The sequence below is a fragment of the Globicephala melas genome, chromosome 14, assembly GCF_963455315.2.
Source record: "Globicephala melas chromosome 14, mGloMel1.2, whole genome shotgun sequence".
Taxonomy (NCBI): Eukaryota; Metazoa; Chordata; class Mammalia; order Artiodactyla; family Delphinidae; genus Globicephala; species Globicephala melas.
In genome coordinates, this window is record NC_083327.1 from 69,323,362 (window position 1) to 69,526,328 (window position 202,967).

The 202,967-nt window shown below is 38.4% G+C and overlaps 2 protein-coding genes across 6 annotated transcripts; both read right to left on the minus strand.

Moving 5' to 3' along the window:
* Window positions 1–22,123: 22,123 nt before the first annotated feature.
* EPM2A (EPM2A glucan phosphatase, laforin) lies at window positions 22,124–182,960 on the minus strand. 5 transcript variants are annotated; one of them, XM_060283382.1, is made up of 5 exons: window positions 182,827–182,955; window positions 121,904–122,055; window positions 70,475–70,649; window positions 32,568–32,809; window positions 22,124–24,553 (listed from the first exon to the last, which is right to left on the minus strand). In XM_060283382.1, exons 3-5 carry the CDS (start codon window positions 70,534–70,536, stop codon window positions 24,276–24,278), a joined length of 582 nt encoding a protein of 193 aa, XP_060139365.1. In that variant the 5' UTR covers window positions 70,537–70,649; window positions 121,904–122,055; window positions 182,827–182,955; the 3' UTR covers window positions 22,124–24,275. The 5 variants fall into 5 exon arrangements, with proteins under 5 accessions (XP_060139365.1, XP_060139366.1, XP_060139364.1 ...); XM_060283383.1 differs by lacking the exon at window positions 182,827–182,955 and adding an exon at window positions 127,891–128,096; XM_060283381.1 differs by lacking the exon at window positions 121,904–122,055 and having other exon boundaries at window positions 182,827–182,960.
* FBXO30 (F-box protein 30) lies at window positions 166,458–182,959 on the minus strand. The gene is made up of 3 exons (XM_030853247.2): window positions 182,827–182,959; window positions 172,755–174,811; window positions 166,458–168,970 (listed from the first exon to the last, which is right to left on the minus strand). The coding sequence occupies exons 2-3, from the start codon at window positions 174,786–174,788 to the stop codon at window positions 168,767–168,769; spliced, it is 2,238 nt and encodes a 745-aa protein (XP_030709107.1). The 5' UTR covers window positions 174,789–174,811; window positions 182,827–182,959; the 3' UTR covers window positions 166,458–168,766.
* Window positions 182,961–202,967: the final 20,007 nt, after the last annotated feature.

Genomic DNA, 202,967 nt, shown 5'->3' on the forward strand with positions numbered 1-202,967 from the left:
GGTTATCCCAAGGACTAGATGAGAGGGAAGCCTTTCCTGAACCCCCAAGCTAGTCAGATTATTTTGTTATGTGTCCTTCTAGAGCTGCATTCAAGGCACTAATTTTAGTTTTCATTATACATTTTATGCAATTAGTTTATTGACATCTGTCCCCCAAAAGACTAAGAATCCTGAGATCAGAGACTATGTCTATTTTACTTCACCAGTACTTATCACCTGTAGGTGCCCAATAAATGTTCATTTGAAGAGAAATAAAATCACTTATCAAATGAATTCATTCTTCTGCTTTTATGCTTTCATCCTGCACTTGCCTTTTTTTTTTTTTTTACCATATTTAACACATTCTGTTGATATTATCTATTTACTGGTCTGCACACCCTATTAGAGTATAAACCCCTAGAAGTTCAACATTATTTCTCAGTTATTTAAAAATCCCCAATAACTACTCAATAAATGTTTGTTGAACTGATCTGTGCCCTGAACTGGGAATTAGTATTTCTGCCATGTATATCAGATGGCTTACATAGCCTCTTTGAGATTCAATTTTTTTTTTTATCTGTAGAGTGAAGAAGTTAGAATAGAAATAATCTCTTAGGATCCCTTCCAATTAAAAAAGCTTAAAGTTATGTGATTCTAAATATAAAATACATTCTCATATCTCAAATCCCTAGCAATATCTTAAGCAATTTAAATGAGAAAAAAAGGCCTTCAGGGTAAATTTGAAGATGTGGGGAGAAATTCCATAAAAATATATAGGATAGAATTTTGTCAATTATTTGATTTTTACTCAACAGAAGTATAAACAATAAAATGTTTATTCACAGAAGCCAAGTTGGATAACCACAAAGAGTTTATGCTCTTCTGGCACCATGCAGAAAAATCCCTAAAATGTGTGTGCATTTTTTAAAGCTTATCATTTCAGGAAATAAAGTAGTTTGTACTTCTTGGGAATTTGAGAAATGTGATTATGCCTGCTGGGTAGTATTACTGTACACAAAGATTTAAAAGTTTCCTTTAGGAATTTACTATTATACTCAAGGAGAATATAGTAGATATTCGGGCACATTGGACCATTTAACATAACTCTCTTTTAACAAGTGTGATTTCTGGTAAAGAATAAAACATGTATATTTGAATGATTCTGTTTTAACTTTTACCCTGCTCTTACAAATGTAAATTCTATATTGAATCTACACAATGCAACTACTGGAAAATCTGTTTATTTTCAAAATAAATAATTTATTTAGTGGCATTTGCTCCAGAGCCTGAGAATAATTTTCATAAATCAAATAGTTCATCAAGATGTTTCAAAGAAACAGAAAAGGAAGGCAATTTGAGAACACTGGGTAAATGAAAGTAGCTGCTTTCTCATATCCTCATAAAAAATACATCCCTTAATCAACAAGATTACTTCCTTTTGTAAGAATGAATAAAGTATATTACCTCCAACTCCTTCCAACCTCTACTTTCAAATGACTGTGGATCTAAAATATGAGTATGTAGAAAAAGATCTAAGTCTGAGAAACAGTAATGAGGACCACTGGCCTCGAACGATGAACTCAGCTAGACTGTCAGAGTATCAGACATTCCACTACTAGGGATTCATTCCTTGGGGATTTTTGCCATGTGGAAGCGGGTCCCTTTTTGGTGTCTAATTTGGGGGGGGGATCACTAAATATATCAAACTTTTACTATTCAATCGTGTTGCACCTATAACTTAGAATCCTGTCAGCCCAACCATGAAAGTAAGTCACAAGCTGGAAGGAATATCAGTTAGATTGGAGAGATGAGGAGAGAGGACCTATAAGCAAGTAGGGCAGGCCTAGGGGACCAGAATGAGGCATCTCTGCATTCATATTGTGGCTTATTGCTATCACTGGGGTTGGGGAGAGGGAAGGAAGGAACAGAGAACAGTAATGGATACTTAAAGGAACAGCAAGATGATGGCAGAAATTAAATTTACAACTTTGCCAGGGACAGATTATATGTTTCGTGGTCTACTTACTACAGAAAAGTTGCTTCTGAAAGTCAGAAAGTGGCTTTGACTGCCAACCTGGAGTTCACCTTCCTTTGAGAGACCATTCAGTATTTCTAACAACAGCAGCAGTTATTCACAAGTTATAACAATTATACCAAAATGCCATACATAGTAAATAAAATACTCTTTGGTTTAGCATGTTCTCACTTGAGTATTTAAAATTTTTTTTTTTATCTTTTATAGAAACATAGAAAAACATACTCTGAACAGTTTGGGCACTACTCTAACTTTTGATATCACCAACCCCCAGTAACTGGCCCTGTACTAGGACATGTATGCTTCATAAGCTCAGGCTCTTCCATTAACCTCTTCTCTGAAGCTGGGATGCTAAATAGGAATTCTTCATTTTGAAGTTCAGCCACAGTGAAAGGTAAGAGTATGATTATGCAGACTGCAAGTGTCAAAAAGGAATATACATGGCTCCTATATATGGCTCAGAGGTAAACCAACATCACTGTAATTCAGGAAAACTGACACTCAAAAGAGAGTGTTCTCAGGCAGAGAAAGACACATTGCTTACTAATAATGCTGGCTTTCCAGATACAAGAAGGGAGTGGTAACCTTGGCATCAAATTTGTATATTGTAATTTACCATTTATGTACATTAAAATTAAAAAGATTTAAAATTAAAAACTCCATGGTCAAAAACAAACAAAAAATATGCTTTCAGATTCAGAAGAAATAACTCAAAAAGTGATACATCAAATGACAGCATATTTAATATGGTTAAGAAGAAATTGTGAAAAAAAAAACTACAGGAAACTTTCATCACACCTTAGATTCATTGATAACCCTACAGCTTTTTTACATCATACAGCTTTTTATCCCATGGGATACTTCTCAAACCAGGTGACTAGCTATGGAAATTTACTTCTGCCAATTGATTATTCCTTTAGCAATCATCTAAATTCTTATTCAATTTCATAACCACCAAAGAGAAAAAGAAGAAAATGAAAATCAAATCCAGGAACAAAAGTAGAAAAGTGTGACTCTACATGAATAGAAACCCAATTGTTTATGGCTCTTGTGTCCCCTTCTCAGCTATTTCTGTGCCCTGCATGAACTTCTGGAGGCAGCACACATGTATACTTTAATTTTTCATTTCTTAGCTGTGTAATTTATTTTATTTTTTAGACATCGTCATTCTTTTTCCCCACTGGTGCACTTCTTATATGTAGAAAAAATAATACTCAATACCCTGGTATAAATTAAAAATATATATGCTTTTTAAAGCATGTGTTTACATTTGATGTTAATTTCTCATGTTTAAATATTTTTATATTATATTAAACTTTTATGCAGAAAGCATTTCTAAATTACGAACCAGAATCCATTTGAGCTATGCCAAGACATAAATATTTGCTTCATAGTTTTTTATTAACGATTTTAAATGTTATTTTTCTATTTAAAAAACCATGTGTACAGTTTGAGTTGTCTTCAATACAAATTTAAAAATTAATCAGCTATAATGGCAATGTGGCATAGTGATTAAGAGAGGGGTTTGTGGTATCAAAAAGCCTGATTTTAATTCTGCCTCTAACAATTTCAAGCTGTTTTACCTTACAGAAGGTATTAACCTCTCTGTACCTCAGCTTCCTCATCAGCAAATGAGAACAATCGTAGCAACTACCTCAAAGAATTGTTATGAGCCCTGTTCATTTAAAGCCATTACTGTTACTATTGTGTCTAGTGTCAGCCGAGGAGATATCTTGGTATTGTTTTCACTATCACCCCCAAGAATCAATTTGCACTTATAGACACATGATGCTTTGCTAGGTACATGAGTTCATCAATTGAGTCCTCTCAAAACCTGCAGACCCACACATGTGCACATGTACACACATCCTGCAATAGAACGGCCTGTACCAAACTCTGAAATAACCAATTAAGAACATCATCTACAGATGTGCTGTGCTGACATTAGAAACAGGTTAAAGGTAAATGGGAAGGGATGTGGAGATGCCCGTGGAAGTCCCTGGGAATTCTGCATTTCACAAAGAAAAGTACAGATCCCCTCTGGTTAATGGCTTCATGGAAGAGCAGTGACAGTTTAAGAGAGGAGAGACACAATTGGGTGGAGTTGAAAGAAAAGAACATTATCTAGGCTTACAAGGCTGTTATCTTAAAGACTTGGCATTTGGACTGGAATGACTGTATCATGGGAGTTTGAGACAATTTTGTCTAACATGATTAAAGACTCATGAACCAAAGAATAGAAACTAAGGAAATGAAGTTCAAGGCTTGTCCCTGACGGGCTGTGAAGCTCGGTATGTGGATCCTAGAGTTCTCAAGAACATAATCAGTGACAAGACACTATCAGGCTTTGGGGGGAGATAAGCAAGAGCATTTTAGGAAGAACTTCCAGGGGCTAAGAGATGGATGAAGAAAACCATGCTGACCACAGGATGACAGTGAGAAGTGCAGGACAGCTGTAGGCAGAGTCCAGAGGGAGACTAAAATTGATCAAGACACAAAATGAAAAGTACTCGGGACAGGTGGTAAAAATGTGGGACAGATACGAGGGAAAAGCATGAAGCAGAATAAAGTTTAGTTTAGCAATAAAATGCATGAACAGAATGCAGAGGAGGTGAAATGACACTCATTTGTGGCTTGAAATGGGAAAGAGATGATGACACAGCTGCTTTGATTGACAGCAGGGTGGGACAGAGGATTTGAAGGAAAACATAACATTTTTCTTGAATCTTCAGCTGACATGGAATCTCCATCGCAACTCATCCTATGTTCAGGGAAATGTAAATCAAGAGTGTGAGCAGGCAAAAGGAAAATTACATTTGTACTTCAAAGTTCTTGATACCACGTGAGGTCAGCACTTACCATCTAAACTCGCTGCTGCTTCTCTCCTTTTCTTAACCCTTTGTCTCTATCCGTTACCAAGTAGTTAGGCATCTGGCCTGTGTAGGGGGAAGACAGAACCTAGGATTCAAAGATAGTTTTTTTTTTCTTTTTTTCTTTTTGCGTTACGCGGGCCTCTCACTGTTGTGGCCTCTCCCGTTGCGGAGCACAGGCTCTGGACGCGCAGGCTCAGCGGCCGTGGCTCACGGGCCCAGCCGCTCCGCGGCATGTGGGATCTTCCCGGACCGGGGCACGAACCCGTGTCCCCTGCATCGGCAGGCGGACTCTCAACCACTGCGCCACCAGGGAAGCCCTCAAAGATAGTTTTATGTACACACAGACTGAAGCACGCGTGCACATACATACACCTTCCAAAGCTAGAAAACAGTATCAGAATTAAATTTAAGAAGCTATTTCATTAATGCCCTTTCCACGTCGTTTTCTTTGGTAAAATGACTCCTGCTTTCTGCACTTACTCATATAAAAATATCTTTGTTATTCCTTACATTTGTTTCAAACGTATCACTTCATAAACAGTTGAATTGTGGAAAATAAGAGGAAATGTTCACAATACCTCCTTAGTTGGTCATCTCTCTTCTCCCGTGGTACTAAAGAAAGTAGTATAAGCAACACGTTTTTAAACAACAGACAGTACAGGAGAAGTGCTGCTTTGAGGGCCCATTTAAGTTTGATGTATTTTCAGAGAGCCATAACGCAGTGCTGAAGAAATACATGCAAGCGTGCCACGAAGAAAAGAGCAAAACAAAACGTTACTCTCAGAATGAGCATCTGAGAGCCAGCTCCCATCCTGAGCTAAGTACCTCCACTTCAGCATAGGCAACAAATATCTAATTAACACAAATATCTAATTGCTTTAACAGAATAGGCAGTAAATTATATTAAAGGGAAAAAACTAAACAGCAGGGAAAATAGGGAGAAAACTACTCAGGAGATTATTTGAGAAATGTGATTATACTCACAAGTATTCTTCTCTTTACTTTACTTGGCTAAGACACCGTCTCAGCAAACAGCTCTCATCCTATGAAACAGTAAAAGGAAGCAAGTTCTCCCAGGGAGAGGGAGGGGATGGTGGTTAGCCACAAGACTAGGTAATTAGTAAAATCCTGGCATGTCTAATACACTTGTCTTGAGTAGTGTTCTGAGTCAATTAATTGATCTGATATATTGCTTAGCTCAAAGTTAAAATACCAAATGAATAGGTGAGCAGGACTTGACCAGTGAATATACCTAATATAACATAGAACTGTCAGCCAATAAACTAGAATTGTGTCCAGGAATGATCAAATTTAAATTTGCTTTACTGACACCAGACTGGATTTTTGTCAGAGATGTTTTAAAGTGAAATTTTCATGAATTCCGAATAAAAATTTTACATGGAAAATGCGTGGAGAAGATAATGATGTATACTCAATAAAGACAATTACATGAACTCTAAATGATTTCAGGGGTTCATTCTTGTGGCAAAGATGGCCTCTCCTCTCTTGCAGGCTATGACCCTCTTTTTCCTTTAAAGTTCTTCTCATTGGAGAATCTATCCACAGTTCATTCCATTTGGCCCCAGATATGTTATTCCAGGGTTCCCTACACACATAATGTGGACCCCTGCATAGCTTCAGAAGATTTACACTTACTTATTTTTTATCTGTACATTCATTCATTCATTCATTATTCATTCATTCCTTTACCCTATCTTCTACAACGTCACTAGGAAGGGGCAAGAGCCAGTTGAGCGTTCAGTTTTCTCTCTGAGCACTGTAGAACATTTTTACTGTCCTCTCAGGTCCTTTGGTTGCCTTGGTAAATGCCAATTTGTAGCTTTTTAATGTTCAAGGGAAAAGAGGAAATTGAAAGTTGACATAAATCGCTAATTAGAAGCATAGATGGTTAACTTTGGAAAGGACCTCAGTAGTCATAGGATCAAGTCTTCCATCCAGGAACCGACCCTCTTTAAAAAATTTGTAGAGGAGGTTTTTCAACTTCTGGTTTAAAATCATTTAGTGGCAGGAAGCTCATTATCTCACAAAGCAATCCGTTTTACCATTTTCCAATTCTGTTTAGAAAGTTCTTCCTTAAAGGAAACCAAAACCTACTACCTTATAACTCACAGCCATGAATCTTTCTTCTGCCCTCTGGAGCAGCAAGTGCAAGGTGCTTGCCTTATTTATATGTCAATTCTTCAAATATTTCGAGTGTTATTTCTTTCCACAGTCTTCTTTTCTCCAAGTGAATTGTCCTAAGCTCTTTTCTATATATTTTGATAATTACATCCGTTTAACAAAGCCATTGTGAGTATTAAGTGAAAGTCCAAAATGGTGCCTGGAAAATAGTAAGCATTTACACGATTGTTCAAAAAGATGAATTTACGGGGCTTCCCTGGTGGCGCCGTGGTTGAGAGTCCACCTGCCGATGCAGGGGACACGGGTTCGTGCCCCAGTCCGGGAAGATCCCACATGCCGCGGAGCGGATAGGCCCGTGAGCCATGGCCGCTGAGCCTGCGCGTCCGGAGCCTGTGCTCCTCAACGGGAGAGGCCACATCAGTGAGAGGCCCGCGTACCGCAAAAAAAAAAAAAAGATGAATTTACTAGTTCAAAAAGATCTCTGGGTTTGAGGATACGGGGAGGGGGAAGGTAAGCTGGGACAAAGTGAGAGAGTGGCATTAGGTTAGCCTAATCTTTTAGTTGTGAGTTTTATTTATGACTTTCAGGGGGCTGCAGCTGTTTTTTTCTTTTCTTCAACATCTTTACTGGAGTATAATTGCTCTACAATGGTGTGTTAGTTTCTGCTGTATAACAAAGTGAGTCAGCTATACATATATATATATCCCCATATCCCCTCCCTCTTGCATTTCCTTCCCACCCTCCCTATCCCACTCCTCTAGGTGGTCACAAAGCACCAAGCTGATCTCCCTGTGCTATGCAGCTGCCTCCCACCAGCCACCCATTCTATATTTGGTAGGGTATATATGTCCATGCCACTCTCTCACCTGGTCCCAGCTCACCCTTCCCCCTCCCTGTGTCCTCAAGTCCACTCTCCATGTCTGCATCTTTACTCCTGTCCTGCCCTTAGGTTCTTCAGAACCTTTTTTTTTTTTTTAGATTCCATATATACATGTTAGCATACGGTATTTGTTTTTCTCTTTCTGACATACTTCACTCTGTATGACAGACTCTAGTGAGTTGGACTCTATCCACCTCGGTACAAATAACTCAATTTCATTTCTTTTTATGGCTGAGTAATATTCCATTGTATATATGTGCCACATCTTCTTTATCCATTCATCTGTCGAAGGACACTTAGGTTGCTTCCATGTCCTGGCTATTGTAAATAGTGCTGCAATTAACATCTTGGTACATGACTCTTTTTGAATTATGGTTTTCTATGGGTATATGCCCAGTAGTGGGATTGCTGGGTCATGTGGTAGCTCTATTTTTAGTTTTTTAAGGAACCTCCATACTGTTTTCCATAGTGGCTGTATCAGTTTACATTCCCACTAACAGTGCAAGAGGGTTCCCTTTTCTCCACACCCTCTCCAGCATTTATTGTTTGTAGATTTTCTGATGATGCCCATTCTAACTGGTGTGAGGTGATACCTCATTGTAGTTTTGATTTGCATTTCTCTAACAATTGGTGATGTTGAGCAACTTTTCATGTGCCTCTTGGCCATCTGTATGTCTTCTTTGGAGAAATGTGTACTTAGGTCTTCTGCCCATTTTTGGACTGGGTTGTTTGTCTTTTTGATATTGAGCTGCATGAGCTGCTTGTATATTTTGGAGATTAATCCTTTTAGTTGCTTCGTTTGCAAATATTTTCTCCCATTCTGAGGGTTGTCTTTTCGTCTTGTTTATGGTCTCCTTTGCTTAAAAGCTCCAAAAGCTTTTAAGTTTCATTAGGTCCCATTTGTTTATTTTTATTTCCATTCCTCTAGGAGGTGGGTCAAAAAGGATCTTGCTGTGATTTATGTCATAGAGTGTTCTGCCTATGTTTTCCTCTAAGAGTTTTATAGTGTCTGGCCTTACATTTAGGTCTTTAATCCATTTTGAGTTTATTTTTGTGTATGGTGTTAGGGAATATTCTAATTTCATTCTTTTACATGTAGCTGTCCAGTTTTCTCAGCACCACTTATGGAAGAGGCTATCTTTTCTCTATTGTATATTCTTGTCTCCTTTATCAAATATAAGGTGACCATATGTGCGTGGGTTTATCTCTGGGCTTTCTATCCTGTTCCATTGATCTATATTTCTGTTTTTGTGCCAGTACCATACTGTCTTGATTACTGTAGCTTTGTAGTACAGTCTGAAGTCATGGAGCCTGATTCCTCCAGCTCTGCTTTTCTTTCTCAAGATTGCTTTGGCTATTTGGGGGCTTTTGTGTTTGCATACAAATTACTAGTTCAAAAAGATCTAGTTTTTTCTAGTTCTGTGAAAAATGTCATTGGTAGTTTGATAGGTATTGCACTGAATCTGTATATTGCTTTGGGTAGTAGAGTCATTTTCATAATGTTGATTCTTCCAATTCAAGAACATGGTATATCTCTCCATCTGTTTGTATCATCTTTAATTTCTTTCATCAGTGTCTTATACTTTTCTGCATACAGGTCTTTTGCCTCCTTAGGTAGGTTTATTCCTAGGTATTTTATTCTTTGTTGTTGCAATGGTAAATAGGAGTGTTTCCTTAATTTCTCTTTCAGATTTTTCATCATTAGTGTATAGGAATGCAAGAGATTTCTCTGCATTAATTTTGTATCCTGCAACTTTACCAAATTCATTGATTAGCTCTAGAGGTTTTCTGGTAGCTTTTTTAGGATTCTCTAAGTATAGTACCATGTCATCTGCAAACAGTGACAGTTTTACTTCTTCTTTTCCAATTTGGATTCCTTTTATTTCTTTTTCTTGTCTGATTGCTGTGGCTAAAACTTCCAAAACTATGTTGAATAATAGTGGTGAGAGTGGGCAATTTTGTCTTGTTCCTGATCTTAGTGGAAAAGGTTTCAGTTTTTCACCACTGAGAACGATGTTGGCTGTGGGTTTGTCATATATGGCCTTTATTATGTTGAGGTAAGTTCCCTCTATGCCTACTTTCTGGAGGGTTTCTATCATAAATCGGTGTTGAATTTTGTTGAAAGCTTTTTCTGCATCTATTGAAATGACCATATGGTTTTTCTCCTTCAATTTGTTAATATGGTTTATTTCATTGATTGATTTGCATGTACTGAAGAATCCTTGCATTCCTGGGATAAACCCCAGTTGATCAGGGAGTATGATCCTTTTAATGTGCTGTTGGATTCTGTTTGCTAGTATTTTGTTAAGGATTTTTGCATCTATGTTCATCAGTGATATTGGCCTATAGTTTTCTTTTTTTTTGTGACATCTTTGTCTGGTTTTGGTATCAGGGTGATGGTGGCCTCGTAGAATGAGTTTGGGAGTGTTCCTCCCTCTGCTTTATTTTGGAAGAGTTTGAGAAGGATAGGTGTTAGCTCTTCTCTAAATGTTTCTAAGAATTCGCCTGTGAAGCCATCTGGTCCTGGGCTTTTGTTAGTTGGAAGATTTTTAATCACAGTTTCAATTTCAGTGCTTGTGACTGGTCTGTTTATATTTTCTATTTCTCCTGGTTCAGCCTCGGAAAGTTGTGTTTTTCTAAGAATTCGTCCATTTCTTCAAGGTTGTCCATTTTACTGGCATAGAGTTCTTGTAATAATCTCTCATGATCCTTTGTATTTCTTCAGTGTCAGTTGTTACTTCTCCTTTTTCATTTCTAAATCTATCGATTTGAGTCTTCTCCCTTTTTTTCTTGATGAGTCTGGCTAATGGTTTATCAATTTTAGTTATCTTCTCAAGGAACCAGCTTTTAGTTTTACTGATCTTTGCTATTGTTTCCTTCATTTCTTTTTCATTTATTTCTGATCTGATCTTTATGATTTCTTTCCTTCTGCTAACTTTGGGGTTTTTCTGTTCTTCTTTCTGTAATTGCTTTAGGTATAAGGTTAGGTTGTTTATTTGAGATTTCTCTTGTTTCTTGAGGTAGGACTGTATTGCTACAACCATCCCTCTTAGAACTGCTTTTGCTGCATCCCATAGGTTTTGGGTCATTGTGTTTTCATTGTCATATGTTTCTAGGTATTTTTTGATTTCTTCCTGATTTCCTTAGTGATCTCTTGGTTATTTAGTAGTGTATTGTTTAGCCTCCATGTGTTTGTATTTTTTACAGTTTTTTTTCGTATAACTGACATCTAGACTTATAGTGTTGTGGTTGGAAAAGATACCTGATACAATTTCAATTTTCTTAAATTTACCAAGGCTTGATTTGTGACCCAAGATATGATCTATCCTGGAGAAAGTTCCATGAGCACTTGAAAAGAAAGCATATTCTGTTCTTTATGGATGGAATGTTCTGTAAATATCAATTAAGTCCATCTTGTTTAATGTGTCATTTAAAGCTTGTGTTTCCTTATTTATTTTCCTTTTGGATGATCTGTCCTTTGGTGAAAGTGGGGTGTTAAAGTCCCCTACAATGATTGTGTTACTGTCGATTTCCCCTTTTATGGCTTTTAGCATTGAGATACTCCTATGTTGGGTGCATAAATATTAATAATTGTTAGATCTTCTTCTTGGATTGAGCCCTTGATCATTATGTAGTGCCCTTCTTTGTCTCTTGTAAGAGTGTTTATTTTAAAATCTGTTTTGTCTGATATGAGAATTGCTACCCTAGCTTTCTTTTGATTTCAATTTGCATGGGATATCTTTTTCCAGCCCCTCACTTTCCATCTGTATGTGTCCCTTGGTCTGAAGTGGGTCTCTTGTATACTGCATATACATGGGTCTTGTTTTTGTATCCATTCAGCAAGCCTATGTCTTTTGGTTGGAGAATTTAATCCATTTACATTTAAGGTAATTATTGATATGTATGTTCCTATTAACATTTTCTTAATTGTAGGCCTTAATTGTTATTGTAGGTCTTTTCCTTCTCTTGTGTTTCCTGCCTAGAGAAGTTCCTTTAGCATTTGTTGTAAAGCTCGTTTGGTGGTGCTGAATTCTCTAAGCTTTTGCTTGTCTGTAAAGGTTTTAATTTCTCTGTCAAATTTGAATGAGATCCTTGCTGGGTAGAGTAATCTTGGTTGTAGGTTTTTCCCTTTCCTCACTTTAAATATGTCCTGCCACTCCCTTCTGGCTTGCAGAGTTTCTGCTGAAAGATCAGCTGTTAACCTTATGGGGATTCCCTTGTATGTTATTTGTTTTTTTTTCTCTTGCTGCTTTTAATATTTTTTCTTTGTATTTAATTTTTGATAGTGTGATTAATATGTGTCTTGGCGTGTTTCTCCTTGGATTTATCCTGTATGGAACTCTCTGTGCTTCCTGGACTTGATTGACTATTTCCTTTCCCATATTAGGGAAGTTTTCAACTCTAATCTCTTCAAATATTTTCTCACTCTCTTTTTCTCTTCTTCTTCTGGGACCCCTATAATTAGAATGTTGGTGCATTTAATGTTGTCCCTGAGGTCTGTGAGACTGTCCTCATTTCTTTTCATTCTTTTTTCTTTATTCTGCTCTGCGGCAGTTATTTCCACTATTTTATCTTCCAGGTCACTTATCCCTCTTCTGCCTCAGTTATTCTCCTGCTGATTCCTTCCAGAGAATTTTTAATTTCATTTATTATGTTGTTCATCATTGTCTGTTTGCTCTTTAGTTCTTCTAGGTCCTTGTTAAATGTTTCTTGTATTTTCTCCATTCTATTTTCAAGATTTTGGATCATCTTTACTATCATTACTCTGAATTCTTTTTCAGGGAGACTACCTACTTCCTCTTCATTTGTTTTGGTCTGGTGGGTTTTTACCTTGCTCCTTCATCTACTGTGTATTTCTCTGTCTTCTCATTTTGCTTAACTTAATGTGTTTGGGGTTTCGTTTTGCAGGCTGCAGGTTCATAGTTCCTGTTGTTTTTGGTGTGTGCCCCCAGTGGCTAAGTTTGGTTCAGTGGGTTGTACAGGCTTCCTGGTGGAGGGGACTGGTGCCTGTGCTCTGGTGGATGAGGCTGGATCTTGTCTTTCTGGTGTGCAGGACCATGTCCGGTGGTGTGTTTTGGGGTGTCTATGAACTTAGTATGATTTTATGCAGCCTCTCTGCTAATGGGTGGTGTTGTGTTCCTGTCTCACTAGTTGTTTGGCATAGGGTGTCCAGCACTATAGCTTGTTGGTTGTTGAGTGGAGCTGGGTCTTCGCGTTGAGATGGAGATCTCTGGGAGAGCTCTCGCCAATTGATATTACATAGGGCCGGGAGTTCTCTGGTGGTCCAATGTCCTGAATTCGGCTCTCCCACCTCAGAGGCTCAGGCCTGGCTGGCCGGAGCAACATGACCCTGTCAGCCACACGGCTGGAGAAGATGGGCTCTGAGTTGTGTGTTAGCCACTGCCCTGTTGTAGCTCTGTCTCAGCTATCTCCAAAGGTCACCCAGATACATTGGATTACTCCACCATTCCTCAGAACTTGCACATGCCAGTCTGGGATTTGTAGATGTCCTCCTGATACTCTTCCCTGAAATACTAATTATAGGCCCATCAGTCAAAATTATGACCTCCAAAATAGCAGGCTTTCAAAAGTCAGCTGAAGGTACATGTGTCACAGGACAAAGCTTGCATTTATGGTGGTGAGAGATATGCTAATAGTGTTGGTTCTCTTCAGTTCAGAGACTGGGACAGTCTGAGGCTTCATGTAGCCAAGTCAGGAGCAGCTGGCCAATGGTCCCAAAGTGATAACATGTTAGATTCCAAGAAGGCTTTCTGCAGCACCTGAGCAGTATTCCCAAGAAGCCACTCCACTCAGCTGCAGCGCTCTAACCAGGGAACTCGGTGGGACCCTCAAACGAGGATTTCTGCTGACCCTAGAGCCTGACTTGCCCACCCAGGCAAAGAGCTGAGGCAGGCGTCTCCCGGCTCCATCTCACCAAAGGAGCGGACATCTGGAAGCTGTGCAGCCAACAGCGCTGGAGCTGAGAGGTGGGTAGGCGGGGCTGACAGCGTCCCGAGAAAAGCCCGAACCACATGGAGGGTTCTGGTGCTACCGCCCAGGTAGCGGAATTAATTCAGAGCCGAGGCTGCGAGTAGTTCCCAGCCCACCCTGCCTGGAAAGCCTGGCGTTACCCCACCCGGTCCTGATAAGGCAAGTTGCTGCAGCTGTTTCTATGCTCAACAGAATGTATAGAGGAAAAACAGGTGTTCACATCTGATTATTTACTCCATTGATTATAAATGAAATTATGGAGATGAGGCAATTTGTTGGATTAATCAGAAAAAGAAAAGAAAAACACAAAAACACATCCCTCCCTCTGTAAAGTTTTAGACATACAGGAAACTTATGATGATGACCTGAATTCTAGTTCATCCTTGCTTAATCATAAGAATGCATCTATCAATCAAATCAACACATAGGCAGGAAGACAATCTGTGGGTTTGAGACAATCATCTGATATTTGTGTCCATGAGGCAAAGTATAAAGGATGATGCTAATTTTAGAGTATCATTTCCAAAATATGGAATTTTATCCTGAAACATATATGACATTTCATGACATTTCACCACTTTTTGACATTTACACAAATAGTAGTCATATTCATTCTTTATTGAGCAAGTGTTTTAACATGGCAACTATTTTATTTGTGTATTTATTTATACCTCTTTCTCCAAAAGGAATTAAATATGACACTTATAATGAATCAAACAATATAGCAAAATGAAAATAAAATTTTAAGTAAGTAAGAAAGATGAGGCAATGGAGTAAAAATGGGTAGAAAAACAAGGTACACCATGGAGTAAATTTAATTCAAGAAATTTGTACTACATAATCCTAATTGTTACTGAGAAGAGGAAAACAGTTATTTGTAAGCTTCACACTTGCATGAAGTATTTTTTATTGCTCAAGAAAACAAAAACTGTGCCTAATTCCTTGGCCAGAGGAAATTTCTTCCATGAGATCACTCACTGTGAGAATACTGTGCAGTGCAATACAATCAATAATATTCTTAGTATACTTAGTGATGTATTTCACAAGGCTGTTCTTTTTTGAATGCCATCAGTATTAGCCTATGATGGCAAACCAAAGGGGGATTGAATAAATGCAATTTTCAGCAAGAGATTGGGTTGAAAATGCAATATAAAATTTTATAGAATCATGGCTTTCTGCTGCTGATATATATTTGTTATGATTTAATACCATTAAACACTAGTGGTATATATAGAAATGGATATTAAGCAAAATGCAACAAAAGGAAGCCTCTGACAGTACTTTTCAATAAATTACCCAATCATTAACTTACATGAAAAAGAGTTATTCTGAAATGTTTTCTTCATATTTCTCTTAGGTTAAAATATACATCAGATCTGAGCACAGAAGCCAAAGAAGTATTTGGCTTAAATGATATCTGAGAATGTGCAAAAGCCTGTGTTGATAAACACTATTTACAATTCCTACCTAAAGATGTTAGAGTGCAGTGTGTTAAGTGCTTGAAGAGCAGCAAACGTGGGTCCTATGAAGATGCCTGGGAGGAGCAACCTTGAGGACCCACGAAGACATCTCAGAGAGGGTGACCTTGGAGAACAAAGGACAGGCCAGACATAGATGGGAGGCAAGAGGGTTCCAGGCAGAGGAAAGAGTATGTGCAAAAACCAGAGGGTAAAAAAGTTCATAGAACATTGAAGTAATTCACTGTGACTGGAGTGTACTCTTGGAGGATAGTTACACGAGTGACAAGAGAGACTGGAGAGAAAGACATGGTCTGGATCATAAGAGGCCTTATATGTCCCAATAAGAACTTTTTAACTTTTTCCCTAGAACGATGAGGAGACATTGAGAAACGCTGAGCAAGGAAGAGACAGTATCATATTTGAATTTTAGAAGGGTTTCTCCGGTAGCCACATAAAGAATGGTCTGGAAAGGGGTAAGAATAACAGTAGGAAGATAACTCAGAATGTTTTAATAATCTATAGCAGAGCTGATCATTGGGAGTGGACACACTTACGAGATATTTAGGAGGTATAAGTGAAAGAACTTGCTGAGTGATTACAGGGATGGTGAATGGGAGGAAAATGGCAAAAATGACATTCAATCTTCAGACTTGAGCAATTTGGGGGAAGATGTCACTGTTTGCCCAAAGGAGAAAATGTGGGAAGTTCAGCAAAAGAAAGAAAACTTCGTTTTGTGGCATGTTGAATTTGAAAGCTATCCTGGGAGATGTCCAAATAAAAATGTTCAGAAAAAAAAAGTGATATATGGGCCTGGCACTCAAGAAAGAGCTTTAGAATTGCGATTTGGGTGTCACTGGTATAGATGATGATTGAGAAAATTCTGATTTAAAATGGCAAACATGCTATCCCTCCAGATATCTGAATGGAAATTACAACATAAAATTTGAGGATAGAAATCCACCTGCAACAATGAATAGAAAAGTTAAGAAGGATGACCAGCAGATAAGACATTTCATCACCGAATGAGGAGGTGTCGTACTGCAGGAAGATGAGCAATAATGTGCTCATTGGAACCTTGAGACTCACTGAGCTTAAAGTTCTCAAATATAATGGAAGTTGGGAGATATAGAAAGGCAAAAATGAGATGGGGTGGTAATATAAGTCTGGCGATAAAAGAGTACGTCCTCACCAACATTTGCTTTGCCCTCCCTAACAATTAAAAAAGAGGAATATAAAAAGGAAAAAAGAAAGTATATCTAAAACAATTATAATTGTAATAATGTCAACAGGAAGGAGGGATAAACACAAGTGGCTGTAGGTCAACATTAATGTTCTTTCCTTTAAGGAAGAGGAAATAATTAAAGTCAAAACTAAAAGCAAGAAAGGTGAAAATAAGGCATAGAAAAAGCAGAAAGATTTTAAAATAAAAACTAAACAATAGAAACAAGTTCAAATATATCAGTAATCATAATAAACAGAAATGGCTTAAGTCCCCGAAGCACGTGAGGTGCTGGGCAGACGTAAACTTTGAATACCATTCTATAAGAAATGGAGGATACTTATCTTGTTTGTCCACAGTTGGTACAAAATCTTCACTGCAATTATCTGGACCATAAATCCATCTTTGGATTTGTCATTTAACTTTAAGAAAGCAACAATAAGGATCTCTATTAAATGAAAAATATATTCCAATTTCTTAAATAATTATATACAGCAAACTAAATTTTATTCAGTGAGTTCTGAGTTTTCTCTCACTAGAAATTGATGAAAGCCTTGATAGGTGTGACAATGACAATTATCTGTTCTGTTCTGTGCTAGGTCCAGCTCTTTACTCTTTCACTGTCCAGTTTCTTCTGAATTTTTTTGTAATCCATACCACTTTGATTTTAGGCCAGATCATTTAATACTAATTATTTATAGTTCATTCTTATCCACTGAATGCTAAGTAGTACTCCTTTAGTAATATTGGTATAATGCCTGATACAACTATAGTACAGGAATTCATCCTGCCTGTTACTTGAATGGCCCAACATTTTCTGTCTGCCTCCGGCTATTCTTTCAGCTGTCTCTGGATTTTCTTCTTGGGTTTCTGTCCTTTGGGCCAAATGATAACTTCCAGATCATATTTGAGCTTAAAGCTTTTCCCCCATTGGACATATTCTTAGATATTCTATATCCTCTAGCTACAGGAGCCCAGAGCTAGTCCATGCCTACTATCATGTAAACTAACCACATATTTTATGTTGACACTAAATTAATGCTAAGGAATCAAAGAAAAACAAACTAGACTAATGGGACATCTTTAGAAGGTAATAAAAGAGCTGCTCAGTAGAAGACTAATAATATGAAACACACAAATACATTTTTACCAAACTCTAAATGATCTCACATAATAATAATAGCTAATAATTCAACCAAGGAAAGTTTTGAATGTGTTTTGTGTTAGGGTTTTGAATATAAGTTTTATTAGATTAAAAACTTGGTCCAAGTTTACAGTGTAAGTATACAACTAGAAACACTGAACATTGTCATATGAATCATATTTTAAAGTTTCCCTCATCTAAATTACCTACTTGAAAATTCTGCTTTTAAAATGTGAAAACCCAATTCATATATTAAGGGGCTAATGATTCCATTTGTGAAAGTCCATTATTTTTACTGCTTCTTCCTTTACATGCTACTTTTTCCTTTTGTTTCTTTTCTTCTTTAAAAAAAAAAACTTTATACTCAGTATAATTTATGTCTAAAGGTAGGTAAAAGAAGTGATAAACTTCAAGTCAGCCCAAGTCCGTTTAATTTTTCATCATCTACTTGGCTAGATATTAAGATTACCTGGCTCACATAAGGCGTGGAGACTATCTGAAGGTGTAATTCTGTGGAGTATATTTATTTATTGTCAAGAAAAATGGTGAGTTTTCAATATCTTTCATTTTGGGTTGGCTTTCAGTTAGCTAGGTAAGAACCACTACTCAAAGGACAATAACTGGAAATCACAAATAGAAAAATGTTCTAAGTCTAAGAAATTCATCACAAACGACTTTTCTCTGTAACATTTTCATTTGCAGATCATCATTTAAGAGCTTCCATCTTCCTTTTAAGAACTACCATCTGAAACCCGGTAGTGAAAACACTGCTATCGGGCAATATCCCAGTAGCAGCAAATCTAAAACATAAGCCGTTTAAGTGACATCAGAAATCAGAATACATTTTAATGCCACAAGTTATGACAAAAATATTTTTTTTCATAAAACTAGAACTTATATATCGGTAATGAACCAAATACAATGCCTTCAGCTGTAAGCAATAGAAAACCCAACTCTCTGGTTTATACACAAATAAGTCGTCACACACAACTGAAGTCAAGAAGTTGGGAAGACTTCAGGTTAACCTATCTAGTAGCTCCAGCTTCACCATTTCTCTTTTCTCTCCTTTTGTGTTATTCTCAGGCTGGTAGGAAGATGGTTCCACTAGTCTGGATCACATATCTATACAAAACAACCGCCAAAGGAAGAAAGAGCATCTCTTCCTGTAGTTCTTTCTCAAGAGGGAGAAAACTTTACCCAGAAGCCCCGAGAAATGCTTTGCCCCCCAGGGGCCCGTGTTAAGTCACATATTTTTCCTGAACTCATCTCTATTATCAGGGAAATACTTAATTTTACTCAACTCTGGGTTCCTGAACCAAGGAGGAGAGTGTTTCCTGTCAAGTGTTTTACTGTGACTGTGGCCTGACATCAGGCTAAACCGGTAAAAACAGGAAACTCAGTCCATTCTGATCCCTTCTTCCTCATTTCCACTCTTCTCCAACCTGCCTGGTTTTTCGTTCACCATAGTCTACTGGAAGCTGTTTTCTGTAGTGTTATGGTTTGAACTGCATCCTCACCAAAATTCATATGTTGAAGTCCTAACCTCCAGCACCTCAGAATACGACCTTATTCAGAAATAAGGTCTCTGCAGTGTAACTAGTTAAGACAAGGTCATACTGGAGTAGGGTGGGCCCCTAATCCAATGTGACTATACCAGTCCTCATAAGAAGGGGGAATTTGGACACAGACACACAGAGGGAGAATACCATGTGGAGGTGAAGGCAGAGGTTGGGGTGATGCTTCCACAAACCAAGGACTGCCAAAGATTGCTAGCAAATCACAGAAACCAGGTGAGAGACCTGGAGCAGATTCTCCCTCAGAAGGAACCAACCCTCTGATACATTATCTTGGACTTCTAGCCTCCAGAACTGAAAAGAGTACATTTCTGTTGTTTAAGCTACTCAGTTTGTAGTACATTTTTATGAAGGCCCTAACAAACTAATACATGTGGTGTGCCCAGAATTCATATAGGCGCTTCTCCACCAAACCAGGAGTGAAACTGTCCTATTTGCCTTAGAATAAGGTCACATTTTCTTTGTGCTTTCTTATCTGTCAAATAGGGATAATAATAATATTTACCTCGTAGGATTTGCTGGGAAGATTAAATAAGCTTCCAAGTATAGGTAAAGCACTTGGAGAAAAGTACATGGACCATACATGCTCTCAATAGTTACTAGTTATTCTTGGCCTTGACTCATTGAGCTACATGCCAAGCTCCATTACAGGCGCTGTAAGTACATCACCAAATAAAACAAATACAAATTTTGGCCTTTATGATTTTTACATTTGTAGTGAGAGGATGTAGAGAATAAAACAAATAAGCAGATTATGTGATGTACTGGCCAGTAGTAAGTTCCATGAAGAGAAATGAAGCAGAGAATGAGGAGAGGGAGGTCTGGGATTGGGTGCGGCAGTTTTCAGTAAGGTGGTCCAGAGAGGCATCCCTGGAGGAGGGATGGGAGTGAGGCATGTGCTCGCCTGGAAAAAGACCATTCCAGGCAGAGAGAAGAGCAAGTGCGAGTGCCCTGAAATAGGAGCCTTTCTGGAATAGGCAAAGAGCAAGAAGGCCAGTGTGGGGAGAGCAGAGGGAGGTGGAAAGCAGTAGGAGGTAAGGTCAGAGACATAACAGGGTACCAGGTTGTGTAAGTTCTTAGAGGTCTTTGGCTTTTATTTTGAGCGACATGGCAAGACTCTGGAGGTTTTGAACATGGGAATGATATGATCTGACATACATTTTTAGAGGATCACCCTGGCCACTGTATGAGAATAGTAGAGGCAGAGGGAGAGGGAAGGCAAGACACAGGCAGACCAGGTAGGAGGCTGTTTCTGAGGTCCAGTCTAGAGATCATGGTGGCTCTACCTAGGGTGGTTCGGGGGAACAGGTAAAACATAGTCAGGCTGTAGATATTTTAACAGGAGAGGTGATAGGTTTTCCTGATGGATTAAATGTGATGTTTGAAAGAAAGAATGGAGTTAAGAATGTCTCTGAGGTTTGAACCTGAGACTCTGGAAGCATATTTCCATTAAACGAGTTGGGAAAGAGTGCTGGAGTAATTGGGGAAGGAAAGAACAAAGTTGTTATTGTTGTTCTTCTTTTTCCCTTTATTATTATTGCCATTATTATTGTTGTAATGAGAGGTAGATTCATCAGTCCTTCCCATTTTATTCTTAGTCCCATCTCCTATCAGATTTTCTCTTTTTCCCAGCAGGTAATAAACCTCTGTGCATCCCTCCCCTCTATTTGGTCAGCACATTACATCAAACTGGTCCCTTTTCCTACTGTGATCTAGTCCCAAAGAGAAGTATTATAGATGGATACTTAGCATGACCCTCTATCCTGGGAACACAAACTTGACCCTAAATGCCTGTTTCTACATGCACATCTTCCTTTTCAATCCCCCCAATAGTATCGTTATGAAAGGAACCACCTGCTTTGTCTTCTTTTGGAAATTTCGCTGCCCTTTGCTTTTTCTCATTTTAGCCACTTTTCTTCCACTTACTCTAGTTTCCATTAATCTTCCCACCAACTCTTCCCCACTAACAATACTGTCTGCTCTCACTCCCATGAACTTTCCTATGACCCCTCAATACCGCAATAAATCTCCTGACCTATCTACCTAGCTCATCCCTTTCCACCTCCCTCAACTAAAGCTTTTTGCGGCAGGAAGACCCATCTGAGGTCTCTGAGACTTAGTTTGCTCCTCTATAAAATAAAGGAATTAAACAGATTATCTCTAAAGATACTTTCAGTTTTAACTTTTGATCAAACTGACTCTACGTTTAGCTATTCAGTATTCTTTCATGTGTGGAAGTTCTCATTTCCTAGCTAGCTCGTCCTCAATGTTTCCTTTCATTACTTCTTTATAGGTTCCAAAGTCCTAACCACATTTTTTCATCATTATTTCTTAGGCCAAGCCAAGTGGTTTTCACCCACACCTTAATGTTGGTCAAAAGAGTGTTTCTTTTCTTAAATTTTTCCTAACATTAGCACACAAAATAATTGAAGGATAATGTTTCAAGTCTCAAAGAAAGTAAACTTATTGGGATATCTCTTTACCCTGAGTGAGATCTTATGTTGTTCTTTGAAAAATCTGTGACTGGAAAGTTTTGTTAATGCCAGTGACAAGCAGCTAATGGCACAACATCTGCTTTGATTTTCTCTGACACACCCTTGAGCTTTCCATCCTCACTTCTCTGTGGTGGCCTCACCTTTGACTTTCTTTTGTCCTGTAACTGCCAGTTTTGATCAGCTAATGAGAGCGATAAGGAAAAAACAATTTAGCTCAGCCAAATGCCTCTTTTGACAAATAAGGAAACACAGTTTGTTCTTCTGGATTTCAGACTAAACTAACAACATTTAAAAAAAATCCTGTACACAGATGTCATTTTTAATGCTTTTATTTAGCAAAAGTTCCAGGTGATTTTGAAATACATTGGACATTCCATTCACTGGGGATGAGAAGTTTTTCCAAAACATTTTCAATAGCCCTAAACTGATTTTGTCTATCAAAGCAAAAAAGGGGAAAATCCACCCCAAAAAAGTCTTTCTATGGTGGAGGTTACGTAGCTGGACTTCGTAGACATTCAAGAAACTCTCACACACACACATTTATGTAATTAGTTAGAAATATTCCATTTTTAAGATTAAATTTTACATAACACATTATGACTATGGGTTACTCGAATACCATAGTTATTTCTACTTATTTTTAGCAAGAGAACTAGACTTCACATTACTTAATCCTGGCTTATAAATCTGACTTTGTAAAACTGTAGGATACACGTGTACTGTCTAGCCTTCTCTGCCCAAATTAAATGCCATCGCCTTTGAGTCCCAGTTATAAGATGCCTCTCCCTCCTCTGAACTCCACTGGGACTTACCTTCCGTCCTGCTTTTCCCCATACTTCCTAAATCAGAGTCTCTCATATCTATCAATAAATGTTTATGGAAGAAAAGGAGGAGGAGAAAAATAAATAAGCATTTTAGTTTAACAGAAAAAGTATCGGCTTTGAGTCAGACAAACCTAGTTTTGTATCTTATTTCATCTGTTTATTCACCATGTGATAGAGGACAGTTGATTTAATCTCTCTGAGTCTTAGTTTCCTCATCTATATGATGGAGAAAATAAAATCTCCCTCATAAGGTACTGTGAAGATTACATTAAATAAGATTTAAAGCATCTAGCACATGAGAAGTACCCAATAAAAGTTACTTCCCCTTCCGCATTCCAGCAAGTCATTACTAGTTCAACCCTGCAGTGCACCTGGTTGAACACAGGGCTTTTTCTAGGCTATGAGCTTTTTGAAGACAACATCTTATTAATCTTTATATTTCCTATAGAACCCAGGATAGTGAGTTGCATAGTCTGGAGGCACAGTAACTGTGTTTTGTATTAAACTGAGGGATAACGCCTATGTTATCACTCCTAAACTGTGGATCCCTCCTAAACTGTGGAACAATTGTCTGTGGACTTTGGCACTTGGGGCTCTTTTGGGAATACAGCTCCTCTTGTGAGCTATGTATGGCTCAGGCCACTCTGGCCTTGAGACAGCCCCCATGGTTTAAATTAGGATAACTACTTTCCTGAATTCTATGGCAACTGATCAGAACGCTGTTCCATTTCTTACTGTAAAAACTGCTGCAAAAAAATCGACCTTCCTCTGACAGAGACTGACCTTTGTGCTGGCAAAACCACAGGTTGTGTTGAAAAAGCACTGAGTCAAATAAACCCGGTGATAAACTCCAGCTTGTCCCTCACCAGCCATGAGACCTTGGGCACGCTCCCTCTGCTTCCGGAGCCTCAGCTAAAACAAATAGAGGTAATAATGCTACTGAGGCTGTCACACAGGGCTGTGGGTAGAGAAGGAAGGCGAGGCCTTGGAACACATGTTAACAACCATGAAGCAGAATGCAAAAAAAAAAAAAGTCTAGAAAGTCATCACTTTGGGTCATACGAGGCTCTTACTTTATCATAGCCTAGGCTCCCGCCCACACTTATTCCCTTCTTTGGTCAAATGACCAACTCTTTTACTTTATAATTCCATCTCAGTTCAGCAGAAAAGCTGAGCGTGTATGTACGTGTGTGTGTGTGTGCATGTGTGTGTTTGTGTGTGCATGGACACACACAGTGATGCCATCTACGTAACTCCCAACCTTTTCTTCCGCAAGCCAAGTCACAACGCAACAAGCAAGGGCAGTCGTGCATTCACAGTACCGCAAGGCAGCCACCATGCTGCAGGGGCCGCGCCGCCTGCAGGCACGGAACTGCACCCATTCACTTTCTGTCTGATGCCAGAACCACACTGCACAGTCCAGCTGCTTGTGGACTTTTCTTGTGTGTCAATTACAGCTTCTTTTGTAAAATATTCCAAAAAAGATACAGCTCAACCAGAGCGTAACCAAAAGTCAATGCCAGACTAAAGAAGGCAGGTCAGGGGAGAAGCCGAGACTCGTCTTTGCAGTTGAGGAAGATTCTTGGTTTCTAGGTCATTTACAAGCATCACTCCAGGCTTCGTCAGGAAACCGGGAGGGAGGGGAGGCAGATCCATCACCTATACATCGCATATAGAAGACCGGACCTTCCCAAATTTCTGATAAAAGTCCTCCTCTGCCCGGGCCAAGGCGTCTTCATCAATGTACACAGCCGGCCTTTTGGCCACGAGGAAGTACTGCACCTTCCTGCGATTCCAGCCCAGCACGTACTGGAGCCAGCCGCAGATGGCGGCGGTGGAGCGGCCCACCCCGGCGTTGCAGTGCACGTACACGGTGTGTCCGTTCTCAAGCAGCGCGTGGAGGAGACACACCGCCTGTGGCAGCATCTGGACGCGGCCTGGGATTGAGAGAGCACAGCACAGACCAGTGAGAAGTGAACCCCGTGTTGCCGCTAACAGTCACTCCTCCAGCGCACGGAGAAATCACAGTGTTCTGCCGGGAGAGGCGGGGATGTCGGAGCTTGCTTCACTCCTTTGTTTTGAAAGAAAAGGTGAGACAATACCAAAACCTGCTAGTTATAAAGTGGAAAGAGCAGCCAGAGGCAATAGGTCAGCTCTGAGTCTTCACTTGATTTTCCTTTGAAGGACGTCTGCATCCGTGCAAATCTCCCTTCAAAGATAATTTCACTACCGCCTATCCTCAGAAGAATGGATTTTTACATTCATCAGAATGGTCTGTACAGATTGGGCAGAGGTTTAAAGGATTTCAAAGAGAAGCTCATAGGTCCTGTCACCTGAATTTCCTTTAATCCAAAAGGATCTTCCAGGTAAATCCAAAACAGAGTCAGTCCATATTGGTTAAAGGAGTCAATCTGACTCTTTCAACATAGGCTAATTTTAATTTGTCCAATGAAATGGCTAACTTATTAACTGATACATGTGGGATAGCCAGTCATTCATGCATTCCCTCACGATGCAGTGTGTATTAAAACGGATTCAGGGCTTCCCTGGTGGCGCAGTGGTTGAGAGTCCGCCTGCCGATGCAGGGGACACGGGTTCGTGCCCCGGTGCGGGAAGATCCCACATGCCGCGGAGCGGCTGGGCCCGTGAGCCATGGCCGCTGAGCCTGCGCGTCCAGAGCCTGTGCTCCACAACGGGAGAGGCCACAACAGTGAGAGGCCCGCGTACCATAAATAAAACCAAACCAAACAAACAAAAAAACTGATTCAATTTCTCCTTTACTGTGCAATTATGATTATAGGTGTTGCTGCTCTATGGCTACTATTTTGATGATTAGAGGATCCAATGTCTTCCCCTCGTCACACTGAGACAGGATATACAATGCTCTGCTGAGGCTCGTTGGACTCAGGCCCTTTTCATCATCCTAGGGACAGAGAGCCCCCTAAAACCAGCAAACTCCTGGATGCCTGGAGTTTCTTCTGCTCACAGATTCTCAGAGCAAAATGAATTTAGTGGATTATTTTGGAGAGTGGAGGATGGTCATTATAAATTGCTTCAAGAAGCGATTAAAGAGGGAAACTATACAGAGTCCTGGATGAAAACTCTGTGTTATGACCTCACATTCTCCAGCTGCTCTAGTCCTCAACCACATGGAGACACCACAGTCCTGGGGTGATCTTCCGAGGGCCACAGAGAATGCCCTGTCCAGCCCTCACATTGCCATCCCGTTGGATGACGGCAGAGGTGGGAAAAACCCCTCCCTCAAATGGTTTCATGAGGCCTGGAATTCTCCCATGAGAGCTGCTCAAGTAAGTTTAGACTTTCCTTACATGTCCTTTTTTAAAATGCCTTGCAGGGACCAACACAACACATTGCAATCAGGCATCACCACCTTAGAAGGAGAAAGTTACCAAAATCCCACTGTGGCCTGAAGTCACCTCCCTGCTGGGGCAGCGGGTGGGAGGGGGCTAGCACTTAGCTTCAGGCTCAGCCTGCTCTGGGATCAGAGCGGGAGCTCTATATGGAAGCCAGATAATATTCTAGTTTCTCCTGGTGCTCTGCTGCTGCCTCTGACTAAGGGATCTGAAGGCCCCACGCGGCAGTTTAGAGATGCTTTTAACAGGAATGCTTGAGGCAGAGCACACTTTGAAGTTCCTGAAGCTCCATCTCTTGCCAGTACCTGTTGCCACACTTTCATGTTCCCTGCCTTGTCCTTGAAGGCATCTGAATTGGAGACACACCAGCTCCAAGCCTTGATTGATTTCTCAGAGTCCAAACTGAGCCATAAACTTTAATTGATCTATGCTTCTGCGCTTGGCTGCGGGGTGATCTGAGGTTAGAGCTAGGTGGGCCTGCCGTTCAGTCAGTTACCCATGGCCCTCTCCTAGAGGCAGTAAGTATCTCCGGAGATGTAACAAGGCAGAAGACACCATAGGTACCAGAGAGGTGTCTCGCTGTATGTCTCAGGGAAAGGACTGTTTATTTGGTCCACCATTTGAGTTGGGGGATCAGAGGCGGCAAAACCTCCAAGGTCTGTTTGAGTGGCCCTGCTGATGAGGGTGAGGCCTGTTCAAGGCACAGTTTTTGTTCCGCTGAGGGCATGTTAGAGGTTTACTTTAAGTGATGTTGTCCAGGAAGGGAACTACCAGTGACGGATCTGGGAAGCTTGGGTCACTCCTGCTTCTGCCACAGCTGGCATCCCTTTTCAAGTTCCCTGTTACGGCTGCCTCTCCAGTTACCATGTTCATTGCCAGGAAATAAACATAAACATTTTTAATATGGGTTTTCATCAAATGCCAAATACACAAGTAAACCACAGTGGACATTTGCAGGAGGAGCTGCTGCAGAGTCCCAGAGTCAATGCTCAGCTCTTGCAGCATCCGTGGAGCCAGCCTGCCCCGGCCACGTCTATATGGACCCATCAGGATCCCTTCCGCTGACCTTCACTCTGGCCAGAGGTTCCCCAAGGAAGGGTCTGCACCAAATGGCCGAAATGACCTAGTATCTCCCCCTCTCCTTTTTATCTGTAAAAGATTCTTCAACAGGTATGTACACAGCTTAGAAGTTGAAAAGGGATTTGTGTTAGTTTAAGGTTCAGTGAGCTCAGACACATAATCCTGGAATGTAATTGTCAGCTGCCACGTGGAAACTCCAGCAGGCTCCCAGTTTAAACACAGGTCTCACCCACCAGTGGTCTTCTCCTAGAATCACTCGGCCGTCCCACTTAAGAACTGTCAAACAATTATTTAAATAACATAAAGAATGCATAAAGAGTAAAAAGGAGCACCGGAGAAGCAGTCAGTCTAGGGGGCCCACCCCTCTCAGCCTGGCTTCAGCTGGAGCCCTCCTTTACTTTGACCCTGTTTTGATTGATGACAGCTAACATGTACTAAGCCTTTTCTACCTGCCAAGTGCTGATCTAAGCACTCTGTGTGCAATAGCTCCTTTATGGCTACCTCTCAACAGCTATGAGGTTGGTACTATTATTATCCTCAGTTATATCTGAGATTTGCCCAAGGTTATTCCCTAATGGCCACCTCCAACCCAGCCATCCAGATTCTAAAGCCTCTGGTTTTATCCTCTGTACTACTGTCCTTCCCTAACCTACCTGGTCAGTGGCACTTGCTAGCCACTATGCTGTCAATCTGAATTTTCAGTCAGTCCCTGCCTCCCCACTTACTTGGTCATGCTGCGGCTCTCACTCCTGTGGGACAGTAACACCCTCCGTGGGATTCAGCACCTCTGCCCCTACCCTAGAGGGGCCATCTGTGCCCTACAGGCGCACGTCCTTCTGCTTGAAAACCCATCCTAGGGAGGCTGAGCTAATACGTAACCCACCAAGGAATCACAAGACGGTCCCCAGGGTCAGGGCTCACACAGTAAAGCCAGCGTCAACCAGATCCCCTAATTTTTATGTTTCATATATTTAGGCTCCATATAGAATTTAATTTGATAAAATGTTTCCATTTTTAAAAACAATAACACCCCAAGGCAAAAGAGAACCACTGATTTTTTAATGTGAAATATTCCAAATTTTAAGCGTTGGCAACTAAGTTGAAAATTTTAAAGCCTGTGCAGGTCCAACAAAACACTCTACCATCTGTGATTCTTACTTTGGAATTTAAAACAGGCCTTGACTCTCCACAGATGCTCAATAAACACTCATTAAATACATGAATTAAAACAATGTAAAAAATCCCATTAATACCGATTTGATCTGAGACAGTCCGAGACCCCTCTTATCTAAATTTCTGGTCCACATCTCCTCCAGGCTAATCCAACTCTGGAATGATTAATAGCTACCTGAAAACATGCAATGAGCAAGCAAGCACAGGTGAGAAAGGGGACAAGGGCATGGTGGGGCAGCCTGAGGCATGGGGGGGCCTGAAATAAGTGGGAGTGGGGGGTCCCTTAAGATATCTGAGGTTGACCTAAGTCTGACCCTGAAAGAAATCATTCCTGGCACAACTTTCAGCCTTCCAACACACACACACACACACACACACACAGACACACACACACACACGTCTTTCCTTTCTTAATCCAGAGGCAGATTTATGGCTGAATATATTACTATTTTATTTGAGCATATCTTCTTTTCCTTAATATTGATAAGGTCTATGTTATCTGTAACGCCCTTTGGTAGAAACTGAAGAACTTGGCACTAATATTATAGTCCCAACTTTGGAATTTTGAAAGCACGTTCATATCAATTATTTTATTCTATTGTTATAACCGTGTAAGTCTGCAATTATTCTTCCCCATTTTCCAAGTGCAGGAACAAGCCTGCCCGTATCACACGATGGTGGTAAGGCTCAAGCCCGGGCGGTGAGGCTCCAAGGCCAGTGTCTCCGCCTCGTGGCAGCACTGAATTTAGCGTGCTGAGTCAGAGGAAGAACTAAGACTGTGACCACAGATGGGTGGCTCTGGGGAGCATGTTAACCCATTTGGGAGACAAGGGTAAACCATTTGTTATAAACCGCACTGCGCTTACAGAGGTCAAAACCCAATCTGAGTACTTCCCGTGTGAAGGAAAACTGACTTTTAATGAACAGATTTTATGTTTTCAGGTGAGTGCTAGATTTGGGAGCTTTTTGTTCCTCAGGTGAAAGACACAAATCAAAATAAAATAAAAGAAAAAGAAAAGAAAAAACCTCAACAGCCCCAGTCCCACTGCATAGGACAAAAAGTACAAGAGAAAGAATCGATGGCACAGTTGACTGTACCAGGTCTGTGACGACCAGTGGTGACAGTCAGGCCTAACAGACTGTCTTCTTTCTCAGACTTTATCTGACAGCATTATGCTGCGGCTCAAAACACTTCCAGATGGATTTTTCTCTAGAGTTCTAAAAATATTCAGCTGAATTAATCTGTGTGTTCATGGTGCTAATGCTGTGAGCCACAGAGATTGATCTATTGGTCAGAAGTTCCTCGGTACTCAGGAGTGTCGTTAACTCTTTGATTACTCCCCCGGGTTATGCTGAACCAAAGAAACCCTTTATTTAGTCTTGGGGTTTGGCCTTTTTCAAGTGGGAGCTTTCATTTTGCTGCCATTTCATGTTTCCAAAGCGCCTCAGGGTGGAAGACGCTCCGTTGTATGACTGGGTCCTGGTGACTCTGTAACCCCCCCACCCCCCCCACCCCACCCCCGACAAAGGTTTTAATACCATTACAGTGGGTCTTTGGAGGTAGAATTTTCCATCAGGCTTCTGTATATTCCCAAACTATCAAGCAAATTGCCTATCAGTCAGCAGGGTTTTGGAGAATCAGTGCATGGGGTGGAGCAGGCTATATTCATCTCAGCTTCTCTGAGCCTCGTCTCACATCCTACTCCAACAGGATAACAATGCTCTAAGATGACAACCAAAGAAGCCAAAATCAAAACACTCCCAAGAAGCTACAGGCACACTGTCCTAACGACCTTCTCCATTTTGAAACCAGAGAAACAAACTGGACAGGGCAAATATGACCTAGATTCGACCAGGGCTCTTCTGTGCAAATAAGGTGGGTTTTTTTTTTTTTTTTTTAATTCCTTGAAAAAAGACAGAGCTCTTGCAGCTGAATCAAGCTCCTTTGGATCGGCATTAATTACCAAGAAGAGTAACCAAACTATCTCCTCCTTCAGGAAGAAAAATTATACATCCCCGGTGACAGTTCAGTTCAGACAGACCCACAAAGGGGTCTAGCCCGGACAGGAGGACCATAAAGATTCATTAAGAGCCAAGATGGCCAAGGTCCTGGGACACTCTGGGGTGACAAGCTACCTCCCTGGAAACTCGTGACTTTGTCTAACTCCAGCTGACGATGTACGTGACAGACTGAAAGTGCGGGTGGTGGTCTGCAGAAAGTGCATGAAGAGTCCACGTGAGCATGTAGAGAAGCTTCATCATATGGTGTCAGGAGCAATGTTCTGAGCCTGACTGCCTGGGTTGAAATCCAGGCTGTGTCTCTGCTATGTGACATAGGCCAGGTTACTTAACTTTTTTGTACCTCATTCTCTTCCTCTGCAAAATGCAGATAACTGCAACATCTGCCTGGACTCTTGTCTTGAGAATTAAATGAGTTAATGTATGAAATTACTGAGAAGAGTGTTTGATACATAATGTACTTTGCGGGGAAGAGGGCTGATGATAGAGACGCTTCCTCCCTGGCCATCACTGTCTTCCTTCTTTCCCCCAGAATAGCAGTTCACCAAACTCCCTCAGCCTGCACCAGTCCATAGCTCTCTGCTGCCCCCTGCTGACATCTGGTTGATATGATTCGTGTAACTTGTTCTTTTGGCTCCACTCCTTTCTACAACAAGAACTCTCCTCCACAGCCAGGCTGAAATACAGATCGTTCCTCTAAAATACCATGCCTCTGGGCCTTGGTTGTTTCTTCCACCTGGCATGCTCTTTCTCCCTCTAACTGGACCTGCCACGCCCACCTCAAATCCCAGGATACTCATGTAGCCTCCCTGCGCTCTACCGTAAAAGAGCTCCTCCCACGCTATAACCCTCCTAGTGCGCAGGGCTCATCTCTCTCATCACATTCTTCTTTCTACTATAATTAGTTTTGAACTTGCCTTACTGCCTCTTACCATGAGATCAAAAGTGTGCCTTGGGCTTCCTTGGTGGCGCAGTGGTTAAGAATACGCCTGCCACTGCAGGAGACAAGGGTTTGAGCCCTGGTCCGGGAAGATCCCACATGCCGCGGAGCAGCTAAGCCCATGAGCCACAACTACTGAGACCACGTGCCACAACTATTGAAGCCCGGGCGCCTAGAGCCTGTGCTCTGCAACAAGAGAAGCCACCGCGATGAGAAGCCCACGTGCCGCAACGAAGAGTAGCCCCCGCTCGCCGCAACTAGAGAAAGCCCGTGTGCAGCAACGAAGACCCAACACAGCCAAAAAAAAAAAAAAAAAAAGTGTGCCTATTTATCTCTGTTTCCCTGGCAGCAGCCATGTCACACCCTACTTCCCTCTTCACAAAGACATGCTCAGCCAGTGTTTGTGCAGTAAATGAAGCGTCACTATTGCCACCCTGCCCCGAGCTGCGTTCTCCCTCGTTATCTCTCGCCTTACCTACTGCAGTCGTCTCCTAACTGGCGTCCCCAGATCAGCTGGGGCCCACTCCGACATTCTCTACACTGCAAATGAAGGGCACTTTTAGAGGGGAAAAAAAAAGTTAACTTGACATCTCCCAGCCTCCCACCCTTTGAACTGCTTCTCACTGCTTTAGGATAGCATCTAAAGTTTTTATTGTGCCCCAAATCCTGCAAGAAGACTCTGTTCCCTCCTTCCCAGCCCTGCAGCCAAACTGGCCTTCTTTCAGTTCCTCCAACACTCTGTGCTCTCCTGCAACGGGGATTCTTCCCAAGCTGCTCCCTCTGCCTGGAAGCCTCTTTCCCACCTCACCCGTGCCAACTCCCGCTTCAGATCTCAGCTCAAACACACCCGAAAAATCCTTCTCTGGCCCTTCTTCCTAGGTCTGATTTGCCTGCCTAGGCTCTCACAGCAATATCTATGTATCTTTCTAACCAAAAACTCGTCATAGCTTTACAACTCTATTTGGAGTCATTTGATTAACGCTTGTCTGCCCTATAAAACTAGAAGTTCCATGAGGACAGGAGTTGTGCCTGCTTTTCCTCACTGTTATATTCCCAACCACCAGCCTAGAGCCCCACACATAGTTGATACACAGTAAATACATGTTTAATGAATAAATAAATCGAAGGACCCATGTTAAACAGAATCTAAGCCAAGGTGTCAAAAGATATACATATTAAATATATTAAACCAAAAACCTTATATTTATTCCATATCTGTCACTCACGTTTAAGTCATTCAATTATAGACAGCAAGGTAGGTAGGTAGATAGGCAGACAGATAGACAGACAGACAGGCGAAAAACCAGCAAGGGCTTCTTTGAAACACATTCAACGAGGAGCCAGAAAGCTCCTTCTCATGCTTACCTTCAGTGCTCATATCCGGTGTCGGCATCCAGATGTAGGCCAGGCCTTCTTCCTTATACAGCTTAATCATAGTGTCAGGAGTCATGGGTTCTGGGTAGCGGTTACAGCCTGAGGAATTCTGTACAATATCCCATTCTGTCTGGAAGTTCATTACAGCCGTAATCCCCAGTTCATGCTTCAGTTTGATGGTTACATGTTCCACTTGGCGAGGGCAGCTACCCAGCCAGATATTTGGTAGAATTCTAATAAGAACACATGGAGTCAACTATTACTATTGTTGGTGTTATAGGAGCTGCATAAAACATGTAGTGTTAAAAGGCAATTAACCTTTAAAGCTGGAACAGGAAAAGCTGTATTAAGAATATGAGAACCAATATTATTAACAAAAGACTGAAATACTGGTGGCGGTGTTTTGGGGGAAACAAATGATTCAATTAACTAGAACGCCAGGAAATAAGCATTAGCAAACCAAATCTAGCAATATATTAAAGTACGTCCACCAAGTTATACCTATTCCAGGAATGTATATGTGGTTCAATATTAGGAAACCCATCAACATATTTCAAATACTAACAAATTAAATGTAAAACACCTATGATTAATTCTGGAAAATATGTGCTAAAATTCAGCATTCATTCCTGTTTAAAACTCTATACAAAAATTTTGAATAGCATGAGATTAACAGAAACTAATAATCAACAATCTTCTTTTAAATAAAATTAAAGTAAAGATGATTTCCATTAGTAACAACATTGTATGATTCACCTAATGCTACAATGTAAGAAGAGGAAATGTAACTCTGAAAAAGAGATTAAACTACAAAAGCTATGAAAAATATTAAAAGTATTAAGATATCTGGATGAAGAAAAATATAAAAAATCAAGCAACCATTCTCTGTACTACCATAGCCAGGTAGAAATAGAATAGGAGGACCAGGGAAAATTTCATTCAAAAATAACAACAAGGGCTTCCCTGGTAGTGCAGTGGTTGAGAGTCCGCCTGCCAATGCAGGCGACATGGGTTCGTGCCCCGGTCCGGAGGATCCCACATGCTGCGGAGCGGCTGGGCCCGTAAGCCATGGCCGCTGAGCCTGCGCGTCCGGAGCCTGTGCTCCGCAACGGGAGAGGCCACAACAGTGAGAGGCCTGCGTACCGCAAAAACAAAACAAAAAACAAAACAAACAAACAAAAAACAAAATTATAAAACATCTAGGAATACCTTTAACGAGAAAGCACTATAAAATTTTATTAGAGGACATTACGAAAACAACAACGAATAAATAGAGAGACATACTGTGATATTGTAATTTATAATAAGAAATATATATTTGCTCTTCATAACCATTTCCGGCACAGAGCTCCTAAAACCATTGAAATTTCCTAAGTGATGAGAGCTGTAACGTTGTCTTTTGTTAATGAGGTAACTTTTGGAATACACCCAAGCATGGAGGCTGGTTGCCAGGGGGTACCAACCTTGTGATTAGAGAGTTGGAATTTTCATCCCACCCCCGACCTCCTGGGAGGGAAGAGGGGCTGGAGGTTGAATCAGTCACCTTTGGCCAATGATTTTATTACCCATGCCTATGAAACGAAGCCTCCATAAAAACCCAAAAGAACAGGGTTTGCGGAGCCTCCAGGTTGGTGAACACATGGAACTGAGAGAGGGCCCTGCCCTTTTCCCCATGCTTCACCTAGGTGTCTCTTATATCTGACTGTCCCTGAGTTACATCCTTTTATAATAAACTGGTGATCTAGGAAGTAAAATGTTTATCTGAGTTCTGTGAGCTGCTCTAGAAAATTAATGAAACTCGAGTCTAAGGAGAGGTATGGGGAATCTCCAATCCGTAGCCAGTCAGAAACACGGGTAACAACCTGGGTTTGCGACTGGCTTCTGAAGGCAGGTTGGGCGCTGGGTCTTGTGTGACTGAACCCTTAACCTGTGGAATCTGATGCTGTCTGTAGGTAGGTAGTGTCAGAATTGCATTGAACTGCAGGACACCAAGCTGGTCTCTGGAGAATTGCTTGGATATGTGAGAACACTCCCTACCCCGTACATTGGAATTAGGTCCCAGAACCCAAAAGATATACCATGCTCTTTAGTTGCAAGACTTAAAATCCTAAAATGTAAGTATCTTAAAAATGTAAATATTTTCCAAATTAATATATAAATTGAACACATGTTATTATAATCTGTTGCATATGGTATATGTTGTCTTGTTCTGATTATTTCACATGAGTACATTCTCTCCAGAACTAATAGGTGAATAATCTGTTTCAAACCTTACTTGATTCATGTAACCTAGAACCTTACTAAGTTCATTACAGGGCGTTCAGACAATAGTCCTTAGATGACGGTGGCGGGCATCACGGATGCTCACCAGTGTTCCCAGGTATCCCCTTTCAAGCATGGAGGACTGAACTTCCTCTCCACCTCAAAGTTAGATATGGCCACATGACTTGCTTTTGTCGATAAAACGTAAGCTGAAGTGACCAGTGTGACTTCAGAGGGACATACTTAAGACCTTATGCGTGACCTTCCACTCCCTCTTTCCCTGCTGCGATGAGTATGAAGGAACATGTGGAGCTGAGCTTCTAGGAACTGAAGTCACCTGGATGGTAACCTAACTCAGGGAGGACAGCAGCCCGGAGAGCTAACAGCTCATTGTGTTAAGCCAATTCTGGCATTGTTTGTTACCACAGCCTAACTTGACTTGTTCTGACTAATATAAAGCCTAAATAAGCTAATTGCTTAAAGTCTCTAATAGGCAGGGAAGAAACAGAGCAGAGGGACTACGCTTTTATTTAGTTACTTTCATTTTAAGTTTAGAGCAGTCATTCTCAATTGGGAACAGTTTTGCTTCCCGAAGGATATCTGACAGTGATTATGGAGACATTTTTGATTGTCACACTGGGTGGTGCTACTGACGTCTAGTAGATTGAGACCAGAGATGTTGCTAAGCATCCTGCAATGCACTGGACAGCCCCACAACAAAGAATTATCTTCTCCAAAATGTCAATAAAGTGGAGATTAGGAAACCTTCATTTAGGGGAATAAAAGTGGACTAGAACTCTTTACTTTTTGTAGGAAGAAAAGGAATGTGGAGCTGGAGTAAGACCAACATACCTGACACAGAGTTTGTGGCTCATCAGCTACAATATTCTGATGATAATATGATTCCATGTCATATTTGGAAATATGTAAGTATGCATGTATGTGTGTATATGAAGAGAGATACAGAGAATGAAGCAAAAGCCTAATATTAGATAGCTGAACAGCAGGATAACATGTTAAGTGTGGCATAATGGAAAGGGCACTAAACACAAGCTAGAAAAACTAGGTTCAAATACCAATTTTAGCAGTATTTTTAAAAGCACTTGGTAATAACTGTCTGACCTTAGGCCAACCTACTTATCATCTCTGAGCCTTTGGTGTGCTCATCTTTAAAATGGATCTCAAAATAACTAATTCACAGGAATTTTGTAAGGAGTAAATACAATTAAGTAATGTATTTGAACAAGTCTGACACTAGTGGATACACAATAAATACCAGTGGAGTTTATGTCTAGTTATTATAATTTACCTATTTTAGTAATTTATTTGATATTGAAATGACTATTTATATAATTTTTCATTGTCCTATATATCCTTCATTTGAATGCGGCACAGCATAGACTATTCACCCTATTTTATAATATGAAATCCAGCTAGTTATTCTCCTTTGGTTGTTGTTGTTGTCACTGTGGATGTTAACATTAAGAAGCCAACTGACTAATCCTCAAATGTGGGTATTATTCATCCTCAATGAAAATATCTTACAAGAGCAAGCATCATCTTTCTAAAGCTTGAACCCTACTTACTCTCCAAGAGAGGATAAACCAATTTTTATTGCCACTTGGGTTCTAAGTATAATAGGTTACTAGGAATTTCCTTGTGGATATTAAGGATTATTATGGAAGCAATAAAAGGATACAATTTCAAACAAAGAGAAACCCAGGTGCTGTGAAGAAGGGCACAGGATCCAAAGTTTTTTTTTAAACTTTATTTCTGACTCCAAAGAATTCTCAGACACCCCATTGGGCCCAGTGAACTGAGAGAAAGACCACCAGCAGGGACACATTTAGAGTATCCCAGAGCTACGCTTGGCCAGGACACTGTTAGCTGAGTATTTGGTCTTTGCAGGAATGGAAACTTCACATCCCCTGGGTCGTTGCCCCTACACTCTGGCTGTTCAGTGAGAGTAGGAACCTTCCCCTGTGTAGATGTTCCATCCTTCCTTCCATTATTCCATAAAGATTCCTCCTGCAGCAACCTGCTGGATGCCTAGTAGGTAATAGTGTTGGGCTGCTTTACCTATACTTTGGGGTTTAACTGAGCGTAGTTGAGAACACTCAGCTGGAAGAAGAAGGAAGTGGACACCTCAGTTATACAACCTTCTGAACAACAGTGTACTTTTACTGTCCAAATCTTGAAGTGGACTGGTTACATATTAGAATGAATATTCATGACAGGTAAGCTAAATTCCAAATGTTATCCAGAGTTCTCTTGAGTACTGTACTCTTTGAGTGGGAGCACTTAGTATTCAACTAGTAAATAAATGCCAAAACAAAGTGGCTGGCATGCAAGATTTGCATATATACCAAAGAGTAGCTCATAGAGAGATATAAAGGGTAAATCAGGACATTTGACCCTATAAAATAAGAAATCAGAATCCAAAACCAGACTCAATATATAGATCACATTGTGTTGCTAAATAAAAAGGTGTTATTTTATCATCTCATTCAGCCCTGGCCTTCAAATGCATTTAAACTAGCCAGTAACCTTAAGAAACTCAGAACAAATCAAAGATAAATAGGCCCAGAGTTGGTACCCTAACATATATATTTCCCACATCAAGTTTCTAATGGAAATAAGCCCTTGAAATACACACCCACACATACTCACACACAAATAACACCAGTTTCTATACCAGATACTTCCAACTTTCACTTAACATAATTAATTCTTCCTCTAACAATGCTAGAAGTCAGAGTACATGTTCAAGAAATTAATATAAAATAATTCCTGATTTTTTTAGAGTAAGATGTTCTGAAACTAGGAGGCGGATAACTAAAGATAAATTCTGAAAACAAGCAGTGTAGTGAAGGATAGAGAATTGAAGTTGTAAAGTAAATTATACTGAACCATTACATGGGATATAGAGACAAAATACTGGACTTGTTGGAAACACACAGATCAATAGATTCTACTTAGACAGCTAAAGTGCCCTTTATATGCATCCTATTTCAGTTTGTTGTCTCTAATAGTAGGTGATACATTTCTAGTTACACGATACACTACAGTAATAAGATGCATGATGTCCTTTCTAAACAGTAATTAAACTTTTACTTCATTCAAAAGAGAATGATTTGACACCATTAAAAATCAATTTTTACTGATCTCATCTTAGTTTTAATCTTCTTTTAGTGTCAATGATACTTTAAATGATTTTTTAAATCAGGATTTTTTTGTAAAGGTGAGAAGAAATTTGTTGAAATATAAGATTTAGGGAATAAAAAATCTTCTGTAAAGGTAGTTTTAATGCAAGACATACCAAACTTCAAAGATACAATAACAGAATAAAAAGCAGAGCTTAGGGCTTCCCTGGTGGCGCAGTGGTTGAAAGTCCGCCTCCCGATGCAGGGGACATGGGTTCGTGCCCCGGTCCGGGAAGATTCCACATGCCGCAGAGCGGCTGGGCCCATGAGCCATGGCCACTGAGCCTGCACATCCGGAGCCTGTGCTCCGCAACGGGAGAGGCCACAACAGTGAGAGGCCTGTGTACCGCAAGCAAAAAAAAGAAGCAGAGCTTAAAATTATATTGTAAATGACATCATAAAACTTCCAGAGAACTATTTTATGAATAACTCACTATCAATCATGAATTACAGCAGAGATTTCTCGCAGCTCCACTATAGATTATTTGGAAAGGTCAAAGAGAAACCACTGTACCAAATGGGCATTGCCACTCAGTCAATGCAGAACAGAAGTTCCCAGATCTGGCTTTGCATTCAAGTCACATGCAGTGCTTTTATAAAAACTTCTATTACCAGGATCTACCCCAGAGATACTCATAAAGTGGCTCTAAAGGGAGGCCTCAGATTCTGTGAATTGATTCTTACTTTATTTTTTTTAGAAATTAACCATATTACATATATTACATATGTAGCTAGATTCCAGAACCACTAGCCTAGCAGATCCCAATAAACATCCAGAAGGAGCTGAGTATATAGATCTCAATACCTTTTAGTAGCGGTGAAAAATATGGAGATGAGAGGAGGTGGACTTGCTCAGCTCTACACATGGACATACAAAGTGAAGCCCTTACTTTCTCCAAAAATAGTTTCAAGACTGCAACTGATTCCTAGACAGAGAGTGAGGAATGGGAAACTCTGTTATAAGAGAGTAGTTGTGAGAACATGTGTCCTTATGTTTAATGCATATTATCTTCCAAAACATCAAAACTAAATCTCTTTCTGAGTCATGCCAAATACTTAACACAGTTATATCCACTAAGAATGTATTATTGTAGAAAAAAATTATTCACTTGGGTTTTGACTATTGCCACTATGATTCAACAAGATTGAATTTAAATAAAATCCATCCTAGTCATATCACAACTTGGCCAAAGACCAGGGGAAAGAAATAGATGGCTGACATTCTGGAAACTTACTTTCTTGGATTGCAAATCAAAATCAGTTTCATTCATTTGAGTGAATCTGGATTTGTGGTTCCAGGTAATCACATCGCAATACTACACCAATTGCTTCATTTGTCAGGCTAGGACCTACAGTACAACAGCTACTGAAGCATATGAATCAGAACTCACTTGCTCCATCTCAGCTGTCAGTCAAAGGAGGCCTCACTGGCAGTAATGAGTACATCAAGCAGAATGAGCACCCAAGCACTTTTCAAAAACATCACAGGGTACGGACAGGAGGAGGGAGCGTGGAAAAGACAAGAGATATCAGGAAAGGAGAAAGCTGAATAGACTCCACATCGCAGGTTCCATCCTTAATGGCCACAAGAAATGGCAGAATAACCTTTTCCTGAAGGTGAAAATTAGCATTATTTTTTGTCCACAGGAAAAAAATTAGGAAAACCACAGGAATGGTGGGATCAATGTATGAACATAGGCTTTTGTTTATTTCTTATCACACCAAGAGACCACAACTCTTGAATCGTAGCACCCTCTTCTTAGCCATACAAACACAGCACCATTTCAAAGACAGAGAAAATGGATTTTGCTGAGGTCCTTCACAAAATCCAGCTAAGAATTCAGGAACAAAAAGAGATTAGCACATTTCTTAAGATGGATAATTGTGCTGCATTTTACCTTATTTATTATTTTATGGGCAATTCGATGTGCAATTAAAATGTGATCTGGCTTTTAAATAATAGGTGAAGAAAATAAGTCTATTAGTGCCGTAATTTAGATCTCATTAGGGAGAAAGCAAGAGAAACATTAAAATCAACCTCTAGTAAGCTCCAAGCTTCATTAGCACATATAGCTCCTTCCACTGAAAATGTGTTCTCCGGTGTCAGGTGTTAAGTTATTAATGCCAAATTTCTACCCCAAAAGGGTGCTTATAACAGACTCCAGTTAAGGCTGAATAACTGCTCAAAGACAAATTCCAATTTAAAGAATGATGCTAATTAACTTCCTCAATAAAAAAGTTTTTGTATATTTTTTTAAAGATTTATTTATTTTTTTGGCTGCATCAGGTCTTAGTTGCAGCATGCGGGATCTTTCATTGTGGCATGCAGGCTCTTCATTGTGGCGTGTGGGCTTCTCTCTAGCTGTGGCGTCTGGGTTTTCTCTCTCTAATTGTGATGCATGGGTTCCAGAGCGCGTGGGCTCCGTAGTTTGCAGCACGCGGGCTCGCTAGTCGAGGTGTGCGAGCTCAGTAGTTGTGGCATGCGGGCTTAGTTGACCTGCGGCATGTGGGATATTAGTCCCCAGACCAGGGATCAAACCTGCGTCCCCTGCATTATAAGGTGGATTCTTTACCACTGGACCACCAAGGAAGTCCCAATTAAAAAGTTTTATTATAGTTTGCTTATAGGTCATAGACTATAGTCTATATAGAGCATATGTGAATTTTTATAAGTGCAGTTAGTTTCTTAGATTTTTTGGATGTGCTGTGTAGTTTTTGGCCACATAAAGCAAATATTTTTGACATGTTCTTTTATTTTCTATATCATAAAATGCCATTTAAGTAAATTAATTATGAAGGTCTGTTATGGGTTGAATTGCATTTCCCCAAAATTCCTGTGTTGAAGTCCTAATCCCTTAAAATGTAACTTTATTCAGAGAAGGTTCTCTACAGAGATAATCAAGTTAAAATGAAGCCACTAGTGTAGGCTAATTCAATAGGAATGGTGTCCTTATAAGAAGGGAAAATTTGGACACAGACACATATGGAGAGAAGATGATGTGAAGATAAAAGGAATAAGATGTCAATCTCCAATGCAAGGAAAGAGGCAGATCCTTTCCTCACAGCCCTCAGAACAAATCAACCCTACAGACACATCGATCCCATACTTTTAGCATCCGGAACTGTGAGACAATGAATTTCTGCTGTTTAAGCCATCTGGTTGGTGGCACTTTTTTATGGCAGCCCCAGGAAATGAATATAAGGTGTAAAATTCAGACTTAAAATATATACAATTATCCAGACTCTTCAAATATCCATATATCAGGTGCACTTAAAGTTAAGCATTTGAATAGATATTTTTCACCTTTCATCCTGATGTTTGGAATTCTAAAAATGCAACTAACGTTTGATTGTGGTGCCAAATTGTTCTTTATACACAATACTACCCACACTCCTTCCTTTACTCAGGTCCTTCAATCCATCACCTGAGTACCTCCAATGTAGAGGAAGAGACCATCAGGCCCCTGGCTGGGCTATTTGTCTTTTTTCTTGCTCTAATAACTCAGTTCTAAAGTCCTGAGGTATCTATCAATAGTTTTGATAAATACAGTAGAGTCTTGGGCCCCTTTGCTTGGCTTTCAGGGAATGCGCCTCATTGGAGAATTACCTGAAATGTATAAGAGCACAGTCTCTCAGACTCATGATTTCTTCAGACTCTTAGTCCCATAGAGTTTGGTCTTCTTAGTTTTGCATATGTGTTGGCCTGAAATTTGGTTTATATGCCATATTGACAGATTGTACTGGTAAATACGGCAACTAGCACACTTCACTTTCTTAAAGTCAATCACAAGGTACCACAGACTAAGACAAATAACTAGGCTAGCAGCCTCAATTGGTTCCCTTGATACAAATTTCAACAAAATGTTCCATTAAAATACCCTCTTGGCATGTTAATTTTGTTTCCAATGCTGAGCATTCCTTGAAAGAGTAAAATGTCATGTTTAATATTTCTTCACATAATGAACTTGAAAGGATTTCTTCAAAATTAATCACTTGCATAATGAATTAGGAACCACAGAAGACCAAGGAAGTAATAAAAAATTAAGCATGTGAAATTTTTTATATTTATTCTACAGTCATCCTTTCTATTCAAGAAAAGTGTAATGATGCCTGCTTTTTGCCAGGTACTCAACAATCGGTGGTGAGCAAGACAGTCAAGGTATGCCCTTATTGGAGCCTACTTTCTTTGAGGAAGACAGACAATAAATGAATAAATATCCAAAATGTATAAAATTTATAAATTAATTTGTCATGTGCTATTGAGGACTTAAACAGGGAGTTAAAATAGAGAAACACAGAGGAATCAGAATTCAAGTAAGACAATCAGGTAGTTCCTTCCTGAAAAGGTGACATTATTTTTCTTTTAATTGAAGTATAGTTGATTTACAATGTTGTGTTAATTTATGCCATACAGCAAAGTGATTCAGTTATGCATATACGTACATTCTTTTTTATATTCTTTTCCATTATGGTTTATCATTGAATATAGCTCCCTGTGCTGTACAGTAGGACCTTATTATTTATCCATTCTATATATACTAGCTTGCATCTGCTAACCCCAAACTCCTCCCTCATCCCTCATCCACTCCCCCTCCCCCTTGGCAACCACAAGTCTGTTCTCTATATCTGTGTCATTTCTGTTTTGTAGATAAGTTCATTTGTCTCATATTTTAGATTCCAAATATAAGTGATATCGTATGGTATTTGTCTTTCTGTTTCTGACTAACTTCACTTAACATGATAACTCTAGGTCCATCCATATTGCCGCAAATGTCATTATTTCATTCCTTTTTATGGTTGAGTAGTATTCCATTGCATATATGTACCACATCTTCTTTATCCATTCATTTGTCAATGGACATTTAGGTTGTTTCCATGTCTTGGCTATTGTGAATAGTGCTGCTGTGAACATAGGGATGCATGTATCTTTTTGACTTACAGTTCTGTCTGGATATATGCCCAGGAGTGGGGTTGCTGGATCATATGGTAATTCTATTTTTAGTTTTTTGAGGAACCTCCATACCGTTTTCCATAGTGGCTGCACCAACTTACATTCCTACAGACAGTTTAATGTCCCTTGAAAAGGTGACATTAAAACTGAGACATGATATAGAGGGACTTCCCTGGTGGTCCAGTGGTTAAGACTCCAAGCTTCCACTGCAGAGGGCACAGGTTCTGTCCCTGGTCGGGGAACTAAGATCCCACATGCTGCTTGATATGGCCAAAAAACCCCCAAACAAACAAACAAAACCCTGAGACATGATGTAGAAAAAGGAGCAAGACATACAATGTTTTATGGTGAGGAAGAGAGGTATATACTTTAGGAACCAAGAGAAACGTAGAGACAGGAGTGAGGGGAATAAGGAAGAAGTGTGGCATGAGACAGATTGAAAAGACCATGCCAGGCCTCATTGATGTACTAAGGAATTTGTATAAGAATATAAAAGCAATGAAATGTCAATGAATGATATTTAAGTATAGGAGTCACATGGACTTATTTCATAATTTTTATAAGGTGACTCTGGCTGCTATGAGGAAGAGGGAAGACCTTTTGGATAGTGACAGCTTGGAATATAGTTAGTGGTACAGATAGAGAAGTGGATTAATTCAAGATGTACATTAGCAGTGGAACCAACAGAACTTGCACATTAATTGGATGAAAGGATTGAGAAAAGGGAAGATTATAAAATGACTCTAAGTTTTCTAATGTAATATTATAATTTACAATTGCTTAACCAGGTCTGCCCTCAATGAAGCCTATCTCTCTAAGTTTCCTTACTGCATATTTTTACAAGTTTCAGATTAACCAACATTTCATTGACTAGACATCATGCTAATGGCATCCATATGCCCAAAGTCTTGAGAATATCGAACTATTCAAACTTCCTTTCAGTTTTCCACTCAACTCTTTCAATTCTATTATGGAAATGTTAATAAGGTAGGGTTTTGTTTTGTTTTTTTGATGTAAGAACTTTGTACAGAGGATATGTTGCCCATCAATTAGATTTAACTCACATCAAGGAAATATCCATTGTAGGCAAACTGATACACAATGAAACTGATTGATTTATTTAATCAGTTCTCTAAAGAGTTATTTTTTAAAATTTATTCTTTGCACCTGTGGGTCTTTATTTCAGCTCTGGAACAAAAATGAATTTAGAAAACAAGACGGTTGGAAAAGTGAAAAAAATGATTTTTTTTCTTTTTTATGTTAATTCTTCATCATTGCCAACTAATCATTTGATTTACTGAACTACAAGGAAGTTCTATTGTGAAAGGAATTCTATTATGTACTTTGAGCCACAGTAGGCGCTTTCCTTATAATTTTCTTGACCAAAAATAATCATCTGGGGTATTTGTATGGTTATTATTCATCTAGACTAGTGTTTCTTAAATATTAATGTACAGGGCTTCCCTGGTGGCACAGTGGTTAAGAATCCACCTGCCAAAGCAGGGGACACAGGTTTGAGCCGTGGTCGGGGAAGATCCCACATGCTGTGGAGCAACTAAGCCCGTTCACCACAACTACTGAGCCCGCATGCCAAAATTACCGAAGCCTGCGCGCCTAGAGCCCGTGCTCCGCAACAAGAGAAGCCACTGCAATGAGAAGCCCGCGCGCCGCAACGAAGAGTAGCCCCCACTTGCCGCAACTAGAGAAAGCCCACGCACAGCAACAAAGATCCAAGTCAGCCAAAAAATTAATTAATTAATTAATTTATAAATTAAAAAAAAGTATATTAATGTACAGAGGAATCATCTGGGGATTATGATAGATGCAGATAGTGATTCAGTAAATCTAGGTTAGAGCCTGAGATTCTGCATTTTCATAAGCTCCCCTGTAATATCAATGCTGCTGGCCCTTGGAACACACTTTGAGTAGCAAGGAGTACTCTAATAGTGATATTTAATCTATATGCTATTATGATATCATTCTACAATAGATCAATGCAATTCATAATGCTCAGGTGCACTGAGAAGTAAACAAAATAAGGTCCCTCTTGCAAGTAGAAACAAAAAGAGAAGCATTTTATCTCTACTGTTGATACTAATACTAGAGGTCTAATAACTGCAGAGAGGCTTGCTATTTTTAAAAATTCTACTAATTACAGAAAAAATTTTAAATCTCTTTAGCCCTCTTTCTTGATTTCTCAGTGAAGAATCTGTAGGAAGCCAAATGGTTGTATTTACATAATGACCTTCCTTGGTTCTAAAACATTCCTCTTTTCTCCTTATTTACAGCGCTCATTGGCCTCTTGATAGGGGGGAAAATTCCCTTTTGTGTTATCTTTTTAAAGTGAAGCTTGAGATTTTTTACATGTGGATGCTGAAAACTGGGGATGATACACACAAGACTTGAAATTTAGGGAACACCAAGGAATTTAAATGGTTGAGAACTCTGATGCAATTAGCAGTGTTGCAGTCAGGAGTGTCAGAAACTAGATAAGCTTCCAGAAAGATAAACAGAAACACCTCCTCTCCCCTATGAGATATAAGTAGTTTAGACGACAGGTACAGAAGAGAGATTCATAGCTACAAATACTATAATATTGGGACTTAGAAAATCCCTGGGAAGTTTTGCTTCTTTCATTCAGCCTGGAATCAGGGCACATATATTTCATGAAGACCAAAACAAAGTCATGACAGTCAATAAACCCACTTAAGGAGGTACAAATCAAAAAGGCCTCTGTTCACTTTATGTTACCCACAGATTCTGAGAATCCATAGATAGGGAAGAAAATCCACAGATATGCCAGATATCAGTGATACTTGGTCTACTTACATTATTTCTAACTAGGAAAGGTCTTAAATAAACAGTCGGGCATGTAGTGTAATACAATTCACAAAGACAATTAAACACCAATAATACCCAAACTAAAACTGTCATATTTAAATTGGTGAATTTCAAATAACCCTAATCATCACAAGAGTGCATTCAGTTATGTGGTGCCCTTATATGCAGTTAATTCATTCTGGCAATAGCTTCACAATACAGATTTATTTCAGATCATCCATTCCACTGAGCATATATTAGCTTCCATCCATTGAAGTGCTTAATTGGGAAAAACTGGTCTTACATTTTTTAAGGTAAAATTGTCTCTTCCATGTTTCATGGTCAAGGACATCATCACCTCCAACTGCTGTGCTTAGATGTTTTCAAGATTTTTCAGGAACATTATTCTGCATTCACACCTGGGCTTAAGTGTGTGGAGAAATGTTTGGATTTCAAACTTTTGAAACATATCTGATATCTAAAACATCTGTCCGTTAAATAATATAAATCATCCATAGGCTTCTACTAAGAGAATTCAGTCCAGCAGCCAGAGACCCAACACCTATCAAGTCCCATCTGACACAGTTGATATTTCACAGTTTAATGTACACTTTCTATCTCTGTCTCAAATTACCTCCCTATTACATCTATCAAATTACCTCCCTGTGGGCTTCCCTGGTGGCGCAGTGGTTGAGAGTCCGCCTGCCAATGAAGGGTACGTGGGTTTGTGCCCCGGTCTGGGAAGATCCCACATGCCACGAAGCGGCTGGGCCCGTGAGCCATGGCCGCTGAGCCTGCGCGTCCGGAGCCTGTGCTCCGCAACGGGAGAGGCCACAACAGTGAGAGGTCCGCGTACCGCAAAAAAAAAAAAAAAAAAAAAATTACCTCCCTATTACATCTATCAAATTACCAAATTACATCCCTATTATATTATCCCAAATTACATCTCTGTCCCAAATTACATGTATCCTATTGATCACTTCCATTATCCCACATACTCCTAGTTTATTCATACTTATGCTCTGTTTCCCTCATAAGCTCTGTGTCCTCTACAAGCCTTAAGTGTGAGTGTTTCTCAGGGTTCCAAACTCTGGTCTCTCTTCGATTTATATACTCTTAAGTTATCTCACTAATATACGCTGCCATCTATAACTGCCACCTACATGCTGGTAAATTCCAAATCTACTGCCTCCAGCTCAGATCTCAACGCTCTATTGGAATTCTCCACTTATAGTCCCGTAAGTATCACCTGAACTCGTTTTCACCATCTTCCAATCTTTGCTCCCGACCCACAAACCTGATTCTCCCCAGTTGCTCTAGATTTCCATGTATTGTGCCACAAGCTGCCCAGTCACCTAAGCCAGGAAACTTTTCTTCCTTCTTTCTGCTTCCCCTCTCTACAGTCATTAACCCATTCATACAAGTCAAACTCCTGAAAAGCTGCAGAATCGGTCCCCTGTTCTCCATTCCCATTGCTTTCCTTCAGAGCCTCAACACTCAAGAAGTGCATTACACTAACAGCCTCCTAAGTGATCTCCCAGTCGGTCTCCCTTCTACATTGTAGCTAAAGTGATCTTTCTAAAACACAAATCTGATCACATGACCCTACTGCCGAAAATACTAAGGTGACTACCCATCACTTTCATATGAAGTCTCAAGTCTTTGGCCTGACCCTTTGGAATCTGACCCCGACGTAGGTCTCTCATTCTGAAGCCCCATATGAACCCCACCGTCCAATTTAGGGGAGATACTTGTAATTCTTCTGAAGCACCACGCACTCTCCCTTCCCTGACATTTATCCTGCTGTTCTTCCTCTTGGAATGCATTTTCACTGCTCATCTATCTGATTAAACCTATTCAATCTTCCTTGGTCCTCCACTTAGGTCCTCCTTCTTTGTGTTCCCATAACATATACACACCTTTATTTCAGTCTCTGACCTCTCTCACTAGAAATTTGGGGTTTTCTGAGCATTTCTCCTACTGTACTGTGTACCCCTTGAGAACAAGCATGACATCTTATTGATCACCTTATTTCCAGAACTTAACATTGTATCCAGCATAACGTTAGCAATGAAAAGCAAACAGGTGATTGAATAAATGAATGAGTGAATGAACAACTGTAGAAATGTCTTTACTTACTCAAAATATTTGGTTCATTCAACTACATGATGGTTCTTACAACTATCACCAATTGAACAGCATTTCTATAACTTTTGCAAAACTGTGGTGAAGATATTTTTAATTGTGTTAACCCAAGGATATATGTTAAATTGCTGGTTGAAATTAGTTTAAAAATAACAATTTTCTCTGCAAAGTGAAAGCTGTTTTTAGCCAAAATATAAAACTATATTTATATCCTTTTTTTGCCTTAACTACCAAAAAAGTTAAAGACAAATTTAGTGTTCAATAGTAGTAATTAGACCATCTCAAGTCCCTGATAATTTCTATCCCATTTCGTCTCATAAATGTTCTATTTCTATCCTAAATTACTTTACTACACATGATTTATTCTCTAAATTCTTTTGTTATAAATGATTTTAACATTTGTAAGTAGGCAGAGAATGGTGGCAAAACCTAATCCTTCAAAGTATGTGTTTCTTCCACCTTAAGTCCCAGGCATTAAAGAGCCACATCAAAGTGAAGACTGAGGGTGGGAGGGTGACGAATTAGGAGTATGGGGTTAACAAACTACTATACATAAAGTAGATAGGCAACAAGAATTTACTGTATATCACAGGGCATTATATTCAATATCTTGTAATAACCTATAATGGAAGATAATCAGAAAAAAAATAACAATCACTTTGCTGTACACCTGAAACTAATACAATATCGTAAATCAACTATATTTCAATTTTTTAAAAAGTCAAGACCAGCCTCTATCTGAGCCATACAGACTTCTGGCAACCTATCAGAATCTGAGTTTTCTGGTTAGTCTGGTTCTGCAGCTATGCACGTCGATCCAAACGTCCCACTCACATAAAACTGACTGCATATTATAACCACCAGTACAATTTATCTGCAATGCTAAAGTTCCACTCATGCTTGGAATGTGGTCACATTTTTATTAATTATAACCCATGGACCATAGCCGTAAGTTTCATTTCATGCCATGTAGCATTTTAAATGTTAGCTGTTAATGCAGGTGGACAAATTTAGCAGACGGTAACAAACGTGATTCACAATCCAGCTCCATACAAGAACCTCCTGGGGGCAGCTTTTGAAACACTTACACCAGATCCTCAATTAAAATGTAATTTCTGAAGCAGTAGGGTGGGGCCTACCATCATTTTTTCCAAGTACCCCAAGTGATTCTACTGTACACTGAGACTTGAGAATCAATGGCTCAGAGCCGGGGAAAGAGGTCCAAGTTAGAGATAAATATTGGTCATATTTCTCTTAACAGAAGATTGCCTATCAGATTTTTTAAAGTGAAAATAATTCTACTTTTTAAAAATCAAACTGTGTTTACCCCACTGAAATGAAGCTGGTTATAAAAGCCTGAATTAAAAAGGGGAAATTAGAGACGATTACTCATTTTTAAAAGGATTTCTGTCTTTACAAAGGATTAATTCGAGCATTTCTTCAAGTACCAGGTGGTGATTTAACTGATTTGTAGACTGGTCTCAGTTATTAATTATACTTGTGACCTTTGTAAAGTCACCTGAATCTCTCTAGACCTTGCTTTTCCAATGTGTTAACTGAGAGAACTGGATGAAAGAAGCACTTTCTTAGCTCACACTGTTTCCCAGAAGTGTCTAGATATTACACAGAGGTGGAAGGGTAGCTGAGGGCACAGACCCTGGAGCCAGACTGCGTAAATCTGTATCGAGGCACCACTAAATATGCTACCTTGGGCAGATTAATTAACCTTTCAGTGCCTCACTTTCATCAACTATAAAATGTATCAACAATACTACATACTTCATAGGGCTTTGAGATTAAATGAACAAATATATGTAAAAGCATTTAGAATAGTTCTGGGCACACAGTAAGCACTATTAAAGCATAAGTTATCATTCTTATTACTTATATTCCACCCCTGAAGAAAGTCAGGGCCTTGAGTATTGCTAATGTATTGGTGAGCCTCTAAGAAGGGGGAACATCATGTAGCACTTCAAAGATATATTTGACCAGTTAACCTTTGATTGCAGGGGGACAGCTGTCTATGGATCACACATTAGGGAAAGCTGGACTGCATGATTGCCATATCCCTTTAAACACTAGTATTGTATGACTCATCCCCATGTCTTAGAGACCCAGAAAATTATGGCCCATGGGCTAAATCCAGACGACCATCTGTTTTTGTAAATAAAGTTTTCAGGGAACACTGCCATTCTCATTTGTTTACATATTTCTATATCTACTTTCACACTACAACAAAAGAGTTGAATAGCTACAACAGAAACCATATGGCCCACTCAGCCTAAAATATACACTGTCTGACCCTTTGCCAATCCCTGCTTTAGACGTGTAATGTACTGCAAAGCCTACAGCTCTTCTCCATGGTAACTTAATCGAGACAAATTTTATTTTATGAATAGGCATTTCTATTCCATCGACCCAGTTGGCTGGAGAGATGAAACAGTCATCAATGTGGGATGCAAAAAGAGACTGGGTATGGGGGTGGGAGGTTCTTGATTATATGGTCTGGAAAGGATAAACAGCAAGGATCATAGAGGAAGAACTGCTGATGGCAAAAAAACAGAAAGCAATTGGGAAAACAGAAGGTGACCCAAAGACCCTGATACTAGTTAAAGGTGCTGACATAGGATGGGCATCTTCTCCCATAACCTTCCAAAAGTCTACTCATCCTCCCTAAAATATTAGATTTCTTTTATAATTACTACTATTAAACAAGTACAATCCTAGAAAATGCTTTTGTTATGCTATTTGTTTCTTTTTCTATTAATTTTTATTGGAGTATAGTTGCTTTACAATGCTGTGTTAGTTTCTGCTGTACAGCAACATGAATCAGCCATACATATACATATATCCCCACTTTTTTTGGATTTCCTTCCCATTTAGATCACCACAGAGCACTGAGTATAGAGTCCCCTGTGCTATACAGTAGGTTCTCATTAGTTATCTATTTTATACATAGTAGTGTATATATGTCAAATGTTATGCTATTTGTTTCGTTATATAATTATTATCCTAATTTTAGAGGAATAAACAGCAAAGTTCAAGCAACTTTCCCATAGCTGATCAATGGCTGAGCTCTTAGTCAAAACTAGTTTCACTGATCTCAGATTTTCCATTATGCCTCAGCTGAAGTTATTTGGTTTTAGACATTCTCTTAAATGCAGATAAATGCTAGATAAAATTCTGATGACCAGAATTTTTTATGCACTATTCTAAATAATTGTTTATCACTGGGCAAAGCTTTACTGTTTCTACCCATACAAACAATCTATCGATCTCCACAAGTTTAGCTCTTGGGTGGGGGTGAGGGAGGAGGGCAATGGATAGGCAAGGTGATATAAGGAGTCTGACTGCATTCTGCATAGATAGGCAACTGTGTTGAAATTTATCAAGAAAGATAAAGAAAGGTATTCATTCAGGATGAATAGAAACACAGGAAGCTACTGAAGAATAGACAAAAATGCACTGTTTGAAATGGCAGCTGCAAATCTTATCACTTATATTCCACTGCTACAAAGACTAGTCAGCTTTTCTTAGCCAAATGTGAATTAGAAGAAATATAATTTAGTGTTTAGAAAATATGCCTAATTTACCACCAAACCTATATAGTTTTGTCTTGAAGTAAGGAATTCTACATCAGCTTTTTAAAACGATGGTGATTAAGTAGACTACAATATACTTCCAGTGTTCTGTTCTTTTCATTATTTGTGGCACTATGATGAAAAGTAATTATGCTTTAACAAATTTTCCTCTTAGATGTAATTTGGACCACTTATCTGAGATTCTCAGAAGGGAGCTGACTTGACAACTAAAAGAGAACACCTGTTTCTATCAATGTAAAGGAAGCCTTCCTGAGAGCCTTTTCCTCTGCTTAGCAAGGCACAACATTTCTACAAGGAGAAATACTGAGTGATGCATTAATGAATTGCCTTCTCTATTTAGCAAACAGAGTCAGGAATTAAACGGTATATCTTTATATTTACATAAGGAAAGAAAGAATGGTCATGAATATAAAATAACAAAAAGAGAAAAGGGAGTGTGGCAGTGATTGAGAGGACTGAGCTACACTGATGTCTGCCCTAGTGACCCGCCCACGTGCAATGAGATCTCTCAGCTACTCAGGTGCTTTAAAAACAATTCACAATTTGGGATTCTGTTATTTTATTAAATAGGTCAAAGGGGATCTGTAGAAAAGGTTCGTGTATGTTTTATTGTTTCCAACACAAACTGTGCGTGTGAAAATTCCATCCATCCTCTTTTCACTGACGTTAAAAGCAGGCAGCTGGCACGATACTAACGGTTCATAAAAAGAGGATGGTCCCACTGCTTTATTGAAATACTAAATAATTCCATTTTCTGACTAGGACCAGTGAAGCTTCAAACATACTTTTAAGAGGCTTTATTTATTCCTTTTATGATCTATAAAAAGGCTACACGGCTATTACTTTGGCTTTTCCATCCTGTTTTAATGAACATCAAAAAGCACTTTTACAAATACAATCTTTTGGTCTCTCTGCATTCTTGAGATGAACATCAACAAGTAAAATAAGTACAGTACCAAAGATCTAAGACACAATTTATGTGGATCTACTGAGAATCAGTTAATGGACTTCAAGGAAATTTGTTTTTCTTTGCCTATACGTTACCATCCCTTTTTGTTTGCCTCTAATGGGAATCTAATTTTCTTATGGAATAGTTTATGGAAACTATTGAAGGGAAATTCTGCAACAAGTTAATTTGGTTATTTATATTTGTAACACATTAAGAGCTTGCACCCTATCAATTTTTCTAAGTATCTGCAAGACTGGGTACATGAACTTTTAAAAACTTTTTATTGAAATGTAATATACATTAAAAATACACATAAGTGTACTACTCAATAATTTTTTTTACAAATAATACATTCATATAGCCAGCACCCAGATTCAGAAACAGAACTTCTCCCAAGCCCTAGAAGACTCTCCTCACACTCCTTCTTACTCATCCTAAAGATAACTACCATCTGAACTTCTCCTAACCCTAAAGATGTCAGTTCCATAGGGTCAAGGGTGGGCACATTAAATCTTACAAATCAGGAATTCCCTAGTGGTCCAGTGGTTAGGACTCCATACTCTCACTGCCAAGGACCCAGGTTCAACCTCTGGTCGGGAAACTAAGATCCCACAAGCTGCACGGCACGGCCAAAAATAAACAAACAAATAAATAAAATAAAATAAAATAAATCTTACAAATCCTCATTGACCCCCCAAACATAAGCCTGGCCTCAAAATTCTCCATAGCAATAATCAAGTCAGGAGATTAAAAACAACATCTAAATCTATTTGAAAGTAATTCAAAATTCTATATCTAATCAAGTTGCCATCTATGTATAAAGACAATATGAAGACATATTAAATATGTAAAAGATTTAAGAAATAAACTCTCATGAATCCTTCTTGAAAAACTACCTTGTGACTTAATCTAACCAACCCAGTGATGACTTTAAAAAGACTCAGGAAAGATAATGCCCTTATATAAAAGATATGATGGTCAAGCAATTTATTTAAATATGTAATTAAATCTAAAGAATTGATTATAGTGACAAAACAATGTGTTGTCACTTATAAAAGTAAAGCTGTACAATATTAAAAATAAAAATAATTATAAGGGACAGGGAAAAATCCCACTAATACTAAAAACTGAGGTTGTAGCCAAGGGATAGTGGGTTCTTTATCTATCTATGTAATAATATCTATGGTCTTTCAAAAGGAGGCCTCTCTGGGTGCTTTCAATTGATTAAATTGAATTTGAAGTAACAGTATGTTCACATTCAAAAGATAACCTATAGTAGAACAAGAAACATTCTATATATCTTCTAATTATCAGAAAGATGATCATATATAAAAGACAGAATGACAGGAAATGTTTAAAAAGCATTAAAAACAGGAGACTTAAGATGGTATAATTAAGACTGAGCATTTTATAACACTATATATCAATGGGCTATATTTACCTATTAAAGAAAAATGACTCTCCCACTGATTCAAAAAACAAATCTAACTACATATTAAATATAAAAGGCAAAGTAAAAACAATGTAATTTGGAAATGGGTAAAGTAAATAGATAGACAAAAGTTTATCTTTTTACTATTAGTTTATCATTAAATTATTATTTGCAAAAATAAATCAAGGAACAAGATTTTAATAGAAGGCAAGATTGAATTCAAGGCAAGAATATTAAAGGATTTCATTTTATATTAAACTGAAAGATTTGATTATTTCAAAGGAGCCAAGCTTCTGAGTAGAAAATTAAGATTGTATTTTATGACTTAAATGAATATAGAGCTTTTATTATCTATAAGTGGCCAAAGAAATTATTGACCTCCCTATATTTTTATCCAGGGAGAATTTCCCTACTGAATTCTGGAAGACAAAATAAACTTGTTGCTTGTTTATAATGCCAGTTATGAAAATAATTAAACATGTTTGGCACTTACTGTGTTAACGTTTTATCTCATTTAATCCTAGCAACAGCCTATTAAGGTTTAAGTTTACTATTAACATTCTCTTACAGATGATGCACAGCACTTAAGTAACATACCCAAAGTCCTACTGCTTAGGGAGTGGTAAAGCTGGAATTCAATCCCTGGCAGCCCAACTCAGAGCACATGCTTTTAATGACTACATTAAAATATGGTGGGAAAAAAAACCAAAAACCCCATTCACACAGAATGGGATGCATGTACTTGGGATTCGCACCAAGATGACCAGATACCAGTCTAAGGCTAAAAGTCTACCTGCACCTCTACCAATTGGTGGTGAAAGGCCTTCTGAGAGCCTGCAGCCCTAGCCAGGACTGGCTCAACACATTAGCTAGGCTGAATCCCATAAAATGAATATGTCAGGGCTCCTCAAGATCACTCCAGGTTTGGTGATTTGCTAGGTGATCTCACAGGACTCAGCATATAGTCGTACTTGTACTGAGATTTATGACAGTTAAAGGATACAAAGGAAAATCAGCAAAAGGAAAAGGTGCATGGGGGAAGTCTAGATGAAACTAGGTGCACGCTTCCAAGAGTCCCCCAAACACACAGTGTAATTCATAGGACATGCTTAATGCCTCCAGCATCAAGTTGTTAAAATAAATGGGAAGTATTGTCTACCAGGGCAGCTCATTAGAGACACCACCAATGGTTTTTTTGGAGGCTGGTATGTAGGTATCCTCTGCCCAGTATGTACCAAAATTCTAGATTCCCAAAAGGAAGGCAGGTGTTAAGTATAAACATATTCTTTGCACAGTTTAGGCACAGTGAACCACAAATAGTATTTAGGGAGAGTTTTATATCAGTGTGTGGGACTGTTTACTAGCCAAATTCCCAAAGACCAGCAAGAGGGCCAACCTTGCAAGCAGGCTTTTCTAAGAATAGGCAATTTCAGACCTGCACTATTCTTTTTCTGCACAGTGAACATGAAGCATTCAACTACCTCGGTCTGAGTTTCCCTCTATGATTTGTGAATTGACACTATAATATTCTACCGTTCTATATTTTTAATTTTCTTATAATTTAGATTTCTTCACCTTTATCTACTCCCACCTGCTTACTCACTCTATCCACTGAAATGTGTACTCATCATCATTAGTTACTTCTGAAAAACACCCCCTCTGAATTGCTGACATTACAGAGTCAGACTCTCTGGCACTCTAGAGATTCAAAGAGGGGAGAAGGCATTGTGCCTGCTGGTGGCCAAGCTATGACTCTGTAGCAATTCAGTTTCATTTCCTCCACCCCTCACCCCCCACCCCAGCACTGCACACGACCTACCTATGAGTTGCAAAACTTTTGGATAAGTTCCTAGATGGCAAGTAATAGTGAGCCACTGAATGAAGTTCATCATTCAATCTATACATACAACCATCAGTTATGTGCAAGGCATTGTGTTAAAAGCAGTGAATAGATGTGACACTGAATTCAGACATATATCCTACATCGAAGGAGTATATAGCCTTATAGGATGCATGATTAAATAACTTTTATATGAAATAAGACGTGATGGATTACAAAGTGTAGGCACCGTAACTGGGAATACAACAGTGACTGAAATAGACAAAGTCTTTACTCTTATTACCAGAGAAAGGGCAGGTGGCATCAGAGAATGGGCCTGATCAATATCTGGATATGTCAACATGATGACACAATGTCATCATCATGGAAAACAGTTGACACAGGTACAGTGCTGTTGCCAAAGGAGCCATATGAAGCTGGATGGGATAATTTCCTGATCCAGTGTGACTGACTATGTTCTATCTGCAGAATGCCATGCATAGTATTCTAAGTCTCAAAAACATCCCTGCTTTTCAAGGCTCTTTAACACTCCTTTGATAGTGTGGCAGCATGAAATTTGCCCAATCTTGTAGATAAAAATGGGTACAATTCAATATCGTACTTCTACAGGTAAAATAATCTCCTGAATCTTATGTTTATTAGTTTATTTTCAGGAAATGTTAGAAATTTTTTTCAGTGTCCTCTCACAAAACAAGGCAGGATTCACTTTAGAGAATGTTTATAATAGGTTTAGAATCAACAATAAAATTTGAAGAATGATAAATTACAATAAACAAAAGAATATGCTCCATCATTATTTTTTATTTGAAAAATTTCATCTTTCTAATTTTTTTTTCCAGACATGTATTGTAATTTCTTTTAATGGAAGCTATGCTTCCTATCTAATGGACGGGATCTATTCTCATCATTAAATTGTATTTAGGTTTTTCTTTCTGGCCCTTGCTTTTTCTCATTTACATTCTTTATTCCTTTTCTTCCATTTGCTCATGCTCCTTCTGTGCTGGCTTCTCCTAACCACTTGATCCATAATCAGAGATCTGACTTTCAATTTAAGTGGCATTTTTGTAATAATCCTTTTGGTCAGTTGGGGCCTAAAGCTACTACAGGGCAGGTTTTAATTAGAATTTTAGGAACACGAAGCAGCCTTTTGCTAAGATTTTCAAGTTCATTTTAAGGGCCAATTTCACGCTCTAATCAAAAGACTATCATTTCGCTCTTAAAATAGCAGAAGATTTACAATCCCTCTTCCCAGAGTCTGCTGAACTCAGACATACAGTCACTCAGGTGATGTATCTCATGGGACTGACCTTCAACTTTGTCCTAAACTGATAATACCAAATTCCCATCAGCTTAGTATATCATAAGACTATGTTTGTTCCTTTGACTGTCTGGAATAAAACTTCATTTTCTTAATTTTTCTTAGTACACTAGCGACCTTTATGTGCACTCTATATTTGCTATCTTGATTTTCCCCAAAAAGCTATTTGAATTAGCAAGAGAGCAGCCTAAGACAAACATCTTTAAATAAGCTGAAGAAATTAGTCACTACGTTAAGCCAAAATTGCATAGTAAATACTGTCGGCAGCTGTCCAAGCATGCAGTCATACTTTACTGTCTCTTTATTTTGCATTTTATTTACAGATATGCTCCGTTAAATGACTGACCTGTTCCGTACTAGCCCACAGCATTTTTTAAATTTATGGGCTTCTTATTTTTACTGAAGATCTGTTAGTTTGGATTCACCATTTACAATACAATAGATGGATTTTGCTCCTAAACTCATTATTTCTCCTTCTCATTACAATTACTAGAACTCTGAGATAGTTTCAGTCAGAGAGTTAGTTCTTCCTTACTTTTACTTCTAAGCCTAGAAGAGGACTTTCCTATTCTTTTTCATTTAAAATACAACTTTTTCTGTAATGGCATAGTTCCCTGAATTCCAGATGAAAGTTATGTTGTTTTCACTAAAATTCATTTCATAATTAAGCAATAAAAAAATCTACTCTGGGATGACACATGCCTTATAAGGCTATTTCAAAAACCCATATATGTAGAAAAATCTACTTTGCCTTTTATAAGTTAATGTAGTGAAAAGCCATAATGGTTTTCTAAATTCAAAATCTAAAAGTGGCTTTGATTTTTAATTAAATTAATGTCAACTCTTAATCTTCCCAGTACATTAGGGGCCTTCATATAATTTTTTAATCTCCATTTTCAAGTAGTGTTTAGAAATATTTGTTTCTAGGCTTAGATACTTTTCCCTACGCAAATTCTAGGAAGATTTTTCAGACTGTTGCAGGGGAGGAATAAATTCTTTTTCTAATACCCTTCTAGGTTCTCTGACTGGAGCTCTATAAGTCAAACTCACAAAAGACAGATTAACATGAGAAAAGCATACAAATTTATTTATATTAATATATACTTATTTAATATAAAATTTACAAGACACAGGAGCCTTCACAGGGACACGAAGACCTGAAGAAGTGGTTAAACCTGAGCATTTTTATACTAGGTTTGATGAAGAGTGGAGAGTAGTGGGAAAATGTAATAGAACAAAAGGATGTGAGCTAAGGGTGGGGAACTGGAGGAAACTAGCAAGGTATGTGCATTTGGATTCCTCTCAGTCTTCAGAGACAAGGACGCTCCTTTCCTCCAGGTGTAGGGGTATAGGGAGGGCACAATTCACACAGAGGTCTTGATACCTGCTTTAGGAGAAGCTCAGATACATGCTGTTTCTCAAATTCCTTCAGCTTAAAATATTTGATATCCTAAGGTGCCATATTTGGAGAAGAGTATACTAAACCCCATCACTGTGAAACTGGACATACGCGAAGATTATATAACATGAAGTGTAACCAACCAGGACGTTATGGGCCTTCCCGGGACAGGCCACCCGCACTCCCACCCTCTGCTTTAGCTCCTCTCTGAAGTACGGAGATAACAGTATCAGATGCACATTTCCCGGGTAGTTTTACAGATGCTAAAGCCCCCCAAGTGGAAGAAATTAACACATCCCCTCTGCAGTATGGCGGGAACCAGGAAATATTTGCAACGACTTATCTGGCCTTTTACTTTACCTCACCATCAACCAATCAGAGGATTGTGCGGGAGCTGATCATACCCTGGGACTTCCTTCCCTTGCCTGGCCTTTAAAAACGCTTTGCTAAAACCCATCTGGTAGTTCGGGCTTTTTGAGTACTAGCTATCCCGGACTCCTTATAGGACACCCTGCAGTAAATGCTGTACTTTCTTTCACCACAACCCGCTATCAGTAGGTTGGCTTTACTGCGTGTGGGCAAGTGGACCCAAGTTTGATTTGGCAACAATAGGCCTTAACTCACTCAGAGTCCCTTAGGAAATGTGATGGAATATCAGTCAATTGACTTGCAAACTAAATAGTTTAACATAGGTAATTTCTTAGAAGTTATTACATCTGGGTCCAAAACATACTATAAAGTTTTTAAGTATATGTCAATCCAAAAAATTATAATGCCCACCACATAGATTTGTGTGTACTGTCTAAAATTATTACCCAACCAGGACCACCACACGTAGCAAGGCAGGCTTTGCACTGCAGAGAGTGAGTGGTAGCAGGGTGGGTGGAGAGGGGATTCATGTAAACTACTATATGAATCATATATTCTGGAGTTGTGCACAGAAAAGGTCCTGGACCCAAGCCTCTATGAAAATTTATTTTGAATAGTGATAAAAATCTAAAGCCCAATTTTAAGACAGTGCTGTACTTTACCTGGAAGGCTTTTTCTGTACTTCAACAGAATAATTATTTAAAAGATTTTATTAGGGTGAGAGAATAAGAATGTGAGGTAAATAACACTTTTATTAATTTCCTTACTTCATAAAATGTTAAGCATCATGGTCTCTCCCTTTATTAAAAAAGCCTGTTCCTGAGAATTAAATATTAACTAAGTTTTGTAAGCAAAGTCACATTTTACACGTGGAGAGATTTCAGCAGAAATTCAAGACCTTGATTCACTCAAAGCCAGTTAAAGAAAATAGGGTGAAAAATCTCAGAAAAGAAATAAATTAATTGGATTAAGGTTTTCACAGTAATACATATTTGTTTTGTCTCTACTGTGGGACTATTAGCTTCTGAAGGAGAGACACTAGGTCGTGTTTAACTTTGTACCCCCAGTATCTGGCATCTGGCAAAAAGTAGGCACTCGATAAATAGTTGAATAAATGAATGGAGACAGACCAAAGTCAGCTGATTACCACATTAAGAACAGAAAATACTAAATGTTTTAAATATTTGTTTAGACATGGACTTCAATTCCATATTTTGGTCAGTTAATAAAGTATCAAGACAAAAATGAAGGAATGGAACAAGGACATTAAGATAAGAAAAAAGGGGACAGGAAAAGACAGAGGGTAAAGGACCAACAGGGAAACAGGTACAGTGTAAGAGACAGTGGGGAATAAAAGGGAAGTGGGGGTAGGAGAGGAGTAGACTGGAAATACAGAAAACGGTAGAGAAATAGGAAAGGTGGCAAAGAATAAGGGCAAAACCTAATAGACAAAGGTGCATTTGTACCAAAAAATTTATAACTGCCCTCCTGCAATCTGCAGCTCACCAGGGCCATGAATTTCAGAGTCTAAACTTCTCATCACTCAACTTTGAAATGTGAGTTAGCTGGTTAATTACTATTCACAGTTTTGGGGTTGTTTCCCTGTAATTAATTTTTCTTAGTCATAGTGGCAGAGGCCAAAACAAAAACATTCCTATTATTAGTTCAGGCCAAGGAGTGATCCTTTCCCATTAGCTCTATCCTGATACTGTCTACTATCTAAAGCAAGAGAATCCTTTCACAAAGGGAAGAACACTTTTGTGATATAAACAAATACCACATCATTTCATTATTATTTAAGTTGAAAAATTTTAACAGTACCTAACACAGTACTGGGCACATGGTATACAATCAAAATGGTACTTCTAAATTCAGCTTTTGAGGTTGCTGGGTTTTTTTAAAGTAGAGAATGTTAGTCTCATGAAAGGGGCATTCTGAAAGTTGGTGTTCTGATGTTCAAATCTATTTCTATAATCGATTACTTACATGTATTTTCCACTTCTGTGATACCATTTTTATCATCCTTTTTACTCCATCTTGACTTAATTAACAATATATTATTTGAATATCCTGAATTAAAGGACAGCTCTCAAAACCCCAGCAACTGTAAATAGCTATGGTGATGACTGCAGATCCTTGATCAATGCATTGCTGACCCCTCTCAGAATGGTTCTTTCACTTTCACTGCATCCCTGAGCTTTGTTTTTTTTGTTTTTAAAGATCTGAAGTAATAAAAACTCACTGTCGTGGCTAAAAGCAATGAGACACAGAAGAGGCCCTATTTTCAAACCTCTGGTAACGTCAGAAACAACAGATTAATCAAGGTGAACTTTAAAGGGACAGGGTGAAGGAAGGAAATGGGACTAAGAAAATAATCCATGGTTCCCCCTGTTATCATAGAATAGCTAAGTGACAAGTGGCCAAGTCTATGTTCCTTCATTCTTCCCACTTTCTTCTCCATCTCCCTCCTTTTTTCTTTCTAATTTTTCTAGGATATGATGAAGAAGCAACTACAAACATACAAGTAGCTGTATAGATATAGATCTATTTCACTTTGCACAACAAAATGGGTCCTTAAAAAGTTGTATAAACCTATTATTTTGTAACAAATTGATCATGCTTCTCTCTATCATTTTTGAGATGCTTAATTTTCATTCCTGATTAGTCATTAATGTTGGCTTTAGGTTTGTTTCTCTTCCCTCCTAAAACTAGACTGAAAAATAAAAGTCTGGAAACAAACTCTTAGATCCTTGGGGAGGTCACGATTTATGTAAATTCTCTGGTGACTTCCTGTTTAATGCAAAAATGTCTCTTTGAGCTTTGGGATTTTATATATCGTTTCCATAGAACTTAGCATGAGGAGTCACACCAACTGTAACTAAGCTGGAGTAGCAGCAGAAAAACAATGTGATGTAGTTTATACTGGAAGATCCTCTCATAAAATGTCTTCCTCTACCATTAATGAGACTATTCATAATGGGGCAGGGGGGTAAACATGTCTGAGGAGAGGGCGTAGCAATGGAAATGCCAGTGATTAAATTAAGAAGATTAATAATAATTGCTGGAGTAAAACAAAACAACCCAAACAAATGAATCTTTTGGAAGAAAGGGGTGTTGGGACAGGATCTGCAATCTAGGAAAAGGGAAAATGAGACAAGCAATTAATACTACAACTTAAGATTATACGGTGAGGAAGGATAATGAGGTAAGTTGATGCCTGAATAAATAGCAATTTCCAAAAAGTGGCATAAAGGTGCTGGGGGAGAGAAAATGTTTTGGGGAGAGAAAACGTTTTTAGGTACTTCTTATAATTAATTCAATTTATTTTGACTTATACAGACTATCTAAACTTTAAACGTTGATTCGTGAAAATAAGCAGGAATTTTTTGTCATTTATTTGTGTTCAGATGTGTATTTGGATCAGAAGTTGATGGCAGAACACGATGGTAGAAGAAAACAGAGCCCCCATTTCAGGAGGAGGAAACAGAGGCACGTGGAGGAGAGTCTGAGAATGGGGTCAGCTGTCGTGACCTCAGAGCAGGACCTTGTAGAGTTGATTCCCATTTTGCTTCTCTACAACAGGAGGGGATACTGTGTAGGATGCCTTTTCTCTCATAGTCAGAAGTAGCTCAGGGTTATAAAGCATTATTAAGGTTTTACTTGCCCAACAGAATCCTCAGACAACACCTAAAATCTACCCCCTGCTTTCATTAGCCTGAATCTGAGAGTTGTGCCCCACCCAGCACTCTGTCAAACACATCATGTAGCTGCGGGTAGAAAACAATCCTTTCCTTATAAAATGGAGAGCCTGCAAAGTAGGTGTTACCAGTGTGTGTGTGTGTGTGTGTGTGTGTGTGTGTGTGTGTGTGTGTGTGTGTGTGTGTGTGTTGCTACACCCAGTACTTTTTTTCAGAGTATTTATCAACTATGTGGTGAAACACTTAGCATTTACATATGCTAATCAATTAAATTATTGATTCATTTATCAAGAACGATAAGTCTACAAGACATTCAAAGAAAAAAATTAACTTTGAGAAAGAAGGTTGAGAAAGGCAATTCACAATGTATCAAAGCATGAAAATAAAGATCTTACTTTTCAAAAAACGTCCGTAAACGTACAAGTCATTATAGGACCTTTACGATATAGAAATAGTCAACAGGAAAACTGATCATCCTATTTAGTATGTAACATATGCATTTTCACTACTCTTTCTTCACTGACCCCTCCTCCACTGGTTTCATAATCTTTGCATTCTGTTCAACCAAAGATGAGACTATGTTCTAAGAAACTAATCATTTTCAGTCAATTTAAATGATCATAGGGATTGGCAAAGTGATAGAAATATACCAACCCCTTGAAAATAAGAAAGGAGCATTCCCCAATGTGTTCACTGACTCCAATATAAATAGATCCATTGTTCTTCCAGAAGTGGACCTTCCATAATGGCCAGCATAATAAAGTTAATTCTAGCTCTGAAAAATATGTCATATAATTCCCAATCTACAAAGCCTCCATTTTAGCATATTACTTAGACTTCTTTCTGATCTGGCTAGAGTCACACAGAAAACTGTCAAAAATATTCTGTCCGTCTTCTGTACTCATTTAAAATGAGAGAATAACTTCTTTGTTTGTCATAGTCACTGTAATATTGGAATTGGGAGAGTCTTGTAAAAATAAAAATTCATGAGTCAGTACATTCACATTCCATTAGCTACCCAGTCTATATATCTCATTCAAACCTAAAATTCTTCTCTCTTCTCACTCTCATCTGATGACCTTGCTTCCTATTTCATGGAGAAAAGAGAAGAAATCAGAAAGACGCAGACGTAGAGAATGGACTTGAGGACGCGGGGAGGGGGAAGGGTAAGCTGGGACGAAGTGAGAGAGTGGTATGGACATATATACACTACCAAATGTAAAATCGATAGCTAGTGGGAAGCAGCCAAGTAGCACAGGGAGATCAGTTTGGTGTTTTGTGACCACCTAGAGGGGTGGGATAGGGAGGGTGGGAGGGAGATGCAAGAGGGAGGAGATATGGGGATATATGTATATGTATGGCTGATTCACTTTGTTATAAAGCAGAAACTAACACACTGTTGTAGAGCAATTATACTCCAATAAAGATGGTAAAAAAAAAAAAATGAGAGAAGAAATCAGAAACTGAACTTCCACATGCCCTCACTACTTCACTGACATACCTGCACCCATGCCAATTCTCTGCTTCCTCAAGGACCATGGATGAACTCTTTGTTCTCCTGCATTCAGATCACTCTTGTTTACAAAAAGATTTTGCCCCTATGACTCTCCCCTTTCTCCTCTTAATCATTAATTTTCTCCACTCTATGACATCATTGTCATTAACATCCAAACATTCTTTAACAGCACCCACCTTATAAATTACCTTCCCCTATCCTAAATTTCCTTGTTTCTCTGCTCTCTTTTGTAGTAAAAATTCATATTTTTATAATAAAATTGCCAAGTTTTCCCCACATAATGACTTAGGAATCCAAATTGCTTAACTTATATGATAGAATATTCCCTTTTTCTTACTACCATTCCTATAGACACAATCTGAGATCTGACAACCAAGTTCTCTCCTTTAATCAAGCTTCTCTCTCACTGGCCTGACAGAGACATTTCAATCATAATGTAAATAACAATGCTGTTGATAATATAAAGGCAGCAAAGAATCCAGCTGCTTCTTTTATAATCATACTGAACCCACAACAGCACTATCAGCAAAAACTGACTTCTCCATAAACTTTAGCAAATATGTTTTAAATAACTTCTAAGAAACAAGAATTAAGGGGTATGTTTACAATTAGTTCATATTACCATTAGGATGCTAATATCTATCACTAATTTTTTACATGATACTGAAAATAAATCATCCCAATGTAACTATACATAATATAGAATATATAATCTATTTTAATATATTTAAATGTTTTATATAAAAATATGTATTTTAGGGCTTCCCTGGTGGCGCAGTGGTTGAGAGTACGCCTGCCGATGCAGGGGACACGGGTTCGTGCCCCGGTCCGGGAAGATCCCACATGCCGCGGAGCGGCTGGGCCCGTGAGCCATGGCCGCTGAGCCTGCGCGTCCGGAGCCTGTGCTCCGCAATGGGAGAGGCCGCAACAGTAAGAGGCCCGTGTACCGCAAAAAAAAAAATGTATTTTAATCATATGAAAAAGGGGACATCCATCAATTAAGTTGACCTCATAAAATATGAACAGCATTATTTATTTAGGGAAAAGGAACTCTTCAAGGAAATCTCACACACTCAGTTAATACTCAATAAAAATCATTGCCCGATCAGAAGAACTCAGTAAGAAGGAAGATTATGCTGTTTTCCTTTCCTAGTAGGATGAACAATTATAATCTTGGTTTTACTGTTTAGAAAAATCTCAAATCATTCAATCAGATGCAAATAACAACTGAAATTAGATTCGTCCTTTGGCCAGTAATTTCTTGATTGTGAATTACAGAAGCAGGACAATGTAATTAGGTCCTGCTGCACACAGAATTTTGTGATTTTTCTGTATTTAGTCCAAAAGAGATCTCCTGTCAAAATTTGATTATGAATATAAGCAATGTAAAATATCATTTTATAATAAGTATTTACATACTTATTAGGGATTAATTGTAAAATGACTATAACGTATGTATATTTCCAAATATTTCTGTAGTGTTGGACTGAATGTATGTCCTGGGCTGCAAAAATGAAGGAAAGTGCCACCTAGAGGCAGCACTGGATTGCCGGCATTTGACGGCTGAACCTGAAACCAAAGAAGCTGATACGGAGTATAGTCACTGTTAAGTCAATATAATATATTGGCAAAATGTTGAATAAGGCTTAGCTTTTTAAATTAACTTTAATCCTTGATTATTTCCGGAACTGACTTCAGTATTCATCTAGTTTAACCAACTCACTTTGCAAATCAGGAAACTGAAATTCAGAACTGTTACAGGATTGTCCCAAGGTTGCCCTGTAGTAAATGAGAGAGCTGGGCTGGCACCAAATTCCTCACTCTTTCTCGAAAGTAATTAATCCCATTCATTTGGAAAATGTGCTAGACAAAACAGTATCAAAAATGTGTGAAAGTATTTCCTACAGTGTATAAAATAATTTTGAGGTTTGAAAATTACTGTATATCTTTTCTTTATAAGCCAAAGAGGCTGCAAACAATAAACGAGCTTTTATAATACATTTTCTAAACTGTAATATTTTTATAAGAATATAAGTGTGCCTTTCATAAAGTCTAATTTATGGCTCTTGAAATGTGTTTAAGTGGCAATAAGCCTTTTCAAGATACAGAAGATACAGTCCCTTTCCACTAAAGTCCAATTAAATTAGTTATCTGTGTCTTTAATGCAAACATTCATTCTTTTGCATAAAAAAATCGATTGAAGAGGAAGATGTAGTTTGATACCAAGTATAGGCTGAATATGGAAGTACACGTTGATTTTTAAAATCTCATTCTAACATGGTAGAATCTTATCTGGGTCAGAGTAACAGAATACAAACTAAATGTTAGAAATAAAGAATGTATTTACTATTTATTGAGCTACGCTTTACGAAGTTTTATGTTAGACACTTTTAATACTTTATTTCACTTTAATTTTATTGCAGAAAATTTGATTTCACACATCTAACTTTCACCAAATCCCTTTAAAACAAGCATAAAGAGATTTTGTAGAAAATTAAATACATAAAAACCCAAGAAAGAGAGAACAGGAGCAAAGATAACAAAAAAAAATTGTGGAAACTGTAAAGCAATTGGTTGATTACTGAAAAATTTAGCAGACTGAGAAAAACTAAGTCCTAAGGCCAACAGTGGAGAAAGCTGAGAACTGTCTGGAATTACACTACAGAATCCCCAACAGGCTCAGAAACTGGGATTTCCAGGTACTTCTGGATGTGGGTGAAAAGAATAAGGAAAACTGGCAAGTCTGTTTAGAACGCAGCCAGACCCTTAGATTCATCTTCCCACTCTCCTCAGCTGGGACACTTTCCCTCCCCAGTCCTGACAAAAGACTGGAGGTTTATTCTCTGGGGAAGGTTAAACAAGTCTCTGGACTGGAAGACACTAAGATAATTAAATGAAGAGTTCCCAGAAAACAAAAATGATAGCAACAATAAAAAACTAAATAGTAGGGCTTCCCTGGTGGTGCAGTAGTTAAGAATCTGCCTGCCAATGCAGGGGACACGGGTTCGTGCCCTGGTCTGGGAAGATCCCACATGCCGCGGAGCAACTAAGCCCGTGTGCCACAACTACTGAGCCTGCGCGTCTGGAGCCTGTGCTCCGCAACGGAAGAGGCCACGACAGTGAGAGGCCCGCGCACCGCGATGAAGAGTGGCCCCCGCTCACCGCAACTGGAGAAAGCCCTCGCACAGCAACGAAGACCCAACACAGCCAAATATAAATAAATTAATTAATTGGGGGAAAAAAAACTAAATAGTGTGATGGATGATTAAGTAAGTTGAGAAAATCTGTTAGAAAGGAGAGGAAAAAAAAAACCCCAAAGATATGCAACATATAAAATACTCAGACCAAGTTTCCAATATCTAAATAATAGGAGGTCCAGAAAGGGAAATAAATCATCAAAGAAATAATTCGAGTAATTTACCTTTAAACATTTGAAATTGCAGAATTTGCAGAATTTACAGAATTAAAAAATCTACTCACTGAGAGGTTAGCAAAATGCAAAAAAAGTAACCACATCAAGACATTCCATTATGAAATTTCATAATATTGAAAATGAAGATTCTGACAGCTTCTCCAGAGTGGGGGGAGGGAAACTCAGCTCAAACATAAAGGGTTAGGAGCCATAAAGGCTTCAACTACTCAGCAGCAAACCAGAAAGCTATACATTCTTCAAAGAAGACTTAGACATGTGTGAACAGTTAGGGGGTGTTAAACGGAATTTACACAGGCATACAAATAAACATGGGGCATACCAATCTCATCAGAATGATGGCATAACTATGTTGGGAGGATTGAACAACAGAAGGATGTCACTGAAGTTTGTGGGGGAAGGGGAAGAAAAAAGAGCTACATTTTCAATTTTCAGGTGTGAAATCAATAAATAATACCAAAAACTAAAATCAAGAAGCAGTAATATAATCATATTATTTATCATTTAACTGAAAGTAATTAGCAAATAATCAGCTTAAAGATGTGAAAGCGGTTGCCTGTGGACAGACCAAATGAGAGGAGGTGCGGAGGCAGGGCGAGTGGCAGACTTCTCTTCCTAATAAAGCTTGTAGATCTACTAGATTCATCAAACATGCACACGTACACCTTGAGTATGAAAGACTCATTTATATTTGCTAAATTAAATCTAAGTTCTATAACCCTTGGAAATGTAAAAGTAATGAAAAACAGGAGTTAATGGGTGGAAGTAGATGTGGAGGAAGATATAGGGGCAGTAAATCTCTTATCTTACACAGTAGGAAATCAAGGGGCACTGTCAAAAACGTACAAGAAATAGTCAAGAAATAGAATTTTTATGAAGCTAAATAACAAAAGAATTTTTTTCATGAGCTTGGTAGGGATTGGAAGTGGGGAGAGAAGATAAGTGAGCTAAATTTCTCTCATGTCATAGAGGGGAATCAAAAGCTATTTTTAAATTGACATATTAACAAATAAAGTATATGCACATTATTTAAGACTTGGATTTAAGCTCCAGAAAAACTAACCATAAAATGGTTAAAAATAATCACTTCTGGTGAGTGGGAATGAAGGAAAGTATATTGAACCTTACTTTTCATTTAGCATCCTCTTTGGTGTTTGAACTTGTATTTTGGCACATATTGTTGGTATAATAATTAAATAGACAAATAAAAATAAATCTATTAATAAATACTGGGTGGGTCAAAAGGTTCCTTCGTTTTTTTCCGTAAGATGGCCCTAGTAGTGCTTAGTTGTCTTTAACTTCATTCGAAACAATTTTGTTAGATTCTACGTAACAGCTGTCATATTAGCATGGATTTTTAAAAAAGACATCAAAATTGGTGAATTTTTGTGTAGCCATTTTAATATTGAAGATGGAAGAAAAAAGCAATATTTTCAGCATATTATGCTTTATTATTTCAAGAAAGGGAAAAACGCAACTGAAATGCACAAAAAGATTTGTGCAGTGTATGGAGAAAGTGCTGTGACTGACTGAATGTGTCAAAAGTGGTTTGTGAAGTTTCGTGCTGGAGATTTCTCACTGGACAATGTTCCACGGTCGGGTAGACCAGCTGAAGTTGATAGCGATCAAATTGAAACAATAATTGAGAACAATCAACGCTATACCACGCGGCAGATAGCCAACATACTCAAAATACCCAAATCAAGCATTGAAAATCATTTGCACCAGCTTGGTTATGGGAATCGCTTTGATGTTTGGGTTCCACATATTAAAGTTAAGCAAAAATACCTTCTTGACCATATTTCCTCATGCAATTCTGTACTGAAATATAATGAAAACATTCCGTTTTTAAAACAAATTGTGACGGGCAATGAAAAGTGGATACTGTACAAGAATGTGGAATGGAAGAGATTGTGGGGCAAGCGAAATGAACCACCACCAACTACACTAAAGGCCGGTCTTCATCCAAAGTAGCTGATGTTGTATATATGGTGGGATTGGAAGGGAGTCCTCTATTATGAGCTCCTTCCAGAAAACCAAACGATTAATTCCAACAAGTACTGCTCCCAATTAGACCAACTGAAAGCGGCACTTGACGAAAAGTGTCCAGAATTAGTCAACAGAAAATGCGTAATCTTCCATCAGGATAATGCAAGACCGCGTGTTTCTTTGATGACCTGGCAAAAACTGTTACAGCCTGGCTGGGAAGTTCTGATTCATCCGCTGTATTCACCAGACATTGCACCTTTGGATTTCCATTTAGTTTGGTCTTTACAAAATTCTCTTAATGGAAAAAATTTCAATTCTCTGGAAGACTGTAAAAGGCACCTGGAACAGTTCTTTGCTCAAAAAGATAAAAAGTTTTGGGAAGATGGAATTATGAAGTTGCCTGAAAAATGGCAGAAGGTAGTGGAACAAAAGGGTGAATACGTTGTTCAATAAAGTTCTTGGTGAAAATGAAAAATGTTTCTTTTATTTTTACTTAAAAAAGCGAAGGCACTTTTTAGCCCTCCCAGTAATAGAGCAGATGATCACATCCTATCTAGTTTTATGTCTAGATTTTCACATATGTTTATTTGGATAATATTTTATAAAGAGACAGCAATTTCTGTTTCACAGCTGGTCTGTAGCATAAAAGATACAAATGCTGATTTATGATATTTTAGTCTGGTTTTTATTTTTAATCCACTATGTAAGTACAAAGATTGGTAAAGTACTGTCTGGTCAAAATATGTTGATGCCAGGGTGTATACTTAATAAAAGAATTCTATAAAAAGGATCCTTCACATCTAGAACCAGAAAATCTCACACAGTAATTCACTGTAATTTACCTCCTCAAAGCACTGCAGGCCTATATAACCCTCCAAAGGGAGATACTGCAGTTTTACACACAGTGAATACTTCCATTGTCCTAATGCTACCCTTGTCCTACTTCTATGCTTATAAACATGGCACTATTTTTACCTTGAATAATGCATGGCTTGGTGGCCTGCAATATTAAAATAGAAGTCTGTTGTGTGCTTCATCTCATTGGTGTGCCCAGTGGCCTCAATCCAGTGTCCTATTGGGAGACAGTAAACACCATCCACCAAGTTGTTTTCATTATAAATACAGCAACGGTCGTGGTGAGGCCCATTGCCTAGAACAAGAAGAAATGACAAACAAAGCAATTACATCAATGTTTTGCTTAAACAGCCACAGAGTTGCTGATGCAAAATTAATAGTAAGATGAAAATAAATACAAAGCTGCATAATCTACAGATTTCAGTATAAACAAAAATAGACTAGAGTAATAGGGAACACAGTAACAATTTGTAGAGTTACTTGTGAATTTCACAGAGTCCTATGCTCCCTTTGAATACATGAATATTTCCAAAAGCATATCAACTCAGAATTTCTTGGGACCTTTCAGTGCCTTAAGAGCCTGTTGTGAGTCATTTTGTAGCCTGATAAGCTGCTGAAAAGGGTTTTTAAAGCCATTAATGTCCCTGCGCTGCATACTTTTATCTTCCTGGTATGCAAATTTATGACTAAAATCAGTAATAAAGTGTTTCAGTATCAGCTTAAGCAATCAGTTTTAAAAAACATTAATAAATAATAAAACAAATATCACATCCAATCCAGTTTGCATGTAAATCAGTGGTTAGTATTATCTTCAAATGGGAAAACTAAGTATCACAGAGATTAACTAGCTTGTCCAGGGTCACAGAACTAATAAGTGCAGAGCTATCAGTAAACTGATACCCCTAGACCCCAACTTTCAGGGACCTGACACCTTCATGCTGTTTTCCGCCTACTTCACAAGCACCAAGACACACATCCTCTTTCCAGTGAGTGGAGCAAAAGAGGCAGAGACAGAAGAACATGTCTCTGAAAACACTACTCGCCGATATCACAATTCTCCCCAGTATCAACTACACTAGTAGACAGACCTTTTATTTCTATGAAAATTGTAATTTGTACATTAGTTTTATTAGTCCTTATGTGACCACCCCATTTCAAATAATTCGTTTCCTTAAATTACCTAATTTCCATATATTGTCATTTATAAGAAAAACATGTAAGCAAAATAAAACGGGAAAAGTCACATTTATTATGAATATGAAAATTCGACTCATTCGTTCCTTGCTCTATCTTACAAAACATTTTACCTAAGGTTATTTGGCATAAAATCTCTTTTAAAAAATCCTTAAGTCATTGGGCATTTCTTTAGAATGTAACTCCCCTCCATCAGATAGAAGGTACAGGATGGCTCCTTTAGTACATCATCACTGATCTTCCCAGCTCAGACTCCTCTTTTTCTCTTGATGGCTACAAGGCTCTACACCTTGTAACTGCCCTGTTAACCTTGATATTTAATAGATGAAAAACTATACTAGCAATTTCAGTTCTAGAAGTATATCCAACAGAAATATAAGATTAAAGAAAGATACATAGATGCATACGTGTGTGTGGCAATACTATTTTAATAGCAATACTGTAAACTACGTAAGTTCATCTATACATTTTTCCACAAATATTTATTGAATGTTCACTATATGACAGGCATTATACTAAGTCATGTTAAAGATTTAGGTATTTCCCATAAGAGCAATGAAACTTTAAAATATTTTAAGCAGACAGGTGACATGACCACATTTTTATTTTGAAAATATCTCTCTGGTTATAGAGTAAAATATTAATTCAAGCACAATGAGATTAGAAATAGAAAGTCCATTTAGGAAAATACTGCATTAACCCAGGAAAGAGATGGTAAAAGCTTGGATGTAGAAATGGAAAGGAGTGGGAAGATTCAGCAGGGAAAAGCCACAGGACTTGGTGATTAATTTGATATGGGAGGTGAAGAAAAAAGGGAACCAATAATGACGCCTAGGCTTCTGGCAAATACAACTCAATATATAGTGGTACCAGTCACTGAGATGTGAAATCTGGAAGAGTTGCAAGGAAAGATCATCAATCTGGTTTTGGCATTTGGGGCTTGAAGTGCTATTTAGATACAAAAGGAGATGTCAAGTAGAGAGTTAGAGTTATTGATTTGACACTCAGACCAGACATCTAAACTAGAAAAATAAGTTTATGAGTCATCTAAGTATAGATGGCAATTGAAACAAGGATATAGGTGAGTCACAAAGAAAAACAATACTTTATACATTCTTTTATTTTTAATTTTTATTTATTCATTTATTTTTGGCTGTGTTGGGTCTTCATTGCTGCGCAAGGGCTTTTCTCTAGTTGCGGCAAGCAAGGACTACTCTTCGTTGCAGTGCATGGGCTTCTCACTGAGGTGGCTTCTCTTGTTACGGATCACGGGCTCTAGGTGTGCGGGCTTCAGTAGTTTTGGCTCACGGGCTCTACAGCGCAGGCTCAGTAGTTGTGGTGCTCGGGCTTAGTTGCTCCGTGTCATGTGGGATCTTCCCGGACCAGGGCTTAAACTCGTGTCCCCTGCATTGGCAGGCGGATTCTTAACCTCTCCGCTACCAGGGAAGCCCCGAAAAACAATATTGATTGAGAAGAAAAGCCTTCTAGAACCAAGTTTAAAAGCATCTCAACATTTAAAAGCTGGACAGAGGGATGAGCTTACAAAGGAGGCACAGAAAGAGAAGCTGGAGAGGAAAACTAGAAGTGAGTAAATGAGGTGGGGGAGCATGATTGAAACTGTAAACATAGACTAAAAACTTGATGGATGCATGTCTGATTGTTAACAGTAGTTACATCTGAAGAATGTAATTGGGATGGAAGGACTACTTTCAACTATTTTGAATCCATTGGATTTGCTACAAAGCGAAGTTATTACTTTTTAGTAATAAAAGAATAATATCTATGGCTCCTACTGTTCAGTATAAGAGGCTTACAACAATTTAAATGTTGTAACTTAAATAAATTTAATTATCAAGGAGCTCAAATATACATAAATTACACTGTTCAAGCAAAAGTATGTATGTAACATTGACTTCCTAAGAATTCTTCATTCCTAGAATTAGTTTTCTGAATTATTCATTTTTACACATACATGTTTTAGGAGAAGTAACAAGACACATCTATCTCTCTCAGCCAGGGAGGTATCAGTGCAGGTGTAGGGGAGAGCAGGAACTCCCAACCCATTCAGTAGTAATAAGGAGTCCAATCCCTCCAGTTCTCAATGCAGATTGGGTGAGGAACCTGGGTAATGAGGTGGTACCCCCACGCTCCTGCTGGAGCAGCATCAGAGGAACCCAGTTAAACCAAAAGGGGTTTGATAAGATGTACAGTCTCATTATATAATATTCAGAATGTCGAGGTTTCAATACAAAGTCACTCATTATATCAAGAATCACAATGATCTCAAACTGAATGAAAAAAGAAAAGCTCAAAAGATGCTAACATCAAGATGACAGAGATGTTAGAACTATCTGACAAAGATTTTAAGCTTCAACAATCCACTGAACACATTTGAAACAAATGAAAAATCACAAAGTCTCAGCAAAGAAATAGAAGATGGAAATAAGAACTAAATGGAATTTTAGAACCGAAAAATATCAGTATTAACAATTGAAATAATAACTTCAGGGGAGAGCAGAATGGAGGGGACAAAGGAAAGAATTAGCAAGCTGCAAGATAGAACAACAGAAATTACCCAATCTAAGCAACAGAGAGAAAACAGATTAAAAAAAAAAAAAAAGAACAGAGACTTAGGGACCTGTGAGACTATAACAAAAGATGTAACATTCCAGTAATTGGAGTCCTAAAAAGAGATGAGAAAGAGGGTATGGTGGAAAAATATTTGAGAAAAATAATGTCTCAAAACTTTCCAAATTTGCCAATAAGCATAAATCTACAGGTTCAGGAAGCTGCACGAACTCCAAACAGGGTAAACAAAAAGAAATCCATGCCACAACACATCATAATTAAATTTCTGAAAACTAAATGCAAAGAAAAATCTTGAAAGTAGCCAGAGAAAAATAACAATTTAGGAAAACAACCATTCTAATGTCAGTAGGCTTCTCAAAAAAAATGGCTAAACAGAAGATCTCTATAAACAGAAAGGAAATTGTTGAACATCAGGAAAGAAGAACACGGTAAGAAAATATGGGTAAATACAATAGACTTTCTTTCTCCTCGTGAGTTTCTAATAAAAACTACAATGCTCTCTGATGTGGCCCTACATGGATGTAGCGGAAATATTTAAGGCAGTTATATGGAGAAGGGCAAAGAAATAAAGAGGGAAATAAGATTCCTCCAATTCATTTAAACTGTCAAAATGATGAAACCAGTTAACTATGACAAGTTATGTTTGTACAATGTAGGTAAATCAAAACGGAATTCTAAAAAATGTTTAAGTATGAACCATATTGCCATAAGAAGGCAGAGAAAGGAAACAGAGAGAGAGAAAAAAAACCTCAGAAACAAAAAATAAAATAGCAAACTTAAGTCCTAACATACCAATAATGTCGTTAAATGTAAACTGTCTAAATAAATACACATTAAAATACAGAGATTGTCAGAACAGATTATTTTTAGTGAAGCAGCTATTTGCTGCCCAGAAGAAACTCACTTCAAATTATACAGGTAAGTGGAAAGTAAAAGTATAGAAAAAAATGTACCATGCAAACATTAATTAAAAGAAAGCAGAAATGGTTATATTATTATCATGTAAAGTAGAACCTCAGAGCAAAGAAAATCAGAGATGGGGAGGGAAACTATATGGTGCCAAAAGTATCAGTCCAACATGGATGGACCTTGAAGGCATTATGCTAAATGAAATAAATAAGACAGAGAAAGACAAGTACTGTATGATCTCACTTAAATGTGGAATCTACAAAACAAAACACAGAAAAAGTGTTAAGATGTCTTTAGTGATTGAATGATTTAACAAATTGTGGTACATCGGATACCATAATTTAGCCAAAAAAAGGAATGGCCTATTGATAATGCAATAACCTAGGTGAATCTCCAAAAACTTATGCTGAGTGAAAAAAATGCCAATTCCACATACTGTATAATGTCATTTATATAACATTCTTGAAAAAAAAAATTATAGAGATGGAGAACAGTTTAGTGGTCGCCCGGGGTTAGAGGTTGGGGAAGGAAGAAAGTAGGTGAGGCTAGAAAACAGGAACATGGGAGATCCCTGTGGTGATGAAAATGTTACCATTGAGGGAACTGGTAAAAGATACACAGGATCTTTCTGTATTATTTCTTACAATTGCATGTGAATATACAATTACTTCAAAATAAAAAGTTTAATTAAAAAATAAATAAATCTTGGTTTGTCTGTTTTTTCCAAATAGACTGGAGAATTTTTAAGTTTCCAACTCACTTTCTTTTCCATAGGGCTGGCCTAAGAGTACAATGTATAACACATTGTTTACTACCACAGTAATCATTTACGCCTAGAAGTTCAGTTGACTTTTCCAGGTCTCTTCTACCTCATAAAGGAGTCAGTTGGCTGTGTTGTAACAAGGTTAAAGGAGTAACTTTGTGACTTCTTTGGAGGGGGGATGGGGGTGGGGAGGGAGCCTGTAGGAGGTGAATTATCTGTTCCATTGGAGCCGCCCATTGCCCGTCATTCATTAGTATTAATTTAAAATAAATAAACATACAAACAACTCACTAAGGCAGGATAAACTAACATGTGTTATTGGCAGAAAAGTAGAAAACGGTTGGTTTAATTAACAATAAACACCTATTTCCTTAGAGCAGATTTGGCCATAGTATTATTTGTTCACTGAAGCAAGTTAGGTAAGTTAAAATAAAGCAAATAAATGTGAAGGAGTAAGAGGTCTGCTTTCTGCCACTCCAATTAAAGACAGAGAAAATTTAAAAATCTGAACTAACACATTATTTTAAATAGTTCTACAAGTTTGAAAGTTCAAGTTAAAAATGACTTTTTTTATAAACTCAGAAGGCTTGAAATTATATTGGACAAGGAAAATCTATTGGATAGTGTAGTCTACTTAAAATTAAAATTCTAATTATTTTGCATATATTATTTTATTTGAATCTATCCTCTTTGGAGTTTAATTACCTTGCAGTTTTTATTTCCAGCACATGAACATCAATTTTGAACCTAACACATTAATCTCTAATTTTAGCTAGTAATTCACCCAAATCAGATCTCTCTCATGCCCCATCTGTTACTTACTACTTCAGAAACTATTGGTGCATAAAGCTGTACAAATATGGTATAATCATTACCAACTCTGGTATTTTGATTTTCTGTTCCAACGGCAAAAGCAAAACAAACTAAAATGCAAAAAAGCTTTTTGTTCAACCAACTGCCTCTTTAAGAGAGTGGATCCTGTTCCGCTTGAGCACTTTGGTAAATTGCAGTATGCAACGGTAGAAAATAGCTGAGTTTGGGAGTAGCAATGGGAGACAGGTAAACTGCATGATAGAATAGAGGACACAGGTGCGATCAACAAAGGAGAAGATGGGGAAAAATGGTGTGAAGATTGAGAAGGAGAAGGAAAGGTGAGATGGAGAAAGAGAAGAGAGAAGGCAAGATGCAGCTGGCAAACTACATAAAGTGAGTAATCAAACACATTGGTCATGAGACCACCAGAGAGCAGGTAAAGGCAAGCATTTTAATACTTAATTTAAAATTGTTTTTGCCTTTCTGTAATATTCCTCTCTACTCCTCCCACCCAACCTTCAATTCAACCTACTGCATTCACACACAAATTTCTTGCGTGGAGAGACAGAGAGGATAGTCCATTAATGAAAATTTATTTAAAAACTCAATTTCTTGCCTGTGTTGATGATGTATAACAGGGCAACAAGAAGCTTTATCTGCTAAGCAGAGCAGAAGCAGGAAAGCAAATGTAAATCCTTACAGGAGGATTTAAACCTTCCCTCCTACACAGGCATCTTAGAGAGGGTTCCATCCTCCCCAATCTATAGGAACAGGGACTTAGATAGATATACATAGATATATAGATGTATAGATATTTAGATATATAGATGTCATAAGGAGGAAGACCACAGTTAAAATCTAACATGTAATTATACAGTCTTTACAAGCTTTCAGAATCTGTACACACACAACAAAATTTTAAGGGGCTTCCCTGGTGGCGCAGTGGTTGAGAGTCCACCTGCCGATGCAGGGGACACAGATTCGTGCCCCGGTCCAGGAAGATCCTACATGCTGCAGAGCGGCTGGGCCCGTGAGCCATGGCCACTGAGCCTGCGCTTCCGGAGCCTGTGCTCCACAACGGGAGAGGCCACAACAGTGAGAGGCCTGTGTACCGCAAAAAAATAAATAAATAAATAAAATTTTAAGAACGAAAACAAGGAAAGCTAATAAGAAAATAATAAATAATACAAGATTTAGGAAGAATATTTTGATTTACAAGATTTTTATCTCATTTGATTATAGGAACGCAAAACCCTTAAATGCAAAGAGTTAAGTAGACAACACTTCACGCTAATGGTAAAAAAATGAAATTTGGCTAATGAAAATTAGGAAATCAATGACTACCTGCGGGTATGAAAAAAATTCTATACTAATTCAGGTAGGTATGTAGACAAAAGTCCAGTTTCTATATAATAATATTGCATTAAAATAATAGGAGGTGTATATAGTCGAGTGCCATGCCAAGAGTTAAAGCTAAAATAACTCCTAGGAAAAATCCAATACAAAACAATCCAACAAATTCAGGAAAGAGCTCCAAGAGTTTTGGTTTAAAATAATTATAATGACTACAAAGACACTTAGCAATGATGAAAATAGGAACTAGATTTAGAGATAATAAGGTTTTTCTACAATAGATAAGAAAATATTATTGTTAAGGAGGCTAGAGTTTGGAGGACCAGAAAGGAAAACATCAAATGTGACAGGATGATTACGGTAACGAATCAAACATCTGACTCAGGGTGCGTGTGTGTGTGTGTGTGCGCGCGCGCGCGTGTGTGTGCGTGCATGCATGCAAATATGTATATGTGTGTGTGACTGTCTTTCAAGGTAAAAAACTGATTATTATTGGTGATCATTATTTTTATGGCGAATAGTAAGTTGAAATGTGATACATAAGCATCATCCTTTCTGTAAATCTGTACACTGTCTAACCCTTTCAGTCAAAATTTAGACAATTACTTGATAGAACCACAAGTCAGGGGTCTCCAAGCTTTGTACATAATAGGTCTGGCCTCACTTGCTCTCATTAATAATCAGACTTAAAACGATTCACATATTCTTCAAATGCTATGAGACGACAAAAGTCCTTGAGATGGTTGTTTAGTAGGCAGGTGTGATGTGTTGGTTCTCTCAAAGGTGAGCTTGAGGTGTGCGGAAAACAGGAACAGCAGGAGTGATTAATAAAGCTTAGCCTTGGGTTCACTCTCTACCAAGTCTCCAGAGGGGATCTTTTAGGTAAAACTCCCCAAAGAGGCTTGATCAGTTCCAGCTAAGAATTAAAAAAAAAAACTTAACACCTGCCAAACCATACAGAGCAGAAAACATTAGAAGGGAAAATTTCCATGATTATAAGAAGATATAGGTGAAGTGGAGGCTTAGATCAAGCTAGGTTGAAGAAATATAATTTTAAAATGGTTATGGGAAAAGCAAAATTCAATAGTTCTTTTCTTAAAGATTTACTAATAATTTAATATCTCATTGTTATGAACTAAATTATGTACCCCCAAAATTTATGTGTTGAAGCTCTAATCCCCAATGTGCCTGTAGCTGGATATAGGGCTGTTAGGGAGGGAATTCAAGTTAAATGAGATCATAAGGGTGGGACCCTAAACCAATAGGACTGGTGTCCTTATAAGAAGGGGAAGAGAAACCAGAGATCTTTCTCTCCATGCAGGCAAAGAGGAAAGGACACAGTGAGAAGGCAGCCATCTGCAAGCCAGGAAAAGAGTCCTCACCGGAAACCAAATCTGCTGGCCCCCTGACCTGGAACTTCTAACTTTCAGAACTGTGAGAAAATTAATTTCTGTAATTTAAGGCACCCAGTCTATGGTATTTTGTTATAGCAGTCTGAACAGACTAATGCACTCATATATGTGAAATATTCTAGAATTTAATCCGGTTAATATCCAAGTATTATTGAGAGCTTGTTGTATATCCAGTCCTGTGGTAAACTGAGGTAGACAAATGAAATTTAAAACATGATTGTCACAATGAATTGACTATTGTTGATTAGACAAAGGTTACACAAAGCAATTAGTGAATGAAACAAAACTAAACTAAATGGTGAAAATAATTTTGAAACTACTCAGGACACTGATACATGAGCAGACTGTTCAAGGACTGCAAATAAGCTGCATCTCCAATGACATTTTTCAGTGTATGATGACTGGAATGCTATGTTGAGATTTATTTTAAGGAGTAATTGGCTCACTAGGAAACTATGATAGATTTGCGGTGTGTACATGGATATAGAAGACTAAAATAGAGTATCAGTATGAGCTACATCTACTGAGAAAAGTTTTGTGATAAAGGGGATGGGTCTCAAACTGTGATGACAACGGAGTATGCTTTAGATACATAACAAAGAGCACAACAATGTATGAATGAGTATGATTCGAAGAAGAAAACAGATAACAAGAACAAATGTTTACTTCAGTGGGTAAAGTGACAACATAATATGGACTCATAGGGAGTTCATATCACTGACCAAATTCTAAAGCAAGCACTGTAAAACAACTGGATTTCATGACTTGGAAAAGCAAACAAGAGAATTACCACTTTTCTAACCATTATTTAGGAAGTCCAACTTTTTTTATTGCAGACAATTTATATTAATTAGTGATTCATGAGGATACACACATCTTAAAATGGGAAGCATCTCAGAGATTGAAGATTCTCTTTAAAAACATCCCCAAAATGTCATGACCAGGTAATTATGCTTCCATTTAAAATTAAATACAATAACAGAGCTCTCCTTTTTATATAATTTTTAGAGAAAATCTGAAACTTAGATTGTTCTTAACAGGCTTACTCAAAGCATCAAGACTGAATTATTAATAATTCATTCAATGTGATGATAATCTAGAGAGAAGCCAAAAGATCTGACCACCTGATCTGAAGTGATCAAATCTTTTGGTAGCTAATAATGCCATGACTCAAGGGATTAAACAAGATGGGAATATTAAAATGCTCCATCTCTGCAGAATTGGATATATTTCTACATACTGCGTTTACTTTCTATAGTCACATGCAGAGATGTTTACTCATGTGTTTAATGTATTTTTATTTGATTTCTCTAATAATTTTTAATGTTGATTTTCCTACTGTCATTTAAATAATTTTTATAATAGTGTCTAGACTTCTGTTGTTAAATTGTCAGGTCAATTTTTCTCTCCATAGCACTCTCAGAATTGACTAGAAATTTCATTGTGTTTCATTGTCTGAACACAAATCCAAGTCACACTATAAAAATAAAGCATCTAGGGCTTCCCTGGTGGCGCAGTGGTTGAGAGTCCGCCTGCCGATGCAGGGGATGCGGGTTTGAGCCCCAGTCCGGGAAGATCTCACATGCCGCGGAGCTGCTGGGCCCGTGAGCCATGGCCGCTGAGCCTGCGCGTCCGGAGCCTATGCTCCGCAACGGGAGAGGCCACAACAGTGAGAGGCCCACGTACCGCAAAAAAATAAAAATAAAAAAATTAAGCATCTATATTAATATTAGACTCACTATATGAAGCAAATTCCTCTAACCAAATTTCACTACTTCATTTGACATACTGTGAAGCCCACGACAAAAGCTCTCATGTCACCTATCTTTGTGTACTTTAAGTCAAATAATGCTGAGGCAGAAGGCAATACCTTCCCTAGTAGCCATATCTCAAGTGTCCAACATTTGGATGCAAAGAACATAAAATAGTCATATTCATCCCAGGAACTCTGAAGAACATTGAGGATTATTTTACATTTAACCCCATCCTAACCCAGCTCACCCAGCAGACAGGCATTTTAGTAGTTTCATAGTAAGTAAATGCTTTGGCATGAAATCTCTCTTCAATTATGATTTTCTAGAATGTGGACTAAATGGTTTAATGAGACATTCCCTTGAGCTGATCTAGATCTGATGTGAAAACCATCTCTGCTTCATGCTTTGGTTTCTTCCATGGCAAAAATATTTTTTTGATAGTATAGAGATACAGCTGATGTAAACATCACAGAGGCACTGCTCTAGTTACTGAAAAGAAACTAGAAATGAACAGCTAATTGAATAAAGTGGTCAAACAGTTTTAAAGACTAAATTGTTTCTGAAATTGATAAGCCAGATTAAAACCTTTTTAATGAGACATATAGGCTGTAAAAAGAAAAGTGTCAATTAGGTAGATTATCTTAAAATTTACCAAAACCATAAACTACACGTGTATAAGAAAGCGTTGATAAAGAATTTTGCTTCTCTGAGTCCTTCATCTGACTACAAGCAACAGAAAAACTGACTAACAGTGACTTCAACAAATACACATATATCTCTCATGTACCAAGAGGTGCAAAGCCAGGCAGTCCAGAACTGGTGAAATACCAAGTGCCTTCTAAATGTCTGCTTTGCCATCCTTCACACATTCACTTTGTTGTCATGCTTGTCAACCCATGTTCAAAGGGTGACCTCTAAACATAATGTCTGACACTCCACTAGCCATGAAGAAGAGTGAAGCGCCCTTGTTCCTTTTCATGAGAAATTGAAAGCTTTCCTGGGAGCCTCACCCAAAAGACTTCTCACATCTCATTAGCTAGAACTAGGCAACACGGTCATCCTTAGACCAATTGTTAGCCAAGATGAATAAGAGTACCATAACTGATTAAAGTAATAATGTTTCATCCCACTGCTACCAAAACAAATCAGGATTTCTGCTATCCTGGGAAAGCTGGGGAAAACAAATGCTAATTAGGCCACTGATGGTAATGGTAGTGGTTTGGAACACATCATCTTTCTCCAGCAGATCATTTTGGAAGATAAACCACATTTCTTTAGATAGCGCTTGTCTCTACCTGATTTAATTCAATAGTACCCAATGCATTAAATTTTTAATTGTAAACTATTTTTAAATAAATCAACAGGAAAATAAATCAACTAAAAGCATTTAAAGGTTTTAAAACCTTAAAAATTGCCCATACACGATCCCCTCACCCCAAAAAAAAAAAAAAAGAGAAAGAGAGACTACAGACTCTCTAGTTCTTGACTGTGCCTGTCTTGTATAACCTCTTTGCTATCACACAGACTCTCCTCCCTTCTACTCCTAGCCTTAACTCTCTCCACATCCTTCCTCTTCAAGTTTTCCTTTAGTCTCTGCCCCACCGCCATCTCTGACAACCTGATTTTTCTTCTAACTAGGCTGGTCCCCAACAAATACCCTCATTTCCCTATTCAGTCTTCAGGGGCCTACAATTTGGCATCTGCCCTCATCACCCCACTGGAAAAAAAACTTTAAATGAAGTCATCTCATGTCAGATTCATTTTTCACCTTTCTTTACCTGCCTGCAGCATGTAATGATAGTGGCCACTCTGTTGAAAGTCTCCTCTGTTGGCTGCATAATACTCTTTCTCAGGACGGCAGTATATTATAGCAGTTAAGTGCATGGACTCAAGGTCCAGACTCTGACTCCATCCCACGTTATACCATTTACTGTTTGTAAGTAGTATTAAGAAAGTCATTTAAGCAATCTGTGCCTCTGTTTTCCTGTTTGTGGAAAAGGGATTGTAGCACTATCTATGTCATAGGGCTGTTGTGAGGAAAGTCAATCAGATGATCCTTTTAAAGATTTAACCCAGGACCTACCACAGTTGGTGTTCAATAACAACTCTATAAGAACTTTTGACTAGCCTTCTCTTACAACTCTTCCTCTCCTAGTCTGTTTGCAAAACTGTTTACTGATTTGCAAAACAGGTATACCCCTAAAATAAGTTCAAATTGTTTTAACAGCTCTGTCCAGACCTACATGTTCCAAAGATAAGATCACCCATTTTTTTCCAGCAACTCACCTAGTTTACAAATTCTGATCAATCTCTTTCCAAACCATGCTAACTTCTCCCTAAAACCAAAACTAATTGAAACTCCCAAATCTTTTCACTTTGAATTGTTCTCAAAGCAAATTCTCTAGTTCTCTATCTTTATAAAATAACTTACTAATGCAAATACAAGACTTGACCTTTATTAATTTCTTCTCACTGGTTTATTCCCACTTTGGGATTTAATATTTTTCAAGACTGCTGCTCTCAAATGAAATAGCAACTCTCTCTCCCAGTTTTCTCTCATCAGCAAGATTGATAAGCGTGCTTCCTAAATTACTAATAAAAAGATTTGGCAGGAAAGGACCTAGAATAAAGTGACTTGTGAAATGCCAGTTGCATTCACCCTCATGTTCCTACTGGTTTATTAATCAGAGCACTTTAGGTTCAGTTGTCCAACTTGCAATGAATCCACCTAACTAATCTATTAGCCAGCCAGTCGTTTCCTAATCTGTAGACAAAGAAATTGAGAGGTTTTTCTAAAATCCTTAACTAAGATACACTGCTCCTCCATTTTTTCCCTTTGCACAAATGAGGATTGATATTTGTTGAGGTAAAACTTCTAAAACAATTTTTAAACCTACTTTAAAATATGTAATGATGATGAAATACCAGAGGTTTGTTTTTTTTTTTTAAACTACTGTGGGTCGTAAATCCTTTTGATAAGCAGTAAAAAGCTATGAATCATCTTCCACAAAAAATTTTTTTAACTGTTCATGCACACAGTGCAAACAGCTTATCACTATCCTGTATATTAGAAGAGAGGAAATTTGATTCATAACTATGACCATAAGAGAAAGAAATGAAATTTTCATTAACATATCAATTCATGTTTAGACATCTATCTATTTAACATTTTTTTCCTCAGTGAAAACAGCAACAGTTTATTTGGCACAAAACTATTAAAATTTTCTATCAAATGTCAGCCATTTAAAAATAAGATTTCTCTATCCACACCATTTTATAAGCAACTTTTCAACAGCCTAATTTTCAAAGCAGCTACTTTCTCTTGTACAGAATGCAGTGATTACGGCAGTTTAAAACTGCACTGATGGTCTCCTTACAACTAAAAACTAGCAATCCATTATACTGCTAAAGAATCTTTATATTTTTTTCATGCTACAGGGAAAGACTGCTCTAGTAGACCTAGACCATCACTTATATGGAAGCCTTAATGTCAACAGAAGTTAGCAAGGAATCTCTTATCAAGCTTTACAAGTATACTTTTCCTATGTAACTCATCTTGTAGAATTAATTTTCTAAGAAATTCTGACGCAGAGTAAACTGATGTGGAACCATGACAACATGTTTCACAAACATGTCATAGATGTCAAAAGATTCAGCGTAACAACTTTATCATCTTAGGATACACAGGATACAATAAGCCTCGGTGGTATTACCAGTCAAGAACGTCTACATGAGTTTATTGAAAAAAATTGTTAAAGCATTCACAAAAAAAGCCAGTGGCAAGAAATTTGCAGGTGATTTTACTGATTTTAATTACCTACATCAAACTAATTTACCTACATCTGAGCAAAATTAGGTCACCTAACACTTCTTCCCAAAAGACACAAAAGTTCTGCATAAATTGCTAAGCCTTTGCGATTGTCCTCACATATATGTCATTAAATCACTTTTAAACAAATGGTAACAGTTTCTCAGAATTGTTTTGGGAGATAGGGAGTGCACAGGATGGGAAAGGGTAAAGATAAGGTTGGGAGAAAATGAGATGGTGATTAAATTCTTTTCTTTGAGATTAATGCAAACTATAAAATTATAGTAGAGTACAAGTGAAATACTGCCACCCAGTGGACTTAAAATATAAATAAAATCTTCAAATTTGAATGAAAAGATTGCCAAGAATTTCATATCACTTTTCAATTGGGATAATAGAGCTTAATAATTTTCAAAGTACTTTCAAATATATTATTCCTCAAAAAAAAATCCAGTGGGACAGATAGCAGATGTGTGAGTACATTTTTTCCTGAGTCTGAGATTCTAGCAGATTCCATGACGACTGAGTCCTATGCTTAACCAGCAGCAAAGGAAGCGCTGGAGCCCAGAGCTTCTGGCTCTCAGTCCACTGCTGCTTACACCACACAGCTCTTCCTAAAGAGACTCTGACATCTCTTCCTTTGTCCAAACCCTGTATTTCATAGAGGAGGAAAGTGAGACTCAGAGATTATCAGGGTTTCTCAAACATTTCTAATATATAGACTGGCATATATAATCTATAGGAATATAGATTAAAGCAGAAACCTACTGTCATAAAAATTCTTGTATTTTTTCCTTTTAAAATTTCTGTGGAATCTGTGTTCTCTTCCATATCATATGCATGTCTGTTTTAATCTGAAGATAATGAGGTTTTTTCCTCAAAGATCTTTTACAAAAAGCGTTGCTTTAAGACAATGGTGCATTTCTATCCTGTGCTACAGACGCACTAGTCCAGGACCACATCAAAGATGGGAAGACAGAGAGTATGACTGTACTAGTTCGAGACACCGGGAAATTGCCTTGTTCAAGTTCATTCATTCATCAAGTCTTAATGAACACCTGCCAAATGCCCGGCATTGTTTTAGATCCTAGGACATACTGTGATAACAAACAACTCTAAGTTAGCAGTGGCATAGAAAAGCACTTCTCTCCCATGCTAGAGCTCATTGTAGATTGACTAAGTAAGGGCTCTTCTTCACATTGCCAATATCTTCATATTGGGACCATCAGACAGAGCAATCATTTTTAGAACATCAATAGTAATCTCTTGTCAGAGAGAAAAAAGTGAGGCAAAACAACAGGAAATGACACACATCATTTCCTCTTACACTTTATTGACCAAAGCAAGCCACGTGACAAAGGTATACTTCTTTAACAGGGCAAAGAAGAATAATCCTCCCACAGGGACATGGTGTGGATATTGGTAAACGATAATCATCTACACACCCCAACTTTTCCAAATATGCTGAGAAAAGGTGGTGCTGGGTAACACAGAGGAAAGAGGTCAGATCCCTCAATATATGGGATGGGAATTCGAGCAACTTTACTTAAATATCAAAAGAAAGGGTTATCACAGAAGCCTAGAGGACTTGGAATATTGATGCTTCAGATATGTGAGATATAAGTGAGTATGTATTAAACAAGTAGACAGAGAAAAGGGATTTAGAATATTTTTAAGTATGAATTACAACTCTTAGTTCTGGACATAGCACTTTATCAGTACAAACTCACAGAAGCTGCCTGTGTTCAGTGAAGGATACCATATCTCACCAGAAGCAACATGGCAGGGTTACTTAATTTACATAAACACAAAACTATAGCCAAGTGGGTGGGATATCAGAGCCAGATGTATGCAAATTATATCCAGTGTCAACTCAAATGGATGCTTAACTTACATGTATGTGAAACCCACAACCAGTTAAGTGGGGTCAACAGAGCCAGCAGGTGCCCTAATCACATACATGAGTTCACTAAACTGCATGTTATTTTCGTAGCTCAAAACACTTGCTCTAGCAGGAGGGATGCATATTGTTCCTTCTCTCTGCCAATGCTGGAAGGTTAAGTCTCTGACCAGAAGCTCTAAAATGAAAACCTTCATACTGAATCTAACCAACACTGATAACCTAGACAGCTGCCAGAGAAAAAGAAAGCAACCTTACCTACAAATGCCACCAATGGACTGTGACAGACACCCCTTAGAGAGTAAGAAACTCATCCCCTATATCCCTAATCCCAAGAAGTATATATATGCATGTGTGTGTTGTGCATTAGTCATAAGATTTTTTTAGACAGATTCAATAATTTTACATTATACAAACATTTGTTGTACTTAAGAATTATATAATAAATATAAATTATTTCAAGAGGTTACCTCTAACTGGTTTTCATATTATTCCACCAAAGCCAATGGAATAATGTGGCATGGTTTGTTGCAGATCTAAGACTGCCATGGTTTTGAAAGAAATCCATAAAGAATTGCATAAAATATTGGAGAAAAATAAGAGTCTAGGTGGCTGAAACTTAGACTTTCTTAGAAGTGGCAGGAAAAGTACAGGCAAAAGTAATTTTTTTAAATATATAATTGCCAGATTATAAGGAACCTGAAAGGTCATACTAAGAAGTTCAGACTTATTTTATAGGTAATAAGAAATCATCAAAGGGTTTTTAATCACACATGGGCTATTATCCAATCTGTGCTTTAGGAAAACAGCAGCATGGAGGAAGGAATGAATAGAGAAGGGATGCAAAGGAATTAGATCTGTAGAAGGCCAGTGAAATGCAAAGGAACCAAACTTTGGCAAGAGGCAGGAAGATGAACATAAAAAGGGGTGGGGTGCAGATTGAAATATTGCAACTGCAGAAGCACTTTCAGTGATTTCCCAAGCCACTTGCTTATCAAAAGCACCTGGGGAAATTGTCAAATTCTTATTCCCTGGACAATTCCAGAATTATTCAATCAGGATCTTTAAGGATGTGGCCTAGAAAATGCCCCAGGGGCTCATGATGCAGGCAGCCCAGGCTAAGAAGTACATATGTTTCCATATAGTTGAGTGACTAAGCTATATTGTCTTTAAATTGGGAACAAAGAAAAACAAGCTTTGCAAAGGTTGATTATAAGCTGAGGTTTGAATATATTAAGTTTAAAGTACTTGCAGGACATCCAGATGAAAAAGTCTTGTAGACAATAGAATATATAAGCTTGGAATGTAGAAAAGGGATTAGAGAGGACACCTTCAAGATGGCGGAAGAGTAAGACGTGGAGATCACCTTCCTCCCCACAAATACATCAGAAATACACCTACATGTGGAACAGCTCCTACAGAACACCTACTGAACGCTGGCAGAAGAACTTAGACTTCCCAAAAGGCAAAAAACTCCCCCTCATACCTGGGGAGGCCAAAAGAAAAAACAGAAACAAAAGAATAGGGACGGCACCTGCACCAGTGGGAGGGAGCTGTGAAGGAGGAAAGGTTTACACACACTAAGAAGCCCCTTCGCGGGCGGAGACGAGGGTGGCAGAGGGGGGAGCTTCGAAGCCACAGAGGAGAGCACAGCAACAGGGGTGCGGGGGGCAAAGCGGAGAGATTCCCGCCCAGATGATCAGGCCCGACCAGCACTCACTAGCCCGAGAGGCTTGTCTGCTCACCCGCCGGGGCGGGCAGGGCTGCGAGCTGAGGCTCGGACTTCGGCCGGAGTGCAGGGAGAGGACTGGGGTTGGCGGCATGAACACAGCCTGCAGGGGGTTAGTGCGCCACGGCTGGTCGGAAGGCAGTCCGGGAGAAAGTCTGGAGCTGCCAAAGAGGCAAGAGACCATTGTTTCAGGGTGCTCGAGGAGAGGGGATTCAGAGCACCACCTAAACGAGCTCCAGAGACGGGCGCGAGCCGTGGCTATCAGCACGGACCCCAGAGACGGGCATGAGACGCTAAGGCTGCTGCTGCCGCCACCACGAAGCCTGTGTGCGAGCACAGGTCACTCTCCACACCGCCCCTCCCGGGAGCCTGTGCAGCCCGCCACTGCCAGGGTCCCGGGATCCAGGAACAACTTCCCCAGGAGAACGCACGGCGCACCTCAGGCTGGTGCAACATCATGCCGGCCTCTGCCGCCGCTCGCCCCGCATCCGTACCCCTCCCTCCCCCCGGCCTGAGTGAGCCAGAGCCCCCAAATCAGCGGCTCCTTTAACCCCGTCCTGTCTGAGCGAAGAACAGACCCCCTCCGGTGACCTACATGCAGAGGCGGGTCCAAATCCAAAGCTGAACCCCGGGAGCTGAGAGAACAAAGAAGAGAAAGGGAAATCTCTCCCAGCAGCCTCAGGAACAGGGGATTAAATCTCCCCAATCAACTTGATGTACCTGTGTCTGTGGAATACCTGAATAGACAACGAATCATCCCAAATTGAGGCGGTGGACTTTGGGAGCAACAATATATATATTTTTTCCCTTTTTGAGAGTGTGTATGTGTATGCTTCTTCGTGTGATTTTGTCTGTATAACTTTGCTTTTACCATTTCATTTGTCCTAGCAAAATGAGAAGACAGAGAAACATACAGCAGATGAGGGAGCAAGGTAAAAACCCATCAGACCAAACAAATGAAGAGGAAATAGGCAGTCTACCTGAAAAAGAATTCAGAGTAATGATAATAAAGATGATCCAAAATCTTGGAAATAGAATGGAGAAAATACAAAAAACGTTTAACAAGGATATAGAAGAACTAAAGAGCAAACAAACAATGATGAACAAAACAATAAATGAAAATAAAAATTCTCTAGAAAGAATCAATAGCAGAATAACTGAGACAGAAGAACGGATAAGTGACCTGGAACATAAAATAGTGGAAATAACTACTGCAGAACAGAATAAAGAAAAAAGAATGAAAAGAATTGAGGACAGCATCAGAGACCTCTGGGACAACATTAAATGCACCAACATTCAAATTATAGGGGTCCCAGAATAAGAACAGAAAAAGAAAGGGACTGAGAAAATATTTGAAGAGATTATAGTAGAAAACTTCCCTAATATAGGAAAGGAAATAGCTGATCAAGTCCAGGAAGCATAGAGAGTCCCACACAGGATAAATCCAAGGAGAAACATGCCAAGACACATATTAATCAAACTATCAAAAATTAAATACAAAGAAAAAATATTAAAAGCAGCAAGAGAAAAACAACAAATAACATACAAGGGAATCCCCATGAAATTAACAGCTGATCTTTCAGCAGAAACTCTGCAAGCCAGAAGGGAGTGGCAGGACATATTTAAAGTGAGGAAAGGGAAAAACCTACAGCCAAGATTACTCTACCCAGCAAGGATCTCAATCAGATTTGACGGAGAAATTAAAAGCTTTACAGACAAGCAAAAGCTTAGATAATTCAGCACCACCAAACGAGCTTTACAACAAACGCTAAAGGAACTTCTCTAGGCAGGAAACACAAGAGAAGGAAAAGACCTACAATAACAAACAGAAAACAATTAAGAAAATGGTAATAGGAACATACATATCGATAATTACCTTAAATGTAAATGGATTAAATGCGCCCACCAAAAGACACAGACTGGCTGAATGGATACAAAAACAAGACCCGTATATATGCTATCTACAAGAGACCCACTTCAGACCTAGGGACACATACAGACTGAAAGTGAGGGGATGGAAAAAGATATTCCACGAAAATGGAAATCAAAAGAGAGCTGGAGTAGCAATTCTCATATCAGATAAAATAGACTTTAAAATCAAGACTATTACAAGAGACAAAGAGGGACACTACATAAGGATCAAGAGATCAATCCTAAAAGAAGATATAACAATTGTAAATATTTATGCAGCCAACATAGGAGCACCTCAATACATAAGGCAAATGCTAACAGCCATAAAAGGGGAAATTGACAGTAACACAATCATAGTAGGGGACTTTAACACCCCACTTTCACCAATGGACAGATCATCCAAAATGAAAATAAATAAGGAAACACAAGCTGTAAATGATACATTAAACAAGATGGACTTAATTGATATTTATAGGACATTCCATCCAACAACAACACTTCTTAAGTGCTCATGGAACACTCTCCAGGATACATCATATCTTGGGTCACAAATCAAGCCTTGGTAAATTTAAGAAAATTGAAATCATATCAAGTATCTTTTCCGACAACAAATGCTGTGAGACTAGATATCAATTACAGGAAAAAAATCTGTAAAAAATACAAACAAATGGAGGCTAAACAATACACTATTAAATACCCAAGGGATCTCTTAAGAAATCAAAGAGGAAATCAAAAAATACCTAGAAACAAATGACAACAAAAACACGACGACCCAAAACCTATGAGACGCAGCGAAAGCAGTGCTAAGAGGGAAGTTTATAGCAATACAATCCTACATCAAGAAACAAGAAATATCTCAAATAAATAACCTAAACTTACACCTAAAGCAATTAGGGAAAGAACAATAAAACCCCAAGTTAGCAGAAGGAAAGAAATCATAAAGATCATATCAGAAATAAATGAAAAAGAAATGAAACAATAGCAAAGATCAATAAAATTAAAAGCTGGTTCTTTGAGAAGATAAACAAAATTGATAAACAATTAGCCAGACTCATCAAGAAAAAAAAGGGAGAAGATGGGCTTCCCTGGTGGCGCAGTGGTTAAGAATCTGCCTGCCAATGCAGAGGACCCGGGTTCGAGCCCTGGTCTGGGAAGATCCCACATGCCACAGAACAACTAAGCCTGTGTGCCACAACTGCTGAGCCTGTGCTCTAGAGCCCATGAGCCACAACTACTGAGACCACGTGCTGCAACTACTGAAGCCTGCGTGCCTAGGGCCTGTGTTCCGCAACAAGAGAAGCCACAGCAATGAGAAGCCCACACACCACAACGAAGAGTAGCCCCTGCTCTCCACAACTAGAGAAAGCCTGCGTGCAGCAACGAACACCCAACCAGCCAAAAATAAATAAAATAAATAATTTTTTTTAAAAAAGGGAAAAGACTCAAATCAATAGAATTAGAAATGAAAAAGAAGTAACAACTGACATAGCCGAAATACAAAGGATTATGAGAGAGTACTACAAGCAACTCTATGCAAATAAAATGGACAACGTGGAAGAAATGGACACATTCTTAGAAAAGCACAACCTTCCAAGACTGAACCAGGAAGAAATAGAAAATATAAACAGACCAATCGCAAGTACTGAAATTGACACTGTGATTAAAAATCTTCCAACAAACAGAAGTCCAGGACCAGATGGCTTCACAGGCAAATCTATCAAACATTTAGAGAAGAGCTAACACATAGCCTTCTCAGACTCTCCCAAATATAGCAGAGGGAGGAACACTCCCAAACTCATTCTACAAGGCCACCATCACCCTGATACCAAAACCAGACAAGGATGTCACAAAGAAAGAAAACTACAGGCCAATATCACTGATGAACACAGATGCAAAAATCCTCAACCAAATACTAACAAACAGAATCCAACAGCACATTAAGAGGATCATACACCATGATCAAGTGGGGTTTAACCCAGGAATGCAAGGATTCTTCAATATACGCAAATCTATCAATGTGATAAGCCATATTAACAAATTGAAGGAGAAGAAGCATATGATCATCTCAATAGATGCAGAGAAAGCTTTCGACAAAATTCAACACCCATTTGTGATAAAAACCCTACAGAAAGTAGGCAGAGAGGGAACTTACCTCAACATAATAAAGGCCATATATGACAAACCCACAGTCAACATCGTTCTCAATGGTGAAAAACTGAAACCATTTCTTCTAAGATCAGGAACAAGACAAGGTTGTCCACTCTCACCAAAATTATTCAACATGGTTTTGGATGTTTTAGCCACAGCAATCAGAGAAGAAAAGGAAATAAAAGGAATCCAAACTGGAAAAGAAGAAGTAAAGCTGTCACTGTTTGCAGATGACATGATACTGTACATAGAGAATCCTAAAGACTCTACCAGAAAACTACTAGAGCTAATCAATGAATTTGGTAAAGTAGCAGGATACAAAATTAATGCACAGAAATCTCTTGCATTCCTATTCACTAATGATGAAAAATCTGAAAGAGAAATTCAGGACACACTCCCATTTACCATTGCAACAAAAAGAATAAAATATCTAGGCATACCTAAGGAGACAAAGACCTGTATTCAGAAAACTATAATACACTGATGAAAGAAATTAATCTGTTGATACCAACAGATGGAGAGATATACCATGTTCTTGGATTGGAAGAATCAACATTGTGAAAATGACTATCCTACCCAAAGCAATCTACAGATTCAATGCAATACCTATCAAACTACCAATGGCATTTTTCACAGAACTGGAACAAAAAAATTCACAATTTGTATGGAAACACAAAAGACTCTGAATAGCCAAAGCAATCTTGAGAATGAAAAACGGAGCTGGAGGAATGAGGTTCCCTGACTTCAGACTATCCTACAAAGATACAGTGATCAAGACAGTATGGTACTGGCACAAAAACAGAAATATAGATCAATGGAACAGGATAGAAAGCCTAGAAGAGATAAACCCACGCACATATGGTCACCTTATTTTTGATAAAGGAGGCAAGAACACACAATGGAGAAAAGACAGCCTCTTCAATAAATGGTGCTGTGAAAACTGGACAGCTACATGTAAAAGAATGAAATTAGAACACTCCCTAACACCATACACAAAAATAAACTCAAAATGCATTAAAGACCTAAATTTGAGACCAGACACTATAAAACTCTTAGAGGAAAACATAGGCAGACCACTCTATGACATAAATCACAGCAAGATCCTTTTTGACCCACCTCCTACAGAAATGGAAATAAAAACAAAAATAAACAGATGGGACCTAATGAAACTTCAAAGCTTTTGCACAGCAAAGGAAAACATAAGACAAAAGGACAGCCCTCAGAATGGGAGAAAATATTTGCAAATGAAGCAACTGACGAAGGATTAATCTCCAAAATGTATAAGCAGCTCATGCAGCTCAATAACAAAAAAACAAACAACCCAATCCAGAAATAGGCAGAAGACTTAAATAGACATTTCTCCAAAGAAGATATACAGATTGCCAATGAACACATGAAAGGATGCTCAACATCACTAATCATTAGAGAAATGCAAATCAAAACTACAATGAGATATCATCTCACACCAGTCAGAATGGCCATCATCAAAATATCTACAAACAATAAATGCTGGAGAGGGTGTGGAGAAAAGGGAACCCTCTTGCACTGTTGGTGGGAATGTAAATTGATACAGCCACTATGGAGAACAGTACAGAGGTTCCTTAAAAAACTAAAAATAGAACTACCATATCTGCTAGCAATCCCACTACTGGGCATATACCCTGAGAAAACCATAATTCAAAAAGAGTCATGTACCACAATGTTCATTGCAGCTCTATTTACAATAGCCAGAACATGGAAGCAATCTAAGTGTCCATCGACAGGTAAATGGATAAAGAAGATGTGGAACATATATACAATGGACAATTACTCAGCCATATAAAGAAATGGAATTGAGTTATTTGTAGTGAGCTGGATGGACCTAGAGTCTGTCATACAGAGCGAACTAAGTCAGAAAGAGAAAAGCAAATACCGTATGCTAACACATATATATGGAATCTGAAAAAAAAATGGTTCTGAAGAACCTAGGGGCAGGACAGGAATAAAGATGCAGACGTAGAGAATGAACTTGAGGACACAGGGAGGGGGAAGGGTAAGCTGGGACGAAGTGAGAGTGTGGCATGGACATATATACGCTACCAAATGTAAAATAGAGAGCTAGTGGGAAGCAGCCAAGTAGCACAGGGAGATCAGCTCAGTGCTTTGTGACCACCTAGAGGGCTGGGATAGGGAGGGTGGGAGGGAGATGCAAGAGGGAGGAGATATGGGGATATATGTATATGTATAGCTGATTCACTCTGTTATAAAGCAGAAACTAACACACCATTGTAAAGCAATTATACTCCAATAAGGATGTTAGAAAAAAAAGGGATTAGAGCTAGAGCTATAGCATCACAGGATTGGAGGAGGTCTTCTAAAGAAAGAACATAATATAACAGGTGATCTGAGGAAAGAAGCTTAAAGAGCACTTACACTGAACAGTAGTGCACAGAAAGATGAACATGTTAATATTAGGGTTGGCCAAGAAAGGATAAATGTATTTAACAGATAATTCCATTAAACCAAATTGCTCCACTTGTTTACAACAAAGTGAAGCACTATAAAAAACAAATTCATGCATTTCAAAGTAAAAGCTTCAATGTTCAGCCCAAGTTAGATGTACCAGCTGCCTATCCTATAGTTTTCTATTATCCATCCAAATATCTGCATCCATGCCACCTCAGGAGGCAAGAGGGAGGAGATATGGGGATATATGTATATGTATAGCTGGTTCACTTTGTTATAAAACAGAAACTAACACAGCATTGTAAAGCAATTATACTCCAATAGAGATGTTAAAAAAAAGGAATGCAATAGAAAATAAAATAATATAAATAAAATAAAATTTAAAAAAACACGGACTCTCAATAACTCAACATCTGTAAGGCAAACAGCCTAATTAAAAATGGGTAAAAGGGCTTCCCTGGTGGCGCAGTGGTTGAGAGTCCGCCTGCCGATGCAAAGGACACGGGTTCGTGCCCTGGTCCGGGAAGATCCCACATGCCGCGGAGAGGCTGGGCCCATGAGCCATGGCTGCTGAGCCTGCCCGTCCGGAGCCTGTGCTCCGCAATGGGAGAGTCCACGGCAGTGAGAGGCCCGCCTACCGCAAAAAAAAAAAAAGGGGTAAAAAGATGTGAATAGACATTTCTCCAAGAAGATACACAGACACGTGTATCTTCTGATTGACAAATGGCCAATAAGCATATGAAAAGAGGCTCAAGATCATCAATCATTCGGGAAATGCAAATCAAAACCACAATGAAATACCACTTCACACCCTCTGGGATGGCTAAAATAAAAAATACAGAAAATAACAAGCACTGTCAAGGATGTGAGAAACAGAAACTCTCATACACTGTTGGTGGGAAAGTAAAATGCTGCAGTCACTTTGGAAAACAGTTTGGCAGTTCCTCAAAAGGTAAACAATGGAGTTATCATATGATTCAGCAATTCCACTTCTGGGTATACACCTAAAAGAAGTAAAAACATCCATCCACACAAAAACTTGCACACAAATGTTCATAGCAGCATAATTCAAAAAGTGCAAATAACCTATATGTCTGTATGGGCTGACGAATAAACAAAATGTGGTGCGTCCACACAATGAAATATTACTCAGCAATAAAAGGAGACGAAGAACTGAGACATGCTACAACATGCATGAACCTTTGAAAACATTATGCTAAGTGAAAGAAGTAGGTTATACAGGGCTACGTACTGTATGGTTCCATTTATATGAAATACCCAAAACAGGCAAATCCATAGAGACAGAAAGTACGTTAGTGTTTGCCGGAGGATGGGGCAGGGAGGAATGGGGACTGATTAGTAATGAGTACAGGGTTTCTTTTTGGAGTGGTGAAAATATCGGGGAATTGGTGTTGGTGGTTACACAGCTTTGTGAATAGGCTGAAAATCACTTAACTGTACACTTTAAAGGGGTGAAATTTATGATATGTGAATTATATCTCAGTAAAACTGTTAGAAACATACGGACATGGGACACGGTGGTGAAGGGGTGGTGGGATGAATTGGGAGATTAGGATTGACATACATACACCACCATGTGTAAAATACATAGCTTGTGGGAACCTGCTGCATAGCACAGGGAGCTCAGTTCGGTGCTCTGTGGTGACCTAGATGGGTGGGATGGGGGTGGGAGGGAGGTCCAAGAGGGAGGGGATATATGTATACGTATAGCTGATTCGCTTCATTGTACAGCAGAAACTGACACAGCATTGTAAAGCAACTATACCCACATAAATAAATACAGTGGCAACAACAACAAAAAAAATATGGATTTCCAAGCTTCATCCTTGGATATTCTGTAGTCTGTGATTGACCCAAGAATCTGTATGTTTAAAAAGCCCCCCTGGTTGGGGCTTCCCTGGTGGCGCAGTGGTTGAGAGTCCGTTTACCGATGCAGGGGACACGGGTTCGTGCCCCGGTCCGGGAAGATCCCACATGCCGCGGGGCAGCTGGGCCCGTGAGCCATGGCCGCTGAGCCTGCGCGTCCGGAGCCTGTGCTCCGCAATGGGAGAGGCCACAACAGTGAGAGGCCCATGTACCGCAAAAAAAAAAAAAAAAAAAAAAAGGCTCCCTTGGTGATCCTAATGCTCAGTCAGGTTGGGGAATCATTGATGTACCGAGAAGCTTCACCAGAGAGTTACTTGAGTTACATTTTAAGGAAAGTTAAAGATGCCAACAGAGACAGCTCAAAATGAGCAATGCAGCAAGAGAGGCTATCTCTGCCCACGTCCTCCAGGTCCCGAGAAAGAAGGCCCTCCTGTGGATGCCCCCAGACCCCTGCAGACCCCATTCCCACCGTCCTCACCAGATGCCCCTAAAGCACCTCCCTCAGGATTCCTTTACCAAAAACTGATGTTCCTACACTTCACCCCACCCCATCCCAGGGCTCCCAAGGAGCCCCTCCACAAAAGGCTGAAAGGCTTACGTGCCTCTGAGCCCTCAGATCTGGGCTTTTTTCCTTCTCAGTTTTGTAAAACCATGACTCTCACTTGTGGAGGATAAAGTCAGGGCACCAATTTCCTGTTGGATTCACATCAGGCAGGTTTTAAAAAATAATTTTGTTTTTATTTTCATAATTACAGAAAGAAAATAAACGAGGGAAGCTTCTATCCTTTAAATACCAAGTTCAAAATACTCTGCCTTCTATAGAGACTTTCCCATCTTCCTCCCTTTCCTGAATTCCCACCAGGATAAACTTGCTCCACTACACTCCATATAGATCTTCAGATTTCTGTTACAGTCCTTACTTGATTGAAAGCCTTTTTTTTTTCCTCTGCTAGAATATGTCTCTTAAATGCAAGACCTGTGATTTTTCATCTTTGTTTCCCAGCACTTATTGCAATTCCAGGTGGATAACCAAGCCTCAAAATTGTGTTAGATGAGTTGAATAAATGAATCAATACTGATTATGATTTCTTAGGGGTTGTTTTTCCTAATTGAGTTAGGGAAAGTAAAGAGATCCTTTCTCAAAGGCTAAAACCAAAATAAGGTTTTAAATAATACTAAAATTCGAGGTTTAATGATATTAATATATTTGTATTTTCATGGCATTTTTTTCCTTTGTAATAGCAGACTACCTAGAAGAGTTACTTTTTTAAGTTTGACTTGGATTATGTCCCTCTACATTGCCCACACCTAATTAGTTTGATCCACTAATGAATTCTAAGTACATCTCTCTGAGAAATAATAAAACCTCTTCAACCACAATCAAAAGACAACATTATCAAGTGAAAATTTCAGATTCAGATTACTACACAGATTAAGTAAAGACAGAAGTCTGTGGAAAAAAGTATACACACCTCAGGGGTAAAGGACTTCTAATAAATTTTTTATGGGATACTCCTTTATTGCAAATAAAATGTGAAATGTCACCAAAAAATAATAAAGATAAACTAATGACAAAATCTTGTTAATATTTTTCATACAAAATATTTATCACTTCCATTTACAAAGAATGTTCCTATATATTAACTCAATTCTTCCTCATAATTATTCTGAACTAGTAAGTTTTAAAGCAACACTTTAAACCGATGTCTTTTGCGCCACATTCGGAATTTGCACAACCTCAAAATTCAGTAGGTGATGTATAGAATAGTTCTGAATCTAAGATCATGGAAATAAGAGTGTTAACTCCCAAATATAATTTTCTGTATACGGGAGCCTGAATTATTCTAGCTCTGGATAATGACTTTCACACTCATCAAATAGATTTTTAGTGATTGCAGTCAATAAAGGTGGTAGTAAATTGGTAATTTATGGCAAAAGACACAAATGTAAATGCTATATTAACCTTTCCAAAGGTACAAATCTACAAATATAACATACAGAAATTTTGGCAATAGCAGATCAAATGATGATCTATTATTTCTCCTAGAAATAGCATAGAGTCTTTTACAACTACACTGAAAAAGGAAATGATTTCAAAGTAACCATTCCTCTGATTCTCTATGGTTTAATTAGCTAAAATTCGGAATAAAGCTCTATGTTAATGTGACATTATGATTTAACATTTAAAAACATGAAGGTCATAGAATTGAAAATGTTAAGCTTCTCATTCTGTTGTATACTGGCTGTACTACAGACCTCAACTAGCTGGATACTGGCCAATGATCCCACCATTCAGAGCAGAAAACTGAGAAAATGTTCTACATACTGAAACTCAAATTGATCATTTTGGAATAATGAAACACTTTAAGGAGCTTACGAGTATGGAAGCACTGGCACCAACACTGGTACCAAGACAAAGCCACCTCTCACGCCCAGCAGCAACCCACACAGCTAGTCAGACCTGACCTGCCAGCCAAGCCCATCTCTTGCACAGAAAGTTGAAATCTCCTCAGGCTTCTTTCACCTCATTAAGCTATCCATCTCTGGCTTTCTACAAATCACAATTTATAAATCTTTTTCTCATTCACTCTCATGTCCCAAACACTCATGAGCATTATCTTTACACAAAGAAACATAATTAATGAAGTATAAAATCTGCACCATAAGCATTTCACTACCCTAAACTCCCCACCACAAGATGTTATACTGGTTTAAACTAATGCTTTATCCAGCTTATTATTTTGTCTCTATAGGAGCACAAAGGAACATTTAGTTGTTCTACCACTTTTTGAAAAAAAAACTTTCCATAGCATCTCTCCCTCCCCACTGTGTGAGCATGCGACAACATTTTCTTTAATTTTCCCTAAAACGAGAACCCCATTCTCCTTCTGGGGACATGAATAAGTCACCTAAAAGCAGCAAGGATTTTCATTTCAGCTCCCATTCAGCTCTCTGGCAAATGATGGAGGGTCAGGTACTGGGGAAGATGGAATGAGAAACTGCAGTAATATCTATTCCTGGACTATTTTAGTCTGGCACAACTTATTTTGGACATATGGTAGACCGTGGTTTGGTCCAAGAGCAGAGGAAAAAATGCTGTTTATTCTGATTTAAATACCATTCTTATTGATGTTCTCGAAACTTTGGGTCGTTTTAGCTGAAGCAACACATTAAATAAATGCTCTGAAGAAAAAGAAGGTGGGAAGAGGATTGAGAGAATGTTAAAAGAAAGAACCATTTGGAACAGAGTCTCAACTCACTTCTCCATTTTTTCTCATTTTTCTCCATCAGTTCCCTTCTCACTGATCATGCAGAGATATCCCAGATATTACACAGCCACCGTGAACTTCTTCTCAGCTATGAAGTCCCAGAGCTCAGAGTTTATATACAGGATATTAAAATTCACTCACCAAATCTCCATGCCCTGCCTAGCAGAGGTGATGTAATCTAATCTGGAAGGAGAAGTGCTAAATCATGACACCAGCCTTCTAGCCCAGTGTTTCTCACAGGCTAGCAGTGTGTGAGCTTAACCTCTCTGGGTCCCACTTTCTCCATCAAAAAATACGGAGGGGGCTTCCTTGGTGGCGCAGTGGTTGGGAGTCCGCCTGCCGATTTGGGGGACATGGGTTCGTGCCCCGGTCCGGAAGATCCCACATGCCGCGGAGTGGCTGGGCCCCTGAGCCATGGCCGCTGAGTCTGTGCGTCCGGGGCCTGTGCTCCGCAGCGGGAGAGGCCACGGCAGTGAGAGGCCCGCGTACCGCAAAAAATAAAAATAAAAATAAAAAAATAAGGAGGGTTAATTTGATGATGTTATGGTTCAACATAGATTCAGGTTTCCTTGGATGGTTTCAGGTGATCAAGGAACAGCAAAATTAAACCTACTGTAATTTTTAGTGAGTAGCATTTTTCATTCAACAGTAATAAACTATTGTCAAAATGAATACTTCTCTTGACCGTTTAATGCGTCACTCTTCAAAGTTTTATTTATACTTGTCTTTCATGTCTATTTCATTAAGCTATCTCATGTAACTCTCTACCAGGTACCAGTTTATATTCCCTTTTTAATGATTCCTTTGATAGTTTGAGCGTAGTAGGCATAGTCAAACCCAGTCTTCACCAAGGCGTAGCACAGTCAGAGTAGAAGCACAAGTAGAAATGGGCAATGCAAGTAATTTTCAAGAGTTTGCAGCATGGTCTAGAATATACTGGAACATTGGTATAGTTTGGGGTCAGTGTATGGAATAGTCCAATATTACATAAAACTGATGCCTCTGTGAACATAAACTGTCTTTAAGATCAAGAAATTTTGTCTTAGTAAAAATGGAAAGGCAGAGGTAATTCAGCTGCCAGAACTGCTGGCTATCTTAAAGTTATACCTACTACCTTGTTCTAGACACCTTACAAACTAGTCCTCACAACAACCCTGGTGTGGTTGTTAATCATCCCTTTTTAGAAAGAAAGAAACAAACTCATGAGGTTAAGTAATTCATGTAAGGTTATACAACAAGTCTATGGCAGAACCTGGAGTCTAATCTGGGTTTACCTTATTGCAAACATTTGTTCTTTATACTATGGTGTCCCTCTATATTGCCTTCCAAATAGATGTTTTTATCTTGAATACAGATAACAGTGAAGTAGCTCTAGGGTAAGTTTTTCTACCCAAAGGCAAATGATAACCTTCTTTAATAATTTAGAATGTAAAGAACAATCTGATGAATTAAATAAATATTGGAAGAGATTTGCTATTGGTATCAGTTGAATTGTGTCCCCAGAATTCACAGGCTGAAGCCCTAATCAATTCCCAGTTCTTCAGCGTGACCTTATTTGCAGAGTCTTTACAGTGGTAATAAAGTTAAAATGAGGCCATTGCGGTGGACTCTATTCCAATATGATGGGTATCCTCATAAAAAGAGGAAATTTGGACAGAGAGACACATAGAGAGAAGGTGATGTGAAGACACAGGGAGGAGAAAACCACCTGCAAGCTGAGGAGAGAGATCTAGAACAGATCTTTCCCTCATGGACCTCAGAAGAAACAAATCCTGCTGACACTTTGATTTTGGACTTCTAACCTCCAGAACTGTGAAATAATAAATTTCTGTTGTTTAACCCATCCAGTCTGTGATAGTTTGTTATGGCAGCCCTAGCAAACTAATGCATTATCTTAAAAACATAAAGTTGCATGTTGATTTGCTTAATCTTCTTAAATTATAATAATAGATTATTTAAGGATCAGAAATTTTAACATGTCAATTCTACTCTAACACAATCTTTGTAGTGGCATGAAAGGTAATATGAAATGCAGACAAATTACAGTTTTTGCAGAGGGATAAAAGTGGAGTAAGAAATAGTGATAATTTGAATATTGAATTTATGGCCATTAAAAATCTAAGACCAGGATGCCTAACCCAGAGTGTAAATGAGTGGAAACAGAATTTAATGCCAGTTTATAATTAGTTAGGAATCTTCAGCATGAAAGAAGCTATTACCAAATAAAATAACCTAATTTTAACAAGAAAGATATAGGTTAGACTATACATATATGTGTGTGTCTGTGTGTGTATACACATATATACATATATACACACATACATAAATATATTAGAAATAAATTAAATAACAAAATCAGGAATTGCCATTTCACAAAATTTTTAATAATATCTAACAGTAAACTTTTAAAAATCAGTCAGAGACTTCTCCTGCCTATAAAAGCAACAACTAGAAAAATGGCAAAATATATGAAACAACGGTTTTGAGATGTTGAACAAAAGGCAGTGCAGGAGTGAAATCTCTGAGAAAAGAAAAACAAAGTGAACAGTATGAATGCCACAGATTTCTGCCTATAGAGAATTTCTGAACCATGACACAGGGATGGAATCCCAAGGAGAACCCAACAGTGTCACTGATCGAGGAACTAGAAATACAAATTTGGGAGAATGAAGTAACTAAAATTTGTAGGGTCAAATTCTAGAGATGAGAAAGCCATATAAAGAGGTCCATAAATCTTCATAAAGGTCTCAGGCTTCCCTGGTGGCACAATGGTTAAGAATCTGCCTGCCAATGAAGGGGACACAGGTTCGATCCCTGGCCCGGGAAGATCCCACATGCCGCAGAGTAACTAAGCCCGTGCTACTGAGCCTGCGCTCTAGAGCCCACGAGCCACAACTACTGAGCCCGAGTGCTACAACTACTGAAGCCTGCGTGCCTAGAGCCCGTGCTCTGCAACAAGAGAAGCCACCGCAGTGAGAAGCCCGTGCGCCTCATCGAAGAGTAGCCCCCGCTCACCTCAACTAGAGAAAGCCCGTGTGCAGCAACAAAGACCCAACACAGCCAAAAATAAAAACAAATAAATTAATTAATTTTTTAAAATCTTCATAAAGGTCTCTTAGATTCTTTGGTTTCATGCCTATCTGTGGATGCATAAGTTGATATTTGACAGAGCCACACAAAGAACAAATGACAAGAAAAGAACAATTTCTGAAAATTGTAAGCCAAAGAATTGGCAGAGCTCACACAGAACTGGGAAACATCTGAGTTTCCACCAGATAGAGTGGGAAGATCTTGTTTAATATGTGAAGCATCCAGCAGAGAACACAGAAGGATCATTGCTTAGTAGTGGGGCTAAACTAGCCCTACAGTAAAAGCTACTGCAGTTATGCTCTTATAAACCTTCAAAATAAACCTCAGAAGGAACAATAACTTAACTGCTATAAAAAAAATCCCAAACTTTCTTTGAAACAATGTAAAACTACAATGTCTACAATCCAAACAAAAATCAAGAGATATATAAAAGTTGATTTCCTATATACCATCAATGAACAATTGAAATTTAAAACTGAAAAAATTTTAAATACACCATTAAAAATAGCAACCCCCCCCCATTTAAAAAAAACTTACGTATAAATCTAATGAAACATGTACAGGATCTGTATATGGAAACTACAAAACACTGATAAAAGAAATCAAAGACCTAATTAAATGGAGATATATTCCATGTTCACAGATTGAAAAACTCTATAGTATTAATATGTCAATTCTTCTGAACTTGATCTATAGATTCAATGCAACCCTAATCAAAATTACAGCAAGCCATTTTGTAGATTCAACAAATCGATTCTAAAATGTATACGAAAAGGCAAAAGACCAAGAAAAGCCAACATGATACTGAAGAGGAACAAACTTGGGGGACACACACTACACTATTTCAAGATTAGTATTAAGCTACAGTAATCCACACGGTGTGTCACTGGTGCGAGAATAGACACAGATTAGTGGAACCAAATAAAGAGCCAAGAAATAGACCTATGCAAATCTAGTCAACCTATTTTTGATTAAGGCAATTCAAAATAGACAGAACAGTATTTTCAACAAATGGTGCTGGAAAAATTGGACACCTATACGTGGAGAAAAAAAAAAGACCTAGATACAGACTTTACACCACACATAAAAAGTAACACAAAATGGATTATAGACCTACATATAAAATGCAAAATTACAAAACTTCTAGAAGATAACATATGAGAAAATCTAGATGACCTTGGATTTGGGGAAGAGTTGTTTATTCAAAACCACAAGCACAATCCATGAAAGAAAAACATGGTAAATGGGACTCTATTAAAATTAAAAGTTTTACGTTATAAAAGACACTGTTGAGAGAATAAAAAGACAAGTCATAGACTGGGAGGAAATGTTTGCAAATAACATATCTCTTAAGAGTTTGTATCTGAGATACACAAAGAATTCTTAAAAATCAGTAATAAGAAAACAAACAACCCAACTAAAAAATAAAGAACTGAGCAGACATCCAATTAAAGAAGTTACACAGATGGCAAATAAGTATATACAAAGATGCTCAACATAATTTATTTTTAGAGCATTGCAAATTAAAGCAGCGAGATACCACGACACACCTATTAGAATAGTTAAAACCCCCAAAATGAACAAAACCACCTGATGAGAATGTGGAGCAACAGGAACTCTCATTTATTGCTGGTGGGAATGAAAAATGCTATGGCCACTTTGGATGATGGTTTGGCAGTTTATTACAACGATAAATATAGTCTTATCATATGATCCAGCAAATCCACTCCTAGGTATTTATCCAACTGATCTGAAAACTTCAGGTTTATGTAAAAACTTGCACATCAATTGCAAACTATTATATATAGAATGGATAAACAACAAGGTCCTATTTTATGGAACAGGGAACTATCAATATATTCAATAATTCAATATCCTGTAATAAACCATAATGGAAAATAATATGAAAAAGAATATATATGTATCCATATATATATATATATATATATATATATATATAGCTGAATCACTTTGCTGTATACCAGAAACTAACACAGCATTTTAAATCAACTATACTTCAATTTTTAAAAATGTGAAAGAAAAGACACCAAAAAAAAAAAACTTGCACATCAATGTTTATAGCAGCTTTATTCATAATCACCAGCCCTGGAAGCAACCAAGATATCCTTCAATAAGACAATGGATAAACAAACTATGATGCATCCACAAAATGGAATATTATGCAGCAATAAAAACAAATCATCTAACAAGCCACAGAGAGACATGGGTAGATCCTAAATGCATATTACTAAGTGAAAGAAGCCACTCTGAAAAGCCTACACACTGAATGATTCTAATTATCTGACATTCTGGAAGAAGCAAAACTATAGAGATGGTAAACAGATCAGTGGCTACCAGAAGTTTGAGGACGGGGGAGGCTTGAATAGACAAAAGACAAGGGAATTTTGAAACTATTTTATATGATATTATAATGGTGGATGATATACAACTGTGCATTTGTCAAAACCCATAAAACTTTATATTACAAACTGTATATCTGTTCCCCATATATACACATACATATTTCTTTGTTCTGTTGGCTAAGAGGGCCTACAAGCAGCAATACCCCAGAAGCAAGGAGCATACTCAGTGCCCAGATCTTGGTTTCTAATACCATTCTACAATAAAACAAACCGGAGCTCTTTGGAAAAATGGCTGATTTAGCATGAGGGCAGGAAATACAAAAGATGAGCCTGGAGTACTTGGCAGTACCAGAAAGTAAGGAAGTGCTCAGGTTGAACAAACAAAGAAACAAACCACATACACAATGATGCGAGCAGCTCAAAGAGCCACTTGAGCCACTGAAACAGCTCTCAGTGGCCAAAGCTGGATCAAACTGAGCAACAAAATAAATAAAATACTAGAGGTGGGGGTAGCGGATGGATGGGAGGGTGGGCAAAATGGATGAAGGGGGTCAAAATTCCAGTTATAAAATAAACAAGTCATGGGGATGTAATGTACAGCATGGTGACTATAGTTAATGATACCATATTGCATACCTGAAAGTTACTAAGAGAGCAGATCTTAAAAGCTCTCATTATAAGATAAATAAATTATGTAACTATGTATGGTGACAAATGTTAACTAGACTTACTGTGGTGATCATTTTGCAATATATACAAATATTGAATCATTATATTGTATACTTGAAACTAATATAATGTTAAATGTCAATTATCCCTCAATAAAAAAATAAATACTGAGATTATAACCCAAAGTATGAAATAAATATCTATGAATCCATACCAAAATCAAAGGGATTGAATAAATAAATAATTGGAGGAGACAAATCCTGCATGCAGATGGATCCCAAATAATTTATGAGGATAGCCCATCCTTAAGGGGGTGGAGCATAACTCCTCACTTCTAAACTGTAGGTTGTGCATAATGAATTCTTTCCGAAGAGTACAGTATTGAAAGAGAGGGGGAAAGAGTAACTTTACAGGGGAGAAGATTAATAGACAACTTACCTCAGCCAGGTGATCAAGGTGAATATCAACAGTGGTAAATCATGTTCAAAGTATGTACCCTTGATATGATGTGATAAGAAGGGCAATTTACCTCTATGATCTTCTTCCCAAAAGCCCACAACCCCAGTCTAATCATGAGAAAACCACCATAAAAATTCCAGTTGAGGAGCATTCTACAAAATACTTGATGAGTTCCTTAAAACTGTCAAGGTCATCTCAAAAGCAACTGAAATCTGAGAAACCAACACAGCCATGATGACTAAAACATAATGTGGTATTGTGGATAGGATCCTGGAAGAGGAAAGGTATGTTTAAAAAAAAAAATCTGAATGAAGTATAGACCCTAGTTAATAATGATGTATCAACACTGGTTAATTAATTTTGACAGGTATACTATACTAATATAAAACGTTAACAATAGAAGAGTAGGTGGGGAGTGTATGGGAACTCTGCCCTATCTTTGCAACTTTTCTGTAAAGCTAAAACCATTCCAAATACAGTTAACATTTTAAAAATACATGCAGTATGGTCCAAAATGTGTAAAAATAAAATCCACAAATAAAGCTCCATTATATTAGGGGGAAAGGCATGAAAAGAAGCAGAGAAGTATTATTAATAACCAATAGGAAAATTAGTCAGTAGAAATCAGACCCAAATATAAAACAAATATAAGGGGACTAGAAGATATGGACTCTAGCTATAATTTCAATGTGGCCAAGAATTTAAAGAAAAACATAAACTAAATAAGAACAAAAGGAAAATATGCAAAAGAGTATGAATGAAACTTTCAGAGAAGAAAAATACAATATCTGAAAAAAACTTTCACTGGATGAGGTTAATAGCAGATTGTAGATTAGACCCTGCAGAAAGCCTCGGTCTCTTCATCTGTGTAAGAGGCAATTGAATTTCTTCCTCGTCACAGCGTAGTTGGGGAGAACAAAGGGTAATTTAGTTGAAAGCACCTAAGAAGTAATTAGCACATGATAGATACTTAAGAAAAACTTTGATCTTTCTGTTTGTGCTTCACTCATTCAACCAATATTTATTGAGCAGCTACTATGTGCCAATTACAATTGCAGGATATAAAAGAGTGAATAAAGCAGACATAGTCCCTACCCTCATAGAGCTCACAGTCTGGTGGGAAGGTATACATTAAACAAATAAATATTGTAGTTGATATATTTTGTTTAAAATGTAGCAGACATTGTTAATTGCCTCCCTAAAATCATTTCTCCTTATTCTTGGTAAATAGAATCCTAATTTTCCTCAGGGCAGCAATGTGCTAGGCTAAATAATGTACTTTTCCAGTCTCTTCTGCAGTAGAGGTAGCCCAGCACAACCGTTCTGTCCAATTCTAAACATGAAAAGAAGTATTGGCATACCTCAGAGACACCGCCAATTCAGTTCCAGACTATCAAAATAAATATCACAATAAAGCAAATCACATGAATTTTTTTATTGTCCAGTGCATATAAAGTTATGTTTACCCTATGTTGTAGTCTACTAAGTGTACAATTAGTATTATATCTTAAAAAACAATTTAAATACCTTAACTTAAAAATACTTTATTGCTAAAAAGTGCTGACCATCATCTGTGTCTTCAGCGAGTCATAATCTTTGTGCTGGTGGAGGGTCTTGCCTCGATGAGGATGGCTGCTGACTGATCAGGGCGGTGGTTGCTGAAGGCTGGGGTGACTGTGGCAATTTCTTAAAATAAGACAACAGTGAAATTCCTCACATCAATTGACTCTTCCTTTCATGAACAATTTTTCTGTAGCATACAGTGCTGTTTGATGGCATTTTACCCATAACAGAACTTCTTTCAAAATTGGAGCCAATCCTCTCAAGCCCTGCTGCTGCTTTATCAATTAAGTTTATGTAATATTCTAAATCTTTTGTTGTCATTTCAACAGTCTTCACCAGGAGTAGATTCTATCTCAGGAAACCAACTTTCTTTGTTTATCCATAAGAAACAACTCCTCATCATGAAAGTTTTAACATGAGATTGCAGCAATTCAGTCACATCTTCAGGTTCCACTTCTAATTCTAGTTCTCTTGTTATTTCCACCACATTTGCATTTACTTCCTCCACTGAAGTCTTGAACCCTTCAAAGTCATCCACGGGGTTTGGAATCAACTTCTTCCAAACTGCTGTTAATGTTGATATTTTTACCTCTTCCCATGAATCACAAATGTTCTTAATGGCATCTAGAGTGGAGAATTCTTCCCAGAAGGTTTGCAATTGACTTTGCCCAGATCCATCAGAGGAATCACTATCTACAGTAGCTATAGCCTTATGAATTGTATTTCTTAAATAATAAGACTTGAAAGTCAAAATTACTCCTTGATCCATAGGCTACAGAATGGATGTTGTGTTTGCAGGCATGAAAACATTAATCTCATTTTACATCGCCATTGGAGCTCTTGGGTAACCAAGGTGCATTGTCAATGAGCAGTAATATTTTGAAAGAAATCTTTTTTTCTGAGCAGTATGTCTCAAGAGTGGGATTAATATATTCCATAAACTATGTTGTAAACAAATGTGCTGTCATCCAGGGTTTCTTGTTCCATCTATAGAGCACAGGCAGAGTCATTTTAGCATAATTCTTAAGGTCCCTAGGATTTTCAGAATGGTAAATGAGCATTGGCTTCAATTTCAAGTCACCTGCTGCAATAACCCCTAGCAAAAGAGTCAGTCTGTCTTTTGAAGATTTGAAGCCAGGCATTGACTTCTCCTCTCTAGCTATGAAAGTCCTAGATGGCATCTTCTTCCAATAGAAGGCTACACTGAAAATCGGATTTAGTGTAGCCACCTTCATTAATTATCTTCCTAGGTCTCTGGATAACTTGCTGCATCTTCTCCATCAGCACTTGTTGCTCACCTTGCACTTTTACGTGATGGAGGTGGCGTATTTCTTCAAATCTTATGAACCAACTTCTGCTAACTTCAAACTTTTCTTCTGCAGCTTCCTCACCTCTCTCAGTCTTCACTGAAGTGAAGAGAGTGAGGGCCTTTCTCTGGATTAGGCTTTGGCTTAAGGGAATATTGTGGCTGGTTTGATTTATCCAAACCACAAAAACTTTCTTTGTTTCAGCAATAAGGCTCTTTCGCTATCTTAAAATGCATGTGTTCACTGGAGTAGCATTTTTCATTTCCTTCAAGAACTTTTCCTTTGCATTCACAACCTGACTAACTGATGCAAGAGGCCTAGCTTTTGGCCTGTCTTGGCTTTCAACATGGCCTCCTCATTAAGTTTAATCATTTCTAGCTTTTGATTTAAAATGAGAAATGTGTCTCTTCCTTTTATTGGAACGCTTCCAGGCCATTGTAGGGTTAGTAACTGGCTTAATTTCAATACTGCTGTGTCCCAAGGAATAGGGAGGCCTGAGAGGGTTAAGGTAGGGGAGGATGGCCAGGTCGGTGGAACAGAACACAAACATTTATCCATTAAGCATTAAGTTTGCTGTCTTATATGGGCACTGTCAGTGGCACCCTAAAACAATTACAATAGTAATATCAAAGATCACTGACTACAGGTCACCAGAAAAAATACAATGATAATGAAAAAGTTTGAAATATTGCAAGAATTACCAAAATGTGACACAGAGACATGAAGTGAGCAAATGCTGTTGAAAAATGGCACCTAAAGACTTACTCAACACAAGGTTGCCACAAACCTTCAATTTAAGAAAAAAAATTGTAATATCTGCAAAACTCAATAAAGTGAAGTACAATAAAACAAGGTATACCTGTATGTATGTTGAGGGGTGGGGAGAATCCTGGCAAAGTTAATGTTTTCTAGATAAATGGGGATACCCACGGCTGACATTTCCATCCTTCCCACTCCTCCCATGTTCCACTGAATGCATATGTGATGATTAGAGCAGCAGCTGCTGCCTTGAGGGAAAAGCCAAGAAAATGCAATGATACCTCACCTGACATCCATGAGCTATGGCCCATTTCCACTGCCACCCACCAATGAACTTTTTACAGCAGAAAAACAAACCCTTATTTTTTTAAAGCAAGGGCTTGTTGTGTTTTCTGTTAACCTGTGGCCCACTGCGTTCCAATCTGCCTCTGAAACAGTACATGCTTTCTGGAGCGGCGGGGGGGAGGGGCAGTTCCTCCTCCCAACTCCAGGAAGTGTTTGTTGTTGGAAATGCTCATCACTGTACTCCCACTTCCTTGGCAAGAGTGATTGGTTCCAACAAGGTGAATTTCAGTCTTTCCCCCAGATTTTTCTAACTAGAGCTGGCAGGGAAGATTATATTTTTCTTCTCTGGTTCTAAGTATGTAAGCCCGGAGCTCTGTGTGGGGAATCTAGCTTGACAGAGTCAGTTAGCTTCAGAAAATGAAGTTCCTGAGCAAGGCAAATGCACAGGGAAGAGAGAGAAGACTAGAGGGCAGGTGAGGAAAGAGGTTGGACCCCATGCTTCTTTAATTTGGTTATATGAGTTAATAATATTTCATTTATAGGCATGTTCATACTCAGTTTCTATTACTTGCAATCAGAGTCCAAGCCAACATAACTAATGCAATTTTAAACTATAACAAGAGATATAAGGAAAGAAACAGGTGCTGTGAGAAAGAATAAGAAGGTAGTTAGGGAAGACTTATAAGAGGAGACGTAACAAATAGAGAGATGCCAACCTGGAAAAGAGCTGAAGGAAAGGTTTCCCACCTGCCTCCTTCCACCCCACCTTACCCCTAACATGAAATAAGTGTGCTGTAAACACAGTAGAGAATGGCTTTCCTGGAAAGGGCCCTAGTGTGGGTATAGGGGCTAGATATCTGAACAGAACAGATCTTGAGACATCTATGGACCCAATGACATACCCGAAGATGAGAGAAAAAGGCAACACCATTCAGGAATAAAACAGACTGAAATATCTCTTCCTATAGTCAAGTTTTTGTTTGTTCTGTTTCTTTACTTTGCTAATGATAAGGACCTGGAGCCTGCTAGATCCTCAACCATTAACCCTAAGTGAAGAAACCTTCCCTCCACAAAATCTGCCAGATTACATGGTAGCCCATGAGTGTCCTCCCATTTAGAGAAGATTTTAGATAAACATAAGCAACTTCAACAGGGAACCAGCACAGCTGCCTGTACAAATCAACATAACCTTTATTCATAAAAATGAATGGTCACCTAGGGATTACCAGATACTTGAGGAAAACCCTTAGCATTAAAAAAAAATTGACTACAGAGAGGGAAAAAAAAAGTTAATGCAAGACAAAAACAACTTTTAATCAATTCTATTTGATGTCCTCAGAAAGATTCAAGTATAAATTATCCATACAAGAAGAACAATCAGCTCTGGAAAAAAAGAAATCAGAGAATAACAGAAAAAAAGGTGGGAGATTAAAAATACAATCACCAAAATTTTCAAAAATATAGTGTAGGAAGTAAATGATGGAATGGTTAGTATTAAAAACCAAACAGTGATCTGGAAACACAGCCAGGGAAATCTATTCAAACAAAAGATGGAAAATACAGGAGAAAAGTTAAGAGATACTCACATAAAAGGAGAAGGTACAATATATGGCTAACAGACATTTCAGACAAAAGAAGAGAGAAAACAGAGAGGAGGAAATAAAGGAATAATAGAAAATTTCCATGAGTTGAAAAAAACAATTCCTGGAATCAAAACAACCAACCAATTGTCAAGTCACAAAAACAACAACAAAAACAAACTCAGATACCTCCTGGTAAAATAGTGTAAGGAAAAGTGTTAAAACTTCAAAAGAGGGAAAAAAAGTGCCTACAAAGAAATGGGCTTAGTTTGACATCAGAAATATCAGCTACAACAGGTGCTAGAAGGTACTGTGGCAGTTCCTTCAAAGGGAAAATTATTTTGAGACTGGAATACCAGATGACTAATCAAGTGTGAAATCAAAAGAAAGACCTTTTCAGGCATTTAAAGACTCAGAGGGCTTCCCTGGTGGCGCAGTGGTTGAGAGTCCGCCTGCTGATGCAGGGGAAACGGGTTCGTGCCCTGGTCCGGGAAGATCCCACATGCCGTGGAGCGGCTGGGCCCGTGAGCCATGGCCACTGAGCCTGCACGTCCGGAGCCTGTGCTCCGCAACGGAAGAGGCCACAACAGTGAGAGGCCTGCGTACAGCAAAATAAATAAATAAATAAATAAATAAAGACTGAGATATTTTATCACCCACTTACTGTTTCTTCAAAATTATTTGAGGGGAGATGTTCAAGATGGCAGAGGAGTAAGACGTGGAGATCACCTTCCTCCCCACAAATACAACAGAAATATATCTATATGTGGAACAACTCCTACAGAACACCTACTGAACGCTGGAAGAAGACCTCAGACTTCCCAAAAGGCAAAAAAACTCCCCAAGTACCTGGGAAGGGCAAAAGAAAAAAGAAAAACCAGAGACAAAAGAATAGGGATGGGACCTGCACCTCTGGGAGGGAGCCGTGCAGGAGGAAAACTTTCCACACACTAGGAAGCCGCTTCACTGGTGGAGATGGGGGGAGGGGGAAGCCCCGCATTCCATACCCCTCCCTCCCCCGAGCCTGAGTGAGCCAGAGCCCCCTAATCAGCTGCTACTTTAACCCTGTCCTGCCTGAGCAAAGAACAGATGCCCTCAGGCGACCTACACGCAGAGGCAGGGCCAAATCCAAAGCTGAACCCCAGGAGCTGTGTGAACAAAGAAGAGAAAGGGAAATCTTTCCCAGCAGCCTCAGGAGCAGCAGATTAAACCTCCACAGTCAACTTGATGTACCCTGCATCTGTGGAATACCTGAATAGACAACAAATCATCCCAAAACTGAGGTGGTGGACTTTGGGAGCGACTGTAGACTTAACCTTGCTTTCTGCATCTAATTTGTTTCTGATTTTATATTTATCATAGTTTAGCATGTAGAATTTATTACCATTGGTAGATTTGTTTATTGATTTGGTTGCTCTCTTCTTTTTTTTTTTATATATATTTTTTCCTTTTTTGCTTTTTTGTGAGTGTGTATGTGTACACTTCTTTGTGTGATTTTGTCTGTATACCTTTGCTTTTACCATTTGTCCTAGGGTTCTGTCTGTCCATCGTTTTTTTGTTGTTGCTTTTTTTTTTAGTATACTTTTTAGCGCTTGTTATCACTGGTGGATATGTTTTTTGGTTTTGTTGTTCTTTCTTTCTTTCTTTTTTATTCTTTTTTATTACTTCTTAATATTTTTAAAATAATTTTAAAATTTAATAATTTTTTTCTTTTAATAACTTTATTTTATTTATTTACTCTTTCTTTCTTTCTTCTTTTCTCCCTTTTCTTCTGAGCCATGTGGTCAACAGGGTCTTGGTGCTCTGGCTGGGTGTCCCAGGCCTGTGCCTCAGAGGTGGAAGAGCCGAGTTCAGGACACTGGTCCACCAGAGACCTCCAGGCTCCACGTAATATCAAACGGCGAAAGCTCTCCCAGATATCTCCATCTCAATGCTAAGACCCAGCTCCACCCAACAACGAGCAAGCTACAGTGCTGGACACCCTATGCCGAACAATTAGCAAGACAGGAACACAACCCCACCCATTAGCAGAGAGGCTGCCTAAAATCATAGTAAGGTCACAGGCACCCCAAAACACACCACCGGACGTGGTCCTGCCCATCAGAAAGACAAGATCCAGCCTCATCCACCAGAACACAGGCACCAGTCCCCTCCACCAGGAAGCCTACACAACGCAACATTAGCCACTGGGGGTAGAAACCAAAAACAACAGGAACTACGAACCTGCAGCCTGCAAAAAGGAGAACCCAAACACAGTAAGTGAAGCAAAATGAGAAGACAGAGAAACACACAGCAGATTAAGAAGCAAGGTAAAAACCCATCACAACAAACAAATGAAGAGGAAAGAGGCAGTTTACCTGAAAAAGAATTCAGAGTAATGATAATAAAGATGATCCAACAGCTTGGAAATAGAATAAAGAAAATACAAGAAACGTTTAAAAAGGACCTAGAAGAACTAAAGAGCAAACAAACAATGATGAACAAACAAAATAAATAAAATTAAAAATTCTCTAGAATGAATCAATAGCAGAATAACTGAGGCAGAAAAACGGATAAGTGACCTGGAACATAAAATAGTGGAAATAACGACCACAGAGCAGAATAAAGAAAAAAGAATGAAAAGAATTGAGGACAGTCTCAGAGACGTCTGGGACAACATTAAGCACACCAACATTTGAATTATAGGGGTCCCAGAAGAAGAAGAGAAAAAGAAAGGGACTGAGAAAATATCTGAAGAGATTATAGTTCAAAACTTCCCTAATATGGGAAAGGATAATCAAGGCCAGGAAGCACAGAGAGTCCCATAGAGGATAAATCCAAGAAGAAATATGTCACAACACATTAATCAAACTATCAAAAATTAAATACAAAGAAAAAATATTAAAAGCAGCAAGAGAAAAACAACAAATAACATACAAGGGAATCCCCATAAGAGAAAAACAACAAATAACATACAAGGGAATCCCCATAAGGTTAACAGCTGATCTTTCAGCAAAAACTCTGCAAGCCAGAAGGGAGTGGCAGGACATATTTAAAGTGAAGAAAGGGAAAAACCTACAACCAAGATTACTCTACCCAGCAAGGATCTCATTCAGTTTCGGAGGAGAAATTAAAAGCTTCACAGACAAGCAAAAGCTAAGAGAATTCAGCACCACCAAACCAGCTTTACAACAAATGCTAAAGGAACTTCTCTAGGCAGGACACAAGAGAAGGGAAAGACCTACAATAACAAACGGAAAACAATTAAGAAAATGGTAATAGGAACATACATATCGATAATTACCTTAAATGTAAATGGATTAAATGCTCCCACCAAAAGAAATAGACTGGTTGAATGGATACAAAAACAAGACCCAGATATACGCTATCTACAAGAGACCCACTTCAGACCTAGGAGCACATACAGACTGAAAGTAAGGGGATGGAAAAAACTTTCCCATGCAAATGGAAATCAAAAGAAAGCTGGAGTAGCAATTCTCATATCAGACAAAACAGATTTTAAAATAAAGACTATTACAAGAGGCAAAGAAGGACACTACATAAGGAACAAGGGATCAATCCAAGAAGAAGATATAACAATTGTAAATATTATACACCCAACACAGGAGCACCTCAATACGTAAGGCAAACGCTAACAGCCATAAAAGAGGAAATCGACAGTAACACAATCATAGTAGGGGACTTTAACACCCCACTTTCACCAATGGACAGATCATCCAAAATGAAAATAAATAAGGAAACACAAGCTGTAAATGATACATTAAACAAGATGGACTTAATTGATACTTATAGGACATTCCATCCGAAAACAACAGAATACACTTTCTTCTCAAGTGCTTGTGGAACATTCACCAGGATAGATCATATCTTGGGTCACAAATCAAGCCTTAATAAATTTAAGAAAATTGAAATCGTATCAAATATCTTTTCCAACCACAATGCTATGAGACTAGATATCAATTACAGGAATATATCTGTAAAAAATACAAACACATGGAGGCTAAACAATACACTACTAAATGCCCAAGAGCTCACTTAAGAAATCAAAGAGGAAATCAAAAAATACCTAGAAACAAATGACAACAAAAAAATGATGACCCTAATCCTATGGGATGCAGCAAAAGCAGTTCTAAGCAGAAAGTTTATAGCAATACAATCTTACCTCAAGAAACAAGAAACATCTAAAATAAACAACCTAACTTTACACCTAAAGCAATTAGAGAAAGAAGAACAAAAATACCCAAAGTTAGCAGAGAGAAAGAAATCATAAAGATCAGAACAGAAATAAATGAAAAAGAAATGAAGGAAACAATAGCAAAGATCAATAAAATTAAAAGCTGGTTCTCTGAGAAGAGAAACAGAATTGATAAACCATTAGCCAGACTCATCAAGAAAAAGGGAGAAGACTCAAATCAATAAAATTAGAAATGAAAAAGGAGAAATAACAACTGACATAGCCGAAATACAAAGGATCATGAGAGATTACTACAAGCAACTCTATGCCAATAAAATGCACAACCTGGAAGAAATGGACACATTCTTAGAAAAGCACAACCTGCCAAGACTGAACCAGGAAGAAATAGAAAATATAAACAGACCAATCACAAGCACTGAAATTGAGACTGCGATTAAAAATCTTCCAACAAACAAAAGCCCAGGACCAGATGGCTTCACAGGCGAATTCTATCAAATATTTAGAGAAGAGCTAAACACCTATCCTTCTCAAACTCTTCCAAAATATAGCAGAGGGAGGAAGACTCCCAAACTCATTCTAAGAGGCCACCATCATCCTGATACCAAAACCAAAGATGTCACAAAGAAAGAAAACTACAGGCCAATATCACTAATGAGCATAGATGCAAAAATCCTCAACCAAATACAAATAAACAGAATCCAACAGCACATTAAAAGGATCATACACCATGATCAAGTGGGGTTTATCCCAGGAATGCAAGGATTCTTCAATATACACAAATCAATCAATGTGATAAACCATAAAAACAAATTGAAGGAGAAAAACCATATGATGATCTCAATAGATGCAGAAAAAGCTTTCGACAAAATTCAAAACCCATTTATGATAAAAAGCCTACAGGGAGTAGGCATAAAGGGAATTTCCCTCAACATAATAAAGGCCATATATGACAAATCCACAGTCAACATCGTTTTCAAAGGTAAAAAACTGAAACCATTTCCTCTAAGATTAGGAACAAGACAAGGTTGTCCACTACACTACTATTACTCAACATAGTTTTGGAAGTCTTAGCCACAGCAGTCAGAGAAGAAAAAGAAATAAAAGGAATCCAAATTGGAGAAGAAGAAGTAAAGCTGTCACTGTTTCCAGATGACATGATACTATACATAGAGAATCCTAAAGATGCCACCAGAAAACTACTAGAGCTAATCAATGAATTTGGTAAAGTAGCAGGATACAAAATTAATGCACAGAAATCTCTTGCATTACTATACACTAATGATGAAAAATTGGAAAGAGAAATTCAGAAAACACTCCCATTTACCACTGCAACAAAAAGAATAAAATACCTAGGAATAAACCTACCTAAGGAGACAAAAGACCTGTATGCAGAAAAGTACAGGACACTGCTGAAAGAAATTAAAGATGATATAAATAGATGGAGAGATATACCATGTTCTTGGATTGGAAGAATCAACATTGTGAAAATGACTATCCTACCCAAAGCAATCTACAGATTCAATGCAATCCCTATCAAACCACCACTGGCATTTTTCACAGAACTAGAACAAAAAATTTCACAATTTGTATGGAAACACAAAAAACCCCAAAAGGCTAAAGCAATCTTGAGAAAGAAAAACGGAGCTGGAGGAATCAGGCTTCTGGACTTCAGACAATACTACAAAGCTACAGTAATCAAGACAGTATGGTACTGGCACAAAAACAGAAATATAGATCAGTGGAACAGGATAGAAAGCCCAGAGATAAACCCATGCACATATGGTTACCTTATTTTTGATAAAGGAGGCAAGAACATACAATGGAGAAAAGACAGCCTCTTCAATAAATTGTTCTGGGAAAACTGGACAGCTACATGTAAAAGAATGAAATTAGAACACTCCCTAATACCATACAGAAAAATAAACTCAAAATGGATTAATGACCTAAATTTGAGGACAGACACTATAAAACTCTTAGAGGTAAACATAGCCAGAACACACTATGACATAAATCACAGCAAGATGCTTTTTGACCCACCTCCTAGAGAAATGGAAATAAAAACAAAAATAAACAAATGGGACCTAATGAAACTTAAAAGCTTTTGCACAGCAAAGCAAAACATAAACAAGATGGAAAGACAACGCTCAGAATGGGAGAAAATATTTGCAAATGAAGTAATGACAAAGGATTAATCTCCAAAATTTACAAGCAGTTCATGCAGCTCAATATCAAAAAAACAATCCAATCCAAAAATGGGTAGAAGACCTAAATAGACATTTCTCCAAAGAAGATATACAGATTGCTAACAAACACATGAAACTCAACATCACTAATCATTAGAGAAATGCAAATCAAAAGTAAAATGAGGTATCACCTTACACCAGTCAGAATGGCCATCATCAAAAAGTCTACAAACAATAAATGCTGGAGAGGGTGTCAAGAAAAGGGAACCTTCTTGCACTGTTGGTGGGAAGATAAATTGATACAGCCACTATGGAGAACACTATGGAGGTTCCTTAAAAAACTAAGAATAGAATTACCATGTGAGCCAGCAATCCCACTACTGGGCATCCCACTGAGAAAACTCTTCAGAAAGAGTCATGTACCACAATGTTCATTGCAGCTCTATTTACAATAGGCAGGACACGGAATCAACATATGTTTCCATCAACAGATGAATGGATAAAGAAGATGTGGCACATACAATGGAATATTACTCAGCCATAAAAAGATATGAAATTGAGTTACTTGTAGTTAGGTGGATGGAGCTAGAGTCTGTCATACAGAGTGAAGTAAGTTAGAAAGAAAAAACCAAATACCATATGCTAACACATATACATGGAATCTAAAAAACAAACAAACAAAAAAAAAACGGTTATGAAGAACCTAGGGGCAGAACAGGAATAAAGATGCAGACGTAGAGAATGGACTTGAGGGCACAGGTAGTGGGAAGGGTAAGCTGGGATGAAGTGAGAGAGTGGCACGGACATATGTACACTACCAAATGTAAAACAGATAGCTAGTGGGAAGCAGCTGCATAGCACAGGGAGATCAGCTCAGTGCTTTGTGACCACCTAGAGGGCTGGGATAGGGAGGGTGGGAGGGAGAGGCAAGAGGGAGGAGATATGGGGATATATGTATGTGTACACCTGATTCACTCTGTTATAAAGCAGAAAATAACACACCATTGTAAAGCAATTATACTCCAATAAAGATGTTACAAAAAATGGTAATAGGAACATACATATGGATAATTACCTTAAATGTTAATGGATTAAATGCTCCAACCAAAAGACACAGGTTTGCTGAATGGATACAAAAACAAGACCCATATATATGCTGTCTACAAGAGACCCACTTCAGACCTAGGAACACATACAGACTGAAAGTGAGGGGATGGAAAAAGATATTCCATGAAAATGGAAATCAAAAGAAAGCTGGAGTAGCAATACTCATATCAGATAAAATACATGTTAAAATAAGGAATGTTACAAGAGACAAGGAAGGACACTACAAAATGATCAAGGGATCAATCCAAGAAGAAGATATAACAATCATAAATATATATGCATACGACATAGGAGCACCTCAACACATAAGGCAACTGCTAACAGCTATAAAAGAGGAAATAGACAGTAACACAGTAATAGTGGGGAACTTTAACACCTCACTTACACCAATGGACAGATCATGCAAAATGAAAATACATAAGGAAACAGAAGCTTTAAATGACACAATAGACCAGATAGATTTAATTGTTATTTATAGGACATTCCATCCAAAAGCAGCAGATTACATTTTCTTCTCAAGTGCGCATGGAACATTCTCCAGGATAGATCGCTTCTTGGGTCACAATCAAGCCTCAGTAAATTTAAGAGAATTGAAATCATATCAAGCATCTTTTCTGACCACAACGCTATGAGATTAGAAGCGAATTACAGGGAAAAAAACATAAAAAACACAAACACATGGAGGCTAAACAATACGTTACTAGATAACCTAGAGATCACTGAAGAAATCAAAGAGGAAATCAAAAAATACCTAGAGACAAATGACAATGAAAACACGATGTTCCAAAACCTATGGGATGCAGCAAAAGCAGTTCTAAGAGGGAAGTTTATAGCTATACAAGCCTACCTCAAGAAACAAGAAAAATCTCAAGTAAATAATCTAACCTTACACCTAAAGGAACTAGAGAAAGAAGAACAAACAAAACCCAAAGTTATCAGAAGGAAAGAAATCATAAAGATCAGAGCAGAAATAAATGAAATAGAAACAAAGAAAACAATAGCAAAGATCAATAAAACTGAAAGTTTGTTCTTTGAGAAGATAAACAAAATTGATAAATCATTAGCCAGACTCATCAAGAAAAAGAGGGAGAGGACTCAAATCAATAAAATTAGAAATGAAAAAGGACAAGTAACAACTGACATAGCAGAAATATAAAGGATCATGAGAGATTACTACAAGCAACTCTATGCCAATAAAATGGACAACCTGGAAGAAATGGACACATTCTTAGAAAGGTATAACCTTCCAAGACTGAAGCAGGAAGAAACAGAAAATATGAACAGACCAAGCACAAGTAATGAAATTGCAACTGTGATTAAAAATCTTCCAACAAGGGCTTCCCTTGTGGTGCAGTGGTTGAGAGTCCGCCTGCCGATGCAGGGGACGCAGGTTTGTGCCTCGGCCCGGGAAGATCCCACATGCTGTGGAGTGGCTGGGCCTGTGACCCATGGCCGCTGAGCCTGCGCGTCTGGAGCCTGTGCTCCACAACGGGAGAGGCCACAGCAGTGAGAGGCCCGCGTACTGCAAAAAAAAAAAAAAAAAAAAATCTTCCAACAAAAAAAGTCCAGGACCAGATGGCTTCACAGGTGAATTCTACCAAACATTTAGAGAAGAGCTAACATCCATCCTTCTCAAACTCTTCCAAAAAATTGCAGAGGAAGGAACACTCTCAAACTCATTCTACAAGGCCACCATCACCCTGATACCAAAACCAGATAAAGAAAAAGAAATTTTCTTTTTTCTACAAAAAAATAAAGACAAAAAGAAATTGTCTTTTTTTCTACAAAAAAAAGAAAATTACAGACCAATATCACTGATGAATATAGATGCAAAAATCCTCAACAAAAACTAGCAAACAGAATCCAACAACACATTAAAAGGATCATACACCACAATCAAGTGGGATTTATCCCAGGGATGCAATATATGCAAGTTCAATATATGCAAATCAATCAATGTGATCAATCAATGTGATACACCATATTAATAAACTGAAGAAGAAAAACCATATGATCATCTCAATAGATGCAGAAAAGCTTTTCACAAAATTCAACGCCCATTTATGATAAAAACTCTCCAGAAAGTGGGCATAGAGGGAACCTACCTCAACATCATAAAGGCCATATACGACAAACCCACAGCAAACATCATTCACAGTGATGAAAAACTGAAAGCATTTCCTCTAAGATCAGGAACAAGACAAGGATGTCCACTCTCACCAAAATTATTCAGCATAGTTTTGGAAGTCCTAGCCAGCTGTAAGAGAAGAAAAAGAAACAAAAGGAATACAAATTGGAAAAGAAGAAGTAAAATTGTCACTGTTTGCAGATGACATGATACTATACATAGAGAATCCTAAAGATGATACCAGAAAACTACTAGAGCTAATCAATGAATTTGGTAAAGTAGCAGGATACAAAATTAATGTACAGAATCTCTTACATTCCTATACACTAATAATGAAAAATCTGAAAGAGAAATTCTGGAAACACTCCCATTTACCTCTGCAACAAAAAGAATAAAATACCTAGGAATAAACCTACCTAGGGAGACAAAAGACCTGTATGCAGAAAACTATAAGACACTGATGAAAGAAATTAAAGATGATACCAACAGATGGAGAGATATACCGTGTTCTTGGATTGGAAGAAGCAATATTGTGAAAATGACTATACTACCCAAAGCAATCTACAGATCCAATGCAATCCCTATCAACTTACCAATGGCAGTTTTTAAGGAACTAGAAAACATCATCTTGAAATTGGTATGGAGACACAAAAGACCCCGAATAGCCAAAGCAGTCTTGAGGGAAAAACACGGAGCTGGAGGAATCAGACTCCCTGACTTCAGACTATACTACAAAGCTACAGTAAGCAAGACAATATGGTACTGGCACAAAAACAGAAACATAGATCAATGGAACAAGATAGAAATCCCAGAGATAAACCCACGCACCTATGGTCAACTAATCTATGACAAAGGAGGCAAAGATATACAATGGAGAAGACAGTCTCTTTAATAAGTGGTGCTGGGAAAACTGGACAGCTACATGTAAAAGAATGAAATTAGAACACTCCCTAACACCATACACAAAAATAAACTCAAAATGGATTTGAGACCTAAATGTAAGACCAGACACTATAAAACTCTTAGAGGAAAACATAGGAAGAACACTCTTTGACATAAATCACAGCAAGATCTTTTTGATCCACCTCCTATAGTAATAGAAGTAAAAACAAAAATAAACAAATGGGACCTAATGAAACTTCAAAGCCTTTTCACAGCAAAGGAAACCATAAACGAGACCAAAAGACAGCCCTCAGAATGGGAGAAAATATTTGCAAACGAATCAATGGACAAAGGATTAATCTCAAAAATATATAAACAACTCATGCAGCTCAATATTAAAGAAACAAACAACCCAATCCAAAACTGGGCAGAAGACCTAAATAGACATTTCTCCGAAGAAGACATACAGATGGCCAAGAAGCACATGAAAAGCTGCTCAACATCACTAATTATTAGAGAAATGCAAATCAAAACTACAATGAGGTATCAGCTCACACCAGTTAGAATGGGCATCATCAGAAAATCTACAAACAACAAATGCTGGAGAGGGTGCGGAGAAAAGGGAACCCTCTTGCACTGCTGGTGGGACTGTAAATTGATGCAGCCACTATGGAGAACAGTATGGAGGTTCCTTAAAAAACTAAAACTAGGGCTTCCCTGGTGGCGCAGTGGTTGAGAGTCCGCCTGCCGATGCAGGGGACACGGGTTCGTTCCCCGGTCTGGGAAGATCTCACATGCCACGGAGTGAGCTGTGGCCACTGAGCCTGTGCGCCCGGAGCCTGTGCTCCGCAGTGGGAGAGGCCACAGCAGTGAGAGGCCCACGTACCGCAAAAAAAAAAAAAAAAACTAAAACTAGAATTACCATATGATCCAGCAATCCCACTACTGGGCATATACCCAGAGAAAACCATAATTCAAAAAGACACATGCACCCCAATGTTCATTGCAGTACTATTTACAATAGCCAGGTCATGGAAGCAACCTAAATGCCCATCGGCAGATGAATGAATAAACAAGTTGTGGTACATATATACAATGGAATATTACTCAGCCATAAAAAGGAATGAAATTGAGTCATTTGTTGAGACGTGGATGGATCTAGAGACTGTCATACAGAGTGAAGTAAGTCAGAAAGGGAAAAACAAATGTCGTATATTAACGCATGTATGTGAAACCTAGAACAATGGTACAGATGAACTGGTTTGCAGGGCAGAAGTTGAGACACAGATGTAGAGAACAAACATATGGACGCCAAGGGGGGAAAACCGTGGTGGGGTGGGGATGGTGGTGTGCTGAATTGGGCGATTGGGATTGACATGTATACACTGATGTGTATAAAATTGATGACTAATAAGAACCTGCAGTATAAACAAACAAACAAAAACAACTAATACTAAATTTTCTTTGGGTTATTTGTATGGAAATATGTTAATATAAATGTTTCAGACATTACATGAAATTTCTAAAAATCTTATATGTTCTGGTATAATGTTATAAGTCATTATTCTAGTTATTACTTTAAAATATGTATCTCAGAAATAACTAAATTTCCTTGTCAATTGCATTATTATGAACTTTCATCAAATCTTTAACCATGGTCATTTTGAAGTCTTTTGTCATTTGCAGACAGTTCTGGGTGTACTCTGATGCTTTTGCAAATATATTCCTATAAAAGGGTTTCATCTTCAAGGAATTCATGGAAAAGACTCTGACAAGTACAGGTTTCTGGTAACTGACTATACTGCTGAACTGAATGAATAAGCATTTTCAGAACCCTAATGGAAAACTGATGAATTTATAAAAGTGCTAACAAAAGATCAAGATGAAAAAAAATTAATTACATGGGACTGAGTGAACTGATGAGGATGATTATAAGTTTTGTGACTTTCTGTTTGAATAAAAAAAAAATCCCACAAAGACTCAGAGGCAAAAAATATACAAATCAATTTTCACTGCAAAGTAAAGGAGCTGTTACAGTGGAGGATTACTGGACTGAATGTCAATATTATGACATAGTGTGAGTGTGTTTCGTGTTTGGTAATTGCAATCATTGTTGCTTTTGTTGTGGCCATCCATTTACAATGTCTGGTGTCAGTTTATTTATCTCTTGTAAAAATAAAATACAGGGTGTGTGTGTGAAAAAAAAAAGTATAAAAAAATACCAAAAAAAAATTATTTGAGGATACAATCCAATGAAATGATTAAGACATTCAAGAAACTGGAAGATTTGGAATCCTTAACAATGCAACACACATCGGAGTTCAATTAAAAACAACAAAAATAAAAGTCTCAGCTGTGCTCAGAAAGCTATATATTAGTGAAAATTGGAACAAAAATCCCAATTCTTCAAGGAAAAGAATGTTTTCAAAAAGTGAGGAATTTGCATTCATCCAATACTGCATTTAAGCTAGGAAATTTTGATGATCAACGTGCTGTTTCTGTTTTTAAAAAGTAACTAGAAAGTTTGAAACAAGGTGTAGAACATGGCCACCCAAATATAAAGTAAAATGAACTCTGGTATCACTTTAAATAAAAATCTGAGTATGATTTACAGTGTAAGAGAAGAGAGCTTTTCCTCCTGGTACACAGGTTTCATGTCACACAATTTTTTTCCAAACTTTTAATGAGTGCAACTGAACTACTTAGTTCCACACTAATTATTTCCTAATCATAATAGTAACAATAACAAACACTTATTTAACACTTAATATATGTCTTATTCTAAGCTCTTTAGATTTATTAGCCAGTTTAGTCCTTTCAACAACAGCACAGTAAAGTGACTTGCCCAAGGTCACACACTGGTTGGTGAAGCCATTCTGGCTCTAGAATCCTTGCTCTTAAAAATAGGCTATGCAGAAAAAAAAAAAAAAAAAAAAAGGCTATGCGGGCTTCCCTGGCGCAGTGGTTGAGAGTCCGCCTGCCGATGCAGGGGACGCGGGTTCGTGCCCCAGTCCGGGAAGATCCCACACGCCGCGGAGCGGCTGGGCCCGTGAGCCATGGCCGCTGAGCCTGCGCGTCCGGAGCCTGTGCTCCGCAACTGGAGAGGCCGCAGCAGTGACAGGCCCGCGTACCGCAAAAAAACAAACAAACAAACAAACAAAATAGGCTATGCTGCGCCTCGTGATGCTCTTTGTTAACTTACAGTTCTTAGAATCAACCTATCCACCTAAAACAAGAAGGCACAGCAACAATTATAAAACAGAATACAAATTATATGTTAATAGAACTTAATGTAGAAATGATGATTAACCAAAGTAAGGAGAAGGGGAGGAATGTGTAGGTGAGTTATTTTTCTTATCCTTTTACATAGGAGTAACTTTCTATGTAACAGAAGCATAATACAGAAATTTCTATATAATAGAAAGTCAACAATAAACTACATATATGCAGTATAAAATAATAATATAAAAACCAGCAGGGAGGAGAGAGATAATGAACTTGAGCTAAATTCCTCATATTTCACAGCAAGTATGATGGTTAATTTAATGGGTATACAGCAGCTGTCAATAGATATTGTCTAATTTTAATTTAAATGTAATATATAACTTGTATGGTAACTCAGAAAATCTAAAAACAGAAAAATTCAACTTGATATATTAAGAAATAGCAATATAAGCAAATTATTCAGAACTTTGGGAGGAATATCAGAAAAACTAAAAATAGAAAAGGAGAGAGACTGGGGAAAGGGAAGAATCTTTCTTTTTTACCATCCTAATTTTTATTAAAATGATCAGATATTACTTTATTATGAAAAATAATTATATAATACTATTAATAATAGTAATATCCTGTAAAGAAGGGCATAATTGATGAGAGTACCTTTCAGTTCTGGCATCGTAATACAAAAAGACAATAAACGTCACCAGACCATGAAACTCAGCGGGGTACAAAGAGGAACAAGGAAAAAATATATATATAAACATATTACAGAACACTCATGCTTTTTGCAGATTCTTTGATTCCACATCATTATGGGCTAAGTGGCCCATTTTTGTCATATAAACTTCCACAGAGACATTTCATCCACTTTAGACAACTACTGAGCCACACATACTCCAATCCCCAACTTTGCACATTTCATTTAAAGAAAGGACTGTCTAAATTCACACATCGCGGGCAGGATTCTACACTGGCATAAAGTTTTCAGGGAATAATTTGGTAGTCCTTACTGGAATGTAAAATATGGCCACGCTTTGACCTAACAGTTTCACTTCTCAGAATCTACCATACAGGAACATTCCCAAATGCTCAAAGATAACTTTATACACAAATTTCCAATTAAGCTATTACTGTTTATAACAGAGGAAGACAGAAAACAACCTAAATGCACATTGGTAAATGCAGAATATTTCGTTGCCATTTAAAAAATGAAATATACATTTATACGAGTGGCACTAAAAGGTATCCGCAACCTTTACAGAGCAAGAAAAAGCAGGATAGAGAATAATATATTAACCAATTTATGTGTGAGATAGATACATGTCATATATTGGTCTGTGTGCAGTGGACTTAGGGTGTGTGGAGGACACAAGTTTTTACTTTGTACATTTTTTGCTTTTGTTTTTGATTTTTTACAGCCAGCATGTATTGTTTTTATATTTTAAGAAATCAGAGCATATCTCAACTGTCATATATTCGGGGCTTTAAAAAAAATCAAAAAGAGAAACGCTCAACGTTTTTCCAGTAGTTCATTCTCAAATCGAAAAGAAGAAAAAATAATACACTAGAGATAGCACGTTGCAGTTTAGGATTAGCGAAAAGGGTAGCTTCACTGGTTGGGTCATTTTTTAGTGAATCGGGGCAAGAAAATGAGGGCACAAAAACAGTCAAGGCAGAGTTGAGGAGCGAACCCAGGAGCGGCGGGGGACCTGGCAGACCGGGAACCCGCGCAGGGAGGACGCGGAGGGCGAGGGGGACCGAGGCCCGAACCGGGTCCTGTGTTTGTGGGAAAGAGGTCGGAGGAGCAAAGACCGAAGGGGCGGGAGGACAGAAACCCAGAAACCCAGCCTCCATCTAGCGAACCTGTTGGGTGCGGGAGGCGCGGCTGGGGCGACAGCTGGGCGGACAGAGAAGGGTCAGCCCAGGGCGCCCGGGGAGTTCAGACAGCTTGTGAAGCCCGAGCGCCGGGCAAAGCGCCCGGGAAGTCGCGGCGGGGACTGTGGGGCCCGCCCCAGGCCGAGGCCGAGGCCAAGGCCAAGGCCGAGGCCGGGATGCAGGCCGGCGCAGCTCCCAGTACCTTCCCAGGAGAGCTCTCCTCCCGGCTCGCGCTTCAGGAACTTGTACCAGAACGTGTCCACGCGGCCCGGCTCCGCCCCATCCTGCGCCACCTCCTCGGCCGCCAGCTCCACCTCCCCGAGCCACAGGCCCGGTTCCTGCAGCGCCAGTGTCCCAGCGCCCGCTGCCGTGCCCGCCGGCTTCAGGCGCACCGCCCCGCGCGGCTCCCAGCGCCCCAGCTCAGGCCGAGACCCCACGACCAGCAGCTCCGGCCCGGCCCCGGCCACCGCGGGCGGCACCACCACCCCGAAGCGGAACCGCATGGCAGCGGGCGGCGCGGCTCCCGGGCTCCAGTCTCCCTGCGACCGGCGGACGCGACCCGAGCGCCAGGCGGCAGCGGCGATTGGGCGGCGGCGCGCGAGGCCTGGACTCGCGAGGCGCGGACGCTGGCAGGGACACGTGCGATGCTGCACATTTTTTGGGCTGCATCACGCGGCCCAGGAGCCCGAGGATGATCCAGGCCGGGGCCTTTGGCCGCGGGAAGTGGTCAGCTGGGGCCACCACCCGTCTCTCCCCGAGAAAGAGCTTGGCCCCTGCCCGCTGCCTCTTCCAGCGGCTCCGCGGACGTCTGGGGACGCATCGGAAGCAAGGAAAAGGGGTTAAGAAAGGAAATAAAACATCTCATAAGCCCCGAGATTTTCCAGTAATCTTTCTAAAAACCTCGAAATTATTTTTGTGAGGGTCGTAGGAAGAAGAGAATGGCATATAGAAAGCAGCCTCCACAATAGTGAAGTTGGGGAAAGATCCTGCAGCGGTGTCTGGAGAGCTCCGGACCTTCAACAGGTCACTTACACTCTCTGGGCCTCAGGTTCTTACCTGTAAACTGAGGGTATAAAATAATGATCTTTAAAGACCCTGCCGGCTCTAAAGTTTTTCTGATTAGTGGAAGAGGCGCCATTCAGAGCCCAGAGCTCGTGCAAAAACACTGAATACTTTTCCCTTGCCTAGACCAATTTGATGCCTGAAATGACACATGATCACTTTCTTTTTTCGAAAGAGTGTTATAATACTTTAGTACGTATAAAAATGGTTTAAAGTAAATATTTTCAAGCCTTTCCAAGGTAAAACAAAACCCAAAAACGGTAATTCTATGACTGTAAATATATGACTGACAATTTTTAAATGGCATAAAATAAAGCTTTTTGCTTTGAATTTGCTTTCAGTAAAAGTCAGTAATATTTTTTCAACTTAAAACATCATTCTGTGTCCAGAAACACAGGCTTATAGTTATTTGATCAAAAGAAAACTGTTAGGGGTAGGGCGTGGAGGAGGGGGGCTTTAATTTTGGTCACTACCTTAAGAAAACCACCTGTCCTGTTTACATAATCTGTTACTTTTTGATTCTTTATTAAAATTGTTCTCGTGGTCTTAACATTTCTATATTCATCAGCACTTAACATAGCAATCTTATGTGAACTAAAGACACACAAAGACACGTCTTTACCAGTATTTGAAAGCTTGTGAATAGTGGGGGGAAAGTCAAAAAATTTCAGACATTCAGAATATAAGTAGAACAGAAAGAAGTATAAAAATGTAAACCATACAAACTCAGTCTCTCTGTGGAACAATTAGTAAACTATTAATACATTTCACTTTTAAATATCGATATTCCACTCAGTGTTTGGTTAGTTGCTAAGCTTAGGGATAAACACAAAGAAAAATGTGAAGACAGCAGGGCTGGCCAAATACGGCTGATTCAGTAGCAAAGCAGACATTAAATCACAGTGACAAGTGAGTCCGTTTATTCAAATTGCTGCTACAAAATATTCTTAATTTTAGGAAAATAAGAGTCATTTGGCCATGCAAGGACCCTGGAAGCTGACAGTTCAGAACTTTCTTGTGTTCTGCCATGCTGCTGTGTTGTGTACTTTCCAAATGGCATTATTCCCATCAGCTCTTCCAAAGGGAATACTGCCCATTCTGTAGATGAAACAATGACAAAAAAGAAAACAATATATTTTTCAATAGACATTATTTCCTTTTCTCCTCTCTCCTCGTAAAGAAGTTGCATAATTTTAACAGTTGGAAGCACCCTTTTAAGCCCGTAAATAAAATTTATAACAGCTTATTTTATGGCATGCATGGATTTAAATATAGTACGAATGTGACGGCTACATTGCGCCCCAAGTAAAATGCAATTGGAAAGAGAGAAATACCAAAATATAAAAATACATATTTTAAAGTCTCAATCATACTTTGACTGTCAATCATTTTAATTTATTAACTATGATAGTTATAATAGTTATGGAGCCCTTTTTATGTGCCAGATACATGGTTTTCATATTCATATTATCTCATTTAATTCTCTCACCAATCCTATGAGATAACTGCAATTGTTATCCCTATTTTTATATGCGAGAAAACAAGCAAGCAAGGTCCAGTAAACAGCCCACAGCAAGGAAGGGGCAGAGCCAGATGCTAAAAGACACCCATTCATCTTATAGTTAAAGATAAGATAATATAACATAATATTTGATTTCTGATAAGTAAATCATTTACAGAATGCATTTAAATCCCAGCATATTTAAATAAGTTATTCTCCATTAATTCTTAATAAAGAAATGAACTTTCTGTAAATACTTCCTGTGACTAAATTCATGCTTAGGAATGATGGAATAGAAGGATCATAAGTGGCAGTCTAAACTGATCAATGAGATCTGTAAAGACATAAATATCTTGGTATCTAAAGTGGATTTGACCTCAGGTTCTAGAAAATGGTCATTTTTATGCCTTAATATGCCTATCTTGTTGGCAGTAGTAACACAAATTTAAGAAGGCAAGGTGAAAAAATTTACCAATTATTAAGCTGTGTTATTCCCAACTCGTTTTTCTTGTTGAGTTCTCCATGTAAGATTTCTTTTACATTTCAATGACTCGGGATATTTATTAAAAGAGATTAGTTATGAAATCCATTTGGGGTCAGATTCTTGATGCTATAATGACAAGATGAATTTAGAACAAGAATTAGCCCAGCAGAGTAACATAACTCTGATAATAATTTTTAAAAGACCAAACTAATTTGTTGTCATTGAATTTCATTTCTATAGTGCTATCTTATATATAACTACAATGTGTCTTAAAGAATGGGTGATAAGTTCAAATTTAGAGTTTCAGGATGCAATTCAAATGCAAATTCTTTCAAAGCCCCCCCCCCCCCTCAACCCGGGAAAGCTCTTACTTGGATCTCTGGTAATTTATGATTTCTGAAGCAATCTTTCACTAGTCAGTGAGTTATCATGTCTTTCCTTATAATATTGTGTATGTATTCACACACTCACTGATGTAAAACATATTTCAACCAAGTAGTTTAGGAACCATTATAAGTATTAGTTTATTACTTGTCAGAACATACTGAGTTAAATGTGTCACATATACTATTTCCAATTTCATAGCTTAAAAAATAATAATAAAAGCAAAACCAGACAAAACATTCCAGGGAGAATTTGAATACAGCTTAGAGATGTTTGCATATTGCAACTGACTTTTTTCTGGCTTGGAAAATTGTAGGTTAGGCTACTTGAAATCCCTTTGAGGATCTGGAGCAATAGAAGGGTTTGAGCTATACCAAGGCTTTGTTCAAAAATCCCACAACATTTCTCAACTAGTTAAAAAATCCATGTCCCTTTTTGGTATATATAAAAATCTTCTTGGGGCTTCCCTGGTGGCGCAGTGGTTGAGAGTCCGCCTGCCGATGCAGGGCACACGGGTTCATGCCCCGGTCCGGGAAGATCCCACATGCCGCGGAGCGGCTGGGCCTGTGGGCCATGGCCGCTGAGCCTGCGCGTCCGGAGCCTGTGCTCCACGACGGGAGAGGCCACAACACTGAGAGGCCCGCGTACCGCAAAAAAAAAACTTCTATCTCCAGGAGATTCCAATAATTCGACTTCCCACCCCACACAGTCAGGGAAGTACTGCATTTTCAGTGCATCAGCAACAGCCAGTTTTGTCATGCATATTTCTCTGTAATTTATATGATCAAAAATATTAATTGTTAGAAATGCTCCAAGTATAAAATTACAATGAAATGTATGCCTTTTCCAATGACATTGACTCTGCCCCTCCCTCAAACATCCCTCCCTCACACATCCCTTCCCACTATCCGCATTGTAAAACCCACCTCCCTACACTTCTCAGTTGGAAACCTCTACGCAACAGGTCAGTCGAGCCTGGGTTCTGTTAGGCGATGACCTCAGCTGACTTTTCCTAGGGAAAGTAGTGGGCCAAGCCAGGTGCCCAGACCTTGAGGTTAGAGACACCAGCTTAGAGCATCCTTCAGTGGTAAAAAGATCCTCCTAGGTCTGGGGTAACTTGAATGGCAGGCTCATTAACACCTTTCTCAAGGAGGGTAGAGGGCCTGATAATTCAACCCTTGGGAATAAAAGAGTCATGGCTGGAAGGGAAGATCTGAAACTCCCAAGGGAACTTTCAAAGAGTTTGAGAAAAAGGAAGGAGGTTAGCTGGAAGCAGAGCTGACTTATTTATCCTTAAATGGAGAATGGAGACTAAAGTGGAGGAGGTGGGCAATTGTTAGTGGGGAGGCAGGCCAGGAGGCAAAGCTGAAAGTACTTTTTAAGAATTTGAGAACACTGTAATTGACTCTTTGCTTATTTTTCCTCACCATTGTATGTGTTTGCATTAAGAATAAAAGTACTTTAAACATGAAACCATTTAGGGTGCCTATTTCTAAGATTGGGAGAGGAAGGAAGGCAGAAAGTTGTTTAGAAGACATTCCTTTACTACATCATCAGCGGGACAAAGACCAGGATCCCGGAGAGGAAAGTAAGCATTGGTGGGAGCTATAAAGGAGAAGCCTGAGGTGAAACCCCATTGGCCTTCAAGAGGAAAGAAAGGATAAAGCAGGATCTGAGTAAGTGCTCTGGGCCTTCCCCAAATCTCTAGTTCTTACTAGGACCTCAGGAGCTCCCTGGAAATGCAGAAATAAGTTAGAAGGAGGGGGTGTCCTCGTATTTTAATCAATGGAACAAGCCACTTTTTAAAAGATATATACTTGTCCAAGCATGCATTATGGACATTGTCCAAGTATAATTATCCAGAGTGAATCTCTTGCAAATTAAGGAGGGAACCAGCAGGATGGTAAAGATGGTTCAAAAAGAATTCAAGATGCAATGTATATAGACACTGAAAGACTGCTAGAAGTTTACTAGGTTAAACACAAAATTGATTAATTTCCCACGAGGCAATAAAAATGTGACTTTTGGGTTTATCTATTCTACCACACAGAAATCACTTGCATCTTTAACAGAAAAACATTTACAAAATTTAATATATAACTTTGGGAGTAGGGACCTAATCAATGGTAAACAGTAACATAAATCAAGACATGAAGAATCTCATAAAAAGCTGAATAATTCTTGAATGCATCTGGTGGACACTGCTCCAGACTGCCCAACATGTAGTCAATCTTGCATCTTACCTCTAAGTTTTGAATACTTTTTATTAGCAATATATAATAATAATAATAACTTCTCATTTATTGAGCACCTATCTACCATGAGGTAGGCACTGCGCTCGGTGTCTAACATACCTTATTTAACCCTCTCCACATTTCCATGACATAGTTATGATCTCCATTTTACAGAAGAAGGATGAAAGTTTCTGAAACATTAACTGATTTGCCTCAGGTCATACAGCTAATAAACGACAGAGCCAGGAACTCTACCCAGGAATGTCTCTCTAGCCAGGGACTCAGCATATGGTTGTGCAGCTAAGATACTGCACGGAAGCACTGGGCTGGAGGGATCAGTGGGGGCTGAAACATAGCAGATGCTCCGCTTGCAAAGCCTTTTCCTCTGGGTGCTTTTTCCTTCCCATAAAATACCTGCTCCTTGGTAAGCCTAGTGCCACAGGGTAAATCTGTAGAAAGCCATGGGGGCTGAGAGTGCCCAGGGGTGACATATGTCACTACTTCCTTCTCCCAGAGGGAAATACTCCCAGTTCCCACAAAGGTATATACAAGCTAAAGCACTGATTCCAAAAGTTTAAAAAAACAAACAACCCAATTAAAAAACGGGCAGAAGAACTGAAGAGTCATTTTTCTAAAGAGGAAATGCAGATGGCCAACAGACACATGAAAAGATGCTCAACATTGCTAATCATCAGGGAAATGCAAATCGAAACCACAATGAGATATTACCCCACACCTGTCAGAATGGTTATCATCAAAAAGAACACAAGTATCTTGTATTGGCGAGGGTATGGAGAAAAGGGAACTCTCGTACACTGTTGGTAAGAATGTAAGTTGGAAAACAGTATGGTGGTTTCTCAAAAACCTAAAAATAGAGCTACCATATGATCCAGCAATTCCGCTCCTGAATATATATCCGAAAAAAAAAAACACTAATTCGAAAAGATACATGCACTCCAATGTTCATAATGGCATTATTTATAATTGCCAAGATATAGAGGCAACCTAAGTGTCCATCAACAGATGAATGGATAAAGAAGATGTTTACACACACACACACACACACACAATGGAATACTATTCAGTCATAGAAAAGAATGAGATTTTTGCCATTTGTAGCAACATGGATGGACTACGAGGGCCTTGTGCTAAGTGAAATAAGTCAGACAGAGACATACAAATAACATATATCACATATATGTGGAATCTAAAAAATACAACAGACTAGTGAATATAACAAAAAAGAAGCAGACTCACAGATATAGAGAGGAAATTAGTGGTTACCAATGGAGAAAGGGAAGTGGGGGACAATACGGGGGTAGGGGTTTAAGAGGTACAAACTATTAGGTATAAAGCAAGCTACAAGGATATATTGTACACATGGGAAATATAGCCATATTTTCTAATAACTATAAATGCAGTATAACCTTTAAAAATTGTGAATCGCTATATTGTACACCTGTAACTTATATAATATGTATATCAACTATAATTTCAATTTTAAAAAGTAGCCAAAAAAACAAGAACAAAAATAAAGGCAGACCAGACAGTCTGCCACATAATATTGTCATAGACACAGTACCACAGTGCAAAGTTTGTGTAAGAAGGAGGGAGGGGAAGGGGACAAGAAAAAAAAATGTAAAAAAAATTAATGACAAGAAAAGGGAACCCTCATACACTGTTGGTGGGAATGTAAACTGATACAGCCACTATGGAGAACAGTATGGAGGTTCCTTAAAAAACTACAAATAGAGCTACCATGTGACCCAGCAATCCCACTACTGGGCATATACCCAGAGAAAACCATAATTCATAAAAACACATGCACCTCAATATTCATAGCAGCACTATTTACAATAGCCGGGTCATGGAAGCAACCTAAATGTCCATTGACAGTGGAATGGATAAAGTAGATGTGGTACATATATACAATGGAATATTACTCAGCCATAAAAAGGCATGAAATTGTGTCATTTGTAGAGACGTGGAAGGACCTAGAGAGTGTCATACAGAGTGATGTAAGTCAGAAACAGAAAAGCAAATATCGTATACTATAACACATATATGTGGAATCTAGAAAAATGGTTTAGATGATCTTAGTTGCAAAGAAGAAATAGAGACACAGACCTAGAGAACAAATGTATGGACACCAAGGGGAAAAGGGGTGGGGTGGGAAGAATTGGGAGACTGGGACTGACACATATACATTATTGATACTATGTATAAAATGGACAACTGATGGGAACATGCTGTGTAGCACAGGGGACTCACCTAATGCACTGTGGTAACCTAAATGAGGGAAGTCCAAAAGGGAGGGGGTATCTGTATGTGTATGGAGGTTTCACTTTTTTGTGCAGTGGAGGCTAACACAACCTTGTAAAGCAACCATACCCCAATAAGAATTAATTAGAAAAAATTAATGACAACTGTATAGACACAGTTTAGTAAATCTCAATATTTTTACTCATTAACACAGATCCTTAGCAAAATTACAGCTATAAGCAGATTATATATAACAGCCTGGACAAATACAGATGTATCTAACTAAATGTAGAACAGTAGCCTAGACTTTATACACATGCGCTGTGATGAGATTGCCTGGCTGTAGGAGTCTGCCATGTGGCGGCTTCCGCTCCCTCTGCTAAGACCTAGTTCTGCAAGAACTTCACAGGAAACTTCACAGCCGTTCTGTAGCTCTGGGAACTCTGAGAGATGAGTGAAACAGGAAACAAAAATTCTACTGCTTCCTTCCTTAAAAGGAGGCCAGGGAAGGCTATGATGAGGGAAACAGTTTACTGAACCCGACTGAGCACATTTCACTTCAATTTATAAATATTACCAGATGGAGGGAGGCTCTAGTCTCTAGGCCACTGCACAAAAAAGAACTTGCAGAATGTACCAAAAAAAAGCAAGTAAACTATTATATCAGCTTATATTGCACATTTAAGTCATCTGAGTTTTGAACCCCTGCTTTTCAAAGGAAAACACACATAAACCTGGTTCCTAAAAATCTAGAAGAGAAGAATTTTTTCCCTTCAGCATACACAAAGGTACTGATTTGCACTTTGCAGTGGTGGATAGGAAAAAAGACCTTTTCAGATTTTTTCAAATCCTTCCAAAAGAGGCAACTAATTCACATCAGACAATCAATATACAAATAATGTTGAAGTAGACAGCATTGGATTAGGTGACTTGGACCTCACAAATATAAGATGTGATCCTTGCCCTCAAGGAGTTTCTGGTGCAGTTGTTAGAGATAAATACACATGAAAAGTTGAGTTACATCACAGATGTTCATTTTTTTCAATATAAAGGTACTAAATTACTTGTCACAGAGCAATGACTGACAACTAGAAACAGGAATCATAAAGGTCAGAACAGGATTGAAGCACGAAGGACCTGGATGGTTTGGTCCTTGGAAGCATAAAGGTCATAAAGGACCCTGGAAGCAGAACGTGGGAGAGACAATAAACAAGAGATGAAGGTGAGGGGACACGGATATCCCAAGTCAGAGAAATGCATCCACAAAAGCAGAGGCAGAAAACCTCAAAACATGTTTAAGGTAAAGTCATTTTAGAGGAGCAAAGGATAAGGATCCCAAAAATCATTTTTCTCAGATAATTATATAACAAACATGTATTTTGCCTTGGTTACATTTTAGAGAAATCATGCGCTTTAACTCATATGTTCCACATTTTACAATTTGTCATAAAAAATAATGGATAAAGAGACAAGCATGTTATAGTAGTTCTATAAGGAAGAAAGGGAAAATAAAAGAGAAAAGAAAATATTTTGGGTGTTTCATGTCCATAGAGAGAATATCAAACTTATTAAAATCAAGAGGTGAGGCATTTCACGTACCTTAGTTCAATATGAAGATGAGTTCATTTATGCTATTTCATAACAGCAGAAATGAGTAAATTGCAAACTGTTTTACTTTGCTCATTGCCTCCTTCAGTGAGTATGTGAGTGCATCACCCACAAGCTTATCAGACTAACAGTATTAATCATGGCAAGGCTAAGATACGTTTAATAATCTCATTTAGTTATCAAAGTTTTTGAAGTATTAGGTTAGGTACATGAGATTGCTTTTTAAAGTAAATATCTTTGGGATGCAGTAACATTCTTTTTAGAAAATGTGATTTATTATCACTTTGAGGGAAGGATCAATTTTCCAGTCTTTTATTTTCAATAAATGTCCAGCTCTGACATAGTCACTGCCCCGCCACTAAATTCATCAGAAAAAAAATTCTGTGGTTTAATTAAGTTTGTATGTCCCAGGTGGAGTAGCAATTGATTCTATAATTCAATTTAGAAATTCCTCCATAGAATAAATGAAAACATAATTTGTTTCACCAGATTAATGGCTTTAATATTCAGTCAGTTTAATATAGTTAGTTTACCACATTGCCCCTAGTTAGAAAATTCAAAGAACTGTTATATTTGGAACTGCAGATTTTTAAGAGCCGTCTGGACCTCCATGTTCCAGCCTCTTTGTTTCATATACGAGCAAACTGAAGTTCTTATAAAACCAATTTTTAAAGTTTCCATTCATTTGTTTTCACCTATAGATCTAGATTCCTAAAACATGAAGGATTATCTGAGAGACACACTTCCTCTTATTTCCATGCTTTTCATTCTCACTCCCTTTCCAGAAGGACTAACTATGTGGTAACCTCATGTCAATGATACATCCGCCGGAACATACCCAATCCGTGATTGATAATAATGTATTCATTATGTTGTGCGAGCATCACCAAAATCTTAAGTCCAGAACTTTTCATCAATCCAAAAAGAAACCCCATACGTATTCATAATCAATTTCCCTCTTCCTCCATCTTCTGGCAATTCAACTTCTGTCTCTATGGATTTGCCTGTTCTGGAAACTTCACACAATTGGAATCATCTTAAGGGTTCCACTGTTGCCTCTGAGATGTCTTTACAAGCCACTGATATCCAGCCTACAAACTTTGATGCTCGTACTTTCTTTTTTCACTGAACTTATACTTGCATTGTTTTCTCTCACCTGAATCACATGCCCATCTTTTGTTTAAAGCAGTAGGTAGTTTTTGAAATTTGAAGTTTGATACCTTAGTGATAGATGTTCGCATCACCCTGTACCTGTTTTAAATATTGTATAATTATTTGAAGGGGTATGGCATCTCTCTTGCCTTTAGTTGCATCACCTGGCATGTGATAAACAAGCCTTTTGCATGTATCTTGGTAACAAAACAACTCTGCTTCACCTACTTGTGGCAATCTTCATCAGGTTCCATAAAGCACTTGGATATTGCTTTGCATGAAAATAGGGAATTGTGATCTTTCCACTAATGATAAATACTCGTTTCAATAGTATAAAATGTACATTTTGCTGATTCCTTGCCTATTTTGTACACAAGAAGTTTTCAGATTCTAGACTGGGTCATACTGTAATCTTTTTGAAGATATTTTGAAGGGCAAACTCAAACATGTGTAGTAACAACCAAGCACACAGTTCAAATGAAGAGGCAACAATATGAAGGGCTATGATTAATTCGCCACAGTGATTGCCCCAAGGCAGAGGTCAGCAGATTTTTTCTGTAAAGGGCCAGATAGTAAATATTTTAGGCTTCATGGGCTATATGGTTTCTGTCGCAGCTATTCAACTTGTAGCACAAACACAGCCGTGGTCAATATGTAGAGATAATGAGCATGGTTGTGCTCCAATAAAGCTTTATTACAAAAACAGGTGCAGGGTATTGATTGAAGGAATGGGCACATGATCTAAGCTGGTCCAATAAGATTTCTTCCCCAAGTGGAAAAGGAAAGTTCTTTAAATATCAGACTCTAAGACTAAAACTGAGAGCTACTTGTATCAAAGTTTCTAGCCTCATGAGGACAATTAGTCTGAGCGAATGGAGCTAATGCACTAAGAGAAACAAAGACAAGAGACAGAATCATCTCAGTATTCAAGGCTGTAAATCCACTTTTTCCTGAGGTCAACACTTCCCCTGCCTTCTGTGCTTTGGTTATATGTACCTACCTAGTCACTTTTTTTTTTTTTTTTTTTTTTTTTTGCAGTACGCGGGCCTCTCACTGCTGTGGCCTCTCCCACTGCGCAGCACAGGCTCCGGACGCGCAGGCTCAGCGGCCATGGCTCTTGGGCCCAGCCGCTCCGCGGCATGTGGGATTTTCCCGGACCGGGGCACGAACCCGTGTCCCCTGCATTGGCAGGCGGACTCTCAACCACTGCGCCACCAGGGAAGCCATCACTTTTTAGGCATAAGCTGATTCAACTTGTTTTCTTATGCTTATGATCCCTGGCTATGCAATCTTATTTAAGTTCCCAAACTCTGTCTCACTTGCTTCATTAATAAAATGGGAATAAAAATGAACCTGCTTCACTGGGTTGATGAGGAAATCAAATGAGATATCATATACGGGAAAGGGCTTAGAACAATGCTTGGCAGGTAATAAACCCTATGCAAATATTATCATCATTATCGTCATTACCATTGTTAAGAATTTGGTTGCTTGCAAAAATATAACATAAATCTAGAATGTTACATTTTCATTAAAATACAGAACAGTTAGTTCACACAGGCAAAACTCCTTGGCAAATCTAGCTTATTAATTTTCCCTTCGTAATAAGGGTTGTGATGGCAGAGGAAGGAAAGAACTGTCAATAATATGGATTTTAAGGCTGATATTTTCAGAATTCAGGAATACATGGGCCATAAGAATAGGAAAGTGAAGTCTATGTTTAAAATGCAAGGGCTTAAAAGTCAGATTGCTTTATTTCTTAGCTAAGTTACACAGATCACCTAGCTGGCATATGTTCACTAGTAAATTGGATATCCAATAATATGTCCCCATTAACCTTTTTTTTTTAACATCTTTATTGGAGTATAATTGCTTTATAATGGTGTGTTAGTTTCTGCTTTATAACAAAGTAAATCAGCTATACATATACATATATCCCCATATCTCCTCCCTCTTGTGTCTCCCTCCCACCCTCCCTATCCCAGCCCTCTAGGTGGTCACAAAGCACTGAGCTGATCTCCCTGTGCTATGTGGCTACTTCCCACTAGCTATCTATTTCACATTTGGTAGTGTATATATGTCCATGCCACTCTCACTTCATCCCAGCTTACCCTTCCCCCTCCCCGTGTCCTCAAGTCCACTCTCTACGTCTGCGTCTTTATTCCTGTCCTGCCCTTAGGTTATTCCCATTAATCTTTAAAACATATTAATGTTTCAGCAGTTTGAGATGCCAAGGAGAAAACTACCTGTGCAAATCCAGACTAGTCTTAGAACTAGTTAAATAATTCCTATCTATTAAAGAACATTGAAAACTTTCATTTGGTGATAATCATTTCCTTATTTCTCTTTATAGTTTTATTTCCTACATACACATCCATAATATAGTGTGGCAGAGGTTACTAGTATCCCACTCATATCCCCTAGCAATTACTAGGGTTAAGTCTCAAGCCCTATCATTTCATGATAGGAAATGAACTATTCTTATATGAGAGGAAACAATTTATCAAATGTGCTACATGGCCTAATACATACAGGCAGAAATTGAGAGGATATGCCTGAAAATGAGGGGGTGGAATACAAGCTGGATATAGTATTGGCTTATTAATTTGAAGGCCCTCTCCTGTGATTCAGGATGTACCATATTTATCAAGGTCTCAAGAGGTCAGTCCCAATACATTGTTGGAATGGCTCCTTCAAATTTGGGGAAAATGATGGTACATAGTGAATGATGTGAATGTCAAAATTGCTTTGGCAGAGAGGGTATTGAGGAAGGGATCAGAGAACTTAACGGGGTGAGCAGGCTAGACTAAATATTTAGAATATAGGGTAAGAGAAGCCACCAGCTGACCACGCTCCTTGGGGGTGCCCAGAGGATATCCTTTTACTAAAGCAATAAGGAATGCACTACTAAGGGAAGCATCAGTATTTGAGAATTTCTGTGGCAGCTCTTCTTTGAAGCCAGGGCTAATGGTGGAAGACACTGCTTTGGGACTGAGCTTTTCATTGTCAGTGCGAAAAATAAGAATCTGGAAGAGAAAATGGCAGGTGGCAGGCAGCCCATTGACATCAGAAGGGAAGTGGATATATCATCAGTTGAAGGGGAGACATGTCCCCTCAAGGAAGGACTTTTCAGTGCCTCAGCAAGTACTTACATAGTGATTTCCAAATCCTTCCACTAAAGGGCCATACACAAGTACACTGCAGAAAAGAAAATACCTATATCTTTCAAGAGCTCTTGGCTATTGGATCTGACTTGAAACTGTCAGGAAGCCAAAATATCATGGATATCCAATCAGAAAGGTGGCATTCAGAGATCTGTTGACAATTGGAGTCCTGGTCCATGTCCATTTCACAATGAGTCCAATGGGTCCATGAAATCATCCGTGGTCATTTCCCCAGTCCTTGAGTGTATAATTGGAAGGGATGTACTTAGTAACTGGTAGAACTGGTTAAACTTAAATTGGCTCCATAATTGTGGAGCGCCATAGTTAATTTTATGTGTCAACTTGACTAACCACGGGGTGCCCAGATTAAACATTATTTCTGGGTGTGTCTGTGATGGTGTTTCCAGATGAGATTAGCATTTGAATTAGTGGAATCAGTAAAGTAGATTGCCCTCCTCAGTATGCGCGGTATCATCCCGTAGAGGGAGGGCCTGAACAGAACAAAAGTGGAGGAAGGAGGAATTCTCTCCTTCCTGCCTGGATGCTTGAGCTGAGACATAAACCTCCTGCCCTCGTGGTCCTTGTTCTCAGGTCTTCAAACTCAGGCTAAATCACACCACTGGCATTCCTGGGTCTCCAGCTTGCAGATGGTAGATTGTGGGACTTCTCAACCTCCATAATTATGTGAGCCAATTCCTTATAATAAATCTCTTCCTCTCTCTATATATTCTATTGCTGCTGTTTCTCTGGAGAAACTTAACTAATAAGTGGAGTAAAATCATAATTGTATAAAAGTTCGTAGAAAATTATGTATGTCCTTGAATGCCTTCACTTCAGGCAAGACAGACTCTTCTATTTTTCTTTTTCTTTTTTTTTTTTTTTTGCGGTACGCGGGCCTCTCACTGCTGTGGCCTCTCCCACTGCGGGGCACAGGCTCCAGACGTGTAGGCTCAGCTGCCATGGCTCACGGGCCCAGCCGCTCCGCGGCATGCGGGATCCTCCCGGACCGGGGCACGAACCCACGTCCCCTGCATTGGCAGGCGGACTCTCAACCACTGTGCCACCAGGGAAGCCCAAGCCAGACTCTTATCCTGGATGAATGGGAGAGATTAGTGTCTCCCTCAAAAATGTAAAGGATGCAGGGACACGACTCCATCATATCTCCATTTAATTCACTAATCTGGCCTTTGAAAAAATCATATGGATCATGATGGATGATGGCAGAATACATCACAGCCTTCCCGGAACTATGATAACTCTCCCGATCTCGAGCACAGCATAGTTCAAGGGTACCTCAGTCATCTGGACTTTTCTCAGAACCCCACTGTATCTGATAGTAAAATAATTGGAACTGAGGATCAAAAAGTTGTAACACTCTGGATGCCTTTGCAAGGCAAAATGCACACCAGAGGGTTGGAAATAATTCTTTCAAAGATTCAGAGGTCTGCAATGCCAAAAGAGTGTTTTCAGATTCAGTAGTCTGAGATATGCCAGCATATCCCCTTGGAAGTAAAGAATTGCACCTTGCAACTCCTACAACTAAGAAGGCGGCACAGACTTTCGTAAGCCTCTTTGAATTTTGGAGAATACATACCACACGAGAATGTTGCCTCAACCCATTCACTGGGTAACTTGGAAGATTACCAGTTGCAGTTGAGCCAGAACAAAAAAGGTCTCTGCAGCAGTTCCAGCATATGGTACAAGTGACAATGCCTTTTGTAACATAGGTCCCATCTGATCCCATCAAACTAGAGATGTCCGAGGTAGACAGCAATGCTGTGTGGCATCTCGGCAAACCCTGGAGCAGTTCCCCAACAAAAATTAACAGGAAAAGGTGCATAAATATCTTAGCTTTGCCCCTAAAATAAGTTAATTCTGGTGTTTTTTCACTGGCTCCCTTGAGTTCCCTAATGGGACTACGCTCTAGTCATCCATAGTGGTAGCTGGCTTGAAAAACACGGTATATTGTCTGCTTCCACTTCTTGTCTATTTATTTCTCCACTTCTACTGCTATTTTTCTTTCCTTCCCAAATAAACTATTGGATTGACCCATAGTTGCCATTTTTGCAGGTCAAAAAATGAATATCACTAGTTTCATACATTTCAACCTAATATTCGAGCTTGAATCCTTGATTTAGGATCTGCTTTTGGGGACACTCACACTAAAAAATTGTTTCACCTATTTTTTGAATTTTGTGTAAATGAAACCATACTGCATACACTCTTCTGTAACTTAAGTCTTTTGCTCAACATTATGTTTTTGAAATACATTCATATTGGGGCATGGAAGTTCAATTAATTTTGTTTATGTACAGTATATTTCATTGTTTGAATATTCACATTTTATACATTTTGTTGTTAATGGAGAGAATCATTATTTTCAGTGTGGTCCAATTATAGACAGTGGAGCTACTAAGAGCCTGGTATATACATCCTGATGTACATGCACAAGTTTCTCTGGGGTATATAACTAGAAGTAGAATTGCTAAACCACAGCATATGTTTGTATTCTACTTGTTCTTTAAAGAATACTCAAAATAAGAAAAAATAACCTTTACTAGGGTACAATCCAGTGCGTACAGTATCTTCCTAACCCCTGCTTTCTACACAGCATATCTCCGAATTGAGAATTTTAATTCTATGCAGCCCTGGGTGGGAAAGAAAACAGAGGCTTTTGTTTCCTCTTAGAGTTATGCCTTCTATATTTCCTCCTCGAAGAGTGTAATCTCCGTAAGTTTTCTCTTTTCTTACAAATAAATAAACCCAATTCCTTTAGTTATTTCTTCATAGAGACTATTTCCTATGCCTCTAATTATTTCCATTAATCTCTTCTGGACTGCCCTCAAAATTTTCAAATCTAGGGTAACCGTGAAATGTATTGTCCAAAGCAGGTCAATTTTGAGAATGGAAAGAGGTGTTAAAATAATTAACAGTGCTAACAACAGTGTAAACAAGATCCATCTTAGGCAAACCAGAATGTACTTTATTCATATCACACTTTATGTGTGTGTTCTCGAACCAAATAAGGAATGCTTCTGGAGGACTGGCTCATATTAAGTATTGAAGAGAAGGGGTTGGCTACATGACACATTCCCACTTACAATCTCAGTCTCAGAGACATTACTGTGAATTTATTATGCCTAAGTAACAGCACATAATGGTATTCCTAAACAGCAAGGGCAAAACATTGGTCTCTTAGCAGCAACGAAAAAATACTAACTAGGTTTCAACTGTGCCCTTTAGGGAAATTGTGACTGCATATTTGATCTTCCATTTAGTAATAGACACAAATCTCATGGTAATTTAGTATTCAAAGGAGATTTTTCAAAAGTATTAGCTGGTTGCTAAGTAACGGTAAGAAAGAAGGTAAAATGGGGGAAATTTTGCTAACTTCCCTTGTATTCACTGGCTTCAGAAAACAGTTCTCTTATAGATAGGACCCGTTTGACAATTTGTACCTGGGAAATTGAAAGTGTGACACTTTTCTGCAAGAAGAAATGTGCAAAACAAAACTATTTTAGGCAAAAAGAAATTTCACAGTGTTAGTATTTGCTTATATGGAACAGCCTACAATGCATCTCACTGCTTAGATAAGTGAAATATCTGAATAAAAAAGTAACATATTTGGGGAAAAGTCTAATTGCCTCAGAAATACTTGGATTTTCTCAAATAATTTGGTAATAATAATAGAATTGGCCGTTTAATAGGAGCTGCCTTGTGGTGGTCACTAAGCTTCAAACTTCAGTTACATCACCTAATAAAATCTCCTTAATTTTCTTAACTAGAAATTATGATCACATTTTGCTGTTTAAGATACTGAAGCTTAAGTGGTTAAGTACATTCTAAGTGGCTGAGCCAATATTTGAACCCAAAGCTTTTTGACTCCAAAGGCCTTATGTCGTTTATAAGATATTTGCAAGGCTTTGATTTTATTTGCTACCACATAAAAGATGCTACAGTTCAGGTGACATTAAGTTAATAGAGACAGAAAACATATTACTGAGACTTGAGGATGTTAGTTTACCAAAACAATTCAAAATAATTTAAGCAGAGATTTAGGGGCCCACTTTAAAAATCAATCTACACTTTCCTTGAAAGTATATTTCTAAGCTTAAAAAAATTAATACTTAAACATTAAAGAGGTTGATGTAATCTAGGAAATAGAAAAAATTCTATTTTAAAATAAATATTGAATTTCATATCCTTCGGAAGTCAATTTAAACAATGTCAATTTAGGAAAAAATATGTATTAATTAGTAGAATAATGTAGATAATCAAGTAGGAGGAATTTAACGTCCAAATTTACAGAGGGAAGACATGTCTTTTGGTTGCCTCTCAAGTCTATCCAATTTCTGTTATGACAAAATTTCACTTTGGTGGATAAACTTTTAGTTCATCTTGTACTTTTGTATCTTAATTTAGTTTAAAACTAAGATAAATAAAAGAAGGTAGGCCAGAGGGTAAGAAGATTAGAGAAAAATGGTGATTAATTTATGGAAATTAGATGGAAAGGATAAAATGAAAGAGAAAAAAATTATTATGCATGATGGGCAATAACATCAAAGTCTCATATTATTCTGAAGCAGAAAACTTGAAATCATTGGAATAATGCCCCTGTATAAACTTTTTCTAGATGAATTGAAGCAGAAACTATTCTTTTTCATTGCTCTTCTGCTCATTGCCCATCATGCATAAGAATTTTTTTCTCTTCCATTTCATTCTTTCCATCTAATTTCCACCTAATTTCCATAAATTAATCACCATTTTTCTCTAGTCTTATTACCCTCTGGCTTACCTTTGTTTATTTTATTTATCTACTTTGTAACTTCTAGAAAATTCTTTTGAGATGCCTGAACCACATTAGCTGTCTTTCTTCATAGTAAAGTGATCCGTTATTAAAAACAAAGGTCATACTTTAAAGAACTATATTTATTTTGAACTTTGGCCTTACTGAGGATAAATATAAAATAAATTATTATGGTTTAAGGAAAAAAGTTTTCAGTAGTAAAATTACATATAAGTTCCCAAATGTAATACATGCCACATCTTCAGTGGGAAAATATTAAAAATGTCAAGATAACTTTTCTGCTCACTGTCTAGGTATGATTCTTTTATTGCTATCTAAGCTAAAGATAACACAGGAAGGAAACTCTGGACAATATTACGAACTTAGTGTCTCAAAATCAAGAATGATAGATTTCTGAGAATCTCATATGATTTTAAAAAGCAATGTTAGGTAGCATTTTTCTGGATTTCTGAAAAATGTAAAGTAATAAAGTAAATTTAATTGTCTGATTCTGCAAAAGGAATATCATTTCAATCCCTGACCAGTGAAGATTTGATTTTGAATGCCTTAAAGATTTAGTTAAATTATAATATCATACGGTTTGGGATTGGCAAATCCTAAAGAGAATTTGTGAGTCTTTTTCAATAAGATGGCAAAAACACACATCTCTTAGGATGTGTGTCTGCTGATTAATAACTAGAAGAAAAGTAAGCCATTAGAAGAGTAATGAGGTAGAAAATAAATAATAACCTTTCAAAGTAGTTTGGCTCTGTGTGTGGGGGGCAGGACGTGTATTTAAGAGCACTAACAGGCCTGGGAATGGAGAAGAGAGATCACTCTCATTGTGGGAAGAAGCAGACATGAGCAGCTCCAAATCACAAGGACATGGATACGAACAGTGGCTGCTAGGAGATCACCTCAGGGGAAAAATGACAGGAGGATATTTAATCTACAAATTGTGAACAAACTGGCTTTTTACTTAAATATATAAGTGGGAAAAACTTTAGGTTTATTAGTATTAAACCAGTGGTTATTTATAATCAGTATCTGAGGCAATTGTAGACAAGCAGATGGGCTGATGACATGTAGCTGAATATGCTTTAAAAATGAAATTATTTAGTAAATGTCAATTGTCAGGAGCTAGCAATGTGACTGTAACATAAACATTACATTTGTGCTTGATAAGATCAAACTTTTTGATGCTTAATAGCTATCTGTATCTAGATAAATAGAAAGATTTTAAAAGATGCTTTTACATTTTATTATATATGTGGCAAAATGGAATTTTTTCTCTCCTTTCTTCTCAAATTTTTTCACTTAATGATGTACACACACACACACACTCTTATCCCACTGATCCCTTCAGGCTCTGGTCCATCCCAAAACAGAATAATCCAAAACGAAATTTTAGGATTTGACAGAGCATAGAAAAGATTCAGAGACCCATATAGGTTATGCTATAAAAAGCAGTCTATTAGTAAGAAAAAGATTTGTCTCATGAATGTTTCTCTTTGAAAACTAAAGGAATCAAAGCACTCTCCACTCAGGAAGAAACTAAATGGGAAAAGAGGTAATCTGGTCACAGCGTCTATGCTGCTAACAACTGATCGATATTCATATAGATATAAAGAAGTTATTTTGAAAGGAAAGATGAGGACAGCTTCGTCCATGTTGAACTGTGGTACTTGCAGGCCATCCAGGAGATGTTAACTGAAAGACAATTAGGTCCATCACTATAGAGTTTAAAGGAGGTTTAGATTTGAAAGTCACCAAATCCAGAGTGCCTGAAGGTGAAAAGTGAATGTAATTATCCAGTTAAATGGTTAGAATGAGTGGAGAAAGGGCCAGCTTCAAGGATGAAGCTCTGGGGTGCCCCGGTATTAGAGAAGAGCCCTGACACTGGGAAAGATCATTTATTCATTCATTTGACAAATACTTGTGTGTCTGCTCTATGTGATGCAGGAGCTTGGTAGTGGGAAGACAAAGAAGATATAGTCTATGCCCTTGAGAAGTCCAGTTAAGAGCAGCCACAATAAACTAAAGGAAAAGTAAGAGGAAATAGTTAAAGGAAGATATGGGAAACAAGAGTTCCAAATGTCACAGAGTTCAAGTAAGATAAGGACAGAAAAATACCCTAGTGGAATTGGCAATTAAAAAGTCTTTGCTGATGAGACGTCCCTGGTGGTCCTGTGGCAAAGAATCAGCCTTCCAGTGCAGGGGCAGTGGGTTCGATCCCTGGTTGAGGAACTAAGATCCCACATGCCATGGGGCAATTAAGCCCATGTGTGACACAACTACTGAGCTTGTGCGCCTCAACGAGAGAGCCCGTGTGCCGCAACTACAGAGCCCACGCACCACAACTGCAAAGCCCACGCATCTTGGAGCCTGCGCACCACAACAAAGAGGCTGCATAGCAACGAAAGATCCCGCATGACCCAATGAAGATCCCGAGTGCCACAACTAAGACACGACGCAGCCAAAAAAATTTAATTAATTTTTTAAAAAAGTCTTTGCTGAGAATGGTTTCTCTGCCATTGTTGTAAGGAAAAGTAAATTGCTCAAGATGGCTAGTGAATGAGACATGAAGTAATTAATACAAAATGAGGGTAAACTATTCTTTCAAGAGGCTTGCCATGAAGAGATATGATGAGATAGAGAGAAGGAAGGAGGGCAGTGAAGCACATATGGAAGTTTCTGTTTATTTTAAGATGAAGAACACATCATATTTACAAGCTGAGAGAATGTTTAGTATGGAGATGGAATTTGAATGTACAGGGCAACAAATGCTGACTGATGGAGCACATTTCCCCTAAGGGGTAGGAGAGGAAGATGGGAGCCAGAGCACTGATATAAGAGATTAACTTTGTAACCAATTAGGAATGGTATTTTAAGAAAAAACAAGGGAGAAGAGAAATAAAGATAAGTACACATGCAGAAAAAGTTAGAATAAATATGGGAAGGAAAATACTGGGCTGTCTTACTGAGTCTTCAGTTTCCTGTGATGTTACAAGCAAGTCTCCTGACTGAGAGGGAAGGAATGGAGATGCTCTAGACAGTTAGGGAATGCAGAGTGGCTGAGTAGCTCTGCCTGCCCTTTGGTGTTTTGTTTAGAAAATACTTTCTTGACATTGACCCTTAATGAGAGCAGTGAGCTAAAAGTTTCCACGCACCCTTTGATACCAGGATTTTCTAGGGTTCACAGTACACCTCCTTAAGAAAACATTGATTAAAGTTGAAAGAAGAGCTGAATAATGGTAGAGAGCAGTAATGCCAATGCCATAATACAATAAAGAGTTACTATTTTTAGGAAATTATTTTAAGAGGTAAATGTTTCAGTAACCCAAGGCTTGCGCTGTCCTCAAGTTCTCTACTCCATTGTCTCTTATACTGCTAATTTTGCTATGGTATCAAAGATCCAAAGTTTGACAATAATGCACTGTTTAAAGTTCATCACTATGTAAACATCATTTCCACTCACTGGCTTTCCAGAAAAGTTTGGTTGAGTAGGAAAAAAGGAGAGGACATTACAGTCAACATGAAGAGGATGGTAAATAACCTAAGTCTATTTCTGTGCTGCACTCATTAACGGAGAACTCTCACTGCTGAACCATTTACTGCTGGAGGATTATCAATTATTAAGTGCTTATGAGTTGTGATGCTGTAATCAGTTTTTTAAAAAATTTTACCCATGGATAATTTTTTTTTTTTTTTTTTTTTTTTTTTGCAGTACGCGGGCCTCTCACTGCTGTGGCCTCTCCTGTTGCGGAGCACAGGCTCCGGACGCTCAGGCTCAGCGTCCATGTCTCACCGGCCTAGCCGCTTCACAGCATGTGGTATCTTCCCGGACCGGGGCACGAACCCGTGTCCCCTGCATCGGCAGGTGGACTCTCAACCACTGCGCCACCAGGCAAGCCCCCCATGGATAAATTTTTAATGCAGAAGGAAGCAAAGATAAATGAAGAAATTATGAGTGTTACATCTACTCTGCAGCACGTGAATGAGATTAATGTTCTGAACATTTCTGTTTGTAACAACACACAGTTTTGATGATCAAATTAGGAGCAGACAGAACAAAGCACACGTGAAAATTTCAAAACCCTATGTAGGTTAATGGTAATAAACTCTGTGAGTGGATATTTTAAATTAAGATAGGGCTTATGCCACAAAATTACCCTTTTTAAGTGTAAAATTCCCTGCTCTTTAGTATATTTACAAAATATTTCCACCACCCCAAAAAGAAACCCCATACTCATAAATAGTGACTCCCCATACTCCTTTTATCTCAGCCCTGGGAAACCGCTAATCAACTTCCCTTCTCTACGAGTTGGCCTACTCTGGATATTTCATATAAATGGAATAATGCAATATGTGACCTTTTGTGTCTGGCTTCTTTCACATAGCACAACGTTTCAAGGTTCAACCAAGTCATAAAATGTACCAGTACTTCATTTCTTTTTATTGCCAAATAATATTTCATTGTATGGATATACCACATTTTTAAATCCATTTATCATTGACAGACATTTGTGTTGTTTCCACCTTTTGACAAATGATTATAAAGTTCTTGTGAACATTTCTGTACAAGTTTGTATGTGACCATATGTTTGCAATTCTCTCAGATATATGCTTCAGAGTGGAATTGCTGGGTCATACAGTAACTCTACTTTTAACTTTTTAAAATTAAAAACTTTTAAACATTAAAATTAAAACAAAGGATAGTCTCTTCAATAAATGGTGTTGGGAAAACTGGACAGCTACGTGCAAAACAATGAAACTACACCACTGTCTCACACCATACACAAAAATGAATTCAAAATGGATTAAAGACTTGAATGTAAGACCAGATACCATAAAACTCCTAGAAGAAAACATAGGCAGTGCACACTTTGACATCAGTCTTAGTGATATCTTTCTAGATATGTCTCCCCAGGCAAGAGAAACAAAAGCAAAAATAGACAAATGGAATGACATCAAACCAAAAGGCTTCTGCATGGCAAAGGAAACAATCAATAAAACAAAAATACAACTTACCAAATGGGAGAAGATATTGGCAAATAATAATTTGATAAGGGGTTAATATCCAAAATATATAAAGAACACATACAACTCAACAACTAAAAAACCCAACAACCCAATTAAAAATGGGCAGAGGAGCTGAATAGACATTTTTGCAAAGAAGATATAACAGATGGCCAACAGGCACATGAAAAGATGTTCAACATCACTAGTTATTAGGGAAATGCAAATAAAAACTGAAATGAAATATCACCTCACACCTGTCAGGATGGCTATTATAAAAAACAAAAAAAACAAGAAATAAGTATTGGTGAGGATGTGGAGGAAAGGGAACCCTCATACACTGCTGGTGAGAATGTAAATTGGTACAGCCACTATGGAAGACGTATGGAGATTCATCAAAAAATTAAGAATAGAACTACCATATGATCCAGCTATCCCACTTCTGGGTATTTATCCAAAGAATATGAAAACACTAATCTGAAAAGATTTATGCACTTCTATGTTCATCATGGCATTATTTGCAATAACCAAGATATGGAAACAACCTAAGTGTCCATCAAAGGATTAACAAGATGTGGTATATATACACAATGGACTACTACTCAGCCATAAAAGAGATGAAATCTTGCCATTTGCAACAACATGGACGGACCTTGAGGGTGTCAGCCTAGGTGAAATAATTCAGATGGAGAAAGACCAATATTGTGTGATTTCACTTACATGTGGAATATAAAAACTGATAAACAAAGGAACAGAAAAACAAACCAAAAAACTGAAATAGATGAACAAACCAAACCAAACAAAAACAAACATGTACATATAGAGAACGTAGTAGTGGCTATCAGAGGGGAAGTGGGGGAGGGTGAAATGGGTAAAGGGGATCAACTGTATGGTGACAGATCAATGGAACTAAATTTTTGGTGTTGCGCATGCTGTAGGGTATACAGAAGTGGAAATATAATGTTAGACACATGAAACTTATATAATGTTACAAATCAATGTTACTTCAATAAAAATTTTTTTAATTTTCAAAAATGCAAAAAAATACAAAAAATTGGGCTTCCCTGGTGGCGCAGTGGTTGAGAGTCCGCCTGCCAATGCAGGGGACAGGGGTTCGTGCCCCGGTCTGGGAAGATCCCACATGCCGTGGAGCGGCTGGGCCCGTGAGCCATGGTTGCTGAGGCTGCGCGTCTGGAGCCTGTGCTCTGCAATGGGAGAGGCCACAACAGTGAAAGGCCCACGTATCGCAAAAAAACAAAAAATAAAGCTAAAAACAAAATTTCCAAAATGGCTACAGCATTTTACATTCTCATCAGCAATGTATAAGGGTTCCAATTTTTCCACATTCTTGCCAATGCTTGTTTTTTCCCCTCTTTTTTATGTAGTTTTTTTGTTATAAACTTATTTATTTTTATTTTATTTTTGGCTGCACTGGGTCTTTGTTGCTGCATGCAGGCTTTCTCTAGTTGCGGCGAGCGGGAGCTACTCTCCGTTGCAGTGTGTGGGCTTCCCATTGTGGTATCTTCTCTTGTTGCAGGGCATGGACTCTAGGCTGCATGGGCTTCAGTAATTGCAGCACGTGAGCTCAGTAGTTGTGGCTCACAGGATCCAGAGGGCAGGCTCAGTAGTTGTGGTGCATGGGCTTAGTTGCTCCACAGCAAGTAGGATCTTCCCAGACCAGGGCTCAAACCTGTGTCCCCTATATTGGCAGGCAGATTCTTAACCACTGTGTCACTGCGCCACCAGGGAAGTCTTTCCCTACTTTTTAATTATAGCAGTCCTAATGGGTGTGAAGTGCTCTCATTGTGGTTTCAATTTGCATTTCTCTAATGACTAATGATGTTGAGCATCTTTTCATGTGCTAGTTTTCCATTTGCATATCACCTATGGAGAATTGTCTATTCAAATACTTCATCTATTTTTTATTAGGGTTATTTATCTTTTTGTTTTACATTCTTTACATATTCTTTATACTGCATGTATCAGATTTACGACTTGCAAATATTTTCTCCTATTCTGTAGATCATCTTTTCCTTCCCTTGATAGTGTACCTTGACACAAAAAGTTTTTAATTTTGATGAAGTCCAGTTTATCTGTTTTTAATTTTATTGCTTGTGCTTTTGGTGTCATATACAAGAAAACATCACTTAACCCAAGATCGCAAATATTTATGCCTATGTTATTTTTTCTTCTAAAAGTTTTATAGTTTAGCTCTTACATTTAGATTGCTGGTCCATTTTGAGTGAATTCTTGCGTATGTTGTGAGGAAAGGGTTTAACTGCCTTCTTTACTGTGTGGATATTAATTGCCCCAAGACTATTTGTTGAAAGTCTTACCCTCATTGAATTATCTTGGCTCCCATGTTGACAATCCTTAAATGTAAGAGTTGATTTCTGAACTCGCAACTTTATTCTATTGGTCTATATTCCTATCCTTATGCCAGGACCATACTGTATTGATTACTGTAGCTTTGAACTAAGTTTCAAAATTGGAAAGGTTGAGTCCTCCAGCTTTGTTCTTTTTCAAGATTGTTTTGGCTATTCTGGGCCCCTTATATTTCCATATGAATTTTAGGATCAGCTTGTCCATTTCTGGAAAAAAAAAAGGCATTTTGGAGATTTGTCAGGGATTATATTTAATCTGTAGATCAGTTTGGGGAGTACTGCTATCTTAATATTGTGTCCTCACAGGACGTTTTTCTATTTATTTAGATCTTCTTCCATCTTTTTAACAATATTTTGTAGCATTTTAACATATGTTTTGAACTTCTTCAGTTAAATATATTCCTAAGTATTTTATTATTTTAATGTTACTGTAAATGAAATTGATTTCTTAATTTCAAATTCACATTGTTCATTTCTACTGTATATAGAAATACAGTTGATTTTTAAAAATTTTTTATTCAACTTATTTAAACTTGATCTTGTACCCTGAAAACTTGGTGAACCCATTCATTAGTTCTAATAGTTCTGTGGGAAGTTTTTAAATGAGTTTACTTGTTACAGGTCTACTCAGATATACTATTTCTTCTTGAGTCGGTTTTGTTAACTTGTGTCTTTCTAAGAATTTATCCATTTCATTTAGGTTATCTAATTTGTTGATATAAAATTGTTCAGAGTGTTCCCAATTTTTTTTTTTTTTCTGTAAAAGACGCAGTAATGTTCTCTCATTCATTCTTTGTTCTCATAATTTGAGTTCTCTTTGTTTTTTGCTTGGTCAGTCTAGCTAAAGGTTTGTCAGTTTTGTTGATCTTTCCAAAAAACTAACTTTTGGTTTCGTTGATATTTTCTATTCTCTATTTCATTTATTTCTCCTGTAGAGTATATTATTTCCTCTTTCTATTTGCTTTGAGTTTAGTTTGTTCTTTTCCCTGAGGTTCTTAACATAGAAGATTAGGTTATTGATTAGACATATTTCTTCTTTTTTGATGTAGGCGTTTATAGTTATAAATTTCTTTGTAACACTGCTTTAGCTGAGTCCCATTTGTTTTAGTATTTTGTGTTTTTATTTTCACCCATCTCAAATAATTTCCTAATTTCCCTTGTGATTTCTTATTTGATCCATTGGTTATTTAGGAGTGTGATGCTTAGTTTCCACATATTTGTGAATTTCCCAAATTTCCTTCTATTATTGTTATCTAATTTCATTCCATTGTGATCAGAGAATGTATTACGTGTGGTTTTAATCCTTTTAAATATATTGCTTTATGTCTAAATTATGATCTGTGTTGGATTATGCTCCATGTGCACTTGAGAAGAATAGGTATTCTGCCACTGTTAGATGGACTATTTCATAGGTGTCTGTTAGGTCTAATTGATTAATAGTGTTTAATCAGGTTTTCTATATCCTTGATGATTTTCTGGGATACTCGTTCTATCCATTATTGAACATAAATTATTGAAGTTTTAACAATTATTGTTCAATTGTCTATTTTTCCTTTTAATTCTGACATGTTTTGCTTCATGTATTTTGTGTTTCCCTTATTAGATGCGTGTATGTTTATAGTTGATATATCTTCTTGATGGATTGCTCATTTTATCATTATAAAATGTCTTTCTTTGCATCTAGTAACACATTTTTATTAAAGTCTACTTTGTATGGTAATATAGCCACTCAACTCTCTTTTGGTTACTGTTTGCAGGATGTATTTTTTTGCATTATTTTATTTTTTAAATTTTATTTATTAAAAATTTTATTAGTGTATAGTTGATTTACAATGTGTTGTGTTAGTTTCAGGTGTACAGCAAAGTGAATCAGTTATACATATACATATATCCACTCTTTTTATATATTCTTTTCCCATATAATCCATTATAGAGTATTGAGTAGAGTTCCCTGTGCTATATAGTAGTTCCTTATTAGTTATCTATTTTATATATAGTAGTGTGTATATGTCGATCCCAATCTCCCAGTTTAACCCTCCTCCGTTTTACCCGCGGTAACCATAAGTTTGTTTTCTACATCTGTGACTCTACTTCTGTTTTGTAAATAAGTTCATTTGTACCCTTTTTTTAGATTCCACATATAAGTGATATCATATGATATTTGTCTTTCTCTGACTTACTTTACTCAATCTCTAGGTCTATCCATGTTGCTGCAAATGGCATTATTTCGTTCTTTTTTATGGCTGAGTAATATTCCACTGTATGTACCACATCTTCTTTATCCATTCCTCTGTTGAGAGACATTTAAATTGCTTCCATGTCCTGGCTATTGTAAACAGTGCTGCAATGAACATTGGGGTGCGTGTATCTTTTCAAATTATGGTTCTCTCCGGGTATATGCCAAGGAGTGGGATTGCTGGGTCATAAAGATCAATGGAACAGGATAGAAAGTCCATAGATAAACCCACGTACCTATTGTCACCTAATATATGACAAAGGAGTCAAGAATATACAATGGAGAAAAGACAGTCTCTTCAATAAGTGGTGCTGGGAAAACTGGACAGCTACATGTAAAAGAATGAAATTAGAACATTCCTTAACACCATACACAAAAATAAACTCAAAATGGATTAAAGACCTAAATGTAAGGCCGGACACTATAAAACTCTTAGAGGAAAACAGAACACTCTATGACATAAATCGCAGCAAGATCTTTTTTGACCCACCTCCTAGAGTAATGAAAATAAAAACAAAAATTAAAAAATGGGATCTAATTAAACTTAAAAGCTTTTGCATAGCGAAGGAAACTATAAAGAAAACAAAAAGACAACCCTCAGAATCAGAGAAAATATTTGCAAACAAAGCAACCGACAAGGGATTAATCTCCAAAATATACAAACAGCTCATGTAGCTCAGTATCAGAAAAACAACCCAATCAAAAAATGGGCAGAAGATCTAAATGGACATTTCTCCAAAGAAGATGTACAAATTGCCAAAAGCACATGAAAAGATGCTTAACATCACTAATCATTAGAGAAATGCAAATCAAAACTACAATGAGGTATCACCTCACAGCAGTCAGAATGGCCATCATCAAAAAATCTACAAACAGTAAATGCTGGAAAGGGTGTGGAGAAAAGGGAAGCCTCTTACACTGTTGGTGGGACTGTAAACTAGTACAGCCACTATGGAGAACGGTATGGAGGTTCCTTAAAAAACTAAAAGTAGAACTACCATATGACCCTGCATTATTTTATTTTTAACCTATGCATGTCTTTGAATCTAAAAGTGTCTCGTGTATCATTGGATTGCATTGCTTTTTACAATTTCTTCCTTCTGATTGAAGTGTTTAGACTAAGTCTACCATTTTACTATTTGTTTTCTAAACATCTTTTTCCGTTCCTCTATTCCTCCATTGCTGCCTTTGTTTATGTTAAATATTTTCCAGTGTACCACTTTTTCCCATTTTTGTCTCTTTTATTGTATTTTTAGTTATTTCTTTAACTAAAAGATTACCCTGGGGATTACAATTAACATTGGGTTGAATGTCTACCCAGACATTTATGTCTACTAAGAATCTCAGAATGTGACCCAATTTGGAAATAAAGTCTTTGAGATGTAATTAGTTAAGATAATGTCAGACTGGATTAGGATGGGTCCTAAATTCAATGACTGGTGTCACTGAAAGGACCCACAGAGATAGACACAAGGAAGAAGACCATGTGATTGCAGAGGCAGAGATTGAAGTGATGCAGCCACAAGCCAAGGAATTCCAAGGACTGTCAGAAGGCACCAAAAGCTATGAAGAAGCAAGGAAGCCTTCTTCCCCAGAGTCTTCACAGGGAGCGTGACCTTCCTGACACCTTGATTTCAAACTTCCCGACTGCAGGACTGTGAGAGAATACATTCTTATTGTTTTAAGCCCATCCGCTTATGGTAATTTGATATGAAAGCCCTAGGAAACTAATACATCTTAATTTATAACAATCTAGTTCAGAGTAATATCAACTTAATATCAAGCACATATAAAAACTGTGTTCCTATATATCTCCTTTCCTTCCCCTTCCATTGTGCTGTTACTATTATATAAATTACATCTTTATACATTGTATGCCTTTGAACACAGATTTATAATTACTGCTTGATACAGTTGTCTTTTAGGAGGAAAAAAGTTTACAAGCAAGAGTTACCTTTTTAATCTCAGTTTCCTACTTGTAAATGGGAATAACAGTTCTACTTCCTCAGCACAAAGGACTTGAAGTCATCCCTGATCCCTCTTTTTCTCATATACTTCACTGTTTCCACTGCTAACACCCTGGCCCACATCATCCTGTTCTTCTGCCGGGATGACAGCAATAGGTTGCAAACAGGTTTCCTTGCTTTTAGCCCTCATTTCACTACAACCTACTCTCAGATCAGTAGCCAGACAATCCTTTAACATGAAAGAACATGGAGTAAGCCATACTTAAAGGCTTGTCACGGCTCCCATTTCACTAAAAGTCAGAAGTCTCACAAAACCCCCCAGGCTCTACATGATCTGGTCTCCCATTACCTCTCTCATTGACTCTCCTACTATTTTCCGCATCACTCACTCCCCTCCAGTCACTCTGGCTTTCTTGTTACTCCTTGAAAATACTTGGACACTGGTTTCAAGCACTTATACTTGCCGCTATCCCTTGCCCGAAGCACTCTTCCCCTAGATAGCCATATTGCTAATGTTTTCAAGATAAAAACTTCATTTGTCAAGAAGACACAGTAATACTTCTACATAAACAAAGAATGAATCATAGGAGAAATCAGAAGATATTTTGAATTATATGATAATGAAATACAACATGTCAACATTGTGGGATGCAACTGAAGCAGTGATTAGAGGGAAATTAGTATCCGTACAAGCCTATATTATAGAATAAAAAAGGTTTAAAATCAATGATCTAAGTTTCCACAATAAGAAGGTGGTAAACAAAGAGCAAATTAAACACAAGGTAGAAGCAAAGGAAAGAGGCAAAAGTAAATGATAGTAACAGACAAACAAGGGAGAAAATTAAGAAAGCCAAAGTTGGCTCTTTGAAAAAATTAATAAATTCATAAACCCCTATCAAAAGTAGTAAAAAAATAAAACGAACTTAGTTACTAATATTAGCAATGAAAGGTGGTGGTGACTACAGATGCTGTAAACACTAAAAGTTTAAGAAGTCTCTTTTCTACCACAATGCTCCCTGCCTGCTGCTGTTCCCTGTCCTGTGCAGCTCCTCCCTGCTGTCCCTACAAAACTTGACGCTCTCCTCCGTTTTTGAATCGGTTCTTCATTTTTGAATAGTTTTTAACATTTAGGGGACTTTGCTAGAAAACTCTAAAGAGGAAAGGTGGGACTATCAAATTAGAAATGTCCTGGGCATTTATGGTAAATTTAAATGGACAGATTCTCCCCATTCCTATATACACACTCATTTGCAACATGATTTTACTGCTTCTCCCACAGAGAGGTAGAGTCTATTTCTCCATCCCTTGCATCTGGGCTTAGCCGTGTACCTGCTTTGGGAAATGGGACATTGACAAATGTGACAAGCAGTGGTTTACACATTGGGGCTTACTCTCTTGCTGTTCTTGCTACTGCCACGTAAATAAGCCTGGGCTAGCCTGATGGATGATGAGAGACATGTGGCCGAATCATCCCCATCACCCCAGCCAACAGCCTGCCAACTGCCAGACATGTCCGTAAAGCTGTCTTAGATCATCTAACTTCCAGCTGACCCATCAGCTGACCATGGATGCATGAGCCAACCAGAGAGAAATCAGCCAAGTCAGACCAGACCAAACTAACCTAGCCAAATAATCAGGAGCTAATTAAACTGGTTTCAAGCCATGAAGTTTTGGGGTGGCATGTTATGCAGCAAAAGCTAACTGAAACAGCATTTTAAAATATTCAGTCATTTTTCATGATTAGTTCAACAGACATCTACTGAATGCCTTCTGTGTGTAAGGCCTTTTGCTAGGCACAGAGATCCAAAGCCCAGTGAGACACGGTTTCTGCCTGAAGGGGTCCACAATATATAGCAGTGTACAGATATCAGCAGATAGATAATGGCAGTGCAGTGTGTTGCATACTGAAACAAGGTACGATTTTTTAAAAAGGTGTGGGGACATAGATGAGGGTGACTCATTGGCTTGGGAAGGTCTAGGAAAAAAACAGGTGACATCAGAATTGGATCCTCACCAAGTATCTGAAGTTTACCAAAGAATTTGGGGGAGGCCATTCTAGGCCAAATAGAAAGCATATGTAAAGGCTCAGAGACACGAAAGGATATAAAGTGTTTGGGAAATAGTGCAGAAATGTAGCCTGCAAGAGGACAGAATAAGAGGTGATGACTAAGGAAATCTGGGTCAAATAACCTATTTGATAAAAGTCCTAAGTCTTGTAGAAATATCACAAAATTGCTGAGAAATCACTGAAGTAAAAAATCACAACAAATTGAGAGTAGAATTACCACAGTTATTTCCCTTCCTCCCACTCTTTGACCTTGGGCCTTGTTGCAGTGTCTGAGTAGACCTGTTGTGGTGTAAGTCTCCTCTTGTCTACTCTGTTTATCCTGATAGTTTAGATCATACTATCAGCCTCAATCTGTTCAGCTCATTTAATTATACTTATTGTTGTTCAAGGTGGAGCGCACACACACCTTAGTTGGCATATACACCCCAATCATAGAAGAGGCAAAGTTATTTGCAAAGCAATTTAACTTTTTTTTTTTTTTTGCGTTACGCAGGCCTCTCACTGTTGTGGCCTCTCCCGTTGCGGAGCACAGGCTCCGGACGCGCAGGCTCAGCGGCCATGGCTCATGGGCCCAGCCGCTCCGCGGCATGTGGGATCCTCCCGGACCGGGGCACGAACCCATGTCCCCTGCATCGGCAGGTGGACTCTCAACCACTACACCACCAGGGAAGCCCCAATTTAACTTTTTAAATATTGATTTTAACCAACAATTTTCTAGTCAGCTCCTTAGAACACAGTGGAAAGTAATTGGGTTAATGTAATCTAAAAATACCTCCTTCCTAAAGTCATGAAAGCAAACTTGTTAATAAATGCATTCCTCAAGTAATAGACTATTTATAATCATGTGTATTTTACTGTACTAAAGAATATGTCTTTAGTGTTTGAGGAAGATACATATGAAGAACCATTTAAAGGGCCTAAAAGCCTTTCCTTCTTTGGAACTTGTCCATTTGTCCACGTTACCAGATACACAGTAGTCATAGGAGGAGGGGGAAGTAGTAGTAATTCATGAGGCATGTGACAACCCTCCAGAATCAAGCCTACACAGTGCCTGGCATCAGTGCTCAAGAAATTCTTGTTGAATGAACAAACACTGACAAACTCAGCTTTGATTTCTCCAAATATAAAATAAGAAACTAAATGATCATTAAAGTACCTACCAATGCCAAGATTCAAGTATCTTCCCACAAGACAATTCAAAAGAATACAAAATGTATACATCAGTTCAATTTATTTAGTCTTATCTAATACATCAGTGTATTTGCTCTTTAAAAGGAACATGAAGTATAAAACCATAAAAAATGATCATGAAAACTATACAAATGTTTTTTCAAAGCATGATTTTAAATACGGATCTTTAAAAAATGTGATTGAGATGTGCCGCAAGGAATCATAAGAAAATGTAAAAAGTGAACATTAACATGGAAGCCAATTACTCACTGTTACAGTTGTATTAAATATAAGAAAATTGTGATGCATTACAACTTTATTTCCACTGCTGTCAGCAGTACTTCCGTGATGGAATTCATGAATTTCATTAGGACTTTGAATAGATATGTTACATTACTAATGCTGTAATTTAATTCTAAACCATAGCTTAAGCATTTCACACTTGAGAACACTGTAGTTTTTACCTTTAGTAATGACTGCAAATACTCCCTTTTTAAAAAAATTGTGGTAAAATACACATAACATAAAATTTACCATTTTAACCATTTTAAAGTGAACAATTCAGTGGCATTTAGTACATTCACAATGTTGTGCAATCAACACTATTTTTGTCCAGTATCCATCAGGCAGTCACTTCCTGCTATTCCCTCCCCACAACCTTAATCTGATTTCTCTCAGTGGATTTGCCTACTCTGGATTATTTCATCTAAATGGAATCCTACAGTATGGGGCCTTCTGTGTCTAGCTTCTTTCACTTTGCATATTTTTCAATAAATACCATATCCTTTTGCAATTAAGATAAAAAATGACTTTGTTAATCATGAGAAAAAGAAGATACTTTGGAAACTAAATGACATCTGAGGTAAGTTAATGAGTCAGTGCAATTACCTCTCAGAATCCAATTCAAGTTTTCAGGACTGATTGGTGCTTAAACACTGATCAAATGAACAATAATACAGCTTTAACATTTTAAATGCAGCATAAAAATCTTTAGAATTCATATCCACCGAATTATTAACCATTTAAAGCAATTTATTTCATATGTCAGTTTTTAATCATAAAACTACTGGAATGTTGTAGGGAATCAATACTATTCTCTATTTTTATTTCAGATCTCTAATACAGGAAACAATTTTAATTAATTTTTATTGGAGTACAGTTGCTTTACAATGTTGTTAGTTTCTACTGTACAGCAATGTGAATCAGCTGTATGTATACATATATTTATTAGGAATCAAATATTCTAGACAATGTATTCCAAAATAATTTCCCTTCTCTTTCTGCATTTGTAAAGAAAAGTCAGAACACACTGCTCTCAAATACTCCAATACACTCATCAATACCTAAACTTTGAGTTATCTATGTATAAAATAGGTAACTAATGAGAACCTACTATATAGGTCAGGGAACTCTACTCAATGCTCTGTGGTGACCTAAATGGGAAGGTAATACAGGTAACAATTTTTAAAAGTTATCAGTTGATAAAAAAGACATCCAGTTGACATAATTAAATATTCACTGGGTAATTTTACACTTGAACAGATGTAGTACCCTATTGCTTCTATTTCTATAGCTTGATTTCTTTTAATCAAATAACGTGATTAAACCTGAATGCTGATATTTCCATTTTTCAACACTACGAACTTATTTGTGAGCTGAGACTTTAAAAGAAACTAAGTTACTTAACCAAATCTAAACTTTATTGATCAAAACTACTAAACATAGGTTGATCAGCAAAACAAGTTTTTAAAAACTCTGTGTACTTAATCTAGGTTTTTTGATCACCTGATCAGAAAATTGAAGTCATAGGATAAAGAAGCAATAATGACAATTAATGTGGAAAGGAGGACTTATGAAGAAAAAATTCTAGGAGGACAGTTGAAGGCAGGATCTCCTTTTTTCAACTTCAACCTTTTGAGCAATCACAAATTATTGCTACTGTTCTTGTATCATTAGACCACTGAATAATAATCTAACAATGTTACTCTCTGAGTGGAAGGGGTTTAGAAAGCCAACTAACTCTAGTCAGTTCCTCTGCCCAAGGATGAACCAACACATATATCAACCTGTTTACCTGTTTGAAGATCTTGTCTGAGAAAAAAATTCTAACAATTTGTATTAGAAAAAGGTAAAAATTAAACCTGAGGAATTTGCTTTTACTGGGAAAGGACAATCTGACCTGATTAGTTGGTCAGTCTTAAGAGTTCAACACAAATGCAGTTATATTACTTTCAAACACACACACTATTACCACCACTAGAGCTACCCATGTAGTTCCTTTCCTATCATATTTGCATGCAAATCGGTTAATAATATGATCTGGGGGATGCTTACAATTTTACTGGTGTTAGTGAAAAGGAAACAGATTTCCCTTGTTTCTGTTGTCAGTTTGCTTCAGAAATGCTCTTCATAGTAAATAATAGATGCTTCAGTACAGTACATCAAAGATAAAAAATTATAAAATAGGAGATTCATATCACTGAGTTTTTACTGTATTTCTATAGTTTATGAATCATCCTTGTAACTCATTTCTTTGTAGTTTATTAATGAAAAGTTACTCCCCACATAATACATTGGAATGTCAAACATTCTGAATACAAGATGTCAGTTTTGAAATGTTCTAAGGTAAAATAGCACTTCGAGAGGTATCTCCATTAGTATATCTCAAGATGGATTAAAATCCACTTGGCCGATTTATGGAGATAACACATGCAAATAAATATATGTATAAACAATACATTTATAGATTTTACCAATCACAGACGCAATAAAATACTTGTAAAACTTCAGCAAAAGTTCCTATTTTTACAAAGGATTTTCAGAACAGCATACGGTACTTAATTTCTACTTTGTTTCCTTTTGGTATTACCCAGTAACTCTTTCCAAAACACTTATTAGTAATCAAATATTCTAGGCAACAATATTTTCCAAAATAATTTCCCTACATCTAAACTTCCCTTCTCTTTCTGCATTTGTAAAGAAAAGTGAACTGTGTCCAAAACACTCATCGGTACTTAAACTTTGAGTACCTAGGTTTTTCCATCCATACAACGGAAACTTAAAACTTACTTTGATCTTTTAAATCAAGGAAATTTGTGAAAAAGGTGACTTTAAAAGAAACCATTCTTCCTCTCCCCTTATTTTATTTAAAACGGAGTTTACAAGCATTAGCCTTTACTTGTACATCTTGAACGTTTTTGTTTGGAAATCAGATTTAGATCAAATCCTAAAAAACCCCATCACTGAATTATTTTAAACACAATGGATGAGTCACTGATTAATTTTCTTTAAAGGTTACCACTAATACACTCTTGCTTTCTAGGCCTCACAAGCATGTTAAGACTACTAAGAGCTATATTTAGATAACCAGCCAAACACACATCAGAGAAATTATTTCCATCAGAAGGCTTTATCCAGCCTTTTGAGAGAACGAAGGCCAATCGCTTTCTTTCTACTGTAATTCTAAACACCCACCTCTGCAGGTGTCAATTTTATCACTTTCCAATGTGGTATGTCACGCATGAAACAAACATATTTTTTAATGTTTGTATAACTATTCCTTAGAAAATTTTTAAAATAAATAAGCTCCATGTCTTTTTAGGTTGGGATGCAAAACATGAAATCTGTTTTGCTTCTGAACACCAAAACCTACCTTCAAATTGCCAGAGATTAAAAACCTGCTATTAATATGGCAGTATAAACTACCATATCTTCAAGGATTCCAATGTTAAGGGATAGTTAGTTAATTATAGCAACAACATTGTTGGGACATGTAGCACAGGGTCAAAGACCAAAAAAGATTCTATACTACTGATAAACCAGAAATCCAACCTTTAATACCTCTTACTGACAGTGTTGAAAGAATTCCTACAGAATTCTTGTAGAACTTAATCCAGTATCGTTTTACCTCTACTCTATCCTAGAAATCTAATATGTTCACATGATTCTGAAACCACTCAACAAGAGAATGAATGATGACTAGGCTAAATGTTAGTGCTAATGAACAATCTGCAATTAACCTTGACCAGAAGAAACACTAGTGAAATACTAAATTTACTAGTAAATACTAGCTTTTTAAAAGAATGTCCAACAACCATGGTACCTAATGTATTTTGTCATATGGCTGTAACATTGAGACAACATATATCATTAAATTTGATCATTTAGGTAATACTAATAAATTACTATTACTCTTAATTTTGGATCATACATGTACCTACATGCACACATACATCTGTACCAGTAACACATCATTCAGGAGAAGAGCTGGCATAGTCCCAGGCTTTCCTCTAAATTCTCATACTTTACCATGCATCAGAATCACTTGGGGAGGCCTTTGTTAACAGACTGCTTGTTCCCACCCCACAGTTTCTGATTCTCTAAGTCTGTGAAGGGACGCAAGAATTTGCATTTCTAACAAATTCCCAGATGACGCTGGCGGTCCAGGGACCACACTTTGGGAACCACTACTCTAAGTGAACTGTGATTCTCAGAAGCTACAGAAAGAGAGGACAGAGAGAGAGAGAGAGAGGGAGAGAGAGAGAGATAGGGTGGTGGGGGGGGCGGGGGGCATTGAGATTAAGGTAATAGGCAGTTCTGGGGAAAAAGGCAGAGGAGAAAAGTGAATTCAGATATTTCCCTCCTTCCTAATACCTGCCCTTTATCTTGCTGGTTAGTAAAGACTAAAGTATCAACAAAGGCTTCTCAAATGACAACTAACTTGGCCAAAACACAAACCTTTTCATGCTTAAAAGGTTAGATAGATTGTTCCCATTAAAAGTTTTAGAAAAATAATATTGCCAGAAACTCTTCAGCCTTTCAATACCCCTAGGGGGACTACTTTCAAGAAGACACTGACGGGGCAGAGAAAGCTAACTGATGAGTTTTCTATTTTAAAAAAAAAGTTAATGTTCACCAGTAAAACACGGGTGAGCAATGACAATCAACAAGCAACTCCTACAACGTGCAGAAAATCCCCACTACAGAAACAATATGACTATGTTTGGAATTTGTCACGCAAGGATTAAAATTTTATTTAAATATAAGTTTTTTCTTTTTAAGTTACTGAGCCATATAAAGGAAAATATTAATTTTATTAGAATTTGAACAAATGCTGCACAAAGAAAACATTTTAACAAAATAGTATGGTGGCATAAACAAAAAAGAAAACAGCCAAAGACGTGTAAAAGAAATAAAAGGTAGAAAATGTTAAATATCTCATGATCCAGTGTGGAAACATGGAGTCTAAACTTAAAAAACAAGGATTTTAAAAAAGCACAACCATAAAACAAAAAGTTAATGTTTGTGCTATCCTAACCAGACACATTCTTCAGCAAAACTTTAAAAGGCAGAGTTATATTTTACAGTATTTGTATCTTATTTCTGACTTTTTCACAGAAAGAGACTGTTTATGTAAATTCAAATCTCACAGTTGAAATAGTTGGTTTAAGCACTAAGAAATAAATATTCTAATTAAAATGACAGTGAGGCAAAACAATTGATTAGTCTTTAACGCTGTGCTTTTCAACTGTAATGAGCCCTTGATCCAACCAAAACACGTCTTAAAGCAATTCAGAATTCTTTTGTAATGCCCAAGGAACGGCTCTGCCCTGCCCGATTGCCATACATGGGAATCAAGAACCTAGTTAATAGAGCATTCTCAGGGACAAATGTAGGAAGAGAAGACAAAATAGTTTTGAAGTTTTTTTAGCAAAGTAACTTGTAACCATTTCAGACTACCAAATGCCACAAGTTACCTAAATTATTTAAGTACAAGTCTCCATTTTTGCAATTTATTTCTTAATACTGATATACTCATTTTTCTAAACTGACCATATCAGGTTAATAACAGTATAAATCAATTTGAAAACTATAATAAAATACCTCAAGAATAGGTCTTTGAATATCTTTCTGTTGTATTTTGGTTTTACACAAAGATGCAATTCTTACTTTTTTGGTAGAGAAGTCTATGGAATATTAACCTGCAAATGTTTTAAAGAGACTGTCAACCAAGACAGGTTTCTGCGTTTCATGATTGTCATCTTACAAAGATAGCAAGTGTCACATTTTAAAATGTCTTAAAACAACATAATTGTGATTTTTATAAACATCAAAAGGCAAAAATTTTAAACACTTGTGATAAAAAGTTAAGCCCTTTGCATTCTGAATATCTGAAATTTATTCACGGAATATGCCCAATTCAATTCAAACTTAAGATGAGGTATACAGTCATCTCTCAGGATCTGCAGAAGATTGGTTCCAGGACCCCGCTACGGTCCCAAAAGTCACAGATGTTCAAGTCCCTTACATAATATGGCATAGTATTTGCACATAACCTACGCATACTTCCCCTATACTGGAAATCATCTCTAGATTATTTATAGTACCTAATGCAATATAAACGCTATGTAAGTAATTGTAAATATAATGTAAGTGCCATATAAATAGTCGAAGATGAGTGGCAAATTCAAGTTTTGCTTTTTGAAATTTCATGGAATTTTTTTTTCAAATATTTTCCATCCTTTGGTTGAATCCATGGATTTGGAATCTGCAGATATGAAGGGCGAACTGTATTTTCTTCTCTCCAAATATCAAATACCTAGCAAATATATAATACCATATACAGTTTCAAATTAAAGTAAATTCACAGGGTTCTTTTGTTGATTTTGCTTTAACCTGTCACATAACAAAACACACTGCCATAAGTCTCTGGATGTGGCATCTAACCAAAAAAAAGCTGCATATGGTCAACTCTCTGTATGAGAGTTGTAAATATGTAAGGTGAAAACATTTTTGTGGACTGTTTTTAAAACATGATAAATGGCATTATCAACATTACTCATGATTTTAAATATTATGTATATATTAGAGATCATCTACGTATCAACAATTATATAAGGGGAGAACTAGAAAATAAAAACTTTATAATGGTCTTATGCAGTGTTTAAGCAACTGAATGTTTTCTGAATCTGAAAAGCCTATGATGTAAAAATTAGAATCAAAGTTTTGATTTTTGAATGCCTAGGTTATAACCCACGGAAAATGAGGAATAAATTGTTTGGTCAGGATCTTGTTATTTAAGAAACAAAAAATGTAAGAACCAAAATATGCACACCACTAAAAATACTAATTCTGAAAATTATGTAGCTAAAAATTAAATCACCCTGTCCAGCAAGTTCCAAAAAATTCACACATTTCAAACATTAAGGCAACTTTTTTCCAACTAAACAGTACTTTATAAAAATATAGGTCACTTCAAAACATTATATACACAGTGACAATGAATTTAGCTAGCTGTAATCTTTAATACATTAATAAAGTGTCACATATTACCAAGAAATTATACTAGGTGCTTGCATGTATGTGCAAGTGGAATTATAGTATTTAAAGTACAGGTTTTAAAACTGAGCGAAGTGAACGTCCTTCTTTAGTGAGTTCTCGTGTCACACACATACACGGCAATGGGATTGCTTCCTCCCGTTTCTCTACAATATTGTAACTGCATTTCTTCAAGTGGTCAGCCATGCTTAGGATGTCAGCAAATTTCCATTCATTGACAGAACAAAATGCAGTACTGAATCGCCATACCTAGAAGAAAATTCTACTTCAGATTTAAACAAGTCAACTTACAAGAATCAAAACATAATTCTTGCTCTAACTGCATACATTTCTAACTGTTAAGAGAAATATCTAATATAAAGTTTCAAGTAGTTAGCTACAAAACTGGAAGTAGTAATCCATTTGGATACAAATCTGTTTATCAAATATTTGTAAGATAAATCATTCCTATGACATTATAACTTCAATAAATATAATAACCAAAAAGAAAACAAAAGACAAAGCTCAACATTGAAAATCACATCCAACCTGGCTTACTTATTAAGCAATTTTATAAAATATCCAGAGCTACTTCCTAAAATATTGCATATTGTACACTAGGCTTTCATCCCATCCAAATGTCTATATATATATATAGACCTATCCATAGTCTGGAGATATTGACAATACAAGTGTTTTTTTTCCTCCAAGTTTTTCTCTCATTCCTGTTACACCATATGAAGTATACTAAAAAATACTCTAGAATATTTTGTGCCAAGGTACTTTTTCTTTTCATTATTTATAAGTAGTAAACGCACTTAGTAATAACGAGGAACACAAGTGCTTCAATTTGTTCAACATGTTTCTGGAAATTTTTATAGAGCTTTTCGTAAAATGAATCATTTTTTAATTCCATATCATTGTAAAATACATTTCTGGGAAAAATATTTATATGCCATCCCTGTTTTGGTAAAAATAAGAACTACTTTCCCTTTTGCCCACTCAGCAGCTCCAAGCCCTGAAGCACAGTCACCTTATAGGTCCAGCAATGACTGTTGTGGCCCCCTCTCAGCTTTACAATTTGAAAATATAAAGTTACCTGAACATAGGTAACAAGCAAGACAGGCCCAGGCATCCTACCTAAGCTAATCAACAAGCAAATGTCTAGAGAACACTGAACCCGTGGCAAACAGCAGATACTCTAGAAAGCAGCCGTGAATTTGAGAGAAGCCCTCAGCACTCATTAGAGCTTCTCAGAAAAGAATGCTATGAATTCTGGGGTGGCCAGATGCCTTCAAATTCTGAACACAATTATTTTTCAGCCAGCAGAAGAATAGTTCAGCACATAAGGTACTTAATCGCTATACTTCTTAAGTTGATATCAATTACCCTGCATGGACTCATTTCCCAGATGTCAGTGAAGGCCTGGACAGTAGCTAACAATAGACATTATAGATTACAATTCCCCATAACCACAAAACTATACTAAGAATTAGGAGTTTTTGTTAAGCTTCACAGAATGAATTTGCTGAAAGATTCAATGGTGGCAGACAGTTTCCCTACTTCCACACAGTCAACAGTCTGGTGAAACAAACTCAGGAAAAAATGGACAGCTCCCATCTCCTGATGACAAGGTTTCTTAGTCATGGGCCAATTTTGCATCCAAGTATACATCAAGTATTTACTTAGTGCCTGCTATATGGGAGGTGTTATGCAAAGCAGTTAATATTTTGGTTCCCAGAGAGTCTCACTTCTCAATGAACTTACAGTCTAATGAAAGAAACTGACAAGTCGTCAGTGAATTTCCAAACAGCATGGTCAGTGCTTCAGTATGGGTACATAGAGTAGGAGGTACATAATAGAACACCAGGAGAACACAGAGCAGTGCACCTCCCTAAGGGCTTCAACGGGGTCGGAGTAGGCTTTCTTGACAAAGTAAGATCTGAAGAGTAAGCAGGATATAGCAATGAGATAATGATCACAACCTCCAGAAATAGGTTCCCAGGGTCTGAATCCACCAACTGGACAAGTTACTTAACCTCTCTAAACCACAGTTTCTTCATCCATGAAATAGGGACAGTAGATTAAATACATTAACAAAAGTAAAGTACACACTGCCTAGAACATCTCAAGTGTTCAAATGTAGGTATCAGGGACAGTGTACTCAAACACCTTAAGGCAAGAAGAAAACATCAGACAACTCTAAGTAAATTCCATGGCTGGAATATAAACTGACAAAAGGAAACTGAAGAGGTAAGTGAGGACAAGATTATGAAAAGTCTTAAATGTTTCATTAAGGAGTCTGCCTCTACCCCAGGGCAATGGATGGACATTTAAGAAGTTTTCAGGCACTACAGCATAAGAACTGTATTTAAGAAATTATTTATTACTCTACCTCTTCTATAGAGAATATGTTGGAGAGGGACTCAGCTGGAAACAGAAACCCAGTAAGGAAGAGGCTACTGTAGTAACCCAGGAGAGAACTACAGGCGGGACTAACTAGGGAAACCGCAGCAGAAACAGTAAGCAAACCTGAGAGGTAATGAAGAAGGGGAGACAACAGGACTTTGTGATTACCTGGATATGGAAATAAAGGGGGGAAAAAAAGGGTCAACCTTAACTCCCAAATTCCTAGTTTAGGCAGCTTCAGAGATGAAAATGCCATTTTCTGAGATTAAGAGGGGTAGAAAAGTGGAGTAGGTTGGACCTGTTGAGTTCGCTGAAGCTGTGACATAATCAAGTGCAGATGTCCAGTAGATGCTTGTATATAATGGACTGGAGTTCAGAGGAGAAAATGGCCAGGATATACACACGTAATTTGAATAAATGATGGCAATTCAAACTCCAAGAGTAGATGAGGTTTTCTGCAGCAATAAAATCCCCAGAAAATATTTTACCTCATAGGTCAATACTGGGGGGGCAAGGACAAAAATGGGCCATGCTCTGAGTGTCTCATCCCAAATGGCAGAAGGACACCAAATCATGTAGAAAATGAAAATACACACATACCCACATATATGCAGCAAGTATGAAATTTTCTACATAAAATAATTAGCGTGCTCATTTACTGGTCAAAGCTTCAGGAGAACACAAAAGCAGATGCAGAATTCTGAAAAACTGGAGCAATGAGTGGAAATAAGAGAAAACCTAAGGGTGGTAAAAACAAAGTAGCCAGAAATGTGAACCCTGTTCAACCAATGTGAAGTTTATCAAAATTTTTTCTACTTTATAAAATCAAAGTTTCATATAAATGTTCTAAAATGAAAAAACACCTTCAGTCAAAGGTATTTGTAATGCCTTCTAGTTTCTATTGGATAGTACCTCAAACAGAAGCTGGGCAAAAGTAAGATATCACAGGAGGAAAATGGTGGAGCCAGGATTTGTTCCCAATCTCCAGCTCAAGCTTCCAATCTGCAACACTCCCTTGTACTGTACTAAACGCAGAGTCAACAATATCAAATCCTACTGCCCTTATCTCACCTCAGCCTAACACATTTCCACATCCATCCATTTACATTCTCTATACCCCAAACACTCCATTGGTCACTTACTAGGAGTAGATTTTTTTTCATGTCTCCTTATTTAAGTTCTCCCTGTAATAACCAAGTTCTAAGAAAGAAATTGCTAAGAATGGACCAAAACTGCCAATTGCAAGCAGTAAAAAACCTTCTCCTTGCTTCCTCCATTGTCCTATAGTGAAAATGTTTCAGATGGAGCCCAAATTAGAAGGTGGCTAACATGGACTCAAGCAAAGGGAGCTGTTACAGAAGAAGTAACTAGATACAGAACCCCTCAACTGAAGAACTGGAAGTGGCCTCTGTCGTATGACATCAGAATCTAGTTCTAGGATGTCTGCAGTAAATATGTGATTATGACTAATAATTCTAACTATTCTTGCTTTCATTATCATTATAAAAAAGTTTGTCATCATACTGAATTATTACGTTTTAAGGATGGTCTATTTTGCAACAAGGTTAATTTTATTAATTCAGCAACAACATTAAGTGCCTATTATATGTCAAATAAGGGACTGATACAATTAAATTAAACCAACCTTTTCTTTTATCTGCCATGATGAATTTCCTTCCGGATACTTCCTTTTCCCCCACTGCAGTATGACCATTCCACGAGACTGAAGAAGACTGCCACACACATCCCTCATTAACTTGGATACACACGAGAGCTGGCATAAACTGAAGCCATCAAGAAAGCCTGCAATATGTTGCAGGACTTCAAAAGGAAGACCACTTAGATGGTCACTATGTAATCCCAACACACAGTTTCTAGCAGGCTCCACTAACACTGTAGACACAGATGGCTGAACTCCAAATGACCTCAAATGGCGGTCATGTATAATCTTTGCTCCTTGTGTTGATGGACAAAATCTACGCTGAGAATAGGTACAACCATAATATGCTAAAGGGCACCTCTGTTCCATCCAGCCATTGAGTCCAGCATGAATGTCACCATGCACGTTCTTAAAATGCGATGAAAATTCTTTTCTTCTAAATAACTGTCCACAAACAAATGTAAACATTGGACGCTGCTTGGGTTGGTACCTAGCGACACATTCCAATACTAAATCCAGCCCAAGCGTCTGAAAAGGACTTGGATTTGAAAGCTGTGGGTTGGCATGATCACAAGCTGAAGCTGAAGCTATTTCCCCAACCATTGTATTTGTAGCTAATATGGCAGATGGAAGTGAAAAAGTCTGAGTCCCAAAGTCGATGTGATAAACATCAACCATGCGGCTATCAGATATACCCCTCCCACCTGGAGAATCTCCTAGACAAAACAGTAATGCTGCTGTGATTAGATCTATTCCTTGGAGACCCATTGGATCTTCTGCAACTTCCAAATCTGATGTGTCTACTGCTTTATCTTCCTTTGGTTTAGACCAACATGAATTAGAAAGAAATTTGAATGAAGGAGGATGGCTGAAAGATAAGACATCCACATTCCTTAGGTCCCCTAAGTCTACTTTTTTCCAACACAAGTCTTCATCATCATCTGGCATGAGGATATGCTGAACTGTGCCATTAGGCAAAGCATTAGATGGTATTACTTCCCTAACTTGTGCTGCTACTGAAAGTGAACTAGAAGGTTCTGAAGGGCCATCTGATGCTACACATTCTCTATTTGTTAAGTTACTTTGTTTTGAGTCACTATGTAAATTCTGATTCTGCTCAATGACCTGTGTACATATATTTTCCAAAGGAAAGCCATTACAAAGAGCAGAAGTGCCATAAGAACTGGCATCCAAGTCACATAATAAATCACTTGAACCATTTTGTTCAGACTGGGCATTCTGACTTGCGTCATTATGGTCAATCCCACCTACTGCTCCTATTTCATCCTCATAAAGATGGTCCTGGTCTTTCAAGTTTCTGTTCTGTAAGCTTTCTCTGGCATTTTCTTCTTCTTTCATTTCATCTGGGGAAGCACAAAGACTCGTACTTAACATGCCAACGTCTCTTGTGGCGGTATTCAGGATATCTAAAGCAACAGCCAAACTTCTGGTTGTTTCAACAGTAGCTTGATAAAGTGCACCATAAGAGTCTTCATCAACAGACACCAAACCATTAGTATGTGGTATTTCTGGGACACTTGATTTAACTGAGATCTGTTCTCTAGGTTCTGATACTTTATCAGTTGCTTTTGACATCATGGTGGCTACTTTGAGAGACTCTAAGAGCATCCTTTGGTCTTGAAGGGCCAAGGCCATATCTAATTGTGCCACTTCATCAACATCTCTGCTTAGATTTTCATATGATTTCCGGTCTGCATAACTAACTGGCCATCGGTTCCACTCCATAGTACAGCACACCACACTTGCAGGACACATTTCTAGATGTTCGGCAACTTTATTTCGAGTCATTGTAAATGGACATCCAAAGTCACTATTTAAGCAAGGCACTCGTTCCAACGGACATAAAAGTCGATGCTCATCAGCTTTACAAGAATGGAAAACTGCTCCACAAACCAATGGACAACCTATCAAGTCACAGGAAATCCCAGGCTCTGGTCTGGTCATACACCGTCTACTGACACAATTCACGCAGTGAGAGTGCTGCAGCCCCTCCTCCATAATGGCCAGTCCAGCTCTAGTTACTGAGACGGAAAAGAAAGAAGAAGTTAGGCAAAAAGTGGTCGCTTTTTAAAAACTGTTTTAAGGAAAAACATCAAATCATGAAGGTTTATTGGCTTATGTGAGGATGAAATATAAAATAAACATTTAACAGGTTTATTTGACATATAATCAATCCATCTTGAAACAGCTTAAGCACTTTAATTCAAGAAGTCAGTCAAAAGTTCATTTTTATATACCATATAACAATCTGCCCAACAGGCCGAACATTTCAAAATATAATACTTAAATTCTAGTATATCGTGTAGTATATAAATTAATGCCCAAAACCAGTTAATGAATATTTAACTCTTAGATTTCAGAGAATGCTTCAGCTTTTACCTTTTTAATTTTAACTAAACTGATTATGATGCGCTCCACATTGCAGAGACCTCATCATATTCCTAAAAGAGAATAATCTGAATTTCATGAATATACTTAACTAAAACCTGATTAGATGTTTTCTTTAATATCCCCTCCAAATACATAAATTTATGTAAGATTTCATCTACTGACCTCTCTTTCTACCTATGCCTTAATAAATTCTACAACAAATAAAGAGAGTAAGCCTTAATTAAAACAAAGAGGGCATTTATCCAAAAAATATAAGTTCTAGCTCCACTTCTGTGGCAGTGGACGAATCACTTACTTCTGAGGGCCACAGTTTCCATTCATTCATTCAACACCTATTTATTGTTTAACTGCCATGTACCAGACTCTGTGTTTGGTATGGCAACGTGAAGATTAGAAGACATGGTGCCTCCTCTCAAGGAGCTTCAGCAGGAGGTCAGAGATGAAAGTAAAATCATGTCACATTTTTATATGATCAATATGACAGAGAAAATCAGTATGGGTGGGGGGTAGAGAAGAGTTCACAGTAGTCTTGAAAGATGAGAAGTCTTAAGCGCAGGAGGGTAGGGTTAGAAACGAAGAGAGGCATTCAATGCTGAAGTAACAGCATATGCAAATACAGAAAAGCAAGAATTCACAAAACATGTTGAGGGAACCTCAAGTTTCCCAGTATTGCTGGATCACAAGGTGAAATGCAAAGTAGCTGTGAGAGATGAGGTGGGACAGGAATAAGAAAAGTTATGGAAAGTGTGTTATACGCTACTCTAAGGAGTTCAGACTTCTAAGCAGTTAGAAACCACTGAGGATTTTAAGCAGAGAAATAGTACCCACAAAATAACACAAGAGGGTTACAGATAACTAATGTTCTTTCCTGCTTTTAGCAAGAAAAATTTTATACAAAAAAAGAGAAAGTATTGGCACAATGCACTGATTTACTTATAATTACTTAGCCTATTCAATGTCTTATTTCTATAATCTTCAACTTCTTTATTGGCTTGTTCCTATTAGCAGCAAAAACTTAAAAGACTATTTCATCTTTAAAAACATATATAATAAAGCAATATCCCCCTTTTGCTGTTTTTTTTCCTTTTCAGTCAAGCTTTCAAAAGAAAAACAACAAACAAACCCCCTTAACTTCCCATATACTCTTCAGCCCTCTAATGTGTGTTTACTTTTACCACCACTCATTAAAACTGCTCTATCGAGATCCTCAATGCTAAATCCAAAGGGCATTTTTTCCAGACCTCATCTTCCTTAGCCATTATATCATTTTGTTGACTAATTCCTCCTTTCTGAACTACTATCTTTCTTTAGTTTTTATCGTCTCACATTTCCCTGGTGTTCCCCCTACCTCTTTGGTTATTCCTTAATCTTTTCTTCTAAAATATTACTCTTCTTCAGGGATCCATGGCATTTCTGGTTCATTCTATACATTCTCCCAATTTCTCAAAAGCTTCAATTACTACTTATATGCTAAAAACTCATCTATACCTCCTGCCCAGATCTCTCCTCCAAACTTCAGATCTCTACAGCTGCCTATTTATTATATATCTCTACGTGTATATGGCACAGGCAACTCACCTCAAAATTTTCCAAATTAAATTAATAATAATTTTCTGGATAAGAAGCCGATTCTTAGCCTATTTTCTTCACTTTAGTGCATAAAGGCTTGCTAGTTCTCTCACATATTCTCTTCCATAAATTCTATCTTACTTCTAGGTGGCTAATGTAAACTAATTATTCCCCAAATTGCTATTTCTTTTTCTCCAGTCCAGGCTTGATTTTCCTCAAACTCAAACAGCAAAAGTCTATTATTGACAGAGCTTTGTTGATTAAGTAGAAAAGTTCTGAGTTGATATTATGGTGTGAACTGAGGCCAGGGACAGAAAAAAACAGGGTACACACTTAACAACAAAACTACATTTTAAAACTGTGTTTAAAAATTACAAATGAATTAAATACTTCTGAATGTTTATCCCTATAAATTTTAAAGCTAAAGACAGAACCTATAAATTGAAGACAGACATGCTAAAAAGGGTCAAAATAGAAGAAATGACAGACTAATGATGACATTTGTAAGTTAAGCAAAGAGAAACTTTAATAAGAATCAAGACAAATTTTACTGGGTGATTAGATTGTGAAAACAGCTGTAGCTTTCTTATTTTACAACAACTAGACTGAGTTCATCTCACATGCTGAAGGTTATAAACGTGACTGTTACTAACAGAGAAACCTAAAAACACAAGCAGTTCCAACAGAAGTGACCAAGGCTCTCAGAACTAGTAGGAACACCTTATGTTACATGCACATCACATGATTATACCAGGCAGAACACATCTCAAAACATGCTTAATTCAAAAGTGTTTAAAATAGCAACTGTTACAAACAACTGAGTTAAATGCAAAACAGCAACAACTCTGAAAGGTAAATAGAAGTAGAGGGCTCTCAAGATTCAAAATAAATACCCTCTTCCACACTATTCCCCCTCTGAGTAAAAGAAATGATTAAAAAATAATAATAAAAATAAAAGCATCCACAGCAATGAGTCCACAACATTTATTATTTACTGAAGTAGACTTAAAGGAAAATGGAACACTATGTCCCTACTTTATCCTTCTTTGTAGAATCATGTCAATGTCACTTAATCCTCATAACAACCCAGAGAAAACTGAGGTACAGAGAGGGTAAGTGACTTACCCAAGGTCATCTACCTAGTAAGTGGCAGAGCTAGGATTGAAATCTGTATCTCATCAATACATATGGACAATAACAGATATGCTTATAAAGTTTAAGAAAATAAGACAGAACTTCAGTAACTTGGTGATCCAATTTTAAGATGGTGTTTGAGGAATGGAGGTTACACAACTTTGCTTGTAGTTTATTCCAACACTTAATCACCCTTGTGGTCAAGAGAGTCTTTTTGGTTCTTTCTAATTATAATAGCACATTACTTTGCTTTGAACATAAGAGTTTTAAATTATTTTAAAAATAACTTACATTTATAATGCTCAGTATAAACATATGAAATAGTACAAATTTAACCATTCTCAAAACAGCTATACAAAGAAGGAATGAAGTTTAAGTCCATTTTACAATTAAATATATTAAGAAATAAGTTTTTTAAAAATGCAGTAGACAATACCCAAAAAGTATTCTGGGGTACTGTTTCAGAATTTAAAAGTTCCAGATCCACCCTCTTTCAAGATCGCTATTATCAAATTAAATATGCCTCCAAAAAGTATTGCACAATTGCTCACAAATCCTATGAAACGGGTTTAAAATGTCAATCCCTGATTTATCAGCTGAACAGTGACACAGCAGGTCCAGCAGAAAACTTGTTGCTAAAACTGAGGCTTCAAGTTCAAGACGAGCTTAATTTAAAACTCCTCAGTATTAACTTTTTTAAAATAAACTCTCTTGAAAAAGAATCTTAACGTTCCAAATAACATATCTATTTACACTTAAAGTTGAATGACTGGAAAAAGTTTCATTAGACTAGAAAATACTGTAAAAGATTAAATGCTTTACAATAGTTTCAATTTTCTCTAACAGAAATTCTAGGCCAACTCATAATCTGTGGCTGACAAGCAATCCATAAAAACAATTTAAGGCATGGCATTTTCACATACAATGAAATGAGACTTTGTCATTTAAGGCTATTTCTAGACAGAAAGATATTGCCCTCAAAAAAGAATTCCTTTATTTTTCCAAATTCATTACAATACATAAGGCGATAAATAAATAAAGCACTGCAAATCAGCACGATTTTAAATATGCTAAATCAAGTCACCCAAATATTCAACACAGTTTTTCAGGCTGTTCTTAATGTCTGCCTCTGCCTCCAAGAGACAAACAGACACACACACACATACACACTCCTTTACTTCCCCAACTGTTACCGCAAATCTTTATCAGCTTAAATGTCACTTTTCCACATACCCAAAGGCAAGGTATGGTATGGATTCTGTATTATACTTATGTGCTCATTACACACTGCATTTTTCCTCGGTAATACTAGTCATAACTTGAAGTAAATCATTACCCTGTTTAATATCTATCTCCACGGGAAAACTACAAGCTCCACAAAGGAGGCACCATCTCTGTCTCATTCATTCCTGTGTTCCCTGCATTCAAAACTGTGCCTCAATTAGAGCTTCACTTATCGAAAAAACATGAATAAATGAAATTATTATAATACAAGAAATAACCAGATGGATTCCAAAACAATTCTTGACTTCATGGAAAACTACATACTTCATAAAAAGATACTTTATAAATCTAGAATTAGTCAACCAGATTGAGTCAAAATTACCTCATTGTATCAGCTATAAAAAGTCAAAATTACTCAAACATTTATTGAGTATCTAGGTGATATGTTCCAGGCATTTTATATGAAATAAGCTAAACTGTCCATCAAAAAAGCAAATTAAAGGGAAAAGTAAATTAAGTAAAATTAATTTCAATATTCCATTGTTTTAAAATCTTAAAAAATAATAGTAATAAAAGTCACAAAAGGAAACATCTACCTGTTTATTGTTGCACTATTTAAATTCCTTAATCAACCCTGCAGTCTGGTTACAGGTTACTGACTATAGAGGCATTAGATTCAAAAAGGAAAACAGAGGTGGAGGTGTCTGCAAGTGTGCAGCTGCCTGAGTATATAGAGGGTGAGGAAAGGAAGCTCAGAAAAGGAAGTGGCGTCAGCCTACTTCCTTAATATTACAATTAATATGATATTAGATAAAAAAGAATTCCACTGAGACAATAAAATGTTGCTTCAATGTAAGGCTGAAATGGAACTATAGACAGACTTGTTCAATTAGTTAACCATAATCACAAGTAGGTCTATGACTGAAATTTCATACTTAGCAATCACTTTTAATTCCTCCAGAGCAAGTCTCATCCTTCTTGTATAGTTGGAGGTGCTACTGCATAGTAAATACAAACATCTGCTGGCTGATTTACTGATCAGGTGCACTCAGTTTTAAAAACCATAATAAATCTACAACCTCAGTTGGACGTTTTATTTAACTGGTTTAAAAAAGGGGGGTGAGGTGCCTAGCCAAGATTGAAAATCCAAGATCATTAAACTCCCAACTCAAAGAAGTGCCCTACTGATGAGTCCAAAATGGCTAAATTGGTTACACTGTATACATTCTTTTATTAAATTTTGCTTCTGACTTTTTATTTACAGAACGATGACCTAATTATATGGAATTTTGTTTTCAACTTTTCACCCTTCCATTTATGATATAATCAGAACATACCTCTTCCATTTCTAAATATGGACATGGGTAGCTTATTCCAAAGTGGAAGTCCTAACTACGTGCAATTGTTCTCCACTAAATAAGCAAACAAAATTACTGCAGACTTACATCAGAAATTAAAATAACATATATTAATAAATATTTAATATTCATACCAGAAGCTATTTGAGCTGAGACTCAGATAAAAATAATCCGCCCAAATGGTGGAACTCAGCTTATTAAAAGGGGCAGCATGGCACAGGGGAATATGGGCTTCCAAGGAATCTCAATTTGAGGTGACCTTGAGGTAATTACTGTGCTGTGAAAACAACCTCGTACTCCACAAAAGTCAGCTATAGTATTCGTGTGTCCAGCAAGATACAAACACGCATTCCTCAGAAAACGGACGCACCCCGCTTTACACAACCGCCACATCCGCATGCACAAACCGTTACGTACAATCACTTTTACATCAGGTCATTTATACTTAGGAAGCTGATTAAAAGCAATCATATGAGGAACTACCTGATGCTAACATTACCCACTCTTAAGAAAAAGACATACCCTTTTTGTAAAAGATTTTCACAGACTGGGCTGTAATTAAGAGATGCTCATCTGTATTTAACTATCTAGTTATCTACAGTGTAAAATACACCAGTCCAAGGTCAATCCCACCTATTTCATCAAAATAAATTTGAAATTAAATAATATTTTATACAGTCTTTTGACTGATGACTTTAATATTGATGAATTCTACAAATACAATGTCATTCCACAGCATGGTAGTCATGGTAACTTAGTTAAAAGATTTATCAAAAACCATACAGAACAGCATAAGGCTGATGCCATTAAAAGTCACATTTCAGTAATATATCAAACAGTAAACACATTAAAAAGGTCTATTTTGGTGACCTTAAAGCACCTCTCTAACTATATACATTATCTCAAAATACGTATTATTTTTCTTCAACAGTGTATTTTATTAGGACACTTTGTATATTTTTTTAAAAGTCTCCAATGCTAACCATAGAGAAATACTGGATTGAAATTAAATATCCAGTACACTTGGAATGCATAAAAGTTTGCCTATATCGGAAACTTCGGTTCTCTGGTAACACAAAACTCCACCCACTAACATTTCCAGAATCACACACCAAAAAAAGCTATGTCACCGCATTACACTACCAAATAAAAACAAACTGACAATTTAAAAAGTTAGCAAAACACCATATTATCCCCAATTAAACTTCTGTAGTAAGAAACAGTGACTAAGCATAAAGAACAGTGATTCAGCAAAAGCTGCATACCGAAAAACTGAACCCTTAGAAAAACCCTCATCTTACATTTTATGCTACTCTTTTCCCTTCTGCCCGTCAACAACTTTGGAAAAGCTTAATAAATATGAGCAAATACAAAATTCTGTTAATATAATTTACTAGTTCTCTAAACGACACAAAACTGTATTGAAATGTAGCAAATAGAAATGAAAAGCTAAGAAAGCTTGGGGTTTTGTATTTACAGTTTTAAGTTAATCTACACTGATTACCAGCATGCCCATAAATAACTTCGTCTTGGATCCCAGTCAACAAAGTAATTTTGGAATAAAAGGTCAATTCCTTCCCAAGCATCTTTTATCCGAGACTTACGACATGGCTCAGAAAGAAAAACAAGACACAGGGAGAGGGGAATGGAGTACCAGAACCATGGTAAACAACACGCTGTTCTGTCTCTATTCTCTAAATACACGTGTAAAAAACATACTCAAAGGAGATTAAATTCAACGTGCACTCTACGGCCCCCTTCCAAGCAGTGCACTTCCACGAGACAGGACACAAATAACTTGTAAATGGTCACACGCCTCAGATCTATAAAATCAGGATGTTTCTCTTTAATAGGGACTGAGGCTAAGACTAAGATCCTCTCACTTCCATGAATGGAAAAGTTACCAACTTCACTCATTCCGTGGAGACAGTTGATGATGCCTCCCAAGCTTACTTTAACCCGTCTGTCCCCAAACAAAGCAAGTTTCTAAAGGGCAAAAGGAAAGAGAAGCCAGGTTTTCGAGGTTCCTGGGGCTCCCTAAGTTTAACTCCGGCGTCACCCCTCCCCAACACACAGACACGCGAGCCCGGGTGCCACTGGGGTCGGCCCTCGGGGCCTGGGTCGCCATTTGCTGGAGGCCTCCACGGCGGGCCGGGCAGCGGGCTGGGCGCGGACGCCCACACCGCCGACTTCCTCTCGGCGCCCGGACGGGGCCGCGTTTGCTCCGCCCCAGGCCCGGCCCGCCGGCCCCACGGCCGCCTGCGCCCCGGCCGCGGGCCTCGCACTGCCCGGCCACCGCCTCTGGCCCCGGCGCAGCCCGGACGGCGCCGGCCTCCCGGGCGGGCCTCCCCGACACTCACCGGCCGGCCCGGCCGAACCGCGGCCCAGACCCTGGCTGCCGTGACCGCCGTGCCCGGCTGCTCCCCGCTGTCCCGGCGCCGCTCCGCGCCCCACACCCCCGTGCAACCCGCCTCCTCCTCGCCTCTCTGCCCAGCCGGGCCGCCGCCTTTTCCCTCCCCTGTCTTCCTTCTCCTCCTCCTCCTGCAGCTCCTCGGCCTGCTCTCCCGGTGGCGGTCCTCCCCACCCTCCCCACCCCGCCCAGCTCTGCCCCGCCCACCCGGCCGGGCCCCGGGGCCCGTGGCAAGCCGGGCGGAGACGCGCACGCCGAGCCCGAAGGAGACGCTCACGCCGAGCTCAGCGGGGACGCGCACGCCGCCCACCGACACTCCCCCGCCTCCCCGGAAGGGAAGTGACTGAGAGTCAGGTCCAGAGAAGTGTAGTCTCAGCGCCTCCCCCTAGGGGGTTCCCACCGGACCCCACGTGGCTCCTGCCCAGCAGGTCTACCAAATCCTGTTCGATTTTAGGATGCTGTATTCCTGAAAGGAATCCTAGACACATAGTTTTGGAAATGAGGAGAACAGGCCCAAGAAGAGTGACTTGTTTAACTTCCTAAATGGTAGGAGAAGCAGCCCAAATCCCTTAACTCTGGGTGCATCGGTCTTCCCATTAGGTCACATTTAGGAAAAAACGGGGCAGCTGTCCTTGAATCTTTGATGATCAGGCCTTCCTGCCGGCTTACCGAAAGTGTCCCAGTCCCGTGACTCAGTGCCCGGATTCTTGTAGGTTCTACCTGCCCTGGGACCGAGCTCAGCCCAACAGGATTCAGGCGTCGCGAATCTTTTCTGGAACCCTGGCAGGGCAGCCCACCAAGGTCTGCTTCTCTGAGGGACTGTAATCCTCCACACAGACCACAGCAGGGAGGTTGTCTACGTGGGAAAGACAACGCGATCTAGTGGAAAGGTGGCTTGAAGCTGATTCTGCAGGATATTTTACAAAAGGATTGAAGAAATGTCACAGGGCCCTATCAAAGAATTGGGGTCCACTTCCCCGCTACTACTACCATGCCTTGGTCCAAGGCCAAGGGACAGAAGGGACAGTGATTCCAAATGCTGGGAGTAGGTGTCCCTCATCCCCTCACCTCTACCCCAGTGTCCATCCCTGGACTCCTGCCCAGTTCTAAGGCAAGAAAAGGATAAAGAGAAGACGGCTGTAGTCCTGCCCTTGCCGACGGGGGGCAGAGACAGGAAAACACTGTTCTGTAATTCTTTGTGTGACTAGGTTTTTACCCACAACTGGTGTGTCTTGGAAAAGAGATCACACATGATTCGTCATGCTGAGAAATGGCTCTCAGACATTTAGATTTTAAAGAACTGTTTTTTTTTTTTTTTGAGCTGGAAGAAGAACTTAAATTACTAGTTTTTAATTGTGGTAAAAAAGACAGTAAAGATTGTACCATTCGTATTAGTGCTTCATTTCCTAAATGAAAGGAGATTGTAACACCAATTATTAAGCAAGGACATAATCACCCAGTAAAGGTTAGTTCTTTAAATGAATAATTTTAGCTTTTTGAAAAATTCAGTCTATTTTTCTTATTTTGCCTAATTTGGCTGCAGATGGGCCCGGGTCCTTGGTCCCGAGTTTGAGAGCCACTGTCCAGAGAACTAGACAGAACAGATAGTGAAGCAGACAGATGACCCTGCAGGAGAAGACGTGGGTTCCAGCTGCTACACTTGTCCTCCTTTGTTCACTGTCCTAGATTGAATCACACGTCTGCCCTGTGCCTTAGCCATCCTCCTATCAACTGAAGGGACTAGCATAGACGACCTCTGAAGCCCTTTCCAGCTTTAAAATCTCTTGATTCCATGTTTATACTTATTGAAATCTGGGGCTTTCCCCTTTACTAAGTTGCCTAGCTGACAGGGGATCACCCCCTCACTCCCTCAAGCTGAGTCATTTAGGCTGTAAACTTCACAGTCTTTTTTGCCCCCTCCATCTCAATAATTTCCTGTGTCCAGGAAATTTAAAAAAAAAAACTTTCTTCCTGTCCTGTCCATTTATTCCTGTTACCGTCCTAGGCAAATTTGGACCTCTGCTGTTGCCGAACCAGTCTTTCCTCCTCCAGCGCTTCCCACTTCAAACCCACCACCAACATCATTCTTCCTAAGACATCCATTTCATCTTGTCACTTCTCTATTCAGATATCTGTGATGGCTATCTAATGCTTGTGGGGTAAATTCTCAACTCCTGTCTTCAACTGCTCGAAGTAAATCTCTCATTCTAGCTTGATTAGTTTCCATGTTTTCTCCATCAAAACACTATACACTGTCCAATTCCAGGTCATTTGTGCTCGTGTAATAATAATGCCTGAACTTCCTCCCTCTTAACTGTGCAGCTCTAACCCCATGTCCTCTGTGAGGGATTTCTGTAGCTCATACTACCTATTTTCAGCACTTTGACCTGTGCTTCACGCCCCTGTTACCTGCTTCACAAATGTATGTCAGCTTACAGTTATCTCCAGACACACGGAAGTGTGTTTTGCATTATTTTTGTGTCTCCCCTCAGTATCTAGCATACCTCCTGTATAATGTAGATGCTTAATGATTATTTGTCACTTCCAAGACAAATAAAATGTATGCTTCTCTCATTTCATCCTATCCCCATTTTCACTTTCTGTCCTATGTTCTAACTCCTCAGAGAATCTTCTCTTGGTAAATTTTAAGAAAATGTATCTTAAAGTTTAGTGACAAGCAGAAAGAATGCCAGCAATCACAAATTTCCTCAAATATGCTCTTTTCTCTACTATGCATGTATTTGACATGGACTTCTAGAACAAAGCTATCATCTGTGTGTCTTAACCATGGAGAGAAGTGACAGCAACCCTGGCAATTTAAAGTAAAAAAAGAAGAAAGAGAAGTATTAGGTTTGACCTACCAGCTGCCCTAAAAAAGGAGGGCCTTGCATCTCCTCAAATCACACTCTGCAGACCATCTCTCACAGGCTTAGCTCCTACTGGCTTTTTTTAGAGGCTATTTTCAAGTTGGAGAAGGTGTAAAAACCATAAGAATAAAAATAACACCAGAAACAAAGCCTAGACACCAGACTAGATTGTAAGAGAGAGAAGTTGTCAGAGAATGCAAATTCAGTTGATAAAGCAAATTCAACAAGCAGACAAATTGCTCTTCCCTTTTTTCAATGTCAGGCAAATAGCACCACCGTTAAAGTAGGTTTTCTTTCCCAATTAGACCGGCCTGCACTCAGGTAACCCAGGGACCAAAGCAACAGACAAGTTAGGACTAAAGTTTGTCATGTGCTAGTTAAAGAAAGCATCCTTGGCCTGAGACAAGTGTGAGGATGGAGCCTGATTTATGACTGTGAAATCATGGGACAATCGGAGTTACCAGCTGGGACTGCGGTGGGGAATACCAGTCCTTTTTTATGACATGCTCCTAAGGAATTATAAAAGAGAAAGAGCCAGTTTGAATCACCTAATTGCCAGAATTTAGAATCTAATAGCTATAATTATATTTCCTATATAGTTTATTTGGAGTATGGAGAATATGACAAATAACATACAATTATATGGTAATTTAGAAACAGCTTGCCAAAGATAATGTTCATCGCCCCAAATCAACCTTGCAGATTTATATAAATAATCAAGGGAATTTGAACCAAGGCAGCTTGGAATTTTGGAACAAGTAGAAGACCCAGGTATTGTTCCTGTACACCAGAGACTTGCTACGGAACATTGTGGATATTATCAATCATGTAAATTTCAATGTTTTGCAGTTTGAGCTATTATAACTGACATATTAATATAGCTCCTAGCATACAGATTATATGTCCACTGACCAAATAGAGGAACAAATGAACCATTCTATTTCCCAAAAGACTGTTGAGGACCTCTAAGGTGTTGCATTTATATTTCAGGTGGAACTAGTTTGTGCATGAGCTGATAAGCAGGTAGCCCTCTCTCAGATGATGTTGTCATATCAATTGTCTACAAATATATATGTAACTTTGTTAAGCTGACAACACATCTTGGGGGTGATATTTAATTTCTATGTATAAATCTCACATTATTCAAAGAAATTTGATATAGATTAGATATATGGGAGAAACCACTTTTAATTTATCCCATAAATGGGCTAGCTATTCAGTGCTCAGGCCTACTGTGCTCTCTATTCAATTGCAATGGTAGTAAAGTCAAATGCCTACAGCCAAATGGCATGCTAGTAACAGGAAGTGGGCTCAAAGGGAGTTGTTGGAATCAGACAAGCACACTGTTACTTAGCTGTTACTTAGCTCTAGTCAATAGTTGCTGCAACCTGAAAATGAAGGAAATAGGGTTACTACATCTTCTGATTATTTTTTTAAAGCTCCTGGAAATCTAGATAATTGGGTTAAAGTCACATAGTGTTTTCATGTTTATTGAAAACTTGTATGGGAAAAAAAAAATCAACAACCACAAAGCCTCCATCTTCAGCAACTCTTATTTTAGTGACTCATCCAAAAGATGATGAAAGAACTACATACTTATTTCTATGTGTAGCATAATTTCCAAACCATTTGACTCTCACTTTCCTTTGGCTCTAGGTTTCCTGTACTCAAAAGCTGACTTAATTGTCTCTTAGTTGTTAATTCTTGGGTAAGTGCTATAGATTGAATGTTTATGTCCCCCACCCAAATTCACATATTGAAACCTAATCCCCAAGGTGATGGTATTAGGTGTTAGGGCCTTTAAGGTGTGATTAAGTCATGAAGGCAGAACTCTCATAAATGAAGTTAGTGTTCTTCTAAAAGAATCTCTACAGCAGTCTCCTCGCCCCTTCCACCAAGTGAGGGTGCAGTGAAGTGGGCTCTCACCAGACACTGAATCTGCCGGTGCCATGATTTTGCCACTTCCCAGCCTCCAGAATTGTGAGAAATAAACGTCTCACTTAGTCTGTGGTATTTTGGTATAGCAGCCCCAAAGGGCTAAGAGAGTAAGTTACTCAACCTCTCTGTATGTGGCATACAGACTCTAAGATGACCCCCAATGACTCATGTCTCCTAGTATGGACACTTCTGTGTAATCTTCCCACGAGTGTAGGCAGGAGCTGCGACTTGTTTTTAACCAATGGAATATGTCAAAGGGGTTGTGCTATCACATCCACAATTAGGTTACAAAAGATTGTGACTTTTGTCTTGTTGGCAGACTGTCTCCCCTGCTGGCTTTGATGAAACAATTCATCCTGTTGGGGAGGTTCACGTGGCATAGAATTGAGGATATCTACTGGACAACAGCCAGATAGGAACTGAGGCCCTCAATTCAATGTCCCAAAGGAACTGAATCTTACCACTGACTATGTACAGGAGACCAGAAGCAGATCCTTTCCCAGTCAGGCCTTCAGATGAGACCTAAGCCTTAGCCAACACCTTGATTGCAGCCATATGAGAGACCTTGAAGCAGAGGCACCACTAAACCATGCACTGACCCATAGGAAACGTGACATAGTATTTATTGTTTTAAGCCACTAAGTTTGTGGTCAATTGTTGTGTAGCAGTAGGTGACTAATATACTACACCTTACTTTTCCCATCTTTAAGATGGGAAAGATAAATAGCACTGCCCAACCCTACCCGCAGCATAGTCTGTTGTGAGGCTTAAATGAGTTCACCATGTAAAGTGCTTAGAACAATGCCTGGCACATATGAGCACTCTATAATGACAGGCATCTTTTCCTTAGGCAGATTCCAGAGGTGAACTCAGGCATCTTAGCCAGGAAGGTATAGTAGCAGAAGCTGAAAGAGCTGTTTCTGTACTGCTTCAAGCCCAAATGACAAATTGTGACATCAAGTTGGGCAGAGGAAAATTCATTCCCACCTGTGTACAACCATGGGGAAACTACCGAAGAGCCTGACAGAGTGACAGGGCTACCTATGGAAACCGGGGGGCAGGGGGGCCATGTCCTCACGGAGGGCACTGGGCATTGAAGAAGAACCAGTGCAGAAGATCCTCAGTGGATTTATTCTTGAGCACATGTGACAAACTCCCTGGGAAAACCCAGAAGCAACTGAGCCAGCCTGTGAGATAAGCCTGTGAAGGGTGGCGAGTCCTACCATCAAGATTTATAGCTAAATCCTTCTAGTAAGCCTTGGAGTACCAATCCAAATGGTCTAGAGGCACGGTATGTTGTCTATATTGCTTATTCCCCCAGAACCTAGGGGATTATGATACAGATGATGTTAAATAAATGTGTGCTAAATGACATTTATGTTACCCCAATAGTAGTAAATTGTTATTATTCGGTACTTTTAGATGGCAGAACAATTTTCACAGCCTGACCTTAAACACTGACAATAAAGGAAAGAGGATGCATAATGCCATTAGGCTAGACCCTCACCTGCCCACAGCTACCTTGGCATATTTCTGGGAGCAGAGGCAAGCTGGTCCTCAGGATCAATGGATTATTTTCCACTCCAGTGAAATATCTGAAATGACCACAGCAGTTAATTTATCTTGCTAAGACAGAACATTTCCTGAATAAATAAATTAACCAGCATTACTTCCATTTCTCTTTAGGTAGACAAACAATTCAGAATGTGTTCAGAATACAGAAGATGAGGCTGGAGGGAAGATGTGTGTAAGCAAATCAATAAGTGTGAGTTGATACTAGTGATCACTCAAGTAGGTCAGCAGGAAAGTAGGAAAGATTTGCAATAGGAAAAGTTCTATCACATAAGTATTGATAGATAAAATGCAGACTTAGGGGAGTTTTCCCAGTAAAAGAAGAGTTATATATCTTTCAGAGTGTAGATGAGAGAACAGTAAGACCTAGAAAGCAAGAGTGGGCCTTTCTAATTCTTTCTTCCAGAACTCAAAGGATTAAAGGGTAAGAGTCTTCTTCATTCCCATCAGCTTACATAGCTGAAGCTAGTGTCTGGCAAATGGCCTCCTGATTCCTCTCTGGACTGACTCTCCTTTGAAGAAAACAAGATTCTAACAGAGAATGTCTTCTTGTCTTCTTCAAGGTTGGGAAGTCTGAGGTCTGCACAGCTGTGTGAAAGACAAGTCCTCTGGGTGGGACACCAGATTATCAATGTGTTTCTTTCTTGACTATGAGGTCTTCTAGAATCACCTATTAAAAGATAAATAACCCTGGACTAGGCAGTACTTTATTTAGAAGGATTATTGACAGTTGAAGGTCTGAAAAAGAAGATCTGAAACATGGAACTAGGAGAGTCTCAGGGTCTCAGGATGGTGAAAGGATTAAAAAGAGAGGTGGAAGCCTCCAAATTTAGCTCTGAAAGTTTATGTCTATATCCTATTTGTTTCACCTGTGGACGCTAACCCCAATCCCAAGCCTAGGTCTGCATGTGTTTCTTTTTTTCCTATGAATTGCACATTAAGGTATGGTATAATCAGAACCGCATAGGGTACAATTCTGACAACCTCCTCCTAAATTTTCCTTGACGTTGCTGGGCAAGTCTTGTTCCGTGTAGCAGTTTTATTGACTTTCTGGACACGAAGGAAGAACTCAAGTGAATTACCCTTGATATCCTTCTCATGGAAGTCCTGGAACTAGCTTCACTGGCATTTTATGTTCCCCAAGGCATTATGGATTTTCATATCACCCATATTTTGTAAGTAGAAAGGACGGTAAAATCAGTTTGTGAGCCAGGACCTGAGTCTAGGACCTGACTACCACACACTGTGATTTAATTAACAAGATGTTGAAAACAAACAAACATAAAAAATTAAATTAACCCTAAATTGACTTGCAGTTCACTTATCAGAAGCTTAATTTCATTTCCAACCTGAAATGGAAAGATCTAGAGTAAGCCCACATAGGTCATTCATTAAAGCCTATATCACCACAACTCAGATGCCTCATCATCTTTTTCAGGTGCCTAATCTGTGTCCAGAGTTAAACCAGCCACTCCCCGATTCTGCTTGCCTGCTGCTCCGCATATCTTATGCAGAGAAACATGACAAACAGTGTACGCTTCTATCTCTCCCCTTCCTAGTGAGGTCACACAATAACGTTCCTTGGAGAAACAGAACTTACTGATGCCTCAGCACTAGAATAACTTTCAGTTGCTTCCCACACTTGATTAAATGCTTTCAATGTTTGTTAAAGAACATAAACATGAAATAGAGGAAAGCAGGCTTTAGAAAGAGACAGAAGGAAAATACAGGTAACCATGGAACAACATGGGTTTGAATTGCGTGGGTCCACTTGTAAGCAGATTTCTTTCAATAAATACAGTACTACAGGATCTGGGGTTTGTTTAATCCAACGCAGATGTGAAACCGTGCAGCAGGCCGACTCTGCGATTTGAGCATCCTCACATTTTGGTATTCACAGAGGGTCCTAGAAGCATTCCTGCATGGATACCAAGGGACAACTGTAGTACTTTTCAGGGTTGCCCATAATGCAAAGTGCATCAAAGTAAATGCACCTGATCTAATTGTTGTACAAGCTTATATTTAAGAGTGCCCTGGCTTGGCATAATATAAACAGCAACATTAAAGCATCCTTGAGTTTGTCCTAGAAGTCTGAGAAGATATGGACCTCAGGATCAGGGATGGGAGGGGCTGGATGGTAAAAGAATTGGCTGAAGAGGGAACTGGTCAAGAAAGTCTTCTTCATTCCCTATGGACCTCTGAGGCACATGCAAACCTGGAAATATCCACAGTAACTTCCAGCCTCAGCCAGACTTTGGTTCATTCAGAGCAGGTGCCCTGAGCCAGAAGGGCTGGGACTGGCCCACACACTGGGTCAGGAAAAATATCCTTACCTTCACCCTCTGCTCTTGCTTCCTCCCTTGAAGTCCTGACTTAGACACCATTGTTTTGCTCTGCTTTCTTCACCAGCAGAGACAAGTCTTTCCCCCTAAAAAAGTCAGGTGAATCCACCTTGATAAGTACAATTAAACTAAGTTAATTTTTTTTTTTTGCGGTACGCGGGCCTCTCACTGTTGTGGCCTCTCCCGTTGCAGAGCACAGGCTCCGGACGCGCAGGCTCAGCGGCCATGGCTCACGGGCCCAGCTGCTCCACGGCATGTGGGATCTTCCTGGACCGGAGCATGAACCCATGTTCCCTGCATCGGCAGGCAGACTCTCAACCACTGAGCCACCAGGGAAGCCCTAAACTAAGCTAATTTTAAGTGGAGAGCCCCTTACATTTGTATAATACATTTTAAATTATTTCAAACTGTTTTTATGACCAATTATTGTAACTTCACTATCAATCTCATGAGTAACTCAAGTTGTCCCTACTTAGCATTTGGGGAAATAGGGACAAACAGCATTCAATCGAGCTCGATCTCCAGGTCTCACAGCACAGAACCACAGAACAGAAAGTAGAGCTGGGGTCTGCTGATTCTGTATTGGTCCTCTTCCAGGAACAAGACAAGCAAATAAGTTAGACCTTAGAGATAATTAACCCATCATTTTATAAATAAAGACACTAAATGCAGACACTGAATTCTTGTCCAAGGTCATGGTGTTAATCAGTGCAGAATCAGAACAGCTGGAACTCAGCAAACCAACTGTCTGACACCAGTACCATTTTGAGGCAGCACTTCACGTGAAAAAGAGCAACATACTGTGTGGAACTGATGCCTCTTTTTTTAGAGTGTTTAGAAGGTTTTCTTTATGGAGTTGTGCAGCTCACAACCAGCAATTCCGAATGAGGTGGCCAGTGTGCCCTACCTCAGTATAGCCCCTATACATTGTATACTATACAGGCGAATGAAAGACCGAGTTTCTTTACTCATAAGTGATATTATATCTTCTCAGCATGGCAATGAAATCAGCGTTTCAAACTTTGTACATGGAGAGAAGAGGCAAAGGAATTACCTACTTGGGAGATTTTGGTGATGAGAAGATTAAAAACTAGGTCCTAGGGTTTCCCTGGTGGCACAGTGGTTAAGAATCTACCTGCCGGGCTCCCCTGGTGGCACAGTGGTTGAGAGTCCGCCTGCCGACGCAGGGGACACGGGTTCGTGCCCCAGTCCAGGAAGATCCCACATGCCGCGGAGTGGCTGGGCCCGTGAGCCATGGCCGCTGCTGAGCCTGCGCATCCGGAGCCTGTGCTCTGCAACGGGAGAGGCCACAACAGTGAGAGGCCCGCGTACCGCAAAAAAAAAAAAAAAAAGAATCCACCTGCCAATGCAGGGGACACGGGTTCAAGGCCTGGGCCGGGAAGATCCCACATGCCGCGGAGCAACTAAGCCTGTGAGCCACAACTACTGAGCCTGTGCTCTAGAGCCCGCGAGCCACAAATACTGAAAGCTGCACGCCTAGAGCCCATGCTCTGCAACAAGAGAAGCCACCGCGTGAGAAGCCCACACACCGCAACTAGAGAAAGCCTGTGTGCAGCAATGAAGACCCAACACAACCAAAAATAAAAAAATAAATTAATTAAATTAAAAAAAAGCAGAATGGAAAAATAGCAAATTATAAAAAAAAAAAAAAGAAGAAGAAGTACTAGGTCCTAAATCCATTCTATAGGCATCAAGGATTTGTGGGTTAAGGACAAGGGGGTTCAGTGGAACGAGAAAGATACCTATGGTGATTGTTGGGGTAAGTATATCCTGGAAGGGGAAACAAACCAAACACTTTCTTCATATTTTTTACAGTGGTGCCTAGATTGAAGTCGATTAGAAAGGTAGTTTAGTTTCTAATTTTAGATTGAAAGACACCTCAAAAAGTCATCAGATTATAATAATGTTTTAGTGTATTTGTGATTTAGAGAACAATGGCTTTAAGTGTCCCATTTCATTCATAAATCCATTTAAATAATAAAGCATTTCATAAAAGGCTTCTACAATAAACCACACAGGAAAGAAACTACTTACTATGTTTTAATACAGGAAAAAGATCATGTTTGGAAGTGAGGCATTTAAGCTTAAAAAAAAATCCCACATCTCTCGCAGAAGTCAGTCAGTCCAAATTGCTTACTGATAGTTTCTGCAATTTGCCCTGATTAATATTAGTTAAATATCTGATTAATATTAACAGCAACTTTAGATTCAGAATGAGCTGCTGAAGGTGCGAAAATCCAGGAATTTACTGTCATTTAGAAGCGTTGGAGGCAAGGAGAGAAAAGCAAGGCAATTAGAGGCAGTGCCTGAAATACAACCACTTTACAGATGCCTGCTCACAGGAGAAGGCAGGGCCAGGGCCAAGCTTCTGTCCCGTGAGCTCTGAGAGGCCTTGCTCTGCTCTAACCTCCCCAGCCTGTTTGCCTCTGGCTGCATGACCTAGCTCCCGCGCCAGCTCTTTCTGGCGTGGCTGTTGCTTGCTGCCTCCTGCTCTGGCCCGAGCCAGGCTGGCCCTGGTCCACTGGTTTGGTGGTGATCCTCTGCCTGTGGCTCTGACCCTCTTGCCCAGACCCTTGTCCTCCCTGACTTCCTTAGGAATGAAGAACGGAGGCGTACTAAAAACCCGAAGACTACGTACACTGGGAGGATTTTTTAAAATAAAAGTGACTCCATTATAAGAGGACTATGTAGCATAAAACTATCAAGTACTCTGTAATAAGATCCTATATATGTGTCTACTATCTTCCCCTATGAATACATTTGCATTTTCAAGAGTTTGAGGCAAGATTACATGAAATAAAATTTGTGCAATAGGTATAGTCATTCTAAATAGAAGAGAAAGAGCTCTAAAACCAGAAGGCAAAGAACATTTCTAAGAACAGACAGCAACAATGACAGAAATTTACAGAGGTCTATGGTTTGTACGGAACACCTTAAATATTTTAGGTTAATGTAAGAGTATGAGGTAAATCTGTGATAATAATGGCTCAGAAGCTCAGGACTTCATAAGTTAAGATCAAAGTAGAACTAGCTTAGAGATGAAGCATTAACATTTAAATCAGTAGACTTTGGGTAAAGCAGATTACTCTCTTTAATGTGGGTGGGCTGCATCCAATCAGTTGAAGGTCTTAATAGAAAAAGACTGACCTCTTAGGGACAAAGGGAAGTCAGTCAGCAGATAGCCTTTGGTCTTGAACTGCAACTCCTCCCTGGGTCTCCATCTTGCTGGCCTACTTTGCAGATTTTGGCCTTGCCAACCTCCAAAATTGCATGAGGCAATTCCTTAAAATAAATCTCTTTCTGTTATATATATCAGAAGAGATTATATATATAATTTCTTATCTATATTTCATATGGATACAATTTGTATGGTAAATTATATATGTACAATGTTATATATTAGATAGAAATTTAATATATTTTTATAAAAAAATTTTTTTAAATATACATATGTCTCCTGTTGGTTTTGTCTCTCTGGAGAATCCCGACTAGTACAACTGACTTTTTATCCTATTTGATCAGTGTAATCTGAATAGCCTCAAGGAGTAACGCCAAGTAGACTTCATTGTTCTTGATCTGCTTTCATAATGTGTTACTATGTATTAAACACCACAGGATATAGTTTGTTTAAAGCCAGAAATAAATTTTATTTTAAAAATTAGGCATTTCTGCTATGGAGCAAGTAATTGCATGAATACTGACCAATGTTCTTTTCTTTGGGTTAACAAGTGTTTATTAATTGCATGCTTTTCTTTCCTCCCAGCAATTCAAGTGATGATTATGGTTTTAAACATTCTGATGGGTTTTAGTTGCGACTATGAGTGTCCCAATTGTAGTTTAGACAACAGAACAGACCCACTGACGATGCCATCATTCTATCAGGAACTTGTTTCCCAGGTGATGCTCACCTTTATGCTTGCACTGCAGCTTCCCTTCTACTCTTGGAAGTAAACAAATGGAGGGAGCAGGAGTGGGGACACGAGGAAGAGTTTGTCCTGGACAGTTGGTGGGATGTTGGGCGGAGTATATTCTAAGCTTGACCGAGGCAATACAAGTGCGTTTAAATTCCCCACCCCTTGCCACAGGCTGTGACAAAACAGGCAGGAGCAGAACCAGGCAAAGGCAACTTGTGATTTCCTATTACCTCTTCCCTCCCCTCTGCACTCATCACTTTGTAATGACCTCTGGGTTCAAAAACGTGTGAGTTCCTTCCCAGAGCTGATATTATCCCAGTTCCTCTGGTTGGTGCAAGCCTTTCCCCTGGTTTCCAAACAGCCCTGTCTTCCCTGAGCACCTGTGTGCACACTGTCTCTTGTCCAGGGCCCAGGGGGATGGACAGGCAGGTTAAGTGGAAAATGTGGACAAAATAATAGATAACTGATTAATTACAGGCACACGTCAGAGATATTGCAGGTTGGGTTCCAGACCATCAATAAAACAAGTATTGCAATAAAACGAGTCACAAGAATGTTCTGATTTCCCAGGGCACATAATCGTGGTGTTTACACTAGACTGTAGCCTGGTAAGTGTGCAACAGCATTACGTCTAAAAATACAATATACATACCTTAACCTAAAAATACTTTATTGCTTAAAAATTCTAGCCATCATCTGTGCCTTCAGGGAGTAGTAATCTTTGTGCTGGTGGAGGGTCTTGCCTCCATGCGGACGGCTGTTGACTGATCAGGGTGACTGGTGGCTGCTGAAGCCTGGGATGACTGCAGCAACTTCTTAAAAACAAAAATTTAAGTTTGCTGCATCGATTGACTCTTCCTTTCAGGGACAATTTCTCAGTAGCATGCAATGCTCTTTGATATCATTTTTCCCACAGTTGGACTTCTTTCAAAATTGGAGTCAATCATCTCCAACCCCACGCTCCTTTATCAACTGATTTTATGTAATATTTTAAAGCCTTTGTTGTCATTTCGACAATCTTCCCAGCATCTTCACCAGGAGCAGATTCCACCTCAAGAAACCACTTTCTTTGCATGCAGAGCAACACACTCATTATTTCTTGTGGAATGTATCGCCATAAACCTTCGGTGTGTAAAAAATGCAGTATCTGCAAAGCGCGATAAAGTAAAGTATGCCTGTGATATGTTTTCAGACTTTTGATTCACTGCAATTGCACTAATCCCTTATTATCAAGGAGCTTTTGTGTATGTCGCAGTATTTAACCATGTCCACAGAATGCAAGAGTATCTCTTAAAATATTAGTAGGGTTGTTTGTAGAGTGACCTTATATTTTATCATTCACACCAGAACTCTTCTGAGAGTAAAAGGAGGCACTGTTAGTAATTATTCAAGACAAAACAGCATGTGCAGACCTCTGGTTACCAGGCACTAACTTTTCTTGCTTTCTCCACTGTTGGCCAAATTTCTCTTAATAATACCATAAGCTGCTCTATGAGAAGGAGGTATTGTGGTTCTTTTATATTTAAGCACCCAACTGTCTTTTGCTAAGAACTGTTCAAATAAAAGACAAATTGTAATTATCAAAGCCTATATGTGCAAAACATCTTCCAGTGGACTTAGTGGTATTCACAGACCAGGGTTCTGACCCAGAAACCAGTCTTTACCTAGAAAAGCTCAGGCAGGGTGGAATTACACTTAAATACAGTTAGGAACCCAGCAGAGAAGTTGGGAGTAAATGGGAAAGCCCACCATGCATGGGTCAGCTCCTTTCCAGGCAGCTCTCATCTTCTAAATCTATGGACCTCACTTTCTGTTTGGGGAGAGTCCACGGGGTAGCCCAATCAAATCAAAAGATGGAATAAAATTACCTTTAATTTCATGAGAAATAGCATATCACACTTCTAGAAGGAATGGGGGGTTGGAGAGCATGTCAGGGAATCAAACTCATGATGATATTGAGATTCAGCCTCAAAGATACTGGGAATTTCTGTCTTAAACAATACAGAAAGAAGAGAGACTGCTTCCGTTTTTAATCTCTGGTCTCTTTCACAACCTTGACGGTTAGGGGATTGTTTAACTTGTGAAATGCCTTTTGTACAATCTGCCCTGGAGGGATTTTGTTTATGGTCTGGTACTGTGCCCGCTTTTTCATAAATCAATCTTTTTTTTAAAATTTTCTCTCCTCCTTCCTTCCTTCCTTCCTTCCTTCCTTCCTTTCTCTCTCTCTGTCTCTCTCTTTCTTTCTTTTCATCTGTCTAACATGAAATTACTGGCTGTTTTCTGTCTGCAGCCTTTTCTCCCTCCCCAACCCTGCTCCAGCTTCTCCCCTGTCTCCACTCTTCAAGTTGACTACAAGACCAATAGATTAAGAGTAAACATGTATTTATTTAACAGTAATTGAATAAAGGTTTCTTCCACTAAGTTATACATAAAGATATGCTTGTCAATATTTTATTAAAAGCATCTTATGTAAAGAAAATTCTGATCATAAGAATTTTCAGCAATAAGCAGTGGGTTTGGTTATATAGCAAAATGTATAAGTTTCAGAGACTAGCCTTTTAATTTAGTCAGTTGCCAAGATGTCATTCTGATTCTTATTGGATTTTTCTTTGCCTGCTATGTCAGCCAATTAACTTCCATTAAGATATAATTTGGGGCTTCCCTGGTGGCGCAGTGGTTTAGAGTCCGCCTGCCGATGCAGGGGACACAGGTTCGTGCCCCGGTCTGATGCCGCAGAGCAGCTGGGCCCGTGAGCCATGGCCGCTGAGCCTGCACGTCCGGAGCCTGTGCTCCGCAACGGGAGAGGCCACAACAGTGAGAGGCCCGCGTACTGCAAAAAAAAAAAAGATATATTCTGAGTGAAGTATTTTTGTTTTTGTTTTCACTGCAAATAGTATGTCGATTGATAACCATTTGAATTTAAATAAAGTCTATTTTAAGATATGTTTTTTTTTTTCCTGTAAAACTCTATGACAGAGACTTCTGCTTTTTGGCAAGATGGAAGAACAAGGGCAGGATTTATTCTCCTGTATGAAACAAACAAACAATAAAATCAAATATATACAACAATGGTTTTCTAGACAGCAGACATCAGGCAATGCCGGAGAGTAATCCTTCCGAGACAAGTAAGGCGAGCCCTATGATTGCCTCAGTCATTGATACGTGTAACAATATGGATGAATCTTCAAATAATTATGCTTAGTGGAAGAAGCCAGACAAAAAAAAGTGTGTACACTCTGGACTTACGATCTATTAGCTGTGAGATACCTTATCCCATGCCTTTTCTCTAACTTTCCCTTCACCTTCCAGCCCTAATAGAAATCTGGACCTTCCCTTACAAATAGTTTCCTTTAGAGAGAACAGCATGGGAGCCATTGCTTTTACCCCAAGAACCTCAGAGCATGAAGATAGCCTCTTGTAAGCCACTTCTTTAGTCCTCCTTCAAAAGCCACTGCTTCTGTGAAATGCACGCCATCCGATCTTGCCACACATCATGTTGAGTTCACCTTGCTCTTTCATTCATTGATAACTTCTTCGTGTCTGCCTCATTGTCTTCTCTTCCATAAAAAAAAGTGTGCACAGTTTGATTCCATTCATACAGAACTCTAGAAAATGTGATGAATCTCTAGTGACAAAAAACAGATCTGTTGGGAAGATTTAGTAGGAGATAGATGACAAAGATGCATGAAGAAACTTTTCGTGGTAATGGTAATGCAGATGCTCACTGTCTTGACCATAGTGATGGTTTCATGGGGCTATTTCAATGTTAAAACTTATAAAACTGAAAATTTAAGTGTGTGCTGTTTATTATATGTGAATTATACCTCAATGAAACTGCTGAAGAACAAAGCAACCCTCTGCTGTTCTTTCCTCCCCCTACAGTACTCAACAAATGCATCACAGAACTACAGAAAATCTAAAGGCTCAAAACACTGATGCTGGAGGACAGTGTGACGAGGCAATCAACTATTGGCAACAGAGGCCTGCAGGGCTGTGTGGTTTGGGTTTCACAGTTCTTCACGACGGGGCTGACAGAAATGAACTTACTTGTGGTTGACCCTGACTTTGCTCCTCTCATTTGCCTGTATGTCTATATAGTTCATAGCATAATCACATGCAAATCTGATATTAATCAGTGTGCTTGTGACTGTTATGTATCTCATACTCTTGGTGGTATAAAAATTACAATATGGGAGTCTTCAGAAGCATGAAAAGCAACCCCAAATTTTTGCCCAGACAGCTTTTGTATGTACATGTACTTATAGAAGATCAGACGTAAACAAAACGTAGGTCCAATCACTTTTTAATCCCGACTTGGAATTCAGCAAAAGACTAATAATTTCATCTCACCTAATTAACCTGTCATATTAAATACGATTTTCTCTTAGCTTTTGCATTTTTCTAGTTGATCTATATGTACTTTAGAAAAATGACACTGTTCAAATGGTATACTACTTATTATTATTATTATTATTTTTGTGGTACATGGGCCTCTCACTGTTGTGGCCTCTCCCGTTGCAGAGCATAGGCTCCGGATGCGCAGGCTCAGCGGCCATGGCTCACAGGCCCAGCCGCTCCGCGGCATGTGGGATCTTCCTGGACCGGGGCACGAACCCGTGTCCCCTGCATCGGCAGGCGGACTCTCAACCACTGTGCCACCAGGGAAGTCCAGGAGTGAAGGTTTTTTAGATGAAGAGCTACTTCTGTGGGGCTTGAAAATAATAAAAATGAATGCAGAAGTTTTGATTAAAGGTTAACCAAAGAAGAAATCTTCAGAATAACATGTTTAAAGTAAGTTCACCAAGACCAGCCATAAAAAAGTAGATATATAAGACCATGTTTCCAAAGAAATGCATGGATAGATGCTAATATATTGTAATATATTCCCTGAGTTTAAGTGGTGTCGCCCCTTCAATAAGCAACAAATATTATAAGCCATCTGGATGAAAATGACAGTGGTGAGTGGTCGGTTTGCAATAGCCCCTGTTATTAAAAAGACAGAGAAGGGTTAGGAGAGCATTCTAGGTAAAGAGAACAGCATATTGACAAGGCACTCAGGTGTTAAGGGGATAGCAAGTTTAGTGTACCTGGAATTTTGTTAAGAGAAAGTGGCTGTCTTCGTCTGCATGGGCTGCTAAGGCAAAATACCAAAGACTGGTGGCTTATACAGCAGAAATTTATTTCTCACAGTTCTGGAAGCTGGGAAGTCCAAGATCAAGGAGCCAGCTGATTCAGTTTCTGGTAAGGGCTCTGTTCCTGGTTTGCAGACGGCAGCCTTCTCACTATGTCCTCGCGTGGGCTTTCCTTGGTGCATGCTTTGGCAGAGGAAGGGTGGGGGCCAAGCTCTCTGGGTGCCTCTTCTATAAGGACACTAATCCCATCATGAGGGCCCCAACATCATGACCTCATCTAACCCTAATTACCTCCCAAAGGCCCCATCTCCAAATACCATCACAATGAGGGCTTCATTAGGGCTTTAACATACAAATCTGGGGGGAGAGCACAATACAGGTCATAGCAGTGGCTGAGATGGGACCGGATATGTAGAGCTGGGTCAGCTAATAAAGGACAGTTGTACCCTGTTCAGGAGTTTGGGACATTTCCACTGTCAACAAGGAGCTAGCAAAGGTTTTTTAAGTAGGGAGATGACGTGATCAAAGTATTTTTAGAAAGGTAACTTTGACAAGCAGCATCTTCTGGCTGCTGCTTCCTGCTGCCTTTAGTGACTCGTTAAGTGACTCGTTGTCAGGAAGCAGGGCCTACAGTCAGTAGGATACAGGGTATTGAAGAATTACTCATGGTGTATTATTGGGGTATTTTTGCTTAACAGATTGTGTTAAAATCTTGAGTGATAATCTTTTTTACTTATTATTTATCCATGTGAGTAATTTGAATCATAAGAGTGTCTGGCAATGGTTCCACGAAGCTACAAAGCACTTCTTTGTATGAGTGGTTGATTCTTACATCTTGTTGACAGATTAATTTACCTCTTCTTCTCTTGCTGTTACGTGACTATAATTTAAGACAAATCCCTCAGGGCTGTCGTCTGAAACCCTATCTTCTTGTTTCATTACTCTTCATTTTTTACCTTTCCTTGCTTTGGACCTTAATTTGGGGGTCTTCACATTTATTCCATAAGGACATTTATTACTGAATAACCCTCACTATTTTTACTTATGCCAAACATTTTTAAGTTGAAAAAGATCCTTGAAAAAGAAATGGAAGATTTTTTTAAAGTAAAAATAACAACAATTACAACAAAACAAAACAAAAACCAGAACAAACAATAAAGCCTCTTGCAATAAGGCAGCACTTTGCCACCTGGTGCAGAGTTAAAGTCATTTAGCTTATGAATAAGTTTTTAAAAGGCTTAGAGCATAAAGACAACTTTTCTAAAAAAGTCACAGCAGGGCTTCCCTGGTGGCTCAGTGGTTGAGAGTCCGCCTGCCGATGCAGGGGACACGGGTTCGTGCCCCGGTCCGGGAAGATCCCACATGCCGCGGAGCGGCTGGGCCCGTGAGCCACGGCCGCTGAGCCTGCGCGTCCGGAGCCTGTGCTCCACAGCGAGAGAGGCCACAACAGTGAGAGGCCCGCGTACGGGAAAAAAAAAAAAAAAAAGGCACAGCATTCTTTCCAAGTGAAAAGCCCAAAGAGACCAAAGTCTGATGATGACCTAGATTTCTGAGACAGTTTACACTTAAATGATTATTTGTTTCTTTTTGAGTTGCCACATTTTTAGGTCTTTAGTGGTAGGCAAAGTTGTTAATGGCGCTATCTTTTTTTTTGTTAATGTCCTTTTCTTCAGCCCAGTATATCAAATACATAAAATTTAATACACAAAGATAATCTGAGACTTTAATGCTTTTCTATTTATTTCCAGTATGGAATGTTCAGAACCATAAACTGCCACAATTTTGTAAACTGCTATAGTTTTATTATTCTGGGCTGACTGCTTTCTTCCCCACAGCTATGATCATCCCACGTCCCTGACTTAAGCCCCTTTCTGAGTTCACATTTTGGTACCTTTGACCCCTCGTATGCTCTTCCCATCTGAATTTGGAAGGAAACAAATGGTTACTTTTCAATCTAATTCAAGCTGTCATTCCAACCGCAGTGAGAAGCAGTGGATGTCTGAGCAAATTCCAAAGCTGGCTTCCCTCCGGGGAGTTGTGTCCTGGTATGAGGAGAGTCTGGGCAGTCTCCCCAAGAGTTGGGTTCGGCTGCATCTTGCTACATTGGCTGCTTCAATGAGCATTTCGAGACAAAGCAGGACTGATTGTGTAGAACAGGTTGTCTCTAACCTGGTGCCAGGGAGTCTAAGATTCACATGCAGGCCCTATTTGGGAAACCCTGTGTATGTCTACATATCCTTGAGTTATTTGATTTTGATTCCATGGGAGCAATTTTAGTACTTTGTATGCCGTAAGTAGCAGGCAT

Coding starts and splice junctions, on each gene's coding strand:
- EPM2A (XM_030853250.3), bottom strand. CDS start 128,405: ATGCGGTTCCGCTTCGGGGTGGTGGTGCCGCCCGCGGTGGCCGGGGCC. Junction 32,810..70,474: donor CAAGCCATGCATTATTCAAG/GTAAAAATAGTG, acceptor TGTTCTTATTAG/AATTCTACCAAATATCTGGC. Junction 24,554..32,567: donor ACCGGATATGAGCACTGAAG/GTAAGCATGAGA, acceptor TCTCAATCCCAG/GCCGCGTCCAGATGCTGCCA.
- FBXO30 (XM_030853247.2), bottom strand. CDS start 174,788: ATGGAGGAGGGGCTGCAGCACTCTCACTGCGTGAATTGTGTCAGTAGA. Junction 168,971..172,754: donor CATGGCAGATAAAAGAAAAG/GTTGGTTTAATT, acceptor ATTTTCTTCTAG/GTATGGCGATTCAGTACTGC.